Raw genomic sequence first — 288,358 nt, 5'->3', positions numbered from 1 at the left:
CTGCAGAGAAGAGTTATGAACACACAACCTTGTTATTGGGGAATCTATTAGATTGAACTGTAATAAAACAGAGCTTATGGGCTATGTAACAAATATAAACTACTACACAATAAGACATGATGTACACGACACACTAACCCTTCTGACTTTAATTACAGATAATCTTTAATGGTGACAATGATATAACATCATGTGCACAATGAGATGTGACCAGAACAACTCCAGCAGTGAATAATAAAAAAAGTTTCTGTTTGGAATCTTTGTTCTGTTCACCCGTCCTCTGAGCGTAGAACCAAAGCTGTGTATATGAGACCCAAATCTGATCTCTTTAGGATAGTTTCAACTATGCAGCTACTTTTATATGGTCCTAAATCTGATATTTTATAATGTGACATCATTGAAATGGAATAAACGTCCATAGAGGACAGAGTGGACAAGAGAACAATTACAGTGAATAAAAAACAATATACAATCATTTCCAGATTATAAACCGCTACTTTTTTCTCACGCTTTGAACCCTGCGGCTTAAACAATGACGCGGCTAAATTGTGGATTTTTCCTGGTTTTATAAACTTCATGTCACCACAAAATTGAGCTCCGTCACATTAGACCAGGTGACATTAACATTAATCCCATACCTGTCAAGTATCTCGTATTTTACCCCTCTTTCCTGCCATCGTCCCGTATTAGTATTTTAATGTAATAATAATTAAAAGATGCCTTATTAAACTGAACGCTGTCACTAGCCTCGTGAGAACGTCCACCTGAAATGGTCTGAGTGGAAGTTCTCATGAGATTAGAGATGAGATTAGTGCTGACATCAGCAACAAACCCAGAAACAACAGAACAGAGATGATGAATGAAGACGTTCTGGTGATAAAAACTAAGAACTGGTGTAAATATGTTGTAAAATATAACATAGAGTTTATCTTCATAAAGACCATCAGGATGTGACACAGTTACATGTTCTGTTGTGGGAGTGGCCTAGTGGTTAAGGACGCTGGCCTTGTACTCAGAGGTCCTGGTTCAAGCCTCACCTGGACCATCACTGTGGGATGTTGAGCAGGTCCCTTAACCCTGAACATCTCCAGGTGCCACAAAATGGCTGCCAACTGTTCCCCAAGGAATGGTTAGTGAATTTCTTATTGTGAGATAATAAAGTATACAAAAATCCAAAAAAACAAAGTTAGATTAATAACTGATATTATAACGTCTACCACAGCAGAAGGAACCACGTAAGTCACCATGAAAAATCATCCAATCACAAGCTCCACAAATATACACTGTTTATAAAGTGTTAAATAATGTAAAGTCTGTAATAAATGTGTCTAATAAGTCATTAGTGAATACCAGAGAACCACATGAGTGAGTATGAGAAATTATAATAAAATATATAATAAAATAAAATGTTAATGTCTAACTTAAAGACAATGTTAAATTAAATATACAACGTGTTGACTTGTATATAAACTATAAGTATATTAAATAAACACATGTGCTTCATATACACATTTATGTTTTTATTTAGGTTGTTTTATAAATTTAGGGACTTAGGGCTGGACGATATATCGAGATTCAAGATGTATCGAGTTCTATTTTGGCGATATAGAAAACTACAATATTTCATATATAATATATATATATATCTATATAATAGCTTTATTATGTATCAAAATACCAGTTTAAGAGTCGCTGCTTTTATTTCTCAGAACAACATGTAAAGCTCAGTTTGATGATTAATGAGTGTCACATATTGATCAGCTGTTTATTAATAAATGTCTCTGGTAACATTTTTACATCAGGATTACTTTCAGTTTTAGAGCCTGTGTTCCTCCATCTTGAAATCATGTGATTGATGATGTCACACGGCCCCACTGCCTGTAAAACATCCCATTGTTTCTATTGGAGTGAAACATTCAGCCTGATTTTTACATTATTTAGCACCTTTTTAGATAATTAGTAACTTTTTAGATAATTTTGTAAACTTTTTAAATAATTTAGTAACTTTTTTAGATAATTTAGTAACTTTTTAGAATAATTTAGTAACTTTTTAGATAATTTTAGTAACTTTTTAGATAATTTGTAACTTTTTAAATAATTTAGATAACTTTTTAGATAATTTAGTAACTTTTTAAATAATTTAGTAAACTTTTTAGATAATTTAGTAACTTTTTAGATAATTTAGTAACTTTTTAAATAATTAGTAACTTTTAGATAATTTAGTAACTTTTTAGATAATTTAGTAACTTTTTCAGTCCTAACAACTTGTGATGTTTTAGTTGCTCTAAAACCAGGAAAAGAGTTAAAGATGTTGATGTAATCCTCTTTTGTTATAGAAAGAAGATAAACACTGTTGTGATCTGAAATTGATCTTTGGATCGCAGACGGCGACCAGTTCCAACTCTGAGGATTAGTAGTAGACGATGAAGCAGAGAAGAAGAGCTCTCCTGTTTAGTTTTGTTTGTGTGTAGACCTTGTGGTCTTTTCTGAGAGTCGTTGTTATTTCTGTTTTTGAGTCTGGCTTCCTGTCTTGTGTTTCAGGTATTCCTGCTTGTGGCTCCTCCTCCCAGTGATGGTCAGTGTGATTGGGTTGTGACTGATTAGCTGGCTCATGTTTCCACCCAGGTGTGACCCCTGCTTGTGTTTTGCTCCCTGGTTTCTTTGTGCTGCCTTTTTGGATTTTTGTTGTTTAAGAATGAAAATAGACTATATTACTAACGTTATCTTGCCTAATGACTCCATCTGTCTCTGCGTTTGGATCCACATCCACACACCGTGACATTTACTCTCCCTTTAATAGTGTGCTGACACGCTCTGGTGGCTGAAGTTAGCGGGTAATCATGGACTGTTGAAGTCACACAAACCCTGAGGTTAGAAGCACTTTCAGGTGGAAGTCAGAAAATGACTAATTTAGAGCAAATAAAAGCAACACAAGTTGTTATTGGGACTGAAAAAAACTGTTAAATGATTAAAAACATGTTAAATGATCTAAAAACATGTTAAATGATCTAAAAACATGTTAAAATGATTTAAAAACATGTTAAATGATCTAAAAACATGTTAAAATGATCTAAAAACATGTTAAAGATCTAAAAACATGTTAAATGATCTAAAAACATGTTAAATGATTTAAAAAACATGTTAAATGATCTAAAAAACATGTTAAATGAGCTAAAAAACATGTTAAATGATTTAAAACATGTTAAATGATCATAAAACATGTTAAATGATCTAAAAACATGTTAAATGAGTCTAAAAACATGTTAAATGATCTAAAAAACATGTTAAATGATCTAAAAACATGTTAAATAATCTAAAAACATGTTAAATGATCTAAAAACATGTTAAATGATCTAAAAAACATGTAAATGATCTAAAACATGTTAAATGATCTAAAATATGTTTAATGATCTAAAAATATGTTAATGATCTAAAAATATGTTAAATTATCTAAATAAATAGTTAATGATCTAAAAACATGTTAAAAGATCTAAAAACAGGTTAAATGATCTAAAAACATGTTAAAATGATCTAAAAATATGTTAAATTATCTAAAACATGTTAAATGATCTAAAATATGTTAAATTATCTAAAAATATGTTAAATTATCTAAAAATATGTTAAATGATCTAAAAATATGTTAAATGATCTAAAAACATGTTAAATAATCTAAAAACATGTTAAATGATCTAAAAACATGTTAAATGATCTAAAAACATGTTAAATGATCTAAAAACATGTTAAATGATCTAAAAATATGTTTAATGATCTAAAAATATGTTAAATGATCTAAAAACATGTTAAATGATCTAAAAATATGTTTAATGATCTAAAAATATGTTAAATGATCTAAAAACATGTTAAATGATCTAAAAACATGTTAAATGATCTAAAAACATGTTAAATGATCTAAAAATATGTTAAATGATCTAAAAACATGTTAAATGATCTAAAAACATGTTAAATGATTTAAAAACATGTTAAATAGTCTAAAAACATGTTAAATGATCTAAAAACATGTTAAATGATCTAAAAACATGTTAAATGATCTAAAAATATGTTAAATGATCTAAAAACATGTTAAATATCTAAAAACATGTTAATAGGTCCTAAAAACATCTTAAATGATCTAAAAACATGTTAAATGATTTAAAAACATCTTAAATAGTCTAAAAACATCTTAAATGATCTAAAAACATGTTAAATGATTTAAAAACATCTTAAATAGTCTAAAAACATCTTAAATGATCTAAAAACATCTTAAATTATCTAAAAACATGTTAAATGATCTAAAAATATGTTAAATGATCTAAAAATATGTTAAATGATCTAAAAACATGTTAAATGATCTAAAAACATGTTAAATGATCTAAAAATATGTTAAATGATCTAAAAACATGTAAATGATTTAAAAACATGTTAGAATGATTAAAAACATGTTAAATGATCTAAAACATGTTAAATGATCTAAAAACATGTTAAATGATTTAAAAACATGTTAAATAGTCTAAAACATGTTAACTGATCTAAAAATTATGTTAAATGATCTAAAAACATGTTAAATTATTTAAAAAAACATGTTAAATTATCTAAAAACATTTTAAATGATCTAAAAAATATGTTAAATGATCTAAAAACATGTTAAATGGATCTAAAAATATGTTAAATGATCTAAAAACATGTTAAATGATCTAAAAAACATGTTAAATGATTTAAAAACATGTTAAATAGTCTAAAAACATGTTAAATGATCTAAAAATATGTTAAATGATCTAAAACATGTTAAATGATTTAAAAACATGTTAAATTATCTAAAAACATGTTAAATGATCTAAAAAATATGTTAAATGATTTAAAAACATCTTAAATGGTCTAAAAACATGTTAAATGATCTAAAATATGTTAAATGATCTAAAAACATGTTAAATGATTTAAAAACATGTTTAAATGATTTAAAAAACATGTTAAATAGTCTAAAAACATGTTAAATGATCTAAAAATATGTTAAATGATCTAAAAACATGTTAAATGATTTAAAAACATGTTAAATGATCTAAAAACATGTTAATTAATTATCTAAAAACATGTTAAATGATCTAAAAAACATGTTACATGATCTAAAAACATGTTAAATGATCTAAAAACATGTTAAATGATCTAAAAATATGTTAAATGATCTAAAAACATGTTAAATGATTTAAAAACATGTTAAATGGTCTAAAAAACATGTTAAATGATTTAAAAACATGTTAAATGATCTAAAAACATGTTAAATGATCTAAAAACATGTTAAATGATCTAAAAACATGTTAAATGATCTAAAAACATGTTAAATGATTTAAAAACATGTTAAATGATTTAAAAACATGTTAAATGATCTAAAAACATGTTAAATGATCTAAAAATATGTTAAATTATCTAAAAACATGTTAAATGATCTAAAAATATGTTAAATGGTCTAAAAACATGTTAAATGGTCTAAAAACATGTTAAATGATTTAAAAACATGTTAAATGATTTAAAAACATGTTAAATGGTCTAAAAACATGTTAAATGATCTAAAAACATGTTAAATGATCTAAAAACATGTTAAATGATTTAAAAACATGTTAAATGAATCTAAAAACATGTTAAATGATCTAAAAACATGTTAAATGATCTAAAAATATGTTAAATTATCTAAAAACAATGTTAAATGATCTAAAATATGTTAAATGATCTAAAAACATGTTAAATGATCTAAAAACATGTTAAATGGTCTAAAAACATGTTAAATGATTTAAAAACATGTTAAATGATCTAAAAATATGTTAAATTATCTAAAAACATGTTAAATGATCTAAAAACATGTTAAATGATTTAAAAACATGTTAAATGATCTAAAAATATGTTAAATTATCTAAAAACATGTTAAATGATCTAAAAACATGTTAAAATGATTTAAAACATGTTAAATGGTCTAAAAACTGCTAAATGATCTAAAAAGTTACAAAATGATGTAAAAGTCAGGCTGAATGTTTCACTCCAATAGAAACATGGATGTTTACAGGCAGTGGGGCCGTGTGACATCATCAATCATGTGATTTCAAGATGGAGGAACACAGGCTCTAAAACTGTAACGTAGTCTCAGTTAATTAAATGAATATGATCCATAATAATGTGCTTTGTTAGACATAAATCTACTAATAAGGACATTTCGAAGCTTTTAGGCCAAACTTATAAAAACTGGAGGATCACATTAAGTCCTACTGTGTGAACGTAGCCTAAAACGCTCACATTGTGTATAATAAATAACTCAGTCGGACTCACGACAACGTTAGTTCACTTTGTTGATCAGTATTTATGAAGGTTTAAAACAATGACACGTCATGATGACAAAATATATCAGAAAAATGAAACAATCCCAGCGTAGCAATCATCTTAAAATCCATCTGTCTCTGTTTCTCTGTCCTTATCAGACAGAACGTTTCCGGTTTGTTTCTCAGCGTTAACAGTGGTGTCTCTGGTGTCTGACACACACTCTGCTTCTCGTCTGTAGGAGGAACGTGTGAACACTTTTAAACTCATCATCTCTTTCTTTCTTTCTGCTGTTGGGAAAAACACAATTGAGGAACATGATGTGTTTTGTTAAACCTCATTGGAAAATGAATCTCTGACTGACAGCTTAATTAAAGAACTATTTAATCAGTTTAAAACTGGACTCTTCATGATGTCGCAGATGGTGATTTTACTGCAGGAGTTATCAAACTTAGGGTCAGGACCCCATTTGTGGTCACCAAATGCCTTCAAGAAACAATGAAATTACTATAAAATACAGCAAACAACACCAACTTGCCATATTTTAATCTATGTTCATCAATTTTTTCTTGCCACATTTTTGTTCCTATTAATGCATTTTTGCTACATTCTTGCTCCCATTTCTGACACTTTATCAAATTTCAATACCTTTTCGGCAAATGTTTTACCACCTCAGAACGCAGAAAGAAAATACAGAAGTCACATTCTGAAACGAGCAAATCAATATGAAGCAGTATTATATATATATATATATATATATGGCTATAAAAAAGTCTACACACTCCTGTTCAAATGCCCAGGTTTTTGTGATGTAAAAAATAACACCAAGATAAATAGTTTCACAACTTTTTCCACCTTTAATGTGACCTAGAACCTGTACAATGATATTAAAAAAACAAACTGAAACCTTTAAAGGAGGTGAAGTAAAAATAAAATAAAACTGACAGAATGAGGTTGTAAAAGTCTGCACACCCTCTTACCACCCTATAACTGGGGGCGGGGCTGTGTTTCAGATTAAACCAATCCCATTCAAACTCATTAAATTGAGTCATCACCACATCTGTCACCATTTAAAGTGTCTCTGATTAACTCCAAATAAAGTTCAGATGTTCTAGAAGTTTTTCCTCACATTGTGTAGCCACATCTTCCAGAACAATCCATGGTCCTCAGAGAACTTCTAAAGCATCAGAGGATCTCATTGTTCACAGATATCAGTCAGTGAAGGTACAAAAGACTTTCTAATGAATTAAATATAAACATGGAACACAATGAAGATATGACAACAGTGACTTTACCAAGAACAGGACGTCCGTCATAAATTGATGACAAGACGAGAAGAAAAGTGGTCATGGAGGCTGCCAAGAGGCTGACAGCAACATTGAAGGAGCTGCAGGAAGTCCTGCAGCTCCTTCAATGTTGCTGTCTGTGTAGAACATGTGACAACAATCTCCCGTCTTCTTCATATGTCTGGGCTATGGGGTAGGGTGGCAAGATGGAAGCTTTATCTTACCAAGAAAAAACATCCAAGCCCGGCTTCATAGTGGAAAAATGTGTTGTGGTCTGATGGAACCAAGGTTGAACTTTTGGCCATAATTCCAAAGGTTTATTTGGTCCAAAACAACACTGTTCATCACCAAAAGAACACCATACCTACAGTGAAGCATGGTGGTGGCAGCATCATGCTTTGGGGCTGTTTTTCTTCAGCTGGAACTGGGGCCTTAGTCAGGGTGGAGGGAATTATGAAACAGTTCCAAATACCAGGAACTTTATATATCAACACCACAATGACCCTAAGCACACAGCATCAACTTACAACTCAGCTACAGTATAAGAAGGAACACGTGTGGCTGATGTTGATTGGTGTTGTTTTCATTGAGTATTGTCCAAATGATTCAGTAATTTTTTGTCTCCAGACATGTTCAGCACTTATAAACCCTTTCTAACACTTTTCCACCTAATGTCAATTGTGACCAATTATTGTCACTTTTCACCAGATTTCATGATTATTTTTGGCAATTTAACCACATTTATTATTTGTCATGTCCATTATTTGCCATTTCACCACCTCAACCTTTTCATCCCACGACCCCCCAAATAAAGGTCCCAGAGAGCAGGGACCCCACAAAATAAAGGTTCCAGAGAGCGCGGACCCTCCAAAAATAAAGGTCCCAGAGAGCGGGGACCCTCCAAAATAAAGGTCCCAGAGAGCAGGGACCCCCACTGTAGCAGAAGGTGGTTGAAACACAGACATGAACATTGAAGAACAGTCATGTGGAGACAGGACCATCTATAAGGGGGAATAAAGGGGAGAGATTTTTGGGGTCCATCCATAAAGTCAGTAAAATGATGGTCCATTGTTCTATGAATCTGTGATAACCCCACATTTATTTATTCCATCTGAATAATATCCATGTTATCCAGGAACGTTTATATATTATTATAGTCATCTTAAAGACTACCAAGTCAAATTTCCCTTTGTACTGTCCTAAAAACTGTAACTTTGCCATTAAAACATTTCTGATTCTGATTCTGAAGATATAAATCCTGGTTTTAATCACTAATAAAATGGTTCAAAGTGACCAAAAATGGTGAAATGGTTACAAGTTACAAATTAGAGTGGTCAAAAAAACAGACAGAAAAAGTGGTAAAAAGGGTTCAAAGTGTTTATATTGGAACAATTAGTTTAAATTGGCAAATAATGGGCGTGGCAAATGTTGAATGTGGGTTAAATTGGTAAAAAAAAGCATGAAATATGAATGAAAAGAGGTTAAAAGTGACAATAATGGGTCAATATATGTGACATTAGGTGGAAAAGTGGTGGAAAGGGTTTATAAGTGATGAAAGTGGAAAAAAATGGCAGAAATTAGAGTAATGTAGCAAAAATGCATTAAAGGAGTAAAAATATGGCAATAAAAAGTGATGAAAATAGGTTAAAATATGCAAAGTTTGGTGTTGTTGCAGAAAATTGGTTTGAATTGTTCCAAAAAATATTCTTGGTTTCTTCAAGGCATCTGGCGACCTCTTCACAGTGTCTCCCAACCCCAAGGTTGAGAACCCATGGTTTAGTTCATTCGTTGAAGATTGAGAAACTTCTAGTAGAAATACACATTCTTCATCAAAATAACATTTGTTACTTTGTATTTTTAGTTTCTTTATTCTTATTATAATCACTATGTTGTTAATAATTGTCACCATCACATTCACTCATCTATTAAAACAGGATGGAGTTGAAAAAGTGCTGATATATAGCGTGGGTTTCTCTCTTATAATCATTCTCTAGAGCTTTCTGTGTCTGTCAGAAACAACCAAAGGATTGTGTGTTAAAGAGCTGAGCTGTTGATGGTACATGTGATGGATGATCTCACACTTTAAATAGCAGCATTGATCCACTGGACAGAACCTACACGTGTTTGGTAGGTAGATGTATTCAGGTATTCTCAGGTGATTATTTCATTACTAGTAAACTCTACTGTGCCATTCTCATTCATTTATGAGGTCATGTGGCTCACAAGCGTGATCGACCGGTAGATCGCTATCTACGTATCGTGCATCCCTGGTCTAAATATTAACAATGGTTCAGCAATGATTGACCCCCACTCAACCAACCAGTGTCTACTCTCACCTCTTCATATGAGCTTTTATTTTGTACACTTATCAAATATTCCATTTTAAAAAATGCTATATCTCCTTTTTTCAGCACTCTCATTTTTCCCATTCTCTTCCTCGTCTTTTTACCAATTCTTTCCCACTTCCTCCACTTCAGTCTTTTCCTTTTCCTTCAGATGAACTAACTGTGATAATTCCTCTAACTACATATAAGACACACACACACACACACACACACACACACACACACACACTGGCGTCTCATATATGATGTTTTTGAGGAAGGAGGAGAACAGGAACATGAAGGGAAGAAAGGTGGAATAAAAAGAAAAGGAAACCATGCACGGTGAACATCGTCCCTAATCACAGCTTCACAACCACAGTTTGGAGACCCTGTCAAGTGTGTGTGTGTGTGTGTGTGTGTGTGTGTGTGTGGTGTGTGTGCGTGTGTGTGTGTGTGAGAGTAGTGAGAATGTGACATGCTGTAGGTTTCAAGGCGGAGCCTCCTTGAACCTTACTTCCTGGGGTTTGAGTCTTAAAATTAGTATTTTACTCTTTCAGACAACTTAGTCTCTGTACAATAACTTTCTGTTGATAATATAATCTCTATCTCAGACTGTATAACCTCTTATAATCATAAGATTACAGTTTCATTCATCAGACGCTTTTATCTAAGGTTGAGCATCGTTTGAATTTCAACGATTCCAGTTCTGATTCATAAGGATTCAGGATTCTTTTAAGAGTCATGGTCAAAAAGTGTGCATGTGGTTAAGGTTAGTGTTAGCGTTAGCTTAGTTAGGTTAGGCTTGCCAAAAGTTGTCCAGGCAGGACCTGCTGATGGTTCCACAAACTTGTTTTAAAACGTCTGACATTGTGGTGTGAGCGTCTGGTGTTTATGAAACCAGGGCTAATTATTGTAGACATTATGAGCTCTAGATGTTTTGCCAGTATTTTCTATTTTCGCCAAGACTTTAACATTCGTACACAGCAGAGGAATGGGACGGTAACTACTGCAAACACGTGGATCTTTATCTTTTTTTAAATAAAGCTTGTCGTAGAGTGAGTGGTCAAAGCCTGTTTAAACATGGTGAGCATAAGAGGAGATCATTTATCAATAAAAACCTTAACCATCAGGCCTGGGACTCTTTCTACTTTGCACTGACATCACAGCGTTCATCAGTTCAGTCTCAGTAAAGGTTTTATCTAAATCAGCTGCAACACCTGCTTCGATTGTAGGGATTGTAAAAGATTTAAAGAAATGCTCAGAATGGCTTTTATCATTTTCAGATGAGTATAAAGATAAATACAAGACCTTAAACTGATTGTTCATATTTTGACAGATAGATTTCAGTAATAGGCTGGACTGAAGGTGATTGACAGATCTGGTGGGCAAGAACTTTGTTTTGGTTTATCACCAAACTCGTAATAGCTGTGTCTGGTCCTGGTTATTGATTGGACAGCTACATCAGTGGCCACAGAATCAAATTCAGACTTTTTAATAAGAGTTCTTTGGTCAGATCAGCTGAGGAGGATTCTGCGCACTTAATTTGCATTTCAGATACCACATCATAGAGGTTCTGGCTTTTTGTGGGAGGTAGTCTGGTTTGTGTAGGCTGTATAGGCTATTATTTCACTCCCAGATTGTGGCTTCTGTTACATCAATATAGATCTATACAATTATTCATGTGTTCCACAAAGTCTGTGTCATTGAATAATATTGAGTTAAAGCGACATGGAGACCGCATCAAGGAATTAATGAAATATCCAAAACAACAGGCACTTGATTGGATATTACTATGGGGGCATAATCTGCAAGAACTGACTAAAGGGAGAAAAAAATCAATTTGTGAAAAAAAGGAAAACTGCCTGGTTGTGGGATTTAAATAACGCCAAACATCTGAGACTCCATAATGCTGCATAAACAGTAACAATAACTTTTGCCAATTTAGAAATAGATTGTGGTTTGGTGGAGGTACGGTCCATTAGTGGGTTGAGGCAGAAATTAAAATCACCACCAGGATAAACTGGCTACTATCCAGATCAGGAAGTGAGAAAAATTATTTCTTAAAAAAAAATCATCATTATCCCAGTTTGGCCCATACACATTTATTAGAGCTCCCTTATGACCACCTATTTTACCTAAAACAATAATGTAGCGTCCATTGGGTCCGATATCACATCAGTTACTGATAATGGAACATTTATATAAACAAGAATAGCTACCCCTCATGTCTTACTATTAAATGATGAATGATAAGTCTGCTCCATCCAACCAAACCGGAGTTTAAGTTGATCTGACATTTTCAAAATAGTTTCTTGTATTAATACAATTCTGGTGTTTAGTTGTTTTAAGCTGTTAATTGCTTTCTTACGCTTCACGGGAGAGTTCAACCCCTTTACATTCCAACTAATAAATCTCAGTGCCTCACCTGGTGCCAATGAAACATTAGCGCTTAGCATAGTCGTTCCTGACAAACAGGAAAAAGATGAAAAAAAAGACAAAAACCACTCTGATAAGCTAAACTAATTAGCATATTGTAATACTTCCTTTCAATAACTCCCTGCCTTCACATTATAGCAATCAAACAGCATTAAGAAGAGTTCAAAGTCCTTTTTAACCTTGTATGATGTGTAGCATTCACAAAAACGCTTGGCCTGCACAGTCTGATGAGTGCTACCTCTCCGTAACCTCTCCATAACAAAATAAAAAACCAAAGGAACCGTCGCAGCTTGGTTGGGAAGGGCATCGCAGGGTGAAATCCTCGCTTGTACAGCTCTGCCATGGGGGCTCGGTATCCACGTCTTAGCTTCAAGTCCAGATTGTAGTCCTCGTAGATACGGATGTGAAGGCCTTTGTAAGACAGGTTTCTTCTTTTGCGGATTTCACGGATGATCAGGTCCTCAATTTGGTATCAATGTAGACATAGAAAAACAAGACGCGGCTTGGTGGTCAGCATCTGATGGGCCTGATCTATTCCTGGAGGTGATGAGAATGTGCACAACATTTCAACCAAAAGCTCAGAGAAGAAGACAGACGGGCGGGGACCTCCAGAAGTTTCAGGTAAGCCCACTATCCGGACATTGTGGTGCCTACTTTGTCCCTCTAGCTCCGCAACCTTTTCTTTGAGCGTGTTGCTTTCCTTCTGCAGAGTGCTGTACTTGTCCTCTAACTCCATATGTACTAGCATTCTCCTCTAGTGATGTGATATGGTGGTGAGGTCCCCAATAGTAGCTGCAATGTGCTCTAGTTTCAAAGTCAGAGACTGAAACGACAACTTAAACTCAGCTGCAAGGTCCTCTTTGTGTTTGGTCAACAGCATGGCGATGTCCTCCATTGACAAGCTAGCGTTAGCTCCAGCTGCGGCCACGGAAGGTGGCACCTCCTCCTCAGCTCGCTTTCCTCTGACTCTGAACAGAGTCTTGTGGAAATCAAAAAGAAGACAGACAGGAAACAGTCGAGGTTCAAAACAGCACAAGTACTATCAGGCAGATTGTGAGTAAAAAGGGGAAACGTTCAGTTAATGTGGGAGCAAGCTAAACATGTGACTAAACTTCATAACCTGGAAGTCAAACCCTATTATACTTGGGGTCAATTTGACCCCATTCAATGTTTATCATTCAAAAATTAATAGTTGATTTATTTTTGCTTCACATTTCATGACTTTTCCTGATTTGATGGGTACAATTGATTAAGGATAAAATGACCATGATAATATTTGCTGAATGCATAAAACACACATCTGTGTTCCTCTGGGGTCAATTTGACCCCAAGCTGTTTTAGCTGTGTAGAACTTGACCCTACATGCCCATTGACCTGAAGGTGCAGAGTTAATACTTTTGAGTTGATACATGAGAAACTAGAACTGATATTAAAAATATGGTTCATTGTGTGAGAGTCATAAATGTATATCTCTAAAACTCAAAGCTTGACCTGATGGTGGCGCTAAAGTAAAGGTCAAAGGTCATCATCACCACAACCAATAGGGTTCATGCTGTAGTGATCATTTATGTTGTCAGTATACATGAGAAGATTTGGTTTAAAACTATTCAAGATAAATTCATTCTAATGTAAAAGTTTGTCCTGATGGTGGCGCTAGAGAACAAGTCAACGTTTCATTATCAAGGTCTTATTTATGGATTCAACAAATAAACAAAGCGTCTGACACTAAAACATTTGGTCATTGAATGACTCTATATACTGAATATCCCAGGGGTCAGATTGACCCCACGGGTAAAATGTGTTTGTGATATTTGAGGATAACAGGAGGATTAAAGGTTTCACTTTTAACAGCTTAAATGAGAAGCTGCAGCTGCTTCATGTATTAATGAGAAGTCAGAGTGAATGTGAGGCTGATTGATGTTGAAAATGAAAGCGTGTGATGATGTTCCAGGTTTCAGTGTTGAAACGTGTCCGAGGTGGCGTTCCTGGTGCAGATCTATCAGTGACTTCATGCTCGGAATGGGAACGAAGCCACGTTTCTGTGCTGGTGTGAGACGTGATGCAGTTGCTAGGTTACTGGTCACTCTATGATGTGTATGTAAAGCAGAGGTGGAGTTGCTCACAGGGAATTCCACTGATCAGGCTTTCACTGGATAGTTTAGCATTTTCAGTTACATCCGATTTGCCATGTTTTTATTTCATGTCAGTCATTCCTGGTTTTATTGACCATTTGCATTTCCTGACCTTTCCTCCTCCTCCTCCTCTCCTCCTCCTCCTCCTCCTCCTCCTCCTCCTCTTCCTCTTCCATATCACTGAGTCATCCTCCTGATAGGCATTAGTTTAGGGCTGATCTTCTGCTCTTCTTTAAGTCTTAAATTCTGAATTTTGTTATTTTTTAGCATGTTGGATATTGAGTGTATTTTATGTCTATGCTGTACGCATTAGTATGTCTGGTCATATACATATACAGTATACAATGTGTATGGTCATATATAGTATGTATGGTCATATTTGACTCCTTTCAACCACATTGTTCTGTTTTCTGTGATTATATCATCCATCAAAACCAGAACCTCTGGACACAAAAACTGTTTTTCTCCGTCTGCAACCCCGTACCCCCAACACCCTCACCACCACCACGTACAGAGGAAAATATTATATATGTTCATATACATTATGTACATTATTATTATTATTATTATTATTATTATTATATTATTATTATTATTATTATTATTATTATTATTATTATTATCAGTGTTGGGCAGTTACAAGTAACAAGTAATGTGTTACTGTGTTTGTGTTTTATTTGCACATCATTTATGGTTGTTTTACAGCAGTTTTTGCTAAAGCAGAATTAGTTAAAATGTATTCTGAATATGAATTCAATTATTAATTGCTTCTGTTTATTTGTTTTAGAAGGTTTTTTGTGTTTATGTTGTACGTTGTTGCTAGTTTTTGTACTTAAACTGTAAGGGAACATTCTAATGCTAAACACAACCATTTAATGATGCTGAAGCCACTTGAATTTTTGATCTTGTTTTGTGTTTTATTTATTTCAGAATTCCTTGTAACGTTTTCAGTTTCTGCTGATCTCAGGTAAATAAACTGATACTGAAAGAATATTTATTGTTTGAGTCAGTTTGGTGTTTGTATAGAGCAGAGTTTAGTAATAATATAATAATAATAATAATAATAATAATAATAATAATATAATAATAATAATGCATTAGATTTCATAAAGCACTTTATCATTGACTCAAAGCGTTTTACATCGATGTGCATTATTCTTTCACTCCACACATGATGGTGGTAAGCTACTATTGTAGCCACAGCTGCCCTGGGGCAGACTGACAGAAGCGAGGCTGCTATAGTTAAACATAGGCCCCTCCCACCACCACAAACACTCACTCACACATTACATTCATACTAGGCAATGTGGGTGAAATGCCTTGCCCAAGAACACAACAATAATGACTTGGCTAGAGCGAGATTCAAAACCCCAACCTGTTGGTTATTGGACTACCCACTCTACCACTGATCCACAGTCGCACCGTGAATGTTTATAAACTGTAGGGTTTAATACAGTAACATTTCATTTATCAGAGGCTTTTATCTAAAACAATGTTCATACAGGATCAGTAGTGGTAGGAGGGATTCAAACCACTGACCCTCTGATTATAAACCAGCTTCATTAACCACTATTCCTCCACCACACAGCTGATCAACAGTGGATTATTATATTATTATAGCACTAATATGACACTGTACGGACACTAATGACACAAAAATAATACATTCTTTAATTCTAAGTAACTTCAAAGTTACTTTTTCCAGTAACGTATGAGTTTTCAACCAATGTAGCTTATTTTAGACTTAGTTTAAGTGAACTTAAACACAAATGTGATGAAGTAGAGACCAGCGTAGTCCTGCTGATCTACGTCAGAGTTCAGACTGTTTTTGGCAGGAGCTTCACACTGGACTAATTAGCTCTGACAGAGCTGACCAGTTGCTAATTAAATGTTTATCTGTGCCTACAGTCAGTGGATTATCACTGGGCTTCTGCACAGCAGCAGATACAGTAAGCTGGGGGAGGAGTTGGTGTGTTGGCATATTAGCAGCTCACGCTGACTCATCATTTCACATTAACACTCCTGTGCCAACATGTCAACTACTGCTTTGAACAACTTTAAACACACTCATAACTAGGGTTCCTACCTGTACCCTAAAATACGCTATGGTTCCTTATTTGGCCATTAAATGTAGCGTCCTGTACTAGCTAACATGGAACGCTGTTTGTTCCATATTTACATATGCATGTCTCACACACACACACACACGCACGCACGCACGCACGCACACACACACACACACACACACACACGCACGCACACACACACACACACACACACACACACACACACACACGCACACACACACACACACACACACACACACAAACTACTACATTTGAGAATAATTAACAAAATAAAAAGCAGGAAATGCCAAGGCCAGCTACATCGTGGTGGTGGGGTCTACGTAGGACCCCCGCTGTGTACCTGGATGTGTGTGTGTGGTGCTTTCAGGGACTGTTGGAGAGTAGAGAGACGACACACACACCAGAGCTGCTCTAACACTAAAAATGTCCATCTTTATATAGTTTTCAGTTTCCCACGGTCAAACATCCTCAGGAGAACATCACTGTAGATATGAACTATCATCATACAGTAGACACATCATGGTTGGACTGATTTAATAAACTACTGGGATTGGATTTCATGTTTAATATGTGGAGGTTTTTAAGTTAAATGAAAGATTATTTATTTATTCTTACAGTAGTATTAGGTAATATAAATAGGCATATTATATATGGGATTTTAACAGGATTTTAACAAACAAATCATACTGATACTGTTACCATTAATAAATAATTAAATTAATATTTTATATTATATATTACCTAGGTTAAAAATGTTTCTAGAGATTTCTGTTTATTCTAGTGCTTCCCAAACTTTTTTTTTTAACATTATAGGTTATTTTTTTTTTACACGTGCACAGATTTTTTTTTATCATCTATCAAAAAAAAAAAAAAAAAAAAAAAAAAATATTGGCACAACTCTTTAAAATACACCAAAAGTTGAAATTCAAATTCTAAAAAAAAGCTAAATATTAGAAATAAATAAATAAAAGGGCTCAAATTTAAGGTTAATGTTGGATGAGACACACAAATAAATAATGTATAACATAAGCCCAGGGGCTGTGATGGACTGGCGCCCTGTCCAGGGTGTACCCCCGCCCAGCACCCTATGGGCAGACCCCCGCGACCCTGTTAAACGGGAATAAGCGGGTATGAAGATGGGTGGATGGATAAGCCCAGGGGTACATGGAGCTATAACATTTCTATGTCAAAATGTTTCTATTTTTGAGGATTGTGTTCACAGGCCCGTGGGTGTCCCCTATTTTATTTTGAAAGGTGGCGACCCTAATCATAACTAAAGTTTCTTTTCCCCACAAAGACGTCACCGTAGTTCACTTTCACTTCTATGAGCAAACGTCAGAGGTGGAAAATACTGAATCACATTTATTCACTTTTCTGTAATTGACTAAATCTTTTGAGTATTTGTACTTTTGGTCACACTTCATTTTAAGGTTTATACATAAGGCTGACATTACGCTGTCGTTAGCATGAATTAGCGTCATGAAGGCTGTCGTTAAGTGTCATTTGCTAAATCCCGTCATCTACAGACTTGGCATCCAAGATGGCCGCATCTACAGACCGTGAGACGCCGCTTCTCAGCCACATTTTATTACTAAACGCCAACGAGGAAATTACCAACCTACGGGAAGAGATTATTCGCCTTTCTAACGAGCTAAAAATACAATTCAATTTAAATACATTAAAGCTGATATTTGGAGTTTCTGATAAATCTATGTTTATGAATCATTCTTTTGAAATTCATAAAAATACCAAACTAGTCTTTTACTATGGTCTACTGCTGGTGGTCATTCATATACACTAATGTATATAAGCCCCTCCTTCCTCCTATACACCCCTATACACAAGGAAACAATCGCTCAGCCAATAGGCTTCCACTTCATGTTTTTGAGACTTTGAACTATGCACGGAAACAAGGCCACGCGTCACAACAGCAAACAGATAAATATGATTTTAGCTCTCACCTGATCTATAGACATATATCAATGTGACCTTGTTATGTCACATAAATACTCAAGTAAAGTACAGGTACCAGAAAAAAACTACTTAAGTACAGTAATGAAGTATTTGTATTTGTTACGTGTGGTTATTAGTGATAGTTGTGTGTGTGTGTGTTCACAAGTTTGTATTCTTAAATAAAAAGCATGAATATTAATTTCTCAAAATGTGTTTACATATGTACAATTGACATGATATTGACACCAGATGGATGGACCATCACCTCCAACCAAACAAAGGGCAGTAGAAGAAGACGTGTTGTAGTGTTTCCACTTTGGTTTGACTTTGTTTCCTGTTTTTTCTCTAAAACCAAACACATGAAACTTTGAATCAGCTGATAAAACACTTTCACCGTCACCGTTAAGGTTGCTATGTCAACATACTGTATCTGCCGAGTAGACTTACATAGTAGTTTTATTTGCTCTCTCCGAGGTTCTCAACAGAGTGGAGTGAAGAACCCTCCTCGGCCCCCCAGCAGTTTATGTTTTGTTTTGCAGTGTTAAGGTCCAAATAGCATCCAGATTAAATGGTGACTGGCTATGGACTGTGAGGCAGGTGTGAGGAACGATAGATGTTAGAACTTCTACAATTTCACACTTTTGCAAAAACAATCACAGCTTTTTTGATGGCAGTAAAAATGTTTATTTTACACAATATAATACCACTAGCCGCTAACGGCAGCCATCAACACACACGGAAGTTAATCACAAGAAATGAGGAGCACCAGTAGATTCATTACACCACCTCTGCCATTTTGCATTCGTGTTGCAACAGAAGTGTTTCCGACGGACCGGTGTTACAGACGGACACGATTCTGGCGGATGTTTTTAACTCACCAGAACAGAGAAGAACAAGAAGAAGACATCGAAACACGTATGAAAGGAAGTGAAAGTTGATTAGGATACTCTTATATTTTATATCAGGCTATCATATCATAATACCGGTCCGTCGCAAACACTTCCGTTGTGGCCATTTTGCATTCGTGTTGTGACCTGTTTGCATTTGTGTTCGTTTCTGTAAATGCATTCACCTGACACTTCCCAGCCACCGTAATATTCTCATAACTTAATAAACAAACTTAACTCAGATGAAAGTTTGATCCCTGGAAAACTGTTTGATGTTAGAAAGAATAGAAGTAATCAGTACTAAGAACTGCATGCTCTACAAATGTAAACTAACTGTATAGTGCACATTTTAATGGTGAACAAATGGTGGAATATCAGCCACTCACGACCCGACATCCTTTAAGTATTAAAACTCCTCAATTTCTTCTTTTTTTCAGATCCTCTTTCATCTTCATTTTCCCCTGAGTCAGCAGCAGCAGCCTTCCTTTTTTTTAGCAGTTCAGGTTTTTCAACACCCGTTAAATATTCACGTTTGTTTTTTACTAACTAATTTTACAACTTCATTTCAGCTCCTATTGTTTGTTTTGTGCCGTTTCATTTTTCTTCTGATACCAAAACATAACAATCACACTAACGTAAACACGCAGCCAATTGTTGTAGGACACGTCACTATATGGTGTTGATGAGAAATATAGGATTATTAACACATATGATACTTAGATTATTAAGCAAAGTAAAGTAATAGTGAAATAATAAGTATTTAAGTATAATTTTAGACTCCTACAACTCAAGGAGTGAGGAGCAAAAACTGAAGAAACAGACAAATAGTTTTTAAAAGTTACCATGTATGATGTGAAACAGACAAAAGACATTTAATAACACCAAACATTATTTTAAATGGCCATTCAGTGCATATGTATGATAACTATAATATATAATATTCTAAATCAAAATATAGAACAATTAGAAAACTAAGTATTCAAGGTTACAATACTAATAAAAAAAGTCAAATAAAAATTCATTGATCCATGAATTCTGATGTTCAATTGTCCATTTCCTTCACACACAAATTAAGAGTTCATTGACCCAGGCAGGGATTTAGCGTCCAGAGGAAAGTCATGTGACTGTGTGTGAGTAAGAGTTGATGTGCTAGAACCTCCTATCGCCCAGATTAAACAGGAGGTGTGGTTCCTCTCTGAGGTTCTCCTGGATACAGTGGCTTAATGTCTTTCCATAGCTCACCATCAATGATCTGGTCTGTGCAGAGAACAGGACCATGTAATATTAATATTTCTGTCTACACAATTCCTTAAACACAGGTTGTATTATAAATAAATTATATTCTACATATTAGTCAAACATTGTACAATATATTTCATTTCATGATTCTCAGATTATTAAATTATTTTCAGTACGATTAACTGTATAATTGAATCATCTCAATACTTAAATATTAGCATACATTAAATATAAATATCAAAATAGCAGCTTGTGTTTAAAGTGCATTGGAACAATAAAGCACAATGTTTTGTTAAAAACACACCACAACATAATAATGATAACTCTGATCCACATTGAACATGATTACTAATATAATTATTGATTAAATTCCATTGACAACATGATTGAAAGGAAAAAGAGTAGGTTGGTATAAACATGTGATCACTATATATACTGTATATTGAGCGACTTGATGGCAGTGGTTAGCGTTTGGCAGTGGTCAGCTCCTATGAGTTATTGTTTAATTAGATCACTTTCATCGTTTGTCACAATAGTTTTATCATTAACTAAAGTTAACCTACCTGTAGCAACAACATCCAAAGTGTGTTCGCCGCTTCCGGTTAGCGCAAGTTAGACTTTCTAATTGGTCGAGCAGAGTCACGTGACTGCACGTAAGCCCAAACAAAATACAACCAGCAGGGTTGCCAGATACACATTACGTTTTAAAATCTAAACACATACAAAAACTCTGAAATGTATTGGCAGAAAACAGCCCACATTTCTGCAGCCTGCCGATTCAAACAGACAGTGGTATTTGTTTCTTTCTTCACCAGCCAAAATAGCTAGTAACGCTACAATGTTACCTACCAAAGGTAATTTTTACCCCAATTTGGCGGGTGTTAATTGAAAGCCCTGCATATGAGGTAACTTGAGTTTCCACCACAAAATATGAAATAAATCCATCTAGTAGTTCGTTTGTGGCCTTTGTAAGTCTTACAACACAGAAAAAAAGTGCTCTGTTCCAAATTTTCTAAGTTTGTGACGTCACAAACTAAATCGGGAAAGAAAACACCCTCCCCTCTACTGGTAACTCCACCCATGGACCTGTTATATCTTCTTGTATCACTGATCTGACATGTTTGTGACACAATACCACACAGCGGTTGGACCAAACAGATGATGGTATTGACTTCTGGTTGAGTGAACGCTGGCACATCTGGCTGCTGCTGCTCACCGGTAACTTTTTTAAGGTTTTATGGTTTCCTAACCATACTGACCATTGTTTTTTTTTTATTTCTGGACCTCTAACCGTCAGTTTTTGGCTGTTGCACTCCGTGACTGTGCTGTCACTGCTCCATATTTGTGTGACTAGTAGCTAATGTTAACCTAGCTGCTCAGCTCACCGTTCGGCTCCACGTCATCGTCTCCTCACTGAGCTTCACCATGCTGGTCAGCAGGTTCTATCTATGCTTCATCCTCACTGTCTTTCCTTCATTACAAGTGGAAGGACTCCTCCAGTACTTGACAGTGAAGCTTGTCAGGCTTCGCTCTCAGCCCTCCACCCTGACGGAGGAGATAAGTCCACCGTGGGTCTCGCAGGGGTTTTCACGTAGGCACTGCCAAAAGGATCACTTCCTTCTGGTCCCCCCCGCCGCCCTCCCAAACGCACCCGTCGGTCTGTCAACCATGGTGCATTAGCCATACTGGCTAGGACACCTGCCACTCTGCTCAGCTACGACAACACCGCCGTCACCTTCAGTCTGCTGAACATGCGCTCCCACTCCTGAAAAGGATGTCTCATCTAGGACATCATTGCTGACCGTAAGCTGGACTTTCTTTGTCTTAATGAAACTTGGCAAATCCCCGGAGACTTCTCTCTGCTCAATGATGCGACTCCTCTGGGGTTTGTTTACCTTTCAAATCCTGGGTCTGATCGTGGATGAGGTCCCGTGATATTTCCGGCTGTGCTGCTTGGCGCATCCCTGGGACCTGCTGTGCCGCCTGTCAAATATCTTGTCCCACACCCACAATCATTGCCACTGTTTACCGCCCCCCCACTCTCTCACCTCATGTAACTTTGTTGGCTGATTTTAACATACACATGGACAATACTAATCTTCCTCTCACCAAAGACTTCTCATCATCCCTCGACAGTTTCGGCCTCTGATTTTCCAGCACACATAAAAGACCACACCGTGGATTTAATCTGCTGCTCTGGAGTCACCCCCACCAACTGCACTGCTGATGAACTACATATTATGGACCATTTCCTTCTCTCATTCAACATCACACAACAATCACCAAGCCCCCCCCCCGATGAACTGGTCTCACAGTACAATAATGGTCTCACCTGCATTCTCTACTCACTTGTCCCTGTTAAATCAGATTCTGTTTTCTTCACTCGTTCCTCACCGTTTACCCCCAAATTACTCACGCTGAAATCTTTTTTTTTTTTTTTTTTTACCTTGTCTGCACATGCTTTCGAAGGTTAACACTACAAGAAGTGCAATCTTTTGACAGCAATGCATATTTTATTATTGCAATTAAATAAATTTATTTATTTCATTGCATAATTGTGACCGTCACCAGCCCTCCCTAGGGAAGGGTAAGAAATACTTTATTAAAGGGAGGATGTAAAAAAGAGAGGGCAGTGTTACACCAAGGTGAGGGGTTGGAGGGGGGTGGGGAAGTTAGCAGGGAAGAGGGATACAAGATAGGATATGGAATGGGTGAGGAATAGTTTTAAGTGATGCGATGTGAAATTGTGGTTGTGTATATTGTGTTTATTGTTGTGTTGTCAAGCCAGTTTGGTGACCAGTGTGTGGTTTAGGAATAATGGTGGTGGCTGTGAACAGAGGAAGAGGTGAGTGGAAATTCCATAAAACAGGTATTTGGGAACAACGTGTCTAAGGTTGAGCCCAGTATGAGTGTTATCCCACAGCCCAAGGCCAGTGCATCCATGACAAATGTATTTCCAAGTACCGCCACTGCAAAACCCAAGAGCCGCCCCCGGGCCCGAAGAAGCAGTCAGGCCAGCAGCAAGAGCAGGCAGCCTAAGGGCCCCCGGCGACCACCCCACGGCCAAGCAGTCCCCCGAACCCCCCAAGATCCCAAGCCGAGAGGCAGCCATCCCCCCCCATACACACCCGAGAAAGCCCCAAGGAGCCAAGGACCCAGCGCACCACGCCACCGATCCACCCCCAACCCCCAGACCCCCCACCCCATCGACCCCCCCACCCCCCCACCCCACCCCCGCGCCTAACCCCCGAGGGGAGGGCCCAGAGAACTCCCTGCCCGAGGCCCCAGCGGAGGAGCCGAAGCCCACACCCAGCAGACGACCAGAACCGCGCCGAACAGGCAGCCAGTGGGCACCCGCCGGCGAGCCCAGAGCCAGCAGGGGCCCGACCCCAGGCCAGAAGGACCCGGAACGGATGCAGCACCAGGAGCAGCCCGCCCAGGGAGGCCGACCACACCCCAAGCCGCATAAGGCACCAGGGGGCCGCTGGGAGCCCCGCCGGACCCCAGGCACCCCAACCTAGCCCCCCACGGCGCCCCAGATCACCCTTCACTGATGCCGCCCGCGCCACGAGCTTCAGTTCTTTTTTTTTTTTTAAAGCCAGGGCCCCCTCCAAGGGCCAAGCCAGACCGCCCCGCCGGGATGTGGCCCCCTATTCCGGCCCCCGACACCCTACCTCACGGGGCACTGCCCAAGCAGGGGCCGTACCAGTAGGTACGCAAGGGCGCGGCACGCGCCACCCGCCCCGAAAGACCCCCGCCAGGACCGGCCCGGCCAGCAGGCCAAGCACCCCGGGCCCCAGGAGCACCCCCGGGACCAGGACCCCCCAAGGGCAAGCCCCCGGGCCAAGCCCCCCGGGACGCATCCCCACCCCCGCCCGGGACCCGGCCACGGCCCAGCAGGACCGCACAGCCCCGGACAGCCCACGGCCAGCAGCCCAGGGCCCGCCGCCCTCCGGACAGCGCCAGCCACGGAGCAGCGCCCCCCGCCGGCCCGCGAGCAACCGGCGATCCCCACCGCGGGGACGGAGGCACCCCAACGGCACACATCAAGTGCGGGACAGCAGCCCCCAGCCAAAGATGCCCCGGACCCACCCACCAGTCCGCAAACGGCAGGATAGACCCACCAGGCGGCCGACAGCAACCTCCACCACCGGAACAGCTAGCGCCGCCCCCCAGTAAACAGCATCACCCCGAGGCGCCAAGCAACCCCGCCCCAACCCCGGCGAGGACACCAGCACCCCCCCAGCACACCCACCCCCCAAACCGGCGAGGCAGGCCGCCCCGGGCCCGCACACCGCGGGGCCCGCCCCCAAGGCCACCAGGAGATAAAGCAAGCACCAAGCCACACCCAAGGGGGAGAGGCACCCCCGCGCCCCACCCGGCCGACACAGCCCGGAAAGACCCCGCAAGGAGAGACCCCGGCAAAGCCCCCCCGAGACCCACCGCCACGCCCGACCGCACCATCTTGATGTGCTTTTGCTCTATGCAGTGGCCCAGCCACCAACAGAGGGGCCAGGCCCCCACCGGAGAGGCCCAAATATGTGTACCAACCCACCACCCTGTTATGGTGCCTCTCCATTCCCCAATGGAGAGGCACTTCCCGATCCCCTGTGAATGTGTGGCTTGGTGAATGTATGGGGTGTAATTAAAAGAAGGGGGATGGAGGGGAGCGGTGCTCCCCCTCCAGCCTCTGTGGATTTATGTGTATGTGGTGTAATAGGCCGGAGGGTGTAAAAGATGATACACCCTCCGGGGGGTGACATGTTGAGATGCGATTAAAATTGGAGGGATTAGTAGGGCAACTAGAGGTGGGAGGGCCGCCCCCACGCCACTACATAGTAACACAGGTGGCGGCCCCCTCCACCCCCAGCCCCACCATCCAGCCCCCCAAGGGGTGGGTATTGGTGTGTGGTGCATTTGTGAGTGAGCCCGACCAGCTGGGGGGGGGGAAGTGAACATGTAGGAGGCCTGTCCAGTGTGAGCCGGGCCCGTCCGCGTGGCGGGCCACGCGAGAGGGTAGATGGCGCAGACGGGCAAGTGGCACTGCGGGCCCCGGAACAGCACAGCCGGAGACCCCCCCCCACGGCACCCCCAGACCGCGCCGGCCCCCGCGGAGCACGGCGACACCCCCCACCCCGGGCACAGCCAGGCACCAACAACATCCCCCGGCGCCCCAGGGGGCGACCCCCGCCGCCCGCCGGCCCGGAGCAGCAACGCCACCCCGCCACCAAGGGGAGCGGCCGAGCGGGGGGGAGGCCCATGCCCGCACCAGGGCCAGCACAGGCCCACCCGGCGCCACGATACAACACTCTCCACCGGGAGGCGGCCCCGGCCCCCCCGACGAGAGAGGACGCCATCCACCGGCAAGCAAGCCATCCGCCAGCCACGGACCGGCAAGCCAGAGTACCGAAGCACCCCCAGCCCGGAACCGCCCCCCCACACCAACGGCGCCAATAGAGCCCCCCCCCCCCACGGAGGCAATCCCCGACGACCCACGCACCGGCACGAGACACCCCCCCGACGCCAGCACCCCAAACAACAGCGCGCCCAAGGCCACAGCCCCGCCCCGCCCAAGGCTGCGCAGCGCCGCCACGAGCCGCGGCCGGTCCCCGGGCAGATGGCCGGAGAGCACCTCCCCGGACACGTAGCCCAAGGATCCGCCCCCGGGGCACCCCCGCCCCGGAATCGCGCCCACGGCGCCCGGTGCACCCAGCCAGCAGACCAGCCAATCCCAACGCGGATCCACCGGGCCAGGAACCACGCGCCGCGCCCCCGCACACCCGCCCAATACGACCCCCGGGGAGGCCCCATAGCACCCCTCCCCCCACCCCCTAGCCATAACGTCCACACCCCGGCCATTGCGGTCGTACAAAAAGCCCCCGAGGGGGCCCCGCCTAGCCCGTCGCGCAAGCGACATCCCTAGCAAAGGTGCGCCCCAGGGAGCCAAGCCAAGGACCCGCAAGGGCCGACGGAGCAACCCACAGCCACACCCCGCCACCCAGCAACCCAGGAGGCAATCGCCGACCCCGGGCAGCAGCCACCCCCAAAGCTACCCCCACCCCGGATCCCCCCGGACCGGAGCCAAGGACCCCACCACCCAGGCCCCCCAACGAGACCACCCCCCAGCCAACCCACCCGGCACGGCACCGCCCGCCCCCCAAGCGGGAGCCACAGCCCCCCCACAGCCCCAGGCCAACAGGAGCCCCCCAAACCCAACCCCACAGGATGGCGGGCGCAAGAGCAAAGGAGGAGGAGGGGGGGAGGACGAGACAGGGGACAGGGAGCAAGGGGAAGGAGCGGCAGGGGAGCACGCAGGGCCCCAGCCCCAGAGACCAACCAGATGCGCATGCAAGGGGCAACGGCGCCAAATCAAACAGCCCCGGGACCCCGTGAACACCCAGAAGGAATGCACACCCGTGCTGAGGCAACAAGGCACCCCGGCAACCCACCCCAGCCATCCTGACCAAGACCACCCCAGAGGCCCAAGGCGGCCCCGGCCTACAGTTGGGCTAGTGCGTTAGTAAAGAGTGGTGCTGGCAGTCGCTTGCAGGCTAGATCATCAGGCTTTTAAAAATTTAGATTTAATGCAATTAAAAAAGGAGTCCAACGCTCCTCAAAGCACGTTATTTTTTTTGTTTTCTGAGAGCAGACATCTTTTCCATGGAAATAAATTCTGTGAGGAGATTTTGCCATTGGTTTATGTTAAGGATTTTTGTCTTTCCAATTTAGTAATATTGTTTTTTTTGCTATGGCTAGTGCCGCAAGGATTGATTGTGATTGGTTTGCTGGAGGTTGAAGCATTGTCAGGTCTCCAATCAAACAAAGATTTGGAGATAAAGGAATTCTGTAGTCCAAAATGGAGGACAGTTTTTCAGTGATTAGAATCCAAAAGTGTTGAACTGGGGAGCAAAGCCATAAGGCATGTAAATAGGAATCCGCTGTATTCTGGGTGCACTGAGAGCAGATGTCTGTTGCTGAGAAGCCCATTTTATGCATTTTCTGTTGGGTAATGTGGGATCTGTGGAGGACCTTGTATTGAATTAGCTGAAGGTTTGTGTTTTTTGTCATCTTAAAAGTATTACAACAAATTTCTGCCCAGAAATCAGTGCTCGGGGTGATTGAGAGTTCGGCCTCCCACTTCGCGATTGGTAAGTAATTACAGTTAGTGTTCGAAAGCGCTCTGTATATTTTGAGAGTTTTTTTGATTTGTTGAGATTTTTTTCATATATAGCTAGTTCTGGAGGTTGTAACGTAGTTAAGTCTAGTGGAGTGGTTTTCTTTATTGTCTCTGTTACTTGTAAGTACTGTAGAAAGTTACTTTTATTTATATCGAATGCTTGGGTTAGATTGTTATATGACCTGATCTTGTCATTTTCAAAAAGGTCTTGGAGATGAGTGATTCCACTCTCTTCCCATGTCTTCAGATAGAGTGGTGTTTTTTTTTTTTTAAAGTCGGGGTTGTGCCAGATTGGAGAGAGTATACTAGTTTTTAATTGGCCATTTGTGATGTCCAGGGCTTTCCACCATGCAGTCAGTGTGGAGGCAATTAGTGGGTTTTTAAAGCAGTTGTGATGTTTGAGGGTCGCAGTGATAAAAGGGAGATCAGAGAGTTTAATGTGTTTGCAGTCTAACTGTTCTATTTCTAGCCAGGTGTTGTAGTATTCTTTTGGATTTAGCCATTCTGTTAAATATAGTATTTGGTTTGCTAAGTAATAATGCATGAAATTAGGGGCTTCTAAACCACCCTCGTCTTTGTTTTTTTGAAGGGTAGAAAGGCTTATTTTAGGTTTTTTATTTCTAGTATAGAATTTTGTAGTTGTAGAATCTAATCTTTGAAACCATTGTTTTGGTGGTTTTAGTGGTATCATTGAGAACAAGTATTATTTTTGGTAAGATTTTCATTTTAACTGAGGCTATCCTGCCAAGTAGTGAGATGGGGAGATTGTTCCATCTCCGCAGATCTTCTGTGACTTTGTCCAACATCGGATCATGATTTAGTTTAATTAATTCATTTAAGTTTGGTGATATATTTAAGCCTAGATATTTAATTGTATTTGTGGTGGAGGGGTGTTGTGGATTTTGGTGTGCAGGATTCCAAGAGTTTTTTGTCAAAGGGAGGATTGATGATTTTTCCAGTTAATGAATAGTCTGATAATTTAGAGAGCTGTTTATTAGATTAAATACTTCCTCTAAGAGGATTGGCGGTTCTTCCAAATAGAGTAAAATGTCATCCGCGTAGAGATTAATTTTGTGTTCTGAGATGGATGAGTGGATTCCTTTAATAACAGAGTTCTGACGTACAGCTGCTGCGAGAGGTTCAACGAATATTGCAAAAAGCAAAGGTGAGAGTGGACAGCCTTGTCTGGTTCCCCTCTGCAGTGTGAAGCTTTGGGATGTGTTTTGTTTGTGGTTACTGAGGCCTTAGGTTTATGTACAGGGTGGAGATCCATTGTATGAATGATTCTCCGAAGCCAACATCACACACAATCACCAAGCCCCCCCCCCGATGAACTGGTCTCACAGTACAATAATGGTCTCACCTGCATTCTCTACTCACTTGTCCCTGTTAAATCAGATTCTGTTTTTCTTCACTCGTTCCTCTCACCGTTTACCCCAAATTACTCACGCTGAATCTAACAGTCCTGGTCAAGTCCTGCCTCTCCTCTTTACTTCCCTTCATATCAGCCATCATGCACTCCACTGTAATAACCCCCATTCTGAAAAAAACTGGTACAGACCCCAATGACTTTAATTACCTCCGCCCCATTTAGTCGCCTTTCAACTCCACTCCCACCTCACTCAAAACAGCCTCTACGATAAATTTCAATCCGGTTTTCCGTCCCCCCACCACAGCCCTGAAGCTGCACTCCTCAAAATCACCAATGACCTCCTCATGGCAGCAGACTCGGGTTTAATCTCCATCCTCACCCTCCATTTCTCACCCCATCCTCCTCAATAGACTCTCCTTCATTGGGGTCACTCACACCCCCCTCCACTGGTTCCACTCCTACCTCTCAGGCCGCACTCAGTTCAATCAGCACAGAGCAAATGAAGCTAAACAGGAAGTTAAGCACGTATTCCGCAATAAAAATCGGGTTACTTTTCAAAATAAAACACTTCAGATTATATTTCAAGTAACTACATCACCAAAATGTCATAATGTGTAAAAAAAAATCACATTCACTATATGGTTCCCTCTCATACTGTAAACTGCACTGTAAACTAAATAAATAATAATAAATAGCGTGAGAACTGCTTTGTCTTGTAACGTCACAGTCGTCCAACCGGAGAGCACCGTGGCGCACTCAAAAACGCAACCGGTGGGAATTACCGGACGGCGGACAGCGGTGAAAAACCGGGTCGGTGCCGTGGCACAGCGAGACGTATCCAGTGGAACCCTCCAGTTACATAGTGGTTTTTGTTGCTCCAGCTGAGGTTCTCAGTGGCGTGGAGGACCCAGTAGCCATCTTCTCTTTCTCCTTTGCTGACAATGATTTCCACTGTGGATGAACAAGTGTCAGTCACATGCACTGAAGAGTTTAAAGATCACTGATCATTGATGGAGGAACAAACTAAGCTACTGAGCAGACAGGTGAAATGGGAGGGGCATGCGCTCACTGCTCTGATGAATGATGCGTATCTACTCTATCATCTTACATTCTCTTTGCTTCTATAGAATCAATGAATGACAGCTACTCACTCTGTTATGACAAGGCTTCACTCTCTAATAATGCTGATTCTGCTGTTTTACCCTAAGGTGTGTGTGTACATACATGTTTTATTCTCACACTGAACATCAAACGTTTCACATCAAGGACAATCCTCTCCATCCTTTCCTGCTCCTCGCTGCTGTTTCCTGTTTCTTCTTCTCTCTCTCTTCTGTGCGGTTGTGAAGAGGATGGATGGTGTTTTTCTTTCCTGTAGACCACAGTTCTCTTGTTCTTGTGGTTTTTACCTGTGAAAAGCGCTCTATAAAAAAGTTTAATTACTTACTTACTTACTAGTAGAGAAAGAAAGAAAGATGCAGTGAAGAAGGAGAGGAGTGTGTAGCTCTGCTGGTATGACACAGTATATAACCTCCACTATTGCTTTAGAGCTGATTAGCTGTTAGCACAATATTAGCTGTTGGCTTTAGTCGAGGCTGCCAAGTTTCAGAAAATGATAAGAGTGAGACTTTAGTGACATGATGCGTTCCAGCGAAAACATCTTTTTCCTTTTTTAACATGGCTTGTCCTGTTTTAAACGATGATTATCCATAAGACTGATGTCATCACCTCCCTGCACTGTGGCCTCCTAATGCTAGTTTTAATTACAGACATGCAAACACCAACGGCATGAAAAAGATGACAACAAAACCCATTGTAGGGGGGTCTATATATATATATATATATGTATAAATTTAGATGTATTTTTAATGTGTAGAACATTTTAACAATGATATAGAACATGCTGTTTCACATGAATTTGTTTTTAAACGAAAGAAAAATTATGAAAATATGTGGGCTATTTAACAGCTGTCGACACCCTCATAAACATCCAGTTATTTATACATCACTGTTATTTCATTAAAACCACGGGGGAAAAAATACTGACTTTCTTGCTTGTCTTTGTGTTTGTTAGAAAACCTTCTTAATTAATGAATTAATAAGTAGTGATGAACACGTTTATTGCGTGTTTTTAGCAGTTAGCATCATCCAGGCTTATCTAATGATAGCCTACATAAATGAAACAAACATTTGCACTGTGGGAAACTGGTGCCAAAGTATCAGAGGTGTAAAGAGTACTGTTACTTCATTCCTACGTTATAGCAGCCTAAATGAAAACATAAATATGAAGCACTTTTAAAATGATTTTTTTAGTATACTTACAGTTCCTATAAGTCAACACACTGCATACAGTATGCACTGATAATTTCACTTGCTTGTCTTTACATTTTATTTTAATTACATATTTTTTTTTATAATTTCTCATGCTCACTCATGTTCTCTGGTATTCACTAATGACTTATTAGACACATTTGGCAGACTTTACATCCTTTAAAGGTCCAGTATTTTGCTATTTTTCACCATCTCCATTTGTTCTAAGAACCCCAACAACAACATAGTATTTGAGGTTTATTTTCCCAAACTCACCTGTTTTCCAGTGTTTAAGACTCTGAAACAGGCTTTTTTTGGGCCTTCGTGCATTTGTTTTGAGTGGACGCGCTGAAGCAGCGTGTGTGTGTTATCACAGCAGCAGCAGCAACACTAAATCATCAACAGTCCTCCTTCTTTTGCCTTTCCTCCATTTTGAGCAGTTTAAAATGTTTTCACCTTTTTTATAGAAGCACATCTGAAATGAATTAATTTCCATTTTCAGAACATAGTTACATTTTTTAACTCATAAATAACGTGAATGATTAATAATCCAAACAGTATTTTCATTTTCTTCTTCAACACTACTCATTTTGTGACACAACTAAAGAAAGCAAAGAGGTTATGGAATTTTTGTTTTCATGCCCCACCCCCCCGCGCAAACTGTAACATAACTCAATTTGACTTTTCAATCCCAGCGGCGCAGCAGAGTGACGTCAGTGGCCGTTCTTTTTTATGCCTTACCTCCGTTTTTAGGCGTTATGAATGTTTTTCAACCTTTTTTATATGCCTTACAAATCAAATCAAGTTTTATTTTCTAAAGTGCTTTACAACAACCAAAGTTGACCAAAGCACTGTACATGAATAAATCTATAAATAATAAATGAATACCTAAGATAATAATAAAAAGCGAAAAAAAAAAAAAAAAAAAAAAAAAAAAAAAAAAGTCATTAATCACATGTAAAACAAGTGATACTATGTATCAAATGCCTGGTCTCGGGGAAGTCTTGGTCTCGGATAGTGCGGTCTTGAACACAACACTACCACGGTGCACCCTGGTTGAGCGACTGTGACGTCAGGAGACAGAGCAGTTCTCGCGATATTTATATAATCGCGCGAGAATGCAGTTAAATGTGTGTGTTCTAAACGCAACAATAAACAGATAAACATGTCAGCGTTCCTAACAAAGGAAAACAAGAAGGTTGGACTCTGGATTTGTCATAAACACAACCAACAGAGAAGAGATAAAACTGTAAAACCAGTAAAACATGAACTAAATCAAAGTTGCTGCAGTTTACAGTGAGTTACAGTATGAGAGGAAACAATATAGTGAATGGGATTTTGTTTTTACACATTATGAAGTTTTGGTGATGTATTTACTTGAAATAGCATCTGAAGTGTTTTATTTTGAAACGTAACCGGATGTTTTATTGCAGAGTACGTGCCTAATTTCCTGTTTAGCTTCATTTGCTCTGTGCTGATTGATGGGTCGTGCTCCGGTGTCCCACCAGAAATAGAAGTCCTGTGTATATCTGGTGGAGGACACCGCACTACCACATCTGGAAGGAGCAGACACGCAGCGCAGCAGACTGGAGGAAATGAACACATAGACTAAAGTGGAAACCTATCAGCTCTGGTGACGCGGCAGAGATGTAACGCAGCGGTGACGTAACGCAGCGGAGCCGCATCCAGTGGAAATTGGGGGTAATGGATATCTGGAGAGAGCATGTTTGTTAGACTACACACAGCACTGCTTATACTTTGTCTAACTGTGTGTAATTGTGTTGAACAACACACGGTTGCAGTTAGTAAAGATGACATTTGACAAATATTTACATTTTGCTTCTTTGACTGCATTTTGATAGTCTGAAAATCTGTCTCTAAGTATCCCTAGAGATAGATGTAGCTTACCCCCCCCCCAGGGCACGAGTGGTGTTCTTTAACCAGGGGTCTGGTTTGGGTTTGATGGACCTTTGCTTGACAGGGGCAATGGTGTCTAAAATACCAGAGCAGGTGGAATAAAAGGAGGAGAGGAACCCATCCAGACACAGAGGAGAAGGTAGTTCATCCTGAGTATTTAAACTGGAGTTCAGAAATGCCTCAACAAACTCTACAGCTGTAGCTGAAGTGATGGCACTGCTTTGGCTGGAGGGGGAGGGGCTGTGAAATTAAATATTACTGGGTTTTCTTTCTTTCTTGTTTTCTTGTGCACAGACAGGACGACTCCGGTAGGCTGGTACAGAGGCTAGGAATGGTGACGGTGTATTTGATTGCCCATATTCAGCACACCCAGGCAAGTTGTTCACAGTGTCACAAATTTCCAGCAGTGTCAGGCGATCGTACACAAGTGCAGATGACACATCGTGCATGACAGCCAAGATAAACATACAAACCAGCAGCATGTTTAGCAGACCAGGACGACGCACCAAACACAGCGGCGCCATCTTGGAAATCATCACATGGCATTCTTTTTTGTGTTTGTTTTTTATGCCTTACAAAACCGTATCTTTTTTCGCCCTTTTTTATGCGTTACTTTAGCCTTACCTCCGTTTTTAAGCGTTCGCATTTTTTTCTCCCTTTTTTATGCCTTAAGGTGTGTTCTCACTAAACACGACTGAAGCGACTCAATTACATGTAAATGATAACCTCAAATTATCCTCCCTCAAGTGACACAATTTTTAATTTGAAAGTCTGAACTTTTTAAGCGACTCAAAGCAACAAATTCCTCGTCCTTCACTGCAGCGGAGGCTGCAGCCCCTCCCTCCCACTTCAGTGCAGACGGCTGCAGTGGAGGCTGTACAACTTCCTCAATTTATTGGGGCAAAATGAAAGAGGTTAACTTCTTACTGATCTTAACACATTCTGAGTGAACTCATCCTTTAATATCTCTGTAAGTTGATCAATTAAACCGTAAAAGTGGAACAAGAAGGAAATAAAGTGATCAACCCTCTCTCTCTTTCTCTCTAACCTGTCTCCGGCTTAACACACACACACACATTGTTCCCTGGTGGTTGCGTCACTGGAGCGATGAAGTGATGGAGTGACCACTATGTGCAAACGACACATGAAGGGTGATTGAAGCGACTGAAGCTACTGCAGCGCTACAGTCGCGTTCAGTGTCAACTCACCTTAACTTTGGCCTTACCTTTTTTGCCTTTTTGTATGCCTTACTATAGCCATACCTCTGTTTTGAGGTGTTTGAAATTTTTTTAACCTTTTTTCTGCCTTATTATAGCCTTACCTTTTTTTTTTTTTTTACCCTTTTTCATGTTTTACCTTTTTTTTCCTTTTTTTTGTCTTACTAAACTTTTGAGGCTTTTGTAATTTAGTTTGGCCTTTTTCATGCCTAACCATAGCCTTACCTTTTTTGACTCTTTTTATGCCTTACTATATATAGCCTTACCTCCTTTTAGAGGAGTTTGAAATTTTTTGCCCTTTTTCAGGCATTTGCTATTGTTGCGTGAGCGAGGAAGCGCGCTCCCCAGCCCTCCCCGTATGGAAAGAGCAGCGGCGCACCAGCTGTTTTAATCAGAGAGGAGGAAGTGCCTCAGGTTTGCGGCGTGCATGAAGGTCAGAGCCAAAGAAGTGAGCAAAGAAGATCTGAAGTGCTTCAGCGGGGCTGGTGGACGTGCAGAGACTGGTACCTACTGAAATAAAACTGAAGACGACTGCCCGTGAGAGGCGATTGTTCTCTAAGTCTCTTTCTCTCTCACTCTGAGTTTGGACTGTGTGGTGCGTTTCAGTGCGCTCGGAAATCTGGGACCTTTTCAATGCAGTTGTTCATGTTGTGGTTTTGTGCCGTTTGCTAAATTGGTGTTTGGTTTAACTGGTCAAGGGTCACTATTAAATAAAATGCAATGGAATTAACTGTGTTAATGAATTCAATTGATTATCTCAACCTAAATTAAAAGGAAATCATGATTGTATTGTATTTTTGAATTCAAAGTACATGAAGTATTTTATAAGAGTTGATTGTGTTGTAAATTATATTATGCATAGAAATGGGAAAAATACGGAATTAATAGTTTCATCGTAAATAATATCTGACTATTTATTCTTAAACATGTCAAGTAAATGTCATAAAATGATATATATATATATGTATATTTATAGAAATTTACTTATTTAATATATATGGAAATTTACTGTTTTTGATGATGTTATAATTTATTTAATAACTGTGTTAGACTTTGTAATGATTATCTACACGGTGTTCAAGGTTTTTCACCTGCAAAATAAATGGGGGAAAAGGAAACTTAAGCCAGCATCCATTGGGAGTAAATCCCAGCAAAAGATCTTCAGTCCTGTGGGAACTGCACAAAAGAAGTGTCCACCTAACAGTGAAAAACCATGCAGCTGGTTGGAAAGCTGCTCCCAAGAAGAAGCTCAACCCCTGAAACTTCAGCTACCCTCTTGCTCAAGGGCGCTAAAAAGACAGGACAACTGCCAAAACAAAGGTTTTCCCCGACTGGCAAACTCGATAGTGAAATCTTGTCGAAAAAACCCAGCGGAAGAACTCATCGAAGCCGTCATCAAATCACACTAGAGGCTGACAAGGTGATGGAAGTAAATGAGGAAATGCAAGCTACTTATGCCAAGACAAGGGAGTCTGGAGAAGAGCCCGCCTCCAAAGAAGATCTGGATATGGATCCGGACAAAACAAACCCTATGTAAATGGAGTCACTGGATCCAGAGGCAGACCGGATGGACCTGCAGCAGCGGTTGAGGAGTTGGAAGCCAGCTTACCTGCACTGGTCCTGATGCAGGCAAAAATGGAACTGGAGGAGCAAGGCAAAGGAACCCCGTGTTTCCAATCTCCTGCCATCAAATTGAGACCAACAGCACTCCCAAAATTTGATGGGAGTAAACGAAACTATATTCCTGGAAGAAAGATTGTGAGGCACTCCAAAAGCAAGGAGAACCTACCGGCTCTAAGGAGGTTAAGAAGTTTCAGCTGTTGGATAGTCTCGAAGAAGGTTTGACAAGCTCCTTAAATTTCTGAGAAGTCAAGAGAAGATTTACGAGCAGTTGGAGAAGTTAAGAGACTATGATCCTGGAAGAAAGGAGACAAGATCCCGCATAAGCATGCTCGCACAAAGGCCACCAAATCAACCGGTCCTCCAAGCTTATGTTGTCTGTGGAGTAAGTGGCCACAGAAATAAACTATACTACTGCAAGAAATTCAAGGCACTTAAAGTTGCGAAAAGAAAGATGCAGTGAAGAGACTTGGTTTTTGTGGGAGGTGTTTGGAGGTTCACACTAAATGACGATGAGTGCACAACAACCTTTTTGGGCAGTAAAGAGGCTTGTAAAGGATATTCCCGATATACCCCTTCGTGAACTGTCCGGCCCACACAAATTAATCTTCTCATTAGTCATAAGGAAGGAAAACTTGTCCCAGAGAAAATCCAGTCTATTGGAGATCTGGTCCTGTGGGAGGACGGTGGGCGGCTCTCACCCAGATCTCTTGGAAGAGGTAGCAGCTACAGCTCACAACTCCAGAAGACATTTGCACGCTCCAGGCGGTCCAGCGGCGACACAGTACAAAGAAATCACCTGTAAAAGACCAAAGTCTCTGGCTCAAACTCTTGCCACCACGTCAGCTGCCAGCCGAAGTTTTTATGGATTGTGGAAGTGGGACAGCATGGGAGCTGCTTGTCGGCCCAGGTGTGGTGGTTGTCAATGTGGAAATTGTCAACCTGGGGGGAAAGAGATGTCCCTCTCTGAGGAGTGAGAGCTGGAGCAAATAAAGAGTGGGTTGACCTATGTGATGGGAGATCACCACAGTGAGGAGCCCCACTGGCATGCAAAGTTTCCTTGGTCTATGGATCCATCAACTTTTCCAAATAATAGAAGAGCAGTTGAAGCAACATTCTTAAGGACTGAAAAGCAGTTGGGAAGAGAACCAAAATGGAAAATGGCTTACAAGACTCAAGTTCACGACATCATCACACCAGTTTGCCTTGTGTGGAACAGCAGCCAAAAGTCAGATGTCAAAGCCTAAATGATCTACTGATCAAAGGCCCAGATGTCCTTAATGAACTCCGTGCTGTTCTCCTACGGTTCTGGCAATGTGTGTTTGCTGAGCTCGGGGACATCAAGAAAATGTAAAATCAGTTTGGCTTGAGGATCAAGAAGTCCATCTACACCGCTTTTCTCTGGAGAGACGCTGAGAATGAAGACATTCAAGAATATGCAATCACAAGGGTCAACACTGGTGACAAACCAGCAGGCTGTATCGCTCAGGTTGCCATGCGGGAGACTGCAAACTTGCCATTGTTTGACCACCTTAAAGAAGAACGTAGAGTCCTGGAGCAAGATACATACAGTATGTGGATGAATATTCTTACATCACACAATGATCTAAGCAAACTCAAAGAAATGACAGCCAACATCAAAGAAATACTAAAAGCTGGTGGATTCCACATGAAGCCGTGGCTTACAAAGGGCAAAGTGGGAGGCCAGAAAGTGGAAAGCTGAGAGCTAATGAATCCTCTTTAATGATCCTCCCAAACCAACTCCCTGAGGAGGAAAATAAAGCACTGGGCCTTGGCTATGATCCTAGAGATGACATGCTTCGCTTGATAGTAGCTGTGAATTTTTCTAAAAAGAAAAAGAAGATGCGATTGGGAAAAGATTTGCCAAAAAATGAAGTAAAGCCACATACACCAACCACCCACTCACCCGAAGAGAGCTTCTAAGTTAAGTTCCGGCCTTTACGATCCCCTTGGCCTTGTGACTCCCAGTCAAGCAGAAAGGGGCCATTCTAGTAAGGAGAGCCTTTCAGAAGCAAGGGTGAAGCACTGCCCACCAGAAGATACACGGGACATACCTTTATCTGAGGGTCTGCGGGAAGATGCCATCAACTTACTTGAGAACTACACTGAGCTAGTCAATTGAGATTCACTAGATCCCTGTCACCATGTGACTTGAGTGCTGAACCTGTGGTATTACATTTTCTGATGGTAGTGAACATTCTTATGGTGCAGTATTGTACTTACGATGGAAGTGTCTTTAAGGTGTGACTATATGGCTAGTTGAGTCCAAGCCAAGTTGACACCATTGGATCATAAAGGGGATGCAGTTAAGGCTGAAGTCTGTGGTGCTGTGTTTGCAGGTCGTTTAAAAAAGTATTTCCTCAAAAACTGCAAGATTTGTGTTGAGAGATGGTATCACTTCGTTGAGTTGACAGCCAGATGGTTCTGGGAGCAATCCAACGAGAAAGCTACGGTTACCAAACATTCTTCACCAATGCGAGTCGGGGAAATTCAAAGCAGCACAAATGTCCGAGATTGGTGGTGGATCCCTGGGGTGCTCAATATAGCAGACATTACTTCAAGAAGTGCAAACCCCAAGATTTGGATAAAAACTCAGAGTGGCAGGTGGGTCCAAAGTACTTGGGCCTCCCAGAAAGTGAATGGCCGATCAAATCAGCCATGGATGTTTGCTGTGGAAGCAAAAAAAAATGTCATACGTATTCAGAAAAAGACTTTCGTTGCTGCACTTACTCACTCCAAATCAAAGAAAGAGCTGAAGCAGAACCTCCCTTCTATCCAAGCAGACCTGCACAGGGCACCTGCCGGGACCCGCATTCACAAAACAAGTTGACGAAGAGCGGTTCAGCAGTCTAGCAAGCCTACTAAAGACATTGGCAATGGTCTGGAGAGCAGCAAAAATGTTTCCTTGCAAGTTTTTGCAACCTTCCATCATGGATAACAAGAAGGTTGAGTGGGAGGTGTTGCGTGAACGAGGAAGCGCGCTCCCCAGCCCTCCCCGTATGGAAAGAGCAGCGGCGCACCAGCTGTTTTAATCAGAGAGGAGGAAGTGCCTCAGGTTTTTCAGCATGATCAGCTGTGGCGTGCGTGAGGTCAGAGCCAAAGAAGTGAGCAAAGAAAGATCTGAAGTGCTTCAGCGGGGCTGGTGGACGTGCAAGAGACTGGTACCCTACTGAAATAAAACTGAAGACGACTGCCCGTGAGAGGCGATTGTTCTCTAAGTCTCTTTCTTTCTCACTCTGAGTTTGGACTGTGTGGTGCATTTCAGTGCGTTCGGAAATCTAGGACCTTTTCAATGCAGTTGTTCACGTTGTGGTTTTGTGCCGTTTGCTAAATTGGTGTTTGGTTTAACTGGTCAAGGGTCACTATTAAATAAAATGCAATGGAATTAACTGTGTTAATGAATTCAATTGATTATCTCAACCTAAATTAAAAGGAAATCATGATTGTATTGTATTTTTGGATTCAAAGTACATGAAGTATTTTATAAGAGTTGATTGTGTTGTAAATTATATTATGCATAAAAATGGGAAAAATATGGAATTAATAGTTTCATCATAAATAATATCTGATATTTATTCTTGAACATGTCAAGTAAATGTCATAAAATGATATATATATATATATGTATATTTATAGAAATTTACTTATTTAATATATAATGGAAATTTACTGTTTTGATGATGTTATAATTTATTTAATAACTGTGTTAGACTTTGTAATGATTATCTACACTGTGTTCAAGGTTTTTACCTGCAAAATAAATGGGGAAAAGAAACTTCAGCATCATCATGTGGGAGTGAATCCCAGCAAAAGATCTTCAGTCTTGTGGAACTGAACAAAAGAAAGGGTCCACCTAACAGCTATGCCTTACTTTGGCCTCACCTTTTTTTTGCCCTTTTTGAGTCTTACTATTGTCCTAACTTTTTTTTGCCCTTTTCTTATGCCTTTTCATGGCCTTACCTTTTTTTTTGCCCTTTTTCATGCTTTGCTATTGCCGTAACTTTTTCCAACCTTTTTTATGCCTAAGTATAGCCTTACCCACCGTTTTGAGGTGTTTGTAAATTTTTTGCCCTTTTCATGCCCTACTTTAGCCTTTTTTTTTTTTGCCCTTTTTCACGTTTTACCTTTTTTTCCCCCCTTTTTTATGCCTTACTACAGACATACCTTCTTTTTCGAGGAGTTTGAAATTTTTTTGCCCTTTTTCAGGCATTTGCTATTTTTTCTCCCTTTTTATGCCTTACTATAGCCTAACCTCCGTTTTGAGACGTTTAAATTTTTCATCACCCGTTTTCATGCCCTACTATGGCCACAGAAATAATCCATTTAAGACGACAGTCCATTAGTTTGTCTAACCGCTGCGTTGCATTGGGTCAACAAACACCTCAGATCATCCCATAAAGGCGATACAAGGTGGTATAACGGCTATTAAAAGTGGAACTGATTGTGAGTGCTCTTCGGTTTATCTTTATTAGTACAGTGCCCGTCAGGTGTATGTATTCATATAGTGGGAGGAGTTTAAGTAGAGTTGTCAATTCCCGGCAAGTATAACAGACGCACACTCACTCCGAACACTCTCTTCCCACAAACTACACTCATTACCGATGATTTAATAACAAGTAATATTAGATTATTTAATGCCATCACACACTGTATTCCAGGTGCTACAGGTCAAACTATCTTAAACAAACTTAATCAAATGTTACCCACGCTGCCAGTAACTGTCACTAAAATAGTGTTACATATAAGGACGAACAATACCACCTGACGCGAATCGATACGGACCATGAACAAGTTTAACCTTCTCTTTAATCTTCTAAAGGAATGTGGGAAATTCATTTCTGGCCCTCTCCCTACATTAAATAGGGGTTATAGAACAATTCAGTTGCCTTTTACAGCAGCACAACTTTTTTTTTTTTTAAGCCCTTTACTCAAAATATAGAGCAATTATACCCAATAAACACTGTGCTGAGCTGCACAGAACAACATGCAATACAAACTAAAGCTCACAATAGAGGAGTTAACCATAAAAATCTCATCAAACTTTAGGCAAGGCAAGGCAAGGCAAATTTATTTGTATAGCGCATTTCATACTCAAGGCAACTCAATGTGCTTTACATGATAAAACATTCAATTGTTTAAAATCAATAAGAACAATTAAAATTATCAGTAAAATCAATTAAAATCATCAGTAAAATCATCATGACATCAACAACATGACTAAAAATCTCTCAATCATATGCAGTAGAGAAAAAAAGTGCCTTAAAACTCCAAACAGACCACAAAATAATGAGAAAACCATTAAATGTGGACTATTAAATATTAGATCGCTTTCATCTAAATCCCTCTTAGTGAGTGATCTTATAACTGACCATCAATTGAGTGTATTATGCCTCACAGAGACCTGGCTCAAAAATGAAGATTTTATTGCTCTTAATGAAGCCAGCCCTCCCAATTAGGGTAATCACCATATTCCCCGTGAGAGTGGTCGGGGAGGAGGAGTGGCAGCAGTTTTTCACTCAAGCTTATCAGTTACCCCAAAAACCAAACTTAACCAAAATTCATTTGAAAGCCTTTAAATTTGTAATCCCAAAAACAAGATAGAAAAACCCAGTTTATTGGTTATAGTTTACCGTCCTCCTGGTCCATACTCAGAGTTTCTCTCTGAATTCTCTGACTTTGTCACTGATCTGGTGCTGAGCAGGTGACTTTAACATTCATGCAGATGATGAAAACAACAGCCTAAATAAAATAATGTTTTTTTGTTTTTTTTTGTTTTGTACATGCCAAAAAAGGAGACGAGAGAGCAGTTTGCTTATCTAAGTCCCGTCCCCTATTTTGAGCTCAGAAAATTTACATCAAAGCTTGTCCTCTCTGGTCAAACATTCTTAGGTTGTTCTGAACACAATTTCATTTTTTTGTCCTTTTTTGTGTAGGATTTATTCTCATCTGTAGTCAGTATTGTCTTTTTTATTCCTCCTACTCTCTATCGTTGTTCATGTCGGCCTTGTTCCCTGCATTCCCAGACGTTGTTTGCATTCCTCCAGTTCAAAAGAAAAGTTTATCTTCTTTCGGGAATGTCTCTTTTGGACACGCTAGTTCGTGTTGTTGTGATCTTCTGTTCGTGAAGATTGAGTCGATTGTGTCAATGGTCAGTTGATAAGTTCTATCTCGTTGCTGTGTTGATCTCGTATTCGTGTAAAAATGTGTTCTGAGTTTTTTCTTTAAATCTAGCCAAGTTTGTTTTGTCTCTGCATCAGGTTATTCCAGCTGGTAATAGCTCTATGGACAGTGCTGTATTTTCCAATGTTAGATTTAACCCTTTCTTGTATAAACACATTATTATGTCTTAGTTCATAAGCTGTTTGTTGTATGTGAAACGTTTTGTATTTGATATGGGAGTGTTTTAAGTGATGCCCTATATGTGAGAATTTGTGTGTTGTAGTGTATTATTTCTTGCAGTTTTAGGTATTTGGCCTTTTCAAATAGTTTGTTTGTGTGTGTGTTGTGTGGTGCTTTATATAGAATTCAAATTGCTTTTTTTTAAAGTTTAAATAAAGGTTCAAGATACTTTTGTAGGTGTTTCCCCAGATTTCAGAGCAGTAATTTAAATGTGACCCAATAAGGGAAGAATAGATCGTCTTCAGTGATGTGGTTTGTAGTATTTGTTGTAATTTCTGTAGGATGTTGCTGCTTTTGGCAACTTTGTTTTTAACTACTTGTATGTGTTTTTTCCAGGTCAGTTTCTCATCTATCCACACTCCTAGTGCTCTATATTCTTTTACTTGTTCAATTATATCCATGTCTAGTTTCAGTCTAATGTCTATCAATGTCTAACGACAGAGAAAATAGATGATCTTATTAACAGTGCAATGTTGTCACTGTACAGAGCTCTGGATGCTGTTGCCCCCGCTTGAAAACAAGAAGATATTTCATAAAAAGGTCGACCCCTGGTATAAATCTGAATTGCATCTTCTAAAACAGGCAACCGCGGAAATTAGAAAGGAAGTGTCTCTCCTCAAACATGGTAGAAGTTCATATAGCCTGGAGAGAAAGTTTGTGTCAGCTTATAAAAAAAGCTCTTTGCAAAGCTAGAACCTCCTATTATTCAACTTTAATAGAGGAAAACAAAAACAATCCATGGTTTCTATTCAACACTGTAGCCACGCCCACCAAAAGCCACAGCTCTGTTGAACCCTCTATTCCTGTCAACCTGAGCAGTGATGACTTCATCAACTTCTTTACTGATAAAATTCTAACAATTAGAAACAAAGCTAATGTCCCCCCTGCAGGAGTGATCAATACTTTATTAAACAAAGCAGCTCCTGAAATATCCTCAACATGCAGCTTTTATTTACATAGTTTCACTCCAATTGGTCTATCTGAACTGACCTCAATAGTTAGTGCTTCTAAACCAACAACCTGTCTTTTAGATCCAATCCCATCTCCACTATTTAAAGATGTTCTTCCACTAATCAGCACTAATATGATGAAGTGGATTAACACATCTCTAGTAACAGGTTATGAACCACAGGCCTTTAAAACCACTGTAATCAAACATCTCCTTAAAAAACAACCTTTGATCCAAGTGACTTGTCCAATTATAGACCAATATCAATTTCTTGAAAAAGTCATTGAAGGTCAACTTTGTGATCACCTTCATAGGAACAATTTATAGAGAGCTTTCAGCCTGGCTTTAGAGCCAATCACAGCACAGAGACTGTCTTAGTAAAAGTAACCAATGATCTCCTCTTAGCCTCAGACAGAGGGTTGGTCTCAGTTCTGGTGATCTTAGATCTCAGTGCAGCCTTTGATACAGTGGATCATCATCTACTTCTGCAGAGACTGGAAAGTGTTTTTGGGATTAAAGAAACAGCGCTGGGTTGGTTTAAATCCTACCAATCAGACAGAACCCACTTTGTTCATGTTAATAATCTGTCCTCAGCCAGAGTTAATCATGGAGTTCCACAAGGTTCAGTTTTAGGACAAATATTCTTTACATTATCTATGCTTCCACTAGGTAACATTATCAGAGAACATTATATACATTTCTATTGCTATGCAGATGATACACAGCTTTATCTCTCAATGAAATCAGATGAAACTCATCAGTTATTAAAATCCAGGCTTGTCTTAATGACATCACATCCTGGATGAGTCGTAACTTTCTCCTTCTTAACCAGGATAAAACCAAAGTGATTTTTATTGGTCCAAAACACCCTCAGAGATAAATTATCAGAGTAAATAGTGTCTCTAGATGACATCACTCTGTCACCCAGCACCACAGTAATAAACATAGACATTATCTTTGATACTGACTTATCCTTTAATTCTCATATTAAACAAATCACAAGGACAGCCTTCTTCTACCTCTGTAATATCTATAAAATCAGGAATATCTTGACCCAGAGTGATGCTGAAAAACTAATCCATGCATGTGTTACATCTAGATTATATTATTGTAACTCTATACTGTCAGGATGTTCTAGTAACTCACTAAAAAGTCTCCAGTTAATTCAGAATGCTGCAGCTAGAATACTAACAGGTACTAACAGGAGAGAACATATTTCTACAGTATTGACTTCCTGTAAAATCTAGAATAGAGTTTAAAATCCTCCTGTTAGCATACAAAGCTCTACATGATCTAGCTCCTGTATATCTATAGAGACCTGTTAGTGCCCTATCGTCCAGGTAGATCACTCTGCTCTCAGTCTGATGGTCTTCTGGAAGTTCCTAAAGTATCTAGAAGTAGAACAGGAGGCAGATCATTCAGCTACCAGGCTCCTCCCCTTTAGAACCAGCTCCCAGTCTTAGTACGAGAGGCTGCTACTCTCTACACCTTTAAAAGTAAACTTAAAACCTACTTATTTGCTAAAGTGTACATCGTATAATAGCATTAACCTAAACACTAGGAACAAAGCCCTAAACCTAAAAATAGGAACTAGGAACTTAGATCTAAGATTATATAGTCGACACCAACATTGTTTTCAAACACAATCCACCATCTACACACATAGCTCTAATGGGCTGTAATGAGATGTTTTGTCCAGGGACGCGGTTGTATATATTTATTTTTTTATTTTTTTCCTGCAGTCTGTGTCTTCTCCTCGCCCTCCACTCTCTTTTCTGTTTCAGGTGTCTTGATGCTGGAGATAGCGGTTCCTGATTGATGGCTCACGGCACAACTAATCTGGGACACTCTGATGGTCTATCCTTCTATCCTATTCTGTTTGTACCTCTGTTCACTAACCCCAACCAGTCTAAGCAGATGTTCTCCACCTCTGAACCTGGTTCCGCTGGAGATTTCTTCCTATAAAAAAGTTTTTTCTTCCCACTGTCGCTAAATGCTTGTCATGTGGATCTTGTTGGGTTCTTTCTTCTTTTTTACTATGGACTTTATATTTTGTTCAGCGCTTTGAAATGACTTTGTTGTATTTTGTGCTATATAAATAAAGTTGAATTGAATTATGTACAAATGAGTATGTGTTTGAATGTTGGATGTACATAGAGGTGTACATACTCAGTACTCTGTAGTGTTATAAAGGGGTTTATTTGCGGGTGCAAAGTACAATAGCGTGTGTGATTTCCCTGGTTTAATTCTATGCGAGTTGCATTAAGCACCAAACATTGTTATTTACAACTATATACACCATTTATAGGCAGTAAGTTACTTTGTGTGAGGGTCTGAAAATTAGCTGAAGATTACACACTATGTTGTAAATTTCCTGTTTTATTTGTGTTCCGGTGGTTTTGTTCAGGCACCTAAACGGCAGCTATTGTTCACACCCTTGTGTTCGGGCCGCGAAGTGGTCCTGACCACTGAATGTACCGGTCACAATATTCTCTGCTACACCCCGCAAATGTTCGTCAGGGTTGATGTATCGTTAGCTTTACATGTGTGATGCGTTTATGAGTAAACATGTTTAAGCAGTTTTTTGTTCGTTATAAACCTCAACCGTTTATCTGTTTCCAAAGCTAACGCTAATGCTAACTGGCAGTGATTGGCTATGGAGTGGAGCTGTGCAGTGTTTGGCTCTGAGGCACACGTGATTCTAGTGGTTCCGCTCCGGTGGACAATTTTATGAAATAATTAATAAACGGTAGCATTGCAGTATAAACAAATCCAACTTTGCGCATCTTTGAACCAAGTGGCCGCCATGGTGAACGTCCCAACTCTGTCTGTCCCTATACCACAGAGCTATTTGAGCCACAGACAGACAGACAGACAGAAAGAGATTCCTCGCTTTTATAGACACTGGATTATCTACTGTAAATACTGAATGTAAAGATATTAACGGTGATATTAACTGTAATATCAACCTGCTGTCGCTATGTCGGTTTTAGCTTTGAGGTAGTTTGAGAGGGAGAAGCTCACATTCTTATAGGGTAGGAGGAGCCAGGATTGAGGAGGAGGAGTTTCTGCGTTATGACGTCACAATGCGAGAAAAATTCAACTGTCCCATTTGGAGCTGACTTTTTACAACATGTGGAATAACAAGGGAGGGAGGAAACAGAACGGTTTCAATGTTGACCCTCTGAATGAGGCTAAAGGATGTATATAAATGTAGCTGAACCATTAGAAACACCATTTTTTCATAATACTGGCCCTTTAAGTGTATATTTGTGGTGCTTGTGATTGGCTGATTTTTATGCTGACTTACCCAGTTTGAGACGTTAAAATCTCAGTTACAAATCTTACAGAATGTGTAACTGACCCATCCTGCTCCTCCTTAGGAACGTTAATTCTCGGTCCCGTATTTACACGACTTCTTTGTTTTTTTTTGCAGTAAAGTCTTCTTATATCCATACGTCACTTTTCTAAGTTTTTTATTCCGCTCGTGTCTGCACTAACCTCCTAACCTCTAGTGACAGCGTTCAGTTTTTATTATTTAATCTTTGAATTATTATTACATTATATAATGTGATATTTAGGGGAGAATACTAATATGGGGGATAGCAGGAAAGAGGGGTAAAATGTGTTCGTTTCCCGGCCAAATGGGATACTTGACAGATATGACTCTGGCTCAGCTGATGTTGTTGGATGTTTGACAACCAGTGAGCCTGATGTGGACGTGACAATAATTGGTGAAAATTGGTGCAAGAACGTCACAGTTATAGCAGGTGCTCAGTGCAAAAACCATGAGAAGAGGTAGAATTCACAGGAATTATCCTACTGTTATTTCTGTGAACTCATCGCTGGTCCCCTCAGCCTGAACCGAGGTTGATTATCATAACCATCTTACAGCCACCGTCACTCACAGATTCCTCCTGATTGCACGCTCTTATTTACATTTAGATGCTGATGGCTCTGAGGGTCAGTGTAAATTGGAACCCTGAACTTATTCCATTTCTTTCCTGTCATTTTTGATTTTTTCCTCCTCTTTTTTTTCTGCGTGTTTGTCGAGGAGAGCAATCGCAGGCGTGGCTGTTTACTGAGAAACTTGGTGCTCTTGAGTTTCCATGAATTTAAAGGAGGTTTGAAATTGCTCCGAGCAGCATTAAAATGAGTCACTATTAATGCAGATGTCAGAGTGAGGCTGAAGCAGGTTGTGTACATCAGTGTCCACCTTCTCTGTGCAATCACAGCGTTACACTCACAACATTGCTTTGTAATTACACAAACACTTTTCACGGCATCAGAAAGATTATGTGCTTTCACACCTCAGTGAGCAGCAAGAAAAAGGATCCTCCAGCACACGCGTCTCGATGGGAAATTAGAAAATGAATTAGAAATCATCTGATAATGTCCAGATCCTGATGTTCCTCTCATTTCTGACGCAGTGGCGTCACGAGGCTGTTTTATTCGGGGCTAAAGCCCAGGATATTATTTTATTAGCCCAAAATTTTATTTTTTTGATAATAAAAAAAATGTACGTATTCTCCGTCATCTGTGATGCCAACAACATTAGTGTTTTTCTGTTTCTTTATCAAACCATATCTTTTTAATTTACCTAAAAGTTAAATAAAGGGAACATTTATGGCTTTTTTGCTTCTCTTTATGTGTACTTTGAAAAATACTTTTACTTGTACTATTGATACTTGAGTATTTTTTCCACAAGATAAGTATATTAAATGTGAGCCGTTTACTTTTACTCAAGTGATTTTCTAACGGGAGACATTCACTTTTAACAAAGTCATTTTCAGGTCTTTATTTGTACTTTTACTTAGTCATTTTTTGAGATACTTTATACACCTCTGTTTATATATATTATAAAGGTTTACTCTTAGATAATTCACCTTCAATCAGCTTCTTCTACAACACAACTGAATTCCATGGCATGCTGCACAAAGGCCCAGTAATTTAACACCAGCTTCATTTGACGTCTTTGCTCTCTTCGAATGCATAAGATACTGTGTTTGTGTAGAAATGAAATCACTGCCTCTGGATTGAACGTAATCTCACAGAGCAAAATTACTTTGACCTTATTTGTGACACTTTCATTATTTTCATTGATGTTAATGAAGCTGAACAAGAACACGTAACACTGCAGCTAGTGTTTTCCTTCCCATCGTATACAGAAGAAGCCGAGGCAGGGAGACGACACGGATAAAAAAGTTTGATAACAAGTTGGGATGAACTATGGCCGAGCCCACGGAACACGAACAACACGTACCACGTTCCCGAGAATTCAGTCAAATGACTCGGTTCTACAGAGTAAAAAGAGACTCTTAACATCCGCTCATAAAATATCCATGTCAAATTACAGCCCAATTTAATGAGGAGTAGTCATTAGTGTACACGACAACTAGTTACTAGTGTAACTAGTGTATACAACAACAACAAGAAGAACAAAGTGAGGAGTTATGAGTCCGGTAGCTCGGCCTGACAATGTGTTTGTGTTTGATAGTGTTAACATTGTGTTCACTAGTGTTAACATAGAGTTAACATAGTGTTAACATAGGGCTAACATAGGGTTAACATAGTGTTAACATAGTGTTAACATAGTGTTAACATAATGTTCACTCGTGTTAACATAGGGTTAACATGGTGTTAACATAGGGCTAACATAGTGTTAACATAGGGCTAACATAGTGTTAACATAGTGTTAACATAGTGTTAACATAATGTTCACTCGTGTTAACTAGTGTTAACATAGTGTTAACATAGGGTTAACATAGTGTTAACATAGTGTTAACATAGGGTTAACATAGTGTTATCTATATTGTTAACAGAGGGCTAACATAGTGTTAACATAGTGTTAACACAATGTTAACATAGTGTTAACATAGTGTTATCTATATTGTTAACAGAGGGCTAACATAGTGTTAACAGAGGGCTAACATAGGGTTAACATAGTGTTAACATAGTGCTAACATAGGGTTAACATAGGGTTAACAGAGTGTTAACACAGTGTTAACATAGGGTAAACTACTGTTAACATAGGGTTAACATAGGGTTTACATAGGGTTTACTACTGTTAATATAGGGTTAACATATTGTTAACAAAGTGTTAACATAGGGTGAACACAGTGTTAACATAGGGTTAACTAGTGTTAACATAGGGTTAACAAAGGGTTAACATAGTGTTAACATAGGGTTAACTACGGTTAACATAGGGTTAACATATTGTTAACAAAGTGTTAACATAGTGTTAACATAGGGTGAACACAGTGTTAACATAGGGTTAACTAGTGTTAACATAGGGTTAACAAAGGGTTAACATAGTGTTAACATAGGGTTAACTACGGTTAACATAGGGTTAACATAGGGTTTACTACTGTTAATATAGGGTTAACATAGTGCTAACAAAGTGTTAACATAGGGTGAACACAGTGTTAACATAGGGTTAACTAGTGTTAACATAGGGTTAACAAAGGGTAAACATAGGGTTAACATAGTGTTAACATAGTGTTAACACTGTGTTAACATAGTGTTAACTAATGTTAACATAGTGTTAACATAGGGTTAACATTGTGTTAACACAGTGTTAACATAGTGTTAACATAGGGTTAACTAGTGTTACCATAGTGTTAACATAGGGTTAACACAGTGTTAACATAGGGTTAACATAGTGTTAACTAGTGTCGACATAGTGTTAACATAGTGTTAACATAGTGTTAACTAGTGTCGACATAGTGTTAACATAGTGTTAACATAGGATTAACATTGTGTCAACACAGTGTTAACATAGGGTTAACACAGTGTTAACATAGTGTTAACATAGTTAACATAGTGTTAACATAGAGCTAACATAGTGTTAACATAGTGTTAACATAGTGTTAACATAGTGTAAACTAGTGTTAACATAGTGTCAACATAGGGTTAACATAGTGTTAACATAGTGTAAACTAGTGTTAACATAGTGTCAACATAGGGTTAACATAGTGTTAACATAGAGCTAACATAGTGTTAACATAGTGTTAACTAGGGTTAACATAGTGTTAATTAGTGTTAACATAGGGTTAATGTAGGGTTAACATAGTCTTAACATAGTGTTAACATAGTGTAAACTAGTGTTAACATAGTGTCAACATAGGGTTAACATAGTGTCTAATCCTTTGAATATGCTACAGCACTAGCATCACTGCTGTGTCAGCGTTCATCTGCTGTTAGAACATCGAGAAACAAACTTAAAATATAAAAAGCAGAACTGGGAAGAGTTCATTAATAATGGTATGTGCTATAATTATAGGGTTAAAAAACGTTTCAGTTACTTCTACAAAACATAAAACAATTACTGAACTAATGCTTGCTTATAAGTGTAGTCGAATACATTTGTGTCTTTTTAAATGAAAATGACCAGTTCACATATACAGAGATGGTCATTAATTTACTATTTCAAAATATGTATAAATTAGAGGTGTAAAGAGGATAACTTAGTTTTTATGGTTATACCGCGGCCTCGTGCTGGGTTTGGACGTTTCAGTCAATCAGGTGATGTGTTTGGAATAATGCAAGAATAACGCACAAATGTCAGGTGACAGGTGTAGCTGTGTGTCACATACTGTATGTGTATAGTGTGTGTTACAGCAGTGCTTTACAGCAGCAGTAAACCTCTACGTAGCATCTGTAGCTTAGCATAAAGCTGTTTGTCATGTTTATAGCTGGATGTAGAACCAGTGACTACTAAATAAAGCTGAGTTACAATTCTAGATGCACATGCACGGATGTGAATAGTGTCTGATTGAAACAGTTCAGGCTTAAAGCTGCAGTATGTAGAATCTGTTTCCAAACCTATGGTCCCTTATTGGTATCCCCTTGAACGCTCCAACTGTGGAGCTCTGAGTGACTATTTCCTTAAAACGACGAGTGACAAATGAAGGGACTTTATCTTGAGTTGTTGGAGAGTTTTCTGCTGTTTTTGACAGTGATGTCAAACTAATTTTAGTTCAGTGGCCAAATACGGAACAATTTGATCTCAAGTGGGCACAGATTTTATGCAGGAAAACGAGTAATTTAAATTTGATTAGATAGACTTTATTAATCCCGTGGGAAGGCTCCGTCAGGAAATTACACTTCCATTAGCATTTCAACATTAGTGTGCCCTAGTTTGCATTTCCACGTATACATAAATTTAAAAATATTTAAGAAACTGAAAATATCTAAGTAATAAGTGACAGATATTAGTCCCAACAGGATCTACACTTTACATTTACTAGATTTTGTGACAATTTCTATTTAATTAAAGGAAATGTCACAAGTTTTTTGTATGAATTTTGAGTTTCCCCAACAGTTTAACATTAAAAATGACTGCAATCATAACCAATAGGAAGTGTTAAAGGTTTTCATTTGGAGTTTGAAGGCACGTCCTGTTGTATTTTCTGCACTCACACAACACCTTGAAATATGTTCCCTTCATCTCATCCAGTCTTATTGAGACTGATAAAGTATGAACTGACGTTATCCAGGGGGAGAAATGCACTCACTGATCAGATTTTATGTGCAACTATAAATCACAACACTGGAGGAACATTGTTGCATGTTTAGAAAAATATGGATGTTTTATTTGACCCTACTTTGACAAGCATTTTCATTTATTTCCATGGTTTTCAAGTTTTCGCATGGTAATGGAAACACAGTCTACATCCAAGAATGAGCAGTGGTGCTGTTCAAACAACACATTCATCCACTCCTTATCCTACAAACTGTTTTTTTATTTTTGTTTTTTAATGCAGACACATACAGTATAGTATTTATTTGTCCAGTCAGATATTTGGCTAGGTGGGCTTCTATTCTGAACTCACAAAACAGTGATGAATTATGGTTGTTGTTGTTGTTTTTTTTTTAACAATTCTATTGAAATCAGACAATCTAATACAAAGTCCATCCAGTACAGACTTGGCCATGATACGGCATCTAGAATAGAATAGCATATTTACAATCATCTACTGGAAGCAAAAGGGAAACATAGGAGAAAAATAGTTACAAACCTGTCATTACTTTAAGACCAAAAGACACTAACCAGCACTACTCCAATGTAAAGAAAATGTAAAAAACAAAACATAAGCATTTTTGATCAATTGTGCTTTGTAACCCACAAAAAACCCTAGAAATGGATCAAAATGATGGAAACTTCCACTTGGACCGCTCTTGTCTGGGTTCCCTAATGCTATAAGTAGGAGAAGGAGTACAAATAGTTTGTCTTTCTTTATATAATGTTCTACCTGTAATAGTGCTATGTTGTGCAACAGAAGAAGTGGAGGAACTCTGGTGTATAACCATGCAAAAGCCCTTTTAGATTTTGCAAGAAAAGGGTCAGAAAAGGAAGGCTTGGACACACGCTATCAGTGTTTCCCACTAAAACATACACAGGATGAGGCAAAGCAGGTGGATGTAACCAAGACAGTGGAAAATAGAGTAGGCATTGTATCTGGATAATTCTACATCCCCTCCTTCAGGTCTAGCAGAGTACAGTGTAGCGTGTGGTTCCGGTCTCTCACAGTAAGCTAGCAAATGTTCTTGGTCATGGAATCAGTCAAAGAAACATAATCTCTGTCCTCTGAACGCCGCCCCCCCTCCCCAGGCACAGTGCAGAGCCGCTGTCCTGTGTTGTGGTGGTTCTAGTGCTTCTCTGCGGTGTTACACAGTCACCTCAGTCTTACTTCCTGTGCGGTAGTGCTGTGGCTGTGGTGGCGGCTGCTGGTGGTGCTGTGGGACGTAGTGCAGCTGCTCCACAGTGTGAGTTCGTCTGGAGGCAAAGGCCTGTCTCTTATTTACAGTTTGGTTCATGGCTAAAGTGTTGGAGTGCTCAGTTCGTCCCGGGGGGGCTCCGCCTCCACCACTACTGTTTGAGGCACTGGGATGGGAGTGCATTTTGGTCATCTTGTAGTGGTCCATTAGAGGTGTGGTTGGTATGAACACATCTGTGTGTGAAATGGCCCGTGACATTGACTTGTCACTGCCATAGAACCCACCGGAGATGCTGCTGACCATGCCACGCTTCAGTGACATCATCAGCCTGTCTGGGGACAGCAGGGGGTCCTGGGACAGGAGGCGGTCTTGTGAATACAGGCGGTCTTGTGAGTAGAGGCGCTCTTGGGAGTAGTGGCGGTCTTTAGGGTAGAGGTGCTCCTGTGAAAGGAGGCGGTCCTTTGAGTACATGCGGTCCTTGGTGTACAGGCGATCCTGGGACGTGTGGCGGTCCTGAGGAAGAAGCCGCTCCTGGGATCTGAGTCGCTCTGCGGACAGAAGCTGCTCGTCGGAGAGAATCCGTCCTCCATACGGGGACATACCATTGGAGGACATGTTGTAGTCCGGTTGTGGAGCCCGTTGTGGTGAAAGCACTCGGTCCTGGGACATGGCCCTCTGCACCCGGCGAGGTCTCTGCCTCTGCTGGGACTGCTGCTGAGAAGACTGCGACTGGGAGACCACCTGGGAGATGGAGGACTGTGGAGGCTGACTCTGCTGCTGCTCCCGGTGCTGTGGAGCAAAAACATGGAGGAGCTCAGCTCATCAAGTTACACAGTTCTACACAGTGTCCACTCAGACATAAACCTCCAATTTCACTGGATCTGTAACTGCTGCGGAACCGCAAAGCATCTGCTAGGATTCCATTAAAGTCAATGTGACAACTTCCACCACATGTGTAACTGCTGCAGATACACAGACCTTCTGTTTTTACAGGACGCTGGAGCTGATCTGCAGCAATTCAACAAAAATAAGCCCATGCCGGACAGGAAGTAGTGCGTTTACACTTTATTTTCAAAATAAAATACTCAGTCTTCAAGGCGGATTGAAATTCCATTCATTTACCCCTGGTGGACGACATCATGACCTTCCAGGGCCTCCAGCAGCCCCATTTCAGACTCTGGTTGAAAAGCGAGCACATAAGCTACTGTATCCACTGATACCACATTTTTGACAAAATTAGCTGTTTTTTTCAGCCAAAACATGTTTTCCTTCTTCTCCAAGGACACAATCAACTGTTTGTCTTCAGATTCACTACAATCACTATATCACACGTTAACCCCACAACCAGAGCTTAAGTTGGACCAGGTCCTGCCGGAGCAACATTTGATTTTGACCGGGACTGATTTGATTGGATCCAACACTTCATGTAAAATGACATTTCCTCAGCATCTCATTTGCTTTTAGGTGTTTTGATCAAAGTATTATGTTTGGACAGTTGTGTCTTTTATTGAGTTGAAATCACTGAAAATGTCATTGTACACAGAAAACTGAAAGTATAAACTGAGTGAGGAAGAGAGGGGAAATTCAGGCCACGCCCCCAAGCTATGTTTTTTCTTTTTTAATACATTTGCAAAAATTTCTACATTTCTGTTTTTTCTGTAAAGATAAGGTGCTGAGTGTACATTAATGAGAAATACATTGAACTTTCTTTGATTTTAACAAATGGCTGCAATGAAACAAAAAGTAAAAAATATAAAGTGGTCTGAATACTTTCTGTACCCACTGTAGTGTATTAAATTCTAGTTACAATTATTGAATAATATTATTAATAATAATTAAAAAAAATGTTGATGTATTTGTATGCTACAAAAAATAACTTGAATTTGATAACACGTGATCTTGTTGGTCAACGCACACACACACACACACGTGTGTATATATATATATATATATATATATATATATATATATATATAATACTAATTGCTAGATTTTTGCAACATATCAGTATGCATATTAATCTGGCACGTTGGCAGTTAATTAAAGCTCTATTTTCTTCCAGAATAGTGTTTTTGTTGGTTTAGTTTCTTACCAGAGATTTAATCACAGGTGGAGGAAAGTTGATGGTTGATGAGTTATTGCACAATGTGATTTATTTTAGGTTGACATATTATTATGTCATGATTTTATTTGTTGTCAATGTCATTTATCATTAATAACCTCGGTAAGAAATAACAACTCATTATTATAATATTTTCTTATAGCTATAGGAGCCATTGCTAAAGAGTCAAAGAGCCACATGAGGCTCCAGAGCCAAAGTTAAGTGACTAAATGATGTGATTTAATGATGTCATTGGTGCTGAAACATGTCAGATTGAACAGCTGTCACTCAGAGACTGATGCTCAGTAACTGATGATTGTTCATGCTTATTTAACGCTGATTCATCATTCTTTTATTAAACATTAAGGTTAATTAGTTGTTTGAGTTCACGTGATATTATTGGATCATTTCTTTATTCTGGGACATTCTTGCCAACAACACACAAACATATACAAATGAATCTCTGATTATAATTCACTATATAACACCATTACACGTGGATTAGAGAGATCTGCTGAGTCATCACTGCTACACATACACATCACAGACGGAGGAGGTGGAGAGTGACGGACTGCAGTTTTTTCAGTGGAGACGTTACGGAGCAGTTACAAATGTGACCTTGTTCAGAAGCATCATCGCTCCAGAGAAACCCACCTGTTCCTGAGTGAACTTGAGAACATGCAGGGGAAGAGTGCTTCTCGCAGCCAGGTCAGGCAAGTGACGCTTCCGAGTGTAGTAGTCTTCAACGTCTTTATCAGCTGCAGAGGAGGTAGGGATGGAGAATCAGAAAGAGGTCGGAGGTGAAGAGGGTTCAGAAGGGAGAGAGGAAGAAAAACAGGTTAGAAATGAAAAGCATTAGTGGGAATGGAGAAAAGGTTGTAGAGGCACAGAGAACTCTGAGCTTCATCCTTCAGCTCATAAAGGGAATAGAAAACATGCTCGTACTGAACATCCAACATCTGGAGCTCTACTGCAGCTGTGGCTGTGGGGCTGTTCAAAGGTCACATACATGGACAGGAAGCACATACACATACATGCTGAGACACTGACATCAGGGACCTTTATATGCAGCATTTCTCAATGTTCACTGGAAAAACCAAACCTCACAAAACATGCATTCAAAAGCAGATATACCATCATCATCATCATCATCATCATCATCATCATCATCATCATCATCATCATCATCATCATCATCATCATCATCATCATCATCATCATCATCATCATCACACCCATGCCACGCAACACAAACCCATGCATAGTGACACACAGTTACACAACCATTGTGATACATTTTAGAAAAGACAAGTTATGCACAGGAATAAATGTGGAAATGAGAAAAAGACCTTAGAGATATATTATGACACGTACAGAAAGCCTGGGGACAGCAGAGCAATAAAATAAAATAACAATCTCACTTCTGATTTTAGTGGATGAAAATGAACCAATCGTAACCACAAACTGGTACGATGTGGAATCCTCATAGAGTGAGATCATCCTGGACATTGATATGATGGAAAAGTTGATTTTAAACAACAGCTTAAAAGAAAAAGAACCTGAACAGAAGTAAGAGAAGTAGCGATGCCAGTAATGAACTGGATCACTTGAGAATGACTCAGAAGTAAAACGCACCTGGAAATATTTCAATTTGTTTTATTTTTTACTATTGTATAAATAAGTTGTTTGTATCTTATGAATTGCAAATAAAATTAAAAAAAACAAAGAAAAGAAGATCAACCAATCGTTTCCTTGAACAACTCACAGGTTTTATTTATTTATTTCTGTATTTTTTAGTTTGACTCCAATTTGCATCAATAGAAAGTCACATTGTGTTTCCTTTATTGTCTCAACAATAGAACCAGCACGGCGGTCCTTTGGTGCAGAGAACATTAATAAAAGAACACTGTTGGGACTTTTTGCTGCTTGAAAAAAAAAAAAAAAGAAAGAATTCTGCTTTGTTTTTATTCCTACTTCTTGATGAGAAACCAATGTTTCTGCTCACAAGCTTTTCTCCTTTTCAAAGACACGATAATGACTTTTTCCTCTTTGTTCCGCAACCAATAAATATCAGCTCAGCCTGTAAAACATCTCAGTGTTTAGTGGCAATGGTTTGCCCGGCAGATATGACGAGTTGAGGAGCAGCATCCCTCACTCTGACTGCGAGCCAGCGGTGAAGTGGGCCGATCATGATGAAATTACACAGGCCTTAAGGAAGATTTGCTTTTCACTTTGGAAAACATCACGAGATGAGAGCTCATTATGTGGCAGAAATCCAGCATTGTGATGCTAAATCAATAGTGAGCCAGGCTGGGCACACAAAGATGCTTAATGTACTTAAACACGCTCTGGGATCCATAGTTACTGAAGCTTTCTAATGAAACCGTCATAGAATATAAATGACTCAGCGATCCTTGATTCAACTCAATGCTCATGTTATTACAGGGACCAGGATTTGTACCGTGTACATGTTAGAACATACTCAGGAACACCTGTCATTTATCAGACCAAACAGACTCATGACTCAGCAAAACCTCCGTCAGATGAAACGCCGTAAAATGACACGGCCTCAGGCTTCAAAATAAAAGTCTTCAGACTCAACAGCCTCAGTCCGTAAAACACGACATGGTTTTATTTTTGAAGGAACTGGAAATACACATGAAGTAGAACCTTTAAAGATTCAACGTCATTTCTACCACCACCAGGTGGCGTATTACTGAGTAAAACCAACACTTCCACCATATCCAGTCCTGACCACTGAATGTACAGGTGACAATATTCTCTGATACACCCTGTAAATGTTTTCTGCGGGCCATACGATGTATATCATCAGTTTTATGTGTGACGCGTTCATGAGTGAAGATGTTTAAGCAGTTGTTTGTTTGCTGTAAGCGTCACGGGTAGCGCATCGTTTGTTACCAGAGATGTAAACAGGCTTATACTCACCCTACAGGTGGAAAATAGGTACTACAGGTTGGCCGGCAATATTTATTAATGTAAATATAACTATGTTGTTCACATATGGCATGACAGCTGAGGACATGTTTTTTAACACTCAAATGAGTATTTTAGGTATTTAAGACATATTTAAAATTCCACATATTGCACCTTTAAAAATAAATAGAAAATAACAGCTTTTAACTTTACTCTCATATCCAAAGATGATGACGCTGTATTTATTTACGGTTTCTTCAAAATACAACGTCATGCTGTGTTTTATGTCCTCAGTCTGTTGAGTCTGAAAACTTTTATTATTGTGTCATTTGATGGAGGTTTTGCTGAGTCATGAGTCAGTTTGGTTTGACAAATGACCTGATACCAGGGGTGGCCTGGCCATCTGGTATACCAGGCATCAACCCAGTGGGCAGGTCCACTTTATATATATATATATATATTTATATTTTTTTTTTTGATGAGCGAGTGGAGGCAGACATGATCACAGGTGGTCAAAAATGATCCAAAAGTGGAAAAAACGCGGCCACAAAAAAGTGTTTAGTGACTAAAATGGGCCAAAATCAGTCAAGAGTGGCAAAAAAATGTACAAATAAAGAGGAACCAGGTGGTTTTTAATGGTAAAGAGTAGCTTTAATGGGCAAAATGTGGAACAAAAATAGGCAAAATGTAAAGAAAAAAGAAACAAGTGATATTTATTCAGCAAAGTTCAAAAAAACTAAGAAGGGACAAAAAATGGATAAAAGTGTAAAAAATGACTTGCAAAAATGGGAAAAAAAGGGAGATTAGATTAGATTAGTTTAGATTAGTTTAGTTTAGATTAGATTAGATTAGATTAGTTTAGTTTAGATTAGATTAGATTAGTTTAGATTAGATTAGTTTAGATTAGATTAGATTAGATTAGATTAGTTTAGATTAGATTAGATTAGATTAGTTTAGATTAGTTTAGTTTAGATTAGATTAGATTAGTTTAGATTAGATTAGTTTAGATTAGATTAGATTAGATTAGATTAGTTTAGATTAGATTAGATTAGATTAGTTTAGATTAGTTTAGTTTAGATTAGATTAGTTTAGATTAGATTAGATTAGATTAGATTAGATTAGATTAGTTTAGATTAGATTAGATTAGATTAGATTAGATTAGTAGATAGACTTTATTAATCCCATGTGAAGGTACTGTCATGGAAATGACATTTCCAGAAGCATTACAGAAAGAAAAGAAAAGCACAGGAAATCTGAAAAAAGTTTGAGAACTTTTCAAAGGTTTTTTGGGGAAATAATAATTAAAATTAGGCCAAAGAGCCACATGTTGAGAATCACTGACTAAATAATGGCTTCTACATAGTAGTGGGCTGGTCAGGAAATGTCAGGGTTGAATTTATGTCCCAGTCCATCCCTGAATGATACCTGAGACCTGAGACCTTCACTCTGAGACCTGAGGATGTTCTAAAATGTTCACCGTACATTTGATGCTTGGCTCAGATTGGTCAAACTTACTTCATGCAGAGCTCAAGGCCACAAAGATAGTGAACAAATACTCAGTGGTACCATGTGACCCATGTCCTCAGCAGCACAGTCAGAACAAACCACAACTGATGCAGGGCTGCGTCCATCATGCAGACCGTGGTGGCACACGCAGCCCACGCTCTAGTGCAGTGAACTTTAGACCTACTGAGTTTCTTCAGGGAGGAGAAGCGGCTGAGGTCGGCCTTGGCGGCCGCCTCGTAGGAGGGCGGCAGGTGGGACAGGCTCTGGAAGGAACGCGAGAATGACAGGTCGTAGGGCTCCGTCTGCGAGGTCAGGATGCCACTTATCCGATTGTTGTCTGGAGAACACGTACATACATATACACACAAAGAAAAGGGGGAGAGGATGGAAAATGGGCGAGCTGACTTCTCCCACACACCACCACCACATGGCAAAGACCCCCAGTACCCCCAGTACCCCCAGTACGACAGAGCTGGTTTCTATCTATCATATGCTTTATAAGTCTGTTATATTCATGTTTTTATTGTGGAAGTAAAACAGCCTGGCAGGAAAGTTGTCTATAATTTATTGTCTCAGCAGTATTTCTTCAGTCTTTAGGAGTCAGACAACCTCAATGAGAAAAAGAAGACGCTGCTAAAAGTCTTTTACGTCACAAAGTCACACCTCTAGATTCCTTTTCCATTAAAAACGTTTTATGCTGAACTAGACGTGTTTAAACGTAACCATGGTTATGGTTTAAGCTAATGCTAACCCTGTAGAGGCGACGATTAAATACCTGTTTCTGTCAGTTAACCCATGTCTTTCCCTATTGTGATGTCATCACAGGCCATTAAGGCCATTATCTCAGTGACATTTAACGTCTGTCCCTTAACGTTGCAACATGAATATTACTGTAGATGTGTTCCATAACGTGTGGGGGAGGGTTTAGTCCAAATGTTGCCATTTCTATTTTAAAAGGTAAACTCCATCATTTCACCTCATATTACATAAGGTTTAATGCAATAAGTGATGTTTCTTTGTCCACTCTCACTAAAGTAATAAAAATTGCATGTAAATGTATAATATTATCCCATATACATGCATGTTTAGAATAAAATGAAGTGATTAAATAACATTATTTACAACATTGTCATTTCAGTTTCAGGAAGTGAATTCCATTTTTTTGTCCATTTCCCATGGTGATGAAAAATGGGAGTCCTGAGCTTTCTCAATTAAAAATACATTAAATAAATAAATACTAAAATTAAAAACACATTTCTAAGGTTCTGGACCTCAGAGATTCTAAATATGTTTATTTGAAAGTAACATTGACTGGCATCACCATGTTGGAAAATCCAAATGAATATTTAACATTGAACATTTATGACTAAAAATGTGTTTATATTCCAACATAGAAGCCTGACATCTTTAATTTATTAACCATATAAACTGTTTGTGGCATTTTTCATCTGCAAATTTAACCCTGAATTTTAATTAAAGTTATTAGGATTTATATCATATATGGCCATTTTGAGAAAAAAAAATATTGAGTTTTGGCGCATATCGCCCAGCCCTAGTAGACATGTTAAAACTCATGTTAAAATGTGGATTTTTGATCATAGTACAGCAAAAATACTTGGAAAAATAAACTTGACAGCTCTGGGTTATAATTGGTATGAATACAGTTAGAAAAATTCTTTGTTTTAACCCTCGGAGCATCTTTGTGACCAAAAGTGACATTTTGGGTGTTTTTATTTTTTATTTCTCTCAATATTTTGGTCATTTTTAAGGTTAGTTGTAATAATTTTTTTTTCATGTTTATTTGCTTAATTCTAAACTCATGTGTATTAGAAGTGTGTAGAAAAGGAGATATACTGTAATATGGATCATTCTGACACTTAGTAACCTGGTGACCAAATCTGCCCTATTGACTCCCATTGTAACCACATATTTTTCATATACTGTAATCATGACATATCATCATGTTTTTTTTCCAATTAATACCTAATAGATCAAAGCCTCTACCTTCAAAATAAAGGTCAAACATATTTTAGCTGTAATGACCACCTACCAACCAGACACATTTGCATTAAGTTTTATGGAAATTTCAGTGAAGACCTGGATTTATAATCTTGCAAAATATACAAGGTTTACAAATGTAATTTTTTCTTAAAAACTGTCCTTGTGTCATAAATAATATTGCAATAAATTAAATTCTGCTATGAATTAATAACACGGTCAAGGCTGTAATATTTTCATCACAAATATTTAATTTTAACCCTCATTCATTTATGGAAATACTGCATATTTACTGTTTTTTTCCTGCTGAAAAAAATAGTTCTCATGATAAAAAGTCATAGAAACATAAAAAGGGTTTAAAACAATATTACATGTTATATCTATGGATAGGTCTGAAGTCGTTAAAATGATCTGATGTGGTGGGAGTAAAAGAAAAGTGCACAGGGGTTAAAACCAGTGATTCATTGAAGAAACAACGTTGTGCCTGTGAGACGTTGTGGCAGTGATGGGGGGGGGGGGGGGGGGGGGGTGTACAGGCGTGGGACATAGGTGACAGGAGGACACGTCCGTCTGTTTGGATAGAGAACGTAAAGGAAAGTAGGACAAACAACAGAGTGAGAGCTGGACTGGACACGCTGAGGCCACACACACACACACACACACACACACACACACACACACACACACACACACACACGCTCTGTCAGTCTTATCTATCCTAACATGCTGCCACCCACTTTCCCGCGCTCCTTAATTCTTTCTCGTCCATCCACCATTCCCCTATTTCTCATTTTCTCCTCTCACTCTGTCTCTCTCTGCTGCTCTGATCTACTGTGAGTCCGTCACGCAGTGCACAGCGTTTGCTAGGGGTGGGGGTGGGGGGGTGGGGGGGTTCCTACACCATTCTCCAACAGATGAATAGAAATAAAGATTTATTGGTCGCTGTGGGAAGGAATAAATGGATGTAATCAGGTCTAAAACTGGACTGAAAATGGTTGGACTTCAGAAAGTAGAGGAAAGAAGCTCTGGAGAGAAAAGAGGACAGAAGTAAAACAGCAGGGAGTTAAACTGTGTGTTATATATACGGTACAGTATACGTCTGCACCAATGACTGGGTATTGACTGAAGTGTGCTGCTAGTTTGAGGAGCAAAGACGTGAGAAACATGGCTGAAAAATGGTTTTCAGATTTGTAAAAACAAACAATTCTCGATGTTTTCACATTGGCAGATGTTCTAAAGTATCAACATTTAGCATTAACGAGTGAACAGCAGCGTACTTCAGCCTATTGTGGACTCACTACACCAGTAACCCATAGCTACGTCAGATATCCTGGTGACTAACAGTTACTGGTATTTTGAACTCAGACCAAAATCAATCAAAGCAATTTGTTGGAGTTTTGTTCTCTGAGTTGGGGGGGGGGGGGGGGGGGGGGGGAAATGGCTGGAAAATCAGTTCCAGCCATTTTCAGATTTTCTACCCCCTCAGTTCCAGCTGTTTTTGAGCATTTTGACTGATATTTAAAGACCCACAAAATATTTTCTACTATGACTATCTGAAATCTGACACCAGATTCTGAAAAATTGAAGCCTCTACTTTCATAAAAAAAACATGTTTCTGGCTTGTTTCGTTCTTTTGTAATCAGCCGTTGAATAGAGCAAGTTTTACACAAATCTTCAGTTTCAGAGCAAAAAGCTGAGAAAAAAGCCTTTTTCTAAAATAACCCTGTCAATGACTGTAAAGCTTTTTTTTTGCTTTAGTGACAGCTCTAACATCTGAACATCGTTTCCTTATATAAAACTAAAAAAAAAAAAAACACACACAGACCAGGATTTTAATGGCAAAATTATTATTATTTATCGATCTGGGTCAGAGTTGAATGGATTTCTTACTGTATTTTGTCGTTCCTCCAACTTTCTCTCCCGTCAGTCTGTACACACATAACTTCCTCTTCCTCCCGGACATACAGAGGGTCACTGTGTTCCCCGTTTTTTTTAATGGTTTTATCTCACAATCGCCACATTATCCATGAGTTCCACACTTGCTCTGGTCGAGTGTGCGCTGCTGGGAATGTCAACTCTGTACGTAGCGCCATTCTCTGTGTCATAAACTCCTTTCCTCCTCTCCCTCTGAGCTCTGCTGAGCATGGATGATCTCTCATCCAAAGGTGCTGCTACCTCCTACATGTGACCTATTATTTTGCTATCTGGCTCACAGGCTGGGGGTATTTTGTACCCAGCTCCACACCACCACTCCTCCCCCCTCCTCCCGACACGCAGGGATGACCCGTTTGGCCCGGTTAGTTGATGGTTTTATCTCACGATCACAACATTATCAATAATCCACTCAGGTCCACACATGTTCTGTGTTAGTATGTGGAGCTGTGAGCTGCTGGATACGTCACAATATCACTTCATAGCGCGATAATCTTACTTCTTTTCCTGCTTCTTCCTGCTTTGCTGGGTAGCATCAGTGGCTAATCGCTCATCTAATGGTGCACTGCTGCCATCTTCAGGACCCAGTTTGTCACTACAACACCCCACAGCTTAGATATTGATGAGAGACCTCCGCCAGGGTGTTTCCTAGTAATCCCCGTGAAAATTTGCAAATGACGAGATATCTCGTCAATGGCACTAAGTGAGTTAATATTACACATATTCAAAATCGGGGGAGCAGGGTTTTCCGCTGATCTAAGCACTTTCATAAAACAGATGTGACAAACAGAGACCTCCTCTGCTTCCATACTCCTTCTCCTTAGCTTTTAACTTATGATTGTAATGTCATTTCTGTATTTATTTTTAGTTTCTTTTTTTTTACTTGTGTAGTTGTTTTAACAACTGTAAAGCATCTTTGAGTTTTTGAAAAGCTCTTATAAATAAAATGTATTATTATTATTATTGATGGGACAAGCGTGTGAAAAGGACAGTATGAGTTCTCACTTTGAAAAGGTACATTTACGAGGTCCACCAGGGCTCGAGACTGCGACCAAAACGGTCGCATATGCGAGTATATATTCAATGTGTGCGAGTGAAAGTTGTATCTGGTCGCGTCTGTGCGAGTTTGTATGGTTGACCTTATTTTATACGGAGCCGCTGAGCACTTCGTCACGTCCCACAGAGTACACTCTCTCTCTCTCTCTCTCTCTGTGCTGTGGGATTACAGTAAAACCCTCTATAAACAGACACTGTAATTTGACTCAGGATTTCAGAGAGGAGGCTGGTTTGACCGCAGCGCTGTGGACGCAACTTTACTGTAGGTAATGCTACGGTGAATGCACCGAGTAAAAACACCAATGTGCTCCTTTGGAGTGCGCATGGTCCATTATGAACGTAGTCAGACATAACGAGTCGATCACTGAGTGCACGCTCACAATGAGAGCAGCAGTAAAAAGGAAGAAAGTGCTGAGCTCAGCAATAGAGCGTACACATTAGAATCATCATGGAGGGACCAGAACTGATGGACTATGATACCAGGACAGATGTTCAGCTGTGGTTCTCTCAGGGCAGAGGTCTGCAACCTGTGGCTCTAGGGCCTAATGTGGCCCTTTGACTCTTTTACAATGGCTCCCTATAGCTTTAAAAAAAACTATTGAAATAAATACTTATTTTTTATGATGACAAATAAAATCAAGATATAATAATTTATTAACCTAAAATAAATCACGTTGTACAATGACTCAGCACTTTCCTACTTCACCTCCTACAACATCTACAGACCATCAACTTTCCTCCACCTGTGACTAACCTTAAGTTTTAAATCCCTGGTGAGAAACTAAACCAACAAAAACACTATTTCTGGAAGAAAATACAGATTTTAATTGTGTGGGAACAGATTCATTTAACCACCAATGTACAGGTTAAATATGTATGTTTTATGTGTGGCAAGAAATGAGTAATTAGCATGTGTTGATCACATGATCATTTGTTATCATATTCATGTTACTTTTTGTAGACTTTCATATACATTAACTATAAAAATCATCTTTATAAACATTGTGTTCATGTAAACTGAGATGTGTAAGAATTTGAAGATGAAGATACTGTTTTATTTATTAATGTTAATTTATTTCATTTTAAAGTGTTTTTAAGTTTTAATTTACATGATCAATATAAATCATATTAAATCAAACATTATTCTATATAATTATAACTGTATATAATGTAATAGACTGTATTGTCTTACAGACCCCTGACCAGGGGAAGAGGGTTAGGAGACCCCACTATCAGAGCTGGACCCTCTGAATTTAATTCATGGGGTGAAACAATGTAGATGATAAGTTGGTTATGTTACTGTTAACTTCATTCATGTACAGTATTTCTGTAAAATAATAAAACAGAAAATATGTAACCTGTTGTTATGATTTAATGTTATTTAAAAAAATGTTATAATGATATTAAATAAATGACCTGTTGTTTCAGCCAATGCTTGTTGCAGAAAAACTTAATATTGTCACTAAAACATTAAAATATATCTCAATCCATTGTCAATCTTTACTTCATACAAAACTACGGTACACTAGTTAAGTCAACTATTCATCAGCATGTATATGTCTATGCTGTACACTACCCTCACCCCCGCTCAAGAAAAAAAAGACCAAATTCTGTGCTGGTGCGACCAACTGATAAAGTTAGTGTAGAACCCTGTCCACCATTCACTAACCACGTTCATGATTATTTTTATTAAGCTATTATTTTAATTTATTTACACATTTGAAGTAAGTGCACAAGATGGCCACTAAACATGCCGATAAGTGAAGCTGCACTGATCAGATGATTGATCACTGTTTGAAAAGCAGCATTAGCTTTAGCAGCATTAGCTTTAGCAGCGTCAGACAGTTTATCTCTTGATCTTTGACCTCATGCACGAGAACTGAACAGAGGGTGTGAATAGGCTGTGGTGGCAAAATGAATAAATCATATTTACTCGTGTATCTTACTCATTGAATGTATGCTTACTTATCAGATGTAACTTTCTACTAAGATGTGCCTTTCTTTGTCTTTCCCTTAAGAAGATCAGATGTTCTCACATTCCTCTCGCTCCCCATAAACACGAGATAACCACCAGCTGTGGCTGTCTCTGAAGACTATAGAACTACACACACATACACACTACACACCTACGCACATTATTATCATCGGATTGATACCGGTGGCGCCAAGCTCATGGGACCATCTGACACCCTCCCTTGACTTTTTCCTCCATGGGTGGGGTTTTGAATATCTGTAAAAGTGTTTGTGCAGAAACTTTCTGTTCCTTCCTGTAGCGTCTGCTCTGCCAGGTGGAAACCTTTGATTGTCCTCCTTTGTACCTTTTTTATTTAGTTTAGAATATATTTTTTTATTACTTCATCACCTTTTAGTCTGGTTCTCATCATTTTTCAACACACAGCATCCAGAACTGGTTAAAGACGAGGTAACGGTAAATTATCCCCGACAAGACTTATTGATCTGATACTATGGGTAGATACAAGAGGTTATGATTCACTGACTGCCTGAAACTACAACACAAAACAAAAATGGAACAATGCCATTTTTGATTTAAGGATGTGTTTGAATTATCTGTGTTATTAAACTAGAGAAGTTTGGCTTTGTGTTCAGATCATTTATGACCAAAGGACAAATATAAACTGGTTCTCAAACTGTTGTTAACCCAGCTTTAGTAAATGGAATCTCTTTAGCATATAGATTCATAATTATGGCTTTAATATGATGAAGACTGTCTCATGTGGAAGAGAAAACCACCTATTATATGGTTTGATTACACAAATCTAATAATTCAATATTATAGAAGTGAACAAGAATAATTACTTATACAATAAACAGATAATAATTACACTTATCATGAGAACTTAATGATTTCATACATCGCTGAACCTTTATCTCATGTGTTATTTGACAGTAACAGTATAAATCATTCATTACCATACATTTTGTTCTGAACAATCAAAAACAAACAATTGTAAATTAGTTTTTATAAGCCAGAGGAAGCTTTATTTTATGGATCATTTACTAATTAATTGCGATCAATTCATTACAGAAAAAAAATAACGCCCTTAATCGCTTTTTTTAGCACTCCAAACAGCGTGGAATTTGTGGATCACCAGAGCTTTGCAGTCTTCATGACCACCTCAATGCAAAACATGTAGCAGCTAGCACCTCAATGCAAAACATGTAGCAGCTAGCACCTCAATGCTAAACATGTAGCAGCTAGCACCTCAATGCTAAACATGTAGCAGCTAGCACCTCAATGCTAAATATGTAGCAGCTAGCACCGCAATGCTAAACATGTAGCAGCTAGCACCTCAATGCTAAACATGTAGCAGCTACCACCCCAATGCTAAACATGTAGCAGCTACCACCGCAATGCTAAACATGTAGCAGCTAGCACCTCAATGCTAAACATGTAGCAGCTACCACCCCAATGCTAAACATGTAGCAGCTACCACCGCAATGCTAAACATGTAGCAGCTAGCATGGACGGTGCTAACTGCTACATGCTGCACGCTGTGACTCACAAATGAACAAACTCACTGGATAAATATTATTTTCAGTTCAATGTCAGAAAAGTGTTCTTACTGTTTACGATGTGCTAACTTATAGCGCTACATATGATGTTTTATTTCATTTGTATTTTCTATTATTTGTGGATTGACTACAGTACACATTAATATGACACGTAGCCCTTGAGTCTCACATACAGAGGAATGTAAATAATTACACCTGCGTCTGTTCAAGTTTATTAAAAACAAACAATAAATGACTTTGTTATTAATCAATGTTTTTGATCTGTCACAGTAATGTCATTTAAATGATAATACTTCAAGTTGAGGGCGTTTCTCAGCAATTTTTAGGTGTAATTAAAAAAGAGATGAATTAGATTAATTAATTACAGAGCATAATTAATTAATCACACTTTTAAAAATCAGTTTGTTGTAAAGCAGGACGACATAGATGCTACTAAACAGCTGTTATGAACACGTTCTAAAAAGTCCTGTTGTTGGCTCTCTGTTCTATTGTCTAGAGTATTGAGTGAGTTAAGTGTGACTTCACCATCACTTTTAGTTCTTGGGTCCAATTCTTTTCTTAGTCTTTTATTTTGGTAGGATTATTGGGCGTCTGTGGGGAGAATTATCCTTAGTTATCTTTAGACACCGAGGGTTCATTTGTATTTGGTTAGTTTCCCAACCTGTGACCTCTGACCTTTAGTTTTAGTTTTCTGAGGAAATGTAACACAGGACACAAGGAAGAGGAAGAGGAAGAGGAAGAGGAGGAGGAAGACACTTTGTGGTGCATGTGTACACAGAGGTGATGGTGAATGTGAATGAACGGGAGCTCAAACTTTAGTAAATACACGTATGTTGAACTTACCGCGTCTCAATGATCGATGAGCTGCCAAAACACAAGAGATAAAAACATATTTTAGAGTTCAAAGAACAAGAAAACCATAATTAAACTGTTTAAATAGAGAAAATACCACAAAACTAAATCCCAACGTTCATTTCAACCATAGAAAAAAACAAAATCCCAGTTTAATAAAACTTTATATTTGATGAAAACCGTTTGATGACTGTTAGGGCTATGTAGGGTTGGGGTCAAGTATAATTGTATTTGTGTAATTGATAACTAATTACTAATATGTTGTCATTATAACTGCAATTGTAATTGGATTTTTTTTTTTTTACTGTTGTAATCATAATTAAATTGTGATTCTGTTCAGGTAATTGACTTTGTAATTGTAATTGGCATAATTGGAAATTATATAAAAACTACAGTTAGTGCATTATAACGCTGCAACATGAGCTTGTGCATTATCACGCTGCAACATGAGGTCGTGCATTATCACGCTGCAACATGAGCTTGTGCATTATCACGCTGCAACATGAGGTCGTGCATTATCACGCTGCAACATGAGGCCTTGCATTATCACGCTGCAACATGAGCTTGTGCATTATCACGCTGCAACATGAGCTTGTGCATTATCACGCTGCAACATGAGCTTGTGCATTATCACGCTGCAATATGAGCTTGTGCATTATCACGCTGCAACATGAGGCCTTGCATTATCACGCTGCAACATGAGCTTGTGCATTATCACGCTGCAACATGAGCTTGTGCATTATCACGCTGCAACATGAGCTTGTGCATTATCACGCTGCAATATGAGCTTGTGCATTATCACGCTGCAACATGAGGCCTTGCATTATCACGCTGCAACATGAGGCCTTGCATTATCACGCTGCAACATGAGGCCTTGCATTATCACGCTGCAACATGAGGTCGTGCATTATCACGCTGCAACATCAGGATCTGGTCACAGTGTCTCTGTGAATTCAAAATACCATGAATAAAATGCACCTGTGTTGGTTGTCCATAACAAACCATAACTCCACCCCCACCATGAGCCACTCCATCCACAACGCTGACATCAGCACATCGCTCACCCACGCCACGCCACACACGCTGTCTGCATCTGCCCTGAACCAGTAAACACTGGGATTCATCCGTGAAGAGAACATCTCTCCAATGTGAGCATTTAACCAGTCAAGTGGGTTATGATGATGAACTGCAGTCAGGTGGAGACCCTGATGAGGACGACAAGCATGCAGATGAACCTCCCTGAGACGCTTTCCGACAGTTTGTCCAGAAATTCTTTGGTAATGCAAAGCGATTGTTGCAGCAGCTGTCCATGTGGCTGTTCTCAGACCTTCATGGAGGTGAACATACTGGATGTGGAGGTCCTGGTCTGTGGCTGAGAGGCTGGTTGGATGTACTGCCTAATTCTCTGAAATGCCTTTGGAGATGGCTTATGGTAGAGAAATTAATATTCAGTTCATGGGCAACAGCTCTGGTGGACATTCCTGCAGTCAGCATGCTAATTACACGCTCCCTCAGAACTAACGACATCTGTGGCATTGTGCTGTGATTAAACTCAACATTTTCAGAGTGGCCTTTTATTGTGGCCACCAATGAGCTTCATCTGAAATCTGATTAACTTTCCAGGATTCAAACTCACAAAGATTAATACATATGACATATGTAGTTCATACTTAAGAGAATTAAATACAGCTGATGAAGTTTTAGTATTAAATGAACCATCTTTAAATGTTTAGTGAATTTATTTTCTAACGTTAAGCCCCTGTGGACTATACAGTACCTATAAGTAGCCACAGTTACAGAAAAGTTGGTGATCCCTGTTCTACATATACTTTAATATCATTTATACATGGAAATGCAAAGTAGCACTAATGTGGAAATTGTTTGATTCCCAACCTCTGTGGCCCACTTGAGATCAAACTTATCCATATTTGGCCCCTGAACTAAAAGGACTTTGACACCCCTGGTGTCGGCATGAGTGATTATTTTATCTCTGACTGTGAAATAGAAGCCTTGGCTAATTTAATCCACACAGAGGAAAGCTTTAAACATCAAGAACTAAGGAACCCAAAGCCTGATTATGAAATATGATTATGATTATAACAAAGTCATCAAAGCTAAATAGTTGCTGCACAGCAGGAGGTGAATGTTTGAGCCCATGACCTCATTATGGTCTGTAATCATCTGTCTACTCTGTTCACCTTAAGCAACACATCTGTTAGTCTGAGACCCCCCCCCCCCCCCCCACGCTGCCTTACCAGAGCACGTCTTAATGACGACCTCAGGAAATGTTAATGTTACAGCTGTGATGATAAAAGTCAGCTGAAGAAAGGAATTATTAAGGCAGAATATTATCACAACGGGAAATATTTTGTCTTCTTTGAATAAAAAGAAGATGGAAAAGAGTCTGAAAGAGTCAAACTGGTTTTAGTTCAAATAACAACCGTTAATCTTAAGTGATTTTATTTCATGAATCTAATCATTATTGTGCTCTAATTTGCACTTCAATGTATAAAAAAATGATAAAATACGTACGGCACTGACCAATTGTGATGTTATTTGTAGAAATGTTGTGGTGTTATTTGAAGAAAATTGCAAGAATTATTTTAACAATTTGAGATAAAAAATGTGAGCCCTGCTAATATTGTGGAGTTTCATTGAATTTGTGTATTAATTAGGAGATATCTACAACTGAATGAGTTGGTAATTGACACAATGATTCATGGTTTCTTAGATTCTGTTTTGATTCTAATCTTTTTAATTTTCCCTCTCTGAATAAATCAGCTGAGAAGTGAATTGGAATGAGCTTAAAGTCAAGGTTATTTTTAAAAACTTTGATGTGAGAAATAGATTCTCCTCTGCACTGAAGATTCTGCTCTAAGGCTCGCTCGTCACTGAGCGTCTTCAACCCTCGGTGACAAGCGTCTGATTCAATGAGCACAAGCGTCCAACTAGGGGCGTTAGTCCAGTGTGAACGCAGCATAAGTGAGAGATTTTTGGGGTCCATCCATAAAGTCAGTAAAATGATGGTCTATTGTTCTATGAATCTGTGATAACCACATTTATTGATTCATCTGAATAATATCCACTGTTATCCAGGAACATTTATTATTATTATTATTATAGTCATCTTAAAGATGGAAATCATGGTTTTAATCACTAATAAAATGGTTCAAAGTGACCAAAAATGGTGGAAAATGTGGTGAAATGGGATTTTAAAAACCACAAAAATTGATTAAAAGTTGCAAATTAGAGTGAATAAAAACAGACAGAAAAAGTGGTTAAAAAAAATAAATAAATAAATTAAAAAAAGGGTTCAAAATGTTAAAATTGGAACAATTAGTTTAAACTGACAAATAACGGACATTAAAAAATAATGATGAATTCTGGTGAAAAGAGGTTAAAATAATGGGTCAACATATGTGACATTAGGTGTAAAAGTGGTGGAAAGTGGAAAAAATGTGTAGAAAAGTCATTAAAATGTGATGTAAAAGTGTCAGAAATGGATTAAAAATACATTAAAAGGAGCAAAAATATGTCTAGAAAAAGTGATGAAAATAGGTTAAAATATGGTGAGTTTGGTGGAGGTGTAGAAAAAGGATAATGTAAATTGTTCCAAAAATATTCTTAGTTTCTTAAAGGCCCCAAAAGGGGTCCACACTCCAAGGTTGAGAACCCCTGCTCTAAAGGACGTTTTGATCTTTTTTTGATTCCGATCTCATTTATTTTCCTCGTCAGAATAAATCATCAGAGAAGAGAATTAGAATGAGCTTAACATCATATAACATTATTTTATTAAAAAGGATACATTATAACAGAAATAGATTCAGTTGTAGTCTTACCGTTCTTAGGTGTGCGTGTGGGGCTGCCTAACGCCACATGGTTATAGTTGTGCTGATGGGAACCTGTAATGACAAAAAATAAAAAAACAATGAAAGATGTGTTTAGTTCACGTTCACAATTAAAGAGATAACTCACTGCAGTGACTCATAAAAACACTCAGAGTACATCATTATTCTGCTATAATTACTAGTAAATACATTTAATGTGTAAAATATTCCTTTAATTTCCACCAAAATGTGTAAACAGCACATCAGACATGATGAGAGAGGATTGATGTTTAGATCAGAGTACATTAGTAATGAGTATATTAAAGAACTGTAACACGAGTGTAAAACCTTTAGATAGCAGATCAATTTATTAGATGCAATAGTTTGACTTATTTTGACACTAATAATAAGTAAATAAAATCAGTATTTTCTGATTAACCTGCTCAAAGTTTACTCATCTAAAAGTGAAAGGTTGGTGCATTAAATAGTACTTAAAATAAAAGTTATTAGTTACTTTCACCCCCCAAGTTTATGGTTGGTAATAAATCTTGGTACAGTTCTTTTACATACAGTAAAGAGACCAAATCTACCACAAATAGAACTTAATTTATTTTCCACAAAGGCATCTGCATAAAATAAAAGCTTTGTCACATTGTACAATTATTTAAAAAAAAAATAACACCAATTAATTCAATTCAAAATAAATACATTCTAAGGTTATGATTATTATGAACTCTAAAACATTCCAAATGCTCCATGTGGATAACAACATAATATAATATAATATAATATAATATAATATAATATAATATAATATAATATAATATAATATAATATAATATGTAGAAATCACGACCTGATAGTAAATAGAAAGTAAAACAACTAACAATATACAGATTATGTTCAATGTCTCTATAAAACAGAAATAAAAATAATCACTAAATAATAATAATAATAATAATAATTGACTCAGTAATGGTACAGTATATGTAGAAATGTAACAAATTACTTAACTCTAATCACTGATTTAGAAATATACTCCAAAAAGTACAAGAATCCATAAAAGCACCGTGAGTACTTGTAATCCATTACTTTCACCTGTAGACATGATAAAATATCAACTATGATAACTGTCAATTATATATTTTTAAAGTATCTTAGAGGGGAAATACATGAGGCTGAAGTTTAAATAAACTTCCTGATAGTGAAAAATCATCAATGATGTTTTATGAGATAATGACAATTAATCAATAATCAATAAATCAAAGATTGTTTGCTTGACAGAAAAAAATAAATAAATTTAAAAGCTTGAAATTTGTGCTTAAAAGTTAGTTTTAATCTGCATCTAAACACTTTATTATTGACGTTAAAAGAGTTTTTACTTAATTCTTGTGTTTGTCCCAAAAACTCTTTCCAACACATTTCTGGTGTTTTCACTAAAAATCTGTTAAATGATGTAAAAATCAGCCTGAATGTTTCACTCTAATAGAAACAATAGGATGTTTACAATCAGTGACATCATCAGTCATGTGATTTCAATTTTAAATGATTCCTCAGACTAATATACAGCACTGACAGTATCACTGCTCTGGGCGGGGCTTCCTTCTGGAAGTGCTGACTATGCACGTTTGGAGGACACGGACCGTCTTTCACCTGGTCATGTGACCTGGTGAATGCCTGGAGAACGTTTCACTTTACGGCAGTCATGTGACCACAGGCTCTGATATACTCACTGGGCTAAAAGGCTTTTGCTAGTATTTTTCCACCTGTCATGGCCGAGTCAAACACAACGTTTACAACTGCTTCTGAGGAAGCTAAAAAGACTCCGCCCCCTCTGCTGACCCGCCTTCCTCCGGACACCGCCCCCTGCACGCTCGGTTGCCCGTCCCCCATCTGCCCCAATGCTGCGGCCCCTGTGGCCACTAGGGGCGCTTGATGTGAAAGTTACAGGTCTAGCGCCCCTAGTGGCCAAAAGTCACACAGTGTGCCTTTAAATGAATATAGTTTATAATAATGTGTTTTGTTACACATAGATATACTAATGAAGACTTTTAGAAGATTTTAGAACATATTTGTAATAAAACAGTGAAGGAACCCTTTAAAAAACACACTTGTGACCTTGTGTTGCCCCCTGAAATGGAAGGATGTTGCGTTATTGTACCAGGAAACATTAAAAGACCCTCCAGGACTGTTAATGCAAATTCAGCCAATCCCCGTAAACTCTGCACGGTCCTGCAATTCTGTCCAATCACCACAAATTTTCACAATTTGAACCAATCTGACTAAAGATTCAGGTCCAATCGACGGCACAACGTGGCTGAAGTCCGTCCTCTAAAACTGTAGCAGTGACTAATATCATTGGTGTTTGCGCCCCCTGGTGGTAGCCCCACCCACACATTTATAAATGACTGAACACATGAGACTCGACTGCATTGATGAGATTCTCACAGGAAAATAAACATTTATTAATTTTTTTGTTTCAAAAACTTAAACTGATTCTCTGAAATATTGTCTGCACTGAAAACCTTTAAAATGTGATGAAATATTCTTTATCTGTTAAGTTATTGTGAATCTGAGCTTTTTTATGTTTTGTTATGAAATAATTCAATCAGGTTTTTTGGCAAATTGACCAGTTCAGGCAAAGTTATAGAAAATAATAAAGCATCAAAATGCTGCAACTTTTGCTGCAGTTTTTTTGAAAAAGTTGCCGCAAAATCAGACATTTTAGGAACAACAATCACAGAAATTGGCCAAAAAATCCAGAAGGGAATGAAAGTCCCATCTGTCTATGATCTAAAGTCCCTGTCTGTCCTGATGAGTCTATGTGGATAAAATAGAGTTCAGAACATCTGATCTGCTGCTATTTTTCATGAAATCCTGAGTAAACAACAGTTTCCTGTAGTTATGATGATGATCCCACTGCTGTTTGCTGATGAGGAGTGTTATTATGATGGAGCTAGCCCATGCTAGGCTAAGGGTTGATGGATGACAGCTATGCTAGTCTGCATCGTGTCACTATGTGCGCTGCTTGTTTGTACGTTAGCTGACGATGAGCCCATCGTACAGTCTCCACACGTTCCTTTGCCATCTGCTGCTGTGCCTGTTTAAAAATGCATTAGAGCCAACTGTTAAAACATCAATTTACATCTGTCACAGCAGTGAAGGAGGAGAGCGAGGAGACAGAGGAGAGCTAGGCCTGGTCTATGGAGCTATGGAGATGGATGATCAACACACTACAGTCATCTTTCAACATGTAATAAATAAACTGCATCGTATCACATGTTCATCTGTGGTGTCACAATAGTTAAAGACATTAGACAAGATACAGTAAATCTAACGCACTAGAAATCACAAAGACAGAAGGTTTAGAATCCGTGTATCATTCGTTTTTCATTATGTAACAAAAACATGAAAAACTAAAAAAAAACACTCATTATTTGATATTTGTTTTCAAAACCAAAATGAAAAAATGGAAAACGCCTTGATTCTCAAATTCAAGTTCTTTTGCTTCTGAACAGAAAACAAAAACAAAAACAAACACATTTATCCGTTTTCGTACGTGACCAGGAAGTGTACTCTCATCTGACGCTAACGGCTATGCTAACGGCTATGCTAACGGCTATGCTAACGGCTATGCTAACGGCTATGCTAACGGCAGTTTGGTATGATAAGATCTCTGCTTCCAACTGTGCATCAGAAACGTCTTTATCTGGTGTTGAACACAGAACGTCCTCACAGACATTGAGGAGGATTTAGAGAGTGTTGCAGAGATAAAGATATCTCAGAATGTGTAACGCTTCACTTCCTGCACTTAAGGCGTTTTCCATTTTTTCATTTTGGTTTTGGAAACAAATATCAAATAATTAGTGTTTTTTTAATTTTTCGTGTTTTTGTTACATAATAAAAAACGAATGATACACGGATTGTTTAGATTCAGAGAAAGGTTGGTTGATTTGGGAATACAGTAGGTCTTCAGATGCCTTCATGAAACTAAGAAGATTTTTTTTTTTAAATTTGAGCCCATTTTTAAATATTTTTACCATTTTTCTACAACTACACCAAACCCACCATATTTGAACCTATTTTTTTAATCTTTTTTTCTTGCCAAATTTTTGCTTCTTTTAATGAATTTCTGACACTTTTCCATCACATTTCAGTGACTTTTCTGCACATATTTTTCCACTTATAAACCCTTTCTACCACTTTTACACCTAATGTCACACTTTTAACCTCTTTTCACCAGATTTCATGATTATTTTTGCCAATTTAACCACATTCACAATTTATCATGTTTATTATTTACCAGTTTAAACTAATTATTCCATTATTGACAATTTGAACCATTTTTTCTGTCTGTTTTTATCAACTCTAATTTACTACTTTTAACCAGTTTCTATGGTTTTTAAAATCCCATTTCACCTCCTTTTCCACCATGTTTGGTCACTTTGAACCATTTTATTAGTGATTAAAACCAGGATTTCCATCTTTAAGATGAATATAATAATAATAATAAACGTTCCTGGATAACAGTGGATATTATTCAGATGAATAAATACTGTAAATGTGGTTATCACAGATTCATAGAACAATGGATGTTGAGCTATTGATTTTAATTCCTTCTTAAAGGGATTTTTAACGGAGTTTCCATAATGGATTCCACTGGAGAAATGAAGCAGATGATTTTCAATAAAGTCGTGTTATTTCTGAGTTGATGAATGTGTTGATTTGAAAATTAAACTGATGAAAAACAACTTCAACATTTACACATTCTTTTCTCATATATTATGTTTTTGCTTTTAAATGTATTCATTTTATCAAAACCTTATAGTTAACTTCATTTAAATTTCAACACAAATCAAAATTTAAATATGATAAGCACATGAACTATCTTCACTGATCACAGGGGAAATGATCAACGATGGGTGTGTAGAGCGAATGCTTGGTGTCTCTCCTGATCGAACAACACCACAGCGCTGGTCAAGAAGGCCCAGCAGCGACTACACTTCCTGAGGGTGCTCATGAAGGAGCGACCAAACACTCAGCCATGGTGACCTTCTACTGTTCCACCATCAAGAGCCTGCTGACCCACGCTGGGACACTGTGGCACTCCAGCTGCACAGAGGCCGACAGGAAGAGACTGCAGAGGGTAACAAACACCCCACGCCCTCTGCCTTCCCTGAAGCATCTATAACTCCTGTGGTCTCAGCAGGACCAGGAACATTTTAAAGACCACCACCAGCTTCCACCTCTTCAACCTGCTGCCCTCTGGCAGGAGCTTCAGGTCCATACGGACCAGAACAAACACACTCATGGATAGCTTCTTCCTCACCTTATTAAACTGATAGTGTAGTCTGTTATATTGCTGTGTGTGCACTTTTATGGAGCTGCTTTTTAAATGTCATTGTACAGTGTATAAAGACAATAAAAGCTTTCAATTTAACCTCAATTCAATTAAAGTGACATTCCTTTAACATAAAATGAAATAGTTTCCTAACATTCAGTTACAATTTACTATTTTATTCCAACTTTTAATAAACTTTAATACATTTATTCTAATAAAGTTTACATTGTAAAAATGTTACCCAAACACAACTTGTCCAATATAATTTCATTTAATTTTAGCTTCACCAAATTTATGTTAGTTTAAGTTTTTTTTTAATTCATAATTCCGTTAACCTATTTAATACATTTATTATACTGTTAAATCATTGAATCTTATTTGTTAAATTAACAATGATTAATAATAATTCATTTTGCTGACTTTATGGATGATCCAGTTTAGGTCTTTCTGTTAATCTATTTCAATGCAACATATTTCCAGCTGCTGGTGCAGTGTGTACATGTATAGATACTGTATATGAAGCGTATAAAGGTAACGTATATAAGGTCACTAACACACGTTGGTCACGTGATAAAATACTTTAACCATTACCACAGCTGGGATTTCATACTTTGTTCCAGTTGTTTTTAATAATAAAAATACATTTATCCACAGCTGTACATATATTTTTCTGCTCCTTTTTCAAACCAACATAATAACTTTTATTCCTCCAACATTTTTATAATAAACAAATTGTACAATTGAACGTACAAAGTAGCTGACGAAGCATTCTCACAACCAAACTACATTATAAATAAACACATGAAATACAGTTTGTCAATGTTACACACCCTTAGTGTCGGACCAGATACCTATACCAGTACTGTATGTGGACAGTACTTATACTAATACTGTATATTGAACACGTCTGAGTAAATAATAGAATAGACATGTTGTAGGATAAACAATGTCCTGGAAAAGATTTCATAGAAAAATAATCTAAGCTAGAAATACAGTATATAGGTCATTAATACATAAAATAATAATCAATACAAATAAAACATTTTTAAAAAGTTCTGAAGTAGAAAATTGTTTGGTTAATCTTCAAATAAACAATGAAAATACATTTAAAAATGAATAAATATATATTTAACAACAATAGTTAGGATGCCTTCTGCATAATAAAATATAACACCTTAACATTTCAGAAGTACAAAAATATATTTACATTATATATTTTTAGTTAAACCACATAATGTAAAGGGGAAAAAAGAAAATATCAAGCAGAGTCGCAAATGTTAGAAATATAAAGAATAAAAAAAGCTTGTTATAAAACTGATTGTGGTCACACACACACCTGTAGTATTGTGTGTATGATGATGATTTATGTTTTCATATCAGGAGTTCCTTTGTTTTAACGACCATGTGATAATGAGGACCTAATTGAGGAAGAACGCGTCCTGGATCCAGAAAATCCCAAAGTAGCCATGAAGATATAATCAGGATGTTTAATGATACACACACACACACACACACACACACACACACACACACACACACTGACAGTATCAATGCTCTGACTCCCCTCTTCAAACACCGCCTATGTAAGTTTGGAGGAGACGGACCGTCTTTCACCAGGTCATGTGACCTGAATGCCTGGAGAACGTATGACTTTACGGCAGTCACATGACCACAGGCTCTGATATACTGATGGAGTTAAGCTAAAAGGCTTCAGCTACTATTTTTACACCTGATCGACTCCTGGTCATGGCTAAAAAGACCTGGATGCCGCCACCAACCCGTCTTTCGCCCGGCACCGGACACCGCCCCGCACACGCCGGGTCACCCGTCCCTCGTCCATCCCGACCCCTGGTGAAAGGGGGCCGATGACAGCCACAATGCCAGGGAGTAGGGGGAGGAGGGCCAAGGACCAGGCCACCGACAGCGCTGAGAGGACAGCGACTGCTCCTCCAGCCCCACGTCACACCCCAGCCCCACATCTTTATCCTTATCCCAAAGTTCCAGGTCAACTACTGGGTTCTGGCCCCACTGACTGACTGATGATTTCTACAACAGTGCTTGTGGCCACTAGGGGGCGCTTGTTGTGAAAATGCAGGTCTAGCGCCCCTAGTGGCCAAAAGTTACACAGCGTGCCTTTAACGGACCACACTTCCTATTAACAGTGTCAGTTGTTATGGTCCAAAAGGTTTGAAAATCAATTTCTCTTTTTATAACAAAGACTTAAAAAAATGACTGAAGTCAATCACATTTATGGAAACGTTCTTAATGAGAAACATTTCATCTTATAGAAATGATAATAAACAGAACATTAAATACTGTAAGTGAAAGTGTCCATCCATGACCCCATGATGACTCTGAGCTTTATTCTGTCTGTTGTCATGGAGACGGGAGGTGATGAGGTCTCGACCAGATTGATGAAATTTTACTTTAACTAATTATATATTCTAAGTCTCTCTTTGTGGTTCCTTCATTTTCTGATCCCTCTGAACCTCCATGGAGGTGTTATCATCAGGAGGATCTTCATGATGATATTTAGTAATTAATCCACCAATATTTGGTCTCTTTCAATCCATCTTTAATCTCTCTGTTCCTCGTGTGTGATGATTTCATCAAAACAAAGTTGCATCTTTAATGATTCTGTCACTTGTGTTTAAAACTACTGTAATGACATGATACTGACTGTGAAGAGTAACTCCTTAGCTTTGCTTTCAGAAACTGGTGGAATTTCTCCGATAGATCAAATATTAGCTGAGTTATGGTATTTTACATTAACGTGTTCCCTGAGATGCGTTCAGGGTCCCTGGGTAACAAGAGAGTTTTCTGTTAATTTCAACAAACAAACAAAATGTACATAACTGTAGATACTGTGATTAGCTACATGTAGCTTCTCTTAGAACAGAAAAATGCAACATGTATGAAACTGAATATTATTCAAATAATATCTATCTATGATCAATGTGTGTGTGTGTGTGTGTGTGTGTGTGTGTGTGTGTGTGTGAGTGTGTGTGGAGCAAATATCTCCCCGATGTGGTACAAGTTCGACCTGAAACTTAGTCAACGGGTTCCAAATACCCCAAGTGTGTGTATCTGTTATTTTAGAGTCATTTGGTGTCGCAAAATGTTCAAAACATTAATTTTAAGATTACGGCTCCCCCGGTAAGAGCGCGGTATTGAGCGTGCTACTTCCGGTTCCATGACGTCACTGTGTTGCAGTTTGTTTGGGTTAAAAAAAAAAGTAAATATTAAAAACGTTTTTGTGCTGATAAAAAAGGTATTTAAGTCAATATTTCATGGTTATTTAAAAATGACCCTTCCTGTAAGTCGAGGGTCACAGAGTCCACTTCCTTTTCCGTCTACATCTCTGTGCCTGCCATGCTGTCATCGTGTCTTACAAACACGGAGCTCTCTGAATAGATGATTTAAACCATCAGCCACTGGTGAGTCGTTTACAGACAAGTTTCCCATTGTATAAACCATATCACTGTAATTGTTCACTAACGCACTGTTTCACTAGAGTCGGTATTGAACTCAACCTGTTCAATCTGGTAAACTACAGACTCTCTGTGGTGCCGTACATGGAAGTTAAACTCTGACCACGCGGTTCAAAGGTAAACAATGAATTTTGTTTTTTTTAAAAAGGCAGCTGGACTATAGATAATACTTTAATTTACTCACTCACTCATGTAGTTTGGAGCTTTACGTTTTGTTTTGCGCAGTTTTGTTGTTTTTCTGATTGGCGCTACAATGTTTATGTAGTTTGGTTGTCAGCGTCTCAAACACACACGGTATTTATTTATACTAAAAATATACTAAATGAGTAAAATAAAACAAAAAACTAAACAATATTTATACAAAAAGTACATAAAATTACTCCAGAATCACTGTATAATGGCAACCAATAACAATTATTCAAAAAAATGCACACAAACAGAACCGAAAGATACACAATTACACATAATGACTCCAAAAAACATACATAACAGAAAAATGCACCAAACAAAAAAAATATAAAAGTGATTAAAAAATAAAAACAACAAACACATTAATCATGCGTCCCGTTATAAAGTGCTTTCCAAAGGCAGCTACACATTATAAAATAAAAGATATAGAGTCTTGGTCAGAAATTAAAACAGAAACATCAAAATAAATGAAGGCTCTCAGATAAAAGTATGTTTAAAGAATTGATTTCAATATTGTCACAGAGTCAGCTGACCTAATCTCCTTAGGCAGATCATTCTAGAGTGTTGGGGCTCGGACTGAAAAGGCTCCGCCCCCTTTAGTTTCCAGACCTTAGCCTGAGTATCTTAAGGTACGTGCTGGTGTATACGGTAATAAAAGCTCTGTGGGGCCATTTAGGGCCTTAAAAGTATTCAATAAAATCTTAAAATCAGCCCTAAAACTACTGTAAAAATGATAAAACACGACTAAATAGTCACATTTCTTGGTTCTTGTTAAAAACCAGGCACATGAGTTCTGTACAGTTTACGTGGATCAATACCACACACTTTAGCCCTCGTTTGGTCTCAATCTGCTGCTTTGTGCTGAGGCTCTGTTTAGAGGAGCTCTACCACTCCATGAGGCTGGAGCTCATTAGGAGCCTGGACAGCCGCGTGCACTGATCCCACAACTGTCTGGGGACCAATTAACTGCTTTCAAGGAAAAGTCCCACAACTGTTAGAGCCTTCAAACCTTCAAACCTCTCTGGACCTCCAGCCTCATGCTTATCATCACTAAACTCCTTCTCCTTAAAACACCATCCACTCTATTGTTTATGTGATACAGACCCAAAAAACATTCATCTGTTTAATAATGAACGTACAGCCAGGGGTGCACACGACACTTTGGGTTTGGTGCTCAGGGAGCTCCTTGCTTGTTGTTTGGTGTAAACATACTGTAACGACCTCACAGGAATGTGTGGATAATGAGATATTTGACTTTAGTTTTGAGCAGAAGCTGCACAACTACACATCTGTGTTTATGTGAAGCTTTCCACTGAAATGACTTAACACTAAATGTAGCTTTGAAGCTCTGACAACAGTCTGCTGGAGTCCATCAAGGCTCACATTAGTCAACAACATGTCAACAACTAGTCAAATGTATGTAAAAGTACAACAGTATGCAGATGATACAGTTCTGTATGCTCATGCACAGACTGAAGAGGAAGCTGCTATGATGCACATACAGTATAGTGCATGTATGGTGCACGTATAGCAGGGTTGCTGTCAATTACATTTTTCCGTTACAATTACATTTTCAATTAGCCATGTTCAATGACAATTAAATTATGATAGTGTGACCAGCATTTTGTTCAGTTACAATTAAATTACAATTATTTTTTTATCCTCAGAAAGTCAAATACAATTACATTTTGAATTACTAAAGCTCAAATACAATTAATCACAATTACTGAGCCTGAAATAAATAACCTAATAAAAAGTTAAACTTCCTCTTGTGTTAGCTTTCTGTTAGCATCTCTAATGCTAACGGGTCCTAAATCAGCTGTAAAATACACTACAAACAAATACTCATCATGTAATTTGTAAAAAACATAAATTTGGAACATCTAACCACAGAATCAGTGACGGTTTTATTTATTCCTATAAAATATTGTTAAATAATGTAACGTGGTCTCAGACACTGAGAGAACTCTTCAGTCTCTGTTTAACAACACTTTAAAAACTACTGAAAAGAAGCCTCTACAATATCAATACTGTCATATTCTAACTATGAACAGCATATTGGACTGTTGTTCCTGAATGCTTCATTTTTAAAAATCAGGTTCTGTTTTGTTTGTCTTTAGTCTTTGTTTATTCTGTGTTCTAGTTTAACTCTTGTCTGTGTTTCAGGTGTTCCTGCTTGTGGCTCCACCCCCAGTGACGTATGTGTGCTTGGTTGGTGACTGATTAGCTCCCTCATGTTTCCACCCAGGTGTGGCCCGTTCCCAATCAAGCTTCCCTCACTATTTAGCTGAGTGCTTGGACACAGTATGACTGTGGATCATTGTATTGTTGACCCTTCACGTGTTGTGCTGTGTTTGATCCCTGGTTTTACTTGGATTGTGTTATTTTGTAATTACACATGGACTTTTAAACTTTCCTGCTGCCTAATTCTACCTCTGCATTTGGGTCCACACCCACACCATACCCTGAGATTAAAGTTCTACTGTATTTTCAGTGACGTGCCGTCAGGGTAGGCAAGGTAGGCAGTGCCTACCCAAGGGTGAATTGATATTTTGATTATTTAATTATAATTATTATTATTATTTTTTTTTAATTATAAATTATTTATTTTTTCATTTCCAATAGCCTACAGTACCTATACGTTTGAAAGTGTCCGCATTTTGTGCGTTTCATAGCCCAAATTACTAAACAGCGCTATTTCCTGGAACAGCTGCACAGTCTTTTTTTTTTCTTTTTTTTTTCTCTCCGCTGTAAGGCAGAGGGAGGCCACGCCCCCTCCCAAAGGCACGTCGCTCTTCTGCCTCCGTTCTCATTGCGCGATTTTACGTGTTTGCACATGCGCAGTCAGGTCCCCAATATGACATCCATTTACACGTAAAGGCAGCGTAGAGAGCTGCCTTTGCACGTAACTGTGCTATGCTAAATGCTATACGTAAGTTCACAGCACATTAGTGAATAGATGACACGTGACCGCTGCTGCTACGTTCTCTAGCTAGTGGGCGGGATAACACTACAGTCAGGATGACAGCGCTAGAGATGATAGAGAAACTTTGTTTTGAGGAAAAACGACAGCTTTTAAAAGATGGAGACCAACACCTGAGCTACCAGAGCTTCACTAAGGTAAAGTCAGAACATGTTTCATACTTTTCACAGTGAATGGAACAAAAGGAAGGATTGACTTTGTGGATGTTCCTCACTGAGGATGTTCTAAGTTGTCATTTTCTCCATGTTTCTGTGTTTCCAACACAAACAACAGATGTGCTGTCGTGTCATGAGATATATGTTGTTGGAGAGTATGGAGGCTATATTAAATAATGTTTATGTTTCTTTAATGGTGTTTATGATGTTGATTTTGTTAGATGATAAACACTTGTTCATGTGGATCTTATTGGGTTTTTTCTTTCTTATTATGAATTTTATATTTTGATAAGTGCATTGAGATGACTTTGTTGGAAATTGCTTTATACAAATAAAATTGATTTGAATTGAATTAACACTTGACAGCAGAAACATATGAAATTGTCATTGGTGGTCTCCATTTGCAACGTGCCTACCCAACCCTAGTGGTCACGGCACGTCACTGATTATTTTATATGTAAAACAGTGGAATAAGGAGCAGAGCCTTAAGAGGAAACTGTGTAGGACTAAATGTAGCCAAATGGTTTCTATCAGAGGAACAAAATGATGGAAAACAATTTCAGAAAACAATTACCAAACATTCAAAGCAAACATGCACTCATAGATAATACTGTACTTTATTCTTGGGCTCTATTAACTGTAAATAGTAGATGTGCTGTCATGTTTTCTGTGGTCAGTCAGTTTAACATTTGTCTCATTGTGTCATGTTTATGTTAAATGTTTTTGTTCAACTGTATTTTATATCACATTATATTTGAGCTATTGCGCTAACGCTAGCATATTTATGTTGACACTGTTTGCTGTCCTATGTCAAATAAATAAATACATAACTGAGCTGATGTTTGATGGTTCTATGGAGGCCACACCTTCACACATGTTGGTGTTTACACCTCTAGAGGCTCTGTTGAGGTGGGGGGGAGGAGTCATGAAGGAAATGCAGGAGTTGGAACTCACAGGAAGCTCAACTGTAGGAAATTCCTTCTCATTGTTTGATAAATACTAAAGCAAAACGCAGCATTTTGATCCAATGTTCTGTCTATTGTTACGGAAATTAGTCAGAATAACTCGTCCATCTCTCCCTGTAACTGTAGCCCCGCCCCTTTCCAGACAGACACAAAGACATGTATTACAGGGTGACCATACGTTTCACATTTTACAAATGTCCACATGTTTTATAGACCTGGAAAACACACTACTTTACTTTAAATGACTAACTCTGATCATATTTGCTCTGACATTTTCCACCAGGTTCTAAAAGTTCAGAAGTTGCTCTTTACATCCAATATGGAGTCATTACGGTATCGTACTCAGAGCTTCATTTGGCTCCTCCCAGATTTTGACCGGCACTTATTTGATTGGATCCAGCACCTCATTAAAAAAATAAATAAATAAATAAATTTGCTTTTAGGTGTTTAATTACATTTGTAATTATTATATTTAGACAGCTGTGTCATTTATTTAGTTTAAATCAGTGGAAACTGAATGTAGACACAGCGTGAGTGAGGAAGGAAGGGGAAAGTCAAGCCACGCCCACACGCTACGTCTAAAGAGTGATTCTCTGTCAGCTTAGAAAACAGTAGAAAATGACTAAAAATGATGATTTTTTAAGCCAATAAGTGAAACGAAGCCTGAGGTAAAGAAGGTCAAAGTTGTTTCTGTGGAAATTGTGGAGTAGTAGCAGCAGCACTGTAGCAGTTAGCTTAGCTAGTAGCATCACCTGTAGCGATGATGCTAACACAGGAGAACCTGCCTCTAACAGACAGAACTATCAGTTCATCTGCTGCTCTAGGTTTATAAAAGACAAGACAGGCCTCGGCTGGAAATATGGAAAAAAGCTGTGAGAATATGAAGTTCTTCATGGATGTTTTGACGAATAAAAGGTAAACACACGTTATATTTTCATGTTCTGCTGATTCATTAGAGGAGTTATGATCTGATGTTATGGATGGTAAAGTTCAGTGACTAAATGATGTCATTGGTGCTGAAACATGTCAGATTTAACAGCTGTCACTCAGAGACTGATGCTCAGTAACTGATGATTGTTCATGTTTATTTAACGCTGATTCATCATTCTTTTATTAAACATTTAGGTTAATTGGTTGTTTGTGTTCACGTGATATTATTGGATCATTTAGTTAGAAAAACATGCTTTAAAAATGTTTTATTCTGTGATATTTTTGTCTCTCTCTTACTGATGGAACAACACGTGGCGTTTGTTCTGATGATTTATAAATTAAACAGTGATCGTACTCGCACGTGATGGAATTAATAATACTATGGTTGCCATGGTAACGTAGACTTCCTGTTTTAAGGTGTCTTCCTTATTCATCGGGATTCAAAAGAGGGTCGCGGACCTGTTTTTTATTTTGAAAGAAACTTTTATTTTGACAGGCATGCTGTGAAATGCATAATGCACAGGTGTATAGTGTAGTGTGTGTAGTGTGACTCTGACCTATATTAACCTGATTAACCACAAAAACAAAACAAAACACATTTTGTGGTATTTCATATTTTATGTTTGTATTTCTTTTTATTTGGCACAGGTTCAGCTGACTTTCCACAATCGTCCTACGACTGCCTACGTTATGGAGCCTAATTTAAAGGCTGACACATGGAATAATCCAGGCCAATGAACGGCAAAGCTGTGCTTATTATGACAAGAGATTTTAATTTAGTTTTAGTCTTTTGACTAAAATTCTTTATACTCTTAGTCAAGATTTAGTCCTCTGAATTATTTTCATTTTAGTCTTATTTTAGTCGACTAAAATACCAAATATTTTATGGTTGATGAAAAACAAATTTACAAGACAATTTTTTATTGCTAGTATAGGAAAACAAACTAAACCTACTGTAATTTATGTGTGTACATGTAATATATAAAACACTAATTTAACTTTATTTCAATACAAAAGCAGTACTAAATAACACACTATCAAGTTTGAATGGCATCTCTCTTCCATATTAATGCAAACAAAAATGTACAATAAGTATTAATTTCCAACTCAATTTATACAAAACAAACAGAGATATCAAAGTAACGTCTCAGATTAAACGTCCTATATCTGAACCATTTCTGGTGATGAGGTCGTCTCTAAACCAATGAGAGCAGAACAGGAAAAAACATCAAATCCAGCAGTATCAAAGCAAACATGGAGACCATCACAGCCGTGCTCTGCTCAGTTCTCAAACACATAGATATATTGTTGAAACCACAACAAGAAGACGCTTTAAAACATAAGTCTGTACCGTACGACACAATGTTTTCATCTGCTGGCTCCGTTTAGGGAAAAACAGCTACGCTTGTCACGCTATTGTCGTCAGATCTGCTCATTGTTTGATTGGTTACTCTGCATGTGTTTGTCCCGCCCCCGCTCAGCCACCAGAACTCAAACACCGTGAGCACTTCCAGGAGATTAGGATGGATTCCAGGATACATCGCTCACATCTTCTGATTGGATTTTCATCATCTCGTCCTTTATTCGTTGACGATAATGTCAATCAATTTAGTTTTAGTCTCAATCAATGACTTCTTTTTTAGTTTTTGTTTTGTTTTCATCCACAAAAATATATTTGTGACAAAAATAATGAAAATATTTAGTCAGTGAAATGAACACTGATGTAAAGCTCAGATTTTACGACCACGTACCTGGTGTCACACAAAACACTGCTCTTCATGTGTCGATGGAGACAAGCTACGAAAGTACGACACCTCTAAAACACGTCTCAGAAAGAGTACAAGGACTACAGAGAACAGCTAAGGATTGTGGGAAATGTGCGCCCGAGTATGTAAGCTGTGAGGAGTGCGGACAGGGTTATTCAACTAATAACAGCTTTCACAGAGTCTACACTGTTGGCTTTATGTTGTGTAGATTTTATATATAAAATGTTTTTTAAAAGTATCACTTTCTCTGTTTTTTTTTCACAAATCTCACCCTGTAGTTCATTAATACAAATAATCAAACACATTCCATCAATACAACTCTGAAAATTGTATGATTTGTCATTCACACTGTGTCTCAATAGATGTTTTTAATTGACGTTGCAAATTCACAAATTCTTGGTGGTGATGTTTTTAAATCATGCACTAACTTTATGCTTTTCACGCTGTGAAAATACCAAACCATGAGTAGATTCAGTGAAAATCATGTGTGACAGGCTTCAAAACACTGATGATCCAAACAGTCAGACGCATCCTAAATAAGAAAAGCCTGAAGCCTTGATGTCTGTGAGCCACACACAGGGGGTGGTGGTGGTGGTGGTGGTGGGGGGGGCACAGAGACACAAACACAGATAAGAAAGAACAAAGTATAAAAAAGGATAAAAGCAGGAGAGAAACAGCGATGTGGGCCCCTCCCACCCCATCATCTGAACCTCTGAACCATCCCATTAGCCCTACAGAGGTGGAGGGCGGGGCAAAGTGCACATTAGTCTGTGCTGTGCGCATGTGAGCGTGCATGTGACAGGTACAAAAGTGAATGTTTGACACCCTGCACCACCGGTGTGTCCTTGCACTCCTCTGGAAAGGAAAGCCACTGTGGGCTTGACATTTAACAACTGACAAAGACTGTTCACATTTAATCGCTAAATGTTAACTGCTATAATAGTTTCACATCCCTGGGTTAATGGGGGGGGGGGGGGGGGGGGGCTTAACTCTGACCCAGTTGCAGCACGGGTGAAAATACTTAAAAGTTATATTTATAGCCGTCTCTTAGCTATGCTAATTTTAGCTTCCACTGCTTGTTTATAACAGTGAAGCTGCTGTGATTCAGAGTTTAGAGTTTAAGGAAAAATAATTCCACCAACGACAACATTCATGTTGAAGGAAAATCCAAAGGAAATACACAAAAAATAAAAAAATAAAAAATGAAGTGTATAAAACTAGTTTAACAATGCCAGAAAAAAACAAAAAAAACAGTTAAAATATGTGTGGAAAACAGAATGTTGCAAATATTGCCTTATGTTGTGTTTGTTTGGAGAACAAATGAGACAATGTCTATGAAAACTAAATATGTCTAACTCAGCAGCTTTAATCCTCCATCACAGCTCTGTGTGCTGGCACAAAGCCAGCCGTAACAAGGCTGAGAATAATGAGCCACGCTCTACCGCTGTAGTCACACTACGATGGAAAAAACCTTCTTTCTGCATCAGATCCATCAGCTCTCAGTCCATGATGGATCATGTCCCAGCAGAAGCTGAACGAACTCACGCTCAGTGAGAAAGAAGTCAGAACGCAGGAGCCAATAGTCGACTCAGACACAGAGATATGATTTACAGGTCCTCTATGATGCTATTTTTCACCCATCTCCATTTGTTCTAAGAACCCCAACAGACACGCCCACCACACTTTGTAAACAGTTCCAGAGAATGTATTTGAAATATAAAAACAAAGAAGTGAGTATGGCTAACATTTGGCTAGAGGTTTATTTTACTTACGACTGTGGCCTCTCCATCAGTTTGGTTTATTGTGGGAATAAAATTTACTGGACAATCCACTTTGGAACTGGCCAAGGTTCACCAAGCATTCTTCTGTAAAGTGATGGTCACAGACTAACGGATGGTGTGTCACGTGTTCCCAGAGATACATTCCAACCACTAGAATTTGAACCGCTTGTTTTTCAGAATAGGACAGAGAAACAGATCAGAGAGCAGAGTATTGAGGATTTCTCAGAGATGCAGAAAGGAAACCCAATAATACTTTGGGGGTGTTTTTGATAAGGAATTAACATTGTGACAAAGTTCAAAGCTCAAGCTCATTTGCATGATATAGGACTTTTAAGGTTTATTTTCCTAAACTTGCCTGTTTTCCAGAGTTTTATCATCTGAAAAGTCACTTTAATGATGCTTCTAAAAACAGCAACCGGAAAGAACAAGGAGTCAAAATGAAATGAAACTCAAAATCACCAAAATGAAGAGGTCAACCCAACCCCCACATCTCAGGACCCACCTGCTTCACCCCAAAATTCACCTCCTTCCACCTCATCCAGCTTCTCTCCTACCCCTGCCTTCTTGGACTTAACTGCCCAGATGAACGAGCTGGTTCTGGCTGGCACAAGACTGACACCCCACCCTTTACCCCACCATGGTCCCATCTTATCTCCTCTAAAGAACCAATCTGCACCACCCATTCCTCCTCGACGATACCAGGCCCAGGATCACTCTTCTCCTCAGGCCAGATGTGTTCATCTTAGAGCAACACAGGTCTGATGTGTGCTGGGTCTAGACTGCAATAGCTCTATTTTTAGGAACAACCAGAAAAAGTCAGGGCCTTATGGAGTTAATCCAGCTTCTTTAATTCCTGTGGTGACAGGTAACACAGGTATTGTTAAATTAAAGAAAAACAAAAAGCTTTATAGAGATAAAAATGTGACTCCTATAACATGTCATCCAAAAAGTCCACCAGTGTCTCCAGTAAAGTCTTTAAAATGAGCTCTTCTTAACGTTAGATAAGAAGTTTAATACAAAAGTCTGTGATGTCATAGATGTGGTGGCTCCAATCAAAACTAAGAGAAAACCAAACACACAGAAAACACCTTGGAGGAGGACTGAGATAATGCAGAATTTGAAATCTGACTGTAGAAGAGCTGAGCGTAAATGGAGATCAACAAAACTCCAAATTCATCTAGAACTTTGCAAAATAAGTCTGCGAAAATTCAATGATGGCTTGTTCAAAGCAAGACAGCAATATTTTTCTGAAATTATTGCCAAAAATGTCAACAACTCTCGCACATTGTTTTCTGTAATTGAAAAGCTCACAACCCCCCAGATCAGATAGCCCCTGAATTACTGTCAGCTGGAAAATGCAATGAATTTTCTGTACATTTCAATGAAAAAATACAATCAATAAGGTCAAACATCAGAACAAACCAGCAAAATAACAAAAAGCTTGAACAGCTTCAACCACTGAGGGAGGAGTCAACTACAATGTTAGAGTTTATTACAGTGAACCCAAAAACAATAGAGAAGACTGTTCAGCAGCTGAATCCATCAACGTGTTGCCTTGACACAAAACCCTCAAACTTCTTTAAAACTGTTGTAAAGTCAATTATCACTGATTAGTGTCAGATAATTAACTGATCATTCCAATCAGGCACCGTACCAAAATCCCTGAAAGTAGCTGCTGTGAAACCTCTGTTAAAAAAGAGAACACTGGATGCCTCTATACTGGCTAACTATAGACCAATCAGAACCTTCCATTCATGGCCAAGATCATTGAGAAGGTGGTCTTCAACCAACTGAGTCAATTCTTAACATTCAACAAAATATTTGATAAATTTCAGTCAGGTTTTGGTTCTCATCACAGCACAGAAACTGATCTGATCAAAGTGATCAATGACATAAGGTTGAACACTGATTCAGGAAAAGTATCTGTTCTCATTCTATTGGATCTAAGTCTGCATTTGACACTGTAGATCATACAATTTAGTTACATAGATTGTAAACATGGGTTGGACTAAATGTTAAAGTAATGGTTTAAGTTCTACTTGGAGGATCAAAGTTATTTTGTAAACATTGTAAACTTTGAATCTGACAGATTACCAATGTCCTGTGGGGTTCCTCAGGGATCTGTTCTTGGACCTCTTCTGTTTAGCCTTTATATGCTTCCTTTAGGACACATTTTACACAACTGTAAGGTTGATTATCAGAGCTACGCAGATGATACACAACTATATCTATCACTGAACCCAGATGACTATGGTCCCATTGAGGTGTTGTGTGACTGTTTAGAAAAAGTAAACTGATGGATGAGTGAAAACTTCCTTCAACTAAACCATGACAAGATGGAGGTGATTGTCTTTGGTAACAATGAAAAGAGGACTGCTGTCAGCAAGTATCTGAGTCTGGATCTTTAAAAGATAAAGACCAAGTCAAAAACCTTGGTGTTCTGATTGACTCAGATCTGACATTCAGCATCAGATCAAATCTATCACAAAAACATCTTCTACCACCTAAAGAACATCTCCAGAGTGAAAGGTTTAATGACTCAGAAAGATCAGGAGAAACTGGTCCATGCTTTTATCTCCAGCAGACTAGACTATTGTAATGGTCTTCATCAAACATCTACAGCTGGTTCAGAACGCTGCAGCTCAGGTCTGAACCAGAACAAAGAGGTCAGAACACATTACACTGGCTCCCAGTCAGCCTCAGAGGAGACTGTAAAGTTCTGCTGCTGGTTATAAATGTGTGAATGGGTTTGGTCCAGAATACATCAGTGAGATGTTAGTCAGATATGAACCCAGCAGGTCTCTGAGATCTATGGACACAGGTCAGATAGTGGAGCCCAGAGCTCACAGTAACCATGGTGATGCTGCTTTTAGTTGTTATGCTGCAAAGAAGTGGAACAAACTGTAGCAGAGCTGAAGTCAGCATCACATGTGAACATTTTTAAATCAAAGTTATGTCATGTTGTTGATGTCATGTGTTTGTTGATGATTTTAATTGATTTTACTGATGATTTAATGTTCTCATTGATTTTAAGCTGTTGAATGTTTTCTGTTGCACTTTTTGATCATGTAAAGCCTTGTGTATGAAATGTGCTACACAAATAGATTTGCCTTTCTCTTGCCTTGCATTGAAAAATCATGAGAAATCCTTTTTTATTGAAGCAACACATGTGATCTTTATAATCATTCCATCAGTTCTCCTAATACAACAAAGGCAAATTCACAAAAATGACATTTTCATTGCACGTCACATTTTGAGAATAAAAGAAACAGAAGCCATTCCTCTTCTTCTCCACACAGGCCGTTGGAAAGCAGACATCCTTCGAGAGAAGGTGGAAGACGAGGAAGAGGAGGAGGAGGAAGAGGAGGGTCCGTATATTGTAAGCACGGATAAGCACAGATTTTTCTGATGTCTCCTTACAATAAAAGAAGTAACATCATCAAAACTGCCTTTATCCGCGCCTTTATAAACCAGCCCTCCTCTCCACTGAGACGCACACACTTCAAGAGCATGCACACATGTAGGAACAAAGGTTAGCGCGTTAGCATTAGTCCAGATTACCACACAAACACAAGAAACACAAGTAGAAACAGATACACATACATTTAGTAAGAAGAGAAAGGTGAAATGAGAGCAGTTGGGTTTTAAGGCACAACAATGGAACTGGATAAAGAATACATTAGAAAGTAAGCCATAACTGCACCAAATATAGAGCGACACCAAACTCATATTGTATATACAGCGTCATTGAGTTGAGTTTAGTTTGCACTGATGGCACAACAGCATAATTCCCTGTAGGAGCAGATTAACACATCACCAGAACAAAGGACATGGATTAAAGTTTGTGTAAAACAGAAAGAATCATATTCTAACAACGATGTGGGGTGTGGGTGTCCCTGGGTTCTCAACATTTACAGCCCACCACCCCCAAAATAAAGGTCCCAGAGAGCAGGGACCCCCACTGTAGCTGAAGGTGGTTGAACACAGACATGAACATTGAAGAACAGTCATGTGGAGACAGGACCATCTATAAGGGGGAATAAAGGAGAGATTGTTGGGGTCCATCCATAAAGTCAGTAAAATGATGGTCTATTGTTCTATGAATCTGTGATAACCACATTTATTTATTCATCTGAATAATATCCACTGTTATCCAGGAACGTTTATTATTATTATTATAGTCATCTTAAAGATGGAAATCATGGTTTTAATCACTAATAAAATGGTTCAAAGTGACCAAAAATGGTGGAAAATGTGGTGAAATGAGATTTTAAAAACCACAGAAATTGGTTAAAAGTTGCAAATTAGAGTGAATAAAAAGAGAAAATAATGGACAAACGGTTAAATTGGCAAAAATAAGCATAGAATATGGTGGAAAGAGGTTAAAAGTGACAATAATGTCTCAACATATGTGACATTAGGAGGAAAGGATTTATAAGTGCTGAACATGTCTTGGAAGTGGAAAAAAAAGTGCAGAAAAGGAATTAAAATGTGACGTAGAAGTGTCAGAAATGTAGCAAAAATGCATTAAAAGGAGCAAAAATATGGCAAGAAAAAATGATGAAAATAGGTTAAAATATAGTGAGTTTGTTGTAGTTGCAGAAAAAGGGTAAAAATAAGCAAAAATTACCTCAAATTGTTCAGAAAATATTCTTAGCTTAATTCTTGAAGGCATCTGGGGACCCCCTTCAAGTGTCTCGCAACCCCAAAGTTGAGAAGCCCTGCATTAGAGTTAGAATGATGTGTATATGTATTTACTGTATGTGTGTATAAAACCAGTAGATGTTTTTTGTCCAGTAGGAGAGTCAGTGATGCCTCAAATAACCTGCAGAGAACGTCGTGACCTGTTATTTTGGTACTCTCAATAAATAATTGAAGGAAAATGTTAGATTTTAGTGCTGCTAGCATGAGCAAATTCTTTTTGGGGGGCTTTCATGCATTAGCTCACCCCTAGAGTTTAACTATTTATTACTAAAAAAAAAAAAAAAAGCAGCCAGTGTTGCTGTTATTATTTATGGAAATGTTTCATCTCGTAAGAGGCTTTATTAGTGACCTAATCATGTGTTTATTAGTATTCTGTGATGATATTTTACATCACTGATATAACGTGTATTAGTGTGTAACACTAAGGTGGAGGAATTATAGTTGTTTTTGTGCAACAATATTAAAACTGATATGTCTCCCAAGAATCTCCTGCAATGTGTTCATATGAGGTCATATGTTGTCATATGAGGTCATATGAGGTCATATGTGGTCATATGTGGTCATACTGTATGTTAACCCAGTGGTTCTTAAACTGTTTCTGCTGCGCTCCCCCATGTTTAGCCCGTCCCCCTGCCATTGCAAAAAACTATTAAAAAATTAAAAATGGGTAAAAAAAAAAATAAAAATAAGTGACCTTTCATTTGAAAAACTTTAATTTGGACTATTTTTCAGATCTCAAAAAAACAACAAAAATTGGCTGTCAGACATTTTAGATCAGTAATAAAGCTCTTTATTAATAATGTGCTTTCCCCCTCACACCCCCATGTCATGACTCCACTGGGCCCCTCCCCCAGTTTGGGAACCACTGTTAGCATGGTTAGCGTAGGTTTTTAAAATTCAAAACCGGGACAGCAATTTAACCAAAGACGACGACAGATTTTAAAATAAATTATTTACACATGCTTTATTGATAATAAAAAAGGTCACATAAATGACATTTAATATATCTTCCAAATGAATGAAATCTATTATTGCAACGGCTGAACCAAATTTAAAGTGGAAATGTCAGTAAAAAATGTATTTAACCAAATATTGCTTTGAATAATAGAAAAAAAAAACGTGTTTTTAGGCATGAGAGGAAATGAATGAGTAATATTAGCAATGCCATCGACCAATCAGTATCGAGTTGCAAACTTGTGTGATTTTGTGAAAAACCAGGACAAATCAATGGCTTTAGGAAAAATCGACAGACACACTGAACGTATCTCTGAAAACCAGCAGTGGACCGGGTAAATTGGGACGTCTGGTCACCCTAGGTGTATAGGCTCCGCCCATTGTATTTCTCTCTAAATTGGCTTTGAATGTGTGCCTGAGTGTGCCTGTGAGTCAGCGCTCAGGGATTATAAAAGTCCACCAAGTTAGTGAATAAACCCATCACAATGTGCTGAAAGTACATACTTAGCTTTTAGCATGGTTAGCATAGTTAGCATAGTTAGCATAGTTAGCAGTGAGGAGCAGCTACAGCTTGAGGAATGAATATTTCCTTATAGTTTGTATATCATGGACTGTCAGGGTTAAACACTTATTGTTTCATATTATATGTATTTTATTAAGTTTACTTTATTTTACAACATAAAATACACCATACACAGGAATTTGTATGAATTTAGTTTTGGTTCAAAGTAAAAATAAAAGGGTTTAAAATAATGAATTCCTGTTCTAACATCTCGTAACATCAGAACTGAATCGTGACCAAACTGAAGTATGTATTGAACCGTGGGCCTACTGTAATATTGCAGATTTATCAAGTTAAAAAGATGGTGAAACTTTAGTGTGTGAGTGAATATTTAAATTGTTCCATGCACAGAAAGGGGAGGGGCCAGACACTACTACATGTGCACTTAATTCTACAATGATTAATTCATTCCAAGGAAATGTTTGTTCATTTATATGTGTGGGATTATATTCTATATGTGTGGGATTATATTCTATATGTGTGGGATTATATTCTATATGTGTGGGATTATATTCTATATGTGTGTGATTATATTCTATATGTGTGGGATTATATTCTATATGTGTGGGATTATATTCTATATGTGTGGGATTATATTCTATATGTGTGGGATTATATTCTATATGTGTGGGATTATATTCTATATGTGGGATTATATTCTATATGTGTGGGATTATATTCTATATGTGTGGGATTATATTCTATATGTGTGGGATTATATTCTATATGTGTGGGATTATATTCTATATGTGTGGGATTATATTCTATATATTAATCTGAATTAAAAGCATTGAATGAAGCAGATTAATCTGCCAGTGTGAATGTTTCTTTGTTTTGTTACAATTTATTACAAGTTCTACCAGTGTAATATCAGTTTAAAATATAATATCAGTTTAAAATATAATATCAGTTTAAAATATAATATCAGTTTAAAATGTAATATCAGTTTAAAATGAAGAAATACACAAAAATTAAATAGATTTTTGGAGATTTTGTGAGAAGAAAACTAAGAAAATTGGATAATTGATTAAAATTATGGAACGTGATTAACGTAATGTTTGAAGATTGTCAGTAAAGAGCAACATGTTCACTTTCAGAAACAGTTTTTCCAATAGAGCGAGTTTTAACGATCATTTTAATGTGTTCGTACCAGAATATGTCGTCAGCGACACAGTAGGTGTTAAAGGGTTAAATATCGATGATAGAAAACATAATTAACCCTTTAACACCTACTTTTTAACAATTTATTTCATGCATTTTGCCCCTTTTCACAATGTGTGGCCCCTTTTTTCAGCTTTTAGGTTCCTTTACCAAGAAATGCCTTTATTTTCTTATTTTTGTCCATTTTTCCAAATGTTTTGTGACACTTTTATTTTTTCCCATTAATTAACCTCTTTTTGATACTTTTCATCCAAATAAGCAACTTTAGCCCAATTAATACCAGTTGTTTCCATTTCTGATCAGTTCCAGCCCTAACGCTGCAAACACACACACACACACGCACACGCACACGCACACGCACACGCACACGCACACGCACACGCACACGCACACACACACACACACACACACACACACACACACACACACACACACACACACACACACACACAGCACTAGTGGTGACAGAGTGAATAATACAGGTTTGAAGAGGTTGGAGGCAGTTTTATAAACACAGAACATCATCCCTACCATGGTGACTCTGGGAGCGCACGGGCCAACACTGTTCTCCTAGAAAACAAAACCAAGTCATTTCTGATTAGACTCTAACTCACATGCTGAATATACACAATATATATATATATATACACACACCCAACATTCACTGTGATGTATTGTGAAGCAATAATAGGGTTAAATTCAGGGTTGGGGTCAATTATAACTGTAGTCGTAAAAAATCTGTTCCTGTTGTCATCATAGTAAATTGATGTGACTTTGTAATTGTAATTGACTTATGAAATTCTATAAAAACTGTCATTTACAATTTAATTGAACACAAACCTGGTGAACCATGTTACAGTTCTATGCCTTACACATATGTAATTAATAATTATTAAAATATGTTTCATATACACTTTTCTCACTACCTGTCACTTCTTTTTACCATTAAAAAAATACTATGTATATATATCTATATATATATACACATTTCATGTGTATAGTGACAGAAAAATTCTCAGACATCCACACCATAAATATTAATACCAATATATTCATTGATTAGGAAGCCTAACTTGGTAATTGTGATAAATTAAATTTTAACTTTAGTAAATGAGAAGGTAATTGTAATTGTCTTTCAGGGGAAAAATAATAATTGCAATTTTAAATGTAATTGGAAAAAATGTGAGTCACTGTAATCCTAATTGGAACATGGAAAAATTAAGATGTAACAGAAAAATGTAATTGATCCCAACCCTGGTTACATTCACAATATCAAAACGTACATTTATCTTTAAATGTTCTCAATGAAAAACGTTGACGGTGATGCTAATAATACAACTTTAAAATAACCAAAACATTAATAAAATGGGTTTAAAGCTGCAAATTAAGTGGCCAAAAACAGAAAAAAAGTTGTTCAAAATGACATTATTGGCTTAAAAGTGGCAGAAAGGTTGGAATAATAAGTTTAAACTGGCAAATAACGGGCATGACAAATGGTGAATGTGGTTAAAGTGGCACAAAGAAACATGAAATATGGTGAAAATAATAGGTCAACATATGTGACATTAGGTGTTAAAGTGGTGAAAGGGTTGTCAGAAATGTGAGTAATGTAGTAAAAATACATTAAAAGGGCAAAAATATGGCAAGAAAAATCTTGAAAATACTGTAGGTTACAATAAGTCTAGTTTTGTGTAGTTGCAGAAAAAAGGAAAAAAATAAGCAAAAATGGGCTGAAATTGTACAGAAAATATTCTTAGTTTCTTAAAGGCATCTGGGGACCCCAAATGGGGTCCTGACCCCATGGTTGAGAACCCCTGCTTTAGAGCATCTAATTCGGCCCACAGGAGAACGTAAAGCAGTATATACATCAATTTCTCCAAAATCATAAAGTAAATAAAACTTTACAATATGTGCAGACGTCACAACGTTCTCGTACATGACTGTAGTCACAACATGTTGATTCATTTCTACATTTTTCTAAAATCCTGCCATTTCTCACAAACAAATCTCACAATGTTTCTCATAGACATTTTGAAGTGAAGAAAACAAGTGAAATCTTAACAAATGTCAGCCCAACGTAGCGTACACATATCGTTTATATGTGGAAGTGAAAACTAGGCACAATAATCATGAAATTGCTGTTTTTCTCACCCAAAAATCAAACAACTTGAGATCAAACCTGAGTGAGAATGAGTTTGACACCCCTGCTTCACGCCTCCAAAGTGTTGCTTTAGCTGCAGATCAGTGCAATGTGCAGAAATGTTACACATCAATCACAGAATACGACCAAGCTATGGTTCAAGGACCTCTACAAGGCCCCAGACCCTGATCTGATGTAGGAGCAGAAATGTGAAAAGTGCTAAACGTGATCAAACACATACGACCACCTTAGAGGATTATTAAACTACTGTACATCATTTATCTACACACTATTGTTAAGTTGGAATTAAAAAGCACGATACATAGGATTTAAATCATTTTTATATTTCACACGCATTTTTACTTATTACAAATGCTGATATGCAAATTAATTAAACTGAACCACATTTAAAGTTTTAAAACAAATGTTAAATAAATTCCTACCTATGATAGAAAAAACAAAACTAACAAAAAACATATAATCTGGTGTGGAGTAGATTACTGAGTAGATTACTGAGCAGATCACAGTAGATTACTGAGTAGATTACTGGGTAGATTACTGAGTAGATCACTGAGCAGATCACTGAGCAGATCACAGTAGATCACTGAGTAGATTACTGGGTAGATTACTGGGTAGATTACTGGGTAGATTACTGAGTAGATCACTGAGCAGATCACTGAGCAGATCACAGTAGATCACTGAGCAGATCACAGTAGATTACTGAGTAGATCACAGTAGATCACTGAGCAGATCACTGAGCAGATCACAGTAGATTACTGAGCAGATCACTGAGTTTTTTTTGTGATACCTTTCGTATCCTCAACGTTACATATTATGATGTTTTAATTATGCCTTTTTCTCGTCTATTTCTGATGTTTTGGCAATTTTGATGTTGAACTTAAAGGTATTGTGGACGATGTTTAAAAACAAACGCCCTCTCCACATTTTGAAAAGTGCACAACACGCCTACGTGTGCGGGAGAGCGTGCACGAGCCCCGTTTTCCTCGTGCACAGCTCTGTTTACAAGTTGGTGTGGACATCGGTCATACAAGCTTACCTTACAAAAGAAGATTTGCACTTTTCCCACTATGTCAGACTCGCCACCAGGAAGTGAAAATCCATTTTTAAAGGACCCGGTGCGCACCGGACACGAGCACGAGCACATACGACGGCCTTTTGTAAACATGATTGACAATTAGGAGGACCTGAAGTCTTGATGATCCACCCAGAAGCTAAACATTGTCTACAATACCTTTAATAATGAAATAAAACAAAGCAGCAACAAAAAACAGTTTAAAAAGCTTTTTAAATCATATCATTAGTACGTATAAGAAAAAAGAGCAACACATTTGCCTCGGACAGCAATAATCAGTGACGTGCCGTGACCACTAGGGCTGGGTAGGCACGTTGCAAATGGAGACCACCAATGACAATTTCATATGTTTCTGCTGTCAAGTGTTAATTCAATTCAAATCAATTTTATTTGTATAAAGCAATTTACAACAAAGTCATCTCAATGTGCTTATCAAAATATAAAATTCATAATAAGAAAGAAAAAACCAATAAGATCCACATGAACAAGTATTTATCATCTAACAAAATCAACATCATAACCACCATTAAAGAAACATAAACATTATTTAATATAGCCTCCATACTCTCCAACAACATATATCTCATGACACGACAGCACATCTGTTGTTTGTGTTGGAAACACAGAAACATGGAGAAAATGACAACTTAGAACATCCTCAGTGAGGAACATCCACAAAGTCAATCCTTCCTTTTGTTCCATTCACTGTGAAAAGTATGAAACATGTTCTGACTTTACCTTAGTGAAGCTCTGGTATCTCAGGTGTTGGTCTCCATCTTTTAAAAGCTGTCGTTTTTCCTCAAAACAAAGTTTCTCTATCATCTCTATCGCTGTCATCCTGACTGTAGTGTTATCCCGCCCACTAGCTAGAGAACGTAGCAGCAGCGGTCACGTGTCATCTATTCACTAATGTGCTGTGAACTTACGTATAGCATTTAGCATAGCACAGTTACGTGCAAAGGCAGCTCTCTACGCTGCCTTTACGCATAAATGGATGTCATATTGGGGACCTGACTGCGCATGTGCAAACACGTAAAATTACACAATGAGAACGGAGGCAGAAGAGCGACGTGCCTTTGGGAGGGGGCGTGGCCTCCCTCTGCCTTACAGCGGAGAGATAGAAGAAAAAAAAAAAGACTGTGCAGCTGTTCCAGGAAATAGCGCTGTTTAGTAATTTGGGCTATGAAACGCACAAAATGTGGACACTTTCAAACTTATAGGTACTGTAGACTATTGGAAATGGAAAAATAAATAATTTATAATTAAAAAAAAAAAAAAATTATAATTAAATAATCAAAATATCAATTCATACTTACTCAATAAACATAATAAATATATATTGTGAATTTAAATATTGCCACTCTACATTTTGTATTATTTAATTATTATGTACATGTCATGCATGTGTATGTATGTACTGTATATGTAAATATGTTTGATGTGTATGTATAAATTGTCGATATAAAACTTTGTGTAAAATATTTATTGAATTTATAGTGTAAAAATAGTAACAGTTTCCTAATTGTAATTGTAGGAGGTCTTATTATTTTGCTCTTCCTATAGACTATTAATACAGCATTAATGACGTATGTCATCTTATAGGGACAATGTCAAGGATGTGTAGTCGACCTTATCTCTACAAATTTTTATTGTTTGATGCTTACATTTATGAAAAGCTCATCTCAAGAAGAATATTTTATTTCATTGGACCAAAGTTGTCCAACCTACCAGTAAAAAGAGTGGTAGAGGTCAAAGTTCATGACGTCACAAAAAAAACTTGGCCACAAATTGAGATCCAGTGCTCAGACTGGTACCAGTGAACAACATTTCCTTTCAATGTGTGACCTTGACCTTCACTTAAGGTCATATTTAGGGTCAAGGTCAGTCTTCTGTTTTTCCTGCATTATATAACTTTTCGACAAATCCAGAAACAGGTTTTCATTTTTGCCAATTTTTCCAAACGCCAAATACAAATTCACTTATTTATCATTTTATATCATATAGAGAGCCGTGTTTAGTGTTCCATACCCTTTAGTCTCATTAGTTAGATAATTAAGTGTTGTTAGTATGTTTTTTTTGCTGACATAAATAAAAAAATTTAAACTTCACCTTTTAATGCATTTTAAAGAGTTGTGCCTTCATTTATTATCGACGGATGAGAGAAAAAAGGTCTGTGTTCATGTGAAAACTATAACCTATATTTTTAGAAATTAAATTGGTTAAATGTTTTATTTGCAACCCCCTGTGATGTGTTCAAGTACCCCTTAATGCAAACATGTCAAACTCAAGGCCCGGGGGCCAAATCCGGCCCTTTAGAGCAAATTACAAACTAACTCAACCGTCTCAAAAATTAATACACAAATTAAATAACTGCACCATATTTGCAGGGCTCACATATACATATATATGCATATATACAGTATATATCTTATATCACGTGATGGCAGTGATTTTTAATCTTCAATTGTTAAAAAAAGTTTTTCTTAAATCCTGAAGCTTTCTTCAAATTATTCCACACAATGTCCCCAAATGAAACATAAATTGGGTTACAGAATCCATTTTGATATTATCAGTCATATTTTATCATTTATTCATACATGGAAGTGCAAACTGTGGTATAATAATGACAAAATGACTAATTTCCCACCTAAAATCTGTGGCCCACTGAAGGTAAAATGAGTTCGACAGCCCTGCTCTAATGGTATACGTACCCCTGGTTGGGAACCAATGCTGTAGTAGATTTTTAGTTTTTTAAAATATGCTCCATAGTTTTCCTCTGCAGCAAATATAAATATGCTGACACATATTTGTCACACTTTAGTTTATAACCTGTGTGGTTTTTATAAAGCTAAATGTGACAATGATGCCCCAGCATTAGTTTCTGTTTTTCCCTCTGAGCTAAAGTACAATCACCAACCTAGAGGTGTCGATGTGTGACTCAGCAACATTTTGACGTGTGAAGTTATTTAAAGGTCACTTATGCTATTTTTCACCCATTTGTTCTGAGAATCCCAAAAACATAGTATTTGAGGTTTATTTCTCCAAACTCACCTGTTTTCCAGAGTTTTAGCCTCTGAAAAGTCACTTTCTGACCAAACAGGCTGATTTGAGTGAGTGGGCGTGTCTATAGACGGGACACTGACTTACTCCTCAAAGGTGTTTGGGCTCGCCCTGCAGTAAGAAAGGAGCAAATCACCCTCCACCCTACTGACCATCATCCAGTAGGTCTGAGCAGAGCTGTGTCACGCACACACTCATATGTCACTATCAGTCATGATGCGTAAATTACACATTTGATCAGCTGATTCTGGCCTGACATCAATACTACACGAGACTTTGATGTTTAAAACATGAGAGAAAGGAGATCAGTGGAGCAGTGAGTCAGAAGCGACATCGATCATCGTCATATCCTTATATCCATCTCTACACACACACACACACACTGATGATCTCTACGTGTGTGTGTATACCTCCTTCTCAGTCGTGGTATTTTCTGGTACTAAAACAGTTCCAAATTTCATGAATCACATTGCGTTCCCTGCATTCATTTATTTGCATTTCCTCCTCCCATATTTTTGCTCCCCCTGGGAGATCCGTCGACTATGCATTTAGCGCATGGAGCGACGTTTGCACATGTTTTAATATCACTAAATCTTTTATGAATCCACCTCTCAGCACAACAAAGCCCAGCCAAAACCAAAAATATACTGTTTTCCCAATAACTTGGCCATAAATTGAGAGAGTGCTCAGACTGGTACCATTGAACAACATTTTCTTTCAATGTATGACCTTGACCTTTATATTTAAGGTCAAGGTCAGTCTTCTGTTTTTTCTGCATTATTACTTTCAATTTAATTGGTAAAAAGAACAAACTTGTCAACAAATCCAGATCCTAGTTATTGTTATCATTATCATAATTATTATCACAATTTGTTATTATTATTATTATTATTATTATTATTATATGTTTGATGTTATCTGTTATCCTTGTACAAATACCTAATTTTTTTTTAGTTATGATAATGCTGGATGATGAGGACAGTGACTGCAAGGCTGCTGTACGTGATGTACGTTGTAATCAAGCTAAATGTTATTTTATGACTGTGAGATGTTGATGTGCATATGCGTAGAACACGTTATGTAGCAGCTCATAAATCATATTTGTAAATGGTGTCTGTAAAGCCTTGGAGCTGAAAACACTGTGAAAAATCATTTATTTGTTGGAAAAGCTTCAGTGTTTTAAAGGGACGCACAGCTGCTAAAAAGAGATAAATTAATTAACTCTGAGGATCTGTATTATTTCTCTAAACAATCTGTATTCAGCTTAGATTCTACATCATAAAACCAAGTCACACCCTACTGCAAGATTTACACCAATATCAATGGTGTTAACACTGTAGAGTTAACTCTGCTGTGTTATCTCAGCAGTGTTAAGTCAGCGGTGTTAACTCTGCAGTGTTAACTGAGCAGTGTTAACTGCAGTGTTATTTCAGCTATCTCTGCTGAGTTAACTCTGCAGTGTTAAGTTAACCTTCCTCTTGTGTTAGCTTTCTGTTAGCATCTCTAATGCGAATGAATCCTAAATCTGCTGTAAAATACACTAAAAATAATATCTATCGTCTCATTTATTTCCTATCTATTGATTACCTTCCTAATCAATGAAAATATAGGTTTTCATATTTTGGGGATTATGTCTGAGCCTTTTTTTTGTGTTCGTATATCCATATATTTATGTTTTTTTTAAATGGTCAAATGTGGGAAAGCTTGATATGAAACCTATTTTAATAATTAACTACATATGTGTAGAACTGTACATAGAACTGTAACATGATTCCACAGTTTTGTGTTAAATCATAATTGACCCCAACCATGGTTTACACTGATGAATCACAGAAATGTTCAAACATTCCAGGATTTGTTTGGTCTGATACTTGTAAGTGGTAGCAAAGGACATCAAAGTCTTGATAGCATGTTTAGCTAGCACAAAGCAATGATGAGATTTCTCTGTCACCACTAGAGAATGTGCATGGAGGCTCCTGACTGCTGCTCTATTTCTATTATAGTTTACAATGTTTTTAAATTCTATTCACATCCCCCCAAACACCAGGGGTGTCAAACTCATTTTAGTTCAGGGGCCAAATATAGAACAGTTTGGTATACAGTGAGCCACAGATTTTATGCGGGAAAAAAAAAAAAAAATTAACATTATTGTCCCTAGTTTACACTTCTACGTATACATAAAATACAAAATATGTAAAAAAACTAAAATATCCAAGAAATAAGCGACAGATATCAGTCCCAACAGGATCTACACTTTAAATCTCCTACATTTTGGGACAAATTTCTATTTAATTAAAGGAAATATAATGTTATAATTTGCAGAAATATGAAAGATTTTGTAAGAATTTTGAGTATTTTTCACCATGTTAACATTAAAAATGACTACAATTATGTGACATAAGCACCAGGAAAACTGTGAAATACAGTTGAGTTTCATTCACATGATTCATGTTTTCTCTGTCGTTTTTATTTTCCTGTGGGCCAAATGGGGTGCTCCAAAGGGCTGGATTTGGCCCCCGGGCCATGAGTTTGACATAAGTGATCTAAAGCAGGGGTTCTCAACTGGTCTCACCCTGGGACACATATTTTGCCACGGTCATTAAATTGCGACCAACCAAATACATTTTTTAAAAATGGCTGTTGATCTTTTTTAAAACGAATCTATATATTATCCTGTGCAAGACAAGTCCAACATGAGAGACATTAAGTATTTATTTATTATTGACCAGCCGTCCGCGACCCACCCAGTACAGGTCCACGACCCACTTTTGGGTCCCGACTCACCAGTTGAGAATCACTGATCTAAAGGAAGGCTTTTTTATTTGTGTTTTATTTAACGTCTTTCAGACTCAGGGGTGTCGAACTATAGTTCAGGAGCCAAATAGGGATTAAAGTGTCCTGGTTTGGAATTCTACGGCTGGATTTGGCTCATGTGCCCTATGCATTTGGTGTACCGCCGGGGTACCCATACCACACTTTGGGAACCTAGGTTCAAGATGTAATTCACACAAAACAGTCTCCATGCAGTTTCTACTTTATCTCACCACTAACCAAGGGGCGGAGCTTTAGAGGATGAAAAGATGAACAATCCGTCTGTGATTAAAACACAGAGTTAAAGTTTTGATTTCCAAACTGTGAAATTGTGCATCTCCTCTCAATCAACACCTGACTGAGTGCTAATCAGGCTACATTAGCATATTAGCATAGCAAACGCACCAAACAGTCATTGGCTTTGTACCTGTGGCAAAAACATTGGTGCAATATTATGAGGCGTTGTGCGTGTTTGATTTGTCTCTCACGCACACACACACGCACGCACGTGCACGCACACGCACAAACACACGCACACACACACAGCTACCCCCTGCCTAGCGTGTTAGATTATGATCAGAGAAAAAACTGCTTACATAACGTAAACCAGCCCACGTCAACTTATCCATTAGATGATAAAATCTCATTTAAATGGGTTTCTGACAATGTTGCCTCACACTTTTGTTTATGAAGATGAGAACATGAGAACATGAGAACATGAGAACACGGGAACATGAGAACACGGGAACATGAGAACATGAGAACATGAGAACATGAGAACGTGAGAACATGAGAACGTGAGAACATGAGAACATGAGAACGTGAGAACATGAGAACATGAGAACACGGGAACATGAGAACGTGAGAACATGAGAACATGGGAACACGAGAACATGAGAACATGAGAATGTGACAACATGAGAACACGGGAACATGAGAACACGAGAATGTGAGAACATGAGAACATGAGAACGTGAGAACATGAGAACATGAGAACGTGAGAACATGAGAACATGAGAACGACCACTAACTGTTGATAATAAAAAACATCATTATGTTGCTGGAATGGTTCGGTGACAGAAAATAAGTCAAAACGCTTCATTATGTTTAACACATTCTCAGGATCATGAGAATAACAATGTTAAATATTAATGATGAAGTGGTTCAAAGGTTTGGGAATAAAAGCATCAAACAAAGGAGGGAAACAATGATGGTGTTTACTGTCATTATGAAGAAAAATCATTTTACTTCATGTTTTTCACACCTTTCCATATTGAAATATGTGGTTAAAGGTGAATTAAATTATATAATACCTGGTCACATGATCTCTGTGAGTAAACATGATTATTGATTATCAGACTAATAATAATTAGTGATTATTAGACTTATTAGTGATTAATAATGATTAGTGATTATTAGACTAATAATAATTAGTGATTATTAGACTTATTATTGATTATTAGATTTATTAGTGATTATTAGACTTATTAATGATTATTAGACTTATTAATGATTATTAGACTTATTAATGATTAGTGATTATTAGACTTATTAATGATTATTAGACTTATTAATGATTAGTGCCACATTAGATGTGAAACAACCTCTGAATGCAGATTGTTCTAAGGAAGTTTGGAGCGTCCATCTTCTCACGGGATGAGATTTCACCAGAGTTACGAGGCTCCGCCCCCAAAACAACCTCCAATAGAAACACCTTCAAATGCACATTAGACTTTGTGGAAACTTTCCAAATATCTAGATTTGAGCTGGATACTCTGAAAGCTGAAACGAGTTATGTTGAGTGCGAAAACTCTTGTTCATTACATTTTACTTCATGATTGCATGTGTTGTATTCAGTGTTCTGTAAATAGTTTGTTTATTATCGTATTATCTGAAGCTCAATGCTGATGCCGTCCTGTAAATAGTTTTCTAATCAGAAATTAATATAACAATTACTCATCAACCCATATCAATTGCAAGCTTAAAATAACAGCGATTAAAGCCCCGCCCATTTCAAGACAACCCAACCCACTTCCAGGTTAAATTCCACCCACTTTCGGATTAGGCCCCGCCCACTTTGAGATACAGTTACAGATAATGCTGTACTCACTCATCCCTACAAATGTCACTTTGATTTAGTGAAAAACTGTAATAGAAACCCAGCTATTGTCTGTATGGATTGAGTGAAGGACCACATGTACCTTGTTCTATACATTAGCCCCCCCCCCCCCCCCCCCTTTATTACAACCCATTAATATTAAACTCATTAACAATAGAGGTGAAACAATGGTTTTATTAGAGGAAAAACAGGATGGAGGATCAGCTGTCAGTCATTGGTTAAAATAAAGGGGGGGGGGTTGCATTTTAATTATCATTCCACTGAAGCAACCATAAGTATGGAGTGTGTTTGGCTTCATGAATAGAAATGTGTGTTTTCTACCACAGACAGAGGGCCATGTTGAATTAAAACCTTGACATATTTATATTTATTGAGATTTATGGCTTTTCTTCTTCTGCCTCCAACTGAATAAACCACTAAAGGTTCAGATGAATACTAACTACTTTCACCCTTTCTGCTCTACACAGTTTATTTATACTCTTTGTTTGGTTTTTATACTATAATAACTAATACTTTTATGGTCGGTTTCATTTTGACGACTGACGTCTGTGTAGATGATGGTGTGTGTGTGTGTGTGTGTTTACAGTTATTCTGTTATGTGGTGTTGTTTTGTGTGTTTTTGGAGTCATTATGTGTTTTATGTTGGGCTGTATTTTCTAGCGATGTCTTAATACAACTTTTTCACTTCTGATACGATACCGATATTGCCGCCTTGGGTATTGACCGATATCGATGCGATATCAGCACCAATAATACATACTTTTATTTTGTAGTGTGGAATGTTATTAAAGGTTTGATCATGTGATCAAACAGACAACAATAGTCAGCAACAGTAGAGATGAGAAAAACAATATTAACTAATTGGTTACAAAAACATTAACTTTCAACACAATATCTACAATATTCTACAATTTAATATATATTGGAGATTTTAGATGCAGTCCAATAAAATCAGATATTCATTTCCTGGCTGATGTCTGACCGATATCGGATTGGGACACCTCTAATATTTTCCTTCCAACTTCTTGAAATACAATTGTTGGGATTAGTTTTGGAGGCAACGATAAAAATGATGATTAATAAAAACAATAAAAAAATAAAACAATTCCCATCTTAAAGAATAAACAGGTTCTTTACAAAAACACAAATGAAATGTAATTCATCAACACTAGACACATTAAAAAGGCTACAATAACTGCTGACTCAAAGAGCTCATGGGCTGATATTTTATAGCATATATTTGTTTGTGTAGATCACTCTATTAGTGTTATTTTATTTTTTTAAAGCACATTAAAAGCAAAAATAACTCCAGTAGTGCTTTTACTGTTGCTGAATCTTGTTTATTTTATATCTGACAATGAGTTACATAAAGGCAGTGGTGGGTCGTCAGGGCCAGCAAGGCCTTCTCTGCTGGCCTAAACATAATCAGAAAATAAATTTCATTTTAATATATTTTTTCATAAATATGTGTTAAATTATTCCTCATAGTCTTTTCTCTTCATTTCATAGCTTTCCTCTTGGTTGCGCTGCTTCCAGGATTGTATATTTATCTTCTAGCTTTCATCCAATCATATTTGAGCTGTCACGTGTTGCCAGGCTCCACAAAATCTTCCCAGAATTAACAGTGGGTGGGGCCTGTACACTTAAATGAACTGAAACAGACAGATTGTGATAACCAATCAGATTTCGAGTTGGTGACATCAGGGCCAGCTAGCATGTCTCACGTTGAACGTGACACGTTCTGACGTTCACGTCCTCTGATTGGATACGCACTAGTGAGAGGCAGCGCTATGCAAAGTAGAGTGACGTTAACCAAATGGAAGCTGGTGTCCCGCTAGGTCGTTCAACCCCCGCGCTAGCTAACCTGTCCCAGCCAGGAAAAGGGTTTGTGCCCCACTTTCATAGCAGCAGCTACGAGCGCTATCCCTGGCTCACAGGTTCAGAGACTCTGCTTTCATTGAAGTCTTCTTGAGGAAAGAAAGGAGGATGATTTTGTGTTCAAATAAGCGAGGATAGTCGTTTTGGTGAGTACAAAGCTTTTTTTTTTTCTATATTTTTGTTATTTTATTACGTAAGCCCTGTCTTGACGGTCTGGTGGGGCGGTCTGCACTGTGCCGCGCCAGGCGCAGCCTGCGCTTTACCGTCGAGACAGAGCCCATAATGTGCCGGTAGCTGGCGCTCCTGTGACTTCAGTGAAGGGACTGAATTGTTTCACTTTAATCTATATCAAACGTTCAAGGAGTAGCTACACCATTTCACCACTGTCAGAAATGAATGAATGAAACTGCTTTACGGGTGCGACAATGTGCTGTTTAGTGGACTTTTGTAGACAAATTGCCTTTTATTTTTAAGTTGTGACAGTATCCAAGCAATCATATCACTTTTACTTTACTACTCTTAATTGTTAATACGAATGTAATGATTTTAAATGCTCCGGAAATAAAGTAGTTGTACTCAATGTAAATGTCAATGTCAACTTTATTTATATAGCACATTTCAAAACAGCTACAACTGCCCAAAGTGCTGTACAGCAAACATTATAAAATACAATGTAAAAGCAGTCCCAAGATATACAGCATAAAACAATAATAATAAAATACATGGGATCTGCTCAACTTGTGTTGAAAACCAAAGCAAAAAGATGGGTTTTCAACAATGACTTAAAAACATGAATGGACTGGGTCATTATGACGTTCAGCTGAAGGCTGTTCCAGAGACTCGGAGCCGCTACAGCAAAAGCCCGGTCTCCTCTGGTTTTACGCTTAGCTATAGGCACCACCAGAGTCATTTGATTGGAGGATCTCAGTGTTCGACCTGGATCACAGATCAACAGAAGCTCTAAAAGGTAGGATGGAGCCAACCATTCAGACATTTAAAAACCATCAATAGTATCTTGAACTGAATCCTAAAACTGACTGGAAGCCAGTGCAGAGAGGCCAACACAGGAGTTACTGTATGTGCTCACGTTCGTTCCCGTGAGCTGCGTTTTGAACCAACTGCAGACGCCGGATGGAAGTTTGATCAAGCCCACAGTACAGAGAGTTACAATAATCTAAGCGACACATAATAAAAGTATGAATGACACGCTCCAGGTCGGCGTGAGGCAAATAGGATTTGATTTTGCTGAGCAAACGCAGCTGAAAAAAACTATTTTTGACGACTGAACTTATTTGTTTGTCAAACTTAAATGAACTGTCCAAAACAACCCCAAGATTCCTAGCAGAGTCGTGGAAATAGATACTCAAAGGGCCCAGATCAGTGACATCACACGAGTTACCAAATACAACAATTTCAGATTTAGAGTCATTAAGCTTTAGGCCATCCAGTCCTTCACTTCCTGTAAACAATCAAACAAAACTTGAACATTGTCTGTGTCTGGCTTCAAAGGCAGATACATTTGCAGGTCGTCTGCAAAACAATGAAAGTCCATTTTATATTTTCTGAAAATTGACCCAATGGGCAACATATACATTGAAAACAATAACAAAATGGAGCCCTGCAGCACACCACAGCTGAGTGGGACAACTCCAGAAAGGTAAGGACCAAGGTGGACGGGAAGAGATCAATTTTCATCGACTATGTTTGTTTCTGTATAAATGTATGGTTTAGAGAGACATGACGTCATAATGATGGCATTAAGAGGTGGATTCATTCAGTGTAGGACATCACTGAAGGCCTAGGTGTGAAATGCACGGCACGCCACTGCATAAAGGTTAATAAATAACTCTGATTTCCTATAATTAAACCAGATCAAGCTGATGATTTAATTATTCAGTATATTCATGTGTAATAATCTCAATAGTTACATTAGTCTAATAGGACCAGCTTTGTCTGTGAACATGTGAAATATATATAAAAAATATTGTTTCACAAATTGAGACGAATGAATAGTGACGTTAGTATTTATGCTAACATTTATTTCACATGACATGTTTAGTTTTTATCCTTCCATAGTGTTAAATGTGACCATATGTAAACCAGTGGCTCTATGTGGTTTGATGACAGTAAGACGTTCTTTTTATTTGGTTTATTTCTGTTATGAAGTCGTTAGCGTTAGCTTAGCTTAGTTAGCTTTAGTTGAGTTTCCAGTTCATAATTGTTGCTGCAGGTTCATCCGTCAATGTGTTTGTGGAACTTTGACTGGTTGACTTTGTTGGATGGTTGTCTGGTCTGAACCAAGTAACGGTCCATGATGTACCGCTGTTCGTTAGCTTCAGCTAAAAGCCATGACGTGCACCGCCACGTGTGTGTGTGTGTGTGTGTGTGTGTGTGTGTGTGAGGGGCGATGGCGCACATGGAGCTCCCATAAATATTGCTGCGCTCCAGAGAATAAAGAGTTGTTGACATAAAACTTGGGGGATATTTTGTCCTATAGAACAAGGTTTTTAGGGGCGTTATTAGCTAAATTGTGGGACAAATGGCCCTCGCTACTTTCCGACATGAGAATTTATCATTTCTTACTGGTGTGAATGTTTTTGACGATAAATCATAAACGGTTACATATCACACATTCTTAGTGTGTGAGGAGGGCCTTAGTCTAGTCGGAGGTACAGTTACAGTTCCATCCTCTGAGCACAGGAGCCGACGTCTCGCTGTAAGTGAGACACATCTGCATATGGACCGACTTCATTTCATCCACCTTTGATACGTCAATCATCCTGAAGCCCAACGAGGACCCAAGGACACACTCTTTAATGCTGCTGGCAGCGTGTGCTCGTAACTCATTTTAATGAGTTAATGTAGTGGTTGAGATGTAGCGAGCATCAGCCACGGGCGACAGAACCCCTGCTGTGAACAGAGCACCCTTTCAATATGGCTTTATTAGCATGTCAGCGCTAGCGCTAGCATCAACGGCACTGATCACAGTGATCCTGATTAATTCCATCAGCTTTACTGTGTTTTACTACTCAGTTTAAAGAGATTCTAATGTTTCATCATGATTAGTCTCACAGGGAAGCTAATCCAATTCTCTTTGCAACCTTTTTTCTATTCAGGTCACACAAACCACCATATATTACCTGTAAAATGACTCCCACATTTATATTTAATAAAGAAAGATTCATGGAGCGTTCTACCAGTGACAGGGAAGACAGCTCACCATTTTGATTATGACCAGATATAAAAAATATGATTAAAAAACACCTCAATGAGTAAAAAACAAAACATATACATCACATGTGTCAATTCGGCCCTCAGGAGAACGTAAAAATGACAGAAAAACATGAGTCATTGTGTAAATCACCAACTAATTCACTAGATATCTCAGTAAAAATGCACATTTTTTTTTACCAGGTGTCACAGTTTTAATCACGCCCATATCACATGATGGAAGTCATTTTTAATCTCATTTCTTGCAAAATCCTACAATTTTCCTCAAATTATTCCCCAAATGAAACAAACTTTTATGGCAGCGGGGCCACAAACGTGTGTTTGATCGAAGGGCCACATGATCAACATTAATGTTAGCATTTAGAATAAAGAGCAATCTGTGCATTAATACAACAAAGAGTTTTTATTAGTATTTTTGTGTGTATTTCTTTAATTCTATGTATATTTATTGTTGTCTTGCTCGTTGTGAGGCATTTTCTACATTTCTATAGTCCTGCTGTGTATTTTCCTGGTAAAATATATGTTTTTTTGGAGTCATATTGTGTAATTGTGTTGCCATTTTGCATTTTTTGTAGTATTTTTTGTGTATTTCTGTTGTTGTTTTGCTTGTTTGTTAATACTGTGGGTAATTTGTGTTTTTCTTGTCTTTTAATGTACTTTTGTTGTCATTTCTGTAATTTTGTATAATTATCTGAGTAACTTTGTGCATTTTGTACATTTTGGTAGTAGTTTTGTGTTATTTTCTGTGTTTTTTACACACTTTAGATGAAGCTCTGCATTCATTTACAGTCACATGATAACATGATCACTAGATTAACTATAACATAGATTTGGAATTGGAAACATTCATCCATTTGTCAAACTTGTTAGACATTTAATCAAGTGTTTTGTGGTGAAAAATAGCATGTAAAAGTGTGATATAAAACATTCATGTGATTTTAAATGAAGAGATAAAAAGATAAAATAATAGAATTTCTTCTTTTTCAGAACCTGAATTATCAGAAAATCTGAGGACGTGAACGTTACCACAAAAAGCTCAAAAATCAGATTCTCTAGAATTTATTGTAAAATACAGCAACTGACTCTAAGACATCCAACCACTTTCTCTTTGAGTGACAGGTGTGATGTTTTATTTATGTAGTCATGACAACTAAAGATTTAGACACAAGTCTAACACAATCTAATTATTGTGTAACACTCGTCAAATCAGTCAAACACAACAGAACACACACAGAACCAAACAAAAACAACAGAACACACACACACACACACACGCACACACACACACACACACACATAGAACCATAGCCCAGCCTCCCACTGAGCTGCTGTACGTTATAATGACTCAACAATGTAAAATGTAAAATGTTTGTTATATGGATGTTATAGTTACACTTAATGGCTCTTCTAATTAAATGTGCTCGTTGCACAAAACTGTGTGTGTAGTAAAAAGTGAACTGAATGGAAGTGGTAGCTTCAGGCTAATCCTACCAGTTCACCTGGTAACCATAGCAACCATGCATCCCTTTCACATGTTGCGTATTATTTATGAATAAGTCTCCATTCAGCAGCTCAACGTTCATGTTTTAAAATGGAGTGAGAAAGAAAAATATGCAGAGGAATTAAACCTTATTAAACAGGGATAGGCTGAATTACATTTTTCAATTACAATTACATCTTCAATTACCCATGTTCATTACAACTCAATTAGGATTACTGTACGTTACAGTGAGTTTGAATCCCACTTTGTCTTTTTTATCAACTTAAATGACTTATTTTCAATAAAAATAAGAAGGTTTAAACTTCTTGTGCGATAAGATAAATGTGTAACAAAACATTACGATGCACCATATTCAGCCTGGTTTTTAGATCCTTTAGTAGATTTTTAGATGAAAATGACAACTTGTGCTGCTTTTAATTGCTCTAAAAAAAAAGAAAAAGTCAGACTGTTGAAGGACTTCCACCCTGAAGTCCTTCTATTCTCAGAGTTTGTGTCTTCAACAGTCTGTGATTTACTCTCTAACTTCAGCCACCAGAGCATGTCATCACACTGTTTAAGGGAGAGTAAAGGTCCCTCAGGAGAGCTCTTCTTCTCTGCTTCGTCGTCTGTTACCAAACCAAAGACTTGGAACTGCGGTCACAGATTTTAGTAAATAAGTAAATGAAGTAAATAAATGAATATGGTTCATAATAATGTGTTTTATTGACATAAATCTACTAAAAAGGACATTTAGAAGGTTTTAGGACACATTTGTATAAACAGTGGAGGATCTATTTCATGTTCGTCAGTTTTCAGAACATGAACATGAGCGACTGATCTAATGCAGTCATAACCTGAGAGCCACCCAGAGTCCATTCAGGGGAAAATTTATACCATTCCTTTTCACAGGTGAAAAACGTCTTTGTTCACAAAATAGTAAATAATGCATTTTTTGCGTGTTCCAAACATAAATCATCTTTGAAGTTTGTAACAGGATAAAGACCTAATTTGAAATGGTGGGACATTTTATTTTGTTAAATTGCTATTCAAACGCTTGCTAATAGAGAGTCTGTTGATGAAATCAATAGTTTAGTGAAGCTAATGAAGTGTTGTATGAGGTCCTGAGGACGTCTGAAGAGGAAAAATGACTCTTCATTTGTTTGGATGGTGGATCATGAATAATACGATCTACGTACAGGTTAGTTCATTTGTGGATTAAACCTAGAGTAGATAAATGTACCGTCCACGGTTATTGGATGGATGACATCACCTCCACATCACACAGAGTCAAACTAAAGACAACCACATGGTTTGTTTGTTCTCTACAACAGTGGTTCTCAGAGCAGGGACCCCCACTGTATCTGAAGGTGGTTGAACACAGACATGAACATTGAAGAACAGTCATGTGGAGACAGGACCATCTATAAGGGGGAATAAAGGGGAGAGATTTTTGGGGTCCATCCATAAAGTCAGTAAAATGATGGTCTATTGTTCTATGAATCTGTGATAACCACATTTATTTATTCATCTGAATAATATCCACTGTTATCCAGGAACGTTTATTATTATTATTATTATAGTCATCTTAAAGATGGAAATCCTGGTTTTAATCACTAATAAAATGGTTCAAAGTGACCAAAAATGGTGGAAAAGGAGGTGAAATGGGATTTTAAAAACTACAGAAATTGGTTAAAATTTTAAAATTAGAGTGGATAAAAACAGACAGAAAAAAGTGGTAAAAATGGTTCAAATTGTCAATATTGGAATAATTACTTTAAACTGGTAAATAATGGACATGACAAATGGTGAATGTGGTTAAATTAGTAAAAAAAAAAAATACTCATAAAACCTGGTGAAAAGAGGTTAAAAGTGACAATAATGGGTCAACATATGTAACATTAGGTGTAAAAGTGGTGAAAAGGGTTTATAAGTGTTGAACGTGTCTGGAAAGTAGAAAAAATGTGCAGAAAAGACATTGAAATGTGATGTAGAAGTGTCAGAAATGGGAGAAATGTCGTAAAAATACATTAAAAGGAGCAAAAATATGGCAAGAAAAAGTGATGAAAATAGGTTAAAATATGTCTATATGTCTACATCTACTGTCAAAGGTAAGAATAGAACAATAAGAAGCTGCCAGAATAAATATCAGAATATCTAAGAACACATTTGTTTCATGAGTTCCTCACAACATTAAAAACCTAAACAGATTTAAACAGAAATGTAAAGAAAAGCAGTGGATCGTCAGTGAGCGGTAGTTAGTGGTAGTTAGTGGTAGTTAGTGGTAGTTAGTGGACGGCACTGCGTTCTCCTCCTGCTGATATCATGTAGGGAACCAAAGTGAAAGATGAGTGAAGTGGAAAATGACTGTTAGTGTATTGTACCTCAGTAAACTGGTGAAGCGTTGTAATTATGCATGAAATGCTGAGCATGTGACACATACAGTACATGTCGAGTGTTTACGGGTGTTTTTAATTCTTCCACTGCTGCTCACTGGGCTCTGACAAACACTCATATTTCACGTCGACATGCGTTTCAGTCAAATGAGAGTGAGTCAGGTTGAGGGAGATGATGCATTTCTACTGTGATTGCTTTCATAGTCATTACTCACAGCAGCTGGTGATTAGAGGCCATGGCTGACACCTCAGGCCTGTGTGATGGAGCCCTCTCAGCCAATGCTTTCACAATGCACAGATCAATCAATGATTCAAAATAATGGAGCAGGAGCTTTTCTATCAATCAGGCCTGATGTGGGAGGGGAAGTCACTAAGGACATGATGCAACCAGGCTATTAATGTAAGTGGCTGGATGTGATGATGCGTTACCTGTCAGAGGTGTTTTTTAGATAGAATATATCGAAGCTAACCGTGGCTAGCTTCCCCGTACCCGACTGTAACAAACAGACAGGTTAACCCGTTAACTGCTACAAAGCAGTAATGAACCACACACGTCGGGACTTTGAGGTGTGTTGTATGTCGGGGGTGTGTCACAAACTTTCCTGCAATGTTCTGTGCAAAAATAATGTCTATGATTCCCTTTTACCAATAGGTGGCGCTATGACTATGAATGACAGTTTGGTTAAACCATAACTAATTTTTTTGGCAAACATATGGAAGCTGCTATAATTAATTAGCATTTATTAGCTCTACAAACTCTTAATAACTTCCATAAGCGTAGCACATCATCCAACAAGCCGCTAAGACTAATATTTACATCTATAAACATTTAAATTTATTATCAAGATTGTTTTATAACACAACCATATAAACATGTATGTTTAAAATAAAAATATAAATGTGTGAAGTACTTTAACAGTGCAGTGTTGGATGCAAGACATATTTCTATAAAAGCACGGAATGCGTCTGTCTGTGATGATGATGTCATCACTGTAGAGAGTGATGATGTCAGAATTTTGCAGAAGTTACACAGTGATTACTGTATGTCATCAGTGCGAGCTGGGAGCAAATGCAATTTTCAAGGGGGCGCTATTGAGTCATTTTTCCATTCACACGTCCAATTCCCCCAAAATATCCAATTTTTCGACAGTCCTAATATGTGTTCAAATTTTCTTGAGTTTTTGAACGGCCCTCAGAAATGTGATCCTTTTATGTAATAATAATAATGATAATAATAAAAACATTACAATAGGTCCTATGCACCGTTGTGCTCAGGCCCTAGATATGCCATGTTTGTAATTAATTATCAATTATGCAATTCCAATAATAAATGAGGCCAACCCTGACTGCTACTGCTAAGTTCTACTGACTGATCATCTGAAGCAGTCGTATGTTGCCTTGTAAGAGTGTGTGGATAGACAAAGACAATCGCTATGGTAACCAGACGTTGGAATCCCACACACCAAACACAGACGCAGTATTGTATAGGTGCAAGCCACACCCTCTCCAAGCGCGTCTACAGACACGCCCACTCACAGCCTGTTTTTAGGAGTGACATTAAAATGACTTCTCAGAGGATAAAACTCCAGAAAACAGTGAGTTTAGGAAAATAAACCTCTAATACTACAGTATGTTGTTAGAACAAATGGAGATGTGTGGAAAACAGCATCATACTGGAGCTTTAATGGGGGTTTTTGGTTGTTAGAACATCAGCTTTGCTCGACCCAACCTCCTCATTAGTAATTGGCCATATCTTATATGCGGAGACCCCCCGCCCCCCTTTCCCATGGTAGAACAAAACACAACTGTATTTTTTTAAAAGCATGATATATAAGAAGAAAATGGTTCCATGTTTTTGAGCATATTTTAGCGATTTATCGAAAACACAGTCAAATAATTTACTTCAAAACATTTTTATTTGTCATGTTTGTTATCAAAATGTCGACAATGATGAGACATTTTCAACAAAACAATTTGAGTCACTACTAAATCTATTTGACGTCAGACAAAAATAGTTCAACTTTGTTATCGACAATCTTGTGCAAAATTTGTCCCAGTTAATAAACATGGTAGATTATTATTTAAGGTCTTAAAATCATCCCAATCCATTCCCTAAGATCATAAAATAATACTTATGGCCAAAAGAAACTATGAATGCATGAATATAGTCCCCTAACTAACATCTGGGGATGATATTATATTATTGACAATAATGTACAATATTAAGACTGTTAATTTAATAATAATATCATAGACACTCAAAGTCACTTTACAGAATTAAGGCATTATTCTTTCACTCCACACACAGTGGTGGTAAGCTACTATTGTAGCCACAGCTGCCCTGGGGCAGACTGACAGAGGCGAGGCTGCCATAGTGAACCATAGGCCCCTCCCACCACCACCATCACTCACTCACACACTACATTCATACTAGACAATGTGGGTGAAGTGCCTTGCCCAAGGACACAATGACAGATACCACTGCACTGACTGTCCCCCACTGTGACACTCAGTGGTCTCCATCATCTACTGACCAGGACCAGACCTGCTTATCTTCACAGATCTAACGGGATCAGCCAATCACAGGCTGGTATGGTCACTTTGTCACTTTTTGTCATTCGACAGCCAAAATAGATTTTGAAGCGACTCAAATTGTTTTGTTGAAGATGTGTCTCATAATTGTCAACATTTTGATACCAAATATAACATATTTTTGAAATATACTATTTGATAAATCACGTAAAATGTCACCAGGGTATATCGCAAAAATGTGCTCAAAAACACCCCTGACACCACAGAAACCATGTTCTCACTTATTCTATTTCATACAGTTGTGTTTGGTTCTACCATGAGGAGGGAGGGGCTTCCCTTTCTTCCTGGTTCTGACCACAGACCGATGAGTCATGGAGAAAATGACCAACGCAGACAAAGAGCCTATAATGTGACGACTTCTGAGGGTCACAATCAGATCAGTAGGTGTTATTATATCACCTGATCTGTTTTAAACAGTTGATAAACTGCTAATTGGGAAAATAAATCTTTGAAACCAATGAGCCTCCATGTTGTGTTTCCATGAATAGTTTAGACTATATTTCCTCTGGCCTTTGTGACTGCGCGCTCGATTCCTGCAGTTAAATTAATATCCTCACACGTCCTCAAAGCTCCGTGACCATTGGAGGATTGATTTGTGAGGTCAGGACATAGAGCGAACGAGGTGGAACACGGCACGAGGTCACATGTGTGACATGTAACGGTGTTTAGGCGTGTTCCTGAGGATGTAGCGTTATTAGCTACTGATGTGTGTGTGATCTAAACTAATACTGGACAAGAGTCACTTTAACTTCCACTGAGCAAATATTGACTGAGTCTCTTATAAATGTTTATTCTTCACACAGCAAACGACTCTGAGCGATGAAGAACTAAATACTAATTACCAGACATGACTAATTGAAAATCCTGATGATTAATAATGAAAATCTCACCTCAGCACAAACGCAACGAGGCTGAGATAAAAGAATTAGATAAAGCCACATGGTCCTGAAACACACACACACACACACACACACGCACGCACGCACGCACGCACGCACGCACGCACACACACACACACACACACACACACACACACACACACACACACACACACACACACACACACACACACACACACACACACACACACACACACACACACACACACACACACACACACACACACACACACACACACACACACACTGAAACCAAGACCATAATAAGTCGACCTGATTATCCACGTTTACACGACAGCTTTAATTCCTCTTTAATTCAGAATAAAAGTTAAATCCTCTTTAAACTGACCTTGTAAACACTTCATTCCGAATGCAAATTTAATTCTGAATTAAACTTAAATCTGAATTATGTGACTGGTTTATTCTGATTTTAATTCCGAATTAAATAATTCCTCAATCTTGTAAAGACTTAATTCCGCTTTAATTTAATTCCTGTCATTCTGCACAGAACGAGCGGATTAGATCCAGGACTATTAATTTAACAACAGCTTTAAAAGACATGAATATAATAAAAAGATTGGATGATGAAGGCATCAACATGAGGACATTCACATGAACACATGACTTATTACACACAGGCTTCAAACAGAACAAGCTTCACCTGGACATGAAGCACCAGAGCTTCACTAATGATGCACAGATCTTTATCCTATCTCTCTCTCTCTCCTGCTCTGTGGATGAAAGTGAAACCGTGTGTTATTGTTGAGTTGCTACTTCAAAACTTCCATCAAAATAAAGGTGAAAACTGATCTCAGGTGATCTTCTATGTTGGATCTTCTATGTTGGAGCTTCTATGTTGGATATGACAATAAAAGGTCTATTGTGTGTTAATCCCCACAAACGTGATACATAAATGTTAAAAATCCAGTTTTTCATCATAACCATGGGTTCAAACACTTTTTTCACAATGATTTTTCAAAACTTTTCCAAAATGTTTTACCAAATTTCCATAACTTAGTTCTGAACCACTAAGATGTATTCTACCAACAATGGGCGTGTCTTTCCAGTGTACTAGTGTAACAGAGGTGTGGCAGTGTTCCACAGTTAGTATAAACAATCATTGTCAGTGAATACACCTTGTGTTCATAACTTATCTATCATAGCATCGTACAATGGAGCAATAGCCTATGAACCCATTATATAATTATTATTAAAATATTGATGATCAGCTATTGAATGTAACATTAACTAATAACTAAGTGCTACCCTGTTTAATTATAACATTAAAAAATTACATTTTTAATTAGCAAACACATTTATTAAAAGTGATGTACAACACTATGTGTTATAATTAAAGGACTTGTTTACTGTTCCATAATAATAACAAAGGTTGGATTTTAAACATTAAAATAAAATAGGCTAGATTTCCAAAAAAGTTAAATTATTCCATGACTTTTTAAGACTGGAAAATCAGTTTTTCAAATTCCATAACTTTTTCAGGAATATCGTGACCGTGGGAACCCTGGATAACTAAATGACAGTAATGCAACTGCTGCTCACGGAACCAGAGTTAAAGTCTCGCAGACACCTACAGGTACCACGTGTCGTCTATGTGTAGTCCACGTGTCGTCTATGTATAGTCCACGTGTCGTCTATGTGTAGTCCACGTGTCGTCTATGTATAGTCCACGTGTCGTCTATGTGTAGTCCACGTGTCGTCTATGTGTAGTCCACGTGTCGTCTATGTGTAGTCCACGTGTCGTCTATGTATAGTCCACGTGTCGTCTATGTGTAGTCCACGTGTCGTCTATGTGTAGTCCACGTGTCGTCTATGTATAGTCCACGTGTCGTCTATGTGTAGTCCACGTGTCGTCTATGTGTAGTCCACGTGTCGTCTATGTGTAGTCCACGTGTCGTCTATGTGTAGTCCACGTGTCGTCTATGTGTAGTCCACGTGTCGTCTATGTGTAGTCCACGTGTCGTCTATGTGTAGTCCACGTGTCGTCTATGTATAGTCCACGTGTCGTCTATGTGTAGTCCACGTGTCGTCTATGTGTAGTCCACGTGTCGTCTATGTATAGTCCACGTGTCGTCTATGTGTAGTCCACGTGTCGTCTATGTGTAGTCCACGTGTCGTCTATGTGTAGTCCACGTGTCGTCTATGTGTAGTCCACGTGTCGTCTATGTATAGTCCACGTGTCGTCTATGTATAGTCCACGTGTCGTCTATGTATAGTCCACGTGTCGTCTATGTATAGTCCACGTGTCATCTATGTATAGTCCACGTGTCGTCTATGTGTAGTCCACGTGTCGTCTATGTATAGTCCACGTGTCGTCTATGTGTAGTCCACGTGTCGTCTATGTGTAGTCCACGTGTCGTCTATGTGTAGTCCACTTAAATTATTAATTTAGAAAATATTTAATTCCTCCTGAATAGATTTATTTCTATAGTTTTTTATCATTTATGGTCGTCTAATGTAACCTTTGTATTTACAGTTCATGTTCTAATCAAAATCATTTCTATGTGTCATTTTGTTCGTATATTCAGTGTTTTTTTTTTATCTCATTTTGTGTGTTTTTGTGTTGTTGGTATTATTGAAATGATTCTCTCTCTGTGTGTGTGTGTGTGTGTGTGTGTGTGTGTGTGTGTGTTTGTTTCTTTTGTTGTTTTGTTTGTTTCTCTGTTATTTTTGTGTATTTTTCTCTCATTTAGTTTGTCTTTGTTGTTGTTTTGTTTGTTTCTGCTAATAGTATTTTTCTCTATTAGTGTGTGTGTGTTTTTGGTGTCATTTTGTGTATTTTGTTGTTTGTTCTTTTTATTATTCAGTATATTTTTTTGGTTGTCTTGTAAGTTGCTGTTAATATTTGATATAATCAGAATTGTTAACTAAAAGAATATTTTCTCTTTTTCTCAAGTACCCCCTGTAATGCCATTGTGTACTGTTAGTGGTACACGTACCCCCATTTGAGAAACCTTGTACACATTCCATAGGTTCTTCATTCTATACCTGACAGAGTTGTATTGTGTAATAAAAACAGATCATCACAGAGGATCTTTGCTTTGCCTGGGGGGCTCTGGGTCTGTGAGTTAGCTCTTCCTCTTTCTTCTGCCTGTCCCATGGGGTCTGTGCCCCCCCCACCACCACCACCACGTCCCAGGCATGCTAAGCTAGGAGCCGTTTCTACCCTCGCTTCTGTCACCAACCGCTGTCTGGGAGTCTCTGCTGAGTCTTTATCTCCCCGCGGCCCCCGCTAGCTGCTTCTTCAGAGCTCTGTGCAGAATGTGAAGTAATTAAGACACAGAAACGTTGGAAAAAGGACTGAAGAGTCGTATCCGTCAGAGGTGACAGCTAATTTAGTCTGGTTTGAGAATGCAAGGGTGTGCCAATTAGTTTGTGCATTATCTCCATGGCGAACATGTGAGTGACATAGAAAGAGTGAGTTTAATATGCTAGCGGTGAATGAAACAGGATAACACACACACTACATAGCCTACCCAGTATATACCATGTTATCACAAAGGTGACACATTACATCAGACACCATGTACCGTACCGAGCACCTCTGGATGGATGAAAGCAGCTCTTTCTGGTTAGAAGTCAAACGCACATAGAATATCAAACTACATTACATAACATATACAATTTTTATAAATTAGTAAGACGTAAGCAGCTTCAATATCAAACAAATACATCCAACAATGTCACACATACAGTCTAAAGGGCAGTATTAAGGAAAAATGACTTTATAATGGTTTAGCTACAGTGATACACATATAGATTTAGCCTCATTCACACAAATATGAAAATGTTCTGCTTCCTCCCTCCCTTGTTATTCCACATTTTTATAAAAAGTCAGCTCCAAACGGGATTTTTCACCCCTTACATGAGCTGGAAACTCCTCCTACCCTATAAGAATGTGAGCTCCTCCCTCTCAAACTACCTCACAGCTAAAACAAACAAAGCGAAGGCAGGTTGATATTACAGTTAATATCTTTACATTCAAAGATAATCCAATGAACGCTCACAATCGGTTTCACTTTTATCAGCCGTATACGCCTCGTATCTCCTTTATGAGATGATGTGACGTGTTTGTGACCCAATGCGACGCAGCGCGAGGACAAAACAGTGGTATATCATCTCAGATGGAATGTTCCTGTGGTCAGTAGATTTACTGCTGCTGTGATAAATACAGTAGCATGTGTGTTTACGCACACTCATCCATATGCACAAAGGCCCAAAAACAGAAAGTGACTTTTCAGAGGCTAAATCTCCAGAATGTTTTTGAGGTTCTTAGAACAAAGGTGAAAAATTGCATTATAAAGGACCTTTAAAGGCTCATGTTAAGCTAAATGAACTTTTCTGTACTTTAAACATGATAAAGTCTTATTATGACGTCATAAACATGATCAAAGTGTTTTTTATTGATTCCATCAATAGTTAGAGGGTGATTTACTCCTTTCTTACTACAGGGTGAACACAAACACCTCGCTATAATTTCATGACGCGTTTTCACTTTAATGACTAATTTGACGCAGCACTGAGCTGGAGAAGCCACGCCTCCAGGAAGTTCTCTGCTATGATTGACATGTAAACAGACACGCCCACAAAGGTGAGCATTTCAGCGTCCTTCACACAGTGCTATGTATGTATTTACTACAGTCTATGTATGTACCTGTGAAAGCCCCGCCCCCACGCTCTGTCTGTGTTTATAAAGCAGCATGAGCTCAGCTACAGAGTGGGGGGGGAGGAGGGTGGGCCGTCCTCTGACCCTACGTCACCGTGTGGGGAGGAGGAAGTCAGTGTCCTGTCTATAGACACGCCCACTCATGAATTTTGTGTAGAGTTGGTCATAAAGTGACTTTTCAGAGGCTAAAACTCTGGAAAACAGGCGAGTTTGTGAAAATAAACCTCAAATACTGTGTTTTTGGTGTTCTTAGAAAAAATGAAGATGTGACCTTTAATATTCATAAACGAGTGGCTTCAGACGAGTAAATTAGTATTAGTGCGTACAGGTCTTAGAACTATGTTTATATTAACCTCTTAATACGAGGGTCTCTCTGATGGTAGAGGGGAACACATATGGAAATGAGAGATTTTCTGTTTAAGATCTTAATGTTTTCATTAGAGTAATTTAGTTGGATTTATTACATTACACACAAACTGCCTGAAATAAAACTGCCTCAGGCTGCAAAACATGACATTTGAAGATACCAGAAATAAACATGACATCATCAATATGTGCTGCATCTGATACGAGAGTAAAGTTGAAAGCTGTAATTTCATATTTATTTTTAAAAGTTAAGATAGATAAACGTTTATTTATTAATCAAACAATACAGCGATGCATCTTAACTTTTAAAAAATAAAAGGAAAGAATGGCATGTGTACTTCCGGTTCCTTCAAAATAAAATGCCATGTGGCGTTTTATGCCCTGAAGCCATTGAGTCTGATGTCTTATTTTGAAGCCTGAGGTTTTGCTGAGTCATGAGTCTGGTTGGTCTGACTAGTGACATAGGTTTTGCTGAGTCATGATATCTCATTCTGAGACCTGACCTAACGTGTACACTTCAGTGCAGTGGTTCCCAACTTCACTCTTGCCGTGACCCCATTTTTATATCACAAAATTCTGGTCACGTCGGAAAAATGAGTTTTTTGATCATGTTTATTTTACAAATACAGTCGAACCAGTGTCAGTGCAACAATATACACCAGATCACATAGTTTTATACTGCATTTTATTTGAACTATATTTATATTTGACAACATGAAAACATGGAATACAGTTGTTTGAGATTGTATGTGTGGTGTTTTATTTGAAAAAATATATATAATTATTTAAGCTTTAATCTTTCTGTCTCTTCCTGCAATAAAACATTTTTTGAAATAAATAAAAAAAATCTATATATATATATTGATATATGTATGTACGTATGTAGTACTGTTTTTTATTTAAACTTTTTATTGTTATTTTTTAAAAAAACAATTTAAAATGTAAAACTATAATTTCAATATGTTTTTAATTTTATTTTATCATTAGCACTAGACAATTCAAGTGACCCCAACTTTCAAAAAACGCTGCTTTAGTGTGTGGAAGAGGATTCTAATGAGAAAATGTTTAAACGAGTTAATATCTCAGCAGCTGTGATAGAATCACACACACACACACACACACACACACACACACACACACACACACACACACACACACACACACACACACACACACACACACACACACCTGCTCAGGGTGGATATAAACACAATGCCCCTCAATGCCTCCCTCCATGGGGGGTTAACACGATGATACATGTGAGAGAGCACACACACACACACACACACACACACACGCACACACACACACACACACACACACACACACACACACACACACACACACACACTGTGCACTGACGTCTCCACATTAAACTAACAAAACGCTCATTTTTTTTTTAATCTCATCTGCACATGATGTCAAAGGTCAACATTACAAGAAATGCCATCATTTTGAGACAGTAATGAATGTTTGTTATTGCAATGAAATACATGAATTTATTTTATTGCTTAATTGTGACCATCACCAGCCCTCCCTAAAGAAGGGTAAGAAACACTTTGTTATAGGGAGGATATAAAAAGGGAGAGCAGTGTTACACATTGGTGGGGGTGTGGGGGGGGGACAAGGAGGAGAGACTCAAGGCAGGAAACAGAAATGGTGGAAGAATAGATTATTTTACAGTGAAAGTGAGATGTGAAGTAGAACATTGTGCTTATTATGTTGTGTAATCAATCCAGTCTGGTGACCAGTGTGAGGCTTAGATATAATAGTGGTGTCTGTGGACAGAAGGAAGGAGTGAGTGGTAATACCTAATGCAGGTATTTAGGATTAACGTGTCTAAAGTTAAGCCCAGTACTAGTTTTATCCCACAGTCTAAAACATGTCAGTGCATCATAGACCAGTGTATGTGTAAGAACCGCTACTGTAAACCCAGGAGCCAACCCAGGCCCGCAGATGCAGCCAGGCCATCAGAAAGAGTGGGGGCCAAGGAGCTCCAGGCCACTCCCCCACGGCCAAGCAGCCCCCCAGATGTCCCTGATGTCCCAGAGATCCCAGGCCAAGAAGCAGCCACCGCCCCCAACACACACATCCGAGAAAGCCCCAAGGAACCGAGCACCCAGCGCATCCCCCCACCAACCCCAACCCCCAACCCCCAACCCCCACCCCCCTCGCCAGCATCCTGCCCCCTATGGCATAGTGGTGCTCCCCATCCAACCTAAAACGCTCATTTAAATGGGGCGGTCTGCACCAGTTCTGCACGTGACTTTTAAACACAATAACTGAGCCTTTAATAAATAATGTAACCTTCTCCTTGTGTTAGCATGTGTTAGCATCTCTAATGCTAACGGCTCAGTTTGACTCATGTCTATAATCAGCTGTAAAACACACTAATAAATGATCTATGTTTCTCATCTATTGGTTACCATGTTAGGCTTCCTAATCAATGACTGTATTGGTATATTTATATTATTGCTGTGGATGTCACTATAACACTACATTTACATTTATTTAACAAATGGTAAAATGCTCCTGAAGAAAAGGGACATATATTAATATAATTATTAACTACATATGGATAAGACAGAACTGTAGCGTGTTTCACTATGTTTGTGTTTAATTAAATTGTAAATGAAAGTTTATGTCATAATTGTAGTTAATTCTAAGGTAATATGTAATGTATATTTTTAACATTTATCATGAATACATAAATGTGCATTTATTAAACAGCACTGAACGCTGGTGAAAAAAGATTAGGAATTCAAAACAAAAGGGAATGACGAAGCAAAAAATATTACCAAACTCGTAGCATGTGTTCTCATCTGCATTTTTCAATTTCTTATGATCTGGACATAGATTTAGAGAAATGGACACTAACCCAGAGCTGATACATTTTAATTACATGATAGCATAGCATAGCATAGCATAGCATAGCATAGCATAGCATAGCATAGCATAGCATAGCATAGCATAGCATAGCATAGCATAGCATAGCATAGCATAGCGCTCTGAATGGGAAGAATGTTTCAACAAAAGACCGTCTTTCCATTTGTTTTCCATCACAGTGGATGTAATAATAGTAGTAGAAGAGGAAAAGATGGACATGGAAGAGAAAAAGAAGAAGAGACTAAGTTATTTGTCTTTTTCACTCTCCGTCTCTGCTGCTCGTTGCTGATGAATAATAGATTATAGAAGAGCTGGAGTTATAGAGTTATAGCTATGTAGATAGGGAGCTGCTAGAGGTTAGTAAACCAGAGCGACAACATACTTTTACCGTGTGTGTGTGTGTGTGTGTGTGTGTGTGTGTGTGTGTGTGTGTTATCAGCAAGTTATCTGCATCGGCTTTAAAATGAACGATTGACATCATCCATTCCACTGATATAAATAAAAATAAATAAATATAACTGGCTTTGCTTCCATGATCAATGAATACACATCATATACGTCACGTGTCAAACTCATGGCCCAGGGGCCAAATCCGGCCCTTTGGCGCATCCAATTAGGCCCGCAGGAGAATGACAGCAAAAACAAGACTCATGGTGTAAATCACCTGATTCACTAGTTGTAGATAAGTCACTCCATCCAAATACACACATTTTTACCCACGCCGATAACACATGACGTCAGCCATTTTTAATCTCAAAAGAACTCTTCCAAAGTCCTACAACTTATTTCAAATTATTCCCCCGAATTTCCCCAAATGAAATACATTTGGTCAAAATCAATGAAATTGAAGCTCCTGCAGAGACTGATATCTGTCACTTATTGATTGGATATTATCAGTGTCTTACATACTTTAAATACATGGAAGTGCAAACTAAGGCTGAATAATGATATAACTGCTTGTTTTACCACCTATAATCTGTTGTATATAACTGGTCCGTATATTGGCCCCTGAACTAAAATGAGTTTGGCAGCCCTGAGCTATAATAATGATCTCTGTAATTAGGTGTTTTAATTTTCAAACAAATGAATTGTAAAATATTAACATATCATGTGTGTGTGTGTAAATTTAGAAATGATCATTTCTGACTCTGTTTTTTGGGTTTGTTATGCGTTCCACAGAGAAAACTTAGAATTAGTTTTGACGATGTGTTTGACGATCATCAATAGTTTCTCACCAGGAATTTTTCAAAGCGTAGGGGGATCACGTGGAGCGCGAGCGTCCGCACACGCGCCGAGGAAGACACATTGACTATGGCGCGTAGTAGACCTTTAATCGGCCCAGCCTGAGAGAACATGACCTGAACCTGTCCAAACAGAATGAAGCCAACTTCACTTTAAGTCTGAAAACATTTCAACCAGTGGGCGTGCACTGTAGCTCCTCCCACTCAATGTTCTTAAAGCCAAGATACGCCGCTAAAGGGCGCTTCCATCTTGCAAATTTGACGTAATTTGGAGCCAGAGTCTGCGCAGTAGGGTCCGGTGGGAGGAGCCCTGATAACACGCCCTGCCCATTTAGCGTACTGCCCTGATGACTTACGATAACTTAAGTATCTTTCCCGCTGGAAATTCTATCAACGTCTTAGAACAGTTTACTGCAGAACAACTCATTTTAACAGCTGAAATAAGAGAAAAAACTGAACAGAAAAGTTAAATGGTGTCACGGGTTTCCTTCACGACGTAACTGATATTCACAAAGAGTTACGTAAGACCTACAGCTGTCAATCATCGTCATGACGTAAAATCCCATTTTTCAACTTCAAATAACAAAGTTCACAGAAAAATGAGCACTTGAACACAATGTAGGTGATAATAACTAATGATCACAGCAGGAGGAGGCGGGGTTTCTATACTGCAGCCAGTCAGCAGGGGGAGCTCTAAAAATAAAAGCTTCACTCCTTCGGGCAGATTGTCCTGTCTATTCTTTTTACAGTCTATGGTTTCAACCAGACGGTATTCACATCTGTGCGTACGCACGTAGAATAATCCGATGTGAGTTCTGATGAGCTACTTCACATGCCGTTACACGCTACGTCTGGTTGAAGCTCTGTTAATATTAAACAGTGCAGACAGGCAGCATCAGGGGCAGCTGCAGTGGTCCTCAGGGTCCTCAGGTGAAGACAGGGGCATCCGAGCAGATCGCCTGTATTAAATAGACGGTGCGGCTGATGAATGTGTTTCTGGGTTATTCAGATTAAAAAGAAAGTTAAAACAACCCGTGTACGTCTGGAAGTACCTTTGTGTCCAAGTGTGAAACAATTATAACAACGTTACCGATTAAAAAAGGTAAAAAAACAACAGGAAATCCCTTTACGTTGCTGAAAATGAAGCATAGGGGGCGCCATCGCTCCATGGGGAGAAAAATGACAATGTTTGGGGGCCCTATGCTCAACAGTACTGGAGAGAACCCTAAAGACCTGAAACAATCTAAACGTTGGTGAGATGCTATTTATCAGCTGTACAAACACCCACTTTATCTGTGTTCAGGATCCGTTTGATCAACGATGAACAACAGATGTAAAGGAAGGTAAATATCATGAATATATCTGCTCTTACGTTAATGAAGGGTGATAAAAGTTGCTGTGCTGTGTGTTGATTGATGCTCCAGCAAACATCACAGTGTTACCTACCATCTAAACCCCTTCCTCTCTGTTTTAGCTTTTTCAACACTCACCATTTATTCTTGACTTTCTTTTTCCATCTAAGATAAACGCCTTCTTCCGTCTCCCTCCCAGCATACCTCACTGCAGACAAATAGCTGCACTTGTTTCAAAGTGGCCACAACAGAAGGACGATGATAAGAGAGATGTCTCCTGACTGTCATTTCCTCCTCTGCCCCACGTCTCACATCACTGTAATTGACTGCAGCGTAGCTAGAAGTGCTATTGTTCCTCACCGTGCCCAAGTGTCTTGTCAGGAGATTGTGGGTTGTCTTGTCATTCACTGACCTCGTTCTCTTTCTGTTTGGAAGTTTTTGTCTAATGTGTGTTAACTTTTTTCCTGGCCCTGTGGTAGTCGTCATGTTTCATCACCTAAAGGCTCCATGGGTTAGCGACACATTGGCAACTGGCGGCCCTCCATCTAATTTTATAGGTTCCCCAAAGTAAACGACTGAAAAATACACAAATCAAAAGCAAGAATACATTAAAAAATACAAAGAATTACAACATTGGAGGAAAATACAGTAAAAGACAAGTTAAAAACACAGAAAATACTCCAAAAACACACAAAACTACTCCAAAACTGAACAAAACAACAACGGTAATACACAAAAATATTCTAAAAAATTTACAAAATTACAGAAAATGACAACATAAGTACACAAAAAGACAAGAAAAACACAAAAAATGACTCTGCAAACCACAATACTAATAAATAAGGAAAACAACAACAAAATTTATATTTACAGGAAAAATACACAACAGAAATGCACAAAATCCCTAATAACGAGCAAGACAAAAACAAACACACAGAATGGCAGAAAAACACACAGATTTACTATAAAAACTCTTTGTTCTTTCCTGTATTAATGCTCACATTGATCATTTATCAATGCTGACGTGAATGTTGATCATGTGACCCTCTGAAATGACTATAGATATGTTGCACAAAAATCTCTTTTAGGAATGAAAATAACGTTCTATAAGTTTCTAAACTCCAACGATTAGACAGTGTCACTGTCTGCAGTTAATAAAAGCTCAGCTCAACCTTTACTGTATATTATGTTATTACACATTTGTTTAGTTGATGTTGAATTTATTTGAAAGACCAGTGGTTCTCAACCTTTACAGCCCTTTAGCGATCCCCAAAATAAAGGTGAATCTGTGATAATTTATTTATTCATCTGAATAATATCCACTGTTATCCAGGAACGTTTATTATTATTATTATATTCATCTTAAAGATGGAAATCATGGTTTTAATCACTAATAAAATGGTTCAAAGTGACCAAAAATGGTGGAAAAATATTCCTAGTTTTTAAAAAGCATCTGGTGACCTCCTCCCAGTGTCTCTCAACCAGCCGTCAGCTGAACAACAAAGACATCTTCAAACAGGACGTAACCATCAGATGACTCATCAAACCAGCGTGACTTTAAAGGGTTTTTCTTTTGCTTCTAAATGTGACCAGGAAAGATTACAGAGTCTTTGTTTGGGTTGAACTAATCATTTTGAAACGTTACATTAATAATCTATATAGTGATGATACTTTAATGCCTCTAACTAAACAGAGTTGTTTATCTTATCCCAACATAAAGGGTTGTGATGTATGTTCCTCTCCATTGTTGGGTCAGAGGAGTCTTTGTTCTCTCTCCTCTACAGGACCTTATCATGACGTTCTCCACAGAGTGCTGAGTCAGCAGTGGCACCTCACCATCTATTAGTATGAGCATGAATGCTTCGTCCCACACTGTCGGACTGAGAAATGGCCCAGAGCCCAGCTGGAGTTTAACGCCTGGAAAAGCTGATTCCATGGATTCAAAGTGACGGGAGGACAATTTGTGTCAAAGTACCAAAGAAAACACGACGTTTAAATCAGGAAGAAGGTATAAATACTAAAATACGGCGCTACGCTGGCAGTTTGTGGAGAGAGGGAGGCAGAGGTGTGCTTTAAACTTTTTAAAAAGTCTAAACAAAGACAAAGTAGTGAGGTTCAGAATAACAATAGGATGGTTGTTGGTTTGTTGTTCCTAAATGTAGAACCTCATTTAAACAGGAAAGTCTCCACCACCTACAATCACCTGCAACAGGGAAAAGTAACGCTTTAGGATCTCAGTAAATCAGACACACATGGTAGGAACAAAAAAACCTCCTCATTACATAATATGAAATATGGCTTTCAGCAGATCCCTCTGGACTGTATAATAATGTTATTAATGACATTAATATTACCAATACACTGCATTGTGTTGCTGTACATGCTAATGCACATCTCACTAATATGTTTCTTTTATCAGTCACAGCATGGAAAGTTTACTGTCGGGTATACGTAAAAATATCAGGCTGATTCTGTTTTCATTTTCCTTCCTGGCCAACGACGGCAAACACCAGATCAGAGGTGCACACGACCATGAGTCTGACGATACGATACCAGTCACGATACGATATATCCTGATACTAAACAATACGATATACAGTACATCACCATATCAATAATTAAACCCCCACTGTAGCTGAAGGTGGTTGAACACAGATATGAACATTGAAGAACAGTCATGTGGAGACAGGACCATCTATAAGGGGGAATAAAGGAGAGATTTTTGGGGTCCATCCATAAAGTCAGTAAAATGATGGTCCATTGTTCTATGAATCTGTGATAACCACATTTATTTATTCATCTGAATAATATCCACTGTTATCCAGGAACGTTTATTATTATTATTATAGTCATCTTAAAGATGGAAATCCTGGTTTTAATCACTAATAAAATGGTTCAAAGTGACCAAAAATGGTGGAAAAGGAGGTGAAATGAGATTTTAAAAACCACTGAAATAAGTTAAAAGTTGTAAATCAGTGGATAAAAACAATCAGAAAAAGTGATAAAAATGTCAATATTGGAATAATTAGTTTAAAATGGCAAATAATGGGAATGACATATTCTGAGTGTTAAAAGTGGTAAAAAATAATCATGAAATCTGGTGAAAAGAGGTTAAAAGTGACACTAAAAGGTCAATATATGTGACATTAGGTGGAAAAGTGGTGGAAATGATTTATAAGTGCTGAAAAAAAGTGGAAAAAAAATTGCAGAAAAGTCATTGAAATGTGATGTAAAATGGTAAATGGACATGATTTATATAGAGCTTTATCACCACTGAAACAGTCTCAAAGCTCTTTACATATCAGCTCATTCACCCAATCACTCTCACATTCACACACCAGTGGGACAGGACTGACATGCAAGGCACTAGTCGACCACTGGGAGCAACTTAGGGTTCAGTGTCTTGCCCAAGGACACTTCGACACATGGTCAGGTACTGGGATCGAACCCCCAACCTCTCGATCAGAAGACGACCCTCTACCACCTGAGCCACGGTCGCCCGTAGAAGTGTCAGAAATGGGAGAAATGTAGCAAAAATACATTAAAAGGAGCAAAAATATGGCCATAAAAAGTGATGAAAATAAGTTAAAATATGGTTGAGTTTGGTGTCGTTGCAGAAAAAGGGTAAAAATAAGCAAAAATGGGCTGAAATTGTTCAAAAAATATTCCTAGTTTCTTGAAGGCATCTGGTGACCTCCTCCCAGTGTCTTGTGACCCCAAATAGGGTCCTGTCCCCATAGTTGAGAAGCCCTGGTAGATGTGCTCTTACTGAGGAGCACAGACAGGTTTACTGCTATTTTCAGATAAAACATGTCTTTATCTGGACAAGGAACCACTGAGAGAATAAAGTTAGAACAGGAACATTCATCCAGCGTTCCATCCTGTGTTCACACTATAACTACACTAGAAGCTCTTCTTAAGGTAGACATTTGAAACGTAGAGAGGTTTGAGCAGAACGCAGGATAAAAAGTCGAGTACATCTGTGACGAATCAGCAGTTATTTAAAGTGCAAACTCATGGAGAGGAACCATCAGTAGAACGTAGAACATGTGTACAGGATGATATCTGGATGATTTGACAGTTTTGAACCATTTCAGTCAAACTAACCCTTTTTTTTTAGAGAAATTTTACGGAATTGTTTGTGAGAAATGTGTCAAGATTCTTTCCACAGTTTGTAATTAAAAATGACTGCATTCTATGGGTCACAGTTACACTGTGAGCCCCTTAAAATATGATGAACGTCACAAATATCTTCAACTGAATTATTAATAATTTACACAATAATTAATGTTTTCTCATTTCTACTGTCTCCTGTGGGCCCAACTGGATGTTCTAAAGCAGTGTTTCTCAAATGGGGGTACGTGTACCTGAGAGAGAGATAAACAAATAAATAAATAGTCAGCGTTGGCCCCTCCCCCAGACATCATATGACCAGAAATGATAAAAACTATAGAAATACTGTAAATCTATTCAGGAGCCACTAAATCAGTGGTTTTCAACCTTGGGGTTGGAACCCCATGTGGGGTCACCTGAAGTTACTGAAAGTTTTAAATACATTTTTGAAATTATTATTATTTTTTTTTCCAACATGATCAAAAATGAATTCTAGAAAAAAAGTCTTTGGGGTCCCTAGAAATACTTGAAATCAAAATGGGGTCACAATCCCAAAAAGTTGTGAACCACTGCACTAAATACTGTATATTTACAAAATAAGATGATATAAAATGTGTGTCATTACTCATTCATTCCATCATTATGTTCTATAGATGTTTTTAAATAGATAAATGTTGTCGTTGGACAAAGGGGGGACTAGGATTCAGAGCCCACTGTTTAAAGGGCCAGATTTGGCCCCCGGGCCTCGAGTTTGACACATGTGATTTAAGAGATCCCAATCTGCTTTTTTTGGTCCTCTGTGAACAAAAAATGACAAATGTTGATATTATAAAGAACAAATATGAAACCAAAGTGAATCAGTATTACTGTATGTGTTTAACGTCATTAGGGTCGAGTAATGTCTACGTTAACGAATCGACCAATAAAAACAGTGTGAAATAATGTGAATAAAACGCTGTCATTGTGAGGGGAATAAACCTGCTCACATTCAGTAACCAGATCAGTAATCAGATTAGTTTGGCTCACGCCCCCCTTTTTTTTTTTTAGCTACAATCATTTTCTCAGAATACTGTAAATAACTACTATATATCATAATAATGAATTAATTAGCTTTAAGGAATGTAACTTTTTTAAGTGGAATGAAGCAGTTTTATCAGATAGATTTATTTCTAGTTTTTTTATAGAAATGATTTTGTTTTAAATGTTCATGATGTCCAAAAATACACATTTTTAATCCACATATACTGTATTATTCATGCTTTTATTTGTTAATTTCCCTCTCTCTCTCTCATAAATACCCCTTGTTGTGCCATCAGGTACCCCTAATGCTACACGTACCCCCATTTGATTAACAATTGATCCCTGAGGGGAAACGGGGTGACATTAATACTGCTCACAAACATATTTCTATGAAATATTATAAATCATGTCAGTACAACTTAGATCTACCTTTGAATTGTATGTTAAATTACATTTTTTATTTAATTATGGTTTTATTATTCATTTTGTTTCCTCACAGGAGTAGAAAAACAATATTTTCTGAAAACTGATAAAATATTAAATGTGATGTGATTTTATAGAGCTTATGATCCAGGCTAAAGAAACAACTGTTAGAACAACTGATCAATCAGGTTCATTTCCACATTGTTTATAATAATGTCTAGATTCTGCACACGTCTCCATGGAAGCTCCATCTATTTCATTTTATCCTCCAAGTGAAGGTTAGGAAAACACAAGCAGTGAAACTTCTAAACAAGGTGTGAGAAAAGATGCTGTGATCGATCACTGACATCAACTAAAGCCAATCACAGTCATTGATCAGCTTCACTTATACTCAAGGCTAAAAAGTTTTTCCTATTCTGGTGATTTTAAGATTTTAAAAAAGACTAATTGTGTTGTTTGTGGGTTTTAAAGAGGTACACAAAGCTTAAATATCATAGATCTGTGTCCTAACTATTACAAACTGCTACATTTTTATTGTTTGACTTGTACAATCACTATAAAATCTATCTATCTATCTATCATACATCTATCAATACATCTATCTATCTATCAATACATCTATCTACCTATCAATACATCTATCAATCAATCATACATCTATCTATCTATCTAACTATCTATCTATCTATATATCTATCTATCTATCAATACATCTATCTATATATCTATCTATCTAGATGAGGTGTTTCTACATAAACAAGGACCAGGATCAATTACGTTTTTCAGTTACAATTACATTTTCAATTATCTATGTTCAGTTACAATTCAATCATTATTCCAGTAACCAACACTTTCCAATTACAATTACATTCTAGTTATTTTTCACCCTCAGTTACTAAAATTTAATTACAATTAATTACAATTACTGAGCCTGAAATAAATAACCTAATAAAAGTTAATCTTCCTCTTCCAATTGCAAAGTCAATCATCTGAATTCAATTACAATTTAATTATGATTACGACAGCAACAGATTTTTTAAATTACAATTACGCCATAAATGTAATTAATTGACTCCAACCCTGACCAGAGCTTTTTGTTTTCATTAGTCTGTAGAGATGGTTACACATCACAGGAAACGTCTACAATCAGAGGAACAGGAAACGTCTACGCTACAATCAGAAGAACAGGAAACATCTACGCTACAATCAGAGGAACAGGAAACATCTACGATACAATCAGAGGAACAGGAAACGTCTACGCTACAATCAGAGGAACGGGAAACATCTACGCTACAATCAGAGGAACAGGAAACATCTACGCTACAATCAGAGGAACAGGAAACATCTACGCTACAATCAGAGGAACAGGAAACGTCTACGCTACAATCAGAGGAACAGGAAACATCTACGATACAATCAGAGGAACAGGAAACGTCTACGCTACAATCAGAGGAACGGGAAACATCTACGCTACAATCAGAGGAACAGGAAACATCTACGCTACAATCAGAGGAACAGGAAACGTCTACGCCACAATCAGAAGAACAGGAAACATCTACGCTACAATCAGAGCAACAGGAAACGTCTACGCTACCATCAGAGGAACGGGAAACATCTACGCTACAATCAGAGGAACAGGAAACATCTACGCTACAATCAGAAGAACAGGAAACATCTACGCTACAATCAGAAGAACAGAAAACATCTACGCTACAATCAGAAGAACAGGAAACATCTACGCTACAATCAGAGGAACAGGAAACATCTACGCTACAATCAGAAGAACAGGAAACATCTACGCTACAATCAGAAGAACAGGAAACATCTACGCTACAATCAGAGGAACAGGAAACATCTACGCTACAATCAGAAGAACAGGAAACATCTACGCTACAATCAGAGGAACAGGAAACATCTACGCTACAATCAGAGGAACAGGAAACGTCTACGCTACAATCAGAGGAAGTACCTGAGTTTTAAACCTCTTCTTCACCCAAAGGTAAACAGAACGAGGGATAAATTAGAAGCTAGTGGCAGCTCAACAACAACAACAACACATGATCCATGTTTTCCTCTTCCCTTGACGATTTCCTCTTTAGTTGAGAATCATTTTCTTTCCTCTTCCACTGCTGCTGGAATACAAACTCTCTGAGCTGCATAGAATGACATCTGCTCAACATCTGTCTGACTGAGAATGACAATCTGTGAGGCTTCAAGATAATCATTTCTCACATACTTCTGTTCAGTTCACACCAAACAATAAATGGACCAAAGGACTTTCTTCAGAAGTTGTTTTTATATCAGGAAACCTTTAATCTCGTGATGTTCTCTTAGTTCCTCATTTGGAAAACCAAAGTGTTCATTTACACACGTGCACTGTAGTTCCACTTTAAAACATGGTGGAAACGCAGACATCAGTGGGAGATAACTACCCATAACTAACCTTTTGTACCATCACCATTAGTTATGTCTGATGACGCTCTGTCCCAGTGGTGTGTGAATGTGAGTGTGAATGAGTTGATATGTAAAGCACTTTGTGACCTCTGTCTGTGAAAGGTCTATAAAAAAATAAGCATTACATACTTACTTCTTTTGGCCTGGGACTTGGATGAAAAACAGGTTTGTAGTCTTAATGGGACTGGCCTGGTTAAGGAATGGTCAGGTCTGTCAAAGGGTACATTCACACCAACGGATCCTATAGAGGTTAAAATGCTCTAGGATCCATCTGCGCTGATAGGCCACCAAGTCTAGAGCGGATCAAACAGGAGAATTCTAGAGAGATGGTTTCTGTGGCTCGTTTCCAAAGTCTAGAGTGATTAGGTTCAGTGTGAACACAACAAACACAGGAAGTATCAGAGATGACGTAGAGCGCACGTTGTTGAATGTTGGTAAAGAACAAACAGAGAAGCAAGAAGTTTGTGAGCACTCTACAGCGTTTTGACCCATAGATGAGAACCTCTACTCCAGTCAGACTCAGTCTACCATTAACCAGTCAGACCCAGTCTACCACTAACCAGTCAGACCCAGTCTACCATTAACCAGTCAGACTCAGTCTACCACTAACCAGTCAGACTCAGTCTACCACTAACCAGTCAGACTCAGTCTACCACTAACCAGTCAGACTCAGTCTACCACTAACCAGTCAGACTCAGTCTACCACTAACCAGTCAGACTCAGTCTACCACTAACCAGTCAGACTCAGTCTACCACTAACCAGTCAGACTCAGTCTACCATTAACCAGTCAGACTCAGTCTACCACTAACCAGTCAGACCCAGTCTACCACTAACCAGTCAGACTCAGTCTACCACTAACCAGTCAGACTCAGTCTACCACTAACCAGTCAGACTCAGTCCACCATTAATCAGTCAGACTCAGTCTACCACTAACCAGTCAGACTCAGTCCACCATTAATCAGTCAGACTCAGTCTACCACTAACCAGTCAGACTCAGTCTACCACTAACCAGTCAGACTCAGTCTACCACTAACCAGTCAGACTCAGTCCACCATTAATCAGTCAGACTCAGTCCACCACTAACCAGTCAGACTCAGTCTACCACTAACCAGTCAGACTCAGTCCACCATTAATCAGTCAGACTCAGTCCACCACTAACCAGTCAGACTCAGTCCACCATTAATCAGTCAGACTCAGTATACCAGTAACCAGTCAGACTCAGTCTACCGCTAACCAGTCAGACTCAGTCTACCGCTAACCAGTCAGACTCAGTCTACCGCTAACCAGTCAGACTCAGTCTACCGCTAACCAGTCAGACTCAGTCTACCGCTAACCAGTCAGACTCAGTCTACCGCTAACCAGTCAGACTCAGTCTACCGCTAACCAGTCAGACTCAGTCTACCGCTAACCAGTCAGACTCAGTCTACCGCTAACCAGTCAGACTCAGTCTACCGCTAACCAGTCAGACTCAGTCTACCGCTACCAGTCTACTCAGTCTACCGCTACAGACTCAGTCTACCGCTAACCAGTCAGACTCAGTCTACCGCTAACCAGTCAGACTCAGTCTACCGCTAACCAGTCAGACTCAGTCTACCGCTAACCAGTCAGACTCAGTCTACCGCTAACCAGTCAGACTCAGTCTACCGCTAACCAGTCAGACTCAGTCTACCGCTAACCAGTCAGACTCAGTCTACCGCTAACCAGTCAGACTCAGTCTACCGCTAACCAGTCAGACTCAGTCTACCGCTAACCAGTCAGACTCAGTCTACCGCTAACCAGTCAGACTCAGTCTACCACTAACCAGTCAGACTCAGTCTACCGCTAACCAGTCAGACTCAGTCTACCGCTAACCAGTCAGACTCAGTCTACCGCTAACCAGTCAGACTCAGTCTACCGCTAACCAGTCAGACTCAAGTCTACCGCTAAACCAGTCCAGACTCAGTCTACCGCTAACCAGTCAGACTCAGTCTACCGCTAACCAGTCAGACTCAGTCTACCGCTAACCAGCAGACTCAGTACTCAGTAGTACTCAGTCTACCGCTAACCAGTCAGACTCAGTCTACCACTAACCAGTCAGACTCAGTCTACCACTAACCAGTCAGACTCAGTCTACCACTAACCAGTCAGACTCAGTCTACCACTAACCAGTCAGACTCAGTCTACCACTAACCAGTCAGACTCAGTCTACCACTAACCAGTCAGACTCAGTCTACCACTAACCAGTCAGACTCAGTCTACCACTAACCAGTCAGACTCAGTCTACCACTAACCAGTCAGACTCAGTCCACCATTAATCAGTCAGACTCAGTCTACCACTAACCAGTCAGACTCAGTCTACCACTAACCAGTCAGACTCAGTCTACCACTAACCAGTCAGACTCAGTCTACCACTAACCAGTCAGACTCAGTCTACCACTAACCAGTCAGACTCAGTCTACCACTAACCAGTCAGACTTCTATATACAGATATACAGATATTACTGTGGATCCTGTAACTTGGGCAAACATTTATTTTCTAGTTTCTGTATATGTTTTATACTTATGTATTACAACTTATCAAACATTAAGCAAAATAATTAGTATGTGTTGTGTTTATTAATGAGGTGAAGCAGCATTATGAATCAGCTCATTCTGCAGCTCCATCACTGTCTCCATCCCACACAAACGTCATATTCACAAGAACAATTATTGACTTCCACGCAAAGTAATTTAACTTAGTGCACATGGCTGGATTAAAAGTTGGGTTTAGCTCAGTCATGAAGTAGTGATGGAGGCTTTGTCTGAACTAATCACTTCTCCAGATGTCGTGGCTTAACTGGCTTTTTTTTTATTTCTATGAACACGCGGGTACATGGAAAAATAATTAAAACACACACTTTAAAACACAATGCATGCTGGGTGTCAATCAGCAGCTTCATCCAGTGCAGAGGGAGTGTGTGACGGTGATTTACAGTTTTTAACAGTCATTTACAGCAATATACAGTCATTTACAGTGATTTACAGTTATTTACAGTAATTTACAGTGATTCACAGTAATTTACAGTGATTTAGAGCAATATACAGTTATTTACAGTGATTTACAGCAATATACAGTTATTTACAGTGATTTACAGTAATTTCCAGTGATTCACAGTAATTTACAGTGATTCACAGTAATTTCCAGTTATTTACAGCAATATACAGTCATTTACAGTGATTCACAGTGATTCACAGTGATTTACAGTAATTTCCAGTGATTCACAGTAATTTACAGTGATTCACAGTAAATCACAGTAATTTCCAGTTATTTACAGTGATTTACAGTAATTTCCAGTGATTTACAGTAATTTACAGTGATTCACAGTGATTTACAGTAATTTACTGTGATTCACAGTGATTCACAGTAATTTACAGTGATTCACAGTAATTTACAGTAATTTACAGTGATTCACAGTGATTTACAGTAATTTCCAGTGATTCACAGTAATTTACAGTGATTCACAGTAATTTACAGTAATTTACAGTAATTTACAGTGATTCACAGTAATTTACAGTAATTTACTGTGATTCACAGTGATTTACAGTAATTTCCAGTGATTCACAGTAATTTACAGTGATTCACAGTAATTTACAGTGATTCACAGTAATTTACAGTTATTTACAGTAATTTACAGTGATTCACAGTAATTTACAGTAATTTACAGTGATTCACAGTGATTTACAGTAATTTACAGTGATTCACAGTAATTTCCAGTTATTTACAGTAATTTACAGTGATTCACAGTAATTTACAGTAATTTACTGTGATTCACAGTAATTTACAGTAATTTCCAGTGATTCACAGTAATTTACAGTGATTTACAGCATACGTTCACCCACTGACTGGGAGTTAATAAGAGAGGACAGAACACTTCTTCTCTGACAAAAACAATTCCTACACATGTTCCATTGCTGATGCTCTGTTCAGTTCGTGAAGTGTTGCATCATCACTGCGTACAGTAAACAACGGAGGGTACACTTCATCAGCTCCTCTCTTATCTACAGTATGTTCTCACTTTACATTTACAGCCCAGTCTGTAACTTCTCTCTGACAGCAGTACACCACAGTGACATCCCTTTATTAGTGGTTCATTTGATGTCCCCTATCCCAGGGGTTCTCAACCTTGGGGTCAGGACCCTATTTAGGGTTGCAGAAACAATTTCAGCCCGTCTTTGCACAAACTTGTCATATTTTTTCACCTTTTTATTGTATTTTTGCTACATTACTCCCATTTCTGACACTTCTCCTTCACATTTTAATGCATTTTCTGCAAATTGTTTCCACTTTCCAGACATTGTCAGCAGTTATAAACCCTTTCTACCACTTTTCACCTAATATCACATATGTTGACCTATTATTGTTAATTTTAATCTCTTTGCACCATGATTTTGCCAATTTAACCACGTTCATTATTTGTCATGCCCATTATTTGTCACCTCATGGCTAAATTTGCCCAATTGACTCTTATTGTAACCACATATTTTTCAAATACTGTAATCATGACATATATTATTTTTTTTCAATTAATACCTAATAGATCAAAGCCTCTACCTTCAAAATAAAGTGAAAATATATTTCACGTGTAATGACCACCTGCCAACCACGTACATTTTAGGGAAATTTCTAATCTTGCAAAATATACAAGATGAACAATTGTATTTTTTTTCTTTAAAACTGTTTGAATAATGCTATAAATTAAATTCTGCTATGAATTAATGACACAGTCAAGGCTGTAATATTTTCATCACAAATATTTCATTTGGTTCCTTAATTTTGTAAATACTGAATATTGACTGTTTTTCCTGCTGAAAAATAGAAGTTCTCATGATAAAAAGTCATAGAAACATAAAAATGTTTAAAACAATAATACATGTTATATCTGAAGGTCTGAAGTCGTTAAAATGATCTGATGTGGTGGGAGTAAAAGAATAAAAAATCATGGAGGACATTTTTATTGCTACCTTATGAGATGGACCGTTGTGTACACAAGGTGTACATGTGTATGTACATTTAAATAAGAACTAACTGTTCCAATACTGACACTTTCAACCCTTTTTACCACTTTTTTTGTCTGTTTTTGGTCACTTTTAACCCATTTTAATTAGAGTAGAGATTCTTTAATTATCCCACAGTGGGGAAAAGTGCTGACATGACAGCTCAATAAAAAGACAACAGAAGGCAACACATAGAAAAAAAAGTGCAATGAAGATAAAATTTCAGATTAAAACCAGGATTTCCATCTTTAAGATGATTATAATAATAATAATAAACGTTCCTGGATAACAGTGGATATTATTCAGATGAATAAATAAATGTGGTTATCACAGATTCATAGAACAATGGACCATCATTTTACTGACTTTATGGATGGACCCCAACAATCTGACCCCCTTTATTCCCCCTTAAAGATGGTCCTGTCTCCAATAATAAGATGACTATGAAACACTAATGTACTAATGCTCCACATTTTAATGTGTGATTTTTGAATGATTTTCATATTCCTCAGGTGAAAAAACACACATTTAATAGACACAAGTAAACACTGTGAACAGTAAATAGTTTACAGTGAGAAACAGGATTATGAATACAGTATGTAAAAATCTAAAGCTTTATGTATCTGATGGATCATTATATCTGGTTTAAAATGGACTTTGTTGACGTCACTGAGGTCAGAGATGTATTTACTGTACATGCTGTTAGTAAATATCCATGAATAGACTGATGTAGTGAAACGATCATGCAGTGAGTGATGAGAACATTATCACAGTTATTCTAATCATTAGTTAGTCATAGTTATTATTAGTCATACAGTCACTGTGCCATGTTCAACCAGCAGATGTCTACTTTATGTTTCATGTGCAAATAAAACTAATCACTAATAAATACTCTATTCATTTATGGTTGTTGATCATTTGGTAACATATTAATGTTAGCAGCAAAACATTTGAGGAAAAGATAAATGTTTCTGTCAAAATAACTGAAATTCCATCTTTTTTGCCTGAAATGTGTTTTACACTATTAAAATATATATATTTAACATCAGTTTTTTTTAAAATGACTAAATCATTAGGAGCAAAAATCTGTTCTTAAAAGAAATTCACTGAAATTCACAAACTAGACTCTTTTTAGGCTGAGCTACCGAACTCATAACGCCCTGACGTTGTCGTTGTTGTTGTTGTTGTTTACACTAGTTAAAATCACTCCTCTGTTATTCATGAACAAATCAGGCTGAAATTTGGTAGATATAATCTATGGATGTGGACGCTGAGGGGGGGGACCCCAATTACCATTAAAGTTGTTTTCTCATTTATTTGTGAGTCAAATATTGCAACAGTTGGTCAGTGACACATACCAATAGTAAATGGACTTGATTTTATATAGAGCTTTATCACCACTGAAACAGTCTCAAAGCGCTTTACATATCAGCTCATTCACCCAATCACTCTCACATTCACACACCAGTGGGACAGGACTGACATGCAAGGCACTAGTCGACCACTGGGAGCAACTTAGGGTTCAGTGTCTTGCCCAAGGACACTTCGACACATGGTCAGGTACTGGGATCGAACCCCCAACCTCTCGATCAGAAGACGACCCACTACCACCTGAGCCACGGTCGCCCAATGTATGAATGGGGCCCATTACACCAACTACTCCATTAATGCTCGTTAAATCGGGCTGTAAACTGACATGGGTTCTATGAGTAGATGTCTAGAACCTTGTAGAACCAAGTCATTCAACTGAATTCTATTCAGAGCGGAAACGTTCCACAGGCCGTGGTTCATCAGAACTTGTTCTTTTAGAAACGACAGAAGATTCTAACCTGACATGGTTCTCTAACCTGTGTCCTGTGAAGGGTTTAGTCTGGTTTAATCTGGTTTGGTCTGGTTTAATCTGGTTTAATCTGGTTTAGTCTGGTTTGGTCTGGTTTGGTCTGGTTTGGTCTGGTTTAATCTGGTTTGGTCTGGTTTAATCTGGTTTGGTCTGGTTTAATCTGGTGTGGTCTGGTTTAGTCTGGTTTAATCTGGTTTGGTCTGGTTTAATCTGGTTTGGTCTGGTTTAGTCTGGTGTGGTCTGGTTTAGTCTGGTTTAATCTGGTTTGGTCTGGTTTGGTCTGGTTTGGTCTGGTTTGGTCTGGTTTGGTCTGGTTTAATCTGGTTTGGTCTGGTTTAATCTGGTTTGGTCTGGTTTAATCTGGTGTGGTCTGGTTTAGTCTGGTTTAGTCTGGTTTGGTCTGGTTTAATCTGGTTTGGTCTGGTTTGGTCTGGTTTAATCTGGTGTGGTCTGGTTTAGTCTGGTTTAGTCTGGTTTGGTCTGGTTTAATCTGGTTTGGTCTGGTGTGGTCTGGTTTAATCTGGTTTGGTCTGGTTTAATCTGGTTTAATCTGGTTTGGTCTGGTTTGGTCTGGTTTAATCTGGTTTAATCTGGTTTAATCTGGCTGTCCACAGGGTGATCTGAGGAGAGGAAAAGGTGAATCAGACTAGTTTGGGGCGTCGCTCTCAGAGTTTGTAGCTGATCTCATTTAACACAGTTGTTTTCTACAGATGTGAGGCTGTGCATCCAGCTGTGCTGAGGCTCAGCAACACCTCCTGACCCCGCCCCCCTCAGGGCTTCACAGCACCACACAAACATACACGTAATTACCAAGCCTGCGTAATTAGACGCTAGCAGACGTCTTGATGGACAGTTTTCTGGTTTTCTAGTTCCTGGATATTGTGTCAGAAACAATATTCGTCTCCACATGTACAGTATGTGCAGCTATTTTTCCTACACTTTTTATAACTCACAGCGACTACTTTGAGAGGAAAGGTTGAAGTGGGACGGAGTGTTTACGTGTCATTAACTTTAATGTGACTCATCCCAGCAGCCCACGGCTCGCCCTCTCAGCATGGGTTCAGAACATCTCTGGAACCTTTCTGGATGAATCCAAGGCTGGAAGTCAAGTGAGGATCCAGTGCTTTCTGACATTTAGCCGATAAAGAAACACAGAGAGTTGTTTTAAAAGCAGACAGAAGCAATTTCTACTCTTCTGTTGGTCAAGGGCCAAATGATGGTCTGTGTCGTTGGAACTATTTTAGCTCTAGTGGCGTTTGAAGAGTGAGAGAGAGAGTGGAGGAGGTTTGGTAGAAAAGCATTTGATAGAAACACTAAAGAAGCCAAATATTCAACCAATGGCTGCACCTTTTTTATAACTGACATTAAACGCCTTGAACGTTATTATTTTATTGTAAAACATTGAACAATATTCATGAAACAATACAAACGCATTGTTTTAACTGTACATGACGTAGTTATCTCAGACATAAATGAAAAGTTCCTTTAGTCTTTCATGTTTCACATTATAAAAACAAACTAAATAAACGTGTCCATCAGGTTCCACTGTAGACCTGTTTGGAGCTCTAACATAAAGTGCACAGTCAGCAGTATTTTGGTATTACAAATAAAGAAAATCACAGGGTTTGAGGTAGATGATAAAATAATCATCTACAAAACATCTTAAACCACCAAAAAACGTCCAGAGTTTTAGATTTTCTTGTAGAGCAAAAATAAAAATAATAAAAAATGTCTAAATTCAGGAGCTTTGTGGATATTTAAATGTAAAAATATTAATCTAAAAATAATTTCCAACAACTACAGAATAACAGATCATAAATTTAAACAAACAGAGGCTAATTGATTGGCTCTTTGCTCTTGCTAGCATTAGCATTAGCTTAATTGCTAGCTTGAAATGCATCATATTCAGTGGTGTGGTGTTTCTTAAATGGTGAATGAGTTCATGTTGTGTTTGCAGCTCCACCACGACTTATTTACACGTTACATTCATTACAAACTGTGATGCTTTGCTCTCTTTTTTTTGTTTTGTGTAAAACTGCTGAACTATCGACATGCTAGGCTAACCATGCTAGGCTAACCGTGTTCCAGACTGTTGTTAACCTGTGTAGCAGACGAGTGATCACCAGTAAAAGTGCAAAAACATTCATTTTCTTCTCCAGGATGAATGTGATACCGTAGTGAGAAGATAGTGATGAAAACAAAGCTAACAGCTAATTCTACCTGCTTTCCTCATTAGAATTAATGACGGAAGGAAAAGTCGTTTCTCAGCGCCTGCAGCTCCAGTGTTTCCAGAAACAAAGCAGAGATATTTGGTCTGAGACCACCCTGGACCCAATCAGTTCATCAGACGCTGTAATTATGTTGATGAGCAGGAAATCAGCAGGTTAGGAAAAGTAAGAGTGCATCAAAGGACAAATCACAACTCGTGTCATCAAACTGTGCAAAACATGGTCCATAAAAAGCTGAAATGGTTTCATACGTAGAGTTTCCACCAGAGTCGTTTTAAATGTGTCTGATACTTTAAATAGAACTGATACATCTACTCAAATACTTCCATTAAATAGTTACTTTCACCCCCCACGTTTATTGCTGGTAATAAATCTTGGTACGAGTCCCTCACATACAGTAAACATCTCATGTAGAAACTTAAAAAGAAAAAGAGAATCTACCATAATTATAACTGTAGAAAATAAAAGGTTTGTCAAAAATTATCAGGTATAGATACATTTATAAACTCTAAAACATGCCAAATGTGCCAAGTGTGTAACAATATAATATAATATAATATAATATAATATAATATAATATAATATAATATAATATAATATAATATAATATAATATAATATAATATAATATAATATAATATAATATAACATAACATAATATAATATAAAGAAACCACAATCTGAACCATAGAAAGTGGCACGACTAACAACATATGGAAAAAAACCAACATTTAATGCTGTTTTGGTTCCGTACGTTACATTTAATCTGATTGGTCACTATGATGTGATACAATACCTTTAATCTGATTGGTCACTATGATGTGATACAATACCTTTAATCTGATTGGTCACTATGATGTGATACATTACGTTTAATCTGATTGGTCAGCTATGATGTGATACATTACGTTTAATCTGATTGGTCAGCTATGATGTGATACATTATGTTTAATCTGATTGGTCACTATGATGTGATACATTACGTTTAATCTGATTGGTCACTATGATGTGATACATTACGTTTAATCTGATTGGTTGGCTATGATGTGATACATTATGTTTAATCTGATTGGTCAGCTATGATGTGATACATTATGTGTAATCTGATTGGTCAGCTATGATACATTACGTTTAATATGATTGGTCACTATGATGTGATACATTACGTTTAATCTGATTGGTCAGCTATGATACATTACGTTTAATCTGATTGGTCACTATGATGTGATACATTATGTTTAATCTGATTGGTCACTATGATGTGATACATTATGTGTAATCTGATTGGTCAGCTATGATACATTACGTTTAATCTGATTGGTCACTATGATGTGATACATTATGTTTAATCTGATTGGTCAGCTATGATGTGATACATTACGTTCAATCTGATTGGTCGGCTATGATGTGATACATTATGTGTAATCTGATTGGTCAGCTATGATACATTACGTTTAATCTGATTGGTCACTATGATGTGATACATTACGTTTAATCTGATTGGTCACTATGATGTGATACATTATGTTTAATCTGATTGGTCACTATGATGTGATACATTATGTGTAATCTGATTGGTCAGCTATGATACATTACGTTTAATCTGATTGGTCACTATGATGTGATACATTATGTTTAATCTGATTGGTCAGCTATGATGTGATACATTATGTTTAATCTGATTGGTCACTATGATGTGATACATTACGTTTAATCTGATTGGTCACTATGATGTGATACATTACGTTTAATCTGATTGGTCACTATGATGTGATACATTATGTTTAATCTGATTGGTCACTATGATGTGATACATTAGGTTTAATCTGATTGGTCGGCTATGATGTGATACATTACGTTTAATCTGATTGGTCGGCTATGATGTGATACATTACCTTTAATCTGATTGGTCGGCTATGATGTGATACATTACGTTTAATCTGATTGGTCACTATGATGTGATATATTATGTTTAATCTGATTGGTCACTATGATGTGATACATTAGGTTTAATCTGATTGGTTGGCTATGATGTGATACATTACGTTTAATCTGATTGGTCGGCTATGATGTGATACATTATGTTTAATCTGATTGGTCACTATGATGTGATACATTATGTTTAATCTGATTGGTCAGCTATGATGTGATACATTATGTTTAATCTGATTGGTCAGCTATGATGTGATACATTACGTTTAATCTGATTGGTCAGCTATGATGTGATACATTATGTTTAATCTGATTGGTCACTATGATGTGATACATTACGTTTAATCTGATTGGTCACTATGATGTGATACATTATGTTTAATCTGATTGGTCAGCTATGATGTGATACATTACGTTTAATCTGATTGGTCACTATGATGTGATACATTATGTTTAATCTGATTGGTCACTATGATGTGTTACATTATGTTTAATCTGATTGGTCACTATGATGTGATACATTACGTTTAATCTGATTGGTCACTATGATGTGATACATTATGTTTAATCTGATTGGTCACTATGATGTGATACATTATGTTTAATCTGATTGGTCAGCTATGATGTGATACATTATGTTTAATCTGATTGGTCACTATGATGTGATACATTAGGTTTAATCTGATTGGTTGGCTATGATGTGATACATTACGTTTAATCTGATTGGTCGGCTATGTTGTGATACATTATGTTTAATCTGATTGGTCACTATGATGTGATACATTATGTTTAATCTGATTGGTCAGCTATGATGTGATACATTATGTTTAATCTGATTGGTCAGCTATGATGTGATACATTATGTTTAATCTGATTGGTCACTATGATGTGATACATTACGTTTAATCTGATTGGTCACTATGATGTGATACATTATGTTTAATCTGATTGGTCAGCTATGATGTGATACATTACGTTTAATCTGATTGGTCACTATGATGTGATACATTACGTTTAATCTGATTGGTCGGCTATGATGTGATACATTACGTTTAATCTGATTGGTCATTATGATGATACATTATGTTTAATCTGATTAGTCACTATGATGTGATACATTACGTTTAATCTGATTGGTCACTATGATGTGATACATTACGTTTAATCTGATTGGTCACTATGATGTGATACATTACGTTTAATCTGATTGGTCACTATGATGTGATACATTACGTTTAATCTGATTGGTCACTATGATGTGATACATTATGTTTAATCTGATTGGTCAGCTATGATGTGATACATTACGTTTAATCTGATTGGTCACTATGATGTGATACATTACGTTTAATCTGATTGGTCGGCTATGATGTGATACATTACGTTTAATCTGATTGGTCATTATGATGATACATTATGTTTAATCTGATTAGTCACTATGATGTGATACATTACGTTTAATCTGATTGGTCACTATGATGTGATACATTACGTTTAATCTGATTGGTCACTATGATGTGATACATTACGTTTAATCTGATTGGTCACTATGATGTGATACATTACGTTTAATCTGATTGGTCGGCTATGATGTGATACATTACGTTTAATCTGATTGGTCATTATGATGATACATTATGTTTAATCTGATTAGTCACTATGATGTGATACATTACGTTTAATCTGATTGGTCACTATGATGTGATACATTACGTTTAATCTGATTGGTCACTATGATGTGATACATTACGTTTAATCTGATTGGTCACTATGATGTGATACATTACGTTTAATCTGATTGGTCACTATGATGTGATACATTATGTTTAATCTGATTGGTCAGCTATGATGTGATACATTACGTTTAATCTGATTGGTCACTATGATGTGATACATTACGTTTAATCTGATTGGTCGGCTAAGATGTGATACATTACGTTTAATCTGATTGGTCATTATGATGATACATTATGTTTAATCTGATTAGTCACTATGATGTGATACATTACGTTTAATCTGATTGGTCACTATGATGTGATACATTACGTTTAATCTGATTGGTCACTATGATGTGATACATTACGTTTAATCTGATTGGTCACTATGATGTGATACATTATGTTTAATCTGATTGGTCGGCTACAAATTTTTCTAGTCTCGGTCCATTAATGTCTGTTAATCATTTTAAAACAAAAAATAATAATTTACTCTGTAAAGGTTGGGTGTAGAAATGTAACTAATTACTGTATTTAAGTAGCATTAAAATGACTGATTTAGAATCATACTACAGTATATACTGAGTCTAGTCTCAGGTAACATGTGGAATAAAAACTCATCAAGTCTCCAAATCAAGACAAAATTGAACTTGGATACAGAAGATTTTACAGAGTTGACACAAACTGAACAAATACAGTAAACTTTAAAAGTCTTTATAACAAACATGATGGTGTTGAGTTGTTGCTGCATTGTGTGAAATATAGAAGCAGTGGTTTGATTCTCTCTAATGAAAGGTTGAAACAGAATAAGGTCTGTTGTCACGACTACACACACACACACACACACACTGGCATCAAAGACTCCATTGATTTCTACCAAAGACTTTCTTTATTTGTACCGTTACAAATTGATTTGGTAATTTCCTTTAACACACTGTGAAATAAAGTGCACCCATTACTGGGATCAAACTCAAAATGTGCTTTTGTGTTTAAACTGGTCATTTTCCAAAAATAAGTCTGTGGTTGTTTTCAGTAATTAGAAGCTTTATGTATATTTACAGTTTGAAATACATCAGCTTCAATAGGTTTCAACCAAACAGCCATTAACTGTAAAACGGCACAAGCATTAAATTAAACAGTGAGGAGGGTAAAAGAGCTTATCTGGCAACCCCCACACCGTTACACAAACACACCGTTACACAACCACACCGTTACACAAACACACCGTTACACAAACACACCGTTACACAAACACACCGTTACACAAACACACCTTTACACAAACACACCGTTACACAAACACACCGTTACACAAACACACCGTTACACAAACACACCTTTACACAAACACACCGTTACACAAACACACCGTTACACAAACACAATGTTACACAAACACACCGTTACACAAACACACCGTTACACAAACACAATGTTACACAAACACACCGTTACACAAACACACCTTTACACAAACACACCGTTACACAAACACACCTTTACACAAACACACCGTTACACAAACACAATGTTACACAAACACACCGTTACACAAACACACCGTTACACAAACACACCGTTACACAAACACACCGTTACACAAACACAATGTTACACAAACACACCGTTACACAAACACACCGTTACACAAACACACAGTTACACAAACACACCGTTACACTAACACACAGTTACACTAACACGTACACGTAGTGGCTCAGAGCGGTCAGGGCGAAAAAGGAGGGAAATAAATCACAAGAGTTGAGCCGACGAGGCGGAGGAATACTAATCAGTGTTATAACCCATGGGAAAAACTCTGCCCGCTCCCCACTAATGATCGTGTGTGTGTGTGTGTGTGTGTGTGTGTGTGTATTTAAAAGCATAGCCACAGAACAGGAGTTCCTACCTTTCTGGTGTCCACGACCCAGCGTCACAAAGCCAGAGGAGATGAAGTTGTGAATGTCGGCGCCACCGCTGCTTCTAACGCTTTCCTTTCCAAAGTGAAGTCCTGAAAAAACAAAAACATGATAAATTTCAACAAATATCCCACGCACGCTTGGGTCTAAAACATTCTTAAATCTTTACTAATTATTCCGTAATTATTCAATATTCAAATTGTAAACTTTTATTTTATGCGTCGTTATTTTTCTTCTATTTTAAGCTTCCTTTTTTTTAGGAACTACAGCACATAGATCATATATTGTTTTATGGGAGGTAGAGCTGCTGTCTCCATTTATTTTCCTATCATGAATAAATCACTTTATAATTTTTCTATAGTGATAAACATTCATTTCGCCTCATTCAGAGGGTCAAATATGAAAACTTCTGTTTCCTCCCTCTCTTGTTATTCCACATGTTATAAAAAGTCAGCTCCAAACAGGAAAGTAGGATTTTTCTCACATTGTGACATCATAAGGTGAAAACTCCTCCTCCTGACAATCCTGGCTCCTCCTACCCTACTACCTCACAGCTAATACAAACACTGTGGTTTAATATAGAATATACGCAGGATTGGGGAGTAACAGATTACAAGTAACAGCTGTACGTGATCTGATACAAAAATTATGTAAATGTAAAACATGTAATCAGATTACCAGTATTTTTGATACAAATGGGAATTACATTTTAAAAGCAAGCAGAACATACACCATGCAGCAGATACACAGTACGCATGCACACATAAGAATGAACACATGGAACAACGTGCTGCTGCATGGCTGTTTATCATCATGAACCCGTGTCACGTACTGAGTTTGTAACCGTACTGAGATACAGATTAGCATTCTCAGCACGCAGCGTACTGGGATTTTACCCGTGCTGGAACTGCCATGCACAAATTGTCATACTGAGATACAATGATATCTTTGTTGTAATTCACATTAATATTGTGTATTAAGAAGTGTAATCATGTATTTATAGTTATTTGTCAGTGAAGTGAATTTTATGCTAAAAATTAACTTTGAACATTTACTTTGAAATTGAATGAACAATCCCAGCACAGCGGAAGTAGCAAAAACTCATTTTCCGGTAATGTGCATGCTCAGATATTATATCAGTACGTCACGCCGCATCCTTGAGTTGCCTTCACTGACTGTCAACGCAGTGGGAATTAAGAACATCTACAATGAACACAGAACTGATACAATATAAACCTATTACAGTAACAGCTAATTCTGATCATAGTGTGCAAATATTAAGTTTTATTTGATCTGTTGTACATTATAACAATCCAGTTTATTAAAAGCTCTTCTCAGGGACGTTTGAAGACAGGAAACAAATGATGTTTTAGTGAAATCTAAATATTTCTGGCAGAAAGCTGCAGGATACAGACGAACTACATTTGTTTATCTAGGAAATCATTTTCAGCAAATAGTATTTGACACATATTTAATTAAAGTCACGACCTGTACAGTACATGAAATACATGCTGACACCAGTGTAGACAAAATTATAATGAACTTTGGAGCATGTTAATCACTAAAACTAATAGAAATGACAATTGTTAGTAACTATGTTATGTATGTAAGATTTGTAACTATAATTATAGAACTAGTTCAAACCTACATATTCTACAAAACTGTAACATTTATTATACACCATACAATAATGATTATTGTATAGTCTGTGGTCTCGGTCAATGATTCAACTGAATTGTTCAGAATTAATGAGTAAACTGATTGATAATCTTATTTATTTAAACTACTAACTGACTGTAAAAGGTGTTTTTATGTTGATCTAAAATAATACAGTGAACATGTTACATGTATTCTATCCTCTTGTGTCTTTATTTGCATGTTTTGTATTGAAGTAATCCAAAAAGTAATAAAATAAATGACCTTATAATAGCAAAACTTAGAGTAAGTTACAGATTCTATTTTTTAACAGCAGGTAGCTCATATATATATATATATATATATATATATATATATATATATATATATATATATATATATATATATATATATGTATATATATGAGCTACTCAATTACAGTAATGTGAGTAATTGTAATCTGTTACTTTCACATCATTATCACAGCCAAAAAATGTCACATTTAAATTGTTTTGTTTTACTTGTTAATTTAAATGTCAAATGTTTCTCTTTTTTTATTTAAGTATTTCCTCTTTTAAAGGTCATTTTTAGATTATTAAGTGTCACATACTGTAAATCTGTTAGTAATGGAATATGATCAAGAAGCATAAAATGTGTGATTTCACTGTTGTGATGAATAAATGATTCAGTTCAAATGTAACGTGGACACAGATGGAATAAGTACGAGGAATTCTCCACGTCTGGTTCGTCTTCGACCGTCTCGTCTGTGATTGGTCGAACACTTCACTGACAACTCTAAACATCTGATCTCCGGCTACACAGTGAGGCATCGTGACCAGTCCACAGAGGAATTCATTTATCATCGTCCACTCTGACTTTGAGTCTGACTGGATGCTGTCGTGATGTAAGGTTGGTGGGTGGTGAAATCACACATTTAATCAGACTTTCCTACCACACACCGACACCTCTGAATTAGCGCTCGGAGTGGAAAAAATGAGAATAATGAGGTAATTATACCATGAACCCGGTTCAAAGTGCCACTTGATGGCCAACGTGGGGCCGTTACCTGAATCCAAGCTCTGCTAAGCTTAACTGCTAGCAGCTAGGGCTAATTTACATGACATTAGCATTATAGTATTACCACATTATGATTGCTGGAATGGATTTAGGAATGTGTGGCCCAGACATGGGCAACTGGCAGTTCAGGGGCCAATTTTAAGTGGCCCTCAAAAAGTAAATGAACAAATTGACCTGAAAAACAGCAAACATTACAGAAAAATACACAAATACTGTGCTTTTTTTGTATATCTGTACTTATGTGTGTTTTTTAGTGCCTTTGTGTATTTTTCACACAAGACAACTACAAATGTAGAAAAAATAACTGAACTAAACCAAATACACTAAACAAGCAGGAAAATACACTAAACAATCCATTTTGAAGCTGTCACTGTGATAAAAGTTGTCCATCTCTGGTGTAAACTGTAAAAGGTTCAGTGTCATTCATCAGTATTTTAATAAAACCTGTTTCATAGCTTTGTTAATTAGCAGTATGTCCTAATGTTGAAAGCCTTTTTAAACTAAACCAGCTCTGAAACAAGCAGTAGCTGGAATGAGGAGCAGATACTGTAAATGTCTGGATGAACAAATGAAGAAGAAGTGAAGTCATCTCCATGTGCACATGTGCATTCCAGCTGTTTCAAAAACATTATGTTTAACACAGGTGGAGTCAGGAGGAGGACTCTGTTAAACGTGCTGATGCATAAGATGGGCGGGGTCAGGAGGGTGTTCTAAAGCAGTGGTTCTGAACCTCTTTAGGCCACAAACCCCAAAATAAAGGTCCCATAGAGCAGGGACCCCCACTGTAGCTGAAGAACAGTCATGTGGAGACAGGACCATCTATAAGGGGGAATAAAGGGGAGAGATTTTTGGGGTCCATAATATCCACTGTTATCCAGGAACGTTTACTAATATTATCGTCATTTTAAAGATAGAAATCCTTGTTTTAATCAAAAAATAAAATGGTTCAAAGTGACCAAAAATGGTGGAAAAGGTGGTGAAATGAGATTTTGAAAACCACAAAAAGTAGTTAAAAGTTGTAAACTAGAGTGGACAAAAACACAGATAATAGTTTAAACTAGCAAATAATGGGCAAATAGGCAAAAATAATCATTAAATATGGTGAAAAGAGGTTAAAAATGACAATAATGGGTCAACATATAGACATTAGGGGTAGAAAAGTCATTAAAATGTGATGTAGAAGTGTCAGAAATGTAGCAAAAATGTAATAAAAGGAGCGAAATTATGGCAGAAAAAGTGATGAAAATATGTTAAAATATGGTCAATTTAGTGAAGTTATAGAAAAAAAGGTAAAAATGATTTCAAATTGTACAAAAAATATTCTTAGTTTCTTGAAGGCATCTGACGTCCCCCTCCCAGTGTCTCGCGACCCCAAATGGGGACCTGTACCTAGGGTTGCCACCCGTCCCTTTATGTGCTAAAGTGTTTGTGTATTTATTGCACATTGCTGTTATTTAAATAAATATGGATATGATCCCCCCCCCCCCCCCTCCTACAAGGGACTATTTAACTAATACATTGATCACATCTTAGTACCAGGTTGAAAAATCAAATGTAATGTCAGAGCGTAGTGTTACTGTTATGAGCCTTACACAGGACCTTCTAACTGTCACTATGAGGCAACACGAGGACAAACGTTCTGGCAACAAAAGCTGTGACACAGAATGTGGCGTGTTTGATAAAGTAGTAGTAGTTCCAGTGGATAATATGGACGTAGCCATCAAACGTCTGCAGTTTGTGAAGATGAGTTGTTCACTCATTCACTGAACCTAACAACACACAGTGTGTGCTTCAGCAGCTTTAGTGGTTCACTGCAAACCATCAACGTCTGGATAAAGACGCCATTGATGGCAAAGGTGGTTCTACAGGAGAAGCAGGAGGTCCTAAGTATGATTGTAGCACAAAGTTCTGTCTTTTAGTGGTGCACTGCACACAATGCACTGTACATGTTGCAGGTATCAACAAATAATGCAATAACATACATCTGTATAATTACACAATATAACTGTTATATTAATGTTATATCTCTATGTATTTGTGATTTTCTTGTTCATGTCAGAGCTGCAATACAATACAATTAGACAGCAGCACAGAGACCAGTACAGTCTATAATAGAGTACAGTATGTGCTAATGGAGGCATGTACTTCTTACACATAGTATAAACAAAGTAATAATGAGTGTTGGATGATGATGATGTAAAATGCTAATAGTATAGAAATGTATAAATAAGTGAATAATATGCAGGTACTAAGACATTATTTAGTACAGTGTTTTTCTGTATTAAATATAATGAAATGAAATAGTTCTGCTTATGTTTAAAGGATGTGTATTCTTTCACACACAGACGTCATCAGGATGATGTGAGTTCTTTACTCATTCAGATCTGCTGATCCTGCAAAAGCTGGAGAAACTTGAAGAAAAGAATCTGGATCAACCTGTTATAAAGTAATAATAACTCATGCTCTCACATTAATGATGATTAAAAATGGTTTCAATACTTCTGTTTCTGTGTTGATGCAATAGTGTTTCTGTTTTTACTGTTTTAAACAATGAGGATGACTTAGATCATCACTTTAACAATACGATAAACAACACCACTGCAGTGCATTGTGGGAATGAATCAAACAGAAGTTACTGTTTAACTGTGAGCAGATGAAATGTCATATAAACTCTAAACATTTCATATTTCATTTGACATCATTGACACAGTAATCCTTAACACTTTATACTTTTTTAATCACCTTACGACAACAACTCTACTGTTAATCACTTACAGTAAGTGCATGTCTTTATTATCACATATTCTATTATAGACAGTTCATTGTTCATATCTACGTGTCCCTCTCCATATTATGTTGTCTGTAGTCAGTGACAGTCTGTGACCATGTCTGTAGATGTAGATGTAGATGATGTAGATGTAGGAGAGGTCAGTGTGACGTATGACGAGGGAAACCAACAGAGCGAGGAGGAAAAAGAGAATGTAAATAGACATTAGTGATATTATATTTAATATTTTTTTTACTCATAACTGTTCTGTGTTTGTTTATCAGCCTCTTCCTTCCAAACAATCTAAGAAGTCTCCACTGGAGGAGCTTTTTGCTGAGGAGGATGCCATGAAGAGGACCTCACAGGAGAGGTTGATGATGTCACCATCACATCTTCTGACCCTGCTGCCAGAAACAAACTTATCCTTTACTGTTATGTCTGGTCTTCTCATATGTCATATCATCTCATGTGTTCACTACTGCAGGAACACAATCTGTGCAGAACGGCCACGATTACTGCCTGAAAACACAGACATGATCATCTTAATAATAATGTGTTACACGACTGCTCCAGGATTGGAGTTTGTTTTAATTTGGTTTCATATACATCTACAGCTCTTTGTTCTTTAGACCACTGCCAACTTGTTATTTTAACTTTTACACCAAACAGTGAGTGAATAAAATAACCTGTGTAAAGGCTTTTTCAAATGAAAAAAGGATCCTGTGAAATCTGTGACCTGTTGATCTGCACCACTCAAAGAATTGGAATCGAGAATCGTTTAGAACAGGAATCAAAATTGAGAATTGGAATCGTTAAAATCCAAACGATGCCCAACCCTGTTTATAACTACGTACAGAATTGTCTACATCGTCTTCATTGAGATGATATTTTAATCCAGATGAGAAGGAGAAAAATGCTTCTTTTGAGAATAATGGTAGCAGAATGCTGCCCTAGGTATTATATACTTGAACACCTTTCAGGAGGTACACACACATTTCAGGTTATTTTTCAACATTATCATTTTTTTTTACATGCGCACATCCATGAATCAACTCTAAAATACATCAAAAAATGAAGTTCAAATTCTAAATTGAGCAAAAAGGCTTAAATTCAAGGTTAATGTTGGACGAGACAGAAAGAATTTAGACGAGTCAGCAAACACTAATAAATCATATTTACTGTAACATGAGCTCAGGGTACATGTGGTAATAACGTTTGGTAAACACTGTTCTATGTCCACGTTTCTATTTATGAAGATTTTGTTCACAGTCTCATGAGGTTCCCTTTTTAATTTTCTGAAAGGTGGAACCCTACGTGTACCCCAAGGTTGAGAACCACTGCCCTTCTTTCTCACCAGATTTGTATAAAAATGTGTTAAACATATAATTATTTAAGTCCCTAGTGAGAATTAAACACTTTTAGTTAATAAAGGTAAATCATACAGTATGTTTGTGTAATTAATAAATATCTCCAGCTCTACGTGTACGAGAAGGTCACGTCAAAGTTATCCTCACACACTGTGATCATCTACAACAGTTGACCTTTAAACACAATCACAGTCACTCAGGGAGAACATGTAACTCACACAAAGACCAGAACCAGAGCTTAAAACTGTTTACACTGAGGAGTCAACCATCAATCAGGCTAAAGCTACTGTACAATGTGATTTATTTATATTGTACAGTTTCATCATTTATGAATTTACAAAGACTGAGATACTGTTTCTACAACTGAATTTTATATAATTTACTTAATGTGTATTTTTAATTCCTCCTGTGGGACCAATTGGACACTCTGAAGGGCCAAATTTGGCCCCCCAGGCCTCGAGTTTCAAACATTCTCAATAGTCAGGATCAGGCCCTGTAATGTAAATATGAGTTTATTTATTATTGTTGTGTTTGTGATGAACAGTTGCACAGCCTGAATTATGTAATCAGGACAGACATGACTAATAATAACTAATAATCTATGTTAGACGTTTAGCTTTTACATTTACATTCTGCTTTTTTTTATTGGAACTATTATTATAGGAATGTATAGATGGTAACCAAACTGAGGTATCACAAGTTGAGTTTGGTATCATTTTAACTGTAAGGATGTCTAGTTAATGATAAATTATGTTGTAGTTAAATATGCAACCAAACCGAATTCAACCAAACTTCATTCTATGGATTTATTTGACATAAAAGACATTCAGTGATATTAATCAAGGTATTTGAATAACTTTATGACCAAAATATACCCCAAAATATTTAACATTTTTAGCAGATTTTACAGAAATATGAGATGAGTTTCTCACCTGGTGATTAAAACTATGGTATAATTATGATTAATGAGTGTCATTCTAATCATCTGAGTGGATAAAGTTTAAAAAGTGTTCAGAAGTGTAAAAAGTATTGGGTGTCTATTGTAAAGTTGCAAATGCTAAAATTAACAGCAACTTTTAGCAACATTTACCAACAAACCACATTTTAAAAAGTATGTAATTTTTTTAATGTTACTTTTGTCCAAATTTGGGATTTTTTAATTTTTTCGTAAAAATATAATGTTAAATCTAAATGTAACAGGTGAAACTAAATAGTTAGCAAATATGCAAATTCACCAAAATAAGCTTGGATATTAGCTAAATAATTAGTGTCACTCCGTGACATTTAGATTTAACATTTAGATTTAGATTAAACATTTAGATTTAACGCCGACATATTTTTACGAGAAAATAAATATCACAAATATTACTGTTAATCTGGTCAAAAGTAACATTCACACATGTTTTTATGATTTATGATTTGTTGCACTTCCTGTGTATTTTAGCCTGTGCAACTTTACATTGGACGCCACATTAAAAAAAACCCTATTTATTAAACTTTTGCCTTATCTTACAGAAACGAGACATCCTCACAGTCCACATGAAAGCATTTTTGAGTAGTTACTGTATACCTCAGGTTGGGGGATCTCTTTAATACGAGGCCACTGCACTAAGCGTTTGGAGGACTTCTCGCTGAAAGCAAAGACACTTCCTTTGGCTTGTGTTGAATGAGCAGCACAGTAGAAACACCACTACTCTACCTTTATTCATCCTGTACAATAGAACAATATCACAGCGTAAACCGAGCAACGGTGTTGGAAATAAAAGGAATAAATAAAAGTGAAACATTTAGCCTGTGGTGTGCGTAAATAAATCAAGTGTATGTGAAGGAGGCTGTGGGCCAAATGGCATTACTCATCCAACAGCTTATTGTTTATTTTAACCAAAGGCAAACTCCTGCGTAGAAACACACTGCTCTATGTTCAAGGTCTGCGTGTTGTTGTGGCTGCGGGGCCAGTCTGCGTTTACACCCCCCACCTAGAGGACGGGCATCAGTGGAGGAAATAAAAATAGCAGGTATCACATTCTGCTGTCTGCACTGTTTCTGCTTTTATTCTATCAAAATCACCAAGGTTATCACCTTATACTGTTGGAGTTAGAAATTATTACATGTTCAATTACAATTTTATTATTTTCCTCCTAAAAATCAGTTTCAAATTACATTCTCAATTACTAAGGTTCAATTACAATTGATCACCATTAGTGAGCCTGAAATAAATAACGTAACATTTCTCCTGTGTTAGCTTTCTGTTAGCATCTGTAATGCTAACGGGTCAGTTTGACCCATGTCTTAAATCTGCTGTAAAATATACTAATCAATGTCATGTCATCTAATTAGTTTCTCATCTATTGATTACCTTGTTAGGCTTCCCAATCAATGAATATATTGGTATTAATATTTATAGCATACCTATATATTTCCATATTTTTTTTAATGCTAAAAAAGAAGTGACAGGTGTTCGGAACAGTTGATCTTAAACATATTTTAATAATTGTTAACTACTTGTGTAAGACATAGAACTGTAACATGGCTCCGCTGGTTTACATTTCATTAAATAGTAGTTTTTTCAAATCAAAATTCCATGCCAATTACAATTACAAAATCAATTATTTGAACTCACTTTTTTCAATTACAGATACAATTACAATTAAAGCTGTAAGCAGTGATGAACGGACCCTTTCAACCACACGTCGGAACGTGGCACACGTTGAGGTGTGTTGCATGTGGGGGCGTGGCAGAAATGTTAAAGTGATGAGACGTAGCTGATCATTTTCAAGGATTATGTCACAAACTTTCCTGCAAATATAATGTCTATGATTTCCTTTTACCAATAGGTGGCGCTATGACTATGAATGACGGTTGAGTTAAACCCTAACTCATTTTTTTGGCATACAAATGAAAGCTGCTATGATTAATAAACATCTACTTAGCTCGATAATGTCCATAAGCCCAGCACATCATCCAACATCTGTAAACATTAAACTTTATTATCAAGATTGTTTTAAAACACAACCAAATAAACATGTATGTTTAAAATACAAATATGAATGTGTAAAGTACTTTAACAGTGCAGTGTTGGATGCAAGATGTACTCCTATAAAAGCAAGGAATCTGTCTGTGATGATGATGTCATCACTGTCGAGAGTGATGATGTCAGAATTTTGCACAAGTTCCACAGTGATGATGTCATTTTGTCATTCACATGTCCAATTCCCCCAAAATATCACATTTTTCACCAGACTAATATGCTATATGAGTTTTTGAACTTTTTGTAAGAATAATAATAAAAACGAGGTGCATTTCAATAGGGTCCTACGCACCGCTGTGCTCGGGCCCAAATTACTTCATATTTTAATTCATTATCAATTATGCAATTACAATTACAACTGACCCCAAAACTGGAGGAAAAGTTAAAGCAGAACTAAAGGAAAAATATAAATGAAAGACCATGTGAGGATCAAAGGACAGACGTGCGTAAGATCCACTTTGATCCACTTTGTTAGCTTATTTCATCAGATATTTATCTCTCCACCTGATTTGAAGGCATTTATATGGAAAGTACTAAACTCGACTAAAGCAGGCGAGCCCAGCTCTCCGCCTGCCCGTCATCGTCCAAATGCTCATTTATCCGTACATAAATATACATTTACAGTGATTGTCCTCCTCGTTTATGTGCACACATTAACCACACACACTGTCAGTGCCTTTTAAGTCCAGGTCCATCAGCAGGGAGGCTGTGGTCCCTGGAGACCAGCACGGTGACATGGCTGAAGCCGTGGGTAGGGAAACATGCTGTAACTAGGCTAGCACACGCACACGCACACACACACACACACACACACAGTGATAACCAACCTTTGTTAGCTATAAATGCAAGCAAGGTCGTGCTAAAAGGGAGCCCTCCATGCACATCAGTTGTGTCTCCAGCTGTGGTCGTTAGGAGGAGAGTGATGTGGCAGTAGAGTGAGGGGGTGTGTATGTGTGTGGGGGGTTGTGCCAAGTGAACTGACGCAGACGCAACCGACATTTAAAATAACATGTGTGTGCCAGGTTCATGTGTTCATATATCAGACCCTCCAGGAATTTGCGACGTTGCGATAGCAACTATTAATACTAATTCAGCCCAAAGTCTGCACGGCCCTGCAATTCTGTCCAATCACCGCAAAGATTCTGGTCAATGTGGGGCCACAACTGTGCTTTAAATGTGTTTCCATTGAACGTTGTTTGGCGCTGCAGCCTCGTAACTCCAGTGAAATCTCATCCCGCGAAACTTCGCTGCAGAAAGACGGACGTTCAGAACCTCCTGTTGTCAGAGTGTGTGTGTGTGTGTGTGGCCCTTTAACTGTGAATGAATGCGCTAGCCACTCGACCTGTGTGTGGAGTGAGGGAGCGTGTGTGACCAGAGCAGATTGGTTATCAGCTCTATGGTGTTTTTAGTGATTGGCAAAATAAACGTTGCAGCTGTTGTTCCATGTCAAACTCAATGACTGTGAAGTTAGACTCCCCTGTGTCGTCTGACCACGGTCTGAAGACCAAACACAGGAAAGGTTAACATTCCTTTATAACTCGATTTCTTTCTTGTTTCTTGTCTAACGTGGCACTAATAATTTTAACGTATAATTCTAAGAAATATCTCGGTCATTTCAATATTGAAACATCTGAAATACCTCCTCAAACCTTTTTAGTGATATTTGAGTGTGTTTTTTTTGAAAATTGAGGTGTTTCCATTGTCAGTGTTTATTGTACTATTTAGATTTTGAGCATTTTCAAAGGTAATATATATACTGTATATATGCTGCTTGTGTCACAACAGCCAAACTGACTTTTCAAGCCAAATAGTGACAAACGTGTCTCATGAACGTAACAGTTTAATGATCTCCTGCTGCTCTAGAAGGACTTATGAAGAAAATAACCTGATTAAAGCTCTACTATGAAATATGATCTATGATAGAGCGTCATTACAGGTACCGTCTAAAACACACATTTATAAATGACTGAACACATGAGACTCTTCTGTAGAAAAAGTCTTTGTAGCAAAAGTCACGAGTGCATTGATGAGATTCTCACAGAAAAATAACTATTTTTTATTTTAGGATTTTTTAGTTTTTGTTTCAAAAACTTAAACAAACCGATTCTCTGTAATATTCTTTGTACTGGAAACCTTTAAAATGTGATGGAAATCATCCATATCTGTATTGTTATGAAATAATTCAATCAGGTTTTTTGGCAAATTGACCAATTTAGGCAAAGTTATAGAAAATAATAAAGCCTCAAAATGCCACAACTTCTGCTGCAGGTTTTTTGAAAAAACTGCAGGAAAAATCAGGCATTTTAGGAACAACAATCACAGAAGAGTGAGAACAATGAGACAAAAATGTAAAGGAACTATAATCACTGAGTCTCTACTTAAAATGTTACAAATGACAAACAAATAAAAGACTCACTTTGTGACTTTTTGAAGTTGTTTGATCACTTAAAAAAATCCAGTTAGGTAGAGATTAGGTGTGCATGGCCATGATACGATATATCCCCATCATAAACAATATACATCATCATAAATCAATAATTACACATTTCTCCTTTACGAGTACAAAATGGTATGAAATACAATGTAATTCATTTATTTTGAACTTGTGTGGACAAGTTAATGGTGACTCACTGTAATTCAAGCACAAATATCAAAAACAAGTGGTAAGTTTATCAAACTGTCAAATTATATTTTTCAAAAAAGTTTAACTTTTGCTTCAACAACAGATTCTGATAAGTTCTTAAATGATTTAAAAATAAAAAGTAACCACATCCATCTATCAAAGTGTCCAGTATGTTTAATGAAAATAAAGTTTAAACTTTAAAAAGGTCTTTTTTGCTAAAAAAAAACATGATTTTAAAAAAATCAAAATTTTTGCATTGTTATGATAATTACGTGGTGAAATGCTGTGATATATCGCCAAAAATGATGTTTTCTTACACCCTCAGTAGATCAAAGTTAGAGGTTGTTGTTTCAAACCTGACTTTGTTTCATGGTTTTATTGAAATGGTTTTGAACAAAAAGACTTGGTTGTGATTCAAAAATCAATCAGATCAAATCTGACTCCAGATGTGTAGAAACATCTCATCATAGTGTGGCGCCATATTTCCATATCTACAGTATATCTGATCAGCTACTTTACATGACCTTTATTTTTCACATGCACCAAACGTCTGCCATCAAAGCTGTAAATTGGCTTCCCTTTGTCGCTGAGTTTAGGACATAGACGTGCTTTCCCTCCTTCGCTCTGATCAGTGAGAATAGCTGTTGGATGAGTGTTTGAAATGTGAAACAACCAATCAGCTGCAGCATTTTTATGAAGGCTTTTCTGTGTCAATGGCACTTGAATCAAAACATTTTCTATGTGAAAGTAGTTCAGATGATGGTTTTTAAGTGAGTAAAGCTGAATCACTAACATGTTTTTACTCTATTGGAGGACTAACTATTCTCACTGATTATATCACTTACAAACACACAAAGAAGTGCAATGAAAATGTGCTAATCCTTGTGCTAACCATTAGCTTTCATGCTACATATTCTCTAACCAACTGAAAAGGCTAACTGGTAGTTTTTAGTGGGAGATAGTAACTAAAGAATGGAGGTGGGCAGCATCGCTCCTTCACAAATATAAAATAAAGTGTCTATTTGTACGGTTGCCGTACGGACAACCCTCGGTGCTATTGGTACGATTACCGAAGTACACGTATGTAGCGTTTTAGGCTTAGGATTAGGTTATAACCCAATATCGCAACAATTTTTAGGGTTAGGTTTAGGGTAAGGTTTAGTTTTAGTCACATGACCTAAACTGACCAATGACTGACCTATCACGTGACCTAAACTGGCCAAATAGGGGCGCTGCGTACGGTATATTGATACGGCAACGTAAGGATAGCCACTGCCAATATAAAACTTATTACTGTATTAGTACTGTTTATTTAATTAATTGGTTGTTTGTGTTCATGTGATATTATTGGCCCATTTAATTATCAAAAAGCACTTTAAAAATGTTTATTTTTATTACAAAACGTTTGATGATGATTTACACATTTAGCACTGGTCTAAAGTCACCCTAACCCAAAATAATCTGATAACATTTGTTTAATGAAACTGTAATAATGTCTTACTAATCATCTGTTTTTATTATGTGTAAGAATTAATCTTGGCAGCACTGCTTCAAGTTCATAAATGTGAATATTAGCGTTTTTGTCCAGTCAGTTTTAAGTCTCCATGTGTTGCCAGGGTCAGTTTAATCTGCCGTAAGGATCAGTGCCGTAAACTGTAATTAGAAACAGAAATGACTCTTTAGCCAATCACATTTCAAATCTGCCTCCGAGGGTCCACAACATCGTTCCCATAGTCCCCCTCTCTGATTAGAAGCAAAACATTTAGGTGGAGTTTTTACAATAAAAACATCTGTTTTGGTCTCAGACAAACTTAAAAATCTGTTTTCTAGGTAGAAAACGAGCAGCAGCACTGAGGAGCTTTTCTGGTATTTGATTGACTCAGAGGTTTAGTAAATGTGAGCTTTCTGACCAAAAGGAGGAGGACAACACCAAACTACTGCAGTGGTTATGGGAACATGATCACCAGCTGAAGAACAAACAGACAAATGGAAAAACAAGCACATGTTGAAAAAGAAGGGCCGGTTTGAGGCGATTTCACCTGGTTAATAGTCTACTGTAAATGGTCTTTACCCGTCACTGGTCTTTACCCCGGTCACTGGTCTTTACCCCTGTCACTGGTCTTTACCCCGGTCACCGGTCTTTACCCCCGTCACTGGTCTTTACCCCCGTCACTGGTCTTTACCCCGGTCACTGGTCTTTACCCCGGTCACTGGTCTTTACCCCGGTCACTGGTCTTTACCCCCGTCACTGGTCTTTACCCCCGTCACTGGTCTTTACCCCCGTCACTGGTCTTTACCCCCGTCACTGGTCTTTACCCCCGTCACTGGTCTTTACCCCCGTCACTGGTCTTTACCCCCGTCACTGGTCTTTACCCCCGTCACTGGTCTTTACCCCGGTCACTGGTCTTTACCCCGGTCACTGGTCTTTACCCCGGTCACTGGTCTTTACCCCGGTCACTGGTCTTTACCCCTGTCACTGGTCTTTACCCCGGTCACTGGTCTTTACCCCGGTCACTGGTCTTTACCCCGGTCACTGGTCTTTACCCCTGTCACTGGTCTTTACCCCGGTCACTGGTCTTTACCCCGGTCACTGGTCTTTACCCCGGTCACTGGTCTTTACCGCGGTCACTGGTCTTTACCGCGGTCACTGGTCTTTACCCCGGTCACTGGTCTTTACCCCGGTCACTGGTCTTTACCCCTGTCACTGGTCTTTACCCCGGTCACTGTTCTTTACCCCGGTCACTGGTCTTTACCCCGGTCACTGGTCTTTACCCTGGTCACTGGTCTTTACCCCTGATACTGGTCTTTACCCCGGTCACTGGTCTTTACCCCGGTCACTGGTCTTTATCCCTGTCACTGGTCTTTACCCCGGTCACTGGTCTTTATCCCTGTCACTGGTCTTTACCCTGGTCACTGGTCTTTACCCCTGATACTGGTCTTTACCCCGGTCACTGGTCTTTACCCCGGTCACTGGTCTTTACCCCGGTCACTGGTCTTTACCCCGGTCACTGGTTTTTACCCCTGTCACTGGTCTTTACCCCGGTCACCGGTCTTTACCCCGGTCACCGGTCTTTACCCAGGTCACCGGTCTTTACCCCGGTCACTGGTCTTTACCCCCGTCACTGGTCTTTACCCCCGTCACTGGTCTTTACCCCCGTCACTGGTCTTTACCCCAGTCACTGGTCTTTACCCCTGTCACTGGTCTTTACCCCTGTCACTGGTCTTTACCCCTGTCACTGGTCTTTACCCTGGTCACTGGTCTTTACCCCTGATACTGGTCTTTACCCCGGTCACTGGTCTTTACCCCGGTCACTGGTCTTTATCCCTGTCACTGGTCTTTACCCCGGTCACTGGTCTTTACCCCGGTCACTGGTCTTTATCCCTGTCACTGGTCTTTACCCCTGTCACTGGTCTTTACCCCTGTCACTGGTCTTTACCCCTGTCACTGGTCTTTACCCCGGTCACTGGTCTTTACCCCGGTCACTGGTCTTTACCCCGGTCACTGGTCTTTACCCGGTCACATTCCTAAGTGGGAAGATTTCTGTGTGGAGGTTACATGTTCTCTTTACTCTAGCTCCTTCTGTAAACCCCATTAAATCTAAAATCTATATCAGAAGAAATCTAAGTTAAGACTGTAGAAGGACATGTGTCAACCAAGCAGGAAACGTGATTCACCTCAACCAATGAGCATCATTAGAGCAACCCCCCACCCCCCTTTACTCCAGCCCTCCCCTTCCATCCATCACAACCATTTGTTTCCACAAAGAAAGAAGAAAGTTTAAATAAATGAAGTATTTTATTTCCATTAGTGTTCTGGGTACTTTGTGTTGTTTCTCCCAATCTGGTCCGTGAAAGTTAGTCCGATACAAAAGTGGTGTGTGGCCCACAAAATGTTGGAGAACACTATGCAGTTCTACCCCCTGGCCGTGGCTCAGGGGTCGTCTTCTGATCGAGAGGTTGGGGGTTCGATCTATACCTGTCTATGCGTCAAAGTGTCCTTGGGCAAGACGCTGAACCCTAAGTTGCTCCCAGTGGTTGGCTAGCACCTAGCATGGCAGTATGAATGTGAGTGTGAATGAGCTGATATGTAAAGTGCTTTACGACTACTTCAGTGTAGAGATAAAGCGCTATAAAAATCAAGACTATTTACCGTTTAAATCACTAAAACTGCTTTAGGGTCTCTGATCGTAGAAAACAGACGGGAAATATGGATTCACTTCCCGAAAAGGAAATGACAATATAGTTATTATCAATGTTATTCTTTCAATCGGACACTAAATATAGCCTCACATGCATGTTTTGGAAAAATATCTGGATTTACATACATTTTGTCTTCATAAATGTGTGGACAAGGTGACGTAATGTGAAATGGAAATATCTATATGACACAGACTAAACCTTCACACACACATTTCAGACATTCACAGTTTGTTTTTCCACAGTAAAATGTATGTAAACTGTCAGAAATGTGTAAACTAAACGCATTACTTAGCTCTAGGGATGTAACGATTCATCATAAGGCAGTTAAAAATCAATTCATAGGTATCAGGGTTCACATCGATGCTGTGAAAATTGAATCGCAGTACTTTTTTTAAACAGCAGAGGGCGCTATCCAGAAGTGTTGTCTGCTACTACTTTCTTTCTGGCCGTCTTCTACTCTTAAACATGTTCATAAATGATTCCTTACCCCTTTAGCACTGAAAGAATATCTGTAATATTATGTGAATAGCTGTAAAAGTCACGTTTTTATTAGCTCTATCTGCTAGCATAGCATCTCTTCTTCACTGCAAGATATCTGCATCCCAACCGACCACTGGGTTACCAGCGCCCTCTGCTGGTCCAAACTAATATCTGACACAAATACAATGCAGACTGGTTTTTTTTTATTCAAATTGTTAAGGCACAAAATACATTTTCAGTTGCACTTTTAAAAAGAAAAATAACTATTATGCAGTTTTGTATTGTTTATTATAGAACCAGAATTTAAATTAATAGGCTTTTTCTTCATTTGTATTATTCCTTTATTTATTTCATTCAATATTTATTTTTAGTTACATTGCATTGTTTTGAATAGTTTATCAAGGGATTCTTTTGACAATGAAAAATAAAAGGAAAATAATACAGTATTTTCCCAAAAAAAGTAAAGTCCCATTTTGTAAAATAAATCGTGAGAGAATCGTATCGTGAACCCAGTATCGTGAATCGAGTCGAATCGGGAGTTGAGTGAATCATTACATCCCTACTTAGCTCTATAACAGACAGACATGACTAAATGCACTCACATGCTAACACGCTACATCTAAATGCTACGGGGTAGTAGCGTAGCATTCAATAACTTCCAAGCACTTAAATGTAGGATTTCTAAGTACTTCATTGAGTGGCCCATAAAGCTGTAGGTCACATAGATTACTGATGGATTACAATGAGTCATTTGACTTTTACAATTAAATGTCATTAAGTCACAACATCAGGAATGTAGTGGTTCAAAAATCCTGTCAGATGACATTGAACGCATCTCATTTAGTAGCAACACAGCCGTACACAAATATAAAAGTCCTTATGTTGTCACACACAGAACTTAACCATCTGCATCATTAGCAGATCAGGCTAAACCTTTAGCTTCTCCATGTGTTCATTCAGGACTAAAGAGATTAACATATGATGCACCATTTCATTTTATACTAGTGTTTATTTTCCATGAACCCCTGATTGAGAAACCTGCTATACAGTGATATACAGCAGCATGACATCACATTTAGCAAAGTTTACAAACACTAGTAACCAGGTTAAAACTACTAGTCAGGTTAAAACAAGCAACCAGGTAGAGACTAGCAACCAGGTTAAATCTAGTAACCAGGTTAAGACAAGTAACCAGGTTAAGACAAGTAACCAGGTTAAAACAAGTAACTAGGTTAGGACTAGTAACTAGGTTAGGGCAAGTAATCAGATTAAGACTAGTAACCAGGTTAAGACAAGTAACTACCGTATTTTTCAGACTATAAAGCCCACTTAAAATCCTTTAATTTTCTCAAAAATCGACAGTGTGCCTTATAATCATGGGCGCCTTATGTATGAAATTAATACTTCAAAATGTTTTAGTACAGCTTTGGTAAACTATGAAGCTGCATATGTGCATTTATGTGTTAAACCTGAACAACGTTGAGAGTTAATGTTAATGAGTTGAATAAAGTTTGACTTATCTGACTATTTTGTTTCGCTTAATGAGTCTTATTATTAATAATAATAATAATAATAATAATAATAATAATAATAATAATAATAATAATAATAATAATAATAATACTAACAACAACAAACCGGTGCGCCTCATAGTCCAAAAAATATGGTAGGTTAAGACTAGTAATCAGATCAAGACTGGTAACCAGGTAAAGACAAGTAATTAGGTTAAGACGAGTAATCAGATTAAGACTGGTCACCAGATTAAGACTCGTAACCAGGTTAAAACAAGTAACCAGGTTAAAACTAGTAACCAGGTTAAGGCAAGTAACTAGGTTAAGACTAATAATCAGCATGGTGGTCATGGTGGTCATGGTGTGCATGGTGTGTATGGTGGTCATGGTGGTCATGGTGGTCATGGTGGTCATGGTGGTCATGATGGTCATGGTGGTCATGGTGAGCATGGTGGTCTCTCTCCTCCAAACACCTGCCTGCTCCTTCCTTCTCTGACCCCGGCTTCTCGTCTCAGTTTCCAGGTCATGTGATCTTAACGCATGTTATGCTTCTTTAAGTCACGTCTGGTCTGATTCACCCACTGACTGAGACGGGTCACATTATGCCTCAGCAGCCTGTAATTACCCCCCCCCCCCGTTTTCATCCTCTTCCCTCCTCGCGTTGCCTTCTCTTTCCCTCAAATGTGATGATTACAGGATGTTACTATTGGAGATTATAGCGTTGAAAGCGTGAGCACAGCGGGTTCTCTGCTGGGAGATGAATGCAGAGAAGTAATGAGCGTGAGCGGCGCCTGATGAACACCTCCAACCTTTCATGGAGTCACAACACGTGTGAAGTAGGAATGTCACGATAACACAAATCACGATACCGCGGTATCGCAAGTGCCTTGATATCATCGTGGTTATGTCACGGTATAAAGTCATGAGCAGTTGCATTAAAAAGAATAAGTGTTGGTTTGGCTGTAGCCAGGATGAGACACCCACACTTTCATAAAAACTATCCCCCTCCCTTTTTACAGAGAGATTCATTGTTGAAAACAGATTGATTGAATGGTGATCAGCCAATCACAGCCAGCCATTTAAAGGTAAACAAAGAGTTAACAGTGATTAGTAAAGTGACAAGAAATGAACAACAAGCGGAAAAAATGGGCCAAAAGTGGCGAGAAAAGAGTGAAAAGTGAGTCAAATGAGCCAAAAACAGTCATGAGTAAAAATGATAAAAAAGGAACCAAAAGGTATTTAATAACTTTATGTAGCTTATATGAGTAAAATGTATAAACTATAGTGAAAAAAAATAAAAATGTGGAAAAAAAGAGGCAAAATGTAGAGAAAAAGGAAACAAGTATTATTTATTGGGCAAAAAAAAAGCCTATTTGGATAAAAAAAAGTGGCAAAAAAAAATTGGATGAAAGTATTAAAAAGAATGTAGAAAATGAGGAAAAAGGGATATTTATTGGCAAAAAGAAGCTAAAATGTGAAAAAACTAAAAAGTGTCAAATAAAAACACTGTAATGTACCATGTGTTACTATTGTAGAAATACCAGCTACATGAGAAGTCACTTAAACCCTGAGGCACCTTTAAAAACATTACACACTGAGTTCACTTTGAGTTTATAGCCTTCATGTTTTTAAACATTAAATATGCATTTTTTATTTTTATCTTTTCTCAGCTCTGGATGGAGGTGTGTGGAGCTTAGGGTGGAGGTGTGTGGAGCTTAGGGTGGAGCTCAGGGTGGAGCTCAGGGTGGAGGTGTGTGGAGCTCAGGGTGGAGCTCAGGGTGGAGGTGTGTGGAGCTTAGGGTGGAGCTTAGGGTGGAGGTGGGTGGAGCTCAGGGTGGAGCTCAGGGTGGAGGTGTGTGGAGCTCAGGGTGGAGCTCAGGGTGGAGGTGTGTGGAGCTCAGGGTGGAGCTCAGGGTGGAGGTGTGTGGAGCTCAGGGTGGAGGTGTGTGGAGCTTAGGGTGGAGCTTAGGGTGGAGGTGGGTGGAGCTCAGGGTGGAGCTCAGGGTGGAGGTGTGTGGAGCTCAGGGTGGAGCTCAGGGTGGAGGTGTGTGGAGCTCAGGGTGGAGCTCAGGGTGGAGGTGTGTGGAGCTCAGGGTGGAGGTGTGTGGAGCTCAGGGTGGAGGTGTGTGGAGCTTAGGGTGGAGCTTAGGGTGGAGGTGGGTGGAGCTCAGGGTGGAGCTCAGGGTGGAGGTGTGTGGAGCTCAGGGTGGAGCTCAGGGTGGAGCTCAGGGTGGAGCTCAGGGTGGAGCTCAGGGTGGAGGTGTGTGGAGCTTAGGGTGGAGGTGTGTGGAGCTCAGGGTGGAGCTCAGGGTGGAGGTGTGTGGAGCTCAGGGTGGAGCTCAGGGTGGAGGTGTGTGGAGCTTAGGGTGGAGGTGTGTGGAGCTCAGGGTGGAGCTCAGGGTGGAGGTGTGTGGAGCTCAGGGTGGAGCTCAGGGTGGAGGTGTGTGGAGCTTAGGGTGGAGGTGTGTGGAGCTCAGGGTGGAGCTCAGGGTGGGGGTGTGTGGAGCTTAGGGTGGAGCTTAGGGTGGAGGTGTGTGGAGCTCAGGGTAGAGATGTGTGGAGCTCAGGGTGGAGCTTAGGGTAGAGCTTAGGGTGGAGGTGTGTGGAGCTCAGGGTGGAGCTTAGGGTGGAGCTTAGGGTGGAGGTGTGTGGAGCTCAGGGTGGAGGTGTGTGGAGCTTAGGGTGGAGGTGTGTGGAGCTTAGGGTGGAGCTTAGGGTGGAGGTGTGTGGAGCTCAGGGTGGAGCTTAGGGTGGAGGTGTGTGGAGCTCAGGGTGGAGCTTAGGGTGGAGCTTAGGGTGGAGGCGTGTGGAGCTCAGGGTGGAGGTGTGTGGAGCTCAGGGTGGAGCTCAGGGTGGAGCTTAGGGTGGAGCTTAGGGTGGAGGTGTGTGGAGCTCAGGGTGGAGCTTAGGGTGGAGGTGTGTGAGGAGCTCAGGGTGGAGCTTAGGGTGGAGGTGTGTGGAGCTCAGGGTGGAGGTGTGTGGAGAACTCTTACCGTGGTTGGACTTGGAGGAGGAGTGTACTGGGGTGTAGTGGTTCTTGGAGGAGGTTCTGATGGGCGTGTTGTCTTTAGATGAACCGTTCATCGTAGCAAAGTTCTCACAGTCGTACTGAGATATGGGGATGGGGCCCTGCTGCCTGAGGATGTCTGCCAGCGCCCTGGAATAACGACAGATGTTTAGTGGCTTCACTTCACTTGTGTCAAACTCAAGGTCCGGGGGCCAAAACCGGTTCACTCGAGCAGGGGTTTTCAACTTTGGGGTCAGGAGACACTGAAAGGAGGTTGTAAGATGCCTTCAAGAAACTTCAAAACAATTTTTAGAATAATTTCAGCACATTTTTGCTTATTTTACCCTTTTTCTGCATCTACACCAAACTCACCATATTTTAACCTATTTTCTTGCCATATTTTTGCTCCTTTTAATGTATTTTTGCTACATTTCTCCTATTTCTGACACTTCTACATCACATTTTAATGGCTCTGCACATTTTCAGACAAATTCATCACTTATAAACCTTTTCTATCACTTTTACACCTAATGTCACATATATTGACCCATTATTGTCACTTTTTACCTCTTTTCACCAGATTTCATGATTTTTTTTGCCAATTTAACCACATTCATGATTTGTCATGTCCTTTATTTACCAGTTTAATCTAATTATTCCAATATTGACACTTTGAACCCTTATAACCACTTTTTTCCGTCTGTTTTTATCCACTCTATATTTGCAACTTTTAACCAATTTCTGTGTTTTTTTAAAGTCACATTTCACCTCCTTTTCCACCATTTTTGGTCACTTTGAACCATTTTATTAGTGATTAAAACCATGATTTCCATCTATAAGATGACTATAATAATAATAATAAACGTTCCTGGATAACAGTGGATATTATTCAGATGAATAAATAAATGTGGTTATCACAGATTCATAGAACAATAGACCATCATTTTACTGACTTTATGGATGGACCCCAAAAATCTCTCCTTTATTCCCCCTTATAGATGGTCCTGTCTCCACATGACTGTTCTTCAATGTTCATGTCTGTGTTCAACCACCTTCAGCTACAGTGGGGGTCCCTGCTCTCTGGGACCTTTATTTTGGAGGGTCCCCGCTCTCTAGGACCTTTATTTTGGAGGTTCCCCGCTCTCTGGGACCTTTATTTTGGAGGTTCCCCGCTCTCTGGGACCTTTATTTTGGAGGGTCCCCGCTCTCTAGGACCTTTATTTTGGAGGTTCCCCGCTCTCTGGGACCTTTATTTTTGGGGTTGTGGGCTGAAAAAGTTGAGAACCACTGCTTTAGAACATCCAGTTTATCCCACAGCAACAAGCAGAATCATTGTGTAAATTATTAACTAATTCTACAAAATAATAAACAAACTCAATGAAACGTGACAATATTTGCAGGGCTCACATTTTCCCCACATTAATATCACATGATGGAAGTCATTTTTAATCTCAAATTATTAAAACCACTCAATTACTCCAAAATCCTGCAATTTTCTTTAACTTATTCCACAAATTTCCTCAAACGATATAAACATTAATCACAAAATCACATGAATGTAAAGTGAATATCCTGCAGTGACTGATATCTGTCACGTATTGCTTTGATATTATCAGTGCCAAACATATCATTTATTCATATGTAGAAACATGATTAAAACAATGATTAAATTATTCATTTTCCCACTGAAGGTAAACGGTTGTGTTTGAACTAAATGAGTCTGACACCCCTGGTGCAGCGGATGTGGACCCTGAACACAACGTCAGTCTGTTGTTTCTCTAACCAGGATTAGAGCTGTACACTACCGGCCCAATACTAATCATTAGCTTATACATAACAATATGTCACCATATCTAGAATTACAAATACCACTTTTACAAATACAAAATGGAATGAAATACAATTTTTGTTTTGTTTTAAGCTTATGAGAACAAGCAAATGGTATCTAACTGTATTCAAACTAATATCAAAAACAAGTAGAATATTCATAAGTCAGCTGATATGTTCTTATCAAAGTGTCCAGTATGTTTACGTGAGGTAGTTTAATAAGGTGCGTTCACTGACACCTAGTTACTGGGAGTTTATGTGCAGATATTAGCAATAATAAAGGTTTTATTTCTGTCAAAAACATGAATAAAAAAATTGATTTGGACATTTTGGAGAATTATCGCAACATATCGCCAAATTGATTTTTTCTTACACCCTTAACTTGAATCATGATAATAAACTAGGGCTGGGCAATATGGACCAAAACTTATATCTTGATATTTTTCCTCAAAATGATGACATACAATATATATCTTGATATTTTTAATTAAAATAAAGTCTGACCAGAAAAAACCGACTCATTTATTAACAAACAGCTGCACTAGAGCTGGACAATTTATCAAGATTCAAGATATATCGAGTTTTCTATTGTAGTGATATAGAAAATAACAAATAACATCATACAAGTATTTAATATTATTCTTAAAGTACAGTAAACAGTGTCCTTTACAATTTCTTCATATTTCTGAGATATTGTATTAAAATAGTCGTTTTAGGCGTTGCTGCTTTTTTTTTTTTTTACTTCTCAGAACTGCATGAAAAGCTCAGATGATCACTGAGTGTTCAAACCCAGAACTTTATCTAAACTAGACGCACTACAGAAGTCACTCACACGTGCTGTCCCTTAGAGGAGAAAAAGAGTGAAGTGGCACATTCTGTGTTTGTTAATAAATGTGCCTGTGTCGCATCTTTTTAATCAGCAAATTTAACCCAGAATTGTCTTTATGGTCAGACTTTGAGTTTTGGTTCATATCACCCAGCCCTACGCTGCACAATATGTTCCACTTTTGGCTCTTTTTCTCCTCTAGGGAACAGAGAACGCACGCAGTGATCATCTAACTGTGGGTTTCATGTTCTGACAAGCAGCAAAAGCAGGTATTTTTACAAAATAAGCTATAAAAGAAAAAAATCAATATAAGCGATTTTCTATATCACCAAAATAGAAAACTGGTGATGAGCATTAATTTGCTTGAAGAACAGCGTTGGATGTGTGAACTAATTGGGTGTAGTCTATGTTTCTCAGACGGCACCTGCTGTTGATGAGCGACGGCACCCTCAGGGATAAAAAAAGTTCATTTTTCTCTTTTTTTAAAGAACATGGGATGAGTGAACGTCACAGCTCAACGCTTTCCATACAACACACACTGTCGATGTAACCTTTTGCTTTTAAATTGAAATCTTTACCCCCCTCCCCCCTCCTTTTCCTTATTGAATGTGCAGCAGTGCATGCGTGTCACATGACCTTGATACAGCACCAGAGTTAACACTATCCATTATTCACCGTCTAAACATCGCCGGAGTGTTGAATAATGTATCCAATAAAAAGAAAACTACTCAATCCTGAGGAAATAATGTGTGTCAGCGTTTGTTCACTGATGTGGGAGTGGTTTACAACATGAGGTCCACTCATAGCTGATCACACTCATACGGTAAAAGCCCTTTGGAGGAGGAAGAGGAGGAGGATGAAGAGTTGGCACAAGACAAACAGTCACTTAGAGCTGAACGATACGGACCAAAACTATTATCTTGATGTTTTTTCTCAAAATGCCGTAATACGATGTGAAACCCAGTCATTTTATTTCAAATTGGATTAAATTTGATGATCCAAATGCCACACAGACACATTTATTAAACAGCTGCTCAATATGTTTTTTCCTCTAAGGGACAGCACGTGTGAGTGAGTTCTGTAGATGAAAGTCTGGGTTAGGACGCATTCAGAAATTCATCTTACTGAGCTTTTTATTCTGTTCTGAGAAGTAGTGAAAGCAGCGACACCTAAAATTACTACTTGAATATAAAATAAACTATATATACTGTATATATTTATAGACGATATTTTGCCCAGCTTTACAGTCACTTTATTATAATTCATGTCAGGAGACAAACCAACACATGAAGAATGGACCAAAGCAGACGCTTCACATGCTGATGGATAATAATAATAATAATAATAATAATAATAATAATAATAATAATAATAATAATAATAATGACATCCTGCTGAGACTCATGTCTCACATCTGATGCCAGATGAAATGTGATCATTAATAAAAGCGATCAAACAGCTTCTCCACATGTTTTCATCTCCTCTGATTAAATTCCTGCTTTTCTTCAATTTCAATCTTTATCTGAGACGTTTGTGGAGCATTTAGATAATAATGAGCTGGTTGGTTTTCTTCTGATTGTTTCATTAAGGAAACATTTTCTGACAGATAGGACTTGATGGTCTGTGCTGCTATGTTCCGTCTGTACTGTATCATGTATAAACGAACTGAGGATTCTGACACATATGGGGCAGTTTTCACATTCTTTTTATTGGATGTGTGCTGCTTGCTTTTTTATTTTTATATTTCCTGTCATTTTGTCTAATACTGCTGGTGTTTATAAAACCATGTGTGTCTGTATTGTATAAAACACTGAAAATAATGTATTAAAAGAAACAGAAGTTGCCTTTTTTGTGGAATCAAACACAAGTAGTGTAGGAAGAAATACATAAAAATGTGAATAAATTACACACTGACTTTATTATTTTCTTACTTTTAAGCTGATTTGCTGAGTAAGAAAACATCCTGATGTGTTGGTTTTAGTTTAGTTTAATATGAATGTGTTGTTTTTGTCACAGAGCAGAATGATTGAAGTGATGATGATGATGGTTTATATAAGAGGACTCTTCCTCCCACTCACCTATGGATGTTCATCTCCTGGGGCGGCTCCGTGGCTTTGTCATAAGCTACTTTGACGGAGACTCCGAGCACGATGATGAAGGCTATGATTCCACAGGTGATGTAGACCGCGGTGTTGGTCTGGTCCATGCTGGGGTCGTAGGTCTCCCCGGTGGGCACGGGGGACGGGGCGGCCGTCTGCACCCACTCCGGGGTCTGGTAGTTCCTGCAGGAGTTCTGCTCCAGTCGGTCCTTCTTGTACTCGCAGCAGAAGCGCAGGTAGCACGTGCCGCAGCAGTACCGGTGGTTCGTGTTGTTGCACTCGAACATCTTGTCGTACTGGCCGCTAACGTCGTAGTAGCCCAGGCAGGTGTCGTGGTTGCTGACGGGCGGCGGTGGGGGGGTCCTGGGCGGGCTGGGGACCGTCGGTACCGCGGTGGCTCTGCTGGGCTTCTTTGGGGTCGCTTTGCCTTTCTTAGCAGCCCCGAGGACGGCCACAGGGTCCAGGTAGAGCAGCAGGAACAGGAGGTGGAGGTGGAGGAGCCCCATGGTGTGCGTGCGCGCGCTGCTGGAAGAGGAAACACCGGGTGGGCTAAGTTTGAGCTCCGGGGTCCGGGACAGCAGACATGATGGATCAGGATCAGATCATTGGTCAGTCCTCAGCGTGCACAGCAGCAGCTGGAGCCATGCACGTCGCTGTCCGTGGTGCTGATCCTCCTCCTGCTGCTGCTGCTGGACTCTGAGTCCTGCTGAAAGACACAGAAGCACTCATTAGATCATGTCCTGACGTCACAGACACGTGACTCATTAAACATCACGCTGTCCCAACAACTTGGAACCATCAGAATTTACGCTGCGCACCAAGAGGATGTACGTGCACTGTGCATGTAGGAGACGCTCACACTGAAATAAGAATCAGAGTGTGTTGGTGTTTCTAGTCCTCAGGAGTGTGTGAGCCAGTTTACCTCAGTCTGGATCAGGATCAGCTTTAGGATCAGCTTTAGGATCAGAATCAGGACCAGGATGTCTGCAGGAAGCTGCTCCGTCAGTCCAGCTCTGAGAGAATGAGGAGAATGTCAGAATGTCCGCTCTGCCTCTGCCTCACTTTACCCCAGCGCGCGTGCACTCTCTCTCCTCTCTCTCTCTCTCTCCACTCTCTCTCTCTTTCTGTCTCCTCCTTTTTCACCCATCCTCTCTCTATTTCTTATATTTTCTATAATGATTTCTCTTCACTCCTCTTTCAGCCCCTCTCACTAATTTTATATCTTTCCCTCTCTCTCTTCCCTCCCTCCTCCTCTTTCTCTACCTCTCATCACTTCTGCTCTTGCATTACTTCGCTGCCGGCATCAGAACTCATCCAAGTATCAGTACCCCCCCCACCTCGTTGGTTATGGGCGTTAACACGAGTGAATTAACGGTGTTTGCTGCCTCCCAGCATCACCTCCTTCTCCTCCTCAATGTTCTGCATGTTTTATTTGACGCCCTTTTGTGCAGCGACTGTTATCACTTCTGTAGCTCTGTGTCTGATAAACAAGCACCGTTTCCAGATGAAACCATAATTCTCAGTTAATGCTCTCATTATTACTGATAAACTCATTCATGTTAGATGTGCAGCAGGGTCACGACACCTGGGGAATTATGGGAAACTGATAGAGGCAACATTATAACTGCTGCTGGAGGTAATGAATCAGAGCTGAACAGCTCTGTGGACACATCCATGTGAGCTATTCAAACTGTACAGGAGACAGGACCATCTATAAGGGGGAATAAAGGAGAGATTTTTGGGGTCCATCCATAAAGTCAGTAAAATGATGGTCTATTGTTCTATGAATCTGTGATAACCACATTTATTTATTCATCTGAATAATATCCACTGTTATCCAGGAACGTTTATTATTATTATTATTATTATAGTCATCTTAAAGATGGAAATAATTGTTTTAATCACTAATAAAATGGTTCAAAGTGACCAAAAATGGTGGAAAAGGAGGTGAAATGGGATTTTAAAAACTAGGTTAAAGGTTCCATATTATGCTATTTTTCACCATCATCTCCATTTGTTCTAAGAATCCCAAAAACATAGTATTTGAGGTTTATTTTCCCAAACTCACCTGTTTTATAGAGTTTTAGCCTCTGAAAAGTCACTTTCTGACCAACTCTACACAAACAGGCTGATTTAAAGAACAGAAAAGTCAATTTAGCTTAAAGGGGACATATCATGGTTTTAAATCCTTCCTTTTTACATATAAATCATACAGTTGTGGTCTATATAAAACAGAACTGCAATGCTTGGGTCTGAATTCCTCATTATTATAGCTCCACCCCTTTTCTGATGTGCTTCTGAGAGCAACTCGTTTTGGTGCTGTCTCTTTAAATGCAAATGAGACACTCCATACCCCACCCCCTCTCCAGGTTGCAGAGGTGACACTCGGTTCAACTCCACCCTGTTCGGCCATTTTTGTAGTTTGATAGAAGAGATACGGCTATGTAGCGGAGCATAAACTTTTTATTCACACGTTATTTACAAAATGTCAACAACGTTAGACTTGTCCATCCAGCCTTACATGTTCCAGCCAGAGTCTGACCCAGTGGAGCGACATGAAAATGAAGATGATCAACCTGCAGAACCCTAACAAGTGAGCTAACACAAGCACCGAGCTAACGCTAGCGCCAAGCTAACGTCACGAAATGCATTTTAATACAGTCTTTTCAAAGACAAAAACGTCAAAATGAAATGACTAATGAAAACTTTAGACTTAAATTAAATCACGTAGGTCATATCATCAAGGATCTAAAACGAGCACACAGCGCTAACATATGAAAACTGCTAATGCTAACAAAACAATGACAGGGACGTCTTATCATCACACTTTTTAGCGTTATTTACAGCTTACTGAAGTGCTCTGTTCGTCGTCTCCAAAGATAGAAGGAATTGAACCCTCAATCAGACAAAGTCTTTCTGTAAATCCTTCTTTATACTGGTGGAGGTTGATGAAGCAGTCATCATTGAAGTGCTTCACACACACAAAAATGACCTTACCCACAGATGTGGTACATTTCTATAAAAAATAAAACTCAACCAGACACTTTGAAAAGGTTCTGATGCTGGGAGACGGTGTAATGAAGCGTGTGGGTTACTACATCCAACAAGCCAACATTTAGACTTATCCTCTCGTAACTTCTGCATCCTGGAGCTTGGACTACAAAATAAAAGCGAGAAATAAAAATGGCGGATTGCTCGAAGTGTTGGACCTGGAGTTGATGTCCTAATTTGGCAGTTCTGCTGCAAATACTGTGATATAATGGTTCAAAAAACGTAATAGAGAATAGAAAAATCAAAACAGATTGAAAAATATGACCAAAACAGAATATAAAGATATCTACGGAGCATCTGAAGAGACTCATTTGAACATTTCTGTACTTCTAAACACTCTAAATATACAACAAAATGCATTTAAGGGCTAAAAAAGTGGATTTAACATGATATGTCCCCTTTAACATGGGCCCTTTAAAAGTTGCAAAGTGTCAGTATTGGAGAAATTAGTTTAAACTGGAAAATAATGGGCATTACAAATCGTGAATGTGGTCAAATTATCAAAAAATAAAAGGTTAAAAGTGACAATAATGGGTCAACTAATGTGACGTTAGATGGAAAAGTGGTGGAAAAAGTTTATAAGAGCTGAAAATGTCCTGAAAGTATAAAAAATGTACAGAAAAGGCATTAAAATGTGATGGAGATGTGTCAGGAATGGGAGCAATGTAGCAAAAATGTATTAAAAAGAGCAAAGATAAGGCAAAAAATGACGAAAACAGGTTTAACTTGGCAATACTGGTATTTGCAAGGCAAATACATATTTGGCAATTGAAAATTGGCAAAAATTACAACCTGTATCTGGATTTGTTGGCAAGTTATATAATGAAGGAAAAACAGAAGACTGACCTTGACCTTAAATATGACCTTGAGTGAAGGTCAAGGTCACACATTGAAATAAAAAGTTGTTCAATGGTACTAGTCTGAGCACTGTATCTCAATTTGTGGCCAAGTTATAGGGAAAAAGTATATATATATATACATATATATATATATTCACATTGATTCTTGTTTAGGGATCGACAGACATGTGTATCAAATATGAGGCTATTTGACCATTGTCTATGAAAGTTACAGCGTTTTTTCTATAATGGTGTGCTAAAAGTCGCCAGTTGAAAAAACCCAGTATAAAGGGAAAACCAGTTAAAAATCACTCAGTGAATTTGATACAAATCCACTGAAAAATAGCTACATAGATACAGCATTTAGAATGTGATGGCGAAGGATTTTCCTGTGACATTATAGGCCCCTCCCACTGATCACAGAATGTTTTTTCTTCAGCACCTGCTTCCATCTTATAAGATTCATCCAACACTATTTTGAAGTCAACACAACATATTTTCTTTCTGCAATCTGAGAATTCAATGCATGATGGGTAATCTTCACATTGAGCCTCATTTAGGGCTGGGAAGTCATAATGTGTATCAAATATGAAGCTGTTTGAACTTTTTATTTGAGAATTATAGTGGTTTGCCTGTGCTATGGCGTGCTAAATGGCACCAGTCACACAGAAGATTGACCTTGACCTTACATTTGACCTTGAGCGAAGGTCAAGGTCACACATTGATAGGAAATGTTGCTCAATGTAGCAGTCTGAGCACTGTATCTCAATTTGTGGGTGTTATATTGAAAAAAGTTTTTTTTTTTAATTTTTTGTGATGTCATGAACTTTGACCCCTACCCATCTTTTTACTGGTAGGTTGTACAGCTTCGGTCCTATTAATAAAGAACTGCACTTGAGATGAGCTTTTCATAAATGTAAGCATCAACTTGTACAATAAATATTCGTAGAAATATGAAAAATTTTGTTTTTTGACACTTGATGCAACCTTGAAATTTTGCATCCAAAAAAGGTCGATTGGACATCTTAGACATTGTCCCTATTAGATGACATACGTGTCATTAGTGCTGCATTAATATCCATGACAAGGCAAGTTGCGGAAGAAAATTTTCAATTTTCAAATACAAATATGGCAAGTGTTTGGTGTAGTTGCAGAAAAAGGGTAAACAATTCTTGAAGGTATCTGGTGAATGACTGAATGTCTCACGTCCCTAAATGAGGTCCTGTCCCCAAGGTTGAGAACCCCTGCAGTCGACAAACCTTTTAATGACCCAGTGAGATCACCTGTTCCTATGGGACCACTTACTCTGTGTCTTATATACTCTTCTGTTCAATTGCTGATTGATTTGTCTTTTTATCCTAAACACCGTCACAGGACAGTGGAGCTAATCCAGGCTTACACACAACAAACAACGTGTACACACTGTTGTACACACAAAGACACAATTACACATTTTCAAAGCACTCATGGTCCCAATAAACCTGGAGAAGTGAAAGAGACGATTCACACATTCAGGAAAATAGTGCAGATAGTTCTCAGTAATAATAAAGGATATACAATAGATTTATATACTAACAATTATATATATCCCAATATTGTATTTCTTCCTTAAAATTACATTAAATGAATGGAAAACTGGTATTCATTGTATATTTTATTATATATAGTAATAAACTAAAAGAAAATAATGTCCCAAAATAAATGAAATATTGATGACTTTTGCTACATATACTGTTGTCACGTGTTCTGATTCGTAACTGTGTATGTGGAAATGCCACCAGGGGGCGCAAAACCCAACAACAATGACCACTGCTATGGTTTTAAAGCGTACCTGTCACGGAGTGACCCAATATATAGCTAAGGTAAGAAGTCTCTTATCTCACCAAGGTGCACTTATTGGGGTGGATGGTCAGGCCTGCTTCTTTTATCAAAGACAGGATATGGCCCAGGTGTCGTAAATGTACTGTACACAACAATATCGTCCAAGTAGGCAGCTGCAAAGCCCTCCGTCCCCCTGAGAACTCTGTCCATTAATCGCTGGAAGGTAGCAGGTGCCCCATGCAACCCTTTGCATAAATCCAGCGTGCTAAGGTACTTAGCTTTGCCAAGGTGCTCCACCAGGTCATCCACCCTCGGCTTGGGGTAGGGGTCAAACTTTGCCTGGGTGTTGACCTTTCTGAAGTCCAGGCAAAAGCGCAGGCCCACATCCTTTTTCGGGACCAGAATGATGGGACTGCTCCACTCACTACTAAAGGTCTCAATTACCCCCAACTCCTGCATCATGTCAAGTTCCCCTTTCAAGATTGGAAGTAGGCGTTCAGGAACTCTGTAACCTGGCTGTCAAACTGGTTCTCGGTTCATCAATACAACGCGGTGCTCCACCAGCGTAGCGTCGTCCTTCCTGGCCACTCCATGACAAGGTCATCAGGCAGGACATTGCGAAGCTCACTCCGCTGAGCATCTGGCAGATGACTCAGGTCCAACTCCGTCCTCCCTTCCTGGCCCGGCAGGTACTGCTCACTGCAGTCATCCTCCTCCTGGACCGCCTGGATCAGCATTGCTACTGATGTGGCTGCAGGCTCCGGTTTCCATCTTGGTTGGTATCTTTCCCCACCAAGACTCTGTGAATGTCCAGTGGTCCACAAACATGATGTGCATACAGGAGTTCAAAAGTAAAGAAGACCGTGGATGCCTGCAGAGCTTCCCTGTATGCAAACATCAGGTATGGCAACTACTGGTTCAAGTCTTTCACATTATCTGAGACCAACTTCTTGAGCATGTTGATCAGAGTCTGATTGAACCTTTTGACAAGGCCGTCGGTCTGCGGGTGGTATGGAGTGGTTCTGATGCATTTGATACCCAAGAAGTTGTAGACCTGCCTCAGAGTGCAACTCATGAAGTTTGGGCCTTGGTCTGTTAACGCCTCACAGGGAACACCCACTCTTGAAAAGAACTGGAGGATAGCAATGGCAACATGTTTTGCTGTCATATCACGCAAGGAGATATATCATAGAGTATCTCATGGCATAATCACAAATGACCAAAATAACTCTATTCTCCGACTTACTCCTCCCCAAGGGATCCGATCCCAACTAAGCTGTTTAAAGAAGTTGTTCCCCTGGTCTGCCCATCTTTGTTGGAGACAATAAATATATCCCTATCAATAGGCTACGTGCCACAGTCCTTTAAAGTAGCTGTAATCAAACCCCTTCTCAAAAAACCTACTCTTGATTCCAGCACTTTAGCAAACTACAGGCCTATATCTAATCTTCCTTTTATTTCAAAGATTCTTGAGAAAGTTGTGGCGGCTCAGCTCTGTGACTTCCTTCAAAACAACAGCCTGTTCGAGGACTTCCAGTCAGGTTTTAGAGCTCAACACAGCACAGAGACTGCTTTAGTTAAAGTAACTAATGATCTACTCTGGGCTTCAGATGAAGGACGACTCTCAGTGCTGGTTTTATTAGATCTTAGTGCAGCTTTTGACACTATAGATCACTATATTCTACTAGAGAGATTATAGAAATTACTTGGAATCACAGGGACTGCCCTAAACTGGTTTAAGTCCTACCTATCTGATAGGTACCAGTTTGTACACGTGAATAATAGGTCTTCTGTGTACATTAAGTAAGCTACGGGGTTCCTCAGGGCTCTGTGCTAGGTCCAATCCTCGTCTGTATCTATATGATCCCCCTTGGTAATGTTATGAGAAAATACTCTGTTAACTTTCACTGCTATGCTGATGATACCCAACTGTATGTATCAATGAAGCCAGGTGAGACAAATCAGCTATCTAAACTTGAGGCCTGTCTAAAGGACATTAGGGCCTGGATGGACCAAAATTTTCTTCTTCTTAACTCAGACAAGACTGAGGTCATTGTACTGGGCCCACGACACCTTAGAGAAACCTATGCTAGCCTAACTGCCCTAGATGGCATTACTCTGGCCCGAAGCACAACTGTTAGAAACCTTGGGGTTCTATTTGATCAGGATTTATCCTTCAACTCTCACATAAAACAAACTTCAAGAACTGCCTTCTTTCATCTCCGTAACATTGCTAAAATCAGATCTATCCTGTCTCAGAGCGACGCCGAAAAGCTAGTCCATGCTTTTGTTACCTCTCGACTGGATTATTGTAATTCTCTTTTAGCAGGCTGCCAGAGCAAGTCGCTTAAGACACTTCAGCTGGTTCAAAATGCTGCAGCACGTGTACTGACTAAAACTAGGAGAAGAGATCACATTACTCCTGTATTAGCCTCTCTGCATTGGCTTCCCATAAAATATAGAATAGAATTCAAGATTCTTCTTCTCACTTATAAAGCCCTAAATGGACAGGCACCAGTCTATCTCAAGGAGCTTGTAGTGCCATACAATCCCCCCAGAACACTACGCTCTCAAAATGCTGGACTACTCGTTGTTCCATTTGTCTCTAAAAGTAGTATAGGAGGAAGAGCTTTCAGTTATCAGGCTCCACTTCTCTGGAACCATCTACCAACCACGGTTCGGGGGGCAGACACCCTCTCTACCTTTAAGGTTAGGCTCAAACATTCCTCTTTGGAAAAGCTTTTAGTTAGGAACCAGCTCATAGCTCATAATTAAGATGCAATAGGCATAGACTGCCAGGGGGGTCTGGCATGCTCGGTTGGAGAGAGGTTGGAGAGGGCATTAAGAGAGAGGTCATTTAGGTTAGAGAGGGACCGGAGAGGGTCCCATTCCTCTCTCTAACACTCCCTCTATGTCTGCTTCTTCCCTTGTGTGTTTGCTCCTGTACTCCTTCTGGATTTTGTCTTGCAGGTCCATGGGATCCTCAGTGTGGAGTTACAGAGTCTCAACAACTCTGTCTCCACCCTTTCCTCTGCACACACCCAACACAGCATAACGTGGATGGCTGTTCATCATAGGAATGGGATCCACACAAGGTTCCTGCTGCTTAACAGAAGGTTTTCCTTGCCGCCATGATGAATTCATGTTGGGTGTGGGATACATATGTATGTGTATATACGTATATATGCATATGTGTGTATCCATAAAATGAAGAGTCCGTCCTTAAGACTGCTCTACTGTAAAGTGTCTTGAGATACCATTGGTTATGATTTGGAGCTATACAAATAAAAGATTGATTGATTGATGAAGGGACCCACTATGTCCACCCCATTCTCTCAAATGGAGTGTCTAACACTGGAAGGGGAATCAAAAGGTCTGGAGCAAAAGCTTTCCCACCTGACTTCTGACATTGGGGACAAGACTTGCAAAAGTTTTCAACATCCTCATAAAGGTCTGGCAAATGAAACCTTTTGCTGATTCTTTGTAAAGTCTTCATGTTAGCTAGATGGCCCCGCCCATGGGATTGAGTGTTAAAGTTCTAAAACTTCATTTCTGTACTTTTTGGGAACAATGAACCGTAGACCCTCTTCACTCATAAAAGTTTGTTCTCCACCACATATGTATCCCTGCCCAGCTAATAAGAAGTATCTGGACTATCTGCAGTTTTCTTAAAGCAAGGGGCAAGTGTGGCATCCTGACGTTGCTCCTCTGCCAAGTCTCTGCTAAACACTAACTCTATGTCAGTGATATCTGGGTGTTCAACATCAGTTCTTGGCTGCATGTTGTATCATCTCACCAACATCATTCCTGCACCTCTCACAAAACATCTCCCTTGGCTTTCTAGACTCAACAGGGACATCAGCCTCAAAGTAAGGTAATTCTGAGGGGTGTGACTGCTGTTGTGTTTTAGCTTGGGCTCTGGTAACTTCACCACACCAAGCCGTCTTACCTACAAGCTCTGGTAATAAGGGAAAGCCTTGCCCTAACAAAACCAGATAAGGTAGCTTTGGCACCACTCCCACTCTTAAGAGAAAGGTCTGGTGACTAACTGTCAGATACACATCTGCAGTGTCGTATTCTGTCCTATCACCATTCACACAGCAAACCTCAACAGTTTCACCAAAATGACATTCCTTAGGAGAAATCATCTCTGCTTCAACCAATGACTGAGAACATCCTGTGTCTATGAGGGCTGTAACTGGTTTACCATTAAGTTCTATGGTGATGATGGGATCCTTGAGTTGACAGATTTGTAGGGGTGGGGAGGGGCTGGGAACATAGCACAGATTACTATACTTTGACTTCCAAAGAGAGCAGACTGGACTCTTCTGACCTTCCCCACCACACTCAAAACAGACTAATGGTTTGGGACTGTTCAAGGGGGTGGGTAGAGCTTTGCTTTTATGACTACATTTAGCATCAGAACTAGGGCTGGGCGATATGGCCTTTTATAAATACCGCAATATTTTTAGGCCATGTCACGATACACGATATATATCTCGATATTTTGCATTACCCTTGAATTAACACTTTGATGCACAAAATCACACCAGTATGATGATTCTATATGTCTACATTAAAACATTCTTGGTCATACTGCATTAATATATGCCAATTTTAAACTTTCATGCAAAAAAGGGGATATCACAACTAAGTCAAAGTTGACATAACTGTATTTATTAAACAGTGAGTGGCTCAAACATAAAATTGTCAACAGAAAGTGCACGTTCTGTGCAAAATTGTCACAGAGACATTTCAAAACAAGACATTAGTGCAGGATGCAACTCACATGGCATTTCAAAACACAAAATTAAAGTGCACTTTTTGTACATAATGCCACTACAATATTTTAAAACAAATAGTGCCCTTTTGTGCATGTTGTCATTAAGATGACATTTCAAAAAAAAAAAAAAAAAAAAATCAAAAAAAAGTCCACGAGTTTAACGGTATGGTCATTTTCAACACCGCACAGACTACAAGCTGCGATATATCGAGTATATTCGATATATCGCCCAGCTCTAATCAGAACCATCTCTACCAACACCATCAGACTTACCCCAGGCTAGCTTGTCAATCACCCCAGCGTAGCAATAGGTCCTTGGACTCACGTGCGCCGACATGAAGTTCTCCACCAGCTTAGATACTAATCCAAAACCATCTTCTCCACGGGGCCTTCTTTAGTACTGTCAGGGCCAAAATTGTTAGTTAATGTTTATTAACATATTTACTCATAGACCTTATTCTTTTTAAGGCTTTAAGTTGAGACTTTTCATTTCTGCTGTCTCATGTTTTCTGCTCTCTTCTCGAGGTCAGCTTCCCAAAACACATCTTATCCCTCAGACACAGTGGCATCACACACTCACATGCCTACACACACTCACATAGTCACACATAGACACCCAATACACATCCATTCATACACACAAACACCATACACGCACACACCTCCAACACTCACGACAATCAGGAGATACCAGAGAACTGGTTGTTTTGACCTAAAGAAGAAACTGTCTCTTTTCATCCTCTTCTATCACCTTCTCTGTCCTCTTTATCTCCTGGGGGGAGGAGGGAGGGGGACTGAGGGGGAATATACGTGATGAGTTAGAACTGTGGGCCACTCGGTCATCGGACGTCCGCCCGGGGCGGTCACTAATTTTGTCCATCTTTGTACTCCTTTTTATTTAGTTTTATAATAAACCTTTTTTATAAAATCATCAATGCCTCACCTGGACTCCATCATTCAACCAGAGCAATAAATCATGTCTCCAAATGAGGTCAACCGCAAATTTGCCGTGACAGTACGCTGCTCGAACCTGGTCCATTTCCAGAAGAGGTCTTTGAGGCAAACAAAGTTCCTGCTGTGTCTGTTGGACTGGTCTCAATGGTACGGAACTGTAGACAATAAGTCTCTGAGTTAATTGTGTACTTTTTCAGCACCGCTTCTTTGAGCAGGTCATAGTCTGTTGTGCTGTATGGATGCTTGGATAATTCATGTTTTGTATGTTTATGAAAATGTATTTTGTTATTGAGTTAATTGATTTTAGATTGGGTTTGGTTTGTCGGTGGGAGGAGTTACAGGTCTAGACTGCCTATAAATGGAGGGAGGAACCCCGAGTGAGCAGAACTGATAAAGCTGCAGCAAAGCAAACAGAGGGTAAATAGATACTGTATGTTCAGGGTTTGTAAAATGTAGCCTGGCATCCAAATGCTTTTTATTTTGTGTTTGCTCAGTTTTTGGTTTACTGTTTTAAGAATTCACTCTAATTATGTTACATCAGCCAAAAAAGAAAAATAAATTGAAAAAGTTTAAACTGAATTCTGCTCTGTGTCTGTCCCCTCCACTGCTGGTCATCCTACCACATTACCTGTAGTGAATTTGACTCCATCAAAGATCATATATGATCGTTAGGGATGTAACGATTCACTCAACTCCTGATACGATTCGATTCACGATACGATTCTCTCATGATTTATTTTACAAAATGGGACTGTAGACAAATTTTTTTTTTTGGGAAAAAAACTAGAAAATACTGTACTATTTTCCTTTTATTTTTCATTGTCAAAAGAATTCCTTGATAAACTATTCAAAACAATGCAATTTAAATCTTGAATATAATAAATAAAGGAATAATACAAATGAAAATGAAGCCTATTAATTTAAATTGTAGTTCTATAATAAACAATGCAAAACTGCATAATAGTTCTTTTTCTTTTAAAAGTGCAACTGAAAATGTATTTTGTGTCTTAACAATTGGACTTTAAAAAAAAACTAAACCGTGATTACACTGATTTACGTGATATTTGTTTGGACCAGCAGAGGGCGCTGGTAACACAGTGGTCGGTTGGCATGCAGATATCTTTCAGTGAAGAAGAGAAGCTATGCTAGCAGACAGAGCTAATAGAAAAACGTGACTTTTACAGATATTCAAGTAATATTACAGATATTCTTTCGGTGCTAAAGGGGTAAAGAATCATTTTTTAACATATTTAAGTGTAGAAGGCGGCCAGAAAGAAAGTATTAGCAGACTCCGCCCGCCGCCTACACTTGTGGTTAAAAAAAGTACTGCGATTCAATTTTCAGAAAATCGATATCAACCGTGATACCTATGAATCGATTTTTAACTGCCTTGAAATTAATCGTTACATCCCTAATGATCGTAGAGGTTTGGTTAGATTCTATTATTTAAAAGGAGATAAATTAACACTAACATTTCTGTAGTGACACAGTTTGTAACCAGACTAGTTGATGACCCAATCTGGGTGAAAAAAGCAGCATTTCACCTCAACATATAGTATCAATTTAGTGCATCTTTGTTTCTCTAAACTAAACACTTAACGCTCATGTCTGGTGTTAAATGATGTAGAATTAGTCTGGATCTGACCAGTGGGCGTGGCTTCAGTAGCTGATGGTGGCTACACAAGGACGAGCTGCTCCTCTAACGCTGCTGTAAACTTAGGGCTACGCGATTATCATATCGCCAGATTTTTTTCTCAAAATGGCAATACACAAGATAAATCTTGATCATTTTAATTGAAATAAAGACTTCCCAGAAAAACAATTCAGGGCCACAATTTATGATGCAAAACGTCACACAGACTAAAATAAAAAAAGATTGGTAAAAAAAAAAAATAAATGAATAACATGTATCACAAACATGGGAAACTAATGTTCTCCTAAAGTAAATAAACAAAATGACTGCAAAAAATACACAAAATTACTACAAAAACACAAATGAACAAAAATACACAAAAAAACACAAATACTTAATGGGACAACAAAAATACGTAAAATAAAAATAAAACAGAAAAATACACAAAAGAACAAAAAAACTGAAAAGGACACAAAAAGAGAGACAAATGCACAATGGGACAGCAGATATTCATAAAAGAACAACAAAAGACACAAAGGTTCTGTAGTGTGTCTTGTTCAGATGAAGGTCAGTGTTAGAACACACTCAGTGATGAATTCATGTTGGGTGTGGGATACATATGTATGTGTATATACGTATATATGCATATGTGTGTATCCATAAAATGAAGAGTCCGTCCTTAAGACTGCTCTACTGTAAAGTGCCTTGAGATACCATTGGTTATGATTTGGCGCTATACAAATAAAGATTGATTGATTGATTGATTGATTGATTGATTGATCTAACTTTGCTTGTTATGCTGTTCTGAGAAGCAGGGACACCCAAAATGAGTATTTTATTCTAAAATTAGCTATAAGATAAAAATATATTGATATAAGCGGTCATAAATTTTCTATAATTTTCTCTTTAATCTCAATATAATGCTTAGCCCTACTGTAAACTAGTATCCCTGGGTGACGTAAATATGCTACTGCTAAATAGCAGATTAGCCTGCTAGCTTCATCATAGTTTAGCTACAGAGACACACACATTAAATTAGACGTAGAAACCATAGAGGGTTATATCGTACGCTAGAAAGTTTGATATCACACTAACATATCGTTCTATCGCACGGCATTAGTTTGATTAATTTCTTAGTGTCTGTCTACACAGGGACAACCCAGGTACATCATAGACAGGACACGTCTGTCTGAGGGTCAACATAGAAAGACCAAGACGTTCACTAATGGAGAGCTTCTGGAATTAAAGAAACCGTACATTTTATAGGACCGTGGGAGGAAATTGCTACACAAACAGCTCCTACGTTACTGTGAGGCAGACATACTGAGCAAAAGACCACCATGAGACCCCCACCTTTCAATCTGTGACAAGACACCAGGGTTTAAAAATCTAACCATTTTATTTTTCCAGGAACTACAAAGTGCTGGTGCAATAGTGCCAAAAAGTGCAGAATAAAGTTAGCGAGATACAAAAAACACAAAAATAAACCAAAACTAATGTCGAATTGGACAAACTATCAAAGAAGCTCTGCAGCAGTGGTTCCCAATCTTTGTAGGCTGAGCTACCAGACTAAAAACACCCTCACTTTGTTGTTGCTGTTGTGTACACTAGTTAAAATCACTACTGCTCTGTTATTGTGAATGGATGGGGCTGAAACATGGTAGATATAATCTATGGATGTGTACGCATCAACGCTCGGAGCCCAGTTTTTGATTTGGGGTCCCAAAAGAAAAAACAAAACAAATTTGATTTCTCATTCATTTGAGAGTCAAATATTACGACGGTTAATGATACATACTAGTATATAAATGGGGCCTGTTTCTATACTGTACCACGGGGGTGCCAGGGGGTCTCATTTTTCAAATGACTTCTCCGTTAGTTCCCCTTAGATCAGAATGCAGTTCAGTATGAATATGATGAGACACTCTGAGTCCTTTTCTGGTCATTTCTAAATTTATGGGAACAGTCATGTGACATAGTTTCAAAGGTAATTCAATGTAGATTATGATTATGCCTCGCACAATTCAAATAGAGGCATCCCCCCTTTTTCATCAGTTTCCATTATAGTTGTTTTCTCATTTATTTGTGAGTCAAATATTGCAACAGTTGGTGGTACCATTGACACATACCAATATATGAATGAGGCCCATTACTCCCCATGTACCATGGGGGCGCCAGGGACTGAATTCTCTGGAACGTGGTATGTGCTATTCGGCGCGGAGACGTTTCGCGGGCCCGGCTGTAGTTCATCCAAACTTGTTTTATCTCATGTACCCCCTTCACATTTTTGTTAAATCCTGTGTACCCCCTCTTCATACCATTAGTACCATCTCCATGATTTCATATGCATTTTTATTTGTGGAACAGCGGGTTCTCCTAAACCCCTAAATGTGTCTCAAACCTTGGTTTCCTAAGGCTTAATCTAGAAGTAACAAGTGGAAGTTAAAGTAATTTAGTTAAACTGCAACTTTTATACAATTGCTTCAATAAATAAAGACAGTATCCTTTGTAAAATGATTGTCTCCTATTGTCAGCAGTGTGATAAATGACATCTACAGCATAAAATGATCTTGTTTCAATAAATTACAAGAAAAGATAGTATTTTGTTGAGCATTAGTACTGTTAGTTTGTAGTGAATTTGTTAAAAAAAAAAAAGCCTAACAAAGCAACTCGGAACATTTCCCTCTTACTTTTAAATGAATTGTCAAATCTTTCAGCGTACCTCCTGTAATGTCCTCCTGTACCCCAGTTTGAGAACCACTGCTTTGGAGCATTGTTGGAGATGAAGGTTCAACTGGAGCCACACAGACACAGGAAAAAGGTTTGCACTCAGCTCTAGGGCAGGGCTCGAGACTGCGACCAAAATGGTCGCATATGCGAGTATTTTTTTTTGGTGTGTGCGAGCGAAAATTTCATCTGGTCGCATCTGTGTGAGTTCGTATAGGGTGACGTTATTTTATACAGAGCGGCTGAGCGCTTTGTCACGTCCCACAGAGTACACTCTCTCTCTCTGTGCTGTGGGATTACAGTAAAACCGTCTATAAACAGACACTGTAAATTGGCTGGTGGATAGTTTGACTCAGGATTTCAGAGAGGAGGCTGGTTTGACCGCAGCGCTGCTGGTGAGGAGATGGTGCACGCTCACGCAACTTTACTGTAGGTAATGCTACGGTGTAAAAACACCAATGTGCTCCTTTGGAGTGTGTGCGGTCCATTATGAACGTAGTCAGACATAACGAGTCGTTCACTGAGTGCACGCTCACAATGAGAGCAGCAGTAAAAAGGAAGAAAGTGCTGAGCTCAGCAATAGAGCGTACACATAAAGAATCATCATGGAGGGACCAGAACTGATGGACTATGATACCAGGACAGATGTTCAGCTGTGGTTCTCTCAGGGCAGGGGTCTGCAACCTGTGGCTCTAGGGCCTAATGTGGCCCTTTGACTCTTTTACAATGGCTCCCTATAGCTTTAAAAAAAATTATTGAAATAAAGTTATTTTTTATGATGACAAATAAAATCATGATATAATAATTTGTTAACCTAAAATAAATCACGTTGTACAATGACTCAGCACATTCCTACAACATCTACAGACCATCAACTTTCCTCCACCTGTGACTAACCTTAAGTTTTAAATCCCTGGTAAGAAACTAAACCAACAAAAACACTATTTCTGGAAGAAAATACAGATTTTAATTGTGTGGGAACAGATTCATTTAACCACCAATGTACAGGTTAAATATGTATGTTTTATGTGTGGCAAGAAATGAGTAATTAGCATGTGTTGATCACATGATCATGTGTTATTATATTCATGTTACTTTTTATAGACTTTCATATACATTAACTATAAAAATCTTCTTTATAAACATTGTGTTCATGTAAACTGAGATGTGTAAGAATTTGAAGATGAAAGATACTGTTTTATTTATTAATGTTAATTTATTTCATTTTAAACTGTTTTTAAGTTTTAATTTACATGATCAATATAAATCATATTAAATCAAACATTATTCTATATAACTGTATATAATGTAATACACTGTATTGTCTTCATAGAGAAGGTATTTATGGCTCCAGGAGGACTTTAATCCAGGTGAGATGAAGTTAAATGGTTCCTTGTAGAGTAAAGGTTACAGACCCCTGACCAGGGGAAGAGGGTTAGGAGACCCCACTATCAGAGCTGGACCCTCTGAATTTAATTCATGGTGAAACAATGCAGATGATAAGTTGGTTATGTTACTGTTAAATTAATTCATGTACAGTATTAGTATAGTATTAGTATAGTAAAATAAACAGAATACATGTTGTTATGATTTGCTGTTATTTTTTAAAAAATTGTTACATCATCTTTTAAAATGATATAAAATTAATGACCTGTTATTTCATTCACTGCTTGTTGCAGAAAAACTTAATATTGTCACTAAAACATTAAAATATTTAGCAAATATATCTCAAGTCATCGTCAATCTTTACTTCATACAAAACTATGGTACACTAGTTAAGTCAACTATTCATCAGCATGTATATGTCTATGCTCCCCCCCCTGATAAAGTTATTGTAGATCCCTGTTGGATTTATTTTCTGACATGAGTTTGATAAGAACTGGTTCAGTGCCAATGGTTCTAAAAGATATAAACAAATGAAATCATAATGATGTTCAATTATCAAAAACATAATCCTCACTAATTAATAAACTTTACTTACAATGAAGCATTTCAACGAACACATGGCACATCCCACCCAACAAATCCAGCTGCAGAGAAACAGGAAGTCCCGCCCACTCAGAGCTGTAATGATAGTGGATGATGATTGGCTGACCCACCTCTGCAGTAGCTCCACCATGTGGATCAGAGAGGAAGATAAGTTTGTAGTTTTTAACAAGCCACTCCTTAAACACTGGAAGCTCCTCCTACATGACAGTAATAACATAACTAACAACTACAATATTTATCTTATTTGAAATTATGTTAATATATACAGATTCATACAGATAACCTATGCAGACATTTATTTTCAGGCTTCCACCAAACATAAACATTTAACCCAAAATACCCCTGTTTCAGGTTTACCAATGGTACGATCCAATTCACCCGTCTATACTTGGGTAATGGAACCCTGGATTGATATGTGGGGGTGCTGAGAATTAAAAAAAAAAAAAAAAAAAATATATATATATATATATATATATATATATATATATATATATATATATATATATATATATATATATATATATATATATAAACTGTTATTTTTATTAGGAGTTTCTCATTTTTTTCTTCAATAAAAGAAGTTGAGCAACACAGAATGTTAGATATAAATGTAGTTTTAACTGAATTTGGTCAAAGAATATTTAACAAATTAGTTAAGCATAAAACAAGTGACCACAAGGCAAAAAATAATGAGCAAAAGTGACTTATTCAACACCAAACAGTTACTCTTTCACCTGCCAATAATCAGACAGTAAATCTAAAATGCAAAACGAAAGAACGAAGAACCAAATAGGAATAAAAATGTATCATACAGTCTCTTTTAAAGGAAAGGTTTAATAAGCATATGGCAACACAGACGTGTTTTATCTGATGTTAAAAAAATAGAAATAAAGTATTTTAGCTGTGAGAGGAAGTTGTGTGCAGCAAACATTACACTAGTCTTAGTTTAGCTTCCTGACAGCTACGTCCCAGCAATCAGACATGGTTGAGATATTATGATGTGCTGAACTCAGTTAAACTCTAAGTTGTTTCCTATTGTCAGAGTTGGTTATTAGGACAGATTCACTGTAAACTAGAGGTGTCCCAATCTGATATTGATATTGGATATTGGTCCGATATCAGGCAGAAAACGAATATTGGATTTCATCAGACTACATCTAAAATCACTGATATAGGCACTCTGATAAAATGTTCAGCTTCAGCACGTCTATCTATAGATGTCTGTGGTTCATACTCTAACACAGTAACTACTGTTACTGACTATTGTTCTCTGTTTGAGAAACATCACATGATCAAACCTCTTCTAGCATTTCACACTGCAAAATAAGTCATAAAAAGATGTATGATTATTGCTGATATCGGATCGGATCAATAGCAGTATCGGCCGATACGCAAGGCTGCAATATCGGTATCATATCGGAAGTGAAAAAAATTGACCTCAGGATAATCCTACACCATAATCCCAAATTTGTTTATTTGGTTTTCAATATTGTTAAATGTTTGTGCAGCAGACAGAAAAGTCAATCTGCCTTCATTTTAACTTTCTCAAATGTCATTGTGTGCTTGTGCCCACATTAAGTGAGCAAAATGCTCATTAAAATAGGGTGGTCTGCACCACTTCTGCATGTGCACTAATCATTGCTGCAATCTTAGTGAATTCTTCGCTGCAGGTGAGGAAACTGCATCAACAAGGGATTCAGGGACACAACTGGTTTACCACCCTTTATTTCAGATCTTAGTGAGACTGCTGTGATGGATCTGTGAAGAACGAGGCAACAGAAGCTTTGAGGAAAAAAAGAGGAAAAAGGAGGAAAGTTCTGGAAATAAGTCAATTTACACAGAACCGAGTGAAATGTTTTGGTGAAATATGAATATAATTGAAAAACAGAGTAAACACAAAAGTTTATATTAGATTTTCAATAAAGCAACAGTTGTGTTGGGTTTTATTCAGATTATTTTAATTTAGATCTATTGGCTGTAGACTGATGTGTGTGGATGAATGAATGATCACTAATTGATAATAGTTGTTCTGAGATGGAGGAAACACGTTGGAGATACACTGCAATATTTACAAGAATGACATTGATGAATGAAATTTGTGACATGTTTTTCCTGTAAGAGATACTGATTTTATATATGTGTGTTTGAGATGTTTCTCTTGGGTTTTGACTTTAGATGAAAACGTTATTGATTGGTGACTAATTTACTAACAAAACTAATCCTGACTAAACCATTTTAATTTAAGGTTCCTCCAGTGTTTTAAATTGGTTTCTGGAAGATCGAAGGAGAAGGTCATTTTAATGGTTTTATCAGGTTATACAATGATGAATGAGTTTATCAGGTTATACAATGATGGTGGAACTCTGAGCTGTGAACTGTAACTTGTATTGCCTGTAATGTAATGTTTTAGTTTAGCTTGATTGGCCACAACACTGAGGTTAAGCCGTCTTTTGCTTGGTTATTGGCACTTAGGGCCAGGCAAGGTGTTTGGCAAATAAAATTTGCATTTACAGTGGTCACTGTCTGAGGGTATGCTAATTTGTTAATGCTTTTGCGTCCTTTAAATAGGATGTGGGACTCAGACTAATTAGACAGGGATAGGATATCGTAGGATCCAGTGTAAATGACCCTCAGACTTTGGTAAAATAGGAAATGAACCAGACCATTAATGGGATTTATTGAAGGTGAGTGTGGGTGTTTGGTGTCTCTCTATGATTCTGTAATTGTAATAAAAATAATAGGGTTTTTTTTAACAAAGATTGATATGTGTTTACAGAATCTCTTCTGGTTCTGGTCACACTGCCCTAAGCAGGCCAGATACCATCGTACTCATATCATTTGCCAAGGCCTCTTCTCAGAGAAGACAGCATGACAACATTGTAAAGTAGAATATAAATATAGCAGCAGTCAGGAGCCTCCATGCATTACCACTAATGACACATTGTCCTGTTAGTCTGCCCTCTAGTGGTGACCTTTGTGCTAGCTAAACGTGTGCGTGTAAAAGTACATTTTCAGCTTTGACAAACATTAAAAAACAAAATATAGAAAAAGTGGACAAAGATTTTAGACTCAAACTCTGAAGTTCATCCAATCATTGCAGAGTTCTGTTCATCATCTCAACCCTTCAGTTTCAGACTGATCAATATGTTGTATTACAATCAACAAATGTTTGGTAGAAAACAAACAAACAAACAAACAAACAAACAAACAAATAAACACCAGATTGTTTGTCACACAAACAGCAGTGGGTTAATTAATTAAATGAATTGAGTTCTTACAGATTATTATTATTATTATTATTATTATTATTATTATTATTATTGTATATTATGACTCAACATGAGGTAAATTCAGAGACACATTTCACTGTAGGGCTACAAGTCATTGGATTTCTGAATTATATGTGAAACATTGTAGTACGAGTGTATAATAGTATATAATATATCTACTCAAGTAGAAGTACTGTTACTGGATTGAAATTGTACTCAAGTACAAGTAAAAAGTAGGTGAATTAAATCGGTTACTAGTTACTTTCACCTCCCACGTTTATTGTTGGTATTAGTTCTTGGTATGAGTTCCCATGCATACAGTAAACACCTCGTGTAGAAACTTAAAAAGGCATCTATATATAAAAAAAAAGATATGTAAAAATGTACAATTATTTTAAAAGTAAAATAACACCAATGAATTCAATTTAAAATAAATAAACTATCAGGTTCTAAGTATAGATACATTTATGAAAATAACCTCCATTTAATGTGATTGTTGTCTGGTCTATTAATGTTTTGTAGTTTTAAAATTTCCGTTGATCATTTTAAAACAAAAAATAATGATTTACTCAATAAAGGATGGGTGCAGAAATGAAACTAAATATTTGACTTCTTTTAAAACATACTGGTGTTAATGTGGTATTACAGTAGTACTCTGTACTTTAGTACCTGTAATAGACTTTACTCTAGGTCAGTAGTAAATGGTAAACTATGTATAAAGAGTGAATTTACCTGTGGTTTCATTTAAATTAATACTAGAAACTTTTTGCTGAGAATAAACAACTGTTTATTGCTTGTATTTTCCAGGTAACACAGACTATTTGATGTTTGTTTGTCCCCAGTTTCACCTCCATCACTAAATAAATCCCAGACTACTACAGTAATCCACAGCCCAGCAGTGATTGGGAGCATGTTTCTAACACTTTGTGTCTCCACTGCAGCAGCTGCTGTGAGGGAGGTGTGAAAGATGAACCTGAAATCGCAGAAATCTTTCTCGGTTGGAAACGCGTGCGACGTGAGGAGAATGCAGCTCATTGTTAATGTGGAGCGTTACTGGCAGCCAGGAGCTGTAATGATGTGGGCCAAAGGAGCACAAGTGAAGATCAGAGAAAAGAGAGTGCTGTGAAAGCCCCGAAGAGACGGAGACGAGTACAGCAGCCATGTGGACGGAATACAAAGGAAGCCCATTAGAAGATTAAACCAAACCAGCTTTTCTCACTATGTTTACAACAAACTACTGAATATTGATAACACTGGTAAAATAGATCATCTTTTAAACTCCTCCATGCCAACTTCCAGAAAATTGGTAGCGATCACAGGTAGAATGGAGATCTAACATGGATAAAACTGGCACATCTATTTATAAAAGGTAAATAAGGAAATTGATCCAAATGGTTAAAAACAAGAAGGATTAAATGCTACTTTGTGAGCTAAATGAAAAGCCTTTATTCTGATATAACAGAATAAAGTTCATCTAGAAAGTGTTCACAGTGCTTCACTTTTTACACAATTTATGTTACAGTCTCGTTCAAATAGTCTTCATTTAATCTCTTTCCTCAAAATACCCCAGAATGGGTTTTGGTAACACTTCACTTAAAGTTTAATACATAATGTAATTATTATAACATGACACCTGTCATTAGCAAGAATAAGGTGTCATTAAAGGAGCCTACGGCAGGATTTGTGAAAAAATAAACCAAACCAAAGACGATGAGTCCATACATGTTTTCTCCTTATTGCCTTGAACACATCGTGTGATACATTTTGTACAGCTGTTTCAGGTCTGCAGATGTGGCATCAAAAGACGGTTTGGTGCACTGGCAGAATCAATCAGAGCTGGGTCGGGGGCGGGGCAAATGGCCGGGCCCTTTAAACCCAAATAATAAAGCTCATTTTACAATATACACATGCAACAGCAGGGCTTACAAGCTTCTGCACCATGAAGAGCCACTATGTCATTTTAAAATCCATCAAACTGACGTGAAGTATAACAAAATAAAAGAACAATAAAAACATTAGGCTTCATGGTCACTAATAAAAAAACAACACAACTTCAAATGATCCCAGCACCACGGATAGCTATTCATCTCAGAGCCTGTATCAGTAGATATAAAGTTTAGTAAAACTGGGACAGTGACCCACATGTTCACTAACACTATTTAATATGAAGTACTATAGACCTACTCACCACTATATGAAGGACATACGACGAGACTTGTGCTCCGTGAACTCATCCACGATGTTCTGTATGTTTATTTTCTTTGTTCTCTCATTCTCTATGGACATCATGGTAAGTCCACTGTGTCTCTCCTGTCCCACTGTGCTCCTCATATGGTTTTTAATACAGAAACCATGTTGTTTACATAATGTGACGATTGAAAAATGGCAATAAATGCACAACTGTTAAAGCTCATAAATAGTTTATAATATGTAGAAAGCTTTCCACCTGAGGACGTAGATGCTTATTTAAGGAAACTCACTTTAAGTACAGGTGAACGATTGTGGGACACATGCAGCATTCCTGAAAACAAGTGGTCATCTGATGTGTGCTCCTGACCTGATCTTCACTGGCCAGACATTTATAAATATCTGATAGAAAAACCCAGTGTATAAACAAAAGAGAAGCTAAAAACATTAAGTCTCTAGATGTTTAGAACTCTTATGAACGGGCAGGTAGGACAGCTGCTGTACTCCTGTTAACAAAGGTTTCCGTGTATTTCTGTGTATTCTGATCAGTTTCAATGGATGAGTTTCCATGTCTACATTAAGTCTCCTCCTCACTGCTCCATGTCTGCATATCAGTCCATTTACAGCTTTTTATGGTCACTTTTTACTGGATCCAGACTGAGATAACGCTCCGTCTGCTCCCGTGAACCATCGTCTCAGCAGCGATTACGTTGACATGATCTCTTCTGAACAAACGTAACTTGGTTATTTGGTAACTTTTTGCTGTTCTAGCATAAACCTGCTGATTTTTACTTTAATTGGATTGTTTCAGCGCTCTCTCTTTCTCCGCGTGTGTGTGTGTGTGTGTGTGTGTGTGTGTGTGTGTGTGTGTGTGTGTGTGTGTCAGCCTTTGTTTCATAGCACGCAACCAAAAGTCTCGTCTATTCTTCTGAAAATGGTTTGTTGCAAAATATAAGTTCTGGATTGTTGATCCTCTTATTTGTGCAATCAACAACGCAACACGATGGCATTGTGTTGTTTTTATACAAAAACAAAAGTGTTTCAATCACGTGCCGATGCTTGTACAAATGCAGTTCTCCGGTTGTTTTACACTGAGCCTGCACGCATGCACCTAATTTAGTATGCATACGTCACATGAAATGAGTCTATATGTATAAATCTGCATAATGGGTGATGTTAAACAGACTGTGACCATACTCTGGGTGTCTCTGGGCACAAGTCATGGCAGGGCCACGCCTTCTCCAGCCCCCCTGAGGCCTAGCACTGTGGACTAAACTACTGTTTGGTTCCACTGATGTACAGAGAGGCATGTGCACAGGTCTTACAGTAAACAGTCACATTAATGGAGAGTAAATAAATGTCACGGAATGTGGATCGGGATGCATTTTCTCGTCCGAGTCCGACCCAATAATGAAAACCTCTTTTTTTTTTCAAAGAAATGACATATTTAGGTTTGTTTTTGTGGCAAGCACCAATTTTATTAACAAACAACTGTTAACGTCAACGTCAGATCAGTGCACGGGTAACAAGAGAAAGTAAAACAAACGGGGCGCAGTGCGCGCAAGAGACCCATGGGATCTATTTCCATGTAGTTATTCCTCTGCTCCATCTTCCCTCCACTGGATCCTGTTCTCACTGTTAAAGCTGCATTCTTCAGCTACAGTAGCTGTAGCAGGAAATGGTGAACGCTGCACGCTAACCACACCATGTGACCAAACACCACCACCTGTTCTACATATCTGTCTGAACCCCACCCACCCGGTGCCGTCGAGTCAAGGTTCTTTCGGGTATCCATCCTCTAGTATCAGCTGTGCTCTGGTCCTAAAGAGTTGATGCTGCGCTCCCAGCTGATGGCTGCAGTTACACTAACTACTGTGGTGTTACTATGGAGTCTGATTTATGCTTCTTTAAGTGTTTGTTACCCTAACTCTACCCAGAACGGTATAGAGAGAGAGAGTTGCAACAATGGAAGTTTGAAATGCTTGACCGTCATGTAGACTTAAACATTTCCTTAGAAGATTGAAATCCATTGATTCTGAGTGACATAACTGGGATTTTTGGTAATTTGTCATCAATAACTGCATTGATTTACAATATTGGTACAGTCCCCTGTCATATGTATGTGTACATAATGATAATAATTATATAATCCAGTACTATGTATTTAGATACACTGATAATAATATTATCAAATATGATTATTTGTGCATCACACACCGTCTAATCTACTTTTGCTCCATTGGCTGTAATAGTTAACTGATCACTTCAGGGAACTATTGTGAGGCTCCATTGTTGTAAAAAAAAAAAACCATTGGAGTGAACAAAGTTGTCGCAACCCTCTTTCTATACGGCTCTGACCCTACCTAACCCCACTAGATCCTCCACCTAACCCAAAAAATGCCAACATAGCTCCAAAGGTGTCATAATTTAGAAAACAACACTTAATGACACCTTATTCATGCTAATGACGGATAATGACGGATAATGACAACCTTTTGTAGAAAACTTTAAGTGAAGTGTTACCAAAGTTTTTATTTAGATTTTTGCAAATTAGTGAAAAACATAAAAGTAAGAACTCAGTCTTTGTTTAATATGTTATTGATACCTTTGGCAGCATTAATAGCCTCCAGTGTTTTGAATATGGCGCTACTAGCTTAGCTTAGCACAGCCATCCTTAAGCACTTTGACCGATTCTTCTTATTTGTAGGTCTTAACCTCCATCAGATTGGATCCTCAGTAGTCTGCCAGTTCCTGCTGCTGAAAAACATCCCCATCACATGATGCTGCCACCACCATGCTTCACTGTAGGGATGCTATTATCCTTGTGATGAGCTGTTCCTGGTTTCCTCCAAACATTCACACCAAACACTTCAATTTTCGCCTTTAGGTTCCATTTCTACCATACAGGCCTGCTAGGTTGATGGTCCTTCTGGAAGGTTCTCCTCTCTCCACAGTGGAACACTGTGACATTGGGTTCTTGGTCACATCCCTGACTACTGTTGTGGAGGTTTGGATGAAGGAGACAGAATCCAGCTTTTGGGTTGCTGGTCAGATGCTGGTTTTGGGGAATAGCTTGGACTTGAATTGGGAGGTTAACATGCTTTGTGTGTGTGTGTGTGTGTGTGTGTGTGTGAGTGTGTGTGTGGTACAAATGAGTGTTTTTATTTCCTAATTATTAATACCAATAGTAAATGTTATTATTGAACAGTTAATCAGATTATTAATCCTACTTTTAATGATGTTATATTTTTTCATGAGTCACTAACGTTAAGTGTGTTTAATCCCATTGAGCTCGGTCTCTGGAATGCAAACAATAGTGAACAGTGTTATTTTATATTTAATCATCACTGAGGAGATGACTTCATCTTTGGACATGTTCAGATGGTCATCTGTCCCATACAGAGTTCTTCATTTCATTAATAACTCATCTAATACATTGGAATGCTTATTGATGCCCTTTATTAAACGTCTCAAGAATTTAAACCTAATCCACTTCTATAGATTATTTTATTTGCTTAAAATTGAACTGTTTTTCAATCGCTCAGTTTAGATCCAGCTCTAGGAAGTCCTGATGGCTCCAAACTCATATTGTCATTACAGAGTATTTTTATAGAATTTTGAGGGAAGAGATGCATTGAATTTGATTTGGAACAAAGGCTGTAACTTAATAAAAAGTGATAAAAGCTGTGAATAATTAGTGGATGACCTGTGCATCAGGCAGCATGTGAACAACTAAAGACATGTAGTAGGCTGAGGAGTATAGGGTGAGCATGGTAGTGGTTCCATCATTATGTTTGGTTGAGTATAGTCTAAGCATCATTTGTTCCTGGTGTTGGTCAGAATCTATTAAATGTGGTCCTGGTCCTGTGTCAGGGCCGATAGAAGCCAAGGCTGGCCTCTGTAATTACATCTCACATTGTACACCACAGTGAAGATGACATGACTGAAAAAGTTACACAACTTTTATTAGATCAGGTAGTGAAGCCCAGAGCAGAGGGATAATGATGAGTCATGTTATTGGACAAATACAAGGGTCAATATCACTGACATTCATTTATTAGAAATACACCAACTATGTTTTAAAGGATGAGACGTTAGAATGGAACTAATATCAATATAATACCATTATTATTGTAATCATGTAATTGATCATTCATAACAATTCTGACATAATTCTAATTGTAATTAGAATTACATGTTGCTGTTGTAACTGTAATTTAATTTAATTTAATTCAGTTCGGATGATTGACTTTGTAATTGTAATTAGCATAGAAATGTTTATAAAAACTCTAATTTACAATGTCATTAAACATAAACCTGTGGAACCATGTTACAGTTCTATGTCTCACACATAATTATTAAAATATGTTTCAGATCATTTCACCATTTAAAAAAAATTAACTCTATGGGTATAGTGACAGAAAAAAATATAAAATATTAATACCAATATACTGGACTGGCGCCCTGTCCAGGGTGTACCCCCGCCCAGCGCCCAATGAGAGCCGGAGATTGGCACCGGCAGACCCCTGCGACCCTGTCCGAGCAAGTGGGTTTGAAAATGGATGGCTGGATGGATAATACCAATATACAATATTCATTGATGAGGAATCCTAACAAGGTAATCAATAGATGAGAAACTAATTAGATGATTAATCATATTTATTAGTGTATTTTACAGATGATTTAAGTCATGGGACAAATTTACCCATTAGCATCAGAGATGCTAACAGAAAGCTAACACAAGAGGAAGGTTGCATTATTTATTAAAGGCTCAGTAACTGGAATTCATTGTAATTGTACTTTAGTAATTGAGAATGTAATTGTAATTTACTTTAAATGGAAAAATAATATTTGTAATTTAAATTGTAACTTAAACTTCACCAGTGATGGGTGGGTTGTGTCTACAGAATAAAGAGCAGAGTACACGACCCTGTAGGAGCAGATGTTAGAGCAGAAATAGGCAACTGGTGGCCCGGGGGCCACATGTAGCTCAACATAATACACAAAATAATAAAATGACTTCGAAAACACAAAAAACAACGTAACATTACAGAATAGCTCTAAAGACACACATACTGTCAACAAAAGGACACAAAATGACAGGACAATAAATAAAATAAGAAGAAAAATACAGAAAATAACAAGAAAAATACAGAAAATAACAGAAAAATTCACAGAATGACAACAAAAACACTAAAAAATAACAAAAACACACATAATGACTCCAACAACACAAAAATACTACAAACTGGCAACATGAGAAAACCATAGACAAAGACAAAAAATAGACAAACATCTTCTCTGACTTAATGCTCAGATCAGTCATTATTCTAATGCTGACATACAGTAAATGTTGATAATGTGGCCCTCAGATCAGATCAGATATATGGGATAGAGGTGCACATGCCTGTCTTATTTATTAATCCATAGCTGCTGTGTTAGCTGTATGTGTGAGGATGTGGGGGTGCAGGGTGTTAAAGGCAAACAGGACCCAGATGTTTGTAGATGGTGTTGATGATGAAGGCTTTGGCATCATCATCATCTTCACCTCTGTCCATCCAATGAGGTTAGATCATTCTGAAATATCAAACAGTGACTTCTAGTTAAATAGTTTTCAGTGTTATTTTTAGTGGTGGGACTTGATTAAAAAAAAATATTTAAATAGAGACTTTGTAATTAATAATTTTGATGAATCTAAATTAATGGCATAACAATATTTGACATGAGAAATAATGTTTTCAGTTTAAATGTATTTTGGTAAATGACAAAATCAATAAAAACAATAAATGATGTTAAACAACTAAATATCCATCCATCCATCTTCTCCCGCTTAGCCGTTTCCGGGTCGCGGGGGCAGCATCCTCAGTAGGGAGGCCCAGACTTCCCTCTCCCCGGCCACTTCCTCCAGCTCTTCTGGGGGGACCCCAAGACGTTCCCAGGCCAGCCGAGAGACATAGTCTCTCCAGCGTGTCCTGGGTCTTCCCCGGGGCCTCCTTCCGGAGGGACGTGCCCTGAACGCCTCACTAGGGAGGCGTTCAGGGGGCATCCTAATTAGGTGCCCGAGCCACCTCATCTGGCTCTTCTCGATGCGGAGGAGCAGCGACTCTACTTTGAGCCCCTCCCGAATGATTGAGCTTCTCACCCTATCTCTAAGGGAGAGCCCAGCCACCCTACGGAGGAAACTCATTTTGGCCGCTTGTACCCGTGATCTTGTTCTTTCGGTCATGACCCAAAGTTCATGACCATAGGTGAGGGTTGGAACGTAGACCGACCTGTAAATCGAGAGCTTTGCTTTTTGGCTCAGCTCCCTTTTTACAATGACGGACTGGTGCAGACTCCGCATCACTGCAGACGCCGCACCAATCCGCCTGTCGATCTCTCGCTCCATCCTTCCCTCACTCGTGAACAAGACCCCGAGGTACTTGAACTCCTCCACCTGAGGCAGAACCTCATCTCCAACCCGGAGAAAGCACTCCACCTTTTTCCGGTCGCGAACCATGGACTCGGATTTGGAGGTGCTGATTCTCATTCCGGCCGCTTCACACTTGGCTGCGAACCGATCCAGTGAGAGTTGAAGGTCACGGTATGTTGGAGCCAACAGGACCACATCATCTGCAAAAAGCAGTGATGCAAAACTGAGGCCCCCGTACCGGACCCCCTCAACGCCCTGACTGCGCCTAGAAATTCTGTCCATAAAAGTTATGAACAGAATCGGTGACAAAGGGCAGCCCTGGCGGAGTCCAACCCTCACCGGAAACGATTTCGACTTACTGCCGGCAATGCGGACCAGACTCTGACTCCGGTCATACAGGGAACGAACAGCTCCTATCAGGAGGTTCGATACCCCATACTCCCGGAGGACCCCCCACAGGAATCCCCGAGGGACACGGTCAAATGCCTTTTCCAGGTCCACAAAACACATGTGGACTGGTTGGGCGAATTCCCATGACCCCTCAAGGACCCTGCTGAGGGTGTAGAGCTGGTCCACAGTTCCACGGCCAGGACGAAAACCACATTGCTCCTCCTGAATCCGAGGTTCAACTATCCGGCGGACCCTCCTCTCCAGTACCCCTGAATAGACCTTACCGGGGAGGCTGAGGAGTGTGATCCCTCTATAATTGGAACACACCCTCCGGTCCCCCTTCTTAAAAAGGGGGACCCCCACCCCGGTCTGCCAATCCAGAGGCACTGCCCCCGATGTCGACGCGATGTTGCAGAGTCGTGTCAGCCATGACAGCCCCACAACATCCAAGGCCTTGAGGAACTCCGGGCGGATCTCATCCACCCCCGGAGCCCTGCCACCGAGGAGCTTTTCAACCACCTCGGCAACCTCAACCCCAGAGATAGGAGAGCCCACTCTCGGGTCCCTGGGCCCTGCTTCCTGATTGGAAGGCGTGTCGGTGGGATTGAGGAGGTCTTCGAAGTATTCCCCCCACCGATCCACAACGTCTCGAGTCGAGGTCAGCAGCGCACCATCCACACCATACATAGTGTTGACGGTGCACTGATTCCCCCTCCTGAGACGCCGGATGGTGGTCCAGAATCTCTTCGAAGCCGTCCGGAAGTCATTCTCCATGGCCTCACCAAACTCCTCCCATGTCCGGGCTTTTGCCTCGGCGACCGCCGTGGCTGCACTCCGCTTGGCCCGTCGGTACCTGTCTGCTGCCTCCAGAATCCCACAGGCCAAAAAGGCCCGGTAGGACTCCTTCTTCAGCTTGACGGCATCCCTCACCCCCGGTGTCCACCAACGGGTTTGGGTATTGCCGCCACGACAGGCACCGACTACCTTGCGGCCACAGCACCGATCAGCCGCCTCAGCAACAGAGGCACGGAACATGGCCCACTCGGACTCAATGTCCCCCACCTCCTCCGAGACATGGTTGAAGTTTTCTCGGAGGTGGGAGTTGAAGCTCCTTCTGATGGGAGACTCTGCCAGGCGTTTCCAGCAGACCCTCACTATACGTTTGAGTCTGCCAGGTCTAACCGGCATCCACCCCCGCCATCGGAGCCAACTCACCACCAGGTGGTGATCAATTGACAGCTCCGCCCCTCTCTTTACCCGAGTGTCCAAGACATGCGGCCGCAAGTCCGATGACACGACTATGAAGTCGATTATCGAACTGCGGCCTAGGGTGTCCTGGTGCCAAGTGCACATATGGACACCCTTATGCTTGAACATGGTGTTTGTTATGGACAATCTGTGACGAGCACAGAAGTCTAACAACAAAACACCGCTCGGGTTCCGATCAGGGGGGCCGTTCCTCCCAATCACGCCCCTCCAGGTCTCACTGTCGCTGCCAACGTGAGCGTTGAAGTCCCCCAGCAGAACAAGGGAATCCCCAGAAGGAGCACTCTCCAGTACTCCCTCTAAGGAATCCAAGAAGGGTGGATACTCCGAGCTGCTGTTTGCCCCATAGGCACAAACAACAGTCATGATCCGTCCTCCCACCCGAAGGCGGAGGGAGGCTACCCTCTCGTCTACCGGGGTAAACTACAACGTACAGGCACTAAGTCGGGGGGCAAGAAGTATAGCCACCCCGGCCCGGCGCCTCTCACCATTGGCGACTCCAGAGTAGAAGAGAGTCCAACCCCTGTCGCGAAGGCTGGTTCCAGAGCCCTTGTTATGTGTCGAGGTGAGACCGACTATATCTAGTCCGAACTTCACCTCGCACACAAGCTCAGGCTCTTTTCCCGCCAGAGAGGTGACATTCCACATCCCTAACGCTAGCTTCTGTAGCCGGGGATCAGATCGCCAAGGCCCCCGCCCTGGACGACTGCCCGATCCACATTACACCGGCCTCATATGATCCCTCCTGCGAGTGGTGGGCCTACGGGAGGGCGGGCCCACTCAAGGTCATATTTAAGTTCAAGGTCAGTATTATTTTTTTTCCTTTTATTTTAGTAAAAATAACAACATTAAGGGACGTTACTCAACAATAAAATACACACAATAAGATGTTTTTCACATGAACAATTTTTACAATTCAGAAATGTGTACTTTTAACCAGTTTTATGATATTGATATTTTTTACACAAATTTTGCAGTTTCAATTTTCAATTGCCTTGAGAATACAGGGCTTGCCTAATTTAACTAAAATTAACGCCAACGAAGCCATGACTTCTCACCTGGTTCTTCTGTTTATTGTGTTGTGGTCTGTCCATCAGTATTATGGGTGTACCAGGAACTGGTGCAATGGGAAAGGTTCCGCTCTGTTTGGAGTCCAAAAGAAGCGATTAACTTCAATTTTTGTATGTTATTTTCCTGAATTAATCACCTTTAATGCGATAAAGTCCCAGCCCTAGTTATTATATATACACAGGAGCCACCTTTAAGGTCAGACCTCTTCAGACTGTCTAAAACCATCAGATTGTTGGTTTCATGTTCAGAAGCTTAATGATTTGCTTTCTGGGAACAATCAGACACTTTTGGACGCAGGCTGCACCACAAAGTGCTACAAGTTCAAACTTGTTTTAATTTACTTAAAAATAATACATTTTAACTTCTGGAAATCATGCTTAAAATACTTAAAGTTTAGTATATCTAGTGTCTGTCATTGTTGAAAGCCTTATTAGGTTGGCTTTCACCTTCGTCACCATCCAACACATCAGATCGCTTTATTCAAACGCACTCATCAAAAGCTGAACCACCACAACTGCAGAAGTTTAAATATTTGTGTTTTCCATGATTTTTAATAAAGGCGCCCTATAAGCAAAATTAAATATAAACCACACCATGAACATTATCTGGCTCTGCCAATGTGTCTATTGACATGTTTGTACAACTAAAAAGTGTTTTAAAGTGAAATATTTGACTGTGGATAAAGATAAAAACCAAACATGGCCTCCAGTCTTTGTCCACTCCTAAACCAGTGAAAGGTTGTGTGCACATGGAAGCAGAAAGCATTTATCTGAGTGGTACGAGCCTCAGGCCTTGGATAGGAATGGTGATTATACACGGATCAGCCACTTAAGTGTCGTTTCATTCTTTCTCTGGAATTTGATCAATGGCAGCAACGGGCTGGAAATGGAGCTCTGCCACTGAGCATGAGCAGATGTGCCACGGTAGACTGAAAGTGTCATCGATGATGAAACAAACTGACACCATCCAGACATCATTAGACCATTATGTAATAATGTCTGAACAGGAGAAAATGTGAAAGGTCTTCTGCTGAACCTACACATGCATATAAATATTGATAGGACTGAAACATTGGCCTCGCAGAAGGTCAGCAGATAAATGACTCACACTGATGTCCAATAAGACTAAATTAACATTGGCTATTTACATTACTTTAGCAGAAACTCAGTAGAACTCTGTGTTCCACTCCTTTAAGAATTGTTTTCTCCTAACGCCTTAAAGGGATCCTCCACTGTTTGTACAAACATTTAAAATGTCCTATTAATCACAGACTGTTGAAGGACTTCCACCCTAAAGTCCTTCTATTCTCAGGGTTTGTGCATCTCAATAGTCTGTAATTTACACTCTAACCTCAGCCACCAGAGCGTGTCAGCGCACTGTATAAGGGAGGGTAAAGGTCCTTTAGAAGAACCCTTCTTCTCTGCTTCATTGTCTACTAATAAACTTCAGAGTTGGAACCATCGCCCCTTGCAGTCACAGACTTTTTATTTATTCTGTATTTATGATTATTTCATTTCAGTAAACAAAAGGTTTACATTAAACGTATTGAACTTTTCCTGATTCCTGTCATTTTGGCTGAAAAAGTAACTAAATTATCTAAAAAGCTGTTAAATAATGTAAAAATCAGGTTGAATGTTTCACTCCAATAGAAAACAATGGATGTTTACAGGCAGTGGAGCCGTGTGACATCATCAATCACATGATTTCTAGATGGAGGAACACAGGCTCTAAAACTGTAAAGTAGTCCTATTTATAAAAGACAGTTAAATGAATACGGTTCATAATAATGTGTTTTGATATGAATAGATCTACTAATAAGAACATTCAAAAGTTTTTAGGACACATTTGTAAAATCTCTACAAAATGAAACAGGGTAATTCGTCAGTGAAGCAAACAGAAGCCATGAATGGTATTTTGTTATGAGTGGCGTTTTTTGTGGAGATCCTGTTTCGTTGGAGTTGGTTGGCTTCACGTTTTCAGACTGAGCAGAGCAGCTTTGGGAGCTCTCTCTCTGGTAAATGTCATCCTAACGTACTACTCATCCTAACGTGCTACTCATGCTAACATACTACTCATGCTAACACACTACTCATGCTAACATGCTACTCATGCTAACGTGCTACTCATCCTAACGTGCTACTCATCCTAACGTGCTACTCATGCTAACATACTACTCATGCTAACACACTACTCATGCTAACATGCTACTCATGCTAACGTGCTACTCATCCTAACGTGCTACTCATCCTAACGTGCTACTCATCCTAACGTGCTACCCATGCTAACATACCACTCATGCTAACGTACTACTCATGCTAACGTACTACTCATGCTAACGTGCTACTCATCCTAACGTGCTACTCATGCTAACATACTACTCATGCTAACACACTACTCATGCTAACATGCTACTCATCCTAACGTGCTACTCATCCTAACGTGCTACTCATGCTAACATACTACTCATGCTAACACACTACTCATGCTAACATGCTACTCATGCTAACGTGCTACTCATCCTAACGTACTACTCATCCTAACATACTACTCATGCTAACACACTACTCATGCTAACATGCTACTCATGCTAAAGTGCTACTCATCCTAACGTGCTACTCATCCTAACGTGCTACTCATGCTAACATACTACTCATGCTAACACACTACTCATGCTAACATGCTACTCATGCTAACGTGCTACTCATCCTAACGTGCTACTCATCCTAACGTGCTACTCATCCTAACGTGCTACCCATGCTAACGTACCACTCATGCTAACGTACTACTCATGCTAACGTACTACTCATGCTAACGTACTACTCATGCTAACGTACTACTCATGCTAACGTACTACTCATGCTAACGTACTACTCATGCTAACATACTACTCATCCTAACGTACAACTCATGCTAACGTACTACTCATGCTAACATAATACTCATGCTAACATACTACTCATGCTAACGTACTACTCATGCTAACATACTACTCATGCTAACATACTACTCATCCCAACGTACTACTCATGCTAACGTACTACTCATGCTAACATACTACTCATGTTAACATACTACTCATGCTAACATACCATTCATGCTAACATACCACTCATGCTAACATACTACTCATGCGAATGTACTACTCATGCTAACGTACCACTCATGCTAACGTACTACTCATCCTAACGTACTACTCATGCTAACGTACTACTCATGCTAACGTACTACTCATGCTAACACACTACTCATGCTAACGTACCACTCATGCTAACATACCACTCATGCTAACAGACTACTCATGCTAACACACTACTCATGCTAACACACTACTCATCCTAACATACCACTCATGCTAACATACCACTCATGCTAACATACTACTCATCCTAACGTACTACTCATGCAAACGTACCACTCATGCTAACATACTACTCATGCTAACATACTACTCATGCTAACATACCACTCATGCTAACATACCACTCATGCTAACATACTACTCATCGTAACATACTACTCATCCTAACGTACTACTCATGCAAACGTACCACTCATGCTAACATACTACTCATGCTAACATACCACTCATGCTAACATACCACTCATGCTAACATACCACTCATGCTAACATACTACTCATCGTAACATACTACTCATCCTAACGTACTACTCATGCTAACGTACTACTAAAAAATAGTTCAGGATAAACTAGCAGCCATGTTGGAAGGAGTAATAGAAGAGTCTCACAGCGCATGGAGCAGCCCGATCATTCTTGTAGCCGAGAAGGGCGTTCAGTGCTTTTCTGTGTGGACTGCCGTGAGGTAAACGAGGTGTCCTGGACTGGCTGGGTACTGCTCATTTTTTTACAACACTGGATTTAACCAAAGGCTACTGGCAGATTCCCTTATCTCCAGAGTCTACGGCCTGAGTGTCCCATTGACCAACCTCAGATTCGGTCTAGTGGACGGAGCAGTGTCAGCAGGCCTTTGATCAGGTAAAGGAAGCTCTCTGTGGTGAACCGCTCTCTACCTTTTGTCTTGCAGACAGACGCGTCGAATAGAAGTGTGGGGGCGGTTTTGTCCCAGCAGGTATGGGGAGTTGACCGTCCAGTGGCCTATATTAGCCAGAAGCTGTCAGAGAGAGAGGGTCGCTACAGCACAACAGAGAAGGAGTGCCTTACAATCCGGTGGGCGGTCGAAGCCCTGCGCTACTACCTCCTGGGAGGCCCTTTAACCCTCTGTTCAGTTCTAGGTGATTCATCATAAGCCGGAGACGCAGATGGTCGTGGCTAACTTCCTTTCTTGCTGGCGCGGGAGTGGGGGTGGTGGGGGGAGTTGGGTTGGCCGGATGGTGGCGTTATGTGGGTGGGTCGTTAGCATGGTAGAGAAGGGTTGTGTGTGAGATGTGATTCAGGGGAGGGGCTGTTGCTGATTAATCACAGGTGTAGTGCATTGTGATTATTCACACCTGCTATATGTGTCTTGCAGGGGAGCTGCTCACAAGGACACGATCCTTTTACTTACCTTCTCTGTGCGTTGGAGTTTCTGGAACCCTTTACCAACACAAAAGGACTTGTCACAGTATTAAATACAGAGAGAATACAACATGACAAAAGAGAACAAGTATGACAAATAGCAATAATTACTGATAAAACAAAGCACAAAGCCTGGACTAAAACTTCCACATAGTATATTTCAACAGGAACACAGTTCAAACAAAATTAAAAAAAACAGTTATTATTTTTTTTTTAAACAAGACTTAAAATAGTATATTTACTTAAGATAGCACAGCAATGATATGTAGGTTTCCAGTCCAGCACTTCAAGAGTTTGTTTCTACGGAGTTGAAAGTGGTCTGAGTGTTGTTTTGTTTGCTTGTGCCTAAGGCTGCAACAACAAATCAATAAAAATCGACTATTAACTCATTCAGTTCCAGCCATTTTCAGATTTTCTACCCCCTCATTACCAGCCGTTTTTGAGCATTTTGACTGATATTTAAAGACCCACAGAATATTTTCTACTATGACTATCTGAAATCTGACACCAGATTCTGAAAAATTGAAGCCTCTACTTTCATAAAAAAAACATGTTTCTGGCTTGTTTCGTTCTTTTGTAATCAGCCGTTGAATAGAGCAAGTTTTACACAAATCTTCAGTTTCAGAGCAAAAAGCTGAGAAAAAAGCCTTTTTCTAAAAAAACCCTGTCAGTGACTGTAAAGCTTTTTTTTTTTGCTTTAGTGACAACTCTAACATCTGAACATCGTTTCCTTATATAAAACAAAAAAAAAACCACACAGACCAGGATTTTAATGGCAAAATTATTATTATATATCTATCTGGGTCAGAGTTTAATGGATTTCTTACTGTATTTTGGCATTCCTCCAACTTTCTCTCCCGTCAGTCTGTACACACATAACTTCTTCTTCCTCCCAGACATACAGAGTGTCACTGCTTACCCCGTTTTTTTATGGTTTTATCTCACAATCGCCACATTATCCATGAATTCCACACTTGCTCTGGTTGGAGTGTGCGCTGCTGTGAAGGTCAGCTCTGCACGTAGCGCCATTTTCTGTCTCGTAAACGCCTTTCTTTCTCCCTCTGAGCTCCGCTGAGCATGGATGATCTCACATCCAAATGTGCGCTGCTACTTCCTACATGTCACCTATTATTTTGCTATCTGGCTCACAGGCTGGGGGTATTTTGTACCCACCTCCACACCCCCCCCCTCCTCCCCCCTCCCCCCGACACGCAGGGATGACCTGTTCGGCTCGGTTAGTTGATGGTTTTATCTCACGATCACAAGATTATCAATAATCCACTCAGGTCCACAGATGTTCTGTGTTAGTATGTGGAGCTGTGAGCTGCTGGATACTTCACAATATCACTTCATAGCACCATAATCTCACTTCTTTTCCTGCTTCTTCCTCCTTTGCTGGGTAGCATCAATGGCTAATCGCTCATCTAATGGTGCACTGCTGCCATCTTCAGGACCCAGTTGGTCACTACAACACCCCACAGCTTAGATATTGATGAGACCTCCGCCAGGGTGTTTTCTAGTAATCCGCGTGAAAAAATGCAAATGATGAGATATCTCGTCAATGGCACTGAGTGAGTTAAAAGCGTTGGTAAAAAATTTCATTATCGATTTGTTGCGTCGTGCGATTTATGTCACTGACCGTGACGCAGAGCCGTTTGATTCACCTGCAGAGCTTTGTGTGCGCGCACGAGTGTTTGTGTATGCATGCAGTGTTTGTGTGTGAGCATGCACGAGTGTTTGTGTGTGCGCGCAGAAGGTTTGTGTGCGCACCATGAGTGTTTGTGTGTGTGCGCGCAGAATGTTTGTGTGCGCGCACCGTAAGTGTTTGTGTGTGCGCGCACGAGTGTGTGTGCAGACAGTTTGTGTGTGCGTGCACCACGAGTGTTTGTGTACGTACACCAGAAGTGTTTGTGTATGTGTGCGCACAAGTGTTTGTGCATGTACTCGCACAAGTGTTTGTGTGAGCAAGCACCACGAGTGTTTGTGTGTGTGTGTGCAGTGTTCGTGTGTGCGCAGACAGATGGTTTGTGTGTAAGCGCACACCAGTGTTTGTGTGTGACTTGCGTGCGTGAGCATTTTGTTTGTGCGTGAGAGACACTGTTATTTCATTTTATTCAGATTAAGCAGGGTTTAAATGTGCTTTATAGATAAACTGTGAGGATCCTGGTCTATTTTCTTTTTTTGTTTTCCCCTCCCCTGTGTGTTTGTCCTGTGTGTTTCTTTAGAGCTGGTTCCACACACCTTGCCTACAATCAAGTTTGCAAAGCTGCTTCTCATTTACAATCAAGCTATTCACACACTTCACAGTACAAGAGCAGGCTCATTCTTCCACTCAACGTCAGATCATCCTTTTACCAACCATGATCTCTACATCTTCGACGCAGAAGGGCGGGTAAGTGCCATTATTGTTGCAAAATTGGACACTTTCTCTCCACCCGTCCCATTCGGCAAAAAGATAGGGCCCACCAGTAAGTGTGGGGGTACTGGTGGGTCAGCCCAAGTCTTCCCCTGAGAAAGACTCACGACTCCAAATCCCTGCCACCCTCTGTTGTAATGAACTCTCGGTCCCTCTTCTGGCTTTAATTGATTCTGGAGCAGAGGAATTTTGTTTGGACAAGCAGGTGGCACTACTGGCTGTAACTAAGACAGAATCTTTGGAGAGACCCTTGATAGCCTTGACAGTTGATGGCAGACTACTTGCTAAGGTAGCCCATTGCACTGAACCATTAACGCTTATCCTGTCTGGTAAACACAGGGAAGCTCTACGATTAAATGTCATTTCTGACCCTGGTTTTTAGGAAGACATCAGCTGGAGCACACACAGTTATTCTCTGTTTGCAATCTGCTTTATCTCCTCCAGGAAATGTCAAAGCATTGTCAGCATCTCAACCAGAAACACCAGATCTGTCAACCATCCCTGAGAATTATTACGATCTTTGTGAAGTATTCAGCAAGAGTAAGGCTTCCTCACTGCCCCCACACAGACCATATGACTGCGCAATCAATCTCCTCCCCGGTGCACCTCTGCCTTCCAGCCGTCTATACAACTTGTCTAAACCCGAAAGAGAGGCCATGGAGAAATATATCCGGGAGTCCCTTGCTGCAGGTTTTATCAGGCCTTCCTCCCCAGTGGGAGCAGGGTTTTACTTTGTTTCTAAGGACTCCTATCTCAGACCATGCATAGATTTTAGAGGGCTAAACAATATTACCGTGAAGAATAAATACCCTCTGCCTCTCATTGATTCTGCTTTTGCCCCTCTACATGAAGCAACCATTTTCACTAAACTGGACCTGCATAATGCCTACAATCTTGTGCGGATTCAGGAGGGGAATGAATGGAAAACTGCCTTTAACACTCCACTTGACCATTTTTAATATCTGGTAATGCCTTTTGGTTTAACAAATGCCCCTGCTGTCTTCCAAGCTCTCATCAATGATGTCCTCCATGACTTTTTGAATTGTTTTGTCTTTGTATATCTGGATGATATATTGATCTTTTCATGGAATCCTTCTGAGCACCAGGCACATGTCCATCAAGTACTCCAGAGACTCTACGTCAAGGCTGAGAAATGCAAGTTTCACTCCAGCAAGGTCAGTTTTTTGGGTTTCATTATTGAGAAGGCACAAGTGAGATCTGATCCTGATAAAATCAAGGCAGTGGTGGAGTGGCCTCAGGCAGAGAACCGGAACCAAATTTGAAGATTTTTGGAGTTTGCAAATTTCTATAGGAGATTCATAAAGAACTTCACTCATGTAGCTGCTCTTCTAACTCGCCTGACTTCCTCTTCTGTGCAGTTTGCCTGGTCACCATAAGCTGACTCAGCTTTCAAGAGACTCAAGGACCTGTTCACCTCAGCATCAGTACTTGTGCACCCAGATCCTTCCCTACACTTCATTGTGGACATTGATGCCTCAGACACAGGCGTGGGAGCGGTACTCTCACAGAGAAGAGGTGAAGATTCCAAGCTCCAATCCCTGTACCTTTTTCTCTCGGCGGCTTTCCCCTGCTGAAAGGAATTATGATGTTGGCAACAGGGATTTACTGGTGCTAAAACTGCCATTGGAAGAGTGGAGACATTGGCTAGAGGGGTCAGAACAACCTTTGTTGTATGGACGGACCATCAGAACTTGGCCTACATCCAATCTGCAAAATGACTCAACTCCCGCCAGGCTCGTTGGACTTTGTTTTATAGTCGGTTCCACTTTACCCTAACTTACCGCCCAGTGTCTCGCAATGTAAAACTTGATGCATTATCCGCCAGGAATGTGCTGAAGCGGTTTCATCTGTTCCAGAATCCATTCTCCCTGCCTCCTGTGTGGTGGCACCCATTACCTGGGAGATTGAGTCCCTCATTAAGGAGGCACAAACAGACTCAGCCTGATCCAGGAAATGGTCCTCCAGGTCGTCAATTTGTCCCAGATTCAGTCCAGTCCAAGGTTCTTCAGTGGATTCACTCTGTCCGTTTTTCCTGCGACCCTGGCATTAACCGTTCCCTGTCCCTTATCAAATGCCATTTTTGGTGGCCCACATTGGATAAGAAAACCAGGTCTTGGTATGCGCACGGAGCAAGAGTTCTCACTCCCCACCTGCTGGATTACTAAGACCACTACCTATTCCTAGGCACCCTTGGTCCCACATAGCAGTGGATTTTGACTGGTCTACCACCTTTTCAAGGTAATTCAGTCATTCTTACTGTAGTTGATCGGTTCTCTAAGGCAGCACTTTTTGTGGCCATTCCCAAACTTCCCTCAGCAAAAGAAATGGCAGATCTCATAACAACTCATGTTTTCCAACTGCATGGTATTCCCCAGGACATTGTTTCTGACCAAAGTCCATGGTTTATGTCACAAGTATGGCAAGCTTTTTGTCATGCCTTAGGTGCATCTGTAAGCCTAACCTCTGGTTTTCATCCACAGACCAATGGACAGAGACTTCACTACGCTGCCTTATTGCTTCTAAACCCTCTGCCTGGAGCTCACACCTGTCATGTCCCCATTCAAGCATCACTTGTTTATTATCCTTCTTTGTTCCTTTGTGCTCAGGAAAAGGAATTATCAGTTCCCTCAGTGCAACATCACCTCCTCCGTTGTCAGAATATCTGGGAAAAGACCCAATCAATACTCCTCAAGACCACCTCCAGGACAATGCAATCCGTTGGTAAGCATAGAGTTTCTTCCCCTCAGTATCAAACAGGTCAGTCAGTTTGGTTATTTTCAAAAAATATCCCACTCAAGACTCATTCACGCAAACTTTCTCCCCGATTCCTTGGTCCATTTAAAATAATTAAAATCATTAACCCATCTGCTGTCCGCCTCAGCTCCCCAGTTTTCTCCGGATCCATCCCATAAAACAAACAACAACAAATAGCTTTATAAACCTTACCCAAGACTGTTTGTGTCTATATTATGGGTCCAGCTGCGTTCATTACAACATAAACTGTTTAGAAAAAAAATTGGATTCATCGATTATTTATTGACCGATTAATCAGTTATAAAAATAATTGTTAGTTGCAGCTCTACTTGTGCCAGTTGAGTCAAACAGTAAGATGGGAAATGATTATTGCATCCATATACAATCTGGCTGCAGCAGTAGTAATTGAAATTCTGATAAAGCTAAGCTAAACTTTACCCTCCAACAAACTTTTTTCACATGTGATTTAAAGCATAGCTGTACGCCTCAGCTCCCTGTAATTTAATCATCTTAGAGCTATGTACATAGACTGTTCACATTACTAATGATTAGTTATATGCCATATATAGCATGTCACCCAAGAACCAATGCACATACAGTGAAGAAAATAAGTATTTGAACACCCTGCTATTTTGCAAGTTCTCCCACTCAGAAATTATGGAGGGGTCTGGAATTTTCATGGAAGGTGCATGTCCACTGTATGAGAGATAACCTAAAAAGAAAAATCCAGAAATCCCAATCTATGATTTTTTAACAATTAATTCGTGTGATACAGCTGAAAATAAGTATTTGAACACCAACGTTAATATTTGGTAGAGTAGCCTTTGTTTGCAATTACAGAGGTCAAACGTTTCCTGTAGTTCTTCACCAGGTTTGCACAGACTGCAGGAGGGATTTTGGCCCACTCCTCCACACAGATCTTCTCTAGATCAGTCAGCTTTCTGGGCTGTCGCTGAGTAACACGGACTTTCAGCTCCCTCCAAAGATTTTCAATTGGATTTAGGTCTGGAGACTGGCTAGGCCACTCCAGAACCTTGATATGCTTCTTACGAAGCCACTCCTTGGTTTTCCTGGCTGTGTGCTTTGGGTCATTGTCATGTTGGAAGATCCAGCCACGACTCATCTTCAATGATCTGACTGAGGGAAGGAGGTTTTTGGCCAATATCTCACAATACATGGCTTCAGTCATCCTCTCCTTAATACAGTACAGTCGTCCTGTCCCATGAGCAGAAAAACACCCCCAAAGCATGATGCTACCACCCCCATGCTTCACAGTAGGGATGGTGTTCTTGGGATGGTACGCATCATTCTTCTTCCTCCAAACACGCATAGTGGAATTATGACCGAAAAGGTCAATCTTGGTCTCATCTGACCACAAAACTTTTTCCCATGACTCCTCTGGATCATCCAAATGGTCATTGGCAAACTTAAGACGGGCCTTAACATGTGCTGGTTAAAGCAGGGGAACCTTCCGTGCCATGCATGATTTCAAACCATGACGTCTTAGTGTATTACCAACAGTGACCATGGAAACAGTGGTCCCAGCTCTTTTCAGGTCATTGACCATGTCCTGCCGTGTAGTCCTGGGCTGATTCCTCACCTTTCTTAGCATCATTGAGACCCCACGAGGTGATATCTTGCATGGGGCTCCACTCCGATTGAGATTGTCCGTCATGTTTAGCTTTTTCCATTTTCTAATGATTGCTCTAACAGTGGACCTTTTTTCACCAAGCTGCTTTGCAATTTCTCCGCAGCCCTTTCCAGCCTTGTGGAGTTGTACAATTTTGTCTCTGGTGTCTTTGGACAGCTCTTTGCTCTTAGCCATGCTGACTGTTTGGGTCTTACTGATTGTATGGGGTGGACAGGTGTCTTTATGCAGCTAACGACCTCACACAGGTGCATCTGATTCAGGATAATACAGTGGAGTGGAGGAGGACTTTTAAAGGCGGACTAACAGGTCTTTGAGGGTCAGAATTCTAGCTGATAGACAGGTGTTCAAATACTTATTTTCAGCTGTATCACACGAATACATTGTTAAAAAATCATAGATTGTGATTTCTGGATTTTTCTTTTTAGGTTATCTCTCATACAGTGGACATGCACCTTCCATGAAAATTCCAGACCCCTCCATGATTTCTAAGTGGGAGAACGTGCAAAATAGCAGGGTGTTCAAATACTTATTTTCTTCACTGTATATGCATTGGTTTTTGGGTGACACGCTCTAGAAATAGTAAAAAAATATTTTTTTACTATGTTATTGGCCCAAGAAAAAAATTTATCTGTTTCAATTTATAGTAAAAAGGTAACTCTTTCTTGGACTATAAAACATTTTTATTTCATGCATTTTTTTATGGAATGTGCATGTTCTCCTAGAGTTTAAAGAGTTCTTTTCTTTGTGTGCTTTGGTTCCAAACCCAGCATTAACTCTTCACTCTGAAATCATCGTTTAATTAGTTGTGGTTCAATGACTCTCAAATCTCTCGTACCTGTTCTTACTTTCCCGCCCAATGAATAAATGCTTTACTATTACAAATTCTCCTTGAAATTGTAATAGTAAAGCCACTTAACCCATTTTCCCAAATACATTTGTGCAGTAAGTGTACTTTATTGCCCATTTATCCACTACAAGACTAAATAAAGTGTTCATTGCTGCCACACTTTGGAGTACAAGCGTCTTATTTAAGCTGTTAAATGAGTGCTGAGATGTTTAAGCAGGAAGTTTTGAAGCATTTAATGGTTAGATGTAAGGTCAAGTAGAAAGATGCAGACTAACAACACAACTTAGTCTCTTCTTTGGAAACAATAAGAATTACTCCATTGATGATCTCTTCTTTCTGCTCGTCTTTTCAAAAGATTAAAGCCATCACAACTAAGAGTGAGTTACAATGCTTTAAACATCAGAGACTTTTATACTATAAAGTCATCTTGCAGTGTATGTGTTGCCTTTAGGGCAGTTTATTCTTTAATAAATATTTCAAAACTTTTAAAAAGTTGCAATACATTAAATAATAATTTTGATCCTGTATAAATAAATAATTCATGTTTTTCTATAAGTTAAGTTAAAAAATATTATTGCTAAAACTACTTCCGGTTTCGCCGCGCTACTTCCGTGTTCGCGGTCCCAAGTGTAAACAGAAGCCATGCTACGTGTTAGGAGCAGTCAGATCTGCATCAGCTGCCATCCACCCGAAAACATTAATAAGGCAATGCCGTAAGTTTGTAAATTGTTTTATCTCTATGTTTATCTCTATATTTTCATATAATATTGGTAGTTTATAGGATGAGTGCACTTTATTTTCATGTCTACATCAGCCGTTCGCTGACATTGTACTGTACTATGTTTTACAGTTTTCACCATCCAGTGAAGAGAAATTCAACTACTGCTGTCTCCAAGGTTTCTTTGCTGGTGGTTTAGCTGTGTTTCATCAGACACTACAGTGTATATGTTGCCATTTTCAGGTCACTACACAATTTGTTGGATGTTTTATTTTTACTAGTAGAAACGAGTGTGATAAATATAAAATTGCTGAAAAGAGTTTTTTTTTAAAGCTCAACAAGGTAAAACATTACAGAGAATTAAAGAGTTAAAGGTGTGAACTTTAGGTGCAAGCTCTATTAAAATGATTTTCTATGATATTAAGGTTTAGTCAATCATATTTATCATTAGTCCTTGTTTACTAAAGATGTAGCAATTAATTCATTAGATCGAGGGATAGATTCATATTCTATGATCCAACTGCATCAGGGGTGTAAAACTTTAATTTTAGTTTATAGGGCTCAAATGCAGAGCATTTTGATCTCTATTGGGCCACAGATTTTATGCAGGAAAACAAGTAATCTTAACATTATTGCTCTGTAGTTTGCACTTCTACGTAAACATAAAATACAAAATATGTAAGAAATCAACAATATCCAAGCAATAACTGACAAATGTCAGTCCCAATAGGATCTATACTTTAAATTTCCTAGATTTTGTGACCAATTTCTAATTAATTAAAGGAAATATTGTGTCATAATTTGAGGAAAATTGAAGGATTTTTAAGAATTTTGAGTTTTTCCAACAGTTCAACATTAAAAATGAATGCAGTGAGGGAGGCACGTCATGGGTGAGAGGTAAGTCACGCGAAATGTTCTGAGAGTCACGTGACAGTCTGTGAAAATACAACATGGCAGCTCCCGGCCACTAGTCTACCAACTTTGTTTACTTCCTTATATTAACTCTTCTTACCGTTAAATCCACGCCACAAACGAGAGCCGACCACGCGCCCTCTCACCAGCCAGAGTGGAGAACCTCGAAGAATTCGACCGATATTATGCCGAGTACGTGATGGAATCCGGACCTAAAGCCGCGAGCACGACAGGTAAGTCTGCTAAACGTCGAAAGAACGACTCCTCTACGGCTACATCAGATCTGGAGGCAGAATCTCAAACAGAGGTCCTAAAATCCATTAATAAGAGGCTGGGTGTGATCGATTTACTGCACCAGGACTTTCAGGAAATGAAAACCAGCCTGGAATTTGCATACCAACAAATTCAGGACTTACAAAAAGTCAATCAAGATATCCATTTGGCTTTATCTGCGGTGACCTCAGAGGTTCAAGAGCTGAAAAATGAAAACAAGATTCTTAAAGAGACAGTCCTGGATATCCAATCTCGCAGTATGCGAGACAACGTAATATTCTCAGGTATTCCAGAAACCCCTAACGACAACCCAGAGGTTCTGCTGAAAAACTTTATGTTGTCGGCGCTGAAAATCCCAGCAGAAACCGTGAAAAACATCACCTTTCACCGTGTCCATCATCTCGGACCACGTAGAGGTAACCACCCACGCCCTATCATTGCCAAATTTGAACACTTTCAACAGAAAATCCAGGTTAAAAGTAAAGGTCGAGAACTTAAAGGCAGGCAATTTGGCATGAATGATCAATTCCCTCGAGAAATAAATGAACGTCGAAAAACCTTATATCCTATCTTCAAAGAAAACCGACAGAGGCAAAAATTCAAAACTGGTCGTAGACAAGCTTTACATAGATGGTCAACTGTTTAGGGATTCGAACATCACCCCGTGGCTCTACTAAAAAAAAAACAAAAAAAACACACACAATCAAAAAAAAAACATGTGAATCAATATTGAAAGGATAATTCTCCACTTATGGTGAAGTTAAGATAGCACTATTTTAAAGGCAAAATAAATATGTGTATATGTATATATACATAATAATAATACAAATAAAATAATTAGAAAAAATATTGATAATAATTAAAATAAAAAGCAAATAAAAATTAAAAAAATTGTCTATATACGTAAATGGATGTGTGTGTATGTATGCTATATATTTGCACAGATGTTGGTAAACACCCATAGGCACGTATAATCTCACAGGTCACTCTCTACCCCCATGTCTACTCTTTCTTCTCCAACCCCTAACCCTTTTTTTTTTTTACAATTAAATATCTAGGCTTAAATATATCACCAAACCTAAATGAATTAATTAAACTGAATCTAGACCCACTGTTGGATAAAGTCACAGAAGATCTGCGGAGATGGAACAATCTCCCCATCTCACTCCTTGGCAGAAAAGCCTCAGTTAAAATGAAAATCTTACCTAAAATAAACTATCTGTTCTCTATGATCCACTGAAACCACCAACGCAATGGTTGAAAAGATTAGATTCTGCAATTACAAAATTCTATGCTAGGAATAAAAAACCTAAAATAAGTCTTTATATAAGGTTTAGAAGCCAATAATTTCACTTAGCAAACCAAATTCTATATTTAACAGAATGGCTAAAACCAAAAGAATACCACAACACCTGGCTAGAAATAGAACAGCTAGACTGCAAACGTGTTAAACTCTCTGATCTCCCTTTTATCACTACGACCCTCAAATGTGTCTCCACCCTGACTGCATGGTGGAAAGCTTTGGACGTTACGAATATTCAAGTAAAAACTAGCATGTTGTCTCCAATCTGGCACAACCCTGACTTTAGAATTAAAAAAACAATGATCTATCTGAAGACATGGGAAGAAAGTGGAATTATTCATCTCCAAGACCTATTTGAAAATAACAAGCTCATGACATATAACAATCTAACCCAAAAATTCAATATGAATAAAAGTAATTTTTTACAGTACTTACAAGTAACAGAAACAATCAAGAAAACCACTTCTGTAGATCCAATTACCTTACAACCTCCAGAACTGGCTAAATATATGAATAAAATCTCAAAAAAATAAAAAAAAACTCTCAAAAATATACAGAGCACTCTTGAACACTAACTCTAATCACTTACCAATCGCTAAATGAGAAGCTGAACTCTCTATCACTACAAACACCGATTTCTGGACAGAAATTTGTTGTAATAATTTTAAGATGACTAAAAACACAAATCTTCAGCTAATTCAATACAAGGGCTTCTCCCCAACAGACATCTGCTCTCAGTGCACCCAGGGAACTATTGATTCTTATTTACATGCCTTATGGCTTTGTTCCCCAGTTCAACAGTTTGGTCTCGAATTACTAAAAAACTGTCCTACATTTTGGACTGCAGGATTCCTCTCTCTCCAGATCTATGTCTGATAGGAGACCTGACGAAGCTTGATCTTCCAGCAAACCAATCACAATCCATCCTCGCGACACTCACCATAGCAAAAAGAACAATATTAGTGAATTGGAAAGATAAAAAATCCTTAAACATAAACCAAGGGCAAAATCTCCTCATAGAATATTTTCCATGGAAAAGATGTCTGCTCTCAGAAAAAATAAAATAACCTGCTTTGAAATCCTTTCTGCATTTAATCTTGATTTCTTAGTCGAATGATCTATAGCCTGAAAGCGAACTGCCAGCACCATTCTTTTCTAACACACTAATCAAACTGTAGACCTGGATCTCCCTGGGCTTGTGGGGTGGCCTGGGTGGGTTGCCTAGGTGCCTGGGTGCCTCTTCGCGGGCGTGCGTTCCTACTGGATGTCCTCTGGACAGTGGGCTGTTTGATTTTGCTCTCCTGTCCCCTCCGTACACGCCTGGGAGGCCCGTGGGGCTGGGGGCCTGCGTGTTTTTCTGCGCTCATTCTCACCTCCTCCTCCTTTTCCTTTGCTCTGGCGCCTGCTCTCCTGTTGGGTTGGGCGTTGGGGGGCTCCTGTCGGCCCGGGGTACTGGTGGGGGGCTGTGGCTTTCGCCTGGGGGGTGGGCGGGGCTGCGTCGGGTGGGTTAGCTTGGGGGTGGGCCCGTCGGGGGGCCTGGGGTGGTGCGGTTTGTGGCTCCTGGCTGGGGGGGGTCTGGAGTGGGGGTGGCTACTGCTCGGGGGCGGCACCTACATCCTGGGTGCTGCTGTGGGTCGCTCCGCCTGCCTGTCTGGGCGCTTCAGCTTTGTTCCCTTGAGCGCACCGTCGCCATGGATGTCGCTAGCGCCAATACATTTCAGAGTTTTTGTGTGTTTAGATTTTAAAACGTAATGTTTATTTTACGTGCGGGTTGCGTGCAGTCACGTGACTCTGCTCGACCAATTAGAAAGTCTAACTTGCGCTAACCGGAAGCGGCGAACACACTTTGGATGTTGTTGCTACAGGTAGGTTAACTTTAGTTAATGATAAAACTATTGTGACAAACGATGAAAGTGATCTAATTAAACAATAACTCATAGGAGCTGACCACTGCCAAACGCTAACCACTGCCATCAAGTCGCTCAATATACAGTATATATAGTGATCATATGTTTATACCAACCTACTCATTTTCCTTTCAATCATGTTGTCAATGGAATTTAATCAATAATTATATTAGTAATCATGTTCAATGTGGATCAGAGTTATCATTAAACTATGTTGTGGTGTGTTTTTAACAAAACATTGTGCTTTATTGTTCCAATGCACTTTAAACACAAGCTGCTATTTTGATATTTATATTTAATGTATGCTAATATTTAAGTATTTAGATGATTCAATTATACAGTTAATCGTAATGAAAATAATTTAATAATCTGAGAATCATGAAATGAAATATATTGTACAATGTTTGACTAATATGTAGAATATAATTTATTTATAATACAACATGTATTATTTAAGGAATTGTGTAGACAGAGAAATATTAATATTACATGGTCCTGTTCTCTGCACAGACCAGATCATTGATGGTGAGCTATGGAAAGACATTAAGCCACTGTATCCAGGAGAACCTCAGAGAGGAACCACACCTCCTGTTTAATCTGGGCGATAGGAGGTTCTAGCACATCAACTCTTACTCACACACACACACACACACACACACACACACACACACACACACACACACACACACACACACACACACACACACACACACACACACACACACACACACACACACACACACACGCTTAGTATTGATTACTTCTATACTTTCTAACTTCAGTGTTCCAGGGATCCAATTTTCATCAGAGTTAAGTTTGTTTATTAAGTTATGAGAATATACTTTATAAAAGGTTCATTTCTCTGACACACCCAAAGTTCCATATTACAGCTTTTAGACACTGTTAGATTGTTTTTAAATTAAATGTTTATGTTTTTACCATTTTAATGTATTTCTGCAATCAACTAAAATAAAAACTATTAAAAAAAACATGAACGCTTAAATCTATTCTGTGGCTCATAATGTAGTTTATTTGAGCTGGGAAAAAAATGTGGCTGGTGCAAAATGTGGTTGGCTGGTGACTTTATGAATCTACTAGCCATTCTGGCTAATGATCTAAAAAGTGAATTTAAAGCCCTGCACACAATGATTCATGTTTTCTCTGTCATTTTTACTTCCTCCTGCGGGCCAAATTGGATGCTTCAAAAGGCTGGATTTGGCCCTCGGGCCTTGAGTTTGACACATTTGCATTTAACCGATTAAATCCATTTATATTCCTATGATCCAACTACATTGATCTGTGCTCAGCTAGTTGTCCTTCTGGATGACATTAATCAATCTAAAATGGTTTTAAAAGGTAATCAATGGATTGTATTGATACCAGTAAATAACTGATATGATTTAATCAAAGCAGACTTTATATAGATGTGTTTTAAAATATGTGTGTGACGTCATGGCCACGCCCCCAGCAGACAACTAAACGTGATTGGAGGAGAAATGGATGGAACCACCTTTTGGTTCAGTGTGTGAAACATTTTGTCTTTATCACAGACGGAGATATTCTAAAGCTGTGGTTCACTGTGTCCATCACCATGTAGCGTTAGCTTGTTAGCATTAGCTCTACAGAAGCATCATGAGAACCATCACAGACATATTACACACAGACACAGAATATCAACCAGCAACTTAATTTAGTTTAATACTCAATGGATATTTTCATTCGGAATTAGGTGTTTACAAGGTCAGTTTCAAGATGATTTCATTTTAAATTAAAGTTCTGATTTAAACATGGCCAGTGAGTCAGAGGAACAACCAGTGCTACAGACTGAGGTCACACCTTATAACTCACGTGAATCTCTGAGTGCGGTGGGACTCGTGAGCGAGCTGTGAGCGAGCTGAGACCAGTTCTCCTGACGGTGGCACTTTGGCTGCTGTCTGTCATCCTTCCTTGTGTCTCTTTCTCCTCCTGAGGAAACAGTGAAGGAAGGTGGAACGCCAGCTCTCATTAGAAAAGAGGCTTAAAAAGCTCTGACAGGAAACACTGTGCATAAGCAACTCTTTGTTCATCTCCAGTGCTGTGATGTCACAGGGTGGACTCGTACACATTAGGATATAGAAAGATTTTATACCTTGGCTCATAAACTATAGAGTCTCCATTTTGGTCAGGATATGACACACGTTGGTTGATGGTCACGGTCTGTCGCTTTAAATAAATGGTGCATTGTGGGAGGTAGACAGTCTGTTTACATTGTGGGAATTGTAGTTAAATATTTATTAAATATCACCTTTCTCGCCAACTTCCTGCTTCTTGTGAGCCTCCCTGCACCCACTCAGCATCACAATTATCCTAACAGCAGGGCTGCCAAGTTTCAGAAAATGACATAGTGAGACTTTAGTGACATGATGTGTTCCAACAAAAAAAGTGTCCTTTTTTAACATGACTTTGTCCTGTTTTAACGTTGATTTCTACCTTCAGAATGATGTCATCACCTCCATACCAGCATCTCTCCCTGCACTGTGGCCTCCTAATGATAGTTTTAATCAACCACAAATTACAAATGAAAACTGTAACAAGAATTAATCCATTTATTTGTTAATATTTAATTTCAACCAACTGTCCATCATTTATCTGGGGACATGTCTCATGTTGTAGGTGTTTATCACAGATGTTGATGATGACAGAGGCTCCCACTTAAAACACTGTGGCCCAAGGCAGTGCTACCTTTACCTCAGCTCTCCTTGTCTGCAGCAGAAAGATCATCATGTAAAAAACATTCAAACATCAAGTCATTTTTCATTGAATCAATGTCTATAGAAATACACTATTACATACAATAATAATCATAAGAACAGTTCAAATGAACATTATATTAGACATTTGTTTCATTTACTATGTATTTATGATGATATAACCTACAAGTGTAATTCAGCTACTAGCAGTGTTTATAACACTGCTAGTAGCTGAATAAGAGTTTTAATTCATTTAAGTTAATGTCTAACACAGACATACACATGTAGGAGTGGGTGATATGGGAAAAAAATCACATCACGACTTTTTCTTAGTAAATCACAGTATGATTTTTTTCATTCAAATTTTTTTAGACTATTTTAAAGTTATTTACCAATAAAACAAAACAATTCACTTATTTAAAATCATCACCCTAAATAGAAAAAAGTAATAAAAGATCATTTAAGACGAGGTAATTTTCAAATATTTCTTTAAATTGTATTTAAGTAATTTATCAAACTGATTCTAAGTATAATTAACATCAAACTAAAGGTCTGACATGTTCTTATAGTCACACAGTCTTTTTACTTTGTTTAACTAAAGTAGTGTAGCATTAGCATTAGCATCACATGCTACATAACAAGGCATCATATCAGTCTAGTGTTTTCTATTAGTTATTGAGGTAACACACTCATAATAATAAAATCCTACTTTAAACAGTGTTTGAACGCCTCATTTCACACAGTTTATACAATCATATTCTTTACAAGATAAAACATTACTGCTTTGGTTACATTAGGCCTGGGTGATATGGACCAATATTCATATCTATATATTTTTACTCTAAATGACAATAGGTGATATAAACCATTTATTTTTCATCAATAGTTTTACAATAAAAACAATAATAAGTCAAAGTCAGTGGAGCCACAAAGACCCTTTTATTAATCACTAGCAGCACAATAACTACATTTGGACTTTTTCCTTCATTAAGGCTGAAATGTGATTAAATGATGTAGTGATGATTTTTCAGGGCAGCTCTGAGTTGTTGAAAGTAGTTTTTAAAGTAAATCACATTCAGGACACTGTCTCTTTAAGAATGTGTAAACAGCCCCGTTAGCTGCAGCAGGAGAGCCTTATCGCTCTGCTACAGCGCAGTGACAGAGTTAGTTAGAGAAGAGAAACACATGCAGTGTTTCCTCAAACATCTCTCAGTGTTTAACAGACAGACAGACATCTGCACTGAGCCTCTGACAGACAGTCACTGACACAGCTGACTGTGTGTGTCTGTGCACTGTGGGGGAGGGGCTAGTTTTTTAGACACGTAAACAAACACTGTAACACACACACACACACACACACACAGCAATATAAACAGTGAACAAAATTGGGTAGTTACATACCATCTCAGGCGGAGTTTGTCTTCTAGAAACACTCTCTTTCTGAAAACATGTCGCCGTGTCAGGTTGTATTGTGTGAGGTGTCATTAGACACGGCTCGTCAAGACCTGCCTTACGTTGCTTTTGATTGGTTCATTATTGAGTGATGCCTGCCGTGGTTGGTTAGATTTAGGCACCAGGAGACATGGATTGGTCTGTGATTGGTTATCTCAGTCAGTCAATCAGAGTTACTCGAGCTACGGCAAGTCATGAGGACCAAAATTTATTATCATGAAAAAAATAGAGTATTGAATGGGGAAATATAAGCGTGAGAAACGTCAAGTTTGGCATGTGGTGTGAGAATGTGTCAAATTGCGTGACTGTCCCACTCAAAGCTCTGCCTAACGGACTGAGCTGTTGTTAGCTGCAGAAACGAGCCATGGCTGAGTAGTTAGGTGTTGGAAGTGCACAAATATGGTTAGAAACTGTGATGAAACCTGCGTCAAAGTATATGTGTTCATTGATTGGACCTGAACCAACAGTTGAGTTGTCCTGACAGAGTTCATCATTTAGACACAAGGAAATAAGATGCAACAGTGTGGTGGGGGTGTGGTTAGTGTCATGACACCCCCCAGAGTATCACCTGGAAGCAGAAACGTAGTAGTGCTCTGAACATGTACGTTTACAAGCTGCATTCAACCACTTTCTGTGAAGGAATTCTGTCCATTAACTTAGCCCTTTAGCTTAGCCTATTAGCTTAGCTCATTAGCTTGTGACCCTTGTGCACATACACGTGTACACCTCGTGTACACAACAGGTCCGTCTCATGAAAGTGCAATAAAAATGTACTCCATGAATTTTATTTTTACTTCCACCACATCAGATCTTTTCAACTACTTCAGACCTTTCCATATATAGAAAATGTGTTATCATTTTCAATTATAATACGTTTAATACTTTTTTATCATGAGAACCTCTATTTTTTTCAGCAGGAAAAACATTAAATATGCAGTATTTCCATAAATGAATGAGGGCCAAAGTGAGTGTAATGAAAATGTTGAAAATATTACAGCCTTGATCGTGTCATTAATTCATAGATTTCAATGCTCTATAATTTTTTTGTACAGGGAGTGTTTTAAAGAACAATTACACTTGTACACCTTGTACATTTTGCAAAGTAAGAAATCCAGGTCTTCACTGACATGTCCCTAAAACTTTATGCAATGGTCTCTGATTGTTAGGGAGTCATTACCCCTAAAACATATTGTACCTTTATTTTGAAGGTAGAGGCTTTGATCTATTAAGTATTAATTGAAAAAAAAAAAAAAACATTATGATATTGCATGATTACAGTGTTTGAAAAATATGTGGTTATAATGGGGGTCAATGGGGAAAATTTGGTCACAAGGTTACTACATGTCATTATACACATTATATCTCCTTTTTTGTACACTTCCAATACACAGAACTATGGAATTAAGAAAAAAAACAAAATCCATAAAACTAACCTTAAAAATGACCAGAATATTGAGAGGCAAACAAATAAAAACACTCAAAATATCACTTTTGGTCACAAAGATGCTCCGAGGCTTAAGTGTGTATCCTGTACCAACATTATGGAGCCAACGTCTGGATAACTCTGACTTAAAGTTGTTATTTGACTCAGAGACGCTAAAGAAATGTATCTGTTGTTATAGCAACCATTAGCTTTACACTCCGACAACTGTAGACCAATGGAACACTGTTGCCAAGCGACTGCTAACGGGAAAACAGGAATCAACCAACGTGCGTCATATCCTGTCCAAAGTGGCAACTCTCCATAGTTTATGTCCCAAGGTATAAAAACCTTCTACAACGTCCTTTTAATGTGTTTTTTAACAAAATGTGCACATATTTTGTTTATTGATAATACATTAAACACATTTTTTGTTATAAACATTTCCACTACAGGTTTCCTCTAAACAATAATAATAAAAATAAAACAACACGTAGAGTTTTCTCTTTCCTAACCAAACCTATAAACAGGGTAAAAGTCACCCACAGTGATGGTGGTGATATTTATGTGTGAATCTCAACCAACTAAACATAGTGACACTGGGGGTGGGGAAGCAGTTGCTTGGTAACCACGTTTTACAATGCCATCCATACTTGTAATGAAACATTTAAATTCTTCACTATTCTGTGGGATTCCAGCTTGAGACAGTGACACAGGATGTACACAAATACACAGCAGCAACGCACATCTGGATCCTCCTCCATGGATGGACATTCATTGTGTGTGTGTGTGTGTGTTTTCCCTCTGCACTGGTACGCTGTGGTTTGTGAGCAAAAATGATGTTCCATGAATGATTTAAACCTGTTTCTCTCTGTGTAATAAACTGAGGAGGCATCCTCTATGAGCTCTATTATCACTGCATGTTTTTATTACTGAATTATTTCTATTTCTTCAACATGTTCAGAGCCTAACATTAAAAAAGCTACTGCACACATCCAGACTCGTGGTTGGTCCAGTTTTCGTCAGATGATGTGGACTGGATTCCTGCATCATTAACACTTAAAGCTGCAGTATGTAAGTTGTTTATGTCTTCATTTGGTCATAAACCCACCCTAACCTTTGACCATATTGTAATCCAAAAAGTTCTGAGACGACTCTGGACCTCTGCTCCTTCTATTCTCAGGATTTAACCTTTAGAAATCCAGGAGTGTGACACTACCTTTCAGCCAATCAGAGATCTGTTTACAAACAGAGCTGTTTTGGGGCGTTACTATTGGCTGCTGGACTAAAGTGGACATGTGTTCATGTCCCATCGATAGTAAAGATCAATGTTTCCATCAGGAGAAGTCTCCATCACAGCGTTAGACACAGCAAAGACAGGAAACAGGAAGAAGAAACAGAATAAAGCCAAATATGGACCACTTTGATCCCAACTGGGTCAGAAACTTTAGGTGGGGAAAAAAAGAACAATTTGAAAATAATTTTGACCTAGTTATTAATATCAGCTCAATTCACTGCAAAATTTCTTGATTTTGTAACAATTTTTTGTGTAAATCAGAGTAAATTTGTGGAATTATGAGAAATTGCAAGATTTGTGGCAAAATTGAGTGTCTTTCCTCAATTTGCAATTAAAAATGTTTGCATTTGTGTGACATAAACAAAGGAAAAATCTAAAAATATTGTGGAGTTTCATTAAATTGGTGAATTTGAGGTATCTGCAACTGGAGTATTTGGTAATTTATACAATAATTCATGTTTTCTTTGGCATGTTTACTTTCCCCTGGGGGCCAAATAAGATGCTCTAAAGCAGTGGTTCTCAAAGTTTTTTGGCCCACGAACCCCCTTTTTATTATTTCTGAATCCGAGTCCCCCCTTTGTCTGACTACAACATTTTGCTTATAAAACTATTTAAAAACATCTATAGATCATAATGATGGAATAAATGAGTGATAACACACATTTTAAAGAATCTCATTGTGTAAATACGTGAATGAAAGTATTAACTGCAGTGGTTCACATTTTGATATCAATCATTTTCTGGTGACCACAAAGACATTTTTATGTTTCAAATTAGTTTAATATATATATACACACACACACACACACACACACGCGCACGCACACGCACACGCACACGCACACGCACACGCACACACACACACACATACATATATATATAATTTTTTTTCTTCTTTTTACAGTATTTTAGTTGAAGTAGATTTATATTTACAAAGTGAAAGTACAGAAATACAGTTGTACAATATTGTGTGTTGTTTTAATTTAAAAAAAAATAAAATAAAAATAAGTTTAAAAATTCTAAAATTGATTTAGATTTTTCAGAAATTTCAGGCGACCCCACATGAGGTCCCGACCCCAGGTAGAAAAACACTGATTTAGTGTCTCCTGAAAAGATTAATTTCTGTAGTTCTTTGTTTTTTTTATCATTTCTGGTCATTTCATGCCTGGGGTGGGACCAAGACTCACACATGTGTTAATTTCTCTCTCTCCCTCTCTAGTATACCCATATACCCCCTGTAGTACCATCACATACCGTACCACCATGTGAAAAACACGACTCTAAAAGGCCGGATTGTGGTGGGGGTCTGATCTGACCTGTGAGCGCTTTGGGACTGGGGAGGGGCTCAGGTTGAGGACGGGGGAGGGGCTCAGGTTGAGAACAGTAACTATAATAGCAGCTTTCATGTCAGAGTCTCTAAAACATGATCAAACTCTCCAATAACAGTCAATGAATTTAGAAAATGAAATAGAAAAATTAAAAAACAAGAAGTTCATTGATTTTTGTTTTGAAATTGAAAAACTAAAATTGAAATTCGAGGCATATTTCTTCATTAGGGTCAAGAACAGATAAAACATTTAAAATTAATTTGATTTTAAATTTTTGTTTCTAAAATCAAAAAACAGAAATACAAGAGGATAAAAACACAAAAATGCCCGTTTTTCATTATAGTGAAACCGGAAGTCGTTCTCATCAAAATATGAGCACATATGTGAGGACGCTGCTGATTTTCTGCCACCAAAATATATTATTTCTCTATAACTTCCCTGCTGTGTCTTTGGAAGTGTACTCAGAAATCATTTTTGAAGAATATTGCACCAAAGTGGGAGTTTTTCAGCAAGACGTGAGATTTTACACATAAAGTGGTTTAACATCAGGGAAAATATAGAGATAATTTATATAATTTGGTGCCAGAAAAACAGCAGCGTACTTATACATGTGCTTTTCATTTGAAAAGAACAACTTCTGATCTCGCCATAATGAAAAAATTAGAGTTTTTTGTTTGTTTTTGTCCTCTGGTATTTCTGTTTTTTGGTTTTAAAAACAAAAATTAAAATTCAACTGATTTTTAAATGTTTTTTAATCCCGTCTTGACCCTGATAAAGAAATATGCCTTGTATTTAGATTTCAGTTTTTGACTTTGAAAACAAAAAAAAATCCAATAACCAATCATTTTTTGTTTTTCAATTTCATTTTTTTAATTGAAAATTCAATCACCAAAACATACACTGACCGGGATGGAACAGGGAGGTTGTTTCTATACCAGTCCCATGATTCTACATACTGCAGCTTTAACTTAGTAACAGGTTGTGTTGTCAGGAATGAACTACTGCACAACTTAATTGAGATTATTTGAGACGTGGAATGAACGATCAATGTGAAAGCTGCCACATTGAGCAACAAACCACGTTTAAAAAACTATTGATTTTGTTAAATGTTACTTTTGAACAGATTTACAGCAATATTTGTGAAATTTACTTTTCCCGTAGAAATATAATGCCAATGTTAAATCTAAATATTAAATCTCAATCTACTGTAAATGTTAAATCTAAATCTAAAGGTTAGATAGTAAATCAAAATATTAGTTCTAAATCAAAATATTAGTTCTAAATCTAAACATTAAATCTAAATGCTAAATTTAAATGTTACATTTAAATATCAATGATGAACATTTAACATTTAGATTTAACATTGACATTATCTTTTTACGAGAAAAAAAAAATCACAAATTTCAGAAATATTGCTATAAATCTGGTCAAAAGTAACATGTAAAAAAAATCACGTTTTTTTAAATGAGGCTTGTTGCTAAATGTGGCAAAAAGTTGTTTATTTGAGCATGTGTGACTTTCCAATGGAAGTCCCATAGGATGGAGCTGCTGATCATCAACAATCATTGCTTGACTTTTTGCCTGCTGTAAATATTTGAAATAAAAGCTCGGTCTGTGGCTGGCGGGGTGGCCCTTATTGGGCGGTTGATGGCATCCTCTCTTGTCGGAGGGGCGGGGCCACCTCTCTGTATTGCTGCTCAGCATGTCCCTGGGGCCCACAGTGCCGTGTGCCATCAGAGACATTTACTGTCTCCGGTGACCCTATAATGGAGCACTTGGGACCCCAATACATAAAACTGCCAACAACAGAGATTGACGTCCATTCACTTGTGGATAGCACTTTTTTCATATGGAGGAGGATATACGTTTATACGTGTGGACAAGGCCTAAGAATATTTTCTGCAACTAAACCAAACTCACCATATTTTAACATATTTTCATCACTTTTTCTTGCCATATTTTTGCTCCTTTTAACGTATTTTTGCTACATTAATCCTATTTCTGACACTTTTACATTATATTTTAATGACTTTTCTGCACATTTTTCCACGTTCCAGACATGTTCAGCACTTATACTCTACCTTTAAGGTTAGGCTCAAAACATTCCTCTTTGATAAAGCTTTTAGTTAGGAACCAGCTCATAGCTCATAATTAAGATGCAATAGGCATAGACTGCCGGGGGGGGGGTCTGGCATGCTCGGTTGGAGAGAGGTTGGAGAGGGCGTTAAGAGAGAGGTCATTTAGGTTAGAGAGGGACCGGAGAGGGTCCCATTCCTCTTTCAAATACTCCCTCTATGTCTGCTTCTTCCCTTGTGTGTTTGCTCCTGTTCTCCTTCTGGCTTTTGTCTTGCAGGTCCGTGGGATCCTCAGTGTGGAGTTACAGAGACTCAGCGGCTCTGTCTCCACCCTTTCCTCTGCACACACCCAACACAGCATAACGTGGATGGCTGTTCATCATAGGAATGGGATCCACACAAGTTTCCTGCTGCTTAACAGAAGGTTTTCCTTGCCGCCATGATGAATTCATGTTGGGTGTGGGATACATATGTATGTGTATATACGTATATATGCATATGTGTGTATCCATAAAATGAAGAGTCCGTCCTTAAGACTGCTCTACTGTAAAGTGCCTTGAGATACCATTGGTTATGATTTGGTGCTATACAAATAAAGATTGATTGATTGATTGATTGATTATAAACCTTTTCCACCACTTTTACGTTGACCTATTATTATCACTTTTAACCTCTTTTCAACATATTTCACAATTATATTTTTTACCAATTTAACAACGTCATTCCCATTATTTGCTAGTTTAAACTAATTTTTCCAATATTGACACTTTGAACCCTTTTTACCACTTTTTCTGTCCATTTTTGGCCACTCTTCAGGTACAGTGGGGGTCCCCGGTCTTTTATTTTGGGGTCACGGGCTAAAAAGGTTGAGAACCCCTGGTGTAAATGATGTGGTGGTCCCTGGATTGATATTCATTAGGAAGAAAAGCACTTTGTGTAGTCATGAATGCAAACTAAAGCTTTGCAGAGACACTAAAGGCTTTCTAAGTGATATTTGGGCAGCTTTGGTTCTCTTTCACTTTCGCTGCTTTAATTTTAAGCTCGCAATTATGAGCAGCCATGCAGAATAAAGACATTAGAGGCATTTTCAGAAAAAGCTTGAATTTAAGTAACCGATGAGAAGAGTTTTAACCACAGACATAAGCAATGAGAAGTGGAGTGAGTGTAGATAGATGACATCACTAGTTTTATTCTTCATCACAGGACCAGACTTTGCTGCTCCAGTCCTGACAAAGCACTGAAGCAGGCGTCCATTGTTCCTGACCCCTCAACCCCTCACCCCCACCCTCTCCAGGGCCCGATCCTTTATACATGTCATGTTTCTCTGCCATTACCATGACCCAATTCCTTTTGAAAACTGTTTCCCCAACTGCAGAAAGAGCCTTGCTCGTACAAGAGGCTTTAAGAGAAACTGTCCCCTTGAGTTTAACTATGCATGCTGCTGAGTCCTGCTCAAAATGTGCTTTGTCAAGAAATTCTGGTAATGCGCTGTTTTTTTGCCCACAAGGCCACGAGTTTGAGCCATCGGCGTAGAACTGGTGCAGTGAAATAAAAACTAAACAGATTCTCTAATAGAAACAGGAAAACTCATGGCTTTGCTTGTTGTTTTCACTAATTTATTACTAAAAATAATCTGAATGTATTTGTCAAAGAATGAATTATCTGTGTACTATTAGTTAAAATAAGGTAATAAAAACAATATGATATTGATAGTGAAATGTTAGACTTAAAGCTGATATCCGGAGTTTCGAGAGAAATCTATGTTTATGTATGAAATTAATAAAAATCCCTAACTAGTCTTTTGCTATGGTCTACTGCCGGTGGTCATTCATATGCATTAATGTATATAAGCGCCTCCTACTATAGACCTCTATACAAATGGAAACAATTGCCGACTGTGCCCAGCCAATAGGCTTCCACTTCCTGTTTTTGAGACTGTCAATCAAAGTGAATGTGGAACCGTGCACGGAAACAAGGCCACGCGTCACAACAGCAAACAGGTAAATATAATTTTGGCTCTTACCTGACCCATAGACATATATCAACCCGATGCAACCTTGTTATGTTCCAAGATGCACGTGCAGAAAAGTAGAGGTGTGGCTTCTGGTAGATTGGTAGAGGTAGTGGGAGGAAGTGAGTCTGTTGAGGGCGGGACATCAAGACGTTTCTCAGAAACTCTGGATATCAGCTTTAAGGACACATTAGTGTTCAACTTTAATCAGAGGCTGATCAGTAAACTAGGGGCCTCATTTATAAACGCTGTGTACGTAATACTAAAAGAAAGCGTACGTACTAAAGAAAGCATACGTACTAAAGAAAGCGTACGTATAGAGAGAGCGTACGTATAGAGAAAGAGTACGTACTAATAAAAGCGTACGTACTAGAGAAAGCGTACCTACTAAAGAAAGCGTACTGTACGTACTAGAGAAAGCCTACGTACTAAAGAAAGCATACGTACTAAAGAAAGCGTACGTATAGAGAAAGCGTACTTACTAAAGAAAGCGTACGTACTAAAGAAAGCGTACGTACTAGAGAGAGCGTACGTATAGAGAAAGAGTACGTACTAAAGAAAGCGTACGTACTAAAGAAAGCGTACGTACTAGTGAAAGCGTACGTACTAAAGAAAGCGTACGTACTAGAAAAAGCCTACGTACTAGAGAAAGCCTACGTACTAAAGAAAGCATACGTACTAAAGAAAGCGTATGTATAGAGAAAGCGTACTTACTAAAGAATGCGTACGTACTAAAGAAAGCGTACGTACCAGAGAGAGCGTACGTACTAGAGAAAGCGTACGTACTAAAGAAAGCGTACAAACTAGAGAAAGCGTACGTACTAAAGAAAGCACACGTACTAAAGAAAGCGTACGTACTAAAGAAAGCATACGTACTAAAGAAAGCGTACGTACTAAAGAAAGCGTACGTACCAGAGAAAGCATACGTACTAAAGAAAGCGTACGTATTAAAGAAAGTGTACGTACTAGAGAAAGCATACGTACTAAAGAAAGCGTACGTACTAAAGAAAGCATACGTACTAAAGAAAGCGTACGTACTAAAGAAAGCGTACGTACTAGAGAAAGCGTACGTACTAAAGAAAGCGTACGTACTAGAGAAAGCCTACGTACTAGAAAAAGCCTACGTACTAAAGAAAGCATACGTACTAAAGAAAGCATTCGTACTAAAGAAAGCGTACGTATAGAGAAAGCGTACTTACTAAAGAAAGCGTACGTACTAAAGAAAGCGTACATACCAGAGGGAGCGTACGTACAGAGAAAGAGTACGTACTAAAGAAAGCGTACGTACTAAAGAAAGCGTACGTACTAAAAAAAGCGTACGTACTAAAGAAAGCGTACAAACTAGAGAAAGCGTACGTACTAAAGAAAGCGTACATACTATAGAAAGCGTACGTACTAATGAAAGCGTACGTACGAAAGAAAACGTACATACTAGAGAAAGCGTACGTACTAAAGAAAGCGTACGTACTAGAAAAAGCGTACATACTAAAGATAGCCTACGTACTAGAGAAAGCGTACGTACTAAAGAAAGCATACGTACTAAAGAAAGCATATGTACTAAAGAAAGCGTACGTACTAAAGAAAGCGTACGTACTAAAAAAAGCGTACGTACTAAAGAAAGCATATGTACTAAAGAAAGCGTATGTATTAAAGAAAGCGTGCGTACTAAAGAAAGCGTACGTACTAAAGAAAGCGTACGTACTAGAGAAAGCGTATGTACTAAAGAAAGCATACGTACTAAAGAAAGCATATATACTAAAGAAAGCATATTTACTAAAGAAAGCGTACGTACTAAAGAAAGCACATGCACTAAAGAAAGCGTACGTACTAAAGAAAGTGTACGTACTAAAGAAAGCATATATACAAAGAAAGCGTACGTACTAAAGAAAGCATATGCACTAAAGAAAGCGTACGTACTAAAGAAAGCGTACGTATTAAAGAAAGCGTACGTACTAAAGAAAGCGTACGTACTAGAGAAAGCGTATGTACTAAAGAAAGCATCCGTACTAAAGAAAGCGTACGTATTAAAGAAAGCATATGCACTAAAAAAAGCGTACGTACTAGTCAGGTATGAACCCAGCAGGTCTCTCAGATCTATGGACACAGATCAGATAGTGGAGCCCAGAGTTCACAGTAAACATGGTGATGCTGCTTTTAGTTGTTATTCTGCAAAGAAGTGGAACAAACTGCCAGCGGAGCTGAAGTCAGCATCTAATGTGAACATTTTTAAATCAAAGTTAAAGGCACTTTTTTTCTCTACTGCATATGATTGAGAGAGAGACTTTTTGTCATGTTGTTGATGTAATGATGATTTTACTGATGATTTTAATTGATTTTACTGATTTTACTGATGATTTTAAATGTTCTTATTGATTTTAAACAATTGAATGTTTTATCATGTAAAGCACATTGAGTTGCCTTGAGTATGAAATGCGCTATATAAATAAATTTGCCTTGCCTTGCCTTACTAAAGAAAGCGTACGTACTATAGAAAGCATATATATAAAGAAAGCGTACGTACTATAGAAAGCAAATATATAAAGAAAGCGTACGTACTAAGGAAAGCATATTCACTAAAGAAAGCGTACGTACTAAAGAAAGCGTACGTACTAAAGAAAGCGTACGTACTAAAGAAAGCATATGCACTAAAGAAAGCATACGTACTAAAGAAAGCTAATGTACTAAAGAAAGCATACGTATTAAAGAAAGCATACGTATTAAAGAAAGCATATGTACTAAAGAAAGCGTACGTACTAAAGAAAGCATATGCACTAAAGAAAGCGTACATACTAAAGAAAGCATATGCACTAAAGAAAGCATACGTATTAAAGAAAGCGTAATTACTAGAGAAAGCGTACGTACTAAAGAAAGCGTATGTACTAAAGAAAGCATACGTACTAAAGAAAGCATATGTACTAAAGAAAGCGTACGTACTAAAGAAAGCATATGCACTAAAGAAAGCGTACGTACTAAAGAAAGCGTACGTACTAAAGAAAGCATATGCACTAAAGAAAGCGTCTGTACTAAAGAGAGCGTACGTACTAGAGAAAGCGTACGTACTAAAGAAAGCGTACGTACTAAAAAATAAGCATACGTACTAAAGAAAGCGTACGTATTAAAGAAAGCGTACATACTAAAGAAAGCATACGTACTAAAGAAAGCGTACGTACTAAAGAAAGCGTACGTACTATAAAATAAGCATACGTACTAAAGAAAGCGTACGTATTAAAGAAAGCGTACATACTAAAGAAAGCGTACGTATTAAAGAAAGCGTACGTACTAAAGAAAGCATATGTACTAAAGAAAGCGTCTGTACTAAAGAGAGCGTACGTACTAGAGAAAGCGTACGTACTAAAGAAAGCGTACGTACTAAAAAATAAGCATACGTACTAAAGAAAGCGTACGTATTAAAGAAAGCGTACATACTAAAGAAAGCATACGTACTAAAGAAAGCGTACGTACTAAAGAAAGCGTACGTACTAAAAAATAAGCATACGTACTAAAGAAAGCGTACGTATTAAAGAAAGCGTACATACTAAAGAAAGCGTACGTACTAGAGAAAGCGTATGTACTAAAGAAAGCATACATACTAAAGAAAGCATATATATAAAGAAAGCGTACGTACTAAAGAAAGCATATGCACTAAAGAAAGCGTACGTACTAAAGAAAGCGTACGTACTAAAGAAAGCGTACGTATTAAAGAAAGCGTACGTACTAAAGAAAGCGTACGTACTAGAGAAAGCGTATGTACTAAAAAAAGCATCCGTACTAAAGAAAGCATACGTACTAAAGAAAGCGTACGTACTAAAGAAAGCATATGCACTAAAGAAAGCGTACGTACTAAAGAAAGCGTACGTACTAAAGAAAGCATATATATAAAGAAAGCGTACGTACTAAAGAAAGCATATTCACTAAAGAAAGCGTACGTACTAAAGAAAGCGTACGTACTAAAGAAAGCGTACGTACTAAAGAAAGCATATGTACTAAAGAAAGCGTACGTATTAAAGAAAGCGTAATTACTAGAGAAAGCGTACGTACTAAAGAAAGCGTACGTACTAAAGAAAGCATACGTAATAAAGAAAGCGTATGTACTAAAGAAAGTATACGTACTAAAGAAAGCATATGTACTAAAGAAAGCGTACGTACTAAAGAAAGCATATGCACTAAAGAAAGCGTACGTACTAAAGAAAGCGTACGTACTAGAGAAAGCATATGCACTAAAGAAAGCATATGCACTAAAGAAAGCTAATGTACTAAAGAAAGCATACGTATTAAAGCGTAATTACTAGAGAAAGCATACGTACTAAAGAAAGCGTATGTACTAAAGAAAGCATATGTACTAAAGAAAGCGTACGTACTAAAGAAAGCATATGCACTAAAGAAAGCGTACGTACTAAAGAAAGCGTACGTACTAAAGAAAGCATATGTACTAAAGAAAGCGTACGTACTAAAGAAAGCGTACGTACTAGAGAAAGCGTACGTACTAAAGAAAGCGTACGTACTAAAAAATAAGCATACGTACTAAAGAAAGTGTACGTACTAAAGAAAGCATATGCACTAAAGAAAGCGTCTGTACTAAAGAAAGCGTACGTACTAGAGAAAGCGTACGTACTAAAGAAAGCGTACGTACTAAAAAATAAGCATACGTACTAAAGAAAGCGTACGTATTAAAGAAAGCGTACGTACTAAAGAAAGCATACGTACTAAAGGAAGCGTACGTATTAAAGAAAGCGTACATACTAAAGAAAGCATATGTACTAAAGAAAGCGTACGTACTAAAGAAAGCGTACGTACTAAAAAATAAGCATACGTACTAAAGAAAGCGTACGTATTAAAGAAAACGTACATACTAAAGAAAGCATACATACTAAAGAAAGCGTACGTACTAAAAAAAGCATATGTACTAAAGAAAGCGTACGTACTAAAGAAAGCATACGTACTAAAGAAAGCGTACGTACTAAAGAAAGCATACGTACTAAAGAAAGCGTACGTACTAAAGAAAGCATATATACTAAAGAAAGCGTACGTACTAAAGAAAGCGTACGTACTAAAGAAAGCATACGTACTAAAGAAAGCGTACGTACTAAAGAAAGCATATGTACTAAAGAAAGCGTACGTACTAAAGAAAGCGTACGTACTAAAGAAAGCGTACGTACTAAAGAAAGCATATGTACTAAAGAAAGCATACGTACTAAAGAAAGCGTACGTACTAAAGAAAGCGTACGTACTAAAGAAAGCGTACGTACTAAAGAAAGCATATGTACTAAAGAAAGCGTACGTACTAAAGAAAGCGTACGTACTAGAGAAAGCGTACGTACTAAAGAAAGCGTACGTACTAAAAAATAAGCATACGTACTAAAGAAAGTGTACGTACTAAAGAAAGCATATGCACTAAAGAAAGCGTACGTACTAGAGAAAGCGTACGTACTAAAGAAAGCGTACGTACTAAAAAATAAGCATACGTACTAAAGAAAGCGTACGTATTAAAGAAAGCGTACATACTAAAGAAAGCATACGTACTAAAGAAAGCGTACGTATTAAAGAAAGCGTACATACTAAAGAAAGCATATGTACTAAAGAAAGCGTACGTACTAAAGAAAGCGTACGTACTAAAAAATAAGCATACGTACTAAAGAAAGCGTACGTATTAAAGAAAGCGTACATACTAAAGAAAGCATACATACTAAAGAAAGCGTACGTACTAAAAAAAGCATATGTACTAAAGAAAGCGTACGTACTAAAGAAAGCATACGTACTAAAGAAAGCGTACGTACTAAAGAAAGCATACGTACTAAAGAAAGCATATGTACTAAAGAAAGCATACGTACTAAAGAAAGCGTACGTACTAAAGAAAGCGTACGTACTAAAGAAAGCGTACGTACTAAAGAAAGCATATGTACTAAAGAAAGCGTACGTACTAAAGAAAGCGTACGTACTAAAGAAAGCATACGTACTAAAGAAAGCATACGTACTAAAGAAAGCGTACGTACTAAAGAAAGCGTACGTACTAAAGAAAGCGTACGTACTAAAGAAAGCATATGTACTAAAGAAAGCGTACGTACTAAAGAAAGCATATGTACTAAAGAAAGCGTACGTACTAAAGAAAGCGTACGTACTAAAGAAAGCGTACGTACTAAAGAAAGCGTACGTACTAAAGAAAGCGTACGTATTAAAGAAAGCGTATGTACTAAAAAAAGCGTACGTACTAAAGAAAGCGTACGTATTAAAGAAAGCGTATGTACTAAAAAAAGCGTACGTACTAAATCTTTTTTGTTGTTGTTGCTTCTTGTATTTTTGTTGACATTCTCTACATTTTGCTGTTTATTTGAATATTTCTGGAGTTATTTTGTGTATTATGTTGGGCTTCATGTTACTTCCAGTTGTTTATGTCTGATTTATATTGTACTGTGATAATGTTTCCTTTTTCGTATTCAATGAAAACTGACACTGAAATGCTCCGGTTGCCAGGCAGCACTGGTGCTCACTGTGTCTGCTGCATGGATGTACGTTCTACTTGCTTTTAAAATGTAATCCCTTTATGTAATCCCTGTTTTTATAAAATATATCTCTAATCTAATTACATGTTTTTTTAATATTCTGTAATGGTTTACAGTTCAATATTTTGTATCTATATTACGTGACACCGTTACTCCGATCCTGGCAGTGCCCAACAATAGTGAGTTAATTGGCTTTGGTTTTTGTTCATCTTATATATTATCACTTTTTAAATGAGTTCTAATGCTCATCCTGATGTAGACATGCAGCTCTGTCTAATGGATGAATGAGCTAATATTGCAAAGCGCTTTGGGGCTACTTTAGAGCTATGAAAGAGCGTTATAAATCAAGTGCATTTACCATTCTCCCAAATGTTTCCACTTGCTATCAGGCAGTGGGACATTAGCGCCTCACTGTGGTCAGTTCTATATTTTACTTTCCTTGGCTCTTCTCAACGTGGATGTGCAGCGACTATTTAAGGGAGAACCCAGACACCCTACGGAGGAAACTCATTTCAGCCGCTTGTACCAACGACATTGTTCTTCTGGTCATGCCCCAAAGCTCATGACCATAAATAAGGTTAAGAACCGAGATCCACAGCTAGATCTAGCGCTTTACATTTAGGCACAGCTCTTCTTCTCCACGACGGATTAAAGCAGTCTGCATCAATCCACCTGTAAGTCTCTCACTCCATCACTCATGAACAGGACCCTGATGTAATTGAACTCCTCCACTTGGGGCAGGACTTCATCTCCAACCTGGAGAAGACTCCACCTTTTTCTGGTCGGGAACCATGGACTGTGGTCTGGAGGTTCTGATTCTCATCCCGGCCTCTTCACACTGGCCTCTGAACTGATCCAGTGAGAGTTGAAAGTCACGACCTGATGGAGCCAAGAGGACCACATCATCTGTAAAAGGCAGTGTTAACCAATCCTGAGGCCCCCAAACCAGACCCCCTCAACGCCCTGGCCGGGCCTAGACATTCTGTCTATGAAAGTTATGAAAAGAATCTGTGACAAAGGGCAGCTTTGGACCAGTCCATCCCTCACTGGAAACCAGTTCTACTTACTGCCAGCAATGTGGCCCAAGCTCTGACTCCACGGACGGCCGGTGTTGAGGGTTCCAATACACCATACTCCCTGAGAAGCCCCCACAGGAATCCCAAAGGGACACAGTCGAATGCCTTCTCCAAGTCCACAAAACACATGTGGACTGGTTGGACAAACTCCCATCAACCTTCAAGGACCAGGGTTCTCATTTATAAATACTGCGTACGTACAACAGAAAGCATACGCCACTTATAAGCCATGTTTGGGATTTATAAAAAAAAACCTGGCAAGATAATATGTGCACCTCTACGGCAGCTCTGACGGAAACTCCGCCCCCAACAGGAGAAGGATGAAATTAAAGACAGCTCTGTGAAATTAATACATTTGTGTGAAATAATCAAACATTGCACATTTCACAGCACATATTATATATGAAGGATACATTTGCAAAAAAAAGGAGGAAAAAATGATACTGACGCCCCAGGGAGTGAGTGAGTGACATGTGCACGCATACAAATACAGATTTATATTAATAAGAATTGTAATTAAAATCACATGATCATTGCACAAAACTGCTGATCAACTGGCTGCAACACCTGTAGATGTTATGAAAAGGAACGCACTCAATGCGTAAAGACACACAGTGGCTTATCGCTGACCTGCATGGGGCACGGGCACTGGAGACAGGACACCCATGAGGACGAGGTGCTGCAGGAGGGAGGACTACCTGTTCATTTTTGTTGTGTCCCCCTCAGCCTGCGGGTTCCCCAGTGATCCTCCAGCTCGTAGTCTGTGAGTAAGCACACGTTCATCCCATGGACATTTTCTCCTCCGCTTCTATGTGTTTTTCACCTGTCACAGTCTGAGGCTCTGAGGCAACGCAACGCTAGCGCCGTTCTATCATTCGTAATGTTCACCTCAGCTATTAATACCTCCACCTCACATTGAGTGACATTTGTTTTATTTACTTGTTTTCCCCCTCGGTCTACCGTAACATTTGTATTTGTGAATATTCATTTAGGGCGTTCACCTGTTTATGGGCGGAGCAAGGTGTTTCCTCACGTGCGACAACTTTCGAGTTGATTGTGATTTAAAAACGGAAACAAGCATGGGACGTGTGTGTGCACTTATTTATGGCCCCAGTGCCCTCATTTATAAAAGTGTGCCGAGGTAAGCACACTTCAGCTGGTGTACGCTAAAAACCAAAGTGCATACGCAAAAAACTTTGACTTATAAACAAAAATATTCACACATGCGTGATCTGAAGGTGAAGAAATGCCCCCTCCACACACAGGAGTTCTTCAGGTGCAAATCTTTTTTGCATCAAATTCCTGCAAAATATGTTACAAAACTCAAGCAGCGAAAAAAGTATAGTTAGTGCATCTGTAGCAGCAGATTAAAGCTGTAACAGTGTGACAGTGTGACAAGTTTACAGCTGTCATTTTATTTGTGTAAATATCAGTCTGCACGTGTGAATATTTTTTTTGGGTTTAAATTTGAACTCTACAGGTTCATGTTTTTTTCCATCATTTGTAACATGAAATGTATTTACTTGTGTGTTGACTTTTTATACACAAGTTCACACCACTTTTTACAAGCTCTCCCATTTGGCAACATCTCTACCTTCAAACAGAGAGACTAGAACAGATGCAGTGTTTGCTTTGAAGATGTTGGAGAGAAAGTCAGAGTCCAGAGAGGAGCAGGACGTGTATGAGAGCTGGAGGACAAAGGTGAGAAACATCTTCTAATGCAATGTCATCTATACCTGCCTATCCTGGACAGCAGTGACGTGCCGTGACCACTAGGGCTGGGTAGGCACGTTGCAAATGGAGACCACCAATGACAATTTCATATGTTTCTGCTGTCAAGTGTTAATTCAATTCAAATCAATTTTATTTGTATAAAGCAATTTCCAACAAAGTCATCTCAATGTGCTTATCAAAATATAAAATTCATAATAAGAAAGAAAAAACCCAATAAGATCCACATGAACAAGTATTTATCATCTAACAAAATCAACATCATAAACACCATTAAAGAAACATAAACATTATTTAATATAGCCTCCATACTCTACAACAACATATATCTCATGACACGACAGCACATCTGTTGTTTGTGTTGGAAACACAGAAACACAGAGAAAATGCCAACAACAACAACTTAGAACATCCTCAGTGAGGAGCATCCTCAAAGTCAATCCTTCCTTTTGTTCCATTCACTGTGAAAAGTATGAAACATGTTCTGACTTTACCTTTGCTGAAGCTCTGGTATCTCAGGTGTTGGTCTCCATCTTTTAAAAGATGTCGTTTTTCCTCAAAACAAAGTTTCTCTATCATCTCTATCGCTGTCATCCTGACTGTAGTGTTGTCCCGCCCACTAGCTAGAGAACGTAGCAGCAGCAGTCATGTGTCATCTATTCACTAATGTGCTGTGATCTTACGTATAGCATTTAGCATAGCGCAGTTACGCAAAGGCAGGTCTCTACGCTGCCTTTACGCGTAAATGGATGTCATATTGGGGACCTGACTGCGCATGCGCAAACACATAAAATCGCGCAATGGGAACGGAGGCAGAAGAGCGACGTGACTTTGGGAGGGGGCGTGGCCTCCCTCTGCCTTACAGCGGAGAGAAAAAAAAAAAAAAGACTGGAGCTGTTCCAGGAAATAGCGCTGTTTAGTAATTTGGGCTATGAAACGCACAAAATGTGGACACTTTCAAACTTATAGGTACTGTAGGCAAGTGGAAATGGAAAAAAAAATATTTATAATTCAAAAAAAAAAAAAAAATTAATAATAATAATAATTATAATTAAATAATCAAAATATCAATTCAGCCTTGGGTAGGCACTGCCTACCTTGCCTACCCTGACGGCACGTCACTGCTGGACAGGGTCTCAGGGGATTCTGGCCCCCAGGAGCTCTAGTCATCAATGAGTTCCAGGGATAAATAGTAAAAGTTTTATGTTTATTTTCACAAAAACATTGTGACAAATGTTTTCAAGTATTGCAGATCTGGTATTTAGTCAGCGGTATGTTATATAATATGATATAAATAAGATATAAATATTACTGACACATTTTCTTTTACCCTTTGACCTCAGGGATGGAATATTTGCCTCCAGAAAAATTTATTTTCAGAAAATTGTTTTAGTGTCAGACACTTTGTTTATTTTCTGAATACATAAATAACCCCTAATAACCCCAAAGGAACACCAAGGCATACAATATGTGTTAAGCACATTGAAAAAAATATAATCATGATAAGTTTATGCTTAATCAAAAGTCATGAAATATGAAGCAAAAAAAGAGTCAATTACTATTTTTTGAATGATAAACATTGAATGAGGTCAAATTGATCCCAATGAAAATAGAAAGGTTAAGTTACTACTGGCCTTGCTTTTTAACTCACCCTCTAATTAAAGTGAAACCGTGAAAATGTAGTATTTAACAAGTTATTTTCTAACGTAGCCATTCAGACTATTCAGTACCTATGATGTATAACTCAGTTTCAGAAAGGTTGGTGACCCCTGATTTAAATTCAACAGCTACAACCTTCTCTGCTTATTTTGTGTAGTTGTGTGTTTTATTGTGCATGTAGAATAAAGTACTAACCTGGTAAGTATCACAGCACTTCACTTTTTCCACATTTTCTCATGTAAAAGCTGGAAGGTTTTTTCTACCTTCTTCCCAGATCTTTTAATTAAACAGCTCCGAGGACAATATTATTTCTAAATGTAATTTATTCTAATTAGTCACAAGTGAAGTTTCAGCAGGTCTGCTGCTCCTGCAAACAGCTCACACACAGGTGTGTCCTAAGGTTGGGATTTAACCATTTAACTTCTTATGCTGGGGTGGCGTTAACGTGTTTTAACTGATTTATCACCATGGTCCAGTACTGCATTATTGGGGTTATGTAAAGAGTGCACAAAGTGTGTCTGTTGGAAACTAGCATGTAGCTAAACCAGCAGAGTTCAGTGTCAGAGACTAACATTGAAAAATACAGAAATAAAATAAAATCTCTCACAGACTTATTTCAATTCATATTAAAGGTCCAGTATTGTGTTATTTTTCACCTCCATTCATCTCCATTTGTTCTAAGGACCCCAACAACAACAGTATTTGAGGTTTATTTGACCAAACTTGCCTGTTTTCCAGAGTTTTAGCCTCTGAAAAGTCACTTTCAGAGCGCTCCTAAAAACAGGCTGTTTTTGGGCCTTCGTGCCTATGTATGAGTGGTCGTAAACACTCAGTAAACACAAGCAGTAAATCAGTCTTCCTTCTCTTCCTCACCCCTACTGACCACAGGAATAGTCCGTTTAACCCTGTAAGGCCCAACGTTGCAAAATTACAACATCCCTTTTAGGTGTCCCAAAAACAAACTTGAAAATGTTATTTTTTTTGTAAGACCATATTTACGTAGTCATTAGATCTTATTGTTTAGCCTTACAATGTGATTGGATGGTAAATGTGCAAATAGGTCTGACCGTCAGGTCATGAAGTCATACAAACTTTCCTGGATGCACATCTCCCTCTTTTACTGAAGTGGATATCTCAGCACTAAAGTAAGTAAAAGCTCTAAATTCATTTTTTTATTGTGATGATTAGAATGTCTAGAACATGTAATTATTAAATTATTGTTGAATGCATGAACCAAATTAGATTTTCAGCTTGTTTTGTCTTTGTTGTAGTTTTACAACGTTAGGTGAGAGTGGGAGTCAAAATGGCATCTGCACCTTGTACAATACATGAGGACATAGCACTTCTCAAAAGTTTATATATTGTGAAAAATACTGACTTATTAATACTAGAAACTTAATGTATTTGAGTATTTGCAACTGTTTTTAATCTGATTTGACCAGATTTGAGTCATTCTGAATGAATGAACATGATTTATTGTTGTGATATTTCCAGTCACTGTTGAAACTGTAGCTGTATTTTATCATTAAAAATACATTTATAGCAGGAAGGAGGCACCCCAACGACACACATCTATGAGCCAATACGTCCAAACATTTGGCCACACAACACGGCATTATACTCAAGCAATGTCATGTCTTTGATGCACTTAGCAGCGCCAGTGCTAGCACTAGCATTAGCACAGCAGGTAAAACTCTTTACACTGCACTAACTCCTTTAACTCCTTTAAAATGCAGCTAAAGACACTTTTATACAGACAAGCTTTTAATTATCCTCTTTTATTAACTTGTGTCAACATTGTATTTTCTTTTTCCTTATTTTGAAGGACTGTCTTGTATCTCTGTAAATCAATGTTTATTCTGTTTTGTGAAGCACTTTGTGATTTCTATCTATGAAAGATGTTATATAAATAACATTTACTCACACAAACGCTGTGTTTTGAACAGGCGCGACTCTGTCTACGTGACGTCGACTAGTCGCAGTACCTGACTTTGGCTCAAGATGGCGGTGCAACACAGCAAACGAGGGTCCTAGTACCGTCGCAGGCAAGCAAGCGTTTGTTCTCAAACTGTAGCTGGTAGGCAGATACTACGGCTAATATACATGCTAACGTTAGCTGCAGTGGTATTAAGCACATCTGGAAAACATCAACAGCGTAGGATGGAGGCTCTGTTAAACATGTTTGTAATTCTTCTCCACATTATTTTTACATTTGTTCATTAATGTGCTCTGTCCTTTTAAAAATAAAAATCTGTGGATGGATACAGAAACATTTGTTCTGCTTTGAAGGTCCAATGAGCCCAGTGTTCTCCATCATTGGAACATGGATGACGTTTGGAACCACCAGGACTTCCTAGAGCTAGGTCTAAACTGAGTCTTAGTCAGGGAGGTGACCAAGAACCCCATGGTCACAGTGTTTCTCTGTGGAGAGAGGAGAACCTTCCAGAAGGACCATCCACCCAGCGGGTGGCCTGGTAGAGTGGCTTTAGTAAACGGAACCTAAAGGACTCTCAGACCATGAGAAACAAAGTCTCTGCAAAGATGAATCCACCAAAGTACAGAGACATCCTGAAGGAAAAGATCTCAGAGGAGTGGCTTCAGAACCTCTCTGTGAATGTTCTGGAAAGGCCCAAAGTTCACACGAGCATCCCATTGAACATCTGAGGAGATATGTGAACATGGCTGCACAGACGTCTCCATCCAACCTGATGGAGATGAGAAGAACTGCAAAGAAGAAGAATGGACCAAAGTGCCTAAAGATGGCTGTGCTAAGCTAATTGCTGTGCTAAGCTAAGCTAAGCTAAGCTAGTAGCATCATATTCTAAAAGACTGGAGGCTGTTATTGCTGCCAAAGATCAATAACATGTTGAACAAACGCTGTGATTAATTCTCAGTTTTTATGTTTTCTCTAATTTGCAAAAATTTAAAAAAAAAAAGAAAGAGAGGAAATTAATTAATTTAATATGATTTTGAAAAAGGCTGTAACATAACTAATTGTGGAAAAAGTGAAGAACGTTCCAGATGCATTTTATTTACGTTTAAATGGGTTTTTATTGAGTCTGTTTGAGCTGGAAATCATCGTCAGATGTTGATAAATGAATAAATAAATGAAACCTGTATAATTATGAAATATTATTTATATGAGCAAATGTTTTTAAATGTTCAGGACTTCAAATGTCATTCTTGATTCTGGTCCAACGCTATTAAAAGCCTGAGAACCTGTGAAGGAATCCAGTCCAGCCCTCACATGTGTTGTGTTGTTTACATCCTGGTGTTTAAAGCTAAAGACTAAAGATAGTCTCACATTCACTGATTCCAATTCTCTTTGTTTGAAGATTCCATGTTCCACAAAACATCATCTCTACAATGTGCTCCAACACAGTGCTTCTCAAATGGGGGTACATTGTGGCACGACAGGGGTACTGAGGAGAGAGAGGAAAATTAACAAATTAATGCTCTAAAAATGTGGGGGTTTATAATTATAATTTTTAATTAGTGATGATATCATTGCTAATTTTCAGCTAATGCTAGACCAGTGATTGTCAACTGGTGGGTCGGGATCCAAAAGTGGGTCACGGGCCTGTACTGGGTGGGTCGTGGACAGCTGGTAAAAAATATATAAATACTTAATGTCTCTCATGTTGGACTTCTCTTATTTTGAAAGAAACTTTTCTTTTGACAGGCATGCTGTGAAATGCATATATATATATATATATATATGTGTGTGTGTGTGTGTGTGTGTGTCTTCTCAACAGCTATTTTTGAAAAACTAAATTTGATTTGTTGAATTCTAAAACTTCTAATAAACGTGGCAAAATGTGGGTCCCAGGGTGAGAGGAGTAGAGAACCCCTGTGCTAGGCTATTGCTAATGCTAGGCTAATGATTTTGCTAGGTAGGCTATAGCTAGTGCTAGGCTAATGCTGTTGCTAAGCTATTGCTAATGCTAGGCTAATGCTTTTGCTAGGTAGGCTATAGCTAGTGCTAGGCTAATGCTGTTGCTAGGCTCTTATTAATGCTAGGCAAATGCTTTTGCTAGGTAGGCTATAGCTAGTACTAAGCTATTTCTGTTGCTAGGCTATTGCTAATGCTTGGCTAATACTAGGTCAAACTAATGCTAGGCTAATGCTATTGCTAAGCTATAGCTAGTGCTAGGCTAATACTATTGCTAGGCTATTGCTAACGCTCGGCTAATACTAGGTTAATGCTATTGCTAGGCTATAGCTAGTGATAGGCTATAGCTAATGCTAGGCTAATGCTGTTGCTAGGCTAATGCTGTTGCTAGGCTAATGCTAATGCTAGGAACAAACGTGGATTTTATTTTAACGGGACTGAAGCTAGTAAACAACTAAACAATGAGTGAGGCGGGGCCATCGAAGAACAAACTGCCTGATCTCCGCTCCGTCTACAGTAAAAGTCAGACAGTTTGTACTAATAACATAACAGCATAAAGTTACCAAATCATAACGTTAGGTTAGTTCAGAAGCGATCACGTCCGTATTCTGACTCAGAGTCTGACTCGCTGTGATCGCTCTGTGGTAGTTCACGGATGAAGTGGTTTATCAGTCTGGTTACAGTAAAAATGACCATAAGAAGCTGTAAATGTACTGATATGTAGACGTGGAGCAGTGAGGAGGAGACTTCATGTAGAGATGGAAACTTATCAGTTGAAACACGGACATTTCCGTCAAACCTAACTTGAGTACAGCAGCCCACCTACCTGCTCGTTCTGATTGGCCGAGTTGGCTGACGGGCACCCTCATCAGCCAATAGGGTGTGGCCTATGATAGGGTGTGGCTTATGATAGGGTGTGGCCTATGTTATGCTGCGGCATTTGTGTGGATTTTTCTTTAAAAATTGCTAAATTATTGTATTGCGGAGGAAAGAGGAATTTCTCACATTGCTACCTTTGAAAACAAGAGATTTACAGTGAAGAACTACTGTATTAAAAAGAATACGCCATTAGAAAAATTGGTGTCCATAACAACTGATGGATGCGCTGCCATGACAGGGAAGCATAATGGTTTAATTGCAAACTGCAAAGCAGACCTGGATTTTCCTCATTTTTTGAACTGCATCATCCACCAACAGTCCATTTGTGCCAAAGTCATGGGGTTTGAATATGTTATGACACCTGTTATGAAGATAATCAATGCTATCCGAGCAAAGGCCAAACAACACTGAAGTTTCAAGTTATTTTTGGAAGAACTGTCATCAGAATATAGTGATCTTTTGCTGCATACAGAAATGAGAGAATAGCAGGGAACAAGTTGCGCATCCTTTTTTTAGCACTTCTGACAGAGATCAAAGCTTTCATGGAAGCAAGAAATGAGGACACCGCTCTGCTATCTGACACTGAGCAGCTACTGGACCTGGCTTTTCTAGCAGATGTGACAGAGAAATGATTCTGTCAAAACTGGGCCTGTTTCTCCAACACGTGAAGAATATGAAGATGTAGCACTTCCCCTCTGTGCTCAAAATGTACTTATATGCAATATTAGTAATGGAGATTACAATAAATACAAATACAAAATACTGGAAGAAAATTCTGCTGCATCTGGGGTCATGGACATCCAGAAATACATCTGAACCAGGCTGGGGGAGGAGTTTCTGAGCCGATTCACAGACTTTGTGAGGCTGGAGCCCTGTGCCACATTTATTTCAAATGGATGGATGTGGACATATGTGACATATGGGTGAGGTGTCCAGTCTCAGTGCTGTTGATTTGGAGATATTGTCAATCTTCCAAATGACATCCAGTTGAAGTCACATAAGTCTGCTGTTGGTTTCTGGAAGCTTGTGGATGCAAAGAAGTACCCCAACATTAGCACAGGAGCCATGAAATGTTACCCTGTTTGGCTCAACATACCTGTGTGAATCAACTTTATCAAGTCCAACTTCCAAACGTGTTCACTGATGCCCACCTGGATGACTGCATCAGAGTGAACCTCTCAGGATACATACCAGACTACAGCATGCAGTGTCAGAAATCTCATTAAAGGTAAGCATATAATAATATTAAAATGTGCTAATAAAACAAAGCAAGAATAAGGGGAATAGAAGTAGCTCACGACTTGTTTTATTTTTTGAAGGTAGCTCATAAAAAAGGTTTGAGACCCCTGATCTAAAGTGACCACATGATAATATAAGCACCAATAAAACCTTGTGTACGTGGTAAACTGCTCACACAAGGACAGAGAAACCCTGACATCAGCAGGTTTTAAATGTGCGACGTGGTTCCCTCAGGCTAATGGTTCTGACCTAATAACCACCACGTTCACATGTACACATCACGTGTGTTCTCTATGTCACTCACAGGGTTGATGTTGCTTCTACAACAGCTTCACTCTCACTCTGACAGTTTAAGGTGAAGCATTTGGTGATTTTCAGTTTGATGCATTTTTTTTTTTTTTTTTATTGTCATTTGTTATCAAAAAAAAACGTAAAGAAATGATCTGAAATAATCTCACCTAATAGAAAACTGATTTGTTTAAGTGATCAAGAAGGGCCTGTACTACGACGCTGGATAACTTATGCTGTGTTTGATTGTATTCAGAACCTATAATAACTGTTGAATGCTTGCATTTGTTTGTGTATATATCTGAGTACGGTAACTTGAATTTTATTATTTATGTTGGGCATAAAAGCATTTTTGCCTCTGCCAGTCTTGTTATATATTTTTAAATTGTGATTTATGTTTGAATATTTTCTTGTTAGACTGAAACAAACAAATAAACTGAAACTACGCGTCCTGAAAGTCCTCCCCCACAAACTGGTGGTAAAACTGGGGGACCAGGGACTGTATGTGTCCACCACGGGGATGATCTATCAACACCTCAAACAGTAAAATCAGCAGTGTTTATAGAACACTTAAAGAGTCACTTTTAACACTGAGTCAGTGAACATATGGTCTACAGAGGGTTAAAGTTACACTCAACGTAGTGTTGAATTTTCAAAGTCTCGTAAGAGTTATTATTTTACTCTATACTACACTGAGAAGTGTTTATCAAGTTTTACACTACAAGGGAAATAACACCCCTAGTGTAATTTAAATTTGACACTGGATGAGTTAACCATAATTTACTGTTCTAAATTAACTCATCAAGTGTTAAAACTACATCACACTCAGTGTTGATTACGAAATTACTCTCAAAACTGTAATTCTTAAATACAATTGCATTAGCATTTTTTTTATTGACTCTTTCCATGCCCAAATAAAATTCAAACAACTTAAAGCTGGAAACAAAATTATATTCATTTTATAAAGATTTATTAAACACAAACATTAAATCCCAAGGTTTAATGCATTTTGAACAAGTTTCAATTGTTTTTCAGTGGAAGAGCATTCTGACAACGCAACATGTAAACATTTTTGCCAAGGAAAAAAAAAAAGACTATTTTTCAGACAACACAGGGATGTAAGACATCTGCAACACAGACGCGTGCGACACAGAACATGTGCAACACAAACATCCATAACTGATTATTTTAGTATTAAAAAAAAAAAGTTCCCAAGAGCCAGATTCTTTGGCTATGATACTTGCATCATCCTTCTACTTTAAATATCCTCCAGAGAAAATGTCTGTAGTGTAAACATTTTGAAATGTTGGTGACAGAAATACATAAGGTCACTGTAAAACACTGTCAACATTGCTTTGTCACTAAACACATACTGTAGGTCAAATGCATGAAATGACAATACAGAACTACAAAAAGGGAAGAATCTGTTGCTGCGTTTGACATCTGAACATCCACAGGTTTGAAGTAGAAAAAGTCTTGAACGTCAAACACCTTAAGTTCTGTAAAGGCTTTAACAAGATGTTAAATTCATGGTAATGTTCATCAAAACAAATTGTTTCCACGCCCGAGCCAGTAATTAAACTTGCTCATCATCTCATCAGCTTCACACAGTAGCAAACCAGGGAGATATTGTTTGACGGGTCAAATGTGTAGGGAATCAAATCCTCCAAGTTGAACTCTGACGTAGGGATACTAGTTTTACCATTCAGTGCAGTCAGAAGGTCTGTTTCCCACTGTGAAACGCAAACGTGCCCCACAGGAGACCTTCTCCCACTTCCTGTCTGAACAAAGGAACCAAGAAGATTTTGCTCCTGTTATCACCTCTCTGTTACATTATGATCAAAAGGAAACAATCAGTCAATGTTTACATGCTTAGTTTTCAAACTCTGGGCTCCGACACCCTGCGGATTTTATCACCTCCAGAACCCAAACCAGAGGTGCCACAGGACGTTGGAATAATACCAGCTTTCTGTTTCTCGCTCAAATGAGAACAAAGAAACTGTACTTGTTTAAAAATTCACAAAAGGAAGGATTATTGGAATGGTTCCTGCAGAAATTTAAATTGCAAATATTGTCTGTCCTATGCCACTCTTCAGATAATTCAATAACCAACAGAATGTTATTTTTAAAAATGTTTCATCATTTAAAAGGTGCTTGAAATACTAGAAAACATCACAAAGCTTAGTTTAAGGTATTTACAGTTAACCATATGGTAAAGAAAAAGCCTAACATGAATTTTGATATTCCGGTTTATAAAGTACGAACTATGCTATTTTTCAGCTGTGTCTGGTATCAAATTGTTTCATAATACATGATATATTAAGATATGATGTTGAAAAGATGTTTTGAAATATGTGGAATTAATTATTAGACATTTTTCTATGTTTAGGAACTCCCTCTGTTGTCTATGTCATTCCACTACACACCCATACTTGAGACACACCCACAAGCTGAAAGCAAAGACATTGACCAATCACCGATATGATCTCAGAATGATCAACCAAGACTCCTCCTCCAAAAGGCGTCTCCAAATTCTTTTAAAAAAAAACTTTTGGATGCAGGCTTTCAAGCTCACACGTGTTCCCTCCTGTTTCCAGTCTTTCATTTCATTTTTCTTTTATTTGTAGTTGCATCAGTTAGACTTTTTAAGAACCTTGCTCGCAGTGAAAGCCTAAGACGCAAAAGAACGTGCCTGAAAGCTGACCTTCCAACATCTGAATCGTGGACCAAACCGTGGTCCCTCTTAGTCTGAAACCAGCTGCGATCATCCTAGAAGGGGTTGTGGATCGGCCAATAGAAACGCTGCTGTTTAACAAAACAGAACTCACGCCAGCGCTGCTATACTGCCACACAGACGCTGTTCCTGCAAACCCAGAACGTCTCCTGGTCCAACCAGACCACATCTCAAGGTATGGACCAGTGAACAATGGACCAGCAGAACTGACTCAGCACTTAAACTACAATACAACCTCATTCAACACATCCTCATACTTACACTCCACTCACAATCCACCACATATACAGTATGTTTGTCCGTCTCCCCTGTCTGTCTTTCCTCTTTGTTTTATGAGCTCGCTTTATGATTTTATTCTTTGATTTTACAATAGTTAGTCTAGATTAGTTTAGAATACTGATTCACTTTACTACATGTAATCCTCACTTTTATTAGCTTAGAAATGCATTTCATCAGGATTTAATCACCACATTGTTCTGGTTTCTTACTGAATTATGTAAATAAAAGGTTAAACTGTAATCGTTGATTCCTCTGATTTATTAAAGCTGTGTATTTTAGGTGTAGATGTGCTGTACAAATCTACTTCTCTGATTTAATACTTTGTTTAGTCTAAAGAAAAACTTAGACATATTTCCTCTTTTTAAGAGGTGGCACCCAGGCATCCATTATTATAATATTAATAATCATAATTAATATTCTCATTCATATAACCATTATTAACTACCCTTATCCTCCTACAACTGTCACAATCACTGAAGAAACATTCCACCATGTGAATGTCAGTCATGTCTGCAGTGAGGATGTTGTTGCTGTGATGAGTCAGTCAAACCTTCAGTCCGGTTGTATTCCTTGACAATCCCGTCTCCACCAGGTTTCTTGGTCATTGCAGCTTCAACTATCTGTAAAAGGACAGACAAAAGTCATTTAATATATAGTAATCTTGGACAATTGACAGTAAACACACCTAATAATATGAACAATCAAAAAAAGAGCGACCCCTAAAGGAAGCTGGAACTTACTTTTTTGGCATCATCATCTGCCCTCTGCCGTTTTCTGGCAGGGCTGACATCTTCATCCATGTTGACTGTATCATTAAAGCTGCAGGTTGAAAGTTCCAAGATGACTGTGTCAAACAGCAGATGAAGTTGTTCCTGGTGAGGCTGTCCCCTGGGAACCTAAACGTTGTTCAGGAGAGAAAATCTACCATTTGTTGGCTTTTCACAAACTAAAAGTGTAATTTAGTCAATATTTCATGGACTACACTGAAAGAAATGGGAATCAGAAAACAACAAGTGTACCGTTGTCAAATCTGATAGTAAATACGCCAGCATTGGGTTGCTATACAACTTCTTCAAAGACGTCTGCATCAAGTTCAGTTCCTGTCTCATCAAAAACTCTGACACCTTCACTGACAGGAGGGATGGAGAACTTTGTGAAAAAACAAACAGGGAGACACCTAACGTTTAAAATATAATGTATGGTATACAGTGATACTGTAAGCACGTCATGCTAATATGGTCACACCATCTATCCTACCAAGCTAAAAAACAGTGGTCTATTGATGTCACACTAATAGGTGTGAACCAAAACTCAACTGACCAAATAAAATCAGCCCTCAATTATGGTGAATGAGATATGTAGAATTTATTCAAATGATACAAAAAATATTTGCATTTCTAAAAAATCGTCAACTGGTTTTATCCAATTTGCTGTTGTTTGTACAATGGTGTGTGACTGATGGTTTACCAGAGTAAAACAACTCCTTCAGACTGAGTTCAATGATCGTGACATTCTTCTGTTCATTGTTGATTTTTCTTTTAATCAACATGATAGTATCTGGAAAAACAGTGAAACTGAATCCTAATAATTATCTACAACACAAAGACACTGACTATAACATCAGCTTAGAAAGGCAAATTGTATTGTTGATTTGAGATTTACACAAATACTTGCATAAATGAAGAGGTTTACTGTTCAGAATAAACACTAGTAGCAGAAAATAATATTTCAAAGTGATCACGTCACTAACTCACTGATGTTAAACATGCTTTCAGACGTACATAATAAAACCTATTATTTATTAATACCTAGTCTGTCAGCTAACAAACACATTTACATGTGATTAGAAATGAATGATTGGATGAGTATCAGCGGTAGTGATGTCACTCCTCTCTCAGTCCGTGTAGAACCGATGTCACGAGTTCACATCGTACTGAGATCCTCTTAAAATCTCAGAACGTGACTGCTACGTACTGAGATGTACCCGTTACGTTAGGTTGACTGTTTTTTACTGCAATGTATATTATAATCATGTTTTTTTTCCAACATGTGCTTTATTTTATCCAAACAGAATACAAGTAATAATAATAAAAACTGCATTGAATAAATAAAAACATTATCTTTGAAATTAATTTTTTTTATCTCAGCACGGCGGAAGTAGAAAAAAGCTAAGCAGAAGTAGCATGAATTCATTTTCCGGTAGTGCACATGCTCACAAGCCAACTCAGACTGATGTAAACTCAGACCGTGACACCGGGGCTCTGCTGTTTCTGTATCGGGTGTCCGTCCCTCCCTCCATCACGTTTTAATGATTGACAGCTGAACTTAAGGGTTAACAATTAAAGTTAACGCTATTAAATCCGCGTCAACAAATTTTTGCAGTCGACATGATCATTGCAGCCTTAGTCTAGAACTGTTGTAGTCTAAGATTAACAAACAACACTTAAGTTAAATTGAAACACTCCAACAATGCTGTCACAAGTTAGGCAGGGCTACATAACATTTAGCGTTAGCGTTTATGTAATGCTACTCTGACGAATTCATATTTGGCTAAACAAGTCAAAGTGAACCTATTCAATAACAAATGCTATCTGTCGGTGCTCATGCGGTTGGTTTACGGTCGTGTTCACCTGCATCAGCTAATGTGTGGCTTTCCAAAGAATAAAACCCGTTCAACTCTCCTCATTAACATCATTCACGTTACCTCTTGATGATATTGTGGAGCTTTGCTTTAGTGCACATTAGTATTACACATTAATGCTAGCCATTCACTCAATAAACTCACTTACCGCAGTCTTTCGACGACAAGAAAATGGCGACGTGATCCTCCTGGTCAGTTTGAAACACGAGTGGGGAGTGGGCGTGTCTTCTCAGAGTACTTCATGGCTTTCAGAGTTATTTATTTGCAACACCATCAGAATCAGAAAAAGCTTTTTTTTTTTATCCCCGTTGGATAATTCAAAAGGCAACGAGCGGTATTTAAAGAAAATTAAAGAAACAATAATAATAATTATTATTATTATTATTGTGATTATACACACACGCAGAAAACAAGGAGGTTGTAAGGTAAACTGAATAACAAGGTGCAAATGACATAAGGTTCCAAATGCTTATGTATTAATAAAAAATAAAAATTATAATAATGAATAAAAATAATAATAAAATTAAAATAAAGTATATATACATATGTAAAAAGATTTTATTTTTAGGACAGTGGCAGACCAGCTACTCTGAGTAATTGTAAAAAAAAACAATAAAAAAAAAGAGTGATTGTCTACTGGAGTATTTTTAACTCCACAATTTTTCATCAACTCTGGGGTGCATGTGACTCAAGCTGTTGTTAGAATAACTTTATGTCTGAATATTTAACACTGCTGATTTTACTGTGACTCATCATCCATTCTATCTAATACACCAAACATTTATCAGGAACTCGCTTCATCTGTTGCATGTGTTGTACTCTTGCCTGTTTGCTTTATGGAATATTCTAGTTATGAGCTTCTTGGGGCGAGGCTCATAACCCCCCGCCCCCAGAGTTTGTGATTGGACTCCAAAAGAGTCAGAAACAGTCGTGCACCAACACTGACATCTTATTTTACCAGTTGTAAAGCAACACATTGATCATTAGTGTGTGCAGCTTTTCCTTCAGTAACAATAACCCAAGCTTGCAAAGCATTTTGGGGAATTTAAATGTTCCTAAACAAGGTCATCTGATTGGAGATGTTTGTCATTCCAGCTCCAGCTGAACCACAGGGAGCGTCGCGCATTCACCCTTATCTGCTACAGAGACTCTTAAAGCACAATGAAACATTTATGTGTAATTATTTATACATTGTGAAGTCTCACATGTGTCCTTACGGCAATGAACATTACGGTGCTCTGCTGTTAGTGCCAGCCGACTAATGTGGTGCACAAGCTAACGTAGCAGGCCTCAGACGCCACCACAAACACGCTGGAAACCCGGAGAAGTCCCAAAAGTTCTATGAAAAGCACAACGAGCCCCCGCAAATCATGTCAATGACTCCCAAAGGAAGACTTTTCCAGATGCCTGTGTTTTCATCTTCACTGATGCATTGCAGCAAGTATGGGCGCGTGGGTGTGGGCATGTGTGTAATGTTGCTCAAGCATAAACGTACAATAAGTGGGTCACAGCTGCCGATATATGGGGGGGGGTGTCTTTAGCCATGAGGAGGGATGAAATGGAGGGCAGCAACCTTGTCCTTTTCCTAAACTCATCTATGCTGCTGTTCTACAACTCACGGGACAGAAAAGCAACAATTCCCCAGATTCATAGTAATGCACATCCTTTTTTCTATCTTCCATGTTTCCTTAAACAAACACTGTTGTTGTTGTTGTTGTTGTTGTTGTTAACTCCTCACATTTATAATTCCTGTAAAACACCAGGAGGTATTTGATCAAAGTGTTCTCAGTAGAACCAGGATTATAGTTTAAACCTGGTTCAGCTAAGCCGTCCGTGACCACGCTGGCTTTTACCATTTCATCAAACTCTTCTCAGCTTCAATCTCCCCGGCTCAGCCAATCAGCTGACAGTGTTTATCATAAGACCCACATGATCGATCACAGATTTAATGATTAGAGAGTGACGGAGCATGCGCTGCAGCTTTTACCAATAGGCCAATGGGAACCAATTCTGAGACCAACAGGATGTGATGTCATCTGTTACTGAGCAGTGAAAATAAATGACAAACATGTTAGTTAAAAAAAAAAAAAAGACCGACTATGGTTTGAACATTTTAAAAGTAGTAAAGAGTTAAAGAAGGTAATATTTAGTCAATTTATCATAGCAAACAACTGATCATGTTGTGATCACACACTGATCGTGTGCGTTTGATACGTTTTTTAGCACCTGTCAGCGTTGATGTACGTGCACTGCACGCACATCCTGAAAAGCGATAGTGTATCTTTGTCATTGGGAACCTTATTTAACCTTAGTGCTCTGTCCTGTGACTGTCCCTGAAGCCCCTCCCTCTCTGTATGTCCACAGCTTTCTCATTATTAATCTCTGATCAATAAATATACACATTTATACCGTGTGGTAAACAGAGGCGATGAATACGAACGCATCCTTATATATTATTACTAATGGTGCTCCGATCGATCGGCCACCGATCATTAGTGTTGGGGTGGTCAAGACCGGTCTTGGTCTCGAGACCGGTCTCGAGACCAAATTTTAAAGGTCTTGGTCTTGTCTCGGTCTCTGAAGCATTTTGACTCGGTCTTGTCTTGGACTCGAGCTGCCCGGACTCGGGATTTTCCGTCAAGACCGTTCGAGACCAGCACTAATTCCTGCTATTTTTAACCTTTTTTATAATGTGATAATAACACGGAGAAGAACGGGATAAAACAATCCTTTAGTCATTATTTAATCCACCCTGTATAATGACCACAACCTTCCTTAATGTGACTGTGTGTGTGTGTGTGTGTGTGTGTGTGTGTGTGTGGCTGCGGTGTCAGTTTGGACCGCGGAGCAGAAGGAGATATGAACTAATCACCGGTAAAAATCCCAGTAAAACTCCAGAAAACAATCACCAGTAATAAATATTATCTCCCTGGTAAAGACAGTAGCTCTAATAACTGGTAAAATGATAAACTGATGATATTACAGCCTGTGAAGGATGGATAGGTGACGCACTTACTCTGCTTCTGGGTCCTAGTGCCAGCCGAGCGGTGAAGCCTGTTCCTTTTACCGTGTTTACTGAGGTCCGTGTGTGTTTAATAAGTCCGTGTGTGTTTAATAAGTCCGTGTGTGTTTAATAAGTCCTTGTGTGTCCGTGTGAAAGTCTGCATGTTTATGCATCTGTCCATCCACTCTTTTCATTATATCCATGTCTTTTAAGGCTTTATTACATAATATCGGCTGTAGTCCGGGCCGCCGCCATCTTGGATTATGTCGTCACCAGCGCGTCATCGCCGCGCATCACAGAATGAGTCAAATAACTGTAAAGAGGTCTTATATTAGTCTATTATCTTTTAAAGTGGTGTTATTTTTTTGTGTCTTTAGACTCCAATTACATGTATGTATACAATATGTTCCCCACAATATAAACAGGTTCACAATATAATTAATTTTTATAGTTTCTGTTTCCAGAATAATAATAATAATTCTCAACAAGAACAATTGATTAATTTGTCACATGACTGTTCCAGGGTTTGTTTGTTTTATTTAGTTTCACATCTACCTGTAGCTCTATGTTTTTTACACTGATGACAACTTGTTTGTAGTTTTATTTCAGAAAGTTTCACTTTTACAGTTACAGTTGGAAACCTTTGTTAATTGAATATCCTAGTTACATTACAGCAACCAAATTAAACTATATCAACTAAGTGAATTAATAAAAATAACCTGTGTAAAGGATTTTTCAAACTAAAAAATTATCTTGTGAACTCTGTGACCTGTTAAACCTGAACAACTCAAAGAATCAGAATCAAGAATCATTATTTCTTGGCAGAAATGCTTTTAAACACTTGCTGTACATTCAGCTGACATAAAAATCTTGTTTTCAAATATGTAGAATAATTGTGAATTTATCAGTAGCAGTAGTAGTTTTAATATTTTAGTTAATTTTTTGCAGGCACCTTTTTTGTCCGTCAAATGTATTTAAAATAAACTAAAATTAAAGAGAGATGTTATTTAACTGTTGAACCTTGTCATAATTTTATTTATTTATATATTTTTTTAAATTGAAAAAAAAATGCTTATGGTCTTGGTCTTGGTCTTGGTCTCGGCTTGTCTCGGTCTTGGTCTTGACTCGGTCTCGGCTCCCGAAAGTCTTGGTCTTGTCTTGGTCTCGGTGCATTCTGGTCTCGGGCAAGTCTTGGTCTCGGATAGTGCGGTCTTGAACACAACACTACCGATCATTATCGGCCGATCTCCGTGGAAAAGTATGTGATCGACGTTCGCCGATCAATGCCTTGCATTGCCGATCACAAAACTGATCACCTGTCCTGTAGCTCATACTTTGCAGCCGGCAGAGGCTCTGTGTGCAGAGTAGTGTCCCCTCCCCCTTTCCTTCACACTGCAAACCACAACAACAAACATGTCTGCCGTGTGGAGCTTTTATAAGATCTGTGAGTGTGATGTAAAGTTTGCATCCTGCAACACATGCAATGAAAAAATACCTCGCGGGGGAAGCACGTTAAAAGGCTTCAACACAACAAACTTGATCCAACATTTGAAGAACAAACACTTGATGGAGTATGGTGACTTTTCGGGGCTCACGGCAGAAAAAGAAACAAAGTTAACGCAGCCCACGCTTGGCAACAGTCGTCCGTATGAGCGTCAGAAGGCTCAGCAAATAACCAGGAAAATAATTGAATTCATCAGACTAGATGACCAGCCTTTCTCAGTGGTGGAGGACACCGGGTTCTGCCGACTACTCTCTCACTTGGAGCCCCGCTACATGCTACATGGACGTAAATATTTCACAGACGTTGCCCTGCCAGAGCGTGGATGAACACAGGAATAGACTCATGACCGAAAAAGCAGAGATGCTCCTCTTTATTAAAAATAATCATAGACATTTGGCATGTGGAAATGCTGTTTAAGATATTTTTTTTTCTTCAAAGCAAACGCACTTTACGTTCAGTTGTTCTATTTTTCTGTTTCAAGGTCTTTAAACCATATTTATGTTATTTACTGTAAGTGACAAATGGGCTATTTTTTTTATTTATTTTATTTTTTTACATACGAAGCAACTTATGATTTATTTTATAAATCATAAGAAAAGTAAGTACTAAGTAGTTTTTGTTTTTGTTTTTTTTTGACAAGGCACAACAGAGTTTGCCAAGCCATGTTCTCAGGCATTTTGATTTAGCAACTAATGATAGTTTATTTGAATTCAATCTGCATTTGACTTTGAATGTATCCTTTATTACTTGACATGTTGTGAGATGTACTTTTATTTATTTGATTTTCTGCACTATTCAGCCTGTTGAGAGCTTTAATGTTTTCAATCTGTTAAAGATTGTGTTACGATAGCAGGTCATTTTAACTGGTTTTTTTTTTCAGTTGCTGCATTGTCCCTGCAAGGCTTTAGTATTTTTTCTTTTGGAAAAGTAGAAACATGCTTTTCTCTAAATCAAAGTGATTTTATGGTTCTTTTTTCCAAACCGTCGAGCCGGTAGCACTCATCATACTACAATGCAAAATTTACAGCCAATCCATGTGATCGGTATCGATGATCGTCAGCGATCGGCTCTTTGGCCGATCGGTATCGGTGATCGGCAGCATAAAACCTGATCGGAGCATCCCTAATTATTACTGATGGTTTAAACACTGTGATATATCTTTAAAAATACGTTACACATTAAACATGTAATAAAACAATGATTATATTGTCATTTGTATGGATTTAAAATCATATAAAAACATTTACCATGATATTCTGTTTATTTTCCTTTTAAAATACTGTATTAAGGTGGTATTTAAAAAAAAAAGTATAACAAAAGTCTTTTTGACTCATTTTTCCTTTTGTAGATCTTTATTGAGTGTTTTAAAGTGTCACTAAAGGACTTCTTTAATAATGATGACGTGGTTTATTGATTTATTTCATGAGTGACTCAGCAGATTAAACCAAGCCTGCTGCTTAAACCTGGTCGTGTTGTGTTACTATGGTGACCAACGGAGCCGGACTCTCAGGTTAAACCTGGACTTAACCCTGAGCTGGGTTTGATCAAATACCCCCCAGGTCATCATTAGTGTCCTGCATGTCTGTTTGGTTCTTTTTACAACCGTCTCACTCGTAGAATGACTACGCAATGCATCCAAATCCTAAAAATGTTAAATAATATATACCCGTGTGAGGATTTATCACATCAAATGTTTAATATTGATTCAAGTAACTGTTCATTTTGTGATTAATTGTGAGACCATTTATTGACTTATTTTCTATGTAATCACAAAAAATATTTTAGATTTCATTACAAGTTCTGGTTTTGTGTCAGGGTTCTGGTTTACAGCATTAAATTAAATAGAAGTAAAGATTATGTGTATGATTTTCATTTTGGCACAGTTCAAAATGTAAAATGTGTCTAAACCTGCTGTAAAAATGTCCTACATTTTTGGGATTTAGTTTTTTGAGTGACTATAACAAGTAAAAGTAAATAACGTATTAAATATTAGGCTTTATGGCTGTAAAATAATCATATCAGGAAATGAGGCTCTTGTTGACTGAAATAGCCGCCATGCTAATGCCATATGTCAACGTTGATTAGCACATGCTATGAAACGAGTCAAACAGTTGGTCCTAAATGTGAGAAAATGCTCCAAAAGATAAAGGGTAATGTTTTTGCTTTGAGGCGTAGCCTGTTGTCATTTTGACCCTGTTCAACAGGATAAAGCAGGATGAATATGCGTCTAAACCACTCGGGCCCTTTGGAGCATCTAATTCATCCCGCAGAGAAAACATGAATCATTGTGTGAATGAAATTAAAAACATTTTTCAGGTGTTCACAGTTTTCCCGGTGCTTATATTTCATGTTAGCAGTCATTTTTAATGTGAAACTATTGAAAAATATGCTATATTCTTACAAAATCTTTTTTGTGTTTGTTTGTATTATTTATATGAACCCCGAAATAAAGGTATGAAAAATAATAATTCCCTTAATTAAATGGAAATTTGTCATAAAATCTTCTAAATTTAAAGTGAAGATCCTGTTGGGATTGATATCTGTCACTTATTGCTTAGACATTGTTGGTTTCTAACATATTTAGTATTTTAAGTATACGTAGAAGTGTAAACTAGGAAACAATAATGTTGAAACTATTGGCCCACTTGAGATTAAGCTGCTCCCTATTTGGCCGCTGAACTAAAATGGGTTTGACACTCCTGGTCTAAACTAACAAACTATAGATCCTTTACATAAACCAAATGGACAAGTCATTGTTGTTTCTTATTGAAAGTTGCGCATAAAACTCCATATTTTGATAGATCCAAATCGTGTTGTCAGATAGATAACGCCTTTACACATCTGAGCTCTTCTCAGCCGAGAAATCTGTCCAATGAGCGCTTAGTGTTCGTGTGTAAAATGGCTGGTCCTTCCGTTACCCAGCTCTGATTGGCCGGGGCTAAAGCCCACCCCTAGAGCATTTAATATCACTAATTTCTACAGGCTCTCAGCTTACCAACTTCATGTCAATCGTTCTGATTGGTCAAAGCATTGCTGAACTAGACACATGCGCCACCAAAGCGCATGGCACTGAAGAAAACAGGAATAAAAATGTACATGTGTTGCAACATATGCACCATCTCGTGGTTAAACATTAGAATAAAAAATGATTGGAATCAATTTGACTGACATATTAGTCACAGACGTGTTTCCAAACTTGCAGAAAACTGTGCTTCAGCCGAAACCTTTTTATACAAAAACATGTGTATCTTTGGCCAAATGTTTTTTATTATCACCAAACTTGCTGCATTTAATGTCTATACATTAGTTCAATTATTTCTGCTTTTACAGCCTTCATTAATGAGAATTGGCTTTATATTTGATGTAAATCTATAGTTTTTTTTTTGGGTGGACTACAGAATTCTGTATCATATATTTCCGAAATTTCACATCATCTGTATTCACTAAGGGTCCTACTTCAATCTGAACAAAAATTATTCATGTAGGTCATGTAGAAGCTCATAAAAACGTTGTTTGTTATGGGTATGTGATTTTCAGATAAAAGTGGCTGGGGCTGAAGAGGTTAAATGAAGCTTAAGCCACACACTCTTAATATAAAGCAAGTTCCAGTTAAAATTTAACGAATGTCCGCCATGTTTTCCCTTTCTCAAACGGGACAACGAGATGGTCACGTGATCTGAGCCATAAAAAACCATGGGCAGATGACGTGTAGTATTTCTACGCCCTCAGAGGCGTATGTGTAGGATGTCTACACATTACACAGTGGACAAGTGTAGTTATTCTACGCTTTGGAGAGAGAATGAGTTTTATTGAGCATCAAACCAACAGATAACCTAACAAACCTGTCCTTTATTTGTTCTCCATGTTGCTCTGAAACATAAGCTGGTAAAAGGGTCAGAGAGGAACATTAAACTACAGGCATTTTTTTTTTATCAAGGCTGACATAGTCACTTTGTTGGTCAACATTAAAAACACACTTTTCCATCTCATTAGCCAGAGTTGTATGAAGTCTTCAGCGAGATGTGATCCTATCCTGTGCTGTAGTGGAAGTCACGGGCTGTGCAGAAAGCATGCTCACATGAACTGGGAAACACTGTGGACGTTGATAATTGAACAAAAGGAAAACAAACACAGCCTGGATATGTTAGATACTAATGAGCACTCTAGGCTCTCTGTTTCTGTGTCATCCACATGTCCAGGGCCATATTCCACATGACGTAAACACTGAGAATCCACCTCACTGTTTCTAACTCAGTGCAGAGCGGAGAAAAAGCTGCCCGAGGGCTGCCAGAAAAACACAGCTATTATGAGACTAATCTGCACACTCAATGACACACGTTGTGTTGTTTTCTGAGCTTCGACCAGGCTAAAACATAAGTCATCCTCTTCTGACATAATATACTAGTCTTAACATTATGGGAAGAGAATTAAGGTCTATTTTACTTCTATTATCTTTCAAAGAAAGTGTTCATTTTAACTATATTTCTGTGCATTTTCAGAATTGAAGCAGATGTAGAGAAAAGAGAGCAGAATCGTCAATAGCTGGGTTTCCATTACAGATTTTCGCAAAATAAAAGCAATGTTGACAAAGTATAATTACGCTTTGAACGTGATTCCATTAAACGTTGTTGTGGGCAGGAGCCTCGTAACTGTCATGAAATCTCATCCTGTGAGACTTCTCTGCAGAAAGCCTCCTTAGAACACTCTGCATTCCTTTGTTGTGCTATGGTCTTGTGACCATGTGCGTCACGTTCTGTGATGTGTATTTACGGAAAAAGTGTATCCATTGAGCTTTTAGGATATATTCCAATATCGAAACGTCTGAAAATCCTCCTTATTAAAGTGTAACAGGTACGGGGCGGCACCTGGAAACAGCTTAAATGATGTCTGTAAAAGACAAAGAAAACACACTGAGCCGACTGTAGCTGTTCACCGCTCTCTTGCTTCTGCCAGACTCTTTTTATTAAACAAATGTCTAAATAAATGTTATTTACTTAAGTGCAGTTTAAACACTTAGATATGACACAACATATTAAATCCCATCCCACTGTTCAACATCATCAATATAACTACCAGGTGATTATGGTAAAATTACCTAAATTAGCATTTTTGCTACTGTGCAATATTCTCAATGGGAAAAACCCATATCAACTGACAGAAGTACTAGATAAGCACATAACATGTATCTGATGCAAAAGTCTTAATTTTATACATAAACAGGATTCCTTATCTATTTCTATACTTCACACCGTTTCAGGAGTGGTTTTAACCAACTAAAAATCTAAAAAAATAGTAAAACTAAAAGTTAGCAGTCATACACGAGGCACTGCACTTAGCATGCTGGCACTCATAACCTTATGTACTCTCTCTACACGCATAAACTGAGCACAGGGTTACAAAACCAGTAAGACATGTACTGTGATTACATATCAATCATATTATGAACGTTCTATGTTTTAAACTTCAGTTACTAACCTGTAAAAGACAAAGAAAACACACTGAGCCGACTGTAGCTGTTCACCGAGTAGACAGTCCGCTCAGTAGGGGAGATGCTGCTCCCTTTTGGTTCATTCAGGAACACCTTCAAACGAACTTATTTTAGAAAAATACAGATATGTTTGTATAATAGTCATTCTAAATAACAAAACACAATTACAAAATGTGACAACACATTTCGGTGTGTCACAAAAGCGTAAAAACTTATGATTTAGGTGTTTTTTTCAAAATTCAGGTGTTTCCATTACATTTTTATTGCTCCCTTTAGATTTTGCACATTTCCAAGAGTAAAGGAAACACAGCTACTAAATGACAGGTTGAGTTAATCACTTTAAATGGCTCTTTTTTTCATCCTGTCTTATCTTCTCTCCCTGTTTATCCTGGTTAGGTTTGTTAGGCGTTGGTAGAGCCTATACAAGCTGATTTAGAATCCTAGAGCATTTAAAATGATCTATGGCTACATTCACACTGCCGGTCATTGAAAATGTGTTCCCTGCTGATGGATTCCCTGCTGCATGGGTTCCCTGGTGAAATGGGTTCCCTGCTGAATTCCTAAAACACTTCTGGTCAATGCTGGCTCCGTCTTTTTTTAAGAGTAGTGACAGAGATTAAAAATAAAGGTTATGTAGGAGGTCACATGAATGCAGCAAACATTAAATTATTACTTAAACCAGACAAAACCCCCATGTTACCCTTAAGCTCCCATCTCACTTATTAACACAGACATAAAAATTATTTCCAAAGCACTCACTTCCAGGTTAGAGAAAGTAGTTCAGTCAATTATATACCAAGACCAGACAGGATTTATTAAAAATAGACACTCCACAGACAATGATAGAAGACTGTTTAATTTGATCAACATGGCACAGAACTCTAAAAAGAAAACAATAATCTTGTCAATAGACGCAGAAAAAGCATTCGATAGAGTCAACTGGTCGTTCCTCCTTGCTGTCCTTGTCAAATGTGGCTTTGGAGAATCATTCATACAATGGATCTCCACCCTATACTCTAAACCTAAGGCCTCAGTAACCACAAACAAAATAACATCCCAAAGCTTCACACTGCAGAGGGGAACCAGACAAGGTTGCCCACTCTCACCTTGGCTTTTTGCAATATTTGTTGAACCTCTCGCAGCAGCTGTTCGTCAGAACTCTGTTATTAAAGGAATCCACTCATCCATCTCAGAACACAAAATTAATCTTTATGCGGATGATATTTTACTCTATTTGGAAGAACCACAATCCTCATTAGAAGAATTATTTAAACTAATAAACAGCTTCTCTAAACTATCAGACTATTCCATTAACTGGTCAAAATCATCAATCCTTCCTTTAACAAAAAATTCATGGAACCCAGCAACCCAAAACCCACAATACCCCTCCCCCACAAATATAATTAAATATCTAGGCTTAAATATATCACCAAACCTAAATGAATTAATTAAACTGAACCTAGACCCACTGTTGGATAAAGTCACAGAAGACCTGCGGAGATGGAACAATCTCCCCATCTCACTCCTTGGCAGAATAGCCTCAGTTAAAATGAAAATCTTACCTAAAATAAATCTGTTCTCTATGATCCACTGAAACCACCAACGCAATGGTTGAAAAGATTAGATTCTGCAATTACAAAATTCTATGCTAGGAATAAAAAACCCAAAATAAGCCTTTCAACTCTTCAAAAAAATAAAAGCGAGGGAGGGTTGGAAGCCCCTAATTTCACGCATTATTACCTAGCAAACCAAATTCTATATTTAACAGAATGGCTAAAACCAAAAGAATACCACAACACCTGGCTAGAAATAGAACAGCTAGACTGCAAACATATTAAACTCTCTGATCTCCCTTTTATCACTGTGACCCTCAAACGTCATAACTGCTTTAAAAACCCACTGATTGCCTCCACCCTGACTGCGTGGTGGAAAGCCCTGGACATTACAAATGTTCAATTAAAAACTAACATGCTGTCTCCAATCTGGCACAACCCTGACTTTAGAAACAGAAAAACACCCCTCTATCTAAAAACATGGGAAGATAGCGGAATTATTCATCTCCAAGACCTCTTCGAAAATGATAAGCTCAGGACATATAACAATCTAACCCAAACATTTAATATAAATAAAAGTAATTTTCTTCAATACCTACAAGTAACAGAGACAATTAAGAAAAATACGGCAATAGATTTAATCACCTTACAACCTCCAGAACTGGCCATATATATGAAAAATATCTCAACAAAAACAAAAAAAACTCTCAAATATATACAGAGCACTCTTGAACACTAACTCTAATCACTTACCAATCACTAAATGGGAAGCTGAACTCTCAATCACCACAAACACCGATTTCTGGACAGAAATTTGTTGCAATACCTTTAAGATGACTAAAAACACAAATCTTCAGCTAATTCAATACAAGGTCCTCCACAGATCCCACATTACCCAACAGAAAATGTATAAAATGGGCTTCTCCCCAACAGACATCTGCTCTCAGTGCACCCAGGGAACAGCTGATTCATATTTACATGCCGTATGGCTTTGTTCGCCAGTTCAACAGTTTTGGTTTCTAATCACTGAAAAACTGTCCTCCATTTTGGACTACAGGATTCCTCTATCTCCAAATCTATGTCTGTTAGGAGACCTGACTATGCTTGATATTCCAGCAAACCAATCACAAGACCCGCAGGTGTCAATCATCATCATATATGACATAAGATGCCGTTTTTCAACCTCAAATAACTTATTTAAAACAAAGTTCACAGAAAAATGAGCACTTGAACACAATGTAGGTGATAATAACTAATGATCACAGCAGAGTTTAGTTTGGAAAAAAAAATATGTGATGAGTGTTTTAACTTTACAGTTTGACCCACATCCCATCTGTTATTATTGAGGAGGTGGGGTTTATGACCTATACTGCAGCCAGTCAGCAGGGGGAGCTCTAAAAATAAAAGCTTCACTTCACCGGGGAGCTTGTTCCATACATTCATTTTTTACTGTCTATGGTTTTAACTCCCTCACAAATGATGGGTTTGATGTCAAATGGTCATGTGACATAAAATTCAGAAAAGTTCTGCACATTGCATTGTGGGATTGGGAGTCCTGAATGCAAAGATGGTGCTGATCGGAAAACTTTCTTTAAGAAATGTTTTTTACTTCATTCTTACTGAGTTCTTGATTTTCTTAAGAGAAAAGGAAGACAGTGATTGGCACCATTTTTGTTCTGATTTGTTTACGCTGTTCACTGTGATACGACGTCACTCGAGTGTTTTCCTGGAAGTCACTAAATCCACCTCCACCGCTGTTTGAAACCACTGTAACTCTGTGAAAACAGTAGAAAAGTCATTTTGGCAGATTTTAGGGGTCACACTGATATCAGTAGTGAATGAGAAGAATGTTTAGATGTTTGGTGCTTTGAGATGACTATTGGTGTAATTTGCACTATATAAATAAAGTTAAATTGAATAGACTTGAATTTATTAAGGGTTTTATAAAATGTGAGTTTTGTGGTTTAGCATCTTTAAGGTCAACATTAAGTTGTTTTAATGGTAATTATATGAACATCCATTTCCATGGGATATTTTTATGTAATCTGGCTATGTAAAGGATATTGATTAATTACCTAATTAGACATTGCAATATTTTTTTTGTTTGTTTGCTTGAAACAATCAGTTTTAAATACTTTTTTTTCTTCATTTATTTCCTAAACCTTGCATTTCTTTGCAACACTAACCAGTAGGCATACTATCTATCTGACCATTAGTGCACAGTATTTCAGTGAGGTCTACGCTTCTTCAGTTTATTGATGTTCATTATTTTAATAAGTGTACAGGCATGTTTTACCAGAACAAATCCACTCTAAATACAGTTGGCAAATGCACGAGCAGACATTTGGCTGCCTGGCATACTCACAGTGCCTGAGTGGCAACCCACATTAGCTTTCCAGTTAATGTGCATGAACTTTCTCTTTTTATGTATCTGCCTAGTTGTCAAACCTCCAAAGCATCTGCTACTCACACAGTTCTCTGGCTCTATAGCTAATTCACTTGTCATTAACTCGGTGTGTTTTGGTCCAAAATATTTTCTAATACCCCTGTGAACATTAAGTAGTCTGATTACTTTGCTTCCAGCATTAACATTAAAACCTGAAAATAATGGAGGCTGATGGAGAACATCTGGTAGATGATGTACGTACGTACCTTTACCGTACCATACGGTCCACGCAACAGGACAACCAAAAGATACCCACAATTACAGCATCAGATACAGGGAGACGATGGGCAGACGAAGAGAGAGAGAGAGAGAGAGAGAGAGAGAGGTCAATGGTCATCCCATGAGTATTTGGATGATGTGTTCAGTGCAAACATCACACTAAGCCACAGCTGCCTTTGTACTCCTGCCAGTGTTTGTATGCAGATTCATATGTGTGTGTGTGTGTGTGTGTGTGTGTGTGTGTGTGTGTGTGTGTGCATGTGCGTGTGTTGAATCTGTTATAAGCACAGCTGAATGTAATGGATTATAAGTATTCACATTACTGTAATTGAGTGGCTTTTATGGGTACTTGTACTTTTTTGAGTATATTTCTAAAGTGATTTTACTTGTACTGAAGTGCATTTTTAAAATAAGTAAAATAATTCATTACTTTTCTACACCCAACCATTACTGAGTAAATTATTATTATTACCACGTCATGGTCGACCATTCAGATTAAACGTAATGTACGGCACCAAAACAGCATTAAAAGGTGGTTATTTTTCAGTTTTAGACTTCATAAATTTATCTATACTTAGAACCTGAGAATTATTTTTGCATATATATAAGAAAAGTTTGAATATATGTATGAAAAACACCACACAGAACGACCGACAGAGGTGTCATTTGTGTGTCGATGACGTTTCATTTAAAATATTTTATAACGTGCAAAATAAACATTTTACTGCCTGTAAAAAAGCTTCAATTGTTTTTGTAAAACTGTCAAATGGTCAAAGTTCTAACATCTATTGTTCCTCAAATCAGCCACAGTCGATAGTCAGTCACAGTGTCTGCCTGTATTTACCTCTTCTGTCTCAAACAATATAAATGACTACAAAGATGGCGTCCGGGTTTTTCACATATATATAAATACACTTTCATGTATATATATATATATATATATATATATATATATATATACATAATTTCCTGAACAGCTTGCCATAATGTATATATATATATATATATCATTTTATACAGATGCAGAAAATGAATTAAGTTGTAATTGTGGTAGATTGTGTCTCTTTCTTTTTAAGTTTCTACATGAGATGTTTACTGTATGTAAGGGACCCGTACCAAGATTTACAACAATGAAAGTAACTTTTATTTTGATTACTATTTAAATGAGCTACTTTTACTCGAGTATTTTATGTACGACTTACTTGTACTTGTACTTGAGTACAATTTCAATCAAGTAACAATACTTCTAATAGAGTAGATATATCAGTTTTCTTTATACCTCTGGTTATTAGAGAATAAACATTAACGATAATAAAAATCAATATAAACTAAGAAAAGGTTGGACAACTGTGAGAGGATTTACAGGTTTACATTTATTCAGTCAGGCTTTGTTTCTGATCAAAGTAATCAATGACTGATTCTGTTCTAATTCTATACATCTATAGACACAGGTCAGATAGTAGAGCCCAGAGTTCACACATCTATAGACACAGGTCAGATAGTAGAGCCCAGAGTTCATAGCAAATATTTTAGTTGTTATGCTGCAAAGAAGAAGTGGAACAAACTGCAGCAGAGCTGAAGTCAGCATCACATGGAATATTTATGAATCGAAGTCCCTTCTGACTTTGACTGAGGGAGATTTATCATCATTTTATTGCTGCTTTTAAATGTTTTTACTGATGATTTTAATGTTCGTAACAAAGATTTTGTGACTTTTTGAAAATAAGGACAACCTGAACCTATACAGCAAATATCCACTTTGACCCTGTGTAAGAATAACATAAGGAGCTTTGTATGTAGTGTTGACCATATAATATGCACATATTAACTATTGCATGAGTTAGTGAATGCAATATTAAAATAGTTCCTACTCACGTAAATCCATAGGGACACTACAATAAAGCTCTTTGTGTTTCCTTATTGCTGCAGAAAATAAAAAAGGAGCATGGATATATTCAAAGCCACTCACTACAGTACAGAAGGTTTCCTCTTTGTTGCTTCATCCATACTGCTGTCACTTTAAATCTGAAGGACAAGGTCATGTCTCATTCATTCTAAATCATGCCCAGCTCATCACAAACAGTCCACAGATGTCTTGATGTTCACTCTCTTTTTAACCAGAATAAAATAATGCACATTCGGCATCCCTTCTAAGGATCAATGTCATTGGTATGTATGGGCTACTGTAACCTCCACCTCTTCATTCACCTCCATTAGCTTTCCTAAGCCTTGTGGCTTCATTTTCAGCACTTTTCAGCCAGAGAACAACCTAAAAAGGTCTTTTTGTCTATTCATTGTATTTCTGCAAAGGAAAGGTGGTGTTTGATGAAGACATCTCATTGTTTATCCCATCCCTGATTTCATTATTCATCATCAGTCATCATTATTTCATCCAGCTTCAGCTCACTGTACTGCTGTTTATTCATTCTGTGACTAGTGCACTGATTAACTGTATGTTACAGTAGTAGAGTAACTGTAACTCACAAAGAGCTCTGACATTACATTTTAAGATGTTTTTTAAGCGTACTTGGCTTGGTGCGACGCAGAAAATTGTCCTTAATACAAACACACAATGAATGACAAGCGATTCTGAGCAAAAAGAGTTTGATTTTTTTTAACTTTCTAATAGACACAATATCTCATGGTGAAGCAATCTCAACAGTTTGATGACAATAACTGGGTGTGAAATGTTTATCTGGATCAGAAGAAGAACTTTAATGACTGTTTGTGTCATAGCCTTTTATTTTACATTTATTTATCAATAAAATATAAAATTAACATGGAATTAAATGTAATCATTCATTAGCAGAGACATGCTGGAAATTGAGTTACTGTATTTGTTATATTGAACAAAAATCATCCAAAAAACATCATTTTAAAACCAAACCAAATTAAACCAAACCAAACCAACCTGATGGCGAGTCAACTGTCAATCCCTGCCTCGTCCCGCCTACCTTCCTCGTCTGGATTGGTCTCCAATGACGGCTGACGGTATGTTGATCTGGTCCGTCTGTGTCTGGCTCATCCTGTCGCCCGTCCACATACTGTACCTGTGGCGGGTCTGTTCCAATACTCTGCAGCCGAGTTCCTCCGTCTGCGCCTTTACCTGTCTGCTCCCCCGCCGGAACTTCCGTACGGATACCTCAACTAACATCCAGTCCATCTTGTCCAGCTCTCGACGTCCACCTCGTCATACTGGTCGGACGGTGGATCGCTCTGTGTTAGCCAGCCTCCCTCGCTCGGCTAGCGCTGCTGTCGACCGCTCCACCGTTATCAACTTCGGACTATTAAACATCCGCTCTCTCACCAGTAAAGGACAACTCATCCACAAACTCATCACTGACTGTAAGTTTGACTTCTTCTGTTTAACGAGACATGGCAACAAGGACACGACTTCTCTCAGCTCACTGAATCCACTCCACCTGGGTTTGTTTACACCTGTAAACCACGTGACTCCGGTTGGGGCGGAGGTCTCGCGATGTTCCCTCGTCCTTCAAAACCGCTGCAATAACTCCAATCCTAAAAAAACCTGGTGAAGATCCTTCTAATCTCAATAATTTACGTCCCATCTCAAATCTCCCCTTCATCAGTAAAATTCTCGAAAAAACAGTCACCAGCCAACTTCATTCTCACCTATCCCACAGTGACCTTTAGTCCATAGCCCCCTCCATAGCATAATCAACAACCTCCTCATGGCATCTGATTCTGGACTCCTCACCATCCTCATCCTCCTCGACCTGAGCGACATCATCTCTCACACCATCCTTCTGAACAGATTAGCTTCCATCATCATTACAGACACCCCCCTTAACTGGTTCAAATCTCTCCAGCCGCACTTAGTTCATCCACCTCAAATTCTTTAAATCAAACCCCTCCCCCGTCACTACAGGTGTGCCTCAGGGCTCAGTCCTGGGGGTCCTTCTCTTCATTATTTACCTCCTCCCCCCTTCCCATTATGACTGTATCACAGAAGTTAAATCATGGTTAAATCATAATCTCCTAAAACTCAACAGTGACAAAACAGAGGTTCTCCTCATTGGTACAAATAGTTTCTACATCCGTTTCCCCCTCCCCACAGGTTAAAAGTCTGGGTGTCATCCTCGACAGCACTCTATTGTACAAATCCCACATCAATAATATCACCTGGTCTGCATATTTCCACCTCCGCAACATTAATCACCTCCGCCCCTCCCCCACCCCTCACACTGCCGTTATCCTTGTCCACAGTCTCATCACTTCCCGGCTCGATTAATGCAATTCTCTTTGGTCTCCCTAGTAAATCCCTCCATAAACTCCAGTTAGTCCAGAACTCAGCTGCCCCCATCATCACCAAACCCCCTTTATCTCCACATCACTCCTATTCTCCACCAGCTCCACTGGCTTCACTTCAAGATCCTTCTGTTAACGTTTAAGGCCATCCACCGCACTGCCCCCCCCTTACCTGACTGATCTCATCCACGTCCACACTCCATCTCGCTTCCTCCATTCACCTGTCCCCTCCCTCAGCCCACCTTACCACCATGGGGAGCAGAGCTTTCAGCCGCTCATTACCTCTGGATCTCAGGAACATGGACTCATTCTCACAATTCACAGCTGGACTAAAAACTCACTTATTCACAACAGCATCCCCCCCCCCCCCCCCCCCCCCCCGCTCTGTCACTGTGTTTTAGCTTCATTTTTACTGATGTTTTTATACTGTTTTTGCTTAAATTTTATTGTGGTTTTATAATATGTTGTTGTGGTTTTATCATGTACAGTTAAGTGACCTTGGGTGACACATCACATCAAATAATATCACAGTAAAAATGAAACATTTCCTCGGTTGGAAAGGAACAGTAAGAAGAATACAATTATTATATTTCCATAACTTAATAAATACATAAAAATCATAATCAATACACAATTTTCACTGTTCTCTAATAACCTAAAAATAACAAATCAAAATTTAGAAATCACACCGCGAGTCAACTTTTTAAAGCATATTGGCAGATTTTTTTAAATTGGAAAATATTTGTACAAAATTCAAATAATTTTGCTGATCATTCCACAACTTTATACCGACAACAGACGAGCACATTATTCTGAAAGTAGTACGAGCTACGTGGTGATTCAAATCAAATGTCCTCCTGTGATCAACGCACTTACAAATAACTTTAAACATAAAAACTAATGTTTGCAGTTCAATTATATTTTAATAACCCAGATTTGATTAATAAATTAATAAAGAATATTATGATCTCTGAAAACAACTTTGTGAATAATTCTGATAATTTTTTTGTAACAAAATCAATGGTAAAATATTACTAGTAAATGTGTTAACCGACACTTCAACACAATACGTAAAATATGGCAAAATAATAAAACAAACCTTTATTTTACACATGATATATGAGCTTTCCATGACAGATAATCATTCAAAATAAAGCCAAAGAATCTAAACTCAGTTACTTTCCCAGTCTCAGTACCATCGATAGATATTACATGTAAACCCATGTAAATTTGCGATGGTAAAACAGGGGACGGGACCCAGATAAGCAAACTGCTTCTCTCATCTCCTTTTTCGGCATGTACAAAAAAATGTAAAAAAAAGTGAATGTAACCATGTCGGAAATAAACTGAATAAATAAAAATAAAAAAAATAAATATTGTCACTTCCTCTTTGATTTTGATTCCAAAAATCATAAACTTAATGTATTTGGCAATTGAAAAAAAAAAACAACTTTTTCCCTATAACTTGGCCACTGGTACCATTGAACAACATTTCCTTTCAATGTGTGACATTGACCTTCACTCAAGGTCATATTTAAGGTCATGGTCAGTCTTCTGTTTTTCCTGCATTATTACTTTCAATGTAATTAGTAAAAAATAACACACTTGTCAACAAATCCATATACAGGTTGTCATTTTTGCCATTTTTTCAAATTACCAAATACGTAATTGCCTTACAAATACAGGTCTTGTCTAGTTTTATTTAAACGTAATGATAACCTATTTTTATTAAACCAATATTTAAGTACAAACATTTCCTTTCAGCATTTTTGATTCACATGCTATCATGGTGACAGTACAGTTCCAGGGTCCCTGAAGGTACATTTCAAACGTTTTCATGTTTTCATCTTTTAGTTTATGAACAGTAGGATATTAATTATCTCAGTGACCCTGATGGCTGTATGTAGCAGAGGTTCTGCCCCCGTTCTTCCACAACTACAGAGAAGTGCAGACTTTATTTGAGACGTGTTTGCTCTGAGGGCCACTCCAAGGAGAACGATCTCACACTCCACATTGGAAGCAAGGCTCTTTATCTAATACAGTTAATTAGAGACGGAGAGAGTGAGGTCAGTCCTTCTCTCTCTACCTTACCTAGGGACTCACTAGCACAACTAACTTAGAAACCCTGGCACTACCAATACCAAGCTAACGGTGGCTACGATAAGACCTGTGCCATTAGCTGATTACTGCAGCTCATGTGAAACAGTGGGAAACAAAGGCATCCATTACACTACAAAGGTAGTGAATGAACATAAAAGCAGAACACACATCCATAACTAAGCTGAATACTAAATCTGGAGCTGGGGTTTCTTGTGTGGCCTAAAATGCTTTAAATTACGGGTGCGTTGAAGGGAAATTGCTGAGTATTATGCTGGATGTCATAGCTCATATTTTATAAACCCAGTACAAACCAAGGCAGCCTATATTTGATGTTGGTTATGAATCAATCAGCAACACTTTAGAACAAGCAGCTTTGTTCACTACACAGAATGAGTGGAATCTAGAAAATATGACACTGGTTATTTTGTTAATAACGTGAACTGTAAATCAGTAGTGGCACCCAAGAAACCAGATGGGCCACTTAAAATATACCAACAAAAAATAAATACACGAGTATTGTTTCCCTTAATCTGTGTACTTTTCATTCTTTGGTTGTTCTGTTTTAAAACCAAGTCAAAATAACAAATAAACTGTGATTTTTTTCTTTCACTTTACGTAGTTGCTCCCTGGTAAACATAGCAGCTCTAACAACAGGTACAATAATAAACTTGATGAAATTACAGCCTGTGCCTCCAGTGTGGCTCCGAAACGTTTCCGGGTTTTAGTATCTCCCGTTTTAGTATCACGCAAAAAGGAGCAACGCACAAGTCACATGACTGGTGAATTGAAACGTGGATGTAATGTAAAACATGATATGTGAGGAACCACAGGTTGTGTAATGAATCCTCGTTTCTTGTGATCAACTTCTGTGTGTGTTGACGACTGTCGTTAGCTGTATTATATTTGTATGTATTTTATTTTTGCAAAAGTGTAAAATAGTAGAAGTTCTAACATCTATTGTTCCTCACAGTCGATTGTCAGTCTCCAGTTTCTCTGGATACTATTTAGACTGTAACACTGTTAAGATCATCTACACCATAAAACAATGAACTTTAAACGTGAGCAGCTTTTTACGAGCTAAAACATCCACAGACTGAATGAAAACATGAGCAGGTCCAGGAAACTGTGGAGAGAAACCAGTGGACTTCAGTTCTGGCTCTAAATTCCCCGTAAATATCCAAATATCTCACAAACAGAACAATTTTCTGTAGTTTTTTTTACACAGAATAATGCTGCTTGTCTGGTTTTTGGGGTTTCTGTTTAGGTTTTAAGTCAGTAAAATAAAAAAAAACCACACAGTAATTTGTTATTTTGATTTGGTTTTAAAACAACCAAAGAACGAAGGGTACACGGATTCTCGTTCATCTGTGATTTTCAGAGATTTTCAGGCAACTCGGAACTCTGCTTTTCTCAATTGAAAATTCTTACAATA

General features: G+C 38.4%; 1 protein-coding gene across 5 annotated transcripts; it reads right to left on the bottom strand.

The window, feature by feature from the left end:
- Positions 1 to 52,226: 52,226 nt before the first annotated feature.
- Positions 52,227 to 182,442, bottom strand: LOC114481966 (shisa family member 6). 5 transcript variants are annotated; one of them, XM_028477073.1, is made up of 10 exons: positions 182,311 to 182,442; positions 181,368 to 182,091; positions 176,623 to 176,786; positions 154,932 to 155,033; positions 98,594 to 98,632; positions 73,093 to 73,155; positions 69,245 to 69,265; positions 60,066 to 60,218; positions 56,096 to 56,199; positions 52,227 to 54,129 (listed from the first exon to the last, which is right to left on the bottom strand). In XM_028477073.1, the coding sequence occupies exons 2-10, from the start codon at positions 181,892 to 181,894 to the stop codon at positions 53,290 to 53,292; spliced, it is 2,013 nt and encodes a 670-aa protein (XP_028332874.1). In that variant the 5' UTR covers positions 181,895 to 182,091; positions 182,311 to 182,442; the 3' UTR covers positions 52,227 to 53,289. The 5 variants fall into 5 exon arrangements, with proteins under 5 accessions (XP_028332874.1, XP_028332873.1, XP_028332878.1 ...); XM_028477072.1 differs by having other exon boundaries at positions 181,368 to 182,094; positions 182,311 to 182,440; XM_028477077.1 differs by lacking the exon at positions 60,066 to 60,218 and having other exon boundaries at positions 181,368 to 182,094; positions 182,311 to 182,440.
- Positions 182,443 to 288,358: the final 105,916 nt, after the last annotated feature.

This window comes from Gouania willdenowi, chromosome 19, assembly GCF_900634775.1.
Source record: "Gouania willdenowi chromosome 19, fGouWil2.1, whole genome shotgun sequence".
Lineage (NCBI taxonomy): Eukaryota > Metazoa > Chordata > Actinopteri > Blenniiformes > Gobiesocidae > Gouania > Gouania willdenowi.
Note: the sequence above shows the minus strand (reverse complement) of the source record. Positions and strands in the feature narration are given on the sequence as shown.

What these genes read in the sequence shown, in the direction of transcription:
- LOC114481966 (XM_028477073.1), bottom strand. Translation starts at nt 181,894, where the DNA reads ATGGGGCTCCTCCACCTCCACCTCCTGTTCCTGCTGCTCTACCTGGAC. An exon ending in CAGGAGATGAACATCCATAG is followed by an intron (nt 176,787 to 181,367) that starts GTGAGTGGGAGG and finishes TCGTTATTCCAG; the next exon opens with GGCGCTGGCAGACATCCTCA. An exon ending in CTCCTCCCTGAAGAAACTCA is followed by an intron (nt 56,200 to 60,065) that starts GTAGGTCTAAAG and finishes CCTCCTCTGCAG; the next exon opens with CTGATAAAGACGTTGAAGAC.